This window comes from Centroberyx affinis, unplaced genomic scaffold, assembly GCF_046629955.1.
Source record: "Centroberyx affinis isolate AG114_WGS23_722 - 3 ecotype Tasmania unplaced genomic scaffold, CSIRO-AGI_Caff_v1 ptg001712l_1, whole genome shotgun sequence".
Taxonomy (NCBI): domain Eukaryota; kingdom Metazoa; phylum Chordata; class Actinopteri; order Beryciformes; family Berycidae; genus Centroberyx; species Centroberyx affinis.
The window spans coordinates 1-202,500 of record NW_027280123.1 but is presented as its reverse complement, the minus strand read 5'-3'; the positions used below and the strand labels follow the sequence as shown (position 1 = coordinate 202,500).

Below are 202,500 nucleotides of genomic sequence, written 5' to 3'. Positions count from 1 at the left end.
CAGCGAGAAATTTCTGACAAAGAAACGTCTTTCAAACGTTTCATTTTGTTTTAGTTTAGCTGTACAAATGCTAAAAACACCAAAAACAGAGAGAAAACCTGTGGATTAGATAAGGAAACCCGACACATCTTTCTCCAAATTCTGTTCAGTTTATTTCAGTAAAATTTTTGTTTATTTTAGTTGTACAAATAATAAAAACACAGCGAAATACCCTCCAAGCATCTTGGCCCAAATGATTAGCTGAGTTGAGTTAATTTTAGTTTAGTTTAATTTAAGTTTTTTGTTTAATTGCACAAATGATGTACAGAATTACAATCTGTGTGGGTGAGAGAAAGAAGAGCATTTTACACCCAAAAGTTTAGTTTATAATTTGGAAAATTCAACTGAGAAAAGTACAAAACATACACTTTAAAATGATTAGATATTTAAAATGCTTAAAAATGATTAGAGTCAGTTTATTTCTAAAACTGCTGACCAGTATTCTGAGTATAAAAATAGGGTCAGGAACGAAGACAGGATGAAAGTTGTGTGAGAGAGAGAGAAATCACCAAAAAGAGAAATAAGTTAAAGGAGAGGATGAAGTTTACTCCAGGAGAGCTGCACTCACTGATCACTACAGGAGGTTTTTTCAGTATTCAGTCATTCACTCGCTTTCACTCCCTCATGTGTTTCTCACATGAACAACATGACAGACACATGACATCATCTCTAGTGTTTTACTGCATCATTCTCACAAGCATCTCCTTCCCAAACCAGCTCTTAATTCAGTTCAACATATCAACCTCTTCCTCTTCAGTCCCTCCTCCTAATCTTATTTTCAACTCTTATTTGTGCAAAGGTCATGTGAAAAAAAACGGTTTGACATTTATTTGTGTGTAACAAATGTAGAATAGAGCTAAAAAAAAAAAAAAAAAATTCCTGACAACATTGAACAAGTAGCTTGGCAATAAGGTTGTCTTAATCTGAAGTGATGTCACTCAGTTGAAATCATGGCATTCTGGGAAAGAAGCGTACCATTCAATCAACCTAAGCCTGTTTCAGCGTTCTCCTCCCATAACACATGTAAAACAGGCTCGTTTGAAAATGCAAATCTAATTAGAAGTATCAGCTCAGTGTAAATCAGCTCAGCGTTTCCTTTAAGGGGACAAAGCCTCACAAACTTGATCACTTTACCGGGCGACTTGTCATTTCTCTCTCACACACAACGCTGCTACGCTACGGAAACCCTCCGGCCAACGTTCACAGCCTCGCTCGCCGTGTGTTTGCGTTTGGTTTTAGCGCCTGCTAAGATACTATTGACGGCCAGTCGAGTAATGTCACCAGACCCTTTTTGGTGCGGCCACACTGCGGTACTTAGACGGTGAAAGCGGGTCCTCAGCGTCCCCCATCCGGCGACAAGTGCCGGCCCCCCGCCGCAGCCACAGGGAGATCAGCCTGACTGACGTGACGAGTGTGGACAGATACACTTTCAGCCTGGCAACGCAGCCTGGATCTGGCAACGCCGGCTCTCTGTTTGCCTAAAGGCTGAGGCAGCTGAGCCCAGACCTCACCTGCTGGCCTCGTGGGCCGCCATGAATGCGCCCATAATCCCCCTAAGCCCATGCAAACCCAGGGCCGCTTCTTGTGCTAAAAGCCGCGAGGTCCTCCGCCTCACCGAGACCCGACTCCCGCTCACAAACAGTTTGAGAGACGATCGCTTTTTCCATGGCAACCTTGCTTATCTCCTTTCTCCAAATGAAAGTCCCCAATCCCCCCCTTCTTACACACACACACACACACACACACACACACACACACACACACACACACACACACACACACAGTTTCAGTGCTCTTCACCACTCAGTTGTTGTTTTTAACCCCCGTCTCGGAGAGGTGGATGTGCTGTAAAATGTCATTCCTAAGTGTATGTCATGTTCTTCTGAATTGCTGCTCCTATCTGATCCTATCTTGGCTGCATGCCTTGAAATCTGCCTTTGTACCACAATGCAACTTTCTGCTGCTCACACTGATCAGAAAACATCAGATCTGAGTCACATGTGAGGAGAAAATCTGAACTGGGACTCTTCCCCAGCAGCAGTGTAAATGCAGCAGGACTGAGACCGGCTCCCGTTTTTGTGGTTTTTGTGCGCTGAGCGACCCCACGTGTGAGCGGACACCACGCATCTGGAGGGATTAGTAGAAAAATATAGATCGAGCATCGGGAATCTATTAAAGGGAGGCCGCTCCCCATCCACAATGGCCCGATTCATTTATGACGTCCCACGCCGGGAGATGGTGAGGTCACTTTATGGATTCTTTCAGGGAGGACGTCAGAATGAATGGTGAGAACATGCAGTGGCGCTCTGCCCTGCAACCCCTGTGGTAATAGTGGCTGAGTAACACACACACACACACACACACACACACACACACACACACACACAGATACAGGACCACCACAGGATTCACACGGTCGAGCCTCCTTCAGTCCCTAAAATTTAAGCACTGAGTACTACCGTAATTTATAGCTCACACAGAATAAGAAGAGGGCACTGTGTGTGTGTGTGTGTGTGTGTGTGTGTGTGTGTGTGTGTGTGTGTGTGTGTGTGTTGGGGGTGAGATAGAGAAGGTCGCTGACCTCTGTGACTTGGCCAAAATCCCCATGGGCCTAATTCAGCATTGGAATGGACCCCACAGCGCAATGGGAAGATGCCTCCAACATAATGAACACAAAGGCCAATTGTGGTGCTATTCTGTGCGGGGCAGAAAGCAGCGGGCCCCGGGGACAGTACGGGGTTTTGTTGGCTGGAAATGGAGAAGGAAGCCTGTTGCTTCAACAAGACACTGATAAGATTCAACAGCGGTGACTTTAACAGTGGCAGTTTGTCTCCCAGGGCGCTGTGCGTTTGATTTACATCCGATGTATTTATCTGAACTTAGGACTGGAGCGGCGGGAAGAGACTCACATACATCAGTTTCTGTTTTTTATCTGTTACAGTGCCACAGTGCGGATGAATGGGACAAATTTAAAGTTGTTTTCCTACTCAATTATATAGTGTCATGTACTGTAATAATAATAATGTTAATAATAATAATAATTATAATAATACATTTTGTTTGTATAGCGCTTTTCTAAATACTCAAAGACACTTTACATAACAAACGAGTTACACAAAAAAAACATGAATGACAATATTGATGAATAAGACAGAGAATAAAAATTAAATTAAAATAATAATTATGGCAAATAGGACAATTGAGAGAGGCGAAGGACAAGAAAATTGAAATTAAAATTGTACTGTAAATGTCACAGTGTGCCAAACCGAGTCATGGTGGTCAAGTGCTCTTTCTTTCTTTCTTACTTTTGTTTTTTCGACAAATTTTAAATCACATATCATGCTTGCATAAGAAGAAAAACTGCCAAGGAAAGCAGGAAAAAGTCCTGGATTTGTTTCCATTGCGGTTCTCATTTCTTTGGCCAATGCAAACTGATGACAGACGTCAAAACCCAAGACGCCATACAAGTAATCAAAATATCGGATTGTTCTTTATATTTATATACTCAATTCAGTATATTGTTCCAAAATGCACAATTTACAGACAAGTAATAAGCATCCTAGAGCAAAGGCTGCACAAGCCAGTCCCTTATTATGGGATGCTCTACCCTTAAAGCTCAGTGGATTCTGGATATGTTTAGGGCAAAGTGGCACTTTATTCCACTCTGAATCTTTCCCCATCATGGACTTGCGTGTAGCTTTGTTAGCGTAGGGATTTGACCCTTAAGAGACCAACGAGATACAATTTTACAGGTTAGCTTAAGTGGGCTCTTCAAAGCAGGGTCAGATTGGTCAATATCCACCTGAGGGTCCATAACTTTAAAAACAGTTGTTGTGCAATGCATCTGAGCCGGGGTCCCATCGGTTGAAAGCCATGAGCGTTGCTGGTGGCTGCCAGAGTCTCTCTCTCTCTCCCACAGCCTCCGTCAACCGCTCCATCACAGAGGAGACAGAAGGCTGAAAACAAAGCCAGCCTCCCCAACAAGCCGGCAAACAAACGCCAACACCACTGCAACTGCCAAAAAACGCCCAACCTCACAATTTATTGCCTTTTTCTAAGACTTATTCAATGTTTTCATCATATACCCACCCGCCACACCCCCTAGCCCCCCTCCTCCCGCCAAAAAAGACCCAGAATGGGTGTGTGTGATGAGGCGGGGGATTAAAAAAAAAAAAATAAAGCAACAAGACCGGCCTTTTCTTTTTCTTAGGGAAGACTAGAAATGAAGCTTTGTGCACGTCCGCTGCTGTGGCACATTTGACAGGTCTTTACCGGCGGCCCGGCTGCCTTTGTGTCACCAGCATAATGGGGTTTGAGGGAAAACACAAACTGAGCCACTGTGCCGTTGTGGCGCTGGCTATTAGTCAACGTGACGGCCTTTGCAGATGCTAATGGCCGTATAGTGTGTCCCGGCCGGCCTCCCTCCTCCCAGAACGTGGCTATCTGATGGCACAAAGGCTTTCTGCTGGAGGTTGACTTTTCCCCCATTCTTTTCACGGCCGCTACAAAGTCATTAGGCCTTTTTTCACTCGTTTTTCCCTGCTTTTCTTAAAAACAGGGGGATATAATAGCTGCACTGAAAACAGCAAGTTGACGTGAGGCGGCTATCTCCATGTGTGGAGCCTCAGGTGACGGCAGTGTGGAGGAGCCCCCCCCCCCACTCCCTCCCTCCTCTGTGCTACCCTCTGAGCCCCCCGGCAATGTGGAGATGCGGTAACAACCAGGCTCTTGTGAAAGAAGAGAGGATGCCCAGGAGTGGAGGACCTCTACACCCTGACTTATTAATCAGCCGGCCCTCGGCTGCCTGCCTGCTCTCCCCCGCCGCTGCCCCAGGGTGCGGCGAGTCCTCAGCCTGGTTTGGGGTGAGATAACGGCCCGCAGAGAGCTAAATGCTCCGGCTGTTGGCCCAGACCGGAGCAGAGGCCTCGCCACATCAACACATAGGTCACCGCAGCCAGCAGCAACTAGCTGTAGGATAACAGCAGACTGTGATATGCAATGGAAACACACATACATTCAACACAACTCTCCTAGGATGAGCGAGAGAAGTACGATGCATTAAATATAATAAATAAAAAGATCTACAAGGGATCGTTTGTCCCTAGTGCATTTAATTTAAACTGCACTAATCTACCCCCCTTTTTGGTTTATTGATGTGATGTGATTTGTTTTATTGACGTGATGTACATGGATGTGATGTTGTATTTTAATTGCCGATTTTCCTGCCTTGGTGGGACGATAAAGTTCTATTCTATTCTATTCCCTTTCATGGCCAGTGTGTTCCTTACATTCTATCAAGGTTCAGGTGAATATAACTCTGTCCTCTGCAACTACCTGTGTCCATCACTGTAAATAGGTTCTTAGTCAACCTGCTTGTTCAAACCATAACTCAATAAAAGCAGACACTACTAGTATCGAGTTGGATGAAATTGCTGCAGACAGCAAGAGGCTTCCATCAGTGTTGAAAAGATAAGGGATAACATCGACTAGACAAGATGACACGTCATGGAAAAGGTTTTTTATTTACGGCAATTTTATTTTCACTTTTTTGTCCTTTTAAACACAATCAAATTTAATAAATAAAGCACATCTGATGGGGTACACCATGCAAACATTACATTCTACAACATAAAAGAGAAATACGTTTGTTTCGTTGAACCAACCCACTGATATTCAGTTACACAAGTGCCCCACTCTCCATACACCTGCTGTACATGAGAACAGCTCCATGACTTCTCATTAACTTTACCTGTACACAATGCACGGTATATTATATTTATACCAATATACACATATGAATGACCAGGGTTGAAGCAGTCTCTCACCCCAGATCAGTCCGTTATCAGATTCTTTTTCAAGTTAGGATGAGTGATTGGATTGCCAGACGAGAAATGCAATAAGAGGGAAATGGTCCGAGTCATGGAGGCGGAAAGAGAAAGTGAATGCTGAGATAAGAGGAGAATAAAAGTAAAAATGAGGGTGAAAGCACTAGATGGGGAGAGGTATAGAAACATCAGGACCTGATCAGCGACTGGTAGAGGAGTCAGTGAGTTGCAAAAAGCAGGGACGTGAATTTTCACTTTGAAACCCCCCACCAGGAAGTCAGATTGTTTCTGGACATACAACTCCTCTTCATTCATAAAGTGAGATTTCTACTTCCCCAGTTTTTCTGTGTATCTCTGATCTCATCCCTGAAAGAGGCATAAGAGCTCGCTGTCGATTCAAACGCAGGGAAGAAGAGAGGAAAGAGTGGATAAGTAGCAGAGAGGGTCTGCGTTGTGTCACCACATCTAAACAAACCCACTGTCCTGCCAAGTGTGAAAGGAGCTCAACCCGGTGCAGTTTGGAAACACATGAGGTGAGCCACCCACCCCCCATGTGTGATTGGACCAACTGGGACCAGAGCAAGATGGACTGGATACTAGTCCAATAAAAAGTAAAGCCTAGGTCCAAGGTAGTGAAGTGGAGTGTAATAACTGATCGACAATGTAATAACTTGTCAAAAATGTAATAAAATGTCTATCTAAACGGGTTGAAAATGTAATAAAACCTGTTGACGAATTAAATTACTGGATAATGTAACATTATTACACTAAGCGGTAATGACTTCATAAGCGGAGTAACATTTCTAACTGATGATGCAATAATAATGTTGACTAATGTTTTGCCAGGCAATTTAATAATGTGATATGACAGGTATTATTACATTTCAACCCATCTACAGGAACATTTTATTACATTTTGACAAGTTATGACACGATCTGTCAGTTATTACATTATCAGTTGCTACATGGAGGTTATAGATGAAATGTTAATGTTAAGACCCCTGCCATGATGGATGTGCACACATACACAGACACACACACACACACACACACACAGGTGTAGACATGGAGCAGGGCTGAGTTCGAGGTATGCAGAGGCCCTATAAGTGCATTTGGCAGACAGACCTACATAGCGCATATATCTGCCAAATCAAATCCACTACAGCAAAATAAGAAATAAATCTAGATATTATATTCTTTCCAACACCTATGGTACAGAGCTGCTCACCCATTAGCGATACAACTGAGAGCGCTAAAGGGATTGAAGTTGAATATTGAACCAGGTAGTCACTTACTGTAAAGAGTTATGTAGAGTAAATTTGCTGGAACTAAACACACTCTCATTAAGGAGTACATGTAGAATTGGGATACAGCTAGCTTGGCAAGCCAACTAAAGTGCTTCCTAAATGTAGCTAAAAAGGACTGGTGAACGTTAAGTATAGGCAAACCTGTGCCAGGCGGCTAGCATGGCATATTTTAGGGGCACTAGGCGAGGCAAAGGTATGAAATTCAAGGCTACTTCACCCATCAAGAACCGTGCCAACGGTGTTTCCCTGTACACACACTCGCAATGTACATCGGTGAACGCACACCCCGCACACTCACATACACACAGAGACACCATCGGAGTAAAGACAGTGGGAAGATTAACACGTACAACATCCTCATTTATTCATAAACGAGGGAGCAGGGAGGAGAGAGGAGGCGGGGAGCGGGTCAGAAGTCCGACAACACTGTGTAAGCTCGTCTGTCATTTTCTTCCTGCTCTGCCAGTGTTTGGGCTGCTGTGCGCGGAGGACAAGTCCCCCTCTAGTCCCTGGGCAGCTTGCAAGAAAAAACAAAAAATAAAAATAGAAAAATGAAGCGAAAGCCTGGTAATTGTTCCTCTGTTTTATCCTTCTCGTCAGGTCCTTCTTTATCTTCAGCGTGCGAGGGGGCAGGAAGCTAAGCCGTGGACATTAAAATCAGATGAGAGGTGCGGCGGGGCCGGGGGCGATGGCAGACATTTACACAGGGGGATGAATTAGTCGTCTTTGTTCAGTGCATTGCTTTGCTGTGATCCGCAGAGTCGCTTTCAATGCTTCTGTAAAAAGAACAGGAGGAGAGACAACAGATCAGACACAAATACACACAAATGCACCGAAATCACTTTTCCCCACTGTCAATATTAGTACTAAACATTCAGGATCGGGCTACGTTGACTTGACTGATTGTTACTGAACAATTATTCAATTCAACTCCTAACTTCATTGTAAATTTGGTTTGCAGACAGGGTTTATGATAAAAACACATTATAAAAACATACAAAATACAGATCACAAATAAACAAGTCGCTACAACTTACACCACATACAAAAACATTAGTTGACAAGGCCAGTCAGGGGAACTACAGCTTGATACAGTGCAAGAAATAGTTGCTAAATATCAAGTATTTAAAGAGACATAAGACAATCAATTCATATGTAAATAAAGCATTCGCATTGCAGTGGGGATAAATGAGTTGCTAGTTCTCTGCAGGTTGATGTTGAACAAAAATTATGACAAATCTGTTACATCACTGGAGAGATCTTGCATCCTTCTACGCATTATAAATGCAGAAATTAAAATTGCTTTGCTTTGATTTCTGACATATTAGCTCTTTTTATTGGGTTTTAGTTAGGTGGAATTCTCCTACATGCTACACTATATTCCCAGGCCTGGTGTTTACATTGTTGCATCCCCGATAACAACATAAACACCCTACACTTTAGGTCGTATACAATGTATGGTAATTCTCCACTTAGAAAGGTGTAGTATAGAGTTACTAGGGTTTCGCTGTTTGTTATTATTTCGGTACAGTTAAGTAACAAGATGTATATAGAAACAAATACCTGGTTCTCCTATTTCTCCTTGTGAAGAGCTTCTATGAAGGCTTCAAGTTTCTCCTGGATCTCACGCACTTTCTCTGCAGAGAAGCACACAAAGGAATTTGGTTAGTCAAACCCCTGGGGAATATACAAATGTTCACAGAAAACAAATACTCAAGTATTTCCCATGGTTTTCAATTGTGTTTAAACCAATTTCCACCAAATAGTCATTAAATCTAAACGCACAGTTGTCTTATTGTATTCTTATACCCACAGGAGCACACAGGCCCCATTTCTTCACATTTATGATGTAATTATTCCATCTCTTGTGCTTTTTATCCTTTTCTTTTTTACCTTGTTTAATCTTTGTGTCTTTTGTTTTCTGTAAAGCACTCCAAGGCTAACCATTTTGCCAAAAGCACTTTATTAAATGAATGCAACTAGACTTGGTGGAAAGGGAGTCTCTTCTATTCTTATTTGGGGAGCCACAGGGGCTTGTGGAAAGTTATTCCTCCAGGCCTGAACGGCCCGTTGCCTTGCCAGGTTATATCAGTGATGGGAAACAATAGTCTGTGGATACAGTTAGAGAGAGGCTCTGAAACCAGCACTCTAATGTTCTGCTGAATAACAGCCATGTTGTTCAGGTAGAAATGCCTCTATTTTTCACCACAGCTCCAGATGGTTCCTCTGACAGTGACAGCCAAACCTCAAGGCAGACCTGCTTCACACATCTGATGGAGAAGGCTTGTGTACCCTTTTCCAGTTAGCACAGACCACATCAAAAGCTCTCACCCTCCCCTTTTCATGGTACGTCCCTCCTGGGCACATTGCTAATGGACAGAGGGAGATACCATAACAACAACATTCCACATGAAAGGGGGAATCTACTGGAAAAACAGCGAGTCACTTACTTTCCTGATTGGGCTCCTATTGTCCAGAGACTGTCTGAGAGGAGCGATCCTTCCACACAACATGTACTGTCACACGAGAGCCATCTGAAGCAGTCTTAATCGCTGATTAAACAGGGGCTGAGGGAAGTCTGTGGGCCAACGCAGAGAAAAGGAGGCCATGGCTCGCAATGCCAGCTGCACCACCAAGCCTGGCTGGCTCTCCAGCTTCCCTGTCTCCCTCGCTAATCTGTCTGGATCTCCACCAAGCACAAACTCAAACACCGGCTCCAAAGAACAAACTAGCACTCCTCCGTCTTGATCAATCAGCCACACGAGATGCATAGGCAACCTATTGTCGATAGTTTTCCTACGAGGAGGCCCTACGAAAACACCGCTAAGAAAGACTTGTTCGTTTTCGAGGAGTGATAAATCATTGTGTTTTTGGACCTCGGAGCAACAGTGTCCTAAGTGTCCATTTCAGGTCGGCACAAAGGTGAGAACTGTGTGCGTGCTTTGGAGTGAAACTAAATATCGGAGCGAGGGGCTCGTGTGCAGCCCCTTTGATGGGAGCACGGCTGCTGAGGTATCCTTTTCCTGACGGATGAAAGGCACACGGCATGTCAGCCTTTCAGGGGGACGCAGGCACACGCACACACATGCACACACCAATACAGTCACACACAGGTCCCGAAACACTAGCAGAGCGGAGAAAAGCTGGCTGACAGCGAGAAGACCCGGGACCAGGAACACAAATACACACACTTTCCCCCGAAGTCTTGGAAAAACAGCACGAGTCACACAGCCACACCGCCTCCACCTCCCTTCACCTTCCTACACACACTTACCGCTGGCAGGTGGCAGAAAAGAAATTCCCCTGCCTTTGATACTCTGTTAACACGTTGAGGCACAATGGCAGGGCGTTGCGGGGGGAGATTACAACACCTAATGGAGGCATTAAGGGGGCCTAGAGAGGGGCACGCTGACAAGGCACCGCAGCAGGTGTGGGGCTGAAACCTAACCCTGCGGTACGCCATTCCAACACACACCACACCGCAGGGCACAGCTCAAAGGCAACTGTCAGAGTTCAGCCGTGTGGGCTGGGTGCCTCGACCGCAGGACAACATAACTCAATCCAAGCCAATCAGAGCAGGATTACCAACATCTGTCTGACCTGAAGAAAGAAAGAGGGGCGGGGGTGCGGGGGGTGAGGGAGGTGAGGGGGTGCTTGGAAGGAAGGAGGGGACTGACTGTCACATCATCAAAACATGGGAAAGCCCCTGGCTCAAGCTTCAAAGCCTAACTGGGTTTAGATGTGGCTCGTGATAACGCAGGCTACTGCGCTTAACGCAGGCCGACCATTAAGGATCCTGCTGACTGTTAGGAAGTTCACCCTTAGTTCACTGGGCAGCCTAGAGGTTAGAGAAGTGGGCTTGTGACTGGTAAGACACTGGTTCACATCCCCAGACCAGCTGGGAAAATTTAGGCGGGTGGGAAAGTGATTGAGAAAAACTCTAGAGCTGGGCGATATTGACAAAATCAAATATCACAATATTTTAGACCGAATACCTCGATATTGATAACGTGATGATATTTGGGGGATGAGTTGGATGAATTACCCATGAGAAAACTTTGAAAATTAGTAATGATCATTAGTAATCAGTAACATGTAATAAGTAATATGGATATGATGAGCAGGTAAAGCCAATCATTGTTTATTTTACTCAGCCAGTACAGGCTAATAAGTTCAGAAAATTGTGTCACGCAGCCTTTACGACCAGGAAGAATATTGTGAACATTTAAGTTCACAATATTACGATAACCAAAATCCCAGACAATATCTAGTCTCATATCACAATATTGATATTATACTATATATCGCCCAGCCCTAACTCTAATCTTCCTCAACAACTACTGTCCAGATGCCGTTGGGGAAGACGATTAACCCCCAGTTGCTCCAGTGGAATTTCTCAGCGGCCAACAGCAGAAGACTGTGGTTGCACTGGGCAGCTCTATGTGTGTCAGAGTGATGTGGGCGTTGCTGAAAATAAACATTCCCTTCCCTAGATAAAGGTTTAATTTTCACCTGTGTCTGACTGCCTGCACAATTCGAGTAACATCAAGACATTTTGGACATAAGCCTGCATAGATCAGTATGGCAAAACCCATCAGCCATTCCCTTACAGAGGGACTCTTAATGACATGAAAATGAGCCTGCAACAGCTTTCAGGAAACCAGGAGGCCATGGGCGAATGTGAATGGTAGCTTTCAGAAAAGCCAATATTCTCGGGATAGAAACTGTGAGAAACAGATATTTATTTCCCCCAGCACCATCTGTTTGTCTCCAAAAGACAGCAGCAAGGGGAATAAAAGGCCACAACAAGGCTTTCTTTTCAGGGTCCCGCGGAAATGCAACAAAAAAAAAGTGAACAGAGTCACCATTGCCTGTTCCTCCCTGAGCAGTGGGAGTAGCGATCTAAAACTCCATTTAGGACGCTGTTTACCTAAGAGATGAGCCCCGAAACACAGCCATTCAACCGCCCACCCCTTTATCTGGTCATGAATATTCCCATAATCCTCTGGCCTCTATCCCAGAGGCCCCTTCTTTAAGGTGGTGGGTGTTGCGCGGGGTGCAGAGGGTGGAGGGACTCTCGCCCATTGAGGGAGAGAGAGGGGTGGGCCTTCTCCCCCCAATCCCCTCTTTCAGGGCCTTCTCTCGGCTGATCTCCACATGAAATGATATCTCATTCACTCCCACTCTGTAGAGTCCCTAAGCCCGCTCTGGCCGAAGCGCTGGCAGAAGGAGGGCTGAGCTAGAAAAGCCTTTAATTGACCTGTAATTAGACTGTGAAACTGCACGGCCCTGCCGGACAAGCGGCCCGACACAGAGGAGAGGGGGAACAGAGGAGAGAAAAGATGAGAGGGAGAGGACAGGGAGGCCTGCAACTTACTGTGAGGAAGAAAAAAAAAGAACTAATCCTCTTCATATGGGAGATGGCCGCTCTTCTTGACTGGATGTGAAAGGGAGGCAACCGTAAAGAAAAGGACGGCTGTTATGAAAAAGTGGCAACGGAAAGATTTCAGCGGACCATGTTTGGTGCCAAGGTCGCGGCTCCTTTTGCACGCTGCTCTGAAATTTTCTACTGACAACAGGGCAGGAGTTCACAGCTTGGTCACTAGGGAGGGAGGGGGTGGGGGGGTCGGGTTCCTGTCCCAACCTGTCATCATTCATAAAGAAACTTTTTATATCTCATCCCTGCCAAGGTCACGGTGTAGGTGGGGACACTGAACGTTTAAACGCTCCGCTGTCTCCTCCTTTGAAAACTGATCTCTTAATGTAACAAACAGAAGAGCCTTTTTCTCCACCATGTTGCTTGATTTGTCACTAAATCTGTATTGTCACGCTATAAAAACTGGGCCATGGGAGGCGGACGCGGGGAGAGCGGGGATGTCGACGGCCCAACGCCATGTCAGTGACAGAGCCATGAATCAGCCCTCGCACTCAGGGCTCTTATCTAGAAAACAGATGCCTGGGAGAGAGCGGCCCAACCTGGGGAGAAACATGGGTCTGAACAGGTCAAACCTTGGGGTCAGCCAGAGGGCAGACTAAACAAAAACAGCAAAATGGGAAAGGGAAAAGTCCTTTGAAAGTACCAGGTGAGGAGTGAGGTTGGGGTTTGTGGCGCGGGTTTTATTGACAAGCATTGCCACTGCCTTTGAAGGACCAGACGTCAACAACTTTTAGAGCAGGGGGTTGTAAAAATCAGGTTAGTGGTCGCAAAAATTCTGGAGATTTCATTTACAAAGTCGAGGTCTTCTGGGTTCACGTCCATTCATGTTAATGGATCAAAAGTAGAAAAGACAGCCTAATGTGAAATTCTCAGACAAACAAAGCTGGCCTTTTCCTCTCCCAGAAAACAACGGTCACCATCGCTGGCCTCACGATACCTGTAGTTTCCTTCTTTTACTCATAGAAATTTACCGGTCTGAGACAGTAAGTCTACGCTTAAATCTACTGTAAATTAAGCAAGCTGTCATTGGTGACTTGTGGTGTAAATCACAGCAAGTCAGGGGTCTGAAGTTTTCCAAGCCTCACCTTTTGCACTCCAATGGAAGCCTGCGCCGAGGCTAAGTGGCAATCAATCTAGAGTGGCCACATGGGCCTGGGGATGTGAGGCTGACAAGAGTGGTTTAAGTCGAGATCCTGTCATAATCCCTTAGAGAAACTCCCCTTTACTGCATCAGCCACAGGTGTGTGAACTAAGTTAACTGCTGCTGAACTCTGCAGCGAGCACACACACGAGGAAACACACTGAGCACACACTTGCACGCAGATACACAGAAACACACGACACACACAGATTCACTCACACGCAAGCTTGCACACACGCACATGGAAATACCAGAGAGCCCCATCGAGGGCTAAGTCTAAATCTAGAAGTCCAAGCTTGAATCAATTTTTAATCACCTCATCTCAGTGCCTTCGTGACACGCTGCTGACCCCAAACAACCTGAGCAAACAACCAGGGGAGCGGAAGACGGACAGAGGCGAGACAGTCCAGCTGAAGTGAACCCGCCCTGCTCTCCTCTTCCCCCACCTCCCCTCAGGTGTGTGGGGTCCAGCTGCTCTGGACCCCACACACCTTCACATCAATATAACACTGAGGAGATAGCAGATGCACTCTGAATTCCTTTAAGCCACGAGGAAAGGCCTGTTCAGGCCCATAGGCTGAGAAGTCACTAGACTGCAGGTGAAAATAAAAGGCGAACAAGATGACAGAGAATTTCGTATGTTCAAAGCAGTGTTGCACAGACTGCTGGTGCTGCAAAGCTACAACAGCAACTGAGAAAGGGCAACATCATTATACTAGAACATAGGGCTGGGCGATATGGTTGAAATCAATATCACGATAATCATAAGGATTTTTCTCGATATCAATATATATCACGATATGGTTCATATATGCAAAATCATGTTAAATAATCAAATTAATGTTCATCTCATTGAACCGAATGGTAATGTTAGGTGTGATTTCAAACAAAACTGACATTTTCAAATAATATTCCTACCATACCTCATTTTATCAGAGTTTTTAAGTAAAATTTGCTTGTCATCATCAATTCAGACAGCAGAAGTGTGTCACGATATGAAAATATCTTCATATCATCACGATATGATTCCACTGAAAGACGATAAACGATAATATTGAATTATCGCCCTACTAGAACATTTCCAGAACCAGTTCTCTATTTTCTAGTGTTTCATGTCACATTTACTATTGCCAGCTTGCATAAAATTCACACAAGAATGGAAATCCTTGTAAAAACTTGCATATTTACACACAGATGAAATTTGCATTATATTTTAACAATATAATTATGCACCAGAGGATTAAGATTATTATTACTGCCCACAGTATTGTTTTATAATTGAAATCGTCACATTGGTACCAAAATCTGTTTCAAGTAAAGCGTTAGCCTCATCTTGTAGGGCCAAGGCATGAGAAAAATCTAAAAATTGCACTATTTTTACCATTGCAAAGAGGAAGTGTACGGTTTTCCTATTACTTCATCCCAACCAGCACCTTATCTCCGCTCTGTGTGTGTGTGTGTGTGTGTGTGTGTGTGAGAGTGTGTGTGTGAGAGTGTGTGTGTGAGTGACAGGAGGTTCTGTGGGAATGGGTCCCTAGAGGCCATGCTGTGCTGGAAACAGACGGACAGAAGCCTTGCTGATGTTCTCCTCCCATCACACACCTCCTTCTCCTTCCTCTTTTCCCACACTCGCTGTCTTTCTCTCTCTCTGAGGAGAATGAAGGATGGGTCCACTTACAGTTTTATTTCCTTGTCACCTCTCCCTTCGTCACCTCTGACTGGTTGTGGTCTAAAACACAGAGCTCTTCTTCCTTGTTTCCTTAGTCCACTTCTTTCCTGCGTTTATACCTAGGATATGTAGGGAGGATATTGGGAAGCAGCTACATCACCCACTGACTGTCCATCAGCCAACTTAAGCTGACTGTTAGCCTACAGCCAAATCTTCCTTGCCAGAAAACTGGTTACCGTTGTCAACGCTGCCCAAATTCAAGTTTGAGTTCAGCCCTTTTATCTCTGAAGGGAAATATGGCTAGGAGCACAAGCATATAAATATACAGAAATATACAAGACACAAAGCAGTAGACGATGCAATATCTTCCTCCTTTATCTTCCTCCTTTATCTTCCAACTCTCTCCTTAGCTGTTACTCCTCAGTTCTTTATCTAGCAATTCTCTTACATGATCATTCGATGGTTAGGGGAATCATTTCAGGGCATTGTGGTTCTGACCTTTGCACTCCTTACTGTTGGTTGCTTGTAATATTGGAAAATCTGGGAATTGAAGCTTTTTCTATTGCTGCAGTCACATCAAGTTGCTCTGGTCAGGCACAAGGTTGCAAAGACCTCTATTTTCCTGGTCAACTTCTCTTGACTGTTCCGCTCATAAAACAAACAAACTAAATACAAATCGACTTCCAGCAGCTTCTGATAGCATGGAAGCGTGGTAAGGCTTCTACTATTGCTGGATGCTCACTATTCAGTTTTATCAGATACGTCAATCAGCGCATGGCACTCGCAAAATGAAATACACGACATATAATCAAGTAAATTGAGGAAAACCTCTGTGCCTTAGAGTCCCATGAGTTCATACACTTTGAGCATGTGAAGTAAACCTTGTAGTTTCAGTACGGTACTCCACCAACTGAGCTACACAGGTACTTCAGGCCTTCCTCTCATCCAGTTTCAGTGACTGATCATCCACATGACGCTGGCCGGTGATCACTGTGTCCTGCTAATGGCTTGTTAACCAGATGCTGGAGAGCTGGCCAAAAAATGTAAGGTGTGTGTGTATGAGTGTGTGTGTGCAAAGTGTGTTGGAATGAGCACAGATGCCTCCGGTTCCCAGACTCGGCGGGGAAGGAGGGAGTAGGGAGGAAGGAGGGAAGGGAGGGAGAGATGGATGAAGGGAGGGTGGAAAGAGAAGGGGGTCGTGACTGTGGCGAAAGGGAGCGGCTGGCTGGCTGGATGGGGCGTTAATGGCGTGAGGTGAAGGGAGGAAGAGGAGGAGGAGGAGGAGGAGGAGGGGAGGGGAGGGAAGAGAGAGACTCCTGTCTATTCCAGCTGTTGGGAAGAGAGAGAAAGGTACAGAAAGTATAGAGCAACAGTAACAGAAGAAAGAGAGGGAAAGGGAAGAAAAAGAGATAAAGAGAGAGAGACAAGAAATGATATAGAGATGGAGACAGAGAGAAGGTGTGTAAGAGAAGAAAAAAACAAAGATATATATACAGTATATACTTAGAGTATATACTGTGAGTTATAGAGACAGTAAGAAGAGAGCGAGAGGGGCAGGACCCACATGCTTTTAACATCAGTCATGCTTCCCATGATCAGTCTCTCATGTGAAGAGAGAGAGAGAGAGAGAGATGGACGGAGAGCTGGAGACAGAAATGTAGAGAGGAAGAAAGATTGTAAGAAAAAGAAATAGAGGTATAGAGGTAAAACGAATGAGTGGAGAGAGGAGATTGTGTGTGAAAGAGTGAAAGAGAGGCAGAAGCAGGCAAATGGAGCAATACAGGGTATCAGAAAGTCAAATTTAAGACTTTTAAGACCTTTTTAATGCTTGCTGGAATTCAATGTAAGACAATGTAAGACCAAAAAAACAAAGCTAAAGCAAAAATTCCCTGGCCTATTTCCAATTGCACACAGCTGATCAAAGTTCTGAAACTAGAAACGGGAAGTATAAGAAAAGGCACAGCAGGAAATTAATTATTAAAAGTCCAATTGAATTTAGTAAAGCAGATACGATGAAAAAAAAAGTTTTGCATATTCTATTAACCCTGTCCTTTATTAATCTAACAGTGGACACAGTGCAAATAAACCTATCATTGCATGGTGAAAAAAATAAGACGTCTAATAACTTTGTAAAGCCTTTTATTCTGATAATTTATTTTAAGCCTTTTTTCAGACCTTTTAGGTTGCCCTGCAATAGAAAGAGACTAAGTAGCAAGAGTTTGTTCATGTTGGGAGCGTTTCTCAGACAACATTAACAGGACGAGGGCCTGGCTGCAGATGAAAGGCACGAGGGCGCCTTCGTCTACGCCGGCGTTATGACAACTGTGAATCTAGTGTTTGTGTACTTGACGCTCCCAGGGAGAAAATGGATCATTTGGCAGCAACTCATGCCCTGAGGTTTCCTCCTCCATGGGAAAAACCAAACTCAGAGTGTAACAGCGCAAAGCCTCTCAGTTTACAGAACCACGCTGCTAACTAGTGTCCATTGAATTCAAACACAGACAATGAAGACTGTGGTCAGAGAGAGAAAGAGACAGAGAGAGAGAGAGAAAATGTATGAAAGAGAGAAAGAGACACAGAGAGAGAAAGTGTAAGAGAGAGTGCAAGAGAGGAGGGGTGTGAGAGGATGACAGAGAAAGATAAGGGAGAGAGCGAGAGGGAAATAACAGCAAGCAAAAGAAATAGAGCAATGGAGAAAAAGAAAGAGAGCAAGAGATAAAGAGAGCCACATAACAAATGAGAGAGATAGCAAGAGTGAGTGAAATGTAGATGGAGAAAGAGAAAGATAGAGAGAGAAACAAATGCAGATGCATAAATAGAGAGGTCATTGAAGAAGAAAGAGCGTGTTCATGTTGGGGCGCTTGGGGAGGTCAAGTCTTTAGCTCTTAGAAACTAACTCATACAAGGAGCAAAGCCAAGTCTTTTTCCAATATGTTCATAATCCTCTGAACCACAACAAGGCTAAAGAGCAATGTGTAAGAGATGACGGAGCACAACAAAGCCAAAATGAATCGGTTCCTTCTAAAATAAAATACCATGGAATGCAAATTTCCCTCTTTGAGAATCAGGAAGAGGTGCATTGATCTAATTTGATTTATACAACAGCTGTACCACAGAATACAGAATATAGACCAGAGCCTAGATAGTATAGTACCGTACATTTACAAGACGCATAGTCTCCTAGCAATTCTGGTTCATGCTTCATGTGGAAATAAACACAGTGAAGTGCAAATGGTCAAAATTACGTAATTGCATTTGAAACAACTGAGCGTGCTGGCTGCATTTGAGTGTCGCGAGCAAGGTGTACCACCTGAAATTTGAGACAACTTTGTGTTTTTTTTCTTCTTCTTGGGGGTTTTTGATAGCCAAATTTTCCTACAAAGTACTATAGTTTTCAAGCACATAGTCATCATGAAGGTGCGAAAAGCATGAATGCCATGGTACGGCACTCGCACGTGTCGAGCCACACAGAAAGCATGAACCAGCCATAAGGCTTGTGCGAGAGCAAATAGAGCTGGCAGACGGCTATCGCTGCTCTGCCCTGCTGCCCCGAGCAAACACTGTGAAACCCCTGAACACAGGCACATGTGCACACAACACCTTAAGACGATACGTCATCCCCTATAGCGCAGGAGAACAGAGGAGCACTTCTCACTGAGCCCCCACTAATCACTCCGGAGGAAGCTGCTCAAAGGAGGAGGACAGGAGGAGAGAGGGGGGGGGGGGGAGGAGCAGATGAAAGGCAACAGAGGGAGCGTGAGGCTGAGAAAGCATTCCAGTGAGCAGGCCCAGACAACCAGAGCGCTATTGTATTCTGCTTCCACACAAGGAAAAGGAGGAAGAGAAAGTGTTCACGCGCTCACACACACACACACAAACACCTTTTTATTACCATCCTTGAGAGCACCTTGCATCGACTAACCTTAATGTTACAATCAGCAATATTTTCATATAAATAAATGTCTGTTTTGCCACTCTCTGTTGCCTGTTAATACAACACAATCGTGATTCAACCCATACCCAGTTCATAAAAGTTTTTACATTTGCTTAGTTTCCGGCGGCAACGACAGCGGTTTGTTTGGGAATAAATAGAAGACAAAATGAGACAAAGAAAAGAGAGCCACCTGCAGAAACTCAAGCTGCATCAACAGAAAATCTAAGGAAAAAAACATCACAGTACTGGACACACTGTTTGATTGACCAGTGATCTTTGGGGAGTACAGTGCGAAAACACCACGGCAATGATCATTACTCAAGATGTCCCCAAAAGTAATAAAAAATAAAAAGGAAATCACTTCACCACTTTCTCCTTAACCCTCACCCTAACCTAAAGCTAATGCTAAATCCATCCTTAACCCTAAACTAGGCCCTGGAAGAAGAGAGGACTGACGAAAATGACCTCACTTCGCAAAAATGTCTCACTCCAAAGATTTAAAACTGGTTCTCACAAGGATAGAAGTACAAGAAAACACACACACACACACACACACAGCCATGGTCTCTCGCATAACCTCTCTCCCGTGACTAAGGTTTTAAGCTCACCGGAAGAGGGTTAAAGCTGAAGAAAAGAAAGCTGAGGTAATAATGTGACACTAAGAATCTCCATGGTGTGTGTGTGTGTATGTGAGTGTGTGTGTGTGTGTGTGTGTGTGTGTGTGTGGGTGCGTTTGCTCGCACTCGCCCCAAGCCTGCGTACTGTACAGACACGAGCTCTCCATCAATCTGACAAGCTGAATAAACAGCCACGAAGAGGGGAGTGACAGCCAGGAAGCGCGGCTTCCCTTTCAGAGACGGCCAATTCATGTGACACTGGAAGAGCTGGAGATTTGACGGTTCAAGAGGTGCAATGGAGGAGTGAAAAAAAAAGAACAGTTAGTGCTGCCGTTTACAAAGCAATTTGCCAACACTGTGAGCGAGGTGCAGGGCTGTCACTCTGCGGGAGGGAGTAGGGATGGAGAGAGAGAAGGAGGGAGAGAGAAAGAGACAAAAAAGAGAAAGTTGGAAGGACCAACTGAATGGTAGAGAGATGAGGATATAGTACATACTCACTCACACAAGTATCAAGGTTTCACCTCTAAAACAGTACGATGGCAACATTTTTAAACGCAGTAAGTCTTCAAATAAACATTTCCATTAAATAGTCACTGACAGCTCCATTGAAAAAGGGGGCTAGACGCTACACAAAGTGTTTCCCGTAGGACATATTTCGCTGACGCACAACTTGCTATCAGCAAAACAGCATAAACATTCATGAGTGTGAATTTCATGGAAGCTGGCGGTAGTAAATATGACGTAAAACACTTCAGAATAGAGTGCTGCTTCTGGAAACACTCTAGTATCGTACAGTTGCTCAAATCAGGGACCGTGGTAGTTTTTCCAGTGCAACACTAACACACACACACCCACACACACACAGGACAGTGTCTATAATGGGAAGTGAAGCAGGCCAGGCCACATCCCACTGGTCTCCTGAGAGTCCTGCGCCTGCACATTAGCCCTGGGCTTTGCTCCAGAGACGGCACTGTGCCATACAGCTGCTCTGGCACACGCTGACACACACACACACACACACACATACACACACAACACACCTCATCACAATGTACTTTGTACCACTCATTAACACTCCTTTCACACTCTCACTCACTCACACGCTCTCTCCCTCTCTCTCTCTCTCACACACACACACACACACACACACCTGACCTGCATGTGTAACCTGAGCGACGCAGGGCCTGTCTGCAAGTAGGGGCAAATAGCTCTTAACACCAGACTGCCCCCGGGAGCACATTTCTGCCTTTGTTAAGAGAAGTGTGTTTATCCCCTCTCTCTCTCCCCCAATACCTCCCTCCTTCCCTCCCTCCTCCCTATATCTCTTCCTCTTTTCCCCTCTTCCCTTCCCTCCCCTCTCTCCCCAAGAATGGTTGCAAGGTGAAGGTGGGGTCTTCCCCCTTTCTCCTTTGAGAGAGAGGGAGAGAAAGCATCAGAATACAGACTGTGAGAGAGAGAGACAGGGTCAGTCAGACAGACAGGTTGAAATAGTGACAGAGAGACGGAGAGGGGAAAAGAAAGCTAGCAGGATCAGGTAGCCTGTGGTATTAGCTGGCTGACCTGTGGGGTCAAGCCATAGTTTGGGCCCGAGGCGCTCTGACCTGCTGTCTTTAAAAGGGATGGAGAATGAGTGGGTAAACAACAGCTTTGAGGGAAGGGGATTTTATGATGCATCGAGTAAGGTTTCAATACGCACACACACACACACGCACACACACGCACACACACGCACACACACGCACACACACGCACACACACGCACACACACACACACACACGCACACACACGCACACACAGGTGTAATCTCTTCCTGTAGAGTCTTGCATGGCTGGGAAGAGCTACCATATAGACCACATAGGTTATCATTTTGCTCCTGTCCAGTATTTTAACTTCTGAATTGGATAACCACACTACAAAAATCACAGTGGATGGTGTAGTGGTTACAGAGACCACCCTGTTACTGAAAGGCCACAGGTTCAACAGCCAAAATACTGTATGTCCTCTGGAATTGTCCTTCAGCAAGACACTACTAAGGCTGGGCGATAAGTGTACATCCTCCTCTACATATAACCGAACCCTGATGTATTTGCCTACACTCAAAGCCCTGAGGAAGGCTCTGAATTGTTGGGTGTGTTTAGGCTTGTTTCTCTGCTGCCTTTAAATAAATTTTAAATCAACTTGAGCATAATTTTTGTCCCCGAGTGTACTTTGCCAATTGCAGTGTCTTGTACTTGGCTACATTATAAATTACAAAAGATCAAGTTAATTTAAATTGGCAAAAATAAAAGATAATTTCCACTGATGATGGGATCCAGTCCATCTCCGATTCCCCAATGTATTTGTCCAAAAACCCAATGCTACAAGACACTGAACCCCCTGCCTGCTCACTCACTGGAAGTCCCTCTGGTTAGGAGCATAAGCTTAATGCCTAAAAATATAAAATCTATGCGAATGCAGCTCAATTATCCACGAACCACTAATCAGAGTCATGAAACGCATAACTGAAGACTACAAACCTGCAGCGAGACTCCAGAATTTCAAACTGAGCCTAGAATGCTGGCAAAAAAAAAACCATTTTGAGCACCAAACTTTTTTGGTATGAACTTGCTCAAAAAAAGCCGTATTTTGCCTCAAGGAAGTGCGCTCACTTTGTGCTTTGAGGCGTGTCGTGGAGTCAGCCGGTCAGCCAGGCAGGCAGTCTGGAGTGATGGACCCACACACCCACGCCCCACACACACACACACACACACACACACACACACACACACACACACACACAGGTCTAGGCTGCATTAGACAGAAAACCCTGTGCTAAGTGTCAGACAGCTAATGACCCAGATCCTCCACTCACCCACTAACTCAAGCTGTCCGACTGACACAGCTAAGATTGCGGAACATGAATTCATTGGCTGGAGAAAAAAAATCAGTTGATGTGTCTGTGATATTAGGGCCGAGCAATACGGGCATATTGAGGTTATTGTTGTTGCAGAACATTGCAAAATTGCAATTGCAATATGAAATACTAAAAATGTGGACACAGCTTTTACTAAATCATTTTTCAGCATCTAAAAATGAGTGATGCTGGAGTTTGCTCTTGTGCTAGAATTGTCTAGACTTCCTTTTCTCCTCAGCTCTTATTTCCTTTCATTTTTCTATAATACAGGATCATCCTACAGTCACAGGAATATTTTGTGACATCTATATCTCTGTCTGGGTGCTGTGGCTCTGAACCTTGTCCTCCTTTGCTATTGGTTGCTCATAATGTTACTGAAGTAAAAATTGAAGCCTATTCTGTGGCACAAATTATGGAATTATGGGAACATTAGCCACATGCCGGAAAATTTGCGCTGTGGCTGGTAATTTTGAGTACTCCACCGGCCACTTTGACAGGTAACCTGCTGTCTTTCCGTGGTCTTATCCTCTTAACAGTCTTAACAGTTTGGCAGGTATAATGGTGAAAATGACTGGAAAAGTTTGCGATTTACCAGCCAATGTCGCTGGTGAACAAAAAAAGTTTCCAGTATCCTATGCTGGAACCCACCTCTGCTATTAGGAACCTGTGAGAGCGAGTGTATGTGTGTGTGTGTGTGTGTGTGTATGTGTGTGTGCAGGTGTGTGTCTACCCTATAGATTCCACGACAGATTCCGACCACATTCCCACATCTACCACCGAGTCGAGTCTGTGGTGGTGGGAAGTGGGAACGTCATGCCTGTTTGGGAAGGTTTGGGATCGACTTGTCTTATAGGATGTGCAAGGCCAGGCAGGTCTGGGCATTCCTGACAGTGTGTGGAATGGAGGGATGAGTAGAGCAGAGGTGTGTGTGTGTGTGTGTGTGTGTGTGTGTGTGTGTGTGTGTGTGTGTGTGTGTGTGTGTGTGTGTGTTCTCTTCTCTCCCCTAGGCTGGTGTCACAGAAAACCTGACTCCACAGAGGAGGAAGTGAAGCCAGTCCCTGTTTAACTCTACCTGACAGATGATGGCTGGAAGCTTGTGTGTGTAGGTGTGTGTGTGTGTGTGTGTGTGTGTGTGCATGAGAGACAATCCATGATGCTGTTGCTAGTGTGTGATTTTGTCTGCATGTGTGTGTGCAGACAAAATCACTCAGATGTGTGTGTGTGTGTGTGTGTGTGTGTGTGCGTGGTCAGGTGAGAGAGACACTGGATACCTATACCTTCGTCAGATTAAGTAATAAGCGTGTGATATTCTGTCTGTGTGTGTGTTTACACTGGCAGCGAAGGAGGCGGAAAGTCAATGAAGGGTGTGTGTGTGTGTTCAAAGGGCGACAACTGAATCTCGGTCGACCAAACCAAACACAGAGGGACACACACACACACACACAGATACAGCAATCACACAAAGCGTTTCCTCATTCACCTGTAGCCCTTTACTACACTAGTCCCCTATCAGGACGGCAGGAAGCCCATATCAAGCAGAGAAACAATAGGTACTGTGTGTGTGTGTGTGTGTGTGTGTGTGTGTGTGTGTGTATGTGTGTGTGTGTTTAAATAGATGTAGAGGACTCTTACAGGGTTACTGTTTAAGTGTGTGAGGCCTTAGCAACCATCAATTAGATTCTGTATATAAAAGCCAAGACTATCTGGCAGCAGGAAGTCGACAGCAGGATGAGATCTTTCTGGGCCAGAGGGCAAAGCTTCACCAATTTAATCCTGTCACAACATAGCGATGGTTTGAAATATGGCTAGTGTACGAGTGTGTGTAGGGCATCTGCAGGTTACAGAAAGCCACATTTAAGACTTTAAAAACCCTTTTAATGCCACCTGAAATTTGATTTATGACCACTTTATCAAAATTAAGAAACAAAAAGCTGGCAAAAACAGACTATTCCTGATTGAGCATAACTAATTAAAGTTCTGACACTATAAAATGGCAGTGTAAGAAAACAGACACCAGGAAATTAAATGTTTAGGGAGATGATGTCCAACATATTATGCAAGTGTATTTTTCATTAAGAACTGTAATTACTCTATGACATTTTAATGCTTTTTAACACCTAAAATGTAGATCATTTAAGACTATTTCAGACAGGTGTAGGCGAAAGCACGCTTGAGTGTGTGTGCATGACAGCGTGCATGCCAGTGGGTGTGAGTGTGTGTACTAATGCCTGACGGCATGTGCGTCTCTGTGGGTGTGTGCATGACAGCGTATGTGTGTGTGTGTGTGTGTGTGTGTGTGTGTTCACAGGAGATGGAAAGCGAGTTCTGATATGGCAGCACGCCTCTTGTGCCGCCTCACAAACACAGACTTTAATCAGTTAGCAGGGTTTTGCTGATTAGGGACATTGCTGAGGACGCCTCAACCCCTCACTGCTCTAACTGCATTATTAGGAGCCTTCACTGAGCAGACAGCTAACAATTAGCAGGTATGTAGGAGTCTCCCCCAAGGGAAAGGCCTTCACAACGCAGAAACAGCCCATACATGCATGCACACAAATGCAGACATGTGCTTACTGTACATACAAGCCTTAATGTCTCTGCATTAACCCCTTGCACCCTGAGTTTCCCCTTAAATATCCTCTTAAGTAGCATTTTTTTCCCAAACTGTATGTCACGTATACAGTAGTGTGCAAAAGTCTTAGGCACCCTCGATTTTTTATATAAATTTCTTATAAGTCTTCGATTATTTTGTTTATTTGTTTTCTGCATTAGTGTGTCAATAGACTGCTTATTGTAAATGTTTGATATTCAGAAACTTTTCATTTCATTAGTTTTGAAAGCATCTTTGCTTTATGGATTTCTTTGACATATGCCTAAGACTTTTGCACAGTACTGTATGTATTCTGTATCCGTTCGTTCCAACGCTTCACTGAAGCTGTAGCAGGCTTATATTGAGTGAAATATTCAAACCCAAGATGCCATATATTTATGGCTGCACCATTACAACAAATGGAAAAAATGTAGATGTTTGTGCATCATTTTATACACGTCTCTGTAATTAAGCATGATATATTTGGTATCTTTGGAAACCATATAATCTTGAATTTAATTTAAAATAAAGTTCTGTGGGTTTGAACAAAGCTTAGTTGTGAAACGTGTAATGATGGCTAATGTTAAATTATAACCCTTAGGGTTAACATTAAAGCATATTAATGCAGAGACATTAAACTGATATTAAAACTGATTCTGAGTCTGATATGGAAATATTTGCAAATAAGCAAGCACACTGGCGCACACACACAATGTTCCCACAGACCATACAATTCACACACACCCAAAAAAGTGGGTGGGGAGGGGTTGGGGTAGCCAGGAGGTTGTGGGTAGAAGACGATGAAGATGTGGGTGTGTGAACAGAAATACGCTGGTTCGAATCCCAGACCAGAAGGGAAAAGTCAGGGCAGGGAAAGTGAATGACAAACATTCTCCTTTCGCTTAATAACCATTTACCCCCAAAAGCTCCTCAGTGTTCAATGGCCAGCAGTAGAGGACTGTAGTTGTACTGGGCAGATCCCGGGTGTAAATGTGTGCAACTGAATGCACAACTGTGAATGTAAAGCAGGGTGGTGCTAAAAAGGAGCCTGCATGCTCCAATCAACTTCCTGTGGATAAACGCAGGGTTTAAAAACCAGTGAAAGTGTGTTGAGGGGCAGCAGAGCCAAACAAACACCAGTGAAGATGTACAGGTCTGGACTTGCTGCTGGTGGCATCGTTCCAGACATGACTAATGGTCAGCAGCTAGGGGGGCGATCAATGGTGTGTGTGTGTGTGTGTGTGTGTGTGTGTGTGTGTGTGCGCCATTGCCAAAAGTAAAAGAATCCTCTCCCAGGGTCTCTGGTTACCACCAACAGGAGGCTCAAAATGAGACCAGAGTCATGCTGGTTGTCTGACTCATGGTAGCCTCATCCTGCTCATATACACTACAGATGATACACACAAAAACACATCAGACCATGTTCTCGAACATCATGTGTTCGGGTCCCGCTCAAGACCTTTGTCACATGTTGTCGCTCTCTAACCATTCTCCACTGCCTACCCACAATCCAATGAAGCAGGAATGCCCTTAACAAATGGCTTCATTCCAAAATATAATACATCTATGTTGGAACAAGCTTTTGACCCCGACTTCTTAATATTTCCAAAATCACAAATGCTACTATCCTAAAATAATCAAACTATTTTTTGAGCAAAAACCTTAACAAGGCTCAACTTAAACAGTAGGTGTCAATCATTTCAAGTTGTGGATATGTCATTTTGGAAGCACACAACCACCAGTAAAGGCTATAACAGCGGTTCAGACAGCATTCTCACATTTGAAAAAGGCCAAAGTGCAGTTTACTAAATGCAGAGAGAGAGAGATGCCATTTCTTCTTTATGAGGAGAAGTCGGGTGAACCACAAAGAGGCAATTATAACGCATGCTAATGGAGATGGGAGCAAGAAATGGTCACCATGCTCATCTCTGCTGTGTGTGTGTGTGTGTGTGTGTGTCTGTGAAAGAGAGTGAAGTGACACAGACAGAAAGAGAGCGAGAAAGACAGAGAGAGGGCAACAGAGTGAGAGAGAGAGTGAGAGAGAGAGCTATAAAGCGAGTCTGGGCTTGTCTTGCAGGCGTGTGGGCGCTCTGCAAATTGCGCTGTGTTTAATCAGCAGGGTTGTGTTAACAGGGAGACGGGCTGGCGGCTGGACCTGACAGGCGGACAGCCACCACACTGCTGCTACTGGTCAGACACACACACACACACACACACACACACACACACCCATCCTATGTGGCAATTAAAAAAGCCTCCAACTATATTGTATGAATGAATATTTGTGCGTGTATGAAGGGTGTTGTCAGGAAAGCAAACAATCTCTAATTGTAATTGAATGAGAGTTTTAATTACGTTCAAAAACCTGAAATCCTTCAAAAGAGAGAGCCAGAGAGCGAGTGAGGAGAAAGAGTGAGAGACAGAGAGTGGGGGGGGGGGGGGGTTCGATGTATTCAAGCATGTGTATGTCAGTGCGCAAAACCCTGCTGCTGATTATGGAAAGAATCATTATATACATTACAGAAAGAAAGCCGTGGATTTTAAAGGAAAAGTCCCTTTAAAATTATACAGGGAGACAGAATCTTAAATATCAAACTTGGCAGGGACTTACCAGTTGATATCCAAGTGATCTCAACTTGCCTCTGCTGTAGCATCCTAGTTCACTGACTGAATGAACACTGCTACTGTTTATCAGACTAGTCAATACAATCTTTCCTTAAGCACCACTGCCACCTACTGGCAGCTTTGAAATTTCCTCTAATGGAGCCGTGTGTGCACATACTGGCTCACATACAGCAAGCAAAGTGAGTGTGTTTGAAAGTGTGGAAGTGAGTTCATGGGTGGCACTGAGGTGTGACAGTTTGAGAGACTGTCCTGTAACTGAAATCACAAGTTTGATTCCTACAACAGCAAACGGGTCCTGTAGAGACAGTGAAACCCTTCCTGCTCGCTCATTTTAAGTCAGTGTCAGGTAATGACTGAAATTATTATCCTGTGCGTGTGTGGCTTCTAAGTGTATACTTGTGTTTATATTTAATCGACTAACCATGAGTCTAGCATTATATGCAAGGTCCTGCCACAGTTTCTCCTGCAGTGTGTCAGTCCTGTATCTGAAGTCAGGATTCCCTTTGCATCAATTCAGGTTCTGGAAAATCTCCCTCATTTCCAGAAATCAATGTTTGCAGCACTGCACCATTGTAGGAGGTCCTGTGCTCCTCAGATTTTGAAAAAAGAAAAAAAAAGAAAAAGAAAAAAAAACTAGAGGAAATCCTGATGAAAGTACAGTATGCGTGAGACTCACTGAGATCCTCGGCCAGCTGGACACGGCGGCCGGTGATGAGATGGGTCTTCTTCTCCGTGTCTTCCCCAAAGTCCTCCAGCACCTCCTTCACATTCTTCTCCAGCCGACGCACTGAGGGGATACACACACACACACACACACACACACACACACATACACAGAGGAGTACTCGATCAATATCCAGTCCAACAACAATGCATTGGATTTTTCTCTCAATGTTCTGATTGACCGATACAATCATCCAATTTTACTGTCATGAAGATGGTTGAGAAAATAATTGTCTATTTTCATTATGTATGTTTAAGACCATAATGGAAACAGTAGGAGCCAATTTTATCAATTAGTGACAAAGCCCATGTGTACCTTCTAAATGATAGCTCATTCTGTGTTAAAACAGACCGGCAGACAGAATTACTGACTCCATCTCCATGTACCTGGTTTGATATGGTTTTGATGGTTTTGATTGACACTTCATTTTAAGTTTCATTCATGTAGTTAATGTTGTCTGCTTGAGCAACTTGAAGGTGGGACCTTTCACAGCACCTCCCATTACTGATTTGTGCAGGATAGTGGGAGAAACGTGTGGCAGTGGCACAGATGCACCCTTTGAAAGTTGGAAAATCTGGAATCTGGAAAACAGGTTCTTGGGTCCCAAAGACAGAAGGGTTTTCTTCCAAAATTCTATCCACTTTGGAAAACCATAATGTGATTTACCTTTTTCCAAATGGTGCCTATCTCATTTTGGAATTCCATGTTCCATTATATCCCAGTCCCTCATCGTTATCCTTACCCTCAGTGTTGGTGAGCTGTTGTCGGAGAGTGTTGGCCGTGATGCCCAGCATCCTCTGGATCCTCCAGAACAGTACCACATCGTTGCACTCCAACTGGGGGGAAACATACCGACACACAGCTTAACTTTTCACATAATAACCTTCCATACCGTTGAGAAAAAAGGTTGAACAGAAAGTCAAATGAAGACAACCCATCCTCTCCCCTCACCTCAGAGTCGACAAAGTGTCTCTGGTAGTAGTAGAATCCTCTCTTGCAGAGGTTACAGTGGGCCAGAGCCTTCTGCAGGAAGTGACGGCGATACAGCTGGTGCCACGTGTCCTTGATCTGACCCGACAGGAGGTCAACAAGCCAGCAGTTAACGAGTGATAAATATTATTCATGAATCAAATCCATGAATCAATTTTTCCATGGATACAGTAAAGGAACAGCAGGCCTCCAGAGCAGTTGGTGGACAGAACACAATGTGCTGTCTGTGTAAGGGTCATGACTTCAACTGAAACATAGCTTTTAAATGTGCAAGGATGGGTATTTTGGTCCTCCCAGTCAAGGAAAATAACTGATGAAGTATCAGGTGTGAGTGCATTAGGAAGCGGTAGCACAAGACACTCAGATGGAGACACACATGCACAGACACCAGCACACCCTGAGGAGGGTTCTGTGTAGTGTCAGGAGTGTTCAGGATAAATCAGTTTAAATCAACTTGAACATAGTTTTTGTCCCAGCAAGTGCTTCCCCTAATGAGTGTCTTGCACAACACTACATTTTAAATTACCAAAGATCAAGATCATTTAAATGGGAATTTCCACTATTGCCTATCCCCGATATAGCTGTCCAATTGCCCAACCCTAGTGTGCATGCCCAGAGATTTGGTCTGGGCATGCACAGAGTCAAGTGTAACCAAAGCCTTTGAGCAGTGGTGATGTAACATGTGTTTTGATCTCACCAGCACGGGGTCGACTTCCACCCCTCGTCCCTCCAGGTTCTTCCGGACCGTGGTGACCTCATCGTTGGCCAGGTAGGCTGTGTGGTCCTCGTGGAGCTTCAGCAGGCGCTCCAGCTCCGTTTTGGTTTCATTACGGATGTGCTGCGAGGCCAAAGAAAAGAGAGTGAGCACTATCTTCAGGGTGGGAAACAGGGTGTTGTCTATGGCTGGCAAGTTTGTCTATTATATGAGCCAATTCAGAAGGCAGCAAACCATAATTTGGAGGTCCTGTTATTCTCAAAGAGTCTAGCTGGCTGGTAAAATAGTGACAGTAGCTGGTGAATCAAAGGACAAGAGAGTTAAGTTTCCTGCCCAGACTATCTTCCTTGTAGAAGGTTCTAACCCCATTAAAGTTTAGCATTAATAGCTCTTTTTTAACCAAAATACCTTCTGGATAGTTGGATAACTAAACAGCAGTGCTATAACTGGCAGTACAAGTGGAAGTCTTTGGTAGACTTGAACTCTGACCTGGTCTGGTGTACGGTTCGTCCAGTTCATCCACCTCTGCTTCCAGTCTGGACCCACCATGTCGCCGATCACTGACTCGGCTTCAGAAAGTGAGGGAGAGAGAAAGAGAAAGTGAGGGGAAAAGTCTAGAAGGTCAAAAAATGAAATGCATATGCCGTTTGGTGTCCGCTTTTATCCAAAGGACCTTACACTTTCATGAGTGCAAACATTTGTGGCTCCAGTAGGAAACCCTAATCCTGGCAGTGTTAGTGCCATACTCTACCTACTGAGCTACAGGGTATCATATAGTTAAGAGAGCGGGAGGTCGACTAGAGCACTGGGTAAATGATGTTGTATGGAGCCATCATGGCTAACGTACTGTCTTTGAGGCGTGACTGCAGGGTTTCCTCCATGAACTGGATGGCTGCGTCCCACTGGGGCTTGTCTGTGATGGAGCGGTCTTCCAGGGCGTTGTGTTGGATCACCCTCTGACACACACACACACACACACACACACACACACACACACACGTAAAAAGAAAACCACAAGGCAACAGATCAGTATCAATAATTCCTCCTCAGGTCAAAGCTAGGCAAAGTGCACCAGGGGAAATTTTACTGCAGGTTATGCTGCTGTTTAACCAATTCTGCATTATGCCATTGTTACGGGCAATTAATTAAATTACTACATTTACATGTTGATAGACAGATAGTCAAATCTTAATTTTACTATGAAAAAAGAACATGGGTCATGCAAGTTCTGCTGCTACTGATACTAGTGCTGCTATTTTGCACATCTTGTTAGTCCTGGCACCCATACTTTGCACATATTCATTCATACATTTCTACTTTATATGTCAAAATACATACATGTGTATAAGTCCCATTTGGTCTATTTTTATTATATCTTATTCTTCTTTAGTGTTGCAATGGCCCAATTCCCCACAGGAAAACCTTAGAGTTTCATCTATTTTAATTCAAGTAAACCTGTGAAGTGCCTCTCAATGTTTTGAACTGCTAACTGTTTACAACTATCATTTTTATTTACACCCAGAATTGTCTACTGCTGCAACAATACAGTATGCTATGCTGTTTGAATTAACATGGCTACTGGATATTCACACTGAAAACTACATGGAGAGTGAGATATATATATATATGTTCTACCGTCCATTGCATGTCTTGCATGCATGGTAAAACTCTCCAAGTTGTCAGTATGTCTCTGCACTGATGTCAGCAAGGCCATTTCCTGTACATTTGTGGTACTTGATGATTGAAGAGCTTCTGATAAGGGAAGTAAAAAAAAAAAAAAAAAATCAGTGTGGAGTGGCTGAACCGTTTACCAGGCTGTCCATGGCTCTCTCATTCCACTTGTGCCTCTTGATGCTCTCGTCCTTCACGGCCTCCTTCAGCTTGTCGAAAATGTCATCCTGGTCTTTGCCTTTGTATTCAGCCATGAAGCGGGCAAACTCCTCCTGCAGCGTCTCCCAGGCAACCTGACCAGAGTATATTTGGACGGTTCATATCAACACAACACCATGGCCACCATTGTAAGTGCTCAGAACAGGAAGAGTTTTATGTTAAAATTACATAAATGATTGATCATTCAAGCTCATCAGTTTGTGTTACAGCAGGTGGACCATTATAAATCACATTTAAGTGTATAGAAAAATGCTACATTATGTAACAATGTTAAATGGCACACATCATTCAACAAAAACTCAATTTTGGAAATAATAATCCACATCTGAGAGAAATATATGGACAAAAAAGGAATAAAACCATGCATGAATTCAAATTTGGAAAGACTTTAGGAGATTTGATTTATTGAATAACACCTCTCATTTTACCAATTTGAATTACGATTTGACCAGTTGTATGAAGACAGGCAGTCTGCTTTACCTCCAGTGCTTTGTGTGGCAGCTGCTTGTCGGTCCACTGTTTGAGCTTGATGTCCACGGTGGTGTTGAAGGTGCCCGAGTTCATCGTCTGGGCGGCAGGCAGGTAGATGTTCTCGATCACATGGGTGGAAACACGCTCCCACAGCTTCTTCTGCAGGATGGCCTCCCTGGGAGGGGTCAAAGGTCAGGTCAGGAGGAATGTTTTGATTGGATAACACGCTGAATGTGGTATGACTTCTTAAATTATGTAAAATGATTTTTAGGATTAGATTTAAGGAGATCTAACAGGTCAAAGTGCTCTCAGGAAAGTTGCTTTCAGCTGTCCGGCTCTGTTCAGTTAAGTGATCCAGTGGGGCAGGAAAACAATGAGCAGAGGGGGATCGCTCTTGCCTATCGAGCTGCTTTCACTTGTGTACAGTCAGTGCTATTGAGATTGCACTTGACTGTAGATTCCAATACAGCTCCAGTATGAGCCTGTTAGCAGCTAACAGCCTTCCCACTCTCACTCTATTTGACCGCGACAGCGTGACAATGGGACAAAACCCTCCCAAAATCCCCCTGAGACCAGAGCGGTGTTAAGCCTCTCTCATTTATCATAAACGCACGCTCATATTTCATGCGGCTCCCCTTTTGTTCAGGCTAGCGCTCCTTGCTGTCAATAGGCGCTATCTCCAATAGCGCTGGCTGGCTGTCTGGCTAACAGGGCCACCCCTGTCCCCGGCCATGGGCCATTCATCAGAGCATCGATCTGGGAGAACTGATGGCACGCACACTGGGGATGGCCACAACACCATGCATACATCTCATTTAGTGAGGTTTTCCTCATGGGGGGTGGGGTATAACTATATATTCATGCATGAGTACATGCACACACGGAAAGACTTGCAGCTTGCTCTTAAAATAGCCTCCACCTCATGGCTGGTAGAGTGCTGAAGCATTTCAAATCTGTGGTCTAATTGCCTTCAGGTACAGCACTACATAATTGTTAGATGATGTTATGCAGTTCGATCCCCATAAGGAGGCATTTAAAAAAAGACCAATATTTCATCCAGGGTGAATGAAAAGGTGATACTGACAATATGAAAATGATCAAATTACATTTACATTTCAGGCATTTGGCTGACACCCATCATGTCTAGTTTGTTTAGAGGAGTTATTCTGAACCCTGGTGTGGTTTCCCCCTGGATCACCAACGGCTGCAGGATCAAAGCCACGGCTGCACACAAGTAATGGATATACCAATATAGTAGCAACAAGACATAATAGATACACCACTAACTTACCAGTGTTTTGGGGTCACTTGACTCAAACTAATGACTTCATCCAGGATTTCATTTTTGGCCTTTTCAAAGAGTTCATTCTGCAAAAAAGGCAAAATAAAGGCAGATTTGTATTGCTCTTATACCCCAATGATAGACTTTCAAGGTGTGCACTTGTTCTATCTTGTTTTATAATCTTTTTTTAAATTTTTTTTTATCTGTTTTTATCTCAATTTCTGTTTTAGTGTGATTCCTGTTTCTCACCCTGTCCAGCTCTCTCAGACGGGGGTAGTTGTTCTTCCACTCCGTCTCCAAGTTGAAGCGGGATGCTGGGGCGTGGGGAGGGACAGAAACAATGAATAAACACACTAAACAAACCTTTTCAACATCAAAATTAATCTTCTTCAACTTCTCATTTGCTCCAAGTGTGAATATAAAGTAAGTGGCCAGATGAACACGTGTGGTTCCATCATAAAATCCAAGCCAGATGCACTCTCTCTATTGTTTAGTGAATAAACATTTTGAATGAATAAACCTTTTCAACATGGTTGACCCCCATTGGAAGTGAACCCCTAACCCTGGCAATGTTAGTGCCATGTTCTCCCAATTGACCTAAACAGGACCACATCTATATATATATATATACAGTACATAATAATATATTAGATGTTTTTTAACTAGTCAAAACAATAATGAGAAAGCCTCTTTTTGCAGACAATAAATACCTGAATCATTCCCTTGAATCCAATGGAGGCATTGAGGTATTTTTGTCATATACCATTAACCACCAGTGTAGCAGGTTTTTTTATTAACTGCTATTTTTACCTGTATTTGTGTCCGTACTTTGTTTTCGTTAAAGCACTATGTGACAAACCCATTTTGCTGAATGCCCTTATAACTTCAAAATAAATTTACTTTGACATGTGGCACTTGGCAGGTGTTCATTATCATGTCTGGCCGGCCGAAACTCATCTTCTATACATTTCTATTCCTTTTCCACCTTTGATGCTACGCTCCATCAGACAGTAATTCTCTATAATCATCAGGTGCTGACTGTACCGGGACAGAGCCTGCTTTGTTTTAACCTGGTTTGATATAAAGGCAGCTTTCAGACTGCTAATGGGGCCTATTCTTTAATAAAAGTGGGTGAGGACTTTGCACAGACACTCTCTTAACTGGCCCCTTAGAAGCAGAGGGGATGGCGCCGATCACACACTCTTAATCAACAGCCAGCTTTTACTTTTCACACATGTGCACACACACACACACACACAGCCCGCTGTCCCTCTCCACAGCTCCCCATCCAGAGATTAGGCTAATTGCTGGGTTAAGGGGCCATGGTGGCGCCAGGCTATGAGGATGGAGGCCAGTTGTGTGTGTGTTTTTTTTTTTTTTTTGACGGGCTGTGGATCGATAAGCCACACAATGGGCCGATGGGAGCAGCAGTCGCAGGGCCATAAATCTCCTGTGCTGTTAGCGAGGGGCCCGTGGTTGTCTAGGCTAATTGTCGATGGGAGGCAGCGCTGAGCGAGGGGAGAAGTGTGGCAGGGTGGGCTGACTTAGGCCGAAGAGAGGAAGGAGGGATAGTCAGGAGGAAGTGGAATTAAGGTGGAATTGTGATCCTGTGTCGCTCCCATTCCCTGTATAGCCCAATGGGTAGAGCAAGGCTCTAACACTGCCAGGGTTAAGGATTGAATTCCCACCCGGCTAGGGAAGCTAAAAACTCATGGCACGGTAAGACACTTTGGAGAAAAACATCCACTAAACAGCACATATAAAATGGCATATGAGTCAGTCAACCCTCCCTGGATAAATAAAGGTTAAAAAAGCCCTGAAGGCCTGCAGGTGCAGAGTCATACCTTTGAAGACGTCGGCCTGCTGCTCAACAGACTCCCTAACCATCTTCCAGAAGCAGTCAGAGACAGCCAGGCTCAAGTTCTTCGTAGTCACCTGGTGGGCCTTCAACATGCCGTCCCTGATGGGATACATACAGTGATTGGCTGGTTTGAATTAATTTATTTGATGAGTTAAAATATTATCCTCACATTCAACAAGGCAACGGGAGGGATAGATAAATGATGGAGCTGTAAAGTTTGATGAGTTTAGTGAAACCTGCCTCAGTAATCTTGAGTTCTGGAAGAAGTCCTCCTCGTAGTCTTTGATGGAGTCTATGCTTTCACCGCTGCTCCCTAGAGAAGAGTGGACAACACAACAAGATGTCAGTAACTCACATTTCAGGATTCAATGAACTGTAGGGTTTAATGCAGGATTTCATTCAGTGAGAACGTCCGAGAGGGCATTCCTGTTTCTGACAAAGTAGTAAATATGCACGAGAATAACAAGAGGCACTTGAGCTGCCTAATGTCCTGTCATAATCACCATGACATATTAAACATAATCAGTTATGCTAATGAGATCATTAATTAATATGTTATATACTAATATATATAATAAACATTAACTTGTCTTCACACAACACATGGGTGGTAAATAATATGACCTCTGTACCGTAAAACATATTATACTAATATTATAATATAATACTATTATACTGGCAGTAGTTTTCCTCATTAACATGCAAATTTACACAGCAAGGTGCTCCAAAATCTGATCAGATCATCTACTCTATAGGGGGAACCTGTGGTGTAACTATGAAATTTCCATCATCTACTGTTCTTGAGTTATTGTGTTCACAAGAATGTGTCTACACAGACAGAGATGCCACCATGACGACATAATGTCCTGCATACCATTTGCAATAAAAAGCAGGAGAAAACAGGAAAGATATCCAACTAGCTCCCTGGTTACCAAAAAAGCTGGCAGAGCAACCAATAAATCACAGCTAGGCTTTGTGGGAATTATCAGCCCAGCTGGGATGTGTCTTTTATCAGATTGCTTGGCTAATCTACCCATTATATAATGTAGCATTAAATGCAGGATGGTGGATTACTCAGTGGGATACGTTACCTTTCCCTGTCACCACTGCAAAGTAACCCAGGGCCTTCATGGGGAACAGCTTGCCTTCAACTATCTGCTGGATCTGAAACAGAAGACAGGGGAAGAAACTGTTTAACTTTTCAGGTCATTCCACTCTGTAGTGCAAAACTGAGCTGAGCTCCCCTCTTGTGGAGGAGTCACATATTGCTGTCTCTCACGCATATGAGTTGGTACTTCATCCACTGGTGTAAAAAAAAATATGTAGACGCAGCAGTTATTGAAGTGCAGCTTTTGGACAGTTTTGCTCACTAACTCTGTATTCTATGGAATATGAAGTGGCAACGCATTAACAACCAGTCAAGCACATTTTGACAAATCCAGGCACAAGTCTTTGGCTCTGCAGGTGAAATGGTGAAACAAGTGGCCAGTTAAGCCATCTTACTCTGTTGGGACTGGCCAGGTTCTTCTCAGCCAGGTCCACCTTGGTCAGGACAAAGATGGTCCTCCTGCCCTGGGGATCCATCTGGCTCACCAAGTCTGTCACAATGCTTCGCTCTGCATCCACACTACCATCTGGACAGAGAGGAGGAAGGACAGAGGAGATGAGATGATGGGGTAAAGATGACAAGGGTGAGGAGGACAATGAGTATGAAAGCAATGAAAAGGAGGTGGAAGAGTTTGAAAGAAAAAAGGAGAAGATAAGTGAAAGTGTAAGGAACAAATTCTGGGATCATCTGTTCCTCTTTGACATTCAAGCATTTAATAATAATAATGGTAAGAATGTGATAGTCTACTGAGCCCATGCCGTGAAATCTTCTCCCATCACCCTACTCACTACAACACCCGGCTGCCTGTATGCAAGACCATTTGGTGGATGGTGTACTAATGGCTCACCCTGAATACAGAGGATGATTGCATTGGGGTTCTGCATGTAGGCCTTGCTGATGCTGAAGATGGTTTCCTTAGTGTCTGCTGCCATGCCCGAAGTCACAGTCTGAGAAAGACACAAATTTACAGAAAGATTTTAGACTTTTTTTGTGTGTACTTGCCTTACTTTATTTGTGAGGACAGCTGTGGGTTTGTGGATCCGCACTTTGCAAAAGAGCAATTTTACAGTTTAGGGTTTTAGGTTTTTAATTAGGGTTATGTCAGGTTAGGGCATGGATTGGTGAGGATTAATGTAGGCGATAGGGGTTAGGTTTAGGGTTAAGATAAGGTTAAGGTAAGGTTAGGGCATGTATTGGCAATGGTTATGGTTAGTTAATGGAATTAAGGGAAGGTCCCTCATTCAATTTGAACAGTTCAAATCAGATAAGAAATCACCACATAATGTACCTTACAAACATCAGTTGATACAACCACAGACAGAGTAATTAGCTCAAAACTGTGCAGTAAAAAGATGTTCATCAATGCAAAATACAAGGATCTTGTACAGGCACAATAATCTACAATTTCATGTGTAAAGTAAGATTTACAATTGCAGTGGAGATAGATCAGTCTTGTATTACTAACAAGTATATTAATACAAGAGTGTGCATGTCTCTACTCACACTGATGACGCCTGGTAAGTCGACGAGCACCATCCTCTGGATGCCGGGGCCTTTGACACTCAGGGATATTGTCTGACAAACAAAAAACATAAACCTCATCAGTCATCATCCTACCACACACTACAGCAGTAAAACGGCAGATAGCAGCGTTAAACAATCTGAATCTGAACCTGAGAATAAATAAATAAATCACTGTGTCCCACCTCAGGACTGACTGTCTGCCCCTCCTTCACGCTCTTCCTCATCCTCAGCTCTATCTCATGCCTGAGGGCAGCCAGCTGCAGGAGGGACGAAGGGAGAGAGGATAAAGCTGTGTAAATAAGTAACCAAGTTTATGCTTTACTTTCATAGTGGCTAGAGGGAAGGAATGAATGAAGGGTTCACTTGTGACTTACATCCTCCTCCTTATTGAGATCAAACTCTCGGCCGCTGTCCTTGAACATGGCCACGTGGTGGGGGCCCTCGCTTAGTGTTACCTGGGGACAGAAGACTTGTCAAGGGCCTCAATACACAACAACAACAAAAACATTAAACAGGGTTCCTAGACTAGATTTTCCATTTCCAAAATTCAGGCCTTATTTCTTGAGAAGTCTCGGTCGTAGCGTTGTCATGCTCACAGCATGTAAGATTTAAAAAAGAAATCCTGCTTGGGAACACAAAAGCAGTGTGCTGCTGTTCTCTTCTTTTTTGTACTCATCTTTACTACTCAGCACCTGCAAAATAATATGGATGTGCGTATGCTTCTTTGAGACTGTTAATTTCAAAGAGAATTCCTCACAGCAGCAAATATGAAAATACATGGAGTAACAACGGGCCTAAAGCATAATAACCTTCTCATTCATTTGCTGGTTCCACTCTCTCACAATCCAAAACAAGAAGCGCCTCCAGAATAATGTGAACACCTGCTCCAAAATCATAGGCCACCCCCTCTGGTCTCTGACCTCACTGCATGATCAGCTAACGCTCCGGAAAGCCCACTCCATCCTACAGGACCCCACCCATGTCCTACACAGGGCCTTCGAACGGCTGCCCTCTGGTAGGCGTCTGCGCTGCCCTGCAGCTAGGACTAAACGGAGGAAGGCAATCTTCATATATGAGGCTGTTCACCTACTAAACTCCAGTCTGCCCCGGGCCCCCTCTTCCTCCCTCGCCTGGGACTAATCCCCACACCTACTGGTCTGCCACAGTCCCAGCAACCCCCCCCTCGGGGATAAATACAGTTTTTTGAATTGAATTGACAACTAAAACAATTACTGTTATATGTGTATCAAAAGTAAACGTCCCCGTCCCCCCAATACTTTTCCAGATGTTTTGTCCAACTGCCAAACTTTTCAATACCTGGAAATGATCAAATTTGCTTTCCATGTAAGGACCCTGGCTATAGAGAGATGATTGAGTATGAGCTTATATGTGCACACATCGGCCAGTCTGGCCCTGCCTACCTTGACAGGAGAGCGGGTCATCATCTCTCCAGAGCCCCGGGGGAAGATCCTGGCCTGGGCGATCATCTCCAGCACGCTGGTCTTCCCAGCACTCTGATCCCCGACCACAACCACCTTAACAGAACAGGAGGAAGTGGGTAAGATGGTGGAGATAGCAGAATGGATGGAGGACAGAAAAGAGGTTGCAGGAGAAAAGGTAGCAGGACAGGCAAGGAAGGAAGGAGTAAGGAAACAGAGGTAGTAAGGGAAAAAAGAGCTGGTAAAGAAATGATGGTCCAACTGATGAACAAGCTTCAGAATTTCTTCAGAATGTCTTGAGAGGGTTTATTAATAAATTAAGTTAGATAACACTCCTACCACAAAAATAGATTATCAGATATTTTGGATATCATTCATTTATTGAATTCATTTATTAATAAAATTTTCTTCCCAGTTATTGGTATCAGACCCAAGAATAAGACCATCAAACACATATTGAATAATCTTACAGTCAGCCTTGGACTACTGAGAACTCTCAACAGTTGAAGAGCCAATAGAGGAATAAAGCCATTCTTTGATAGGACTCCATTTCCCATGAATAAGGAACCATATGCGACTGCTCCTTACCCTGGGTAGGTGGTCCTGGGTGTTGTAGTTGGAGTCGTAGTCGGACAGGATATCCAAGACCTCGGAGTACAGGTCAATAAGGGATTTCTACATGGGGGGGATACAAAAGGAAAACTCAGGCTTGATGAAACATTTACCTTTACATGAAAATTATAGGTATTTAGCTGACACTCTTATCCAGAGTGACTTATAATGAGTACAATAGAAGAAGAATTATTAAAAACTATGGGTGCCCTTGTGCACAGCCGTGCTACTCATCCAGGGTGCAGCTAGAGCAGGAACAGTACAACATTCAAGATCAAAGTAATCCAGCGCACACCGGGATTGTTCAAATCGACTTTTTTAGTTTAATTCATATAAAATATTGGGGCAAACATTCGCCCCAATATTTTATATGAATTAAACTAAAAAAGTGGGAAAAAGTGGGACTTAAAAAAGTGGGAATTAAACTAAAAAAGTTAATTTGAACAATCCCGGTGTGCGCTGGATTACTTTGATCGAGAAGAAGAATTATTATTTAAATGTGTGTGTGTGTGTTTGTATGAGACCCACCTTGACTTTCCTTTGGTGAATCCCCTTATCGTCTTTCTGCAGCACCACTTTCCTCAACTCTTTATTCTCCTTCTCCAGTCTCTCCAGCATGCGTTGATATTTCATCTGTGGGAAAAATAGCAGCAAGCAATCAACACCCAGCATAAGGCTTTACACCTAAGAGAGCATTTTGACAAAACCAAAAATGAAATTCATGCTCTGCTGGATTTACCCACTGCTATAAAGACACAGATGCAGCCTCTGCTGTCGTTTCCTAAAGCGCACCATTTCCATGCTCATGCAGCCATTCTACTGTAGCTTTTTCCTGTCATATCTTTGGCGTTTTGGGCATCCAAAGTCCTTGAGCCTTGAGTCACCTCTGGCAGTCAGTGGTACTGTACCATTAGCATCAAAGCGATAGTCTGTTCCACCTTTCAAAATGAATGTCTGAGCTTGAGCAGAGCTGAAAGAGTCGATTCTGGGTCTGCTAGCTTGGTCCAAGACGGCAACAAGGCAGTAGAAATCAGTGAATTATGGTCTGCTGCCTGATTTTGAACCATTAGACTATTTGAGTCAATGAAATGTAAAACCCCAAAAAGGATTGAATATATATTTATAGCTGAATTAAAAAAAAAAATATACAACCAAGGTGATTGGCTCACCAATTCACACTTAAACCAGTATTTGGGCAACAACTCCAATATTCCTCTGGTCCATCAAGACTTCAAAAACATCCTGGCCCCAGTGGTTTCAGCCAAAGTAAATCATAAATGTACTGTACCTGGGTACGGAGCAGTTCTTCTTGAAGCTGGTCTATCTTTTCTCTGTCTGACGACTGGAGGTGGAAGAAGACGAGGAAAAAGAACAGGAACAAACTGGGTTAATGCTCCCTCTCTGGTCTTGAAAATTAGGCCTTCCCGTCACCCTCATTGTACAACTTCACACACATGGGATCCCACCAGCATCAGGAAGGTACATTACATGCACATTACATTACAGAGAGTACCAGAGTTGAGAAAAGTCAAGTTAATGCATAAAATGGAGGGGAATAAAAAAAACAAACAGATTCCAAGCAGACAATGTTCATTCTGGTCTTTTTCAGCTTCAATCAAGAGTCTATGAATCACACACAAGCACAAATCACAAAGTGAGCCCTGGAAAAGACAGCTGAATTTCATCAAGAAACCATCGTCAACGTCATTACAGAGTGAATTTTTATGATTTGGCAAAAACCCATTTGATTGTATCTTTTATATACCTGCAATGCATTTTTCAGGATGGGAGAAGAGAAGGGACAGAGAGCAGGAGACAGAGCATATATGAGTAAATGGGATTGGCAGCGGACGACAGGGAATTAAACACACATGTACACACACACACACAAACACACACACTACAATGCTTTATCTGAAGCTATATCTACACTATACAGCAGAGATGGGAAGTGTGCAGTAACTTACATTCTAGTGATATGCGCAAACAGTGCTTGATAATGTTTTGGATATCCTTTGTTAAATATTATCTAGGCAATGTGAAACCTCTCTAGCAGGGCTTAGGTCTTATCCCTTGCTGCTGATAAACTAGCGATCTCAATGCCGTTCAGATTTTCATTCGAAGACTGGTCAAAGTCATGGTCGTTTCCAAAAGTGCAGTTCACGCCATGCAGCGGTGTGTCACTCCACTCCATGCAGTGTTTCCATACATTAGTGGAGTGCTGTTGATGATGATCCAGACAGGGAGGCTGGGCTACTGGGCTACTGGGACCAGGCTAAGGTAACTTTCCATGCATGCCATTCCTTAGCCCACCAGCAAAGCAATCTTAGCATAGCCTGACAGACTATTGAGTGATACATGGAGCCATGGAGGGTGTTGTTGGATACTGAAGGGGACGGATTGGAGGTGTTTATAGGTATCGACATAAGTGTTTGACATTAGCCAGCACTACAAAGTCTCAGATATATTGGTACTGAAGCAAAGATTAAATAATGAGTTTCAAGGTGTAGGAAATTTACTCTCCGGCCCTGGCTCAAAGTATATCAAGTTAATGGCCAATAATGAATTTAATAACCCATTAGCAGTAACATAAAACACTATAAGCTGAATCTGAATCTGAATCTTAAACAAGACACTTCCTGGAATAGTGATTTCATTATTCCAATTCCAACTCTATTCCTTATATAGATTCAGTTAGTTAATTTTTGTCCAGGTAGCTGGTAGACCTTAGAGGGGGGGAAGGTTTCTGGGTGGTCCTATTATATACAGTATGTTCTGATCATCCTCTACGGCTGTCATCTGGTAGGGGGTGGTGATTGGGTGGGTGGGGTCTAAGTTGGGTGGGGACCTTCACCTTGCGTTTCTGCTGAGGGGGGCTGGGGCTGGGGTTCGGAGGCGGACTGGGGGCGGGCTCTGGCGGTGGGGGACGCGCGCTATTGGCCGCAGCAGCCCGCCGGACTTCCTCCTCGTGCCGCTGGATCTGCTGCTGAATGAGAATGAGCTCGCCGAGCAGACCCTGCTGGGGGACGTCACAGTGAGAGAGAGGCAGAAGCAGCAACAACAACAACAACCACCCGCTGGGCCGGTCTGCCCACCAGGCCCGGGCGGCACCTGAACACAGGAAACCAAACCTATGCCCACAGTGACCGGCATAGGCGCTCTACAGGCCGGAGTATTACCGTTCAGTCAAGGATCAAGATCAACGTAATCGAGGTCTTTGGCTTTGGGAATCTTGCCACCATCATCAGCGCTACCCAACAAAGTCAGTTTATCTCGGCCACAAAGGGGAGATGCCAAACTTTGCCAGACTGAAAGCAGAAGAGGCGACTGATACCGCAACCAGCGCCTCTCAGCCAGTGGCACACCGTGGCGATTCCGTTCTCTTTCCCCGCCATCATGCATCGTTACGGCTTAATGGTTGTACCCTCGCCACGAGTCGAGCGATACTATCCAACTTATTACCATGCTCCAAGAGAAGGGGTATAAAATACATGAACAGAGCGGACTGATTCTGAACTTGGGCACAGACAGTCAAGTTTTACTGTAAGAGTAAAATAATAACAAAGTCTCATGTATTGTGACGTTCTGTGTCAACTGTAGCCTACACATGAGGACTGAGACCACCGTATTTCGATGCTTTTCAACACACTGGCAGCTCCGATCATAATCAGTCTGTTGATGTAGATGAAATGAGCAAAGCAAGCGGTGGGATATTGCTGTATCAAGGGTGGAGCGCAAAGCCTACAGCAGGTTGAACAGGTGAACATAGCTTTAGTCCAGTGGTCCCCAACTTGATGTGGCCTGTCTAAATGCCATCAGTAGTAGAATAGATTCATGGAGAGTCAATTCAATTCTTACTTAAGAAAGAAAAGGGGTATTAGAAATTTTTAAAACGTTTTTAGCTTCTTTGTTCTGTGAAGCGAATGACGAAATCCTCATTAAATGCACTTCAAACTGAAACTTCAACTTGTAAACTCAATGTGTGTTCAGGTTGGGGACCATTATTTTGGACTAAAAGCAAGGCGGAGGGTAGGAAAGCCATCATCTATCATTTTATGCAGCTCCCCTTACAATATTTTCAAACCTTTTAATCTTTTTTTTTCTATTTTAAAACTTCCAACTCTGTACAGTGTGAAAACAACATTAAAAAAAACAGACATTTCCATAGAACGGGGGGGACACCGGAGACAGGTCGCTTTGTGAAAAAGAGACTACACACAAAATGAACATGAAAGAGAGAGGACAACAGGGATGAAAGAAATGTGCATACAAAGTGCTTTGCCAGAAGCAGCTGTACAATATGAAGCTAAAAGAAGGCATGGTCTCCGTGAAGAGGCTTCTGGAAAAAAAACAAGAACATTGAGAGGCATGAGAGCAAAGGCAATGGTAAATATCAGCAAGCGTGAAAATGATCTCTCAGGTTATACTCTGTCAGAATGAGTGCCATGTATAAATGGTACGATCTGTTAGCGATACTAAATGATCAATTTCACTGTGTGTGTAATATTTTGCTAAAGAGCAAGTCTCACTTTAGTGCTTCACTGTAACAGAGTATAACTAACCATCTTCTTACCAACCTTCTGTCATAGAGCACCATTAACAGCTTATCTTGATTATAAGCTAGTAGCCAGAGTGAAGCTCACAGTCCCCATTCAGTGGAATGAATCAAAACTGACCAAAAACATTACATTCCCCTATATTACACAACACGTGCCATTTGGTGGACACTGTTATCCAAAGTGGGAATTAAATGCCTAACTCTGGCAGTGTTAGAGCCATGTTCCATGCATTGAACCATAGAGGACCACACTTAGTTTTCAGATTCCTTGAGTGAATTTTGATTCGTTCCACTGAAATTATTGACACTGAAGTGAAAGTGAGCCAAGCTGCAGACGGGAGTTGAGTGAGACCAAGCCAAGGCTGGGGAGAGTCAGCGGGTCGGAGCAGACTTGCCTTCTTGTACTGCTTGTCGCTGCCCTCTTGTGTGGATGCAGCAGGAGTGTCTGTGGCGTTCAGCGGAGGCTCGCCTGAGGTTTCTACCAGAGGAGACACAACAAAACAGAATGAGGTTACTACATATGATAATGCATCGATGACTACTGTGTACTGAGTAGAACACCATACGCTTAGTGAGACAATTATTCCCATGGCCAACTGTCAGACAGGAAATCATCTATAGCATACCTATGGTTAGTAGAAGCAAGAAATGTGTGATTACAAATCAAATGTTTGGAAAATCTGATGAAAAACAACCAAAAAATGAAAACAAACAAAATAAAACTTTGCATATTGCACTACTAACCCTGTTCTGTGTCTATTTAGCAGCATATATGCAGCGAAAAAACACCTGGCATTGTATAGTGAAAAAATAAGACTGTATTTAAAAAGTTTAAATTTAGACTTTTTCCTAATTTTTAATAACCCATGGATACCCTGTCAACATTATGCCTTACTTGGGTTTGAGGTATGTGAACGTATGTGAAGCTAATATTATACAGCAGTGACAGTAACTTCCACTGCATAAAACAAGTCTGCTCACCTATATAAATGTGTCAGGTGTTTATGGAGGCATGGTGTTGACATCTGCTGTACACAGCCAGCTGTCACTTCCATAGGTACATGTACTCTACATGTATAAATAGACCAACCTTGAAACTGTCAAGGAAAAAACAGCTTTCATCGAGCCACTGAGGGACTTGAAGCTGACAAGTGAGGAGCAAGAACGAGGAACACACCTCTTCTGTTTTTCATGACTCACAGTGGAGGTGTGGTCTGGTCTGGCAAGCTGCTGTGCAAATGACCTTTGAAAGCTTGAAGTCTTTCCATGTATCATTAAATAATTAAATATAACCTTGGTGTGATTATGGCTGAATGGACATTTCTGATTGTTTTGCTAGATACTCTGATCATGTTGATTAATCAGTCTTCATTTGAGGAACAAAATCATTTACTGCACATTTGCATCATATCTCAACATCTTGACTTCAACTACAGTGGATGTTCTAAGTGAAATGAAACGTATTTTCTATGCATTTTCCAAACATTTGATTGGCATGTGCTACAGGTAGATGAAAAGAGAGCCCACAGAGTCAAAGATTAGCAATTGCAAATGTGAGTATAATTAAGGAAAGCAGCCCAAACAGGCCAGGGGAGAGAGAGGGTGGAAGTCAAAGGAGGCAAAAAACCACACAGGTGGGACAGAACAGCCAAAGAGAGTCAAGTCAAAAGGGGAGAGGAGGACATATTAAAGGGGAACACACTGGATCTGCTTTGAAGAGTACTCCAGACCAGGATGAAAAAATGAAAAATCGTCTCACAAAACCACATTTCTGCACTTGTGTTGTGATATTAAGAATTCTTTTTGACTTTCAAATGAATTCAGTAAGAGGAAGAGAAAACTAAGGTATTACTACTTTTTTCATTCCAGTAAACGCGTGTCAGCCACAAGGTGCAACTGGATCTCGGCTTAAAGAAGCATACTCATCTGAAAACCCTCGGTCCAAGATGAGACCTTTTCACCGTGCGAGTGACAGGCCATACATCTCACTGAACACAGAACCAACGTTCATAACAAACTTTGGCATCGCTGACAGCAGCACCGGTCTGAATGCCGCCTGCGGAAACCGGAAGCCAATCTGGTTTGGGAGTACGCCTTCCTGGGAAGATGCCGCACCACCGCCTTTAGCGTCGAACCACGGCAACCACTCAGCAGGTCCGCAAGCAGGAACGCCACCACAAACAGACCAATACCAGGGGGGGGGGGGGGAAGGAGGATAGTGGGGGGGGGGGGTTCAAACAGCACCGGGGAGAAAAGAGAGGGAGGTGGGGAGGGACGGGCAGCGCTACTGAGTGCGGGGGGTTTACACACCTAACAACAGATGCAGACCAGAAGCTCCTTTGACTTCACTACCCAAACTCAAACCTGTGAAGAATGTGGAGGAGGGGGAGGAGGGGAGGGGAGGGGGAGAAAGGAAGAACAACACAACATAAAAATCATAAAAAGACAGAAGCAGAGGGGTGGTGGTCAGAGCAAGGTCACGGCTGGATGATATGTGTGTGTGTGTGTGTGTGTGTGTGTGTGTCAAACAAAGCCACGGCCGACCCAGGAGCTGTGCTGCTGTGCTGCCATGCTGCGCTCTGCCAAGTCCAGAGGAAAGCAGCCACTTCATGAGAGACTGTTAAAAGAGCTAGGCAGACCCCAAACTGGACTTGGTCTTAAAGGAACAGTTCATCCCAAAATGTCAAATTCTGTCATTATAGACTGATTCTGTTTACAAATCACCAGCCAATGGAGAGCTTGCTGTAGTAGTGCCCATCACCCCCCAATATAAACACAATCAGCTAATTTCCTTGTTTCGGTTGCCATAAGAAGAAGTTGTTAGCATTTCCTCTGCGTAATGCTGCTTAATTGCAAGTAAGTGCAATCGTTTGGCTACAAAACACTTGGATTATGCTGCAGGAGTTGTTTACAGGGTTCCTACACACTTCAATTAAAAAATGCCATACTTTTTCCAGACCTTGATTTGTTTTGAAGATTTTGTCTGGTGTTCAATACGATTTACGCAGATAGACATCTTGCCCCTGCTAACTAGGTCATATCACTGTATAGATGAAGATTGTTCTTCACAGCGACAAATATCAGAATATGTGAGATGATTGGCAGGGTTTCCATTTTAAAATTCCATATTTTTCCCAGACCCTATGTTCTTGACTGGATTTGATTTTGGTCGGTATTTGATATAATGCATGCTGACAGCAGCTGGGTAATAAGAGCGTCCCTCTATCTGAACATTATTCTTCACATCAACAAAAACCGTGGACTCAAAGTGGGTCAACAACAACATAAAAGCTATAATTATGTGTGTATCGAAACTGAACCACGACATTTTCCATACTTTTCCAGACATTTTTTCAAATTCCCAAACTATTCAAGACCTGGAAATGATCAAATTCATTTTTAATACTTTTCCAGACTTTCCAGACCTGTGTAGGAACCCTGTGTTTAGAGAAATGTGATGGTCATTTAATGTCCTTTTTGGAACTCTAAACAAAACAGATTTTCTCACTTCAACTGTTTTGGAGAAAGCGGAGATGGAACTCTGGTCGTTAACTCGCTGTGTGTTTGGTGGTCATACAAACTTCACTGGGGTTTCGACTGACATCAATATTTTATATATTCCAGTGTGTTTAATCTTTTACTGTTTTTTGTTACTCTGTAAAGCACTTTGAACTGCATTTGTATGAAAAGGTGATATAAAAATAAACTTGATTTGTCTGGAGTAAATAATGACAGAATTTTCATTTAGGGGTTAGCTGTTCCTTTTAACTCTATACATGATGTTATGAAGCATATTCTGTTATTATAAAACTGAAATATTAATGAAATGAATTATGAATTATATTAGGTTATGTTTTGGGCTATTTGCAAAAATGATAGCACTGAAGAGGGAGAGGAAAAATACAATTTAGACAGGTGAGAAAGGAGATCTAATGGGCTTATAAAGGTATCTCACCCCAAACAAGAAACAATAATGGACTATTACATTCTATTATTAGTCTCCGGGTCTTATAAAGGTGTAATATATAAATTAAACCAATCACCATATCTTTCACTCATCAACTTCTCTGGACTTGCAGCAGAGAGCAAAGTCAGCAGGTAATGCTGATTAACTACATTGCAAACACCCCACCAACTCACAATGTTGCGAACATCTTTGCATACAGGGTGAATAAAAAAAACATGTAATGTATTTTTGTGTGTCAAGTTCAGTTTCCTTCCTTTCATTACAACTATATCATCAGGCATTCACACCAACTACATCTGTGAAATCCAACCAGGTAATGGATCTTCATGGCGATTTTCAAACTGTGGTGGGAGGGGGAGCTTTCACCTAATGAGAGGCTATTCACAAGGCAGACTTGTACTGTGGTAAACACCTCTACTTTGTTAATCACTTTATAAAAACAACACAAAGCACTTCTGAGGTTTGGTTACTTGAGGGTTTTAGATTTATTTTGTGAAAGTTTTCCAAGGACTAGTGCAGCAAAATGTTAGAACAACTGATCCCATCTGAATGAATCAGTGTTTGCAAACTCATGGGGTAAGATGGTGCTCCAACCACACAGTACTGATTTATTTAGCAATGTCTGAACAACTACTGATCCAAATCACATCAATCAAAGTTTTTTGGTGTCTGGGAGGTCTCTCTGGAGAATCCATTAGCAACCACAACCAAAGGCAGAAAGGCTGCAATAGAGAATTGGTTGAGTATGAAGCAGGCTGCTTCCTCTTGTTTTGTTCGCAACACTGTGAGTCTGCTAGGGCTGGGCGATATGGTTGAAATCAATTTCACGATAATTTCACGATAAGGATTTTTCTCGATATCAATATATATCACGATATGGTTCATGTATGCAAAATCACGTTAAATAATCAAATTAATGTTCATCTCATTGAACCAAATAGTAATGTTAGGTGTGATGTCAAACAAAAAATAAATATTCAAATAATATTCCTACCATACCTCATTTTATGAGAGTTTTTAAATAAAATTTGCTTGTCATCATCAATTTAGACAGCAGAAACGTGTGTCGCGATATTAAAATATCTTCATATCATCGTGATATGATTCCACTGAAAGACGATAAATGATAATATTGAATTATCGCCCAGCCCTAGAGTCTACAGTATGTTATCTCATTCAGCTAAGGTCACTTTGAGGCAGGTACAAACACAGCCGCCATACGTTTAGCATAGGATAGGGCAACCCAACCGTAGCGTTAGATACACTATACAAAGGTGAAGCCCATTGTAAATGCAGGAGATGGATCTGCTTGGGTTAATAAAATGAATGTTATCTGCATCTGAGCCCCGAGACCGGACTAAACATTTTGCCATCTGGCACTGATATGCAAATGATGCTATTGTCAATGTTAAAAGGCCCTTATAAAAGGCGTAGTTGATGTTCCGTCAGCACTCACTCACCAGAGGAGAGGATGCTTTTGAGGAAGGTGAAGTTCTCTCCTATCTTGTCCAGGTCAGGTAGCAGTTTGGCTATTTCCTCCATCTCTGGTAGGGCTTTGGCCAGTTTCTCTGTGGCCAAAAGAGAAGATGGGTCAGGGTGGGAAGGAAGGGAAGGCAAGTAGTCTCATCTCATGGCGCACCAATGCATGATTCCCCTTTTATCAGTTTGTCTGTTACCAGGCTAAAATAATTGTCTTGGAGAATCTCTGCAAGATTAACACCATTTGAGAGCCACTAGAAACAGAAATTGAAGCAAAGCAACATGACTTTCTGCATTTTGCATCATTTTTGTCCAGCAACCTTAAATGTAATGGTCAAAGTTTATCAGGTATCAGTACATCCCTGAACCTATAACTTAGTGCAAATTACATTCAAATGAAAGTGCACGATTTGAATGAACCAGAGAGATTATTTGGAAAGCTGTCAAAAATTTAACACCTGAACAGCTCTAGCTTTGGCTTCTTTCCAGGTATTGTACAATTCATTTGATACATTAATGATTAACTAGCCTATACACAGACGAATCCACAGAACAATAAGTGAAGCAATGTAAAATGTTTTGTATTGTACTTATTATATTTCTTTAATACCATTTTCAAGTTTGGGCTGCACAAATACGGCTAAAATGATAATCCAAATTATTTAGCTTCATATTGTGATCACTATTATTGATCATAATAGTTTCAATAATTTGCATAACAAAATTATTTTACAACACTTTTTGCATCTTATATCAATATCTTGACTGTTTTCAGCAACATTAAGTTTTCTAAATGAAATGCAATGTTTAAATATTGCCAAATTCTATGATAATTTGTGTGTAGAAAATTGTGATATACAAATTTACATAATTAACTGTGCAGCCCTATTTCAAGTAGGTCTATACCAGGCAGCAGAAAATTAAGTTACAGTCAAGACGTGATCATCTTTCTTTTAATTTATGACATTAAAGGAAAACACTTACCAAAATCAATTTGTTCACTCAGTTCCCAGACAAAATCGGGAATGACCCAGTTGTATTCACTAAAATCAGGCAGCATGTCCTTCCACTCCTCATAGGTCTGCAGGTAAAATGACAGACATGTGTCATACACTCACATACAGAACTAGATATAGCATGGCATATGAATTATATTGCAGTAGAGTTATGCTTGGGTATAAATCGATATGAATGAATGAGTGTTTCCTCAGCTGTATTCATTAAGCAGCAATGTGTCACCACAGCAAGAAAATTATCTCCACTGCTAGAGAAATGTGAAATTAAGCTAACATCAGTAGAATTTAACAACGTTCCCATCCAAAACACAAAGATATGTTGTTCTTAAGTTTAGAATTAATGTTTTCATTATGATCCAGTTTTCTTGAAATGCAACTGTACTGGATCCAAAACTAGAATTACCCAAGCACATATGCTGCATTACAGCACACATTACAAACCCTGAATTATACATCTTATAAATTAAATGTATAATTCATGGAAAATGAACAATTCATGTCTTTTTCTTTCAGGATTTCAGGTTTTTGGCTAAAACAATCCCACTGATTTCAAAAAAGCAGAAAAGCAGAAATGTTTTCTGCCTTTTTTTTTTTGCTGCGTTTTGTTTTTCTCATCACATCCCCAAACTTTTCATTAAGTTGTAAGGAACACAAAAGACATGTTTAAACCCTGGCTACTGGATTCCTGAGATGTCCCTTTATTGTCTTGGAAAATCTAAATTAAAAATAAGTTTACTACATGTGGTGCGTCTGGACACACCTACAAGCACAACTGTGGCTTGCAAGCAGGGGACCATTTTGTGCAATTCTGAACATGTTCACAGCCTGCTTGTGAAGTGCCACTGTGGGTGTGGAAAATGTACAACAGAATAAACAAAGCAGCCATGAGTCAATAACACTCATGAATGTATAGAGTAACCTGTGTGCGTGTCAGCCAATGTCAACCAGAAAATCTGGCATATAGGCTGGCTCTCAATACACCAGATTTACTATGATCCTTGTGTAAACATCGTCTAGAGAGTAAATTTACAAAAGTTTATCTGTGAACTTGCCCAACTATAGTAGATAAACTCGCTAACCTCAGCCTTCACTTATATTTTAGGTATTTTGCTGACACCCTTATCCAGAGCAACTAACAGTGAGTGCAACAGTAGAATTAGCTTAAATTCCTTGAAAACAACTTAGAAGCAACCGATAGTAAGGAGTATGAGGGTCAGAGCCACAGTGCCTAAAAAATATTCCTGTGACCATAGAATGACCATGTCAAAAAATAAGGGCTATGTGGATAAGTAGAAAAAAGCATTTTTTCAAGCTCCAGTAAGAGCAAATTAGAGTGAGCAGAGGAGGATATGGGACAGGGGATAGCAGAGTGGCCTAGAGGTTAGAGAGACCATCCTGTATGATTCAGTGGGGAGAGTGTGATGCAATGTCAAGTGATTCTGCTGTTCTGAATTGAGGAAGAAGAGTCCACACATCCACTAACTCAGACGTACTTTTTTAGCCGTGTAGCCTCCTCCCACCGCCGAGCCCAGCAGAATGTACCGGAGCCTCAGCAGCCTGGCGGCTAGGCGGGCCACCCAGAAGTTGCGATGCTGCTGGTAGCCATGGCCCCCTGATCCCGGGGGAGGCTTGGGTGGCCGCATGGGCAACCGGGACATGGAGGTGAAATGACGGGCCGCCGTGCGGTGAGGGGGTCGCTGGGGGTTGGCGTTAGCTGAGTAGCGGTGGTGGATGGCACGGGACAGAGGGTGCAGCTTCTGCAGCGGTACCCGGAACCTCACCCCCATGTTGGTGGAGACCAGGTTCCTGCAGGCCATGCTGGGAAGACAGGGGAATGAAGACAGTGGACAACAAATGACACCAGTGCACCTTCCTCCACCTATGGATCATTTAATAGAATCTCACCTAAGTTTAAGGTAGCTCCACAAAAAAGTCAGTAAGATATTATGCAAATTAGCAGTTAGCCAACATTTGTGGCCATTCTGTAAATAAGGTTAGGATCTGTGACCAGTCACTACCGTTAGCTAGTCATGACAGTAACAGCAAATGAAAGGCAAGTAATGTCTGACCACAACCTGGAAGTGAAGTATTTGCTTTCAAGCAACGTTAGACAGCTGTGCCCAGACCTTTGCAAGCTAAACCAACTTGACCACACGGGTTAGCTAGCTAGCTGGCTAAAGTAACGTTAGTCCATAGTAACTGACAGAAAACAGATTCACAAACACAGGCCGCTTCTCTATTTAACACGGATGTCAGTGGTAATGTGTGGAGAAAGGTGGTGCAGCTAGCCGTAATAATGTTATAGAATATGGCGCATTTTAACTTTAGAAGGCAGGAATTTAGATTAACTAGGTGACTAGCTAACCTGTCCTCCGCTGTCAAAATGACCAGCTATCGTTAGCTAGACGTGCTTTCCTTAGCCTGCAGCTACACAGCTAATGTTACCATTGTAAAACGGAACTTACCAGGCAACTTTGCTCCCGACACGCAACATAGTGCTATTACCAACAGCGGGTAAACACAAATCTCTTGCAAATTCACCCTTCAGGCACAGTTTAATTCATCTTTCCAAATGGTACACATCTGCTCGCCTGCTACGGCAGCTAACTAGCTCGTTAGCTAACAAGGACACAGCAAGAATTCCGAATGACAGCTCCACTTCCTCTGAACCGGTACAACCCCCAAATCAGCACGGACAAACAAACACCAGTCAATCTGTTCCTATGTAATGCAGCAGGACTTTTCAATCTTTTTTGGTAGCTGACCCCGAAAATTTACTACGACCACATAATTTAAAACCACACATCATTCAGGGTGCATAAACAATGTTTCATTCTTCAGGTGGACAGAGATCAGATCAAGCTGCTCTCCTGGTCTGGTCAGAGGAACTTGGGCAGTATTAGCCTTAGGTGGGTGGGATTGAACCAGCAACCTCTCATCCTTACAGATTCAAATAGGCAAATGAGAGCGGAGCAAAGGCTCTGGCCTGTAAATGAGTGCAGCTGGGCATTTATATGGGCAATACATTGTGATAAAGATATGTCATTTGAATGTACACCCAGACGCATCTTAGACTAGGACAAACTGTGTTGGAGTAATTGAAACCATGAAATATGTTAATAGTGGCAGAAAACTCTAAGGCTATGTGATGGAAATCTGTAGAGACTAGATTCCTAGTCATGGAAAACAAAATTAATAGAAAAAAAAAATCACAAAACAAAAACCAAACCTCAGAAGTAGGTAGTGAAGAACAGACACTGGCTGGTTACTTGCCCAGGCAGGCCTAATTGTATACATATCATATTAATTATACATTATATAAATATACAGATGACTCATACAATGCGAAAAGATCTGTGGGTTTTGAACCTTCTCTCTAGGAATTTTCATTTCTCATTTACAGTTGCATACTACCTCAGACAAGACTTTTCACGTCCTGATACAGAGAGGACCTGTCAGTCTGCCAATACACAGGATCTGATGTAAATTCCATTTGTGCTTTTTAGAGGTGAGAGTGCCAGTGTAGAAACAGGTACAGGGAAGGGTGGGGCAGGTACTGAAGGTCATTGAGGGGTCATTGAGGTCATCTCCCGCCACAGATGTTTTGTTGAATTTACTCAATAGTAAATCTATAGGGTGTCTGACTATGCTTCTGGTGTTTGGGGTTTCCGTGACCATACAAGTTGCAACACTGTGCATCACAGAGCTATTCGATCTTTTTTGGGAGTCCATACATTTACTTCAGTTTTGGCCATTAGTGGAGATATGGGATGGGAATCTCCAAACATCAGACATATAGGTCAAATGCTTCGGCTTTGGAATAGACTTGTGAAGATGTCTGATCAGAGACTCACTAAAAAGAGATTTAATTGGGACATTTTGTATGGTCATCCCTGGGCCAATTAGTTGAAATCCTTATTTTATTTGAACGATTTGTCATTCATTTTCCAGAACAGGTTACTTTGTGATATTCAGGAGATTAGGAGTAAAATGTTTCTCATGTATAAAGAAAAATGGTCTGTTGATATATGGTATAAACAAAAATTTGAACTTATTGTCTCATAAAGAGTAGCTACAGTGTAGAACCTTATGTGAAGTATAATTTAAACAAAAGACAAAGATCCCTATGTGCACAGTTACGTTCAGGAACATTACCATTAGCCCTATAGAGACCGGCAGGTTTAATGCCACTCCAGAGGAGGACAGACTTTGTTCGTTGTGTGAGTTAGGTGAAATTGAGAATGAGGTTCATTTTTTATTTTACTGTCCTGTCTACAAGGACGTAAGGGAGGTACTTTTTAGTAAAATGTCCTCTATTTATGTTGATTTCTTTGGGCTGGATGATTATGAAAAACTTGAGTTGTGCTTCAAGAAGGGAATCTTTTTGGTAGCAGATTTTATTTGCCAAGCTTGGGAGAGAAGGCAGAATATTTTGTTTAAGACCGAGCTGTATAATAACTTGTAATTTTGTAATGAAATGAAATGTGTGACCACTGCAACTGTAACTTTGGTGTCTTGTAAACCCATGAGGGTTGGGCACTTTGTGTGCATGACACCAAAATAAAATAAAATCAATCAATCAATCTATAGGGACCTGGAACCACACATCCCTCCAGTCCCAGTTTTGTGCATTTGAATCCCTCTGCTGGACTACATAGTGGTAACTCGAGGACCCCCATCCCGTACAGCGCTGCTCTGCCAAGACAGCTTGGGTCTCCCTGCAATTTCCTGAAATATTACTTCTTATTCTGTGCAACTTCTTCACTATTATGTGTATCTCATACATCGTAAATGGAAACAAATGACTTGTAGACTTGCAGCAGACTTTGTTTTGAGCACATTTATTGAAAAGAAAGAAATCAAGAGAAATCAGAAATACAATCCTCAGGAGGAAAGAAACAGAGAAATAAATAAAAATAAATTACGAAGTACAAAAATTTGCGAGAAAATGTACATCTCTGCTGAAAAAAAAAAGAAAAAGAAAAAAGACAAAGACAAAAACCCCAGATCAGCCTCTTGCTGAGGTGTGGGAGATGTGAATTTGAAGCACGCCAAATAAACTCTAGTGAAACAGCTGACATACAGGTGTACTGTAATAAAAAAGGTTTAGCAACAGTATATTTTCATTCAGTTTAGGTATCAACTTTTATTAGATTTCTCTATTCATTACAAATACACACATTTCCCTGAGGAAACAACTTCCACTGGAGGTTCCACAGACTCAGTGGCTGACCCATTTCCAAATGCCTTTCAATGGTTTGTTTCAAACTCGTGAATAAGAATAAAAGGCCGATGCTAACTGTCAACAGTTGGTATGTTGTACCTGTAAAAGAGCAAGAGAGGTTTCAGCGTATAATCCATTGCTTTGACATAGCTGTGTCAGAATAGAAGGCAGAATTACAGCGTAGGAGGAAAGCGGTAGTATTCACAATTTGCAATTAGGGTAAACTGATGAAGTGAATTTGTTAAGGTGCACCAGTATGACAGACAGCTGAGACTGAAACATTTGGCCCCTAGCAGCAGGAGAATCCCATCTAGAGGAAACCGACGATATCTAATAGCAATGCACATTCTTCTTGCTAATTACATTTTGATTTTACACGGATGAAACAGATAATTAAAAAGTTCTAAACAAAAATGGTAAAAAAAAAAAAAATTAAAGTACATCATTTGGTTGATAGGTGGTCGACAAAAAAAAAATCAAGATTGTCAGACGTTGCTCAGAATCTGAATTTGCTAAGTTGAGAAGCCAAATATACTAAAATATGCTAGAATTCCCTTCTTTGTTGTGTCAGATCTTCGGTTTAACGCAGAGCACTGAGACAAAGACAAGCTCAAAACTAGATCAACTTTAGGGACTTGCAGACAAATCATCTTGCCACTCGAGAGACGCTACAACTTTAACTACACTAGAAAAGAGACATTTGCTGCATTGTGTTTACCAAATATTGATCCAAGTGCCCCAGTCACGCTTCACGATAATTGGTTAAAATTTTCAAAGAAATGCCCGGGATTCATGCCCAAACCAGGAAGACCCAAACTTATTGCAACTCCGTAACAAAAGTGACAGTACACAAATAAATCCAGACAGTACAAATACAAAGCTGACAGACAACTGATTGTGACGAACAGTACCAAAAAAAGTAGAAAAAAAGACACACTTCAGCCCTTTGATATAACAAAAACCATAACTTTTCATATCTAAAATCTTTTTTTGATGCTAAATTTTTACACACAGATACTGTAAATGTACATCTCAAATATACAGATAGAATCCAACTTCTAATATTATTATCAACATTACAAGTCCACTACCGTCCAGTCGCTGGGAGATTTGACAGAACTGAAAACAGGTCTAGATATGACTTTTTCTTTTCAATAACCACTGGAATTGTAATGAAATGCTCTTAAATCTTTGGGAAAATATAAATTATCAATCCTTGTCTAGAATCAATAACTGGAATATTGCATTGCTTTCAAAAACAAAATTGTTGTTTTTGTTCTTTACACAACATTCAACTTTAGCTTCATCAGATACCTAGGAAAAAAAATTAAACCCTGAAGGAAAAAAACACACCACCAATCTGAACGTTTAGAACAGGTTGAGCCCATGTTGGGACACATCATCAGGTTCATCTCTGACACAACTGACAAATTTAGTCAAAATGTTGGAGCCTTACTGCAAATTGGCACAAGAATGTGCATTTAAGCCATATGTTCTGAATTTCCTATCAGTGTTGTCCAGTATCCTTCTGGACAGCCTGGAGTATTTCATCACACAGAACATTCAATATAAAAAAATATTATAACTTTGCTCGTCAATTAAACATGTTAATCCATGGAAAATATGGGGAAATGTCATGTTTTAGCCTTAAAAACAACATGGATCTTAACTCAAAAATGCATTTGCAATCTTATTACGTATCTTATTAAGTATCTCAGATAATGGCTTAAATTGAGCAACTTCAGATTTGAAATCTTGTTTCTGACATTTTGGACAAACTAGTATGATATGTGATCCGTTGTGAAGACAAAAGAGGCCTGTTAACATGTTGGGACCGGGTTACGAGGGACAGGCCACCATGTTGGAGGAGTGACAACAGAAGATAAGGATATTGCCTCTCCCTCTTTCACCCTGCGCCCCCATTTCCTATATTTTAAATCAGAGAGGAAGAGGCGATAACGTTACAATATTTAGTGTGCCGTCACTTTTTTGACATGGTGTCTCTCATAACCGCTGGGTAACCACTCTGGAAACATTATGGGACAGGGTCTCTATTTGAGATCATCAATACTTTATGATAAAATTGATTGAAAGCAGACCACAATGTGCTGTTATGTGCTACTATTATTGTGAAAATGTGAACCAGCTCCATTTGTGTATTGGAGTCTCTTTTAAATGTCACATTGGGAACAGGGAAATGAAATATAGCCCTTAGATCTCGTCTTGTCTATGCAGGTTTGTGTAATACAGGTATACAGGTATACTATATGGTTAGCAGTGCCCAGCTAACGCGGGGAGTGCTGCTGTGTGGTTGCTTAGAGTGTGGAGATCCACGATGCCTAGCCTTACCCTACTATCACAACTTTAAATCGGTCTTCCATAGGAAGAAATGTATTACAGAGGATCACAGGTGTTTTTAAAAAAAGACAAGACAATTGTAAGCAGAGCAGTGCTGGCCCTCTGAAGCCAAACTGACATGATTTTGAAAATGTAGGATCCTTTGACTCACATGGTCACTACATGCACAGGGACGACTGTCTGTGATCCCGAGCCGGATGCATGCTGCCTCTCATCCGTACATCCTTATTCTTTGTTTTTCTTTTTCTTAATACAGGAAGTTTTCTGTAAATGTTCAGTAATACTACAGTAACTGTGAATTCGTAGTAGTATTTCAACCATCACCCGACCACAACATGGTCACATGGTGCTGGTTTCATGCAAGTCCATGCTTTCAGTCTCCTGTCTGTTAACCTTAGAGGCTGACAGCACATGGCTCATTTGTGCACAAAAAGCTATGAGATGGACCTGAAGGTCCTGGGGAATCAGCGCAACAGCAATTGGCAACATCATTCCTGTATGGAAACTAGATCAGTTATTTTTTTATTATTTTCTGCATAATTCGTCTGCAGTAAAAAGCCTCTAGGCAAAGACTCGGCTCGTAATAAAATGTGCCTCAGGCTGTGACAAACACATAATGGAGGGGCTGCCACAGGTCCCAGCCTGTGGTCAAGATCGAGTGATTCAGAGTAAATCTGTGTGTGTGTGTGTGTGTGTGAGTCAGTGTCCCTACACATTCTCCATTTTTAAATTCCTTACTTTTTTCCAAACCATAATTTCTTGAATGGATTTGAAAATTTTGTCAGTATTTAAAGGAAAAGTCCACCCTCAGATAATTTTATGATGAACGGCTGTAATTTACTTTTTTGGTGTACCCACTTTCCCCTCAACCTGCTCTGTCTATCTGTATTTCAGTAGGTGATTTCCTACATTTCCCAGAAGGCCTTTGGATAACCCTCAGAGAACTTGCCTGAACTTGTTGCATTTAGTATGTGCAGGTGGACAGAGCCATAGTGATAGTAAGAGCAAGACAGCAACTTGTACATGGCACAACTACAAGGTACATCGCCAATAGCTGTTTTTTTTATGTGTTTTAGTGTTTTAGGGTGGATTTTCCCTGTGATATGATGTATGCTGATAGGGGCTGGATAGGACAGTTTGACTGTCAAATAGGCAATATCACACTATGGCTCAAGATTATTCATCAGAACAACAAATATGTTGAATGACAGTGGATCCACAACTACATAAAATGTGTCATGCATGTCAGGACTGAACAGTACTTTCCCTTGACTTTTTCCAGATTTATTGTGTAATTTCCAAAGCTCTAAACATCTGTTAACTAAGATCTCCAATCTAATTCAATTTCATTTTCCATACTTTTCCAGACCTGTGCAGGACCTCTGGTGTGTGTGTGTGTGTGTGTGTGTTAGATCAATAACTGTGCGTTCAGACTGCGAGTAACACGATCAGTAAGTCACTGGAAGTCAATTAATTTTCTATAGAGCCGAGCGACCAGGTAAACTCGCCAATGTGTGGATGATCAATAAGCCTATCAGTCAAGAAAAGCTGGCCATGAATTAACTTCTTGCCGTCATTGGCCGTCAACAGCCAATCTGACTTGTGTGCTTTCTTCTTTCCCTACCGTTGTGACTTTGTTCCACGAACAATAATTCTGCCTGGCAAGTGCAAAATGGGCAAGAAGTTGATTACAGCCATTCAAAGCTGCCCAGTCCTCTACAACTTTTACTTGAAAGACTAAAGGAATAAATGTCTCAATGCTTGAACAATCCATCGTAGAGGACGACGGTATTGCTCAATTAACTCGTTAAAAAGACCTAACAATATGACAGGCAATACCAGAGCAGCAAAAACATGATCTGCCTGTTCAAAACTTGTAGCTGTAGACCACTAGGTCTATCAGAGCCTCTTGTACCGCCCACAATCGGTCAGAATTGCGTGAGCCATTAACCAAGTCGCTTGCAGTGTGAACGCCCCTTTACGTGTGGTGGGTTGAGGGCTAGGTGGGTGCTTAGAAATAGACTGGACATATATAGAGTGGACATATTTGCTGGGGCCATGGGAGGAAACAGTAGGAGAAATATCAAAAAACTGCATGATCAAACCATACAGAGTTGGCCTGGACAACCACCCATCCATGCATTACTCCATTCACCTTCAACCCCATCGGTCCTTCCTGTGTCTACGCCAGCTGTCCGACTCTCTCCACCATCTTAAAGTGGAACCTCTCTCTTTCGCTCTCTTCCTCCTCTCTTCCTTCCAGAGTCATTCTTTTATCGACCGGCCGTCCTACTGGTCGTTTCACTCAGAGTGGGACGTACTCTTACGTGCGGGGAGGGGGCGGGGGGTTGCTAGGAGTTGATCATGATCTGGTAGGCGGAGCAGTTTTCTGGGCGGGGCTTGGCTTCGGTGGTGGTGGTGGGCTTGGGCGGCCAGTCGGGGTCAACGCTGAGCTCCTGGGCCAGATGCATGTAGCGAGCTTTGGGGGTCATCTTGCGCCGGCAGCATAGCCAGGACAGACACTTGCACCCCCACAGGTCGATGCCCCCCTGGAGATACCGTGGTCACAAAAAAACATGAGCAGAAAAAGGGGGAAAGGGAGGGGGGAAAGGCACCATGAACCGCTGTTGCCTTGCCATGTTTTGAGTTTCCTGAGCATTCCCTGATGTTTGATTTGCTCATGCATTTCAACTGTCAACTGCAAATCAGACAGTGGCATGCTAACAGCTACATGCAAAATGCAATCCAGAGAGGAGCCATTTGTGTGATAGCATGCAAATTGCTTTACATTAGCTTAGAGTTTGCATGCATGTGAGTCATTCAAAATAAAATTCAGCATGATAGCATTTTGACAAGGTTGGTGCTAGAAAGTTTACAGAGTGAACATATTCCTCAAAAACAAGCTCATGGAGTCAAAAATCAAACAAAAAAGTAGTCTTTACAGACTGAAAAATTACACAAATCGTAGAGCTAGAGCTAGCCTGCATGCTCTGCAAATACATACCTGATGGGAAACCAGACGGTTTACACTGACACAGTTAGCTAGGGAGCTAATAGGGAAGCTAAGAGACACATGCAGTAGGTAGAGCTTATTAAGGCCACTAGGCTGGGGCTGGAGGGGCACGAGATGGTGATCAGATGAAGGGAGGAGAAGGTGTGGGAAGCGATCTCGCTTCCAGAAGAATGCAATGACAGATATCCAAGGCTTGGAAACGGTTTGGGGAATGAGAACGAAAATAACAAAATATTTACATGAATAAAAGCAAAAATGTAATAACTAGCCATGTTCAGAAATGAAAATGCCATGTAAAGCTGTAATTCTGGTTAATAACGTTTTCTTTCCCCCCAGTTCCCATGGAGATTTCTGCAGTGTGCCAAGTGAAAGACACCATACACACACACACACACACACACACACACACTTACACTTGTATCTCTCTCTCACACAAACGCAGAGAGCCCCTTAACCTGCACTGATCTCTGCCTTTCCCCTTCATCCTTGTCTATGATTTCTAAGATGCATTTACCATCTGACAGCCAGGCAGTTCAGGCTCTGAAGTAAGGAGGCTACTAGAAAACTGACCCATTACAATTCTGAAAAGAAACAGAGCTTTAAAGCTTTTTTCACTTCAGCAACCTAAACTTGTTTGTGACTTGCCTAATTGCTATTTGACAAGAAGTAGAGCAGTCCTCCTCAGTTAGTGACTGCACATAGATTTATAAATATCTTTTTAAACCTTTACTTATTCAAGGAAGGTTGACTGCGCAAATACGCCGTTTTTCAGAGGGTTAGGGTTAGCCTCACAAATACAAAATTACACATACTGACAGTTGGGAGGTGGCGGTTTCTGTGGGAGCGGAGAGCATTTCTCATTCACTTGCCCCACCCAGATTTTCCCCAGCTAGTTTCCGATTTCCGCTTCTGTAACTGATCATCAATATCTCTCTGTCTGGAAATGGCTTTCAGCTTCAGCATAACCCTTAGGAAAAGGACGTTATTAACCAAAATATTTCCTTCAAAAGCAGTTCGGAAGGCTATCCTGAGGACGGAGGAACGGTTTGGAGAAACAAATGTTTTCAAGCCCTGGATAGAACGCCCACCAGGGAGAACATGGAGGAGGAGAGGACAGAGCAGAGCAGAGCGGGACTGAAGTCTGGCACATGCAAGGTCTTGGTAGGTGACATTAGAGAAAGAAGTGGGAGCAGAGAGAGGGAGAACACCAGACAAGAGGAAAATGAAAAGGCAAGAAGAAGAAGAAGGTGTCAGATTTTCCCAACCTGTGGTGTCGGGGCGGCAGGAGTGGCGCCAAAGCTGCCCTGCTTGTCTCGGCTGAACACAAGCTTCCATAAGACGATGTCAAGGACGAAGGTCTATGGAATAGCGCAGTGGGCAGGGAAAGAATTACAGAGAGGCTACTTTGATTTCACATAGCTTCTCCTGTGTTGTTTTTTGTGCAAAGGATCTTCAATACTTTTTTGTGATGCTGCAAAGTATGAAAAATTTGAGGAATTATATGTGTGGTGATTTTTTTCCCTTTAATTTGTGCGTTAGCCATGAGTCATAAAAGGTGAAGAGTTAATCTAAACAAAAAAAATGAAAAAAATAAATAAATAAATAAAATGGGAGTGAAGAGAGGGTATGGTTATTGTCTCCACAAAAGAATGGCAAATTCTACTGAAAATTTTGATGGTGTACAAATGTATTTTGATTGTTTTAATTCATTGGAGAGGTAAAGCACTGGCAGCCTTGGATATAGCGCCATCTAGAGTGTCTGGTAAGCAGTGCATGTATGCTAGGGAGCCTTCAAAGAGGAAGGTGGAGGCATAGTGGTACTGCTCTACTGCGATTGGAAAGCCGGCCTTCAGAATCATAGATGAAATATCCGCTGTCATTGGGTTGTACAGCAGTAGGTGTTTTTCTGTAAAGAACCTCTAATCGGTCTATCCACAGGTTAGATTAGACACGTGTGCTGCTTTCAAACATTCAAAAGCCCCACAGATAGACCTTCCACCAGCAAAACGTTTCAAACAGTCACATGCTTGTTTAACTTTACACTCCTGTATTCAAGACACCGTAGTCGCTTTGAGAAACAGGGACTTTGTCACTTTACAACATATAATCACTTCTCACAATACAAGACTGATCCTGTTATCCAGCTTGATGAGACACAGATGAGCACACTGCATGAGGAAACAAAATGAACATTAACAACTATTTCTGCTGTGTGTGTGTGTGTGTCTTACCTCCACCAAAATAGACGCAGCAGCATTGATTAAGATGATGAATAAGAGTTTAATCCTCCATTCGATGGGGACACAAACAATCTGGACAGAGAGGGAGATGCATTCCAATACACACAGTCAAAACTCACCAGCTGATCATTAACACAGTCAGGGACTTATGTGACCATTTTAAGGCTTTGTTTACACTGTAGGCCATCATGATTTCTTTGAAAGACTGTTCACATCTATGCTAGGATGTAATCCATATCCCATACCAATATGACTTGACAAATGTCGAAAAACGTGTGCGTGCGCAGAGTAACAATAACAAAAGACATTGCTTCTATTTTTGTAAATATGGTTCTCCTTCATATTTCCAACACATTTTGTCCCCCAAACACCAGTCAATTAGTCAGCTGTTTTGCTTTCTTTCTATTGTAGCGTCTTGTTTCCTCCATGCTAACGCTGGTTCAGCAAACTACCATGGGTGCCACAATTATGATTCACTTACAGTATGGTTATAATAGATCGCAACAATGCTGACAAATTCCAATTTGAGCATAAAATGCAAGTTGTATGTGGGTCTCATGCCTCAGGGTCCAATTTTGTACCACAATTGAAATTAATTCTACTCCATGCAGCTTTTTACTGTTTGCACTGATTAGAAAACATCAGATCTGGGTCACATGTGAGGGGAAAAAAAATTGAATTGGGACAATGAAGAATATGATTTATAGATAGAAAACAAGCTTTATAGAACTTTAATTGTCCATTATAACCAAGAATACTCCAATGGCCAAAGAGGAGCAACTTGTGCAACATTGTCCTGAGACCCAATCTAATTCAATAAATGACTATGTAAAGAAAGGCAGAAATGGGGAAATACGGACTAGACCATTAACAACAATGTTAAAATGATTTAGAGAGCTGAGTAGTGATGCAACAAGCTACTGTATGAGCCTGAGCTGAGTAAAGGAGAGTGACGTCCTCTTACCTCTAGAAACTCATCAATGGTGCTGACCGGATAGAACATGATGAACAACAGGAATACATACAGGCTCAGGGTAGACAGCACAAAGGGCCCTGGGGAGAGCACACACACACACACACACACACACACAAGCACAGTCACAATCACAATCACAGAGCAAGCTACTGCAAGTTTCTTGAAAGCCAAGACCAAGCAAATATCTGCTCCCTGCCATCAAATATTTACAGCAGTAACTTTTTGACTTGACCTACATTAGGACAGTTTTATTCCTGTCAAGCAGCAAGTCTCTTACAGTTCTTGTAGCTGGGCTGCCGGAAAGGTTTGCCCTTGGAGAAGACGATGGCAACGATGAGATACTGGAAGGAGGAGACGTAGAAGAGGCTGGTGTTCTCGTAGTTCTGAATGTTGTGGTCGTCCAGCTCAGTGGCGTTGAGGTCGGAGACGTTTTCGTGGGATGACAGGTTGCAGGCACTGGGCGAGAATTAAATTCACGGACATTGAGATGCATTTAAGATTTTTTTTTGTCTGTGGTCAACATACAGGAATTAAAAGGGTGTAGGTTCAAATCAGCATTTTCCATTCTAAAGAACTTTGTCAGATAAGAAACTGATCCTGGTCCTTAGGCTCCAAATAGTACAGTGTAAAAGTTGGATGGTCCATATTCTTTTAGTCTGGCTAAAATCATCTGTCACCTTGATTTTTTTGTTTTCACTTCGATTTTTGCATCGACATTTATTTAGAGGCAAGATGTTTATAAGCCCTTTGGTGTTTTTTTTTTTATCTTACCTGCACAGATTATTGATTACATCTCTTCAATATCTCTTCAGTATTTTATCACTTTGCTTCTAAATCTCTCTGCTATCATATTCCACCATTGTGCAAAAAATCTATCTGCTTCAATGGGATTTTTCAATTTTTATTTGGCCGCTGTGGTGCATGACTGCTGGCGTCGGGTCACTCACTTGGAGAGCGGCGTCCAGACCTCGTACCAGGGCTGCTGTCGGACCCAGAGGAAGGCGATGGTCTGGAAGCCCAGGCAGATGAGGATCTGGGTCAGCACAGAGAACAGCAGAGGCCCTGAGATCAGACCTGAGGGGGGGCGACGCGACACCAGCTCCTTCCACGCCGGGTTCAGACTCACTGGAGAGGAGGGGGCAGGGAGACAGATTGAAGAATGGGGAAAAATGGAGATGGGGATGAGGAGAAAGGGCAGGCAAAAAGAGGCAGGGCAAGGGAAATGAAAGAGTGGGAGACAATAAACTGTGACATGTATTTTTAAATTTTACATCAACCTGCCAAGGGACAACAGACAAAAATTTGCCTGGTGGCTAAATCTGGCATATTTACATTAGGTTTTAAATGTTAATTAATATGCACTGTCCCTATTACATAAATAAAATCATAAATCACTACCATGGTGACACAGAGTAAATATAATATAATCTTCGCTGCACCTCTTATACTTACTGGTGAAGACGATGAGGAGGATGATGACAATGTCGATAAAGAGGAACTGGAAGTCTCCAAGGTTACTGAGGATCTAACAACAAAAACAACAGACAGTAGAGGTCAAAGGTTGATTAGAGAGACCTTTCTCTATTAAGTGAAGTCAAATTTGAAAATTTGATGAGCAAAGCCATTGGGTCTCTCATGAATCCCATAGCTACTAGTAATAGAAGCAGAATAACATACAGAGTAGAGGAGCGTGACGCTGATGTACTGGATGATGCTGTAGAGGGCCATGAACTTGAACACACAGAAGGAGGTGATGAGAGCAGCGCGGCCTTCCCTGCAGAGGCAAACCAACACTGTGTCACTTCTCTATCCAACATATTACCCTCCAGTCAGCAAGCAACATTCAGTTATTCACATCATGTAGCTTTAAAAACACATCTTTACATGCAGGCCTTTGCAAGAGTTTTGAATGTTTATACTTAGTTTGGTTTTGATGTGTGGAATGTAGAGATTTGAACTCAGTTTTAAACCTCAATATTTTAAAACTACTCTGAATGAAGAAGGTATCTTGCTGTCCCAAGCTCTCAATATAATAACTGAATTTAACTTCACATTAAAAGTTCAACTCCAAAATGCTAGATATACATTTTGGGAAACAAACAAACCTGAAATTATTCATAAATAATGATCATAAATAATCAATATCCCTAAAATAATTTGTGTCCTCTCATCCAACAACTTTTCCTAATAGCCTGCCATAATTTGTTTGAATTTTGGTGCTATCAATCACTTTGCAAGATTAGATGTCACTTTTTTGAATATTTCATTATGGAACAAAACATATTTGTCAAATTTGCTAAATCAGTAACGCTATTCCAATCTCTATATCAACAGTTTCCACTACTATTTCTACAACTAAAACATGACACATAATAAAATCATCATACATCTTGGTGTTTTTGAGGTGAGACGTTCTTACAAGCCCACTGGGTTTTCATCATCTCTCCTGAACCATTTGCATTTCTTCTCTCCATTTTATTTTTTTTGGTTCATTTGTACATGCAAAAACAAAAAAAACAACTACATTTAACCCTGTTGTACCTGATGAGGCTGGGGACGCAGGAGATGTTGGGGGTCCTGGAGGTGAAGGGAGAGGCTACTGAGGCTTCCAGCTCTGACAGAGAGATTCCACCATGAGCCCTCTTCAGAGCCTGGGGGGGGGGGGGACAACGAATGTACAAACTGGCATGAAAATATGTCCTTTTCAACCAATTATTGTCACACCAAAATGAATATTTAAAGTGGCTGTACATACCCCACAGTCGTTCGCTCCGTCTCCACACATCCCCACAAAGTAGCTGCAGGAAAATGATGAGGAGTAATGACTGTATGATCAAGATTCCTACATTTTTTCCTTTTTTCTATACCACAGGTTTTTCGGACATTGCGGTTTTATCACATTTTTTTTTTTTAACTTTTGACAATAGGCCAATACAATTACTAATACTTATTAGAGTGAACAGACTTCCTCAGTGGCAAGCAGCTCATAGTGTGGGTGTGAAGTTTTTACAAATGTTTAAAGACTTGTCAAGCTTCGAGCTGCTTAGGAAACCCTTTTTGCTACAATAGTAATGCTTTGGACATTAATACTCACTCTACGCCCTGCAATGCTTCAATGAGCTGGGTCTTCTGGTCCGGGGCCATTCTGGCAAACACAGTCCCATGCAGCACCAGCTACAAGACAGACAGCAGTAGCATTAGGTATCATGGAGACAACTGTCCCCACACTAGGTGCTACTTTAACATCTCCAATTACAGATTGTGTTGTAGTGATTTCCATCCTCAAACATCAGTGGCTGTTACCGGTCTTCCTTATACCTTTTGCAGCATGTCGGGGAAGTGCTCGTCGATGACGGCAAAGGACTTGCCGCTCATGGCAAAGTGGTACTGCTCCTGAGTCTTGGGTTCGTCTACGTGACACACATCCTCCAGGCTGATGGCTACTTCCTGTATGGAGCAGATGAAAGTGGAGATCAGGGCCAAAACAGGGTCAGGGTTACCTGTATTTACATATGCCATTTAGTGGACACCTTTACCCTAATTTAGTTTTTTAGTTTTAGTTTTTTTATTTGACAATTCACTTTAAAAGGACAATTCCATGGTTGCAACACCAATTTTTTCTTACAGTACTGTGAGTGTATGCATTTCTTAGGATGGATAGTCTTAGTGGGAATCAAACTAGAGCTACAAAAGTACATTTTTGTGGCTGTTCTTTGTTACCTAAATAACAGTCATAGTCATTGTTACTGAAATGACAGAAAGCTGCTGCACATTCAAGGAAATTAACCAGGTCACTGTAGCCAAAACAAATGCATTCTTTTGTTGGAGCTTTGTTTTTTCTATGCACTGAAAAAATATATTTGCATCAAGACTGTGACTTTGATCAAGACCTGTTTTGCTGTGGCCTGCACCTGGTCAGGAGTCAAGAGGTGCATTCCCTTCACCTCATTCATTGTTACTTAAAATAAATAACCATCATTAATGCCTCTCTAGACCCAGTTCTTGATCAGCTTATTTTGAATTATCTTTTATTATCAAAGTGTTAAAATCCCTTGTGTGCTGATCTAACAAATGTCGACTGGCTGCTACTGCCTAATAATATCAGTGTTCCAACATTATTTGGGGTTTTGTATGGATGAGAGTGGTGAGTCAACACATCTTTATCAGAGAAAAACAAGCTACATACAAACCTGTGTGATTGAACTCAGCTCTCGAATTGACCCACAATTAAATTCATACATATGTAATTCATATGTCCCTTACTGCATTCATAACTGTTTCCTTTTACGAGCGGTTGCCCTAGTTTTTTTCCACCAATGGAAGACTTTGTTTATGAGAACTTTGTGTGTTATGCAGTCTGGACCACAATCATTTGTTCAATCCCACTGCTTTAAATAACTGTCACTTCAGCCACCAAAGGCATAGCTTACAGAAACATCTTATGATCAAACTGGATCATACCAATGTGCCTACGTCAAAATTTACGTCAAAGTGGGTATTTATGAACCCCGACGAGGAAAAGTTCATGGCCCTACACTCGGTCCGTGACGTACAAACTTTTTCTAGAGGCGACACTGACATACTGTGTGAGCAGCTATTGAACCTACTCTTACCAACACGCATATTTTTTATAAATGAGGTGTCATTTCATGTTAGTCGGCTTTGTACATTATGATTAATCTCTGACCAACAGTGGCCAGTAGAGAGCACTCATTACCAAGCCTCTGTGTGTTTTGTGTGTGTACACATACTGTATGTGTCTGTTTTTCTACCCTCCCCCTATTCTTTCTGTGTATGTACACGTGTGAGAAAGCGTGCACACTGATGTGTCTGTGTTATTCTATCCCACCCTCACTCTGTGTGTGCATTGTGTTTGCATCTGTGTGAGCAATTCTGTTTTTGTTTGTATGCTTTTGTGCTTACGTCCATCCCTCTTTGTGTGCGTGTGTAAGTGCTCACGTTTCCATGTGTGTGGTGTGTGTGTGTTTGTATGTGTGTATCTGTGTGTATGCGTCGTCAGGTTTCCATCTCTCCCTCATTGTGTGCACATCAGTTTCCCCTGCCGTTGAATAGGTGGTGTGGGACACCCTGCCTTAAAGAGCTGCCAACCCACAATTTAATTAGTCTGGGTTTCAATGGGGTGTTTTATTGTCCCATGAGGGTCTAAATGCTGTTTCAGAAGCATTTCCATGCTGCCAACAATAAAATTCTGGGGGAAACACTGGTGACACGAGGGCGGATGTGTCTCAGTGTTTCCTTCCCTCCCTCACTGCATGAGTGTGTACACATGCATGCAAACTGTGAAGTGTGTATGTGTGAGAGGGTGTACGCCTTTTCGTTTCTGTTCCTCCTCCTTCGAGTGTGTTTTGTGTTTGAGCCGGCATGCTTGTGTCTGCGCCCCCTCCCCTCCCTCACCTCCAGGCGAGGCGTCTTGCTGGGCTTGTCGGCGTATCTCCAGGTGATCTTGGCGGCCTGTCCGTCGCGGGGAGGCAGGGCGTCGGCGATGATCACCGTGTCCTGAGGAGGGATCATGCCACAGTCCCTGGCCACTGAGATGGCTGTCAGCATGTTGTCACCTGGACGGAGATACAGCGTAAGTACAGAGCTCCTGCACATTTTTCCCCATGTCAAAATTCCATACGTCTTTAACGGTATTTATCCAGGAAAAGCTGACTGAGCACCAGGCTCTTTTCCAGCAACAACCTGCTTCATCTTCATAAAGTAACACAAATTCACACCTGGGAGCTGCCCAGTACAACCACAGTCTTCTAGTGTTGACCACTGCTCTATTCCAGGGGGTGAAGCACCTTGCTCAACCGCAGCTCGATGATAGTTGTTGATGGAGGGGAGAGTGTCGTTCATTCACTTTCATCACCCAGATTTTCCCATTTTGTCTGGAACCAACAATCTTCTTCTTCAATTGAACTTGTTAGTAAATGAGAGGGGGCTGATAGTGAACGTGAGCAAATTAAATGAAGTGGAATTTTAAAATAATTTGTTACATTAGTCATCATTCTAGGGCCAAAAAGGGAAGAGTCAGGCAAAGGCTGAATTAAGGTTAGAAGAGGATACTGATGTAGTATCTAGTCAGAGATTCATTCTTTGTCTCAAACATTCCTAATGCGTCTTTTCTTGCTGTCTCACTCTCTCTCTTTCTCACACACAGACACACTTCAGCGTTACGACCTTGACAATCTCTCCAGTCCATCCCCTGCCAACCCGTATCAGTATCGGGCAGGGAGCTCGCCTGCCTGTGGCTGATGGTAGGTAGGTAGTCAGGCTGGGGATCAGACACAGGAGCCTATTGTCCTGGAGCCCTCCATCGCCCCAGGGTGACACTCTAAACCACAGGAGGGCGGGGCTGGGGGTTTGGGGATGGGGAGGGAGCAGCCTGGCCGTGGACCAAGGCTCTGCATGATGGCCCACCAGTTAGAGAGAGGAGGCCTGGCTAAGAGACGCCGTCTAATTGTGTTGATTATGTTTAGGGAGAGACAGCAAGAGACAGAGATACAGAGACAGAGACGTTCCCATCCAACTGGCAAGTGAATTTCAGGCAAACGTTTGAAATGTTGCAAAAAATAAAATGAAAATTTAGTGCATTTCCATCAGGTGGGTTGAAGTGAATAAATAGGCTTCCTGAAGTCTTGGGCAAATTGTCATTATCAGCTAGGTTGGCCATATTTCATTCTTTCATTCGACAACGAATGCACTTGGCACTACTGTAAATGCACCAACTAATGACCACATAACCTCACTGGAGACTTATACACAGGTATACACAGAGAAAGCAGGTATGACATATCTGGGAGATTGTGGTGGACAGATATCTTTTGAACTGTTGTAAAATGAAACTGAACCAGCCGTTCCGAGCCTACGTCATTATACATTAGACACATGGGTTTTCATCACAATTTAATGCATCACCTTTTTATCCACAAAACACTCTTTTGCTTCAAGCAAGCATAAAAACTTTATGAGAAAGACCAAGAAATCAAATTCATTTTCAACTTCAATTTCAGACCTTTAAGACTTTCCAGACCTGCACAGGAACCCCCAGAGAAAGACAGCCAGGAGACGAAAAAACAAACAAAAAACAAACCGAGAAACCTTGGGTAGACTTTGGAGCCAGTTTCAGCCAGTTAAGCTGAGCAGCCTAGAGAATGTTATTAGTTGAAATTCCAGGAATAGCTGAGTAAATACAGGAGGAATTAAATCCCTGAAGCGCCACAACAAAAACACACAACACTCACCGTTCTGCCCTGTGTGACAGCCAGACTAGAGCATAAACTGATTTAAGCTACAGAAATAGATGACAGAAAGATAGTGTGTGTGTTTGTGTGTGTACACTATATGTTTGCATTTGTATATCTATGTGTATATGTACACCTGTGCACTCTCATTCTCATCATTTCTCATCAGTAACCATGATGATGTGGATGCTGGCTTAGTAAAAATGTGTGTGTGTGTGTGTGTGCGTGTGTGTGTGTATGGGTACATGCATGTTTGTGTATATGTGTTTGCGTTCAGTTCATCAGTGGCCATGACGGTGCGGATTTTGGCTCAGTGGAGGTGTGTATATGTGAATGTCTGTTTGTGTGTGTGTGTGTGTTTGTGTGTGTGTGTGTGTGTGTGTGTGTGGTCTCACCGGTAACCATGACGGTGCGGATGCTGGCTCGGTGCAGGTCCTGCAGCACTGCTGGGGTTTCTGCCTTCAGCTTGTTCTGCATGATGATCAGACCCAGGAACTCCATGTTGGTCTCTATGTGATCCCTGACAGAAACACACAACACAGTCATTCACTGTTACATTTTAGGCATTTAGCCCACGCTCTTATCCAGAGAGACTTACAAAGAATGAAGTAGTAGAATAAGCTTAAGAGCACTGACATTACAAGCAACCAATATAACGAGTCAAAGCCACAGTTCCTTGACAATATTTCAAAGACCAAAGAATGATAATGATAGAGCGAAGTGCTGGGAAAGAATAAATTAAGAGCTAAGGAAAGAGGCACTAAGAATCAGAATCGCTTCATTTGCCAAGTACAAGGAATGTACAGAAATCTGTCTTGGTAGTATTGGTGCAGAGACATAACGGAAATTAAAATGGTAACACAGTACAAACTGGAGGTCTACCGATGATGGATTTATTTTGGGCCAAAACCAATGTTTAAGAGGCAATAATAATTAAATCAGACTTTTTTTTAGGGCTTACAACACTGAAAAAAAATCGAAAATGTACTCATTTGACTTTAATCCAATACAATACAGACCTCTGCCAATTCTACTCTGAACTGCTCTTATTTATTACAAATTCAATTTATGAACAAAATGAACAAATGAAATGGGATTTTAAAAACCTCACATTTTACAGTACTGTCATGTAAATGCTGGTTCAATTTAATGAACAGTACATTTATTTTAATCAACCCCACTGCCAAAATGTTTTGAAATATCAGTTTGAACAGGAGAATCCCGACAGGGGAAGCGAATAAGACCCCCCCCCTCCAGAAATACCAAACTGAATGTGAAGCCGGTTGCTGCTGACAAACTTCCCTGGGTAAGTTTAAAATGAAAGGTTAAAAAAGCAACACCAGGGGATGTGGATGTGATGCAGATGACATGTATACACACACTGTACCTGCTGATGTTCTGGACTTTGTGCCAGGTGAGTTTGGATTCGAGGCGGCGGTGGGCCAGAGCGATGACCCGGAAACCCTGCTTGGTGTAATCCTCCAAAACCTCCCCGAAGTTCTCTGGCACTGGAAAGAGAGCGAGAGAGACAATGGAGGTGATCAGCAACACACAAAAAGCAGGAAAACAATACCAAAACTTCGGCTGAGGCAGTACATATTCAGACTTCTCAATACAAATATAGTTACCAGTAATGATAGCAGTAGTGTAGATAAGTAGTATTAGTAATAGCAGTAGCAGTAAGTGGGCTTTACTGCATCAGGACATTTCAGATAGTCTCAACGAAGTTATCACTAAACTTTTCATATAATTTCCCTCCTTCCTTTCCAAATTTCCTGACACACTGTACTTTAATGTGGTAAACCCCACAGATCTGACAGGCCAGTGTGCTAAAACAAGCCATAAAAAGTACTATACTACAATATTGTTCAGCACAGTAGAAGTTATTTGGGACACCTCACCTGTGTCCTTCTTGCAGAGGCTGGCCACCACCTCTGGCGCCCCCTTCAGGTAGGCGTCCATACGTTTCTCCCCCAGCAGACGAGCCACCACACTCATCCTCTGGAGCGCCGAGGAGAAGGGGAACTGCCGCACAATACCGATCTCATAGGCCGACTGGGCACGGACACACAAACACACACACACACACACACACACACACACACACACACACACACACACACAAACACGAACAGACACAACAGCCTTTTATCATTTATCTCCTGGAGAAGATTCAGACTGAATTGTTTCATCCCAAAATTAAATGTTCACCATGTGAAAAAAAGAGACACACTGACAAACATTATTGATAGCACAAAATAAAAAAAAAGACAGTACTGAAGGATATTAGGTAACGCAAGTGCTTGGTTGGCAAAATGATGACAGCTTGACAGACTGGATCCTTTAGCACTTTAAATATGAAATTATAAATTACTGTGTGAGACACTGTCATGTTTGTCCAAAGCATTGCACCATAGAAATTCTCTAAAATGCAGTTCCATTAAGTGAAATCTACATCTACTGGACAAGGAGGACACTGGTTTATGTTTACGCTCGGTCCTATGATTATGGGGTTAGTTGAATAGTTCACCTCGAGAGAAACAAGGGAGAATCTGAGGACAGTGACAAAGAGGAGGCGGGCCACTTACCGACAGCTCATACAGTTCCTACAATGAGAAAAGAAGAGAGAGTGAGATGAGTCAGTGAGAAAACAAAATGTCAAAACAAATAAGCCATTTCATTAGAGATGAATTATGTTGCTGTTGTTTTGCCGCAATGAGGTTTCCCTTTATGTGCCAAGAAAGCCCAAGAGTATGCAAGTTCTACTGTAACAAAACACTAAACGAGCTGAATTCAGTAATTAGTTGCCCCTATTAAACATATGAAACTAATGAAAGTTATGAAACTATAAATGGGCAGCATAAAGAAAGGGCAAACGCAAATTAATTGTTAAGGGACATGAAGTCAAACTGTTGAGTAAAGTAAAACAAACATTCTTCTCGCATATTTAATTAAAGCTGTTCTGTCTTAATCCAAGAAACATGTCTTTGCATGGTGAAAAAAACCCCTGCATTTAAGACATTTTAATATTAAGGCCTTACATTTAGATCATTTAAGACTTGTTCAGACTTTGTTAACGACCTGTGGACACAAGTATGCTAGTGCGCTGTACATACCATGTCCTGTTCTGGTGATACGACAGGCTCTGGGGGCAACAGCTGCTTGGGGGGGCGAACCACAGTGGGCATGATGCGGTTGTGGAGAGACGTCTCCTCCTCAGTGGCTTCCTCCAGGATCTGGGCAGACAGAAGGATTGTTGTTGTTGATTTAGTATTGAACTATGTTAACTATTTACACTGCACGTAAATATGGTTTGTGTATAAAATGCAGAGTAGTTTTTAGGAATGTTATCTCTTTAGAGGTTAGTAGGAATTTTATTTCATTAGGGGTTATGGAGAAAATTTGTTGTACTAACATCAAATTTCTATTGTTTTTCACTGTCAAGTAGTATGTTTTTTGTGTATTGTTTTGTTATGATTTTGTATACCATGTTGGAGACAAGTGTTTAAGTATGCATTTACATGTTATTCTCGGGGTTGTATTGTTTGTACCTTTTTATACCCAATAAATCAATCAATCAATTAATACGCAAGATCACAATGATGGGCATGAAACCTAGGATTACAATAGTTATTCCTGCACATTATGTAATTGGGGTTAATTTTACTGAATTGAATGATAATGAAAAAACTATTCCTGCAGCCTGGTTTGTTTGTTATGTTATGGTCGTTATGCTTTAGGTGGATATGGAGCCACTCACCCAGCCTGTAGCCTCAAACATCTTGAGGTCCAGAGGGTCTCCAGACAGCTGGCCCTCGATCTTGGTGAGGGAGTGGCAGGTAGCCATGCAAGCCACAAACTGGGACTTGACAAGACTCTCCTTGTAGGCGTTCTCCTCCGACAGGTGGAAACTGGGCAAAGGGCAGAAGGAGGTGGAGGAGGAAAGAGGACAAAAGGTCAGCTCACAGATATACTGGTGGAGAGGCACGACAACGAAAAACCGATGCTGTTGTTTCTGTGATGTGGAGAATATATTTTATGATGAGAATGACAATCTTTACAGAGGCAATGGATCACAAGGCTATGAATAAAAATAGCTAGGATAAAAATATAGCCACAAAAAAAAAAGAAAAAAAAAAGACAGATAGTAGCAGTTTATGATTATGGCTAAAATTATACCATAAATTCATGATAATAAAAGATCCTAATAACTTTGCTAGATATCATGATCACAATTATGAATCATGATATTAGTCTCAATTTTAATATTACAATATATATTACAATATTACAAAGTAGAACCAAATGAAATCATTGCAAAACAAACCCCTATTAACCAATTCATTATCAGACCATTCCCTGTGCATTCTGACAGTCAAATAGAGACCAAATAGAGACTTGCTTAAGCAAGCATGCAGCACTTAGCTACATTAGAGTATAAACCGTCTTACCTGCCATTCTCAACTCTCTGGACTCCCCATAGGTCTAACCCATCCTCTGTCAGAGTTCCAGTCTGGACACAAGGAGATAATGCATATCAACAGTTAATTCCCAATCCACAATGGCACCTACCCACCCAAATACCCTTAATCCATTCACCCAAACAGATTGAAGATCTCATTTATCCCACATGCTGTTGATACAATTGTGATTGTTGCCCTGCCATGATAAGTAAGCAACGACAAGACGACAACGACTAGACGTGGACTACACTGAGGCATCCAATGACTAATAAAATAAGGTAGTCAACCCCTAGTCAGGTCACATCATATACTGTATATATGTACATCTAGAGTGCTTTTAAGGAACAAGTATGTCACAAATTGCTTTACGGAAAAAAAAAAGGAAGCTTAACTTGACTAGTTAAAAAAAAAAAAAAAAGAACAGCAGTTGTGCGACCCCTAGTGCCCACCTTGTCGAAGCAGACGAGGTTGAGCTGGCCACAGATGTTGATCCTCTGTGGGCTGATGCAGAAGATGCCGATGCGTTTGAGGCGTCGCTGGGCGTACACGATGCCGGCCGTCATGGCGGCAGGCAGCGCCGGTGGCACAGTGATGGTGATGATGTCCAGTGACTCGATGATGATGGTCTTAGCTGGCACCTGGGGCAGGCAGAGAGGATAGACTTTGGAAACTAGACTTGGCATTCTTGGGTTTGATAATCACCTTCTCTTTTTGCTTGCCTCCCCCCTCCTATTACAGAACAGCACTCCTGGAGCTGGTAGGGATTCAATGTGTTGCTCAAGGACACTTCAGTGGGGTAGACGCTCCTCAACAAAGGGGCTTCTTCAGTATCAGGATGGTGCACCTATGCCACCCTGCTGCCCACTATGTTTTTCTGAGCTGTTTTTCAAAAGCAGCAGCCCTCCCACAGTTGTTGGGAGGGCTGCTGAAATATAGGTGTAGGAGTCGAGTATGTATGACTTTTCCCAAAACAAGCCATCCAGAGCCAATTTAGGGATTGAACAGTGTGGTACAGCGAAGTCTCCCAAGGGCATTTTTCTCTACCCTCGTTCAACAACAAATCCAAAGCATTGAACTGCCAAAGTGACTGATCCTCTGAGTCTAATGCTAATCCCACCAGAGGCCTTAGGGAGAAAGCAATCAAATTCCTCAAACAGTTCACTTCCCTATTCTGTTGCACATAGTCCTCCTGTCAACCTTACTACTGCTGCTATTTATAACCTTGCTGTCCGTTATAGCAAAAAGGTCTTTTGTAAAATCTTGCACCGAGGGCAGGAAATGTACTTTTTTTGTCCACTGGCCACAGTGGATGATTAATTCTAAAATTCACCTGCCGCTTTCAGCATTTTAACAGACCAACTCATTTTTAGAGTAGAAAAGAAACTCGAATTGAAAGGTGGTTGCCTGCTAAAGTAGCTGGTAGGGCAGACAAGCTATATTTCTAATACAAAAATGTACTATTTAATATTATGCTCTTGTGAAATAAGAAACATCTGCAGCTTCAGCACTTCTTCCAAAAATTAAACAAAATAGCCTGAAAACAGAAAATTAAAATGTTGTCGTTTAGTGTTGTTTCAGCTACACTCCCACATGCTTTTTTGTACTATACGAACTCTGAACCCATCTTGATCAAAATCAGGATATTTTCATGAGTTCCATCTGTTCTGGGTCTCCTGGATTACCTTGTTCATAATGCTGAGGACGATGGAGTAGACAAAGCCGATTCCGGCCACAGCCACCAGACACAACAGGAAGAGGTAGGCATCGCGGTACAGCTTGAAGTCGGTGGGCTTGGGGTAAAGGATGGAGCGAACCAGCTGGCCTTTGGCTGTGCTGAAACCTGGGGAGGGAGGGAGGGGAAGAGTATATTTTAAAGGTTATCTCATTAAAGTCTGAAAGGGGGCACTGCTCGACTTAGCGGGTAGTAGCAGTAGTGTTTTCTTATCTGTGAGCGTTTAATTGTTGAAACTTTTGTTAGTCTGAAGGTAAGTAAAACAAGCTGTGTTTCTCTTCCCTTTACTATCATTCAATTGATGAGTGGCCTAATTTACTTTTCTAATTTACATTTACTATATTGTTATTACTGGGTGTCTGTTTGGTATCATGATGTGGCGATTTGTCATGTGCTTTTATTTTAAACTATGTCTGCAAAACCACATTCACCTTACAGGACAACAGAGATTTTAACTGAATTGAATGTTATGTTAAGAATGTCAGATGTCAGATCAATGTATGAATGTTGTTAATATTTTGCTCTAATAGGAAAAAATGACAATTTTGGGATTTGATGTTGGCACTGGACCGATGGTATTGGTGGAGGAAGGGGAGAGACAAAGATAAGATGAGCATTATTGATTCAAATTGGGAGGGGGGGGGGCTGAGATGCTGGTCATAATATAATATGATATAGGACAATTAAATAATAGGATACATTGTGATGTTATGGTGATTTTATGCTATACACACACACACACACACACACACACACCTGTGCGGACCACCACAGCCTTGACCAGTTCGCCGGTGTAGAAGCGGGTCTGGATGACGTTGGTGCCACAGAAGAGGGTGTGTCTCTTGTGCTCCTCTGTGTTGTAGGCACCATCGGCCTCGTCCCCCTTCTCCCCCGGCAACGGGTTCGGCAGGTTGGTCTTCGTCACCGGAACACTCTCACCTGATGGAGGGATTGAGATCGACGTAAAGATTGGTTGGAGCAGGGAGGGGTAGCAGGTGAATATTTGCACAGTCCTGGTAGGGGCCTGATGACAGTTTGTAATTTAGCAGCCATTATGGCCAGGGAACACAGTAGTTGATTTCCTGCCCTGATTCTGTATGGACTTGGTAGAGCCACAAAATGAAAATGATGCCAACTTTATGTTAAGTAATGCTGCTCCAGGTATATGAATCACTAGAATCAGTTTCAGAATCAGTTTTATCGGCCAAGTAAGTTTGCACATGCACACAAGGAATTCGACTTGGCATCATGTTTGTACATGCTGATACACACTTTAAATGTTACACACACTCTTAACATGCCAACACCAGCCGCCCATCAAATGCTGGTTAAGTTTGTCTGAGGTTGTTTAGTGCATCTACTCCACCAGCTGAGGTGGCAGATAAACAGTCTTTTTTTCTATTCTACAAAGCATTTTAAAATGGGAAAATGGTGAAAGTGGCTGTTGAATTTTGCAGGGCACCACAATGTAAACAGCGGATGAAAAAGCTAATTTCCTGCCCTGACTTGCACACACACACCGTCAGGCACACAATATCACATTCTCTCTCATCCAACCCTGCAGTGTCCCATCATAGCGGCCATCTGGAAGGCAGCCAAATGAGTGGGTAACTGTGTAATTGAGTCTGGCCCAGCACAGAAGCAGATAGTGTGTGCCCAGTTCTGTTCAGGGTCCAGTAATTGTGCGCGAACACGGCAGAAACACAAAACAAAAATGACACTACTGTAAGCAGCACGCAGACCTGGGATAATTGTAAACACTGTGTTTACTATATTTGGTGGGTTATGTTTCCACTTTTCTCCTGAGGACTGCTCTCTGTGGCCCAGTGTGCTTATATCCACTCACATACGTGCAAGTGGACACACAGACAAACACACATACATGCAGAGAGAGACACACACACACACACACACAAAAGAGCTGGCCAGCAAATTTCTTGGAATGTGTGATGTACTTGTTCCAACCAGTGTTTCCTATCCTTTGTTTTGGCTCTTTATTATGTTGTTTTTATCTGTATTTGTATCCTATTTCAACTGTAAAACAGCTGGCAACACAGTTTGCAGTAAACTTGTTAAAAGCAGCTTAAATAAACAACTTTGCCTTGACAAGAAACTGCTCCAAGTGCCTGGGAAATTAAACATCAAGCACTTCTCAAGTGCTTCAAACATGTTAAATATTTTGCCTCGACTCTTCATGCCACTGATACAGAAAAAAGAGGAACTGGTGAATAACTAAACGTACAGCAGACAGGAAACAGACTGTTAACCTCTGACCTGTGAGCATGCTCTCGTTGACGATGCAGGTGCCGCTGACCAGCACGGCGTCGCACGGCATGATGGTCCCATTGCTGGGGATGACCATAACGTCACCGGGCACCAGATCAGTAGACATGATCTCCTCGATATCTGCCGGGGGAGGGGGGGGGGGGGGTCAAATGGAGGTGAGGAGACGGAAAAGGAGTGCATAAAATACATGACAGGTGGAGAGAGCAGAGAGTGCTAAAAGAGGGTGGGGAGAGGTGGAGAGTGTGGGAAACGAGCCAGGGGGAGCGGACAGTGGGTGGGGGGGGCGGGGTGAAGGGAGGAGAAAGGAGAACAGTTGAAAGGGGGTGAGGGGGGTGTGGGAGGGGGTATTTTGTGCGTCAGAGCCCCAGAGTCTTGTTCAGCACATCTCTCATTACTCACGCCCCTCTGGGCAGCAGGGAAAGAGCTGAGGCATCATATGCACGGGCCATTGCAGTAAATGGATGCATAAACACTGACAAACTGAGTATATGACTGTCCAGTGCTTGTACACCGGGTTTGCAGACAGAAACGCCCACTTTAAAAAAGGTATACATACAGACATACACAGTACACAGGCATGCGCAGATTCACGCAAGAGTGCATTAAACGTACACACATACTAGCACCCACACGCACACAAATTCCCCCTCTCTCTCTCAAACCCGGCAGTGTCCCATCATAGCAGCCATCTGGAAGGCAGCCAAGGCAGTGGGTGACTGTGTAATTGAGTCTGGCCCAGCACAGAAGCAGAAAAATGTCTACTTTCAGTTTGGGTTTGGAAAGCGCTCATCAGAAAAGCAGGAAACCGAACAGGCTATGAAATGCTGTCTGCTATTGTCAGAAGACTCTACAAAAGGCAATCCGCAAAGAGAAAACACAGAGGGACAAAAAAAAAAAAGAGAAAAATAATGACAAACCGTTGTTGGCTCGGCATACGGACACGCGGACAATACTGTGAGTTGCCACCATATCGTGAAGCATGACATATTGCTAGAGAAGGAGAACAAAGAAAGCAAACATTATAGGCATGAATCGTTAAAAAAAACAAAGTCTTAACAACAATAGCATACTTCAAACAGCTTTTTGATTTTCCTCAAGAGTTCAACATCCCCTTGTTCCCTTGCACTCCTCACGCCCCCCCACCACCACCTATGTGATTGTAAGGGGTTCTTCTTCTGTGTGTGTGTGTGTGTGTGTGTGTGTGTGTGTGTCTGAGTTTGTGAGCTAGTGAACCCAGGGGCAGCAGACCATGTGTAGATGAGCCTTTATGCTAGCCTGAATGGGCCTGGATTAGACTTAGTGTGGGGCGGGGTTTATGTCTGACACTGGCTTAGACCTGCCTGGCCCGGCTTGGACAGGCGCCGGGCCTTAAACAGGTAACTTTTTAACAAGTATGTCTTTGTGTTGGTTTTATGCTGCAGAGAGCACCAGAAGGGAGGGGTTTACCACACCAGAACAGTTCAGTTAGTGTGAAGTAAGCGGTCAGTAACAGAAAGGTATACAGAGCTGACTTTGAAAATGCTTTCCTTTGATTGTGTAAAGTTTATGGCACTTGTTGTACTGTCCTATATAGCCCAATCACAGCCATCTGGCAGCCAAGAGGAATAAAACAAACAAGAGTGCATCTGCGCTCTTCAAAAACAAGCTCTTTCAGTTGTCAGACATAGGTTCCAAACTGTCTATTTAATTCAATTAAATTTAATTTGATGTTCAACTCCTGTTAACATTTCAAAGCATTTATATTGCAATAAAAATACTGTGCAATGACAAACTTTCTATCTTTACTTACTTTTGCTTAATAAATAAAATGAGAACAAATGTGATGTAGCTTTTCAAATTGAAAAAACTGACGATAAGTATGATAAATTAATATGTATAAATATATCATGAATATGTAATTCATGTTAACGAATGTGATTAAACATCCAAGTGAACTCAAATGTGAAAAAACAAATTCAAGAACACTGAACAACTGCTCAACTATATTCGAAACTGCATATTATGATACAGTAACAAAACACAAAAAACGGGAGACATTCTCTCATTTCCCAGACAGCATGTGGGTCCGTTGGATATGGATATGAGGCCTGATAATCAGCCCTGTTTTAATAATGTGGCCTGCCGCTCACCTTTTTGATGGTGTACAGAGAGGTAGCTATGGATATGACCGACATGAAGACGATGGCCACGGCGTAGTAGTAATACTCATCGGCACTCCACAGGATCACACTGAAGAGCTGGAAGATGTAGAAAGGGTTGAGGACCTGCAGGAGGAGACGAGAGAAGAGATTGATGTGACAAATACACAGAGGTGTAAGAAATAAGTGAAGAACACAAAGCATTTAAAAACAAAAATAACAAAAGAAATAACCAGGTAGCTACCTGTCACACAGAGACAGCCAGTGGAAAAATTTGCCTATTTAAGTTTATTATGCTCCTATATGTCTACAGAATTCCCATTTACAATTTGTGTTTTTCGTTTCTGTTGTTCATTTAGCCTGAGATGTATTGGTGCTGTGTTTTGTACAGACTTCTCTATGCTCTACATACTTCAAGAGTCACAAGAGTCAGAAGAGTCAGAGTGAAAGTCAAAGAAAATAGCAAAAGAAACCAAGTAAGTGGAGTAATTCTGAGAGTGAAATAGCCAGAGATAAAGAGAAACTGAGATGGCCTAGAGTGGTGGAATAACGTTTGTGTTACTAATGCAGATCCTGTTGGCCCAGTGCACCCATCTGACATAATGGTGCCTTCAAGAGGTGTCGAGTTTACCGCGTTTACGAGAAGAGAGCACATGAACGCTCCAACTTCACGACTTATGACGTTAAAGTGGGTGTGTCACTAGTTTCAACAATGGCAGAACCCATGGGGACACACACACAAAACACACACCACAATCCATTCGGTGTGATGAAAGAACAAAAGAAGCACAATCACTAGTCTTTGAGGCATCCATATTTGTGGTATGCATGTCCATAACCAAGTTGTACAATTTGTACTTTTGACTACCGAGGAGTATTTGAAGGCAGCGTAAGACTCAAGTGACTAACTAGCTCCTAGCCAAAATAAGTATAGGCAAACATCGAAAAGGACCATTCCAAATGACGTGTGAAACAGTATTACATTTACAGTAAACATTTTAGAAATTTAGCTGAAGGTCTTATCCAAAGATATTTACATTTGGTGAACAGGTACGGGTTCTGTGTCTTTCTTAAGGGGATTTCTATAGAACATATGGTGGTGGATGGACATGTTAGCTGTTGTTGGAATTGAACCAGTGACTCTATGGAACCTATGGAACCATCCCTATTACCACTAGACCAGTATGTGAAAGTTTTAGTCTGAACCAATATTCCATTCAAAGCTACTGCAAATTGCCAGCGAAGGGGCAGATTTCTAAATAAGATTAGTCTTATGATTTGTGTGGAGATCTACTGTAGTTTTTAAGAACCTAGATCTCGTGTTTGTCCTGAAAAATGCAGGAAAACAATGTCCATAAAGACACACACTGAATCACTCACAGACGTGTTTCAATTATTAGCTTTTCATTTTTTCCATAATACTACCAAAAATATTTAGTTTGAATTCCAAAGAAACACACTGTTAAACTGACAAAATTCAGTTAACAGTCTCATTGGTATGAGTAAGCATGAGTTGTCAAGGTGTTTCCCATTCAAAGGAAAGAGGACTTAAGACTTAGGTCTGAATTCCAAAATAAACAGCTATGTTGTTCCAATCTGGGCCCCACCTCTTTGATAAGCAGCTTGAAAACAGAAGGCACTTTCACTGCAATTTCATTCACTCCGAAGAACAGTCTCCTGTCAAGGGGTAAAAGAAACGAGAGCAACATTTATATCAGTCAAACTGTTTGATGTTGACAGTGCTCTGAACCAGCAATAGGTAGGAATAGGTAACCATGTGCCATGGAGGGCCGAGAGTATGCAGGTTTTCATTCCGACCACCAACTATACCGGGTGGTTTTACCGATTAGTCCTCCTCTGTGGCGGAACGTGTGCTAATCAGTGAAATCAGCTGGACCCCGTGTCATTAGTCATTTTAACTTTTTCCTGGCACTTCCTTTTGGGGGAATCCCCGCTGACATCTTAATGATGTTCCTAGTGAAACAGGGCTCTGGTGTAGCCTTTGGTTGGAATGAAAACCTGTATACACTTTGCCCTCCTTGGCACATGATTGCTTATCCCTGGTATAGAGGACTGGGTGGAAAATGATCACAGCCACCAGACAAACACTGGTAAAGTCAGGCTGTGGCTGGTGAGTCTGTCTAATCTACCAGCCACTACGATAACTATCACACATCACTTAGTCTTAGAAGTCCTATGTTATTCTAGAAATCTAGGTGGCAGGTAAAATGGTGACAGAGGTGGTGAATTATGTGATTTACCAAACACTGTGATCTGTTGGCAGCCTGTAAAAATTATAGACATTGAGCAGGTGGCTTTCCAATTGCCAAGATTAGTGGCCATATATGCAGTAAAATCTTTGGAAACATAATTTTCCATACTTTCATACTTAGTCGACTGATCCAGGCACTTTGCCATTAATACTATTTCATTTGAGCTTTATTTCTCCAAATAAAACTCTGCAGCAATTTATGAAGAGTGGAGCAAGGAGAGTTAGATGTTGGAGTTGAAGCTGACTGATGTAAACTATCTACGCAAGTGGGAGTTGTTGTTAAAAGTGATTTATCTTCCATTGTGTTCTCTTTTTCTTCCCCTTGAGCTCAACTCTTATTGTCTGTCGGCAGGGTCACTCTGAGATTTCAGTCTTGGACCGCTTCAGACTACAACAAAAATCTTGTCGGGCCAAAGAGCCAAATTCTCCAGTCTTGATCCCTTTAACACAACAGGATAATCTGACCAACTGTCGGGTCCAGGTGCCCCCCCGCACCACCCCCAGCCCCAACTCACCCCACCAGTTGGGATGGTCCAGTCGGGCTTAGAATTGAGGGTAAAATCATCTAGTGTGACCTAGCCTTCAGACAGCTGAGATGTTACCTGTACTCCTGCTGGTTCCTGGTCAGGCCTGCACTGTGCTCCGAGTGGAGGGTGGAGCAGCTGACATTCAGATCTTCCAGGCCTCTGTAGGGGGAATATAGGTCAAAGCGGGACACAAGGTTGACATATTAAATCACACTTAAGTCTAACCGTTATTACAGCTGATTACCCACATGCTTGTTTTGCTCCTTTTATTTTACAGCACTTTTTAAGTTAAAGAAAAGGGCCACACAAATGTAGTAATTGTTATTTAAACCTACACTTTAGTTTGCTCTAGAGGAAGAGGTTTCTCCAGTGAAAGTGCTTGTAAAGAGGTGGTAAAAGTGGGCAGTAAAATATCTGTAGATAAGCAGAAACCGCTTACGTCAAAACTTCAAAGTTCTGCAGCTCGTCGTTCCAGTAGTACTTTGTGCTGTGGAGTGTAAAATAGCGAATCTGGGGGGAGGCAAGCAAAGCTGCGTTATCAAAGCCATCTGAGGGAGAAACTATGACATTTGAAAAAAAGAGTCTGCGTGTACGCTTGTTCATATCAAAGGTGGAAATTACAGTAATTACATGATATACACGCACACACACTCACACAGCAATACACAAACAAAATTGTAATTTCCTGTCATTTCCAACTGCAATTTGCATGTTTGTATCAGTGGAGGAAATTACAATTTAGCGTGTTTGCACTGCAGTGTGTGTGTGTTGCTGCAATTAGTGTGTTCTCGTATGAATGTAGGAAATAATAACTTGATGTGTGCTGCCAAGTGTGTGTGTGTGTGTGTGTGTGTTGATGCAATTTGTGTGTGCTTGTATCAATGGATGAAATTTAAACTTGCTGTGTGTGTGTTGCTGCATGTACAGTATATACAGTTTACTGTGTGAAGAGCGTTTTGCCGACCTGCGTGGGCTGGTAGTCGGCGTATCTCCTGATGAGCTCCTGAGCGGGGCTGCCATCGGAGCGGTGGGGGGTGTGTCCGTTGGCCAGAGGGGGGGAGGTGGAGGTGGGGGAGGAGGGGGAGGAGGGGGAGGTGGTCTGGGTCTCCAGGCTGTGGAAGGGGTTTCTCCCCGGGGCCAGCATCACTCGCACCTTGGCCAGGAACCAGCGCCGGAACTCGTCCTGGTCAAACACACACACACACACACACACACACACCACATACTGTGTTAAATTAACTCACTTGCTTGTTACAACAGATCTAGTTCACATTTCATCATGAAGTTTAACAGAACTTAAATTACAAGAGAGCATTTTGAAGTTTTACCATCTCAAAAAGTAACCGGCCAGTGCGGCAGGTGACTCTTTTTAACCAAACAAAGTTTACCAGCATTTGGCTCTTGGTGTTGTTAATTTTGGACCCTTCCTTACTTTAACCTAATCCTAATCTTAAACCTAAAATCAAGTCCTAATCCTAAACTTGCCCCATAAAAAGTGAGGAGTCGCAAAATGTCCTCACTTTGAATGTTCACTTACTAATGATTACTGAACAAATGGCAAATTATTTGTGCATGCATGTTTGTGTCTGAGGGAATCAGCCAGTCTCAATGTATTTACTGTGCTGCTACAATAGATCACTTGTACTTGCTCATGTCTTTAAAAGCACATGAGCATGAGGGTTATATCATCTCCATATATCCATACCCCCAATCTGTGCCCGCCAGCAATTAAGAGTTTGTGTGTTTGCCTCAATGTTGGGTTCTATAGTGTCCAGTAAGCTCCTCCACAAAGCAAGAAACTAACTTTTTTGTCTCTTACACAAGCCACAGTGGCTGATAAATCTCCTGAATTCACCAGCCACGTTCACTATAGTACCAGCCAACTACATGAGAACAGAACAGGACCTCCAAATGATGGTTGGTAACCTCTTAAAAGTGGTTGGTTGAGGAGACAAACTTACTGATAACAGTCAAAATTTGAGTGGTAGCGACTTTCTACCCCGCTCCTAGAAATAAATCCATGCTACCCAGAGAATTTTAAAAAATCAGCACATGTTTAACAAGAGATTTAAAATAGGTGTGGGTCTTTTTTTTTGGTTTTCACAGATCATGCATTTAAGATTTTTTTCTGTACTCTTACATTTTTGTCATTGTAAAGCCCAGCAGTGGTACACTGAAAAAATAGCTGTACAATTATGGCAGGGTAATCCTAATTACTATACTAGACTTTTTAAAATTATAATTATTAGTCTTGATGATTTGGCGAGCAAAATTATTTAACTGAAATTTTTGCATGGTAGGGTGACTATTTTCACTGACAGCAGGTGTTTTAAATGAAATGACATGATGTTAACCCCCACCACACACAGACAGACACACACACGCATCCCAGCTCAGGGTGCTACCCACCGTGGACCGCAGCAACACCACCTGGGCATCGCGGACCATGGAGCGGGTGCAGGTGGATTTGACGCACCACTCCGGCATCCAGTAGAGCAGCAGCAGGAGGAAGCCCCCTGTACACAGCACCCCGAGGCCCACCAGGGCCAGCCGCCAACGGCACAGACGGTAGCCCTGCAGCTCCTGGATGTTGGGAGGGGAAAGGGGGAACAGGTGAGAGGTCGAGTGATAAGTCCAAAAGCCAGGGTTCCCACCGCCCTGATGTCAAATTCTACAAATTTTCCATGACTTTCCAGAACTAAGTTGGGGCACCTCCAAGACCTAAACATTTTATTCCTTCCTGTTTTTCAAAGAGAGATCTTTACAGTCCCATAGCACAAAATGAGCATAATATATCTGCAGGGGTTTAGGGTCTAACTCATTGAGAAACATGGAGAAACAAGTCAAGAAAATTAGTGAAGTGAGAAGAGGGAGGATGAGAAAGAGAGAACAGGCAGGCAGAGGGCTGAATGTAAAATGATGATCCCAATTATTTTGTTAGGTATTATGTTCACTATTATTAGTCTCAATGACTATAGGTACAAAATTATTCTGTTGCATATCAAATATTTATGGAATATCATATATTGAGTATTTTGAACTTCAGCATATGTTCTAAATTAAATCATATGAAATTAAATGTTTCAAAATTCGAGAAATATTAATTGTGGAAGCAAAAACTGCGAGATACGAATACACACAATTAGGCTAATTGTACAGCCCAAGCAGAGGGACAGTCATGGGGAACAGAGAGAGGGAAAAGACGTACCATCTCATCCTCCTCCCCTTTGTTGAGGACCTTCAGGTCTTCCTTCTCCATGCTGCAGAACAGTTCGCCAAGTCCCCTGTCCAGTCACTGCAAACAGGACACACAAAACGTCAGGGTAAGGCACAGCGGGGATCAACCACTTCCAACCCACAAAATGCTTTTTGGGGATAGGCCGGAAGACAATGGAATGTAGAAAAACATATTTCTAATACAAAAAATCATCATGGTTTTCATGCTTGAAATAAGAGCCATTTTGTTGTGAAATAACGGATATTGGCAATAGCTAGGCTTCTTCCAATAATTAATCAAATAAAACAGCCTGAAAATGGAATAATCAAAATCGTCATTTGGTGTGAAAGTTCACTCTGCATGTCTGTGGTTGCAACAGCGAGACGTGAGTACATATCACTTTGTGTTTTGGGGGTAATAGCCTGAAAAGATTGAGAACCATTACTATGCACAGTTAATAACATTTAATCTGGTATCAAGACCTAGTGGTACCATATATGAACTCAGGCTTGTCATCTCAACACAGCATGTGGGTGACAACAGTGGTCTAGTGGTTAGAGCAGAAGGTCATGGGTCCCCACAATAGACAATTTGTCCGTAATAGACACATGTCCTGTTGAAATGTCCCTGAACAAAACACCGAATCCTCTGCTCACTCACTCATTCAAAGTTGCTTTAGATAAGAGCGTTCACTCAATGCAGAAAATGCAACCCAACAACAATCTTTAAAAGCAGTGAACATGGCATATTTAGGCATAACCATCATAGTAGAATAGAGGGGAATGACACTGGAGGCACTGACTAGCCAGGTTTAAGATATCATCAGAAACCTTCCATTTTTCAGTTTTGAACATTTTATTTATTTATTTTAATTACCAGCTAACAATTTCTCCTACATGCAGTAAAATGTTCCATGACTGTGAGACAAAGCCAAACATTTGATAATGCATTGCAAAATGTTCAAAGACACAATTGGGGAGGTGTGTGTGTGTGTGGGGGGGGGATCAAATTGTCTTCTCAACCATATGAGCTGTTCAATCGAGAGTCTCAAGGAAAAGAGCTGTAATGAAGAGGGCTATTAAGTGCAGTAATAGCTAACCATAGCTCATGGTGCATTAGGTTAGCACATGTCACACTCAAACCACAAGAATGCACAGCACGGCTCAGACAGCTGCTTGACCTCACAACACCTGAGACTATCTCTGAAGCGCGTACACACACACACACGGCGAACAACTGAGTCATCAGATGTGTGTGTTACCCAATATATGCCGTGCGTCCGCTCTCTCCTTCTCTCAGCTGTCCCCCAGGACTAGCCAGCTGCCGGAGAAGGCAGATTGTCACTGTGTGTGAGTGTGTGTGTGTGTGTGTGTGTATACTGCAGTGATCTTGACCAAGAGGAGCGTCTGGGTCAAAAGGTGAACAGCCACTTGGAAGTATCAGTTAGGCTGAAGACAATTTGTCTCTATGCTCTGTGTGGGTGAAAGTAGAGCCGAGCTCCAGCAAAAATAACTCTGCTAATTTGGCATTTTGTAGTCTAAGTATTTTACTGAGCAAGAGAGAAAAAGCGAGGCAGAGCATGAGTGCATGAGTGAAACTGAAAAAGACAGCAAGCGAGAGAGCGAGACAGAGGTTAATTAGGCTGCTTGCTTCAGAAATGTTGCTTTGACTGAGCAAAGAAGCTGCATTTTAATACAACATTTTATACTAACAACAATCAAGAAACAAGAACTTTAAATCAGTATGGTAATTTCCACCGGTGATGGATCCAGACCAATGCCAATCCCAATCCAGCGGAGTTTGCAAAGCCATCCTCATCACTGACAACAGGCAAAGTGCAGTAATGTGTGCTGAGGCATCTTGGATAACAGTGTAATAACTAAAACACAGTAAAAAAACAAAAACAAAGTAGATACTGATTAATTGGTTTGAGATGAAAAAGCAGGCATAAAGGATGCAAAATATAGGCCTACTGTGAAAAGGTAGGAATTGCAATAGTCCATGAGCTTCTTTTCAACTGATATAGCTACAATATTATCATATATCGTTACCGTCATCAGATGAATATTGTCAATAGGTAAATTTTGATATCACCCGAGCCTAATAGTTACTAATGCAAGAGCACTGACTGAAAGGTTTTCTTCAAAGTGAAAAAAATAGCTTAGTGCTAGTTACAGGCTTGACAGGGACAGTGCATGACACACCACACTAAACAATACAAAACAAACAATACAGTGAACAAAAGAAAAAAGATCTAAAAAAAAAATTCTTCCACCACAACTGCAGTGGAAATGCTCTAAATGAGCAATTAGCAAAATAACCGCAGCGGGGACAGTAACTCACTGAGATGAAAACACAGAGGAAACTGCAACAAACTAGTCAGTGTAAAACTGACTGAAAAACTTTATAAGGGTGACATGATTCCCTCCTTCTTTTCGAAATGCCTTCTGCGCATTCCAGGTAGGCTTCCAACCCAATCGCAGCAGTCAGTTTCCACTATGTGACCTGAAACACATTGTACAAGGGGGGCAAAAGTACATGGGACAAAAATAGTAGGGCCAAAGGTAAATGGACCAACAGAAAGTGATCTAAACGCCCGCAATACCTACATCTAGATAAAAACAAGAGAACACAATAAAGACTGTTCCCTGGTTACCACAAGAGCTTCCATAGCAACCAATTAAGGACAGTGAGTCAGTCTTTATGGCTTTATGATATATCAGCAGTTGGATTGCATCTTTGACCAATCAGTGTGCTTGGCTGAAACTATCTGTTGTATTATAGTCACAATTAAATTGAAGGGGTGTATGGGCCAATGTTAACGGAATAGATAGGAAGGATTGCTGGGTAAACAACTTCTTGATTCCTTTGTCGGGGAACAAGCACCAAGATGAGATCTTTAAGAGGACCGGCGGTTAGATTTAATGAGCATGATGACCAAAAGAATAACACAGACAATTCATTTTGGTAATTCCACTGAACATTTTCATCTTCATTTTGTATGAAGTATGACCCAGAGAACGACCTTGAGAATACAAAGCAAAACTATTTTCAGACATATGTAGATGAAGAGAGAAAGGAGGGAGGACAGAAGAGTATACAGGCCAAAGGAAATGGGATGAGAAGTGTTCATTAACATCTGACTTTGACTGATTTGACTTTACAACTTTTACATCATCCAACTGTTATTTTTAATGAAGACGTTTGTCATAGTTTTTCTAGCTGCTTCCCAAAGTCAACTTTTTTTTTAAACAAGGTGCGACAGCCAGCGGTTAATCACCAATTTTCAGTGCGAGGGAAGCGAGGAGGTGCGGACGAGCAGGCAGTCTGGCAGAGTGAAGCAGCAAGCAGGCTCGATTCTGTGAAAATATTGCATTTGTGCTCGTCTCACACACACACACACTTACCCGCCGGAGTTTCATTAAAGGACTGACCAGTCAGTGGACACAAGGTTGCGTGGTCAGTGAATTGAGTTTTTTATCATTGCATTCAAAAAATGTGGTCTATGATTTCCCTGAACTTTATGACTGCTTTCTAAGAGGTTACTGGGACATTAATGGGAGAGACTTTGCATGGCACAGTGTCGTATGAATAGGGTGAGTGATTGACATTACAGCAATTCTAATTTGCCAATCTGATTTAACATACATTTGCATTTTTCATGATAACAATTTAAAGAGCCCAGCGGTCTTTGAAGAGACTTAAAATCCTACTTGATCTCTCTCTTCCAATTAAATATAATTTTAGTAACTGCTCTCATAAATTATGGAGGTGATGCAACAAACTCATACAATGTCCCTATTAAAATTAAGGAGGCAGAATTGACTCAGTTCTGATAAAAATGGCTTTAAGGTGTCTATGTAAATTTTTTAACAGGTGACCATATGACCAGTGATCACAAGACAGAATGGTCCCCTCAGTGAAAGTGGTCATTTCTACTACTACAACTAGCTAGCCACCAAGTTACTACCAGATGACTGAATAGTGCCACCTGTCACAATAACAAAAATTGATTAACTTCCAATATCAGCTCAGGCATCACTGTTTTAATCTCAAAATCCTATCTGTGCTCAATTGAGCAATTAGATAAATGAATGTGTTTTAGTTTGTTTTCCCCCCCATCTAATAGTCACTGATGGTTCTTTTCCACAGGGGGAACAGAAACTAACTAGTGTTTCTGGAAGGACACATTTTGCTGACGCACAACTTCCCCCCTGCTCTCATGTGCTAAAAGCAAACTACTATCTTAGATCCTTGGGGGAATGACTTTCTGGTAAAATGTAAAGACTTAATCCGTGAATAAATCCTATCCTAACTGAATTCTATGCAAAGTGACGATAGTAAATGTGACATGAAACATTACTAAATAGAGTACAGGTTGTGGAAAAACTCGCAAGCATAGTACCATTTCTCACATCAGCTACTCAACATCAGGTGAAAAAAATTCTGTGACTGGAGACTTAACAAGCCAACAACCAGATCACTGTGAATATAAATAGTCAAGTCAATTCAAGTCTACGCCCACATGAAACAATAACTGAAAATAGCTAACTCACAAAATGTTGTCAATCACTCACTGACCTAGACAAAGTATGTCCGAGGTCAGGAGTTGGAAATCAATTTGTCGATCGGGCATGCTCAGGATTCCAACGGGGCTTCTGTGGGAGCCGGCGATATCCCACATGCCCCGCTGTGATGCCAACCCAGCCCATAGGCACATAGGTGGAGGAGCATAGGGCACTGTGCCACGCTGGGCAGGTGGGAAGTAACATAATAAAAAAATAACAAAAGAGGCCGTTTCTGGCTTCTTTGTGCGTGCGCTGGATTTGGGTGTTGTGGGTTCTAGCTCCAGCTGAAAGTCGGAGCAAGGCACGTTGCTGAGAAATGGGCTAGCCTCTGCATGTCTGCGATTAGTAACAGCACAGGTTGGCAAACACGCACACATACAATATCTCTCACACATATACACAGGTTTCTCCGGAGCGTAGCTGGTGTAAAATGTCACGCTGGCAGGAGTCCCATTGAGTTAATGTACACTGGTACTGGAATGTGCACATGTACACACTAACAGACACACATACATAAACGCATACACCAATAGTTCTTTCCCTCTCAGCCTGAGCTACTTCTACTTCTACAAATTTAGTAGAAACTTGTAATTGGAAATGATAAAAGGAGGCCTTGTGGTCACCGCTTCTACCAGAAAAGTGTCCGATACAATAATACCGGACAGTGGGTTCACTCTCTGTTGGGCTTGCAGATTTACAGAAACCAAAGCCCTGTCATGAGCTGAGTTTGAAAGCCTGAATTAGACAAGGAGGACCAAGTTTGGAGAGAGATATCCTAACAGGTGCCATACTGTACGTCCCCAGAGACACAGCCAAAAAGTACTGGAGAATGGTGTTCAGTTTACCCTCTGCTCTGTCCTGAACACTAACACCAACAGAGGCACACACACACACACGCCTCTGGGGACAGGCTTTTCTGGAGGCCCAGACGGGTGAAAAAAGGAAAAAAAGAAGGGGTGAGGGAGGGAGAGACAGACAGACAGACAGACGGAGGGAGAGGCGGGTAGTGATTTACAGAGGCTTTTGGCAGGACATGCTGTCGGATCAACAATGGAGGGACACAAGACCTGAGGGGAGGGAGGGCCAGGGTGGGGTGGCAAGAGAGACGGAGCACACACACACACACACACACACACACACACACACACACACACAGAAAACAAGAAAAGTAACAAATGAAACACAAACAGGGAGAGAGGTGGAGCACTCTGACCCCAGCTATCTGTGTGAAGTGGTGGGATGGTGTATCAGGACGCTGTGCCCACAGGGCCACCCTGCTACTGCCCCCACATACCCCCCATCCCACCCACAGTGTGCCACGGCCCCCCCCACCACACACTCTGATCTTATCTACCAGCTGCACCCGGGCGCACTCTTTCCCTGGCATACAGCGGGATATTTTGCTTGGGACCAAGCCCTTCCTAGTATTTTACAACAGGAGCCCCCCGGCCGGCGCTAGGCACCGGGCGCGGGACGGCCACAACCCTCCCTCCCCATTCTCTGCTGTAACTGGAAATGCCAGCACTAGTGCATCATGCATACAAACAACCCTTCATAAGAGCTTTGTCCTGCTATATTGACTCAAAGACAGCAAAAATGAAAAGTGTGGTCTCCAAAAAGGACCTCAAAGTATCAAGCTTGTGTGGTCACTGCAACCAGAGCATGTTACACAGTCTGTTATGTCGGAATCATCTGTTCAGATAACAGACGCTTTTAACCTCGCAAGACCTCTGGGATTCCATAATTACAGGCTCCAAACCAGGGAGAGGCCAAAGTTAAAGCTTGGCCGCTAACCAGGCAGACATGTTTCGCTGTTTGTGACACAAATACCAATATGTTACCCGTTAACTGGGGATGGAAAAGAGTTAAGAGTTATTGTTTATGTTAGGTGAACTATAACATAAATGGTATGCCTCGTGCAAGAGTGGGGATGGGCAAGTGTCTCAAAAAACAACTTGTATCACCACTACCACTAGACGCCATTTTTGGCCAACGTGGCATGAATATTAAAAGAATGTCTAAGTGAAGAGACAAAGAGTATAAAGTGGGAAATAAATACATACCACCAGCTAACCATTTGTAATTATTAGTCGTGGTTGGTAGGTTTGTGTCTCAACCAGCCACTTTGGCAGGTAATCAACTATAATTTGGAAGTCCTTTTCTATTCCAAAAAATCTAGTTGGCTGATAAACTGGTGAAAGTGGCTGGTGAATCTCGGGATGCTCTGTACACAAAGAAAGCTAGTTTCCTGGTTTGCCCCGGAGACAGACAGTCAAGTGAACCAATAAAAAGGTCACACCTCCACTTAGCATTTCCAGGTGCTCCTACCTTGAGTGCCTGGGCCGCGATGCCCCCAGGCGGTCCTCCTCCCCTCGGTTAGCTTGCTCTCTCACCACACCAACCTGGACCCCTGGGAAAAACACAAACACCGCACATTACAGACACATCAGTCAAAGGCTTCAAGTCTCTCCACTAAAGTACAGGGTGGACTGGAGGTAAACTGGCATGGTAGAGGGACTTTAAGAAAAACGGCACAATTTCAGCCTGAGGGAAAGAGCAATGGTTAATGTGTATTATGCTGCAGCTGAAAGTCTTCTTAAACCTTAACAGGTGAAAGCATTGGTGTTCAAACATCTTTCGAGAACAAACACTCAGTATCCACTATATTACGTACTTCTATTTAGCACCGGGTAGAATGTAGACTGCCTCCGGAGCAGCCTACATTATTTATGGCATGGATTCAAAACGGTGCTGAAAATGTTCCAGAGGAATCTTGATCTACTTGATCAACTCAACTCCTACAGATTTGTCGGCAACATGTTCATGCTAAGAACATCCCATTCCACCTCAACCCGAATGTGCTGTATAGAGTTGAGATCTGGGGACTGAACTAAAGTCACTGTCACGTTCCTGGAACCATCTTGAGATGGTGGTGCATTATCCTGTTGGATGTAGCTGTTTGAAAACAGGCTAGACTGGTCATGAAAGGATGTACCTGGTCGGCAACCCGTGGCGTTCAAATGCTACTCATTTGAAACTAAGGGGCCTAATGTGTGTGCGCCAAGAAAATCTTCCCCACACTATTACACCACCATCACCAGCCTGTACCATTGGAGTGGAAGGCAGCATGGTCTTCTGCTGCTGTAGTCCATCTGCTTCAAGGTTTGACAAGTTGTGCATTCCGAGATGCCTTTCTGCACGCTGTTGTACTAAGATGTAATTTGCATACTTGTGGCCAGCCTGTTAACTTGAAAGAGTCTCGCCATTCTCTTCTAACCTTTCATCCACAAGGCAGCTCTGTTGACAGGACTGCTGCTGACTTTTGTTTTTGTTTGTGTATGCACCCTTCTTGGTAAACTAACTGTAACTGCGGTATTGCCATTTTCGAGACTCTTGGCTGCGGCCATTCAAGTTGTCTACTCTGCCAACCACTTTGGTAAATGACCAACCATCATGGAAGTTATTTTCAATTCTAACAAGTCACGTAAAGTTTATTTATAGAGTCCTTCATCACAAAGCATGTCTCAAAGGACTTTACAGAGAACAACAACTAATCAACAATCAATCACAAAATAAAATGATGCAACACAGTATGCAACAATAAAGTGTAGCTCTGGGTAAATAGTCAATCTGGGATCCACCAACCGCTGTGACCGGAGGGACAAAGGGTTAAGCATCCTGCCGTGGTTATGAGGATGACAGGAGAAGCCAGTGTAGTAACTGGGATGTAGAAGACCGTGTGTGGGGCCTCTGGGAGTCAGCATGACCTCAGAGGTATTTATAGACTCCTCCATCCCAGCCTAAAGCCGCACTGTTGTCCCTCATTTGATTAGTCTGCTATTGTGTCTGTTCAACCCTGGTTACTCTGTGTAGGCGAAAAAAACAACCATGAGGCAGCTGTTGATCTCTGGTTGGACCACAGAATTAGACTTGACCGTCATCTGTGTTGCTGGGAAATATCTGTAAGCAGATTTCAGCCCATGCCGCCCAGGAAGATGTATTTGTTTTGTTTCCACCCAGAAATATTTTTCAAAATGTTCTTTAATTTCAATCTCAAATTTGTCAAATTGACATCACATTGTAGAGAGTTGGCAATGCAATTGCCATTTCGCAATGCACAGACCAAGAGACCAGCAGCTCATCAGCTCGTGACATAGCCCTGTGTAACTAAACACAGAGTGAGAGAAGTAAGAGAAGACTGAGACACAGTTTGGCATCCTTTGTCGTCTACCTAATTAGGAAAGTTAGCCTACACAGGGATTTAAGTTTTCCATCCCTATAGTGGCAAAGTGTGTGTGTTTGAGATATACAGGCGAGTGATGGTATCTGCAACACTCAGACCCCAGTTCACCATTGGACTGTACTGGACACACTGCTCTCACTGTAGGTAAGGACAAGTAATGAATCCATAATCCATGACAGGCCATGATATATTAAATCACAGTTAAGGTGCGTCATCGTCTGCAGCTTTTTGTTTAGTCATTACAAACTGCTTTCCAGTTTAGTGGTAAATTAGCAAAGTTCACAATAGCAACTCCAACTGCAATTGTAACTCGCGGCAAAAAGAAGTTGAAATAACTGATAAGAAGTAAACAATAAGCCTGCCGCTTAAAATATTAACCAGTTTTCACCTGCTTAGTGCCTTTAACCCAAATGTCACCCTATGAGTTTGGCCCTAAAATTGACAACACAGTGGCGATGGCAGAGTTATACTTCCAGTCAGGTTTAAGTGTAACTTTATACGGTAATGCCAAATCTGCATGGGGATGGGCAAGTGTCTCAAAACATCATGTATCATGAGAGCTCAAATGTCAGAGCCTTTTCCTCAGACAGCAGCCCAGACTTTCACACTTCCCATAGATTTCACAAGAGCTTGAACTTGGGCAACTAATTAAAAAAAAAAAAAGACAAATGGTAGTCTGGCAAACTGGACATTTCTCCTTTTCCTTTCTGTCCTGTTCTACGACACACAGACAGAGAGGAAAAAAGTGAACAATGAGCCATGACCTAATGACAGAAGTCCATAATTCATGGAAGCATTCGGAGGAAAAAGTGTTTTGTTGCCATCGTGCTCTCAGCTCAATGTGCTTTCTTTATCACTTCCCCTCCTAATCATGGGGCATTATAGCTGGGCTTTGTTCCCCACCATGGTCCCATCCAGCAGTTTATCACTGTGACCATTGGCCTTGTGTTTAAGTCTATGACCACCTGCCCTTCCTTTGCTCTCAGAACAGTCCAGGCCAGAACCTCCACCTTTGTTTTCTTTAACAGCCCCCCCACCCCTTCTTACAGGGTTTCTGAACAAGTCCCTAATACACCTTGCAGAAAGAGAAAATCTATCTATACATTTGTGATATATCTTGATTTGATTTTGCATTCATTTATGCTGAGCAGGTGCAGAGAGACAGCAAGTGCAAACAACTATTTCTGTGCAAGTTAAACCATTAAAATACAGGTCCGACCACCTGTGCCAATCACAGGAGCGTGGAGAAAATATGCTTTTAATGTGAAAGGTAACAGAGCAACTACGCAGCTAAACGAGCCAAGTTCCCTTCATCTAAAACCTCAAACTCAATTCGAGCTCGTTGAAACATGACTCACCCAAACTCACCTGTCAATGCAGAAAATGTTCTTACAGATAATCCAGAGCATAGGCCTCAACTGTATCACAGACACCGCTATGTTTTGAGATGACGCATGCAAACGTTACATCTCAAACCAATGAGGAGAACTGCTGACATTACAGGTGACTATGATCCATCCAGGAGAAAGTGCGAGTTAATATGGATGAGATCAGGGGGCGGGGGAAGGAGGAAAAGAGGTCTACAAGGACTGAGATGACACACTGGATAGAGGTGTGTGTACTGTGGGCTGCGTCCTGGGAAAAACCCATGAGAGGGGAAAAATGGAGGGAAAGGGGGCGGAAGAAAACAAGAGTCCGAAAGATCAAACGTGTGCCGAGTTCTAAGTCAGGCCACATGCTCTTGGATTAACAGTGGCATTGCTCGACGGCCTGGGAAAAACTGCTGATACCACCATCCAAGAGATTAGACCACATTTTTACTTAATAGAGCTGCTTTATGGCACAAAATTACACTTGGCGAGGTTTGGTAGATCTAGACAGCTACAACAGATAAGTTTACTATTCAAGTTTACATTTTTGCTGGCAATAGCCTTCACTGCCCAAGCCTCCTTCTTAAATATCAAAGTAAAGATGGAAACGCCATCTGTATCAGAGCAAATAAAAGGTGAATAGCATTATAGATAAGCTTCAAAGCAACCATTTTGAGGTGTACAGGTGATAACCAACACAAGAATTACAATCTGCCAAGTCGTTATGGTACAGACATTGGTGGTGAGATGGTTGAGAAGACCTGGTCTTCATGGGATATGCCCTCTCTGCATGTGATTTAACTTCTCATGTTCAGCCTTTGATGGTTCCCAGCTCCATCTTCCTCCATGGCAGAATGAACTACTCAAGTCGTCTTTACACAGAGCAGCTCAGCCGGGGAAAAGGCAGAGAAGACGCACCGTCAATTTGTGTGTAAACATGCCCCTCCCACAGTTTAAAGACGATCATACCGGGTAAAACATGGCTAAAGAAGCTTGTGGAAATTAATCATAATTCTATCCCGGCTCTGCTATGGCATTTTTAGCCAAAATTAATTTCTGCTGTGTCTTATTTCCTGTCGTCGTTTCAGTACAAGACCTTTATCAAGACATTTCTCATAGCAATGAACTAGCCTATTTGTCTCTCAGGGTTGATGGCGCTCAGGTAAACGTCATCCACTAACGGATTTCATCAGCCAATGAAATTTGTACAGACTGCATCAAAAGGTTCTCAGACACACCCACAACAACGTAACCTAGGTGATTTCAACGCACATTTGTCTGTTAAGTTGACAGATGCTAAGTTTCCCATGTGAATGCACCTTAGTTAAGGTGGTAGTGGCTGACTAACCTTAACACTTAAATAAATAACATGCACACATAATGTTTTCTGTCTGCCATTTCTGTTGAACGATACAAGGGTAAATAAATCATTAAATTAGTTTGCATGGGGCTTGAAAAGTCTAATTTGTATCAGCTTTCTTGTAGGTTAACAAAGTATACCAGTAAATGCACGGAGGAAGGCAGTGCAAAAGTCATGGTTTACAATGGCATGAAGAAAATAATTTGAGGTTGTCAACAGATCAACTTAATGTGTATATAAGAGATGTTTTTTTAGGGTTTTACAGTCAAACTGATGTATTTTTGTCAAGGCAGCTATTTATGCTCGTCAAGTGCTGCAGGAAACCCTGAGTGTCTTGCACTAGGCTACATTTTAAACCACCAAATATCAAGGCAATTTAAATCAGCAAAGGAATTTTGACCCCTGATGTACTCGTCCAATCGCTTAACCCTACTCTCAGGTTTGCGTTATTGCGTAACATTTCACAGTCGATTCTATTTTCATCCAAAGTGCTTAATCACACTTCCATTGATGCGGGGCTCTGGTTTGTCCTAGTCTTGTTGGAGGTAAACCGCCAGGCCGGCACTAGAAAGATCTGTCTTTCTGCACCGCTGCTCAGGGGCTGTGAGAGCAAACAGTGCGGGGCTGCTGAAGGGACTTTCACCATGTCAGGATATTTCTCACCCCAGCTTTGAATCAACACTGGCAGGCCTTCCATCACAGGCTGCTGTCTTTGAGCTCACCTGTGAAAAGTCTTCAGGCATTGGCTCAAAGGCCTGTGGAACAATGGCACCTCGCTTCTTCAACTCAACCTAAACTGCTTCCAAATCTCCAGTTTGGACAGGACCCCAAGCTCTCTCAGGGAGAGGGTGAAAGTTCAAAGGTCAACAGGGCAAGCTCAATACCAGGGGTTGTGATGACCATGATCCTGAACCTTTTTGACCACTGACCAAGTAGTTACACTCGCTCTTCAAAGAGGGCAATGTGGCTCCAGACATAACACCAAGGGTATCTTTTATTAATAGAGAAACTACTTTGGTGGCCGACCCAAGTCAGATTTTCTAAACTAATCCTTAGATATGTATGTAGCAAAACTGAAGCATGAGCATAGACAGCAAGTCTATGCTATACCGGTCTGGGACAGGCCCAAATGAATGAAGGAACTGAGATAAAAAGCAGATGGAGATGGGTTTTAGCACAGCCAGGCTAATCTCTTATTAGCAGACTTAATTCCAAGTTGTCACCAATTAAATAAAAGAGAGCAACCAACCACTCACATCAAGTACCATATCTATCTCCCTAATTAGGCACTACATTATCAAGGCAGTCTAACCCCTGTAAGGGAAACCAGAAAAAAAACTTTAGTTGGGCTAAAAACTTGCCTGCACTACGATGCAAGGTAGGAAAATAGCACTATCCAAACGTTGGCAAACCTTCTGGTCTTCCAGCAAGTCTGTCTACCCTACCAGCCATTCTGGCAGTCAACTCACCATTATTTAGAGGTCTTATGCTATTGAATGGTAATTAAATGGTGAAAGTAGCTAATGAATTTTGACAATATATCCACCACTATGGTCGCTAAACAAAGAAATAGACTACATTTCTTTCACTGATACACTGAGTGTTTTTGCTTTACTGAACATAGAGAGCTCTAACCCACAAATTCCCTCAAACAGATCTCTAGTTTAATCACACATAGATCGAGTTTTAACTTTGAAGTCTTTGAAATAAACTTGTCAATGAAAATGGAAACTCAATACATGATCTGGTTATCCCTGGTTTGTGAAATGTGAGGGCTCGATGACTCACCAGTTGGTCGTCTCTCTGACTAGGATGCAGTTGTGCTCGACTTCACAAATGACTCATTTTTCCCCGTTGAGGATGAGAAAAAAAACACTAATAATCCATTATATCATGAGTGGATCCCATTCAGAGGAGAAATATTTCATTCAGGCAGTGGATCCTAATCGTACCAGTGTTTTTTGACATCGAAATTGATGTCAAAAAATTAATATGGAGGATCCCTTCCATATAAAGAGAGAAAGTTCCCATGCACATATATCACATATTGTGTGGTCGAAGGATACACAGGTTTTATGTGTCTATGTGGGCACCTTCTTTCTTTATATGCACTTTAAAGCTTAGGGTTTGGTTTCGTGCACCACAAAGGAGAACGCAGCAGTGTGTGTGGATATCATTCCTGTCTATTAAAAGGTCACATTCTCATTAAAAGCCACACACTAATCATCTCCTTAGCCTCACTGTGGCAAGCTAGAGGAGAAAAAAGAAAACACAGCCAGTCCATTGCGATCATACTTCTGAAATTACTCATTTATTATAGTGAGCACCAAGATGGGCTCTGTGAATATATGAACAGGACAGCTCAAGCCAAGGTTGCTTACTGTTACCTATTATGTTGGACAAATCTAAGTGAACTTTGCTCCCAATGGACCCAGAGGATATAATTCCCAAGCTATTATTATTTAACATTAACTTCTGATAACATAATTAAGAGAACAAAGGACACTATGTTGAAAAAGAAAATCCACAGGCTAACCCTGTAACAATGCATGCAACGTCTACCAAAATCATTTTTTGGTCCTTGCTTTTTTAAAACCAATATCTAAAAATAACCCAATAGCTCTGCACATATGTGTCTGTAAGATAAAAGTTTTGGCAAGGGAAAGGAAACAAAGCAATACAAAAGGAAAAGTAAATAAACTGAAGGAAAGGGTAGTTTCAAACTTGGAGAACAAATACTTAGCTATGTACACAGTAACATATAGCCCTCCACTTCCTCGTGGTCTTATTTTCTGTCCAATCATTCATTGCTTTTATGATCCTATCTGCTACAAAAACACCCACAAATGTCAATGGACTGCGTTCATTAAGTTTACTTTACAGCGGCACGCAGGAACTTTTCAATGGGAAGGAAAAACGGGGGCGGGTATCCAAACTTACCTCAGCTGCAATTGAAAACATGAGCTAAACAACCACTCACCATAATATTTTGACTGAATAATGGCCAGGTCATTCAGCTGGAAATAAATTCTTATTATCCTGAGCCACATGAACAGCAACAGACCAACCAAGGCTGTGTATTTCTCTGTATAAGAGTGTACTATTTGCATTTACAGGGATAGCAGTGGCTTCTTAAACATATAGGCCTATTCCTTATACAAGTATGGCAAGATGATGAAATTACCCTAGTCTCCTACTAAACATATTATACTTAATATATCTTACTAGTTTGTGCCAGGTTATCCTATTTAGGGATATAAACTGCAGGTGTGACAGCACCTGTCCAAATGTTGTCAAATTAGTATTTTTGCATGTGAAGGAGCCCTCTGGTTTGCTTCCATTGTATTTTCTCTTCAGTTTTTTTGTTCTGACAGCTGTTATTAATGCATGGTGATGAAATTCAGCATTTCCCTGGCTACTGATGATTCAATTCACCTAGCCTTGTCTACAACACATCCTTGCTTACTATTAGAAAGCAGATAGATTTGACAGGTTGTGACAAGCAATGAGGTAAAGCTGTGAGAGAGGATGTGGTCTGTTGGGCAAACAGTTCCCCTTGACACGCAGTCAGCCTCTGCAGCAAAGTTCTTCACTGTGATGAAATGATATAACCAATATTACAGTGGTAGCTAACCTCAAAGTATGAACAAACTATTACCTACAGTCACTGATCATCATAGGGCAACCCACCACCAATGTAAACAACCATTCGAGTTTCAGAAAAAGCATTCATTTTCGTTCTTCTATCCTCATTTAACTTACATCACGTCGATACTATCTGGATGGTGTATGCTCGGACTTTCTTATCGTAAAAGGGCTGCATCAGTCTAAAAAAGTGGGTAAACATCATTCTGCAGATAAAAGTGGATGTGCTGAGTTTATGTGTTGCATTAGTTTAGGTTAGGTTTACCCTCCACTAACATTACATCTCTGCTGATAACACTAGCTAACGTTACATGTCAAATCGCTAGTATTGAAGCATGGCTGCAATCCCCAGGCAGACAGAGAAGTAGCTTGATCCGCAAGACAAGAAGATCTCGCTGGCTGTTGGCTAGCTAGCTAACGTTAGCCAAGCTTCATTGTTAGCAAACTAGTCACTGACTAATAACAACTATGTGTTTTTCTGACTGTCTTACTTTCAGATGCAGGCAGGGAATGAGCGAAGATTAAAAATCATATTTCAGTGGCAACCCTAGCTAGCTTTGCTACGTTACATTACACAGGCGGGGAAAGCTGACGTCCCCATAGCAGCTAGCCTAGCTACCGCTTTAGCTCTAGTAGCCCTGGTAGCTAACAACTGACACATGGGTGATGACAGCGATGTGGACAAACCGCAACATTTTCAGAATAAGACACTCACCCAGAACCACCCGGACACTTTGAAGATCACCTACGAGTCATAGTGAGACGAAAGCAGCCGTTATCTGAAGCAAAACGTCGTTGAAGAAAAAATCGGACTAGGTTTGATAGAAAAATGTGCTCGCTACACACAAGGAAAGGGGAAGGTGTTGTGTGTTGACAGCTCAGTGAAACAGAATGAGTGAGCGGTGAACTGGCCTGAACTGGCTGTCTGACGGCAGGAAGTGACACGCCGTGACATCAGAGGAGGACCTACGCAAGGTGAATAGCGTGCCTAGTCTGCTTAGAATAAATATTATTATAAGGGGGACATCTCTATTCTCATTCACTCTCTCACTCTTAGCTCTGTTCATGCGCCAGGCAGGCTAATGGCAGCACATGACTGTTTTTCCAATCTGGGTCATAGGCATCATGCATAATACCATCTGCTCATAATCTATATACAAATCCATGTGATCCAAGCTCTGCAACCCAGCTTCCAGCGTTGGGAATGAATATTTATGATGGCCCACCTCTTCAGAGATCTAAATGGCATGGTATCAGAATAAATTAACACTGCCTGAATGAGATTTTGCTTCCCCTCACTGTTCAGCAGCGTGCAGATCTTGCTTTCAAAGGAAAACAAGAGGTGCTGAAACACTGAAACACTCTTCTTTTAGATATACACTGCTCTCACAGATATTGCATGACACCTGACATGTCCCACTCCCTCCTCCCCCTTCTATGGCCAACTTGCAAGGTGAACAAAATGTCCTGCAGGCTCATTCAGAGGGGCTTCAATGCAACGAGCATCTTCCATGCCATCTGCAGTGGAGCGATCACTGACGCACAGGCCAAGAAAAACAAAAAGGCCCATTCGCCACTGATGCTTCAGATGTCCTAATCCTTGCTCTTCGTCACTTGTGCAAACAGAATTCCACCTAATTATATGGGACAGGACAGTTTGTTTTCATTTGGCCCAGTCTCAGAAGGGACAGAGATGAGGCCCAGAGACAGGGCAATGCTTGCTCAGCATTCATCATGACATCAGAGGACATCAGGGTGCAACAGGGTGCAAACATGTCACTCAGTTGTTTTTTTTCCTGAGGCTTTTTGTTTTTACAATCTGTCAAAAATATAAAAGTGAAAAGCAATGACATGTTGGTTTATGTCCAAGATGGTTGCAAACATATGAAGTTATTTTGAGTACTTGTTTTGAACAACCAAACAAAAAAGTCTATTATAAAAAAATGTGAATGTAGGTCTATTGATTATACATATTTTGCAACATGAGCACCAGCCAAATTGGCATAATATTGCTCATTAATCACCTTATAAAGCATCTAAGCATCTATTTTCAGACTTTACCAAAATGCACGGCATGAGTTTTCTTTACCCATCAGCCACATTATATTGGCCCAAGCAGTAGTAAGCACCGCAGGAGGCTATTCATTACGGTTTCTCTACAATTGAAGTTACATCCCACGTTTAACATCCAAAGAGCTTGGCTTCTGCCTTGCAAATTAAAGCTGACATGCCAAAATGTATTACAGGCAAAACAAGAGAGAAATAAAGATGTATGAAGCAATGACTGAATTATAGATGTCAAAGATATTTGCCCCTTCGGGTCATGTTCACAGGCTAAACGAGGGGTTAAATATCATGAATTTCTTGTGCGGGTATCAGCAATTGCTTAGTTACCGCTCATTACTTGTTTCCCAGTCATTTGTCTCAGTCAGACATGTCACCAGAGGAAATGTAACAGGGAGGAGAAGAATGTGGTTCGCGACATTGCTCTAATCTGTGTATTGTCCCATTATCAGAGTTGAGGGAAGTCCCTTCGGTGCCCATCAGTTAAAAAACGCCCTGTTCTGCTGCTCTGGCACCACCGTCTGAAGACGCGGAGCGGGCAGATGGACGGAGGACTGAGGGATGATGGAGGGGACGGAGGAGACCCGGTCGTCTAGTCTGGCGCTTATCTGCTCCGCCGGCCCTTTTCCCAGTCCAGCCCTGATAACCCAGGCTGACTAGCAAAATACAGGATGTGACCCAATAACCTCGCAAGGCAGCCCGGGGAGCAATATTGTTTTATGAGGGGAGGTGTTTGTTACACATCCCGAATGGATCTCGGTGTTCAGGGGGCTCGATGTAGGCTAAGCAGCCGGGCCGATAAGGGGTTTGAGTGTCATCCATTGAATTTGTGATGTATAGACATTACAGGAAAGCTGTCTGCAAAGGAGGGCCCCGACATCTGCAGGAGTGTTGACAGTAACTGCATTCGAGAATCACAAGACGGAGACAAGGTAGGGCATTCAGTCTGTGATGAAACAAAAGCGCTGCAAGGGTCAATGATATTTCAGCAACACCGGTCAGATGGGGTGACGGCACAATGAGATATATTACACACACGCGATACAACATGGTGCAGTAAAACAAGACAGATGACTGGTCAGTGTTTGCAGTTTTTATTGCCTTACAAATTCACGTACCAAGTGTAGGTCATAAACACAAGATCGCTTTCCTTTCCTTGTCATCTAAGCCATGCCTGCAGCAGAGCAGCTCTCACCCACTTCTCTGCCGGACACAGTCTTCTCTGGGAGTCCGGACGTGGTGCAGATGCTGAAGGGTTTTGGGTTCTTTGGCCACTCTTGCAAAGGAAACTCTTCCCCTTTCTCTTGTTTAGCTGGCGGTTCGCTCCACTGTGCGTTCGCCTCTTCGAAATCCCACTGGAATATAGGACAGGTCAAGATACTGTCAGGGAGCGTTACGGAGAAAACATTATGATCGTCATTTTCTATCACATGCTTATATACAGAGTCGTCACACCTCCTACTTTACAGTCCCACCTACATTGTCCTCCAGCAGTCCCACATTGTTCACCAATAATAAAATAAATACCCTTTCTCTCAATTCTTCTTTACCTAGTGCTTCTTCTCTTTCACATTATTTAGCACTTCTTCTCCATCTGTCTTTATTACATCTATTGCTGAGGCTCTGATCCTTGCCCCCTTACCATTGGTTGTTAGTAAATGTTAGTTATCTGGGAATTAAAGTTTATTCTATTGTTACAATGAGTTAAAGTCATTTTTCATAAGAGCATCAGCTAAATGCCTAAGTGTCCAAGCATGGAGGCGAGTCCCTGGCCGGCAGGCATCACACAGGAGACCGTAAACATCTCCCAAAATAGCAGAGGCCAGTGCCAATCCCCTATAGACGAGGCAACCATTTTGCTCTGCTTCCTAGGCAGACAGGCCCAACCCAATGTTGGTCTTTAATCAAAGATCTTTAACAGCAGAACAATCGAGCCACAATGCAAATCTCAAACAACCCCCCCCTCGACCCCTCCCCCTCTCCCTCCCCCTCACCTCCGCTTCAGCCTCAACCCAGCGAAGAACCAGCGCTCAGCAGAAATGAGCAAGAAACACACAATACAATAGACATTCCAAGCAGCGGTCTGGTAGCAGAGAGTTGTGACTGCTCCGTTTAGGCAAGCAGGCGGCAAATTGCAAAAGGCCTTGTCGTTTTCTCGTGGGATCTCGATGCAAAAGCAATTATGCCGATATGCAAAGCAACCAAGATTTGAATTCATCTTCAATGCGAATGCTCCTAGAACTATTCACTAGCACAATACATTCCTCACACATTCCTGTATCCTCAACTGTGTTAAAAAGTTTCACAGTTGGATGCCCTCTGGGTTTGTGCATAATAATAATAAAACAAGTGTGGTAGTTTTCAAAGACTGTCCTGAGTGCATTTTGACTTCTGAGTATTAGAGATTAAACATTAAACACTCAAGTCAACTTTTACAGGAACCATCTCTCCATTATATCCCCAAGCCTCTGTTAATTCTAACTAGGAACCTGTGGGATGGGCTTTTAGGCTGGCCTATTGCTTAGAGCAGTGATTCCCAATCATGTGCCACGACGCCCAAGAGTCTGCAGGTTTTCATTCCAACCAAACACAATAGCAGCTGATTTCACTGATTAGTTCTTCCTCTCTGGTTGAAGGTGTGCTAATCATTGAAATCAGCTGCTGTCTTTGCTTGGAATGAAAACCGGCAGACTCTCGGCACTTCATGGTGCACAGTTGCTTATCTTTGCATTAGAGGATTATCAGGCTGATTTACACCAGATTTGTCCATCCTGACAATTGCAAGGGACAGACAAATCTGTGTATATTAATACACACTGATTCATGTTGAATGAGGCAAATTCCTGCGAAATTAAAGGTCCTTTTTTTATTCATATTTCATTCATTCATTCATTTCCCAACAGAGTAATCACATGAATACAACAAAAAAAAAAAGACCAAAAAACAAAACAAAACAGGGTGCTCAAGGCGTGCGCTGGGAAGCCTGCAGCAAGGCAAGGCAAGGCAGCTTTATTTGTATAGCACATTTCATACACTGGGGCAATTCAAAGTGCTTTACAGGGTGATAAAAATACAGTAAAGGTAAAAGATTTACAATTAAAAAGTGCAAAAGTACAGACAAGAGATACAAAAGATAAAAGACTTAAAAGTAAACTAGCAGTGTTGAGAGAGGTGCTGCCAACCCCCCACCCCCCCGACCCCAGACCCCAGACCCCAGACCCCAGACCCCAGACTCCCACCCTGGAACCTAGCCCCATAGGTAATGTATATTATGTACATTACCTTAATTTTATTTTGGTAACTATTTCTTCTATTACCTTTCTATATACTTGAAATATACTTGACTTCCTTGGCATTGTCCGCCAATTGTTGCTGTGGCACCTGAATTTCCGCAAGGGGATCAATAAAGTGCTACCTTATCTTATCTTATCTTATCTTACAAAGAACGTGCAGTACTGTCCTTAAAAGACATTGTTAAAGGTACACATGGAATCTGGGAGAGAATCAGATAATTCATGGATTATCCTGCTATACTCAGTGGTGTAAACTATGAATGCTTGCTGAAGTATATTATTATACTGAAATTAAAGGTCCTGATGTCAGTGACGTTTAAGGAGTTAGCAGGATAATCTCAGTTATATTGTTTTATGTGTGATACCCCCGACCTTGCCTAATCATCTAATGTGAGCATATTTACAACTGAGAGACAAACAAAATCTGTGAAATCGTTATGTGTGTGATGCAATGCGTATTCAAATTCGGTTGGGATGTTACAAGTCTTGTAGTGTGTCCCCAGCCTTAGAGACATCATCTCATAACCAAAATGTCACAGGTTTGATTCCCACAACAGTCTGTGTGTCTCGCTGAAGCATCCTGGACCCTTACCTGCAAACTCATTTTAAGGCACTCTGGATACGAGCATCAGCTACAAGCACAAAATATAAAGATGTGATGAGAACACCTTAGACCAGTGGTTCTCAACGTGGGGTCCGGGGACCACCAGGGGTCCTCGATGGAGTTCCAGAGGGTCCCCAGCAAATTGATGAGTTGTTAAACTTCACTGTTCATTTACAAGACGTTAACACAATTAGGGAATGCAGAAGAATGACTATGTTGGCCATAGTTTCACTGCAACAGATAATCATGGAATTCTGGACAAAATCATATCTAACAATAACAATATTCTTAGATTTGGGTCCAAGAGACAAAATCTCATCAAATGGGGGTCTGTGGCACTAATGTGTACTAAATTAGGGGTCCTTGATATGAAACAGGTTGAGAATCACTGCCTCAGACTATATCTGTCTAGCCGAATAAAATTGTATCTTTTACCACCAACAAAGAACAGCACAGCCTGTCTGAACAGGCGTACAGCGTACAGTACATTTTGAACATTTGTTGGGGCCCTCGCTGTTCTCAAACACACTGACTGAGCTGAGGGAGGGTCACGCCATTTGCTTTTTCCTGCTTGGTGAATAGTATCAAGTTCCAATTGTTTGCACTCACACCATTTGCCTTTGTTTCTGATTAAATGACATCCTCCATGACTTGGCTTTCTGCGAGGGAGGTTTATCCTGTGGCTGCGAGTGTCACAGCCTGGAAAGGGAAAAAAAACTTTCACTCTCCCTGCACACTACGCCTTTATGAGGAGAGAAAATTATATATACGTGAGCTCTCATGTCAAACAAACATCATTTAACTACATAAATATGATGCAGGGCCCCAATTGTAGCCTGCAGGATCGAGCCACACCCCGCTGAACTGAAATCACTGTTGACTGATGCGACGCAAAGCCTGTTTCTCATGCGAAGCCTTGTTCCCCTGTACACACACAGATATGCACACACATACACACATTCTTTTCATAAAGACACATGCATTCTCTCTCATCCCACACCGACACACCCATATGCACACACACAGACTTGCATTCAGTCTTCCCCCATCAACCCCTCCCCCCCGCCAACACACACACACACACACACACACACAATACACACACACACACACAAAATCATGCATTCTTAAACAAGTATATCTAAGCACTTCCTCGTGATTTATTATCAGAGTCTGAATGAGTGTAGAGAGTCACTAAGGTCAAAACAACACTTCCGGACTGCTGGCTGAAAAAACGCTTTCTTGTGAACGAGATATGAGGTAGAATTAATGAAAATCCTGACATCAGAATAGGGTTTATGTTTCCGGCTCAAGACGTGAATTCACAAAATGTACTTGAAGGTATTTATTTACCTGCTTAATCTTTTCCCTTCTTCTATTTCCCCAGTCTGTCATTCACTTACTTGCATTCTGCATCCTGCCCTGGTGTTACCTGGTACCCTCATATCCACTCCCAAACAACATGTATGGACACACAGGCACATACAGTATATTCTCTCTGTATCTCTTTCTCTCTCTCTCTCTCTCCCTCTCTGAGTCTGGTTGTTATGTGCTTTACAATCTCTTGATCCTTTTCCCCTAGTTTTACTGTCTCTTATCTGTATGTGTGCCTTTTGTTTTCCGTAAAGGACTCTTGTGTACAGCATGTTCGTTTAATTTATAGCTTCTAGATAACATACTATTCTGGCTAGGAGGAGGAGTTAGACTGATCCTTAAAGAATACGTTGACTACTGCCTGCTTGGAAGAACCTCAGGCGACTGCCGAACTTATTTCCCTGATGCATTAAAAGCACACATAAGCTTGGTGTGCAGCATTCCACTGTCTCGACTGTTACAGTTGCAGATGGTGCTCTACCAAGGCTGCATTCTTCACAATAACTTGGGCATTACTGAACATACGGGTTCAGTAATGCCTCAAGTATTTTATTCTACAATCATCACTTGAGAATGACTTTGGAAAATATCATAAAGAAGGACGATGGGCATCCACTTTCACTGCAGTCCAAGATAGTCATACAGCATCTTCTTGGATTATGCCAGTGGTTCACAAAGTGGTGGTTAGGAGATCATTTTGGGAGGTTGTGAGACGATTTATGGGCTAGGAATAAAACATATTTCTACTATACAAATGTATTATTGTGTAATTTTTCTGATTTTGCTTTTTTCTTGTGAAACACTGAATAGTTCTCAGCCTCTCGGCCTCCTCTGTTAATCAAATGAACGACCTCAAAAGGGAAAATCGTTTTTTGGTTGAACTGTTCACCACTCTGCATGTGCAGCCTGTGATGGGGGTCATGAGCCAAAAACTTTGAGAACCACTAGATTATGCAACAGGGGGAAAAACCCCCCAGCAAATTCCTCCGATTTGTCAAACATTTATCAGAGCCAGCACAGCTCCTGACGATTTGACTCTTAGTCAACTTCCATAGGCCTATCAAAAGGCAGTAAATCAAGGGGTTCGACTCATCACACCAGTTCACACAAGGTGACATTACACAAGTTTACATCAGTCATACATCCAGTTATACTGTATATCCATCCTTTCATAGCAGCCTTGCACCACCTTCTTCCAAGATGCCAACATGCTATCACCACCTAGTGGCGCACTGTGGGACTCACAGCTCATGCCTTTATTAGTACCTCAGGAGCAGTGGGTCTGTGGATCGCTGTTCAACATCCACAAGCGCAAAATGGCAAAACTGTTCTGACTTGTAAAATACGGCAGCGGATGCAGAATAAGATGTTATACATTTCAGATGTGCTTTCTTGACAATTTCAAGACAATGGTAACTGATGAAATGGAGGTGGAGATTTGAGGAGCAAATACTGGTGATTCATTGATGGGGAACTCAAATAAAGGTATGTGCAGTGAAAAAAAATATTCTACTAAAGTGAAATATCACTTTAAAGTTTTTACTGCCCCACAGCACAAAATAACCATAATATATCTGAGAGGTTGATAGGGCTGTTGATCAATACCAATGACTCAATGATTACTTCAATATGTCTGAGATTATTGCTTTCAAAACTCACTTTCTAACACTTTTTCAACTGCTCAGTGATAGAGGACGGTGCTATGAGTGAGTAACTGGAATCTCAAGATATTTCATTCTCAAGCCAACAAAGAAACAACAAAGCAGTATTATTATTAGAGCATTTTGCATGGTGATATATTACCCATTCACTAGACGTTTCTGTTGAATATCTGCTCTAATTAGTTAACTTACTCATTTCCAGTTTGAAAATGTAACTTTATTGTTCCTACTGGTCACCAATAGAACTATTTGATTGCGTACCTCCAGATCGGAGCTGACAGTTGAGGAGTCATAGGAGGAATCTAAGGAGCAGAGCCCGTCGAGTCGGACCATTCTCACCGTCCCCTTCAGAGGCTGCTGCTCCACCGCCTCCTCCCTGGACACCGTCACCTCCTGTAGGCTCACCTGGGAACACAACCAAATTCAAGAAGATAAAATACAGAGTAGCTCTCATATCAAGAGGACACTGCTGTTTATTAGAGTTTGTGCAACAACAGATGCTTTGCTTACTTTTCTTGCAGGTTGAACACTGACATCCATATAATGGCCCATCTCAGTCATTTTCTTGATGTTTTTCTTCTTTCACACGAAGATTGAACAGTACCATGTTCAAACCCAAGATGAGAAGATGGAGAATTATTAGCCTGCATAACTTAATAAACAGACACATGAGTCAAATCTTGCAGAGCAATGCCTGAATACTTTTTACTTTTATTTACATTTAAGCTGACACTCTTATCCAGAGTAATTTGAGTGAAACAGTGGAATAAGCTCAAACTCCTACACTGTCAACTTTAAAAGCAACTTAAACGTGAAATTGTCAGTCATATCGTCCAGACAATAGATGTAACAAAATATTCTTGTACAACAGATAAGGGCTAGGAAAGGAAATAAGACCCAAGACGCGAGGTAGAAAAGATTACTTTCATCTCTACTAATTAACCTACTTGCTGTTTCCTTTGTCTCTTCATGGCAGGACCGTCCTTAGTGGGGGGGCCTGAGTCCCCTAAGAGGCTCTCTGTGTCTGGACAAAACCTCTTAGGACGCGGCCTGGCTCCTCTCCTGCACCAATAGGTGACTAGAATCTGACAAGGCAGGGTTAAAGGTCAACATATCACAACCGGTCTAGAAGCAGGGAGACGATACTTCAAGCCATCCAACAGATGATCTGAATCCAATTGTATTGTATACTAGTCCTGTATTTTAGTGGTAATCTGCAACATCTTTGTTGCTAAGCGCTCATTGCTGTGGTGTTTCTGCACTGCGCTTCCCAGAGATCACCTGTCAATCAAACAGTGTGGGCAAAGCTTGGATTTTCTGTTGATGAAGTTTGACTTTCTGTAGGTGGCGCTCTTTATTTGTCTGTTCAGCCATGGTGGCTATAAGCAGGGGCTGTCAATTGGGGTGGAAGTGAGCTGGAGGGCAGGCTGGAGCCAGGGGCCTCTCCCCGGCGGTGGAAGCCTGGCTATCACTGCTCATGCTAACTACCCAGTTCTTCTTCTATTTATTCCAAAGAAACCAGACATGTAAAATGCATCACTTCTTGCCTGCCAGAGGATTTTGTCCTGTAAAGAGCTACCAGACACTGTTTCGAACAGCAAATGTTAAAGCTTTCATGAACTGGATATAGGTTGAATCACTGTTGTGTTATATCAGTTGGCGATAGAGAGTAGGAATGAATATTTATTGGTGGATGTGTGGGAGATTTTAACTCACATGAAGGCCCATGAAGGCCTGCAAATGTATAATCAGTATAATACTCAGCACAAAGGAGTAGAAGTGAATAAGCACATAATGTCTTGATTTAGTGAAGAGTGTGTAGCAAGAATAAGTTTTATTTTTAATGACATGGCAAATACAGTCATTTTTTAATCAGTGTTCAAGGTTAGGCTGATACCATTGTTTCTGGAGGAAAGGAGAAGGCAGCAATTGAATACATGGTGTCTGAGAATGCAGGAAAGTTGGATACTTTTGTCAGAAGGAGGTATCTGTGTTAAGGCCCCCAAAAGGTGGGGCGTAGTAAGGTATATAAAAAATGGTTTTATATATTTAGATTCAGTTGCTTCCATGGAACCAGCTCGGGTTGTCTGAACTTGATTTGTCAGTAAACTCTATCATATTGAACTCTATTGCATTTGTTTGAATTATTTTTTAATGAGATTGAAGACGTGTGGTTGAAGACCTGACGACATCTGGCCCACCTGAAGGTTTTTCTCCCGCAGATGCTTTTATGCAAAGCAACTTACAGAACTATGAGTGCATTGATGATTAGGGAGGGAACTGAACCCCTAAACTTGACAGTGTTACTGGGAGCTTTACTCACTTAACACGTCCACATTTGAAGCTTGTGAAGGATACAAGAAGGTCCAGGGCGGCACAGCATATTGCTGACAGCAGCCAAGGCATGGCTTTTACAACAAACTCCATCTGAGTGTGGTAGAGCAGGATGGCGGAGGCGTAGAGGGCGCCGGCCAGTGAGCACAGCACTGCAGAGAGCACAGGAGCAACCGCCACCATGTCTGTTCTGCGCTGGAGGATAAATATAAACATTATTCCCTTTAAGGATGTAACGGTTTATGAAAAGTCTATGTTGGGACAGTAGTAAGAGCAGGGAGTAGTGTTGCTTTGACAACAAATCGCACATGCGCGTCACTTACTGCTCTGGAGAGCGCAGGGAACTTGGAGGTACAGGCTATGACAAAGGAGAGCAGGCCAAGTATGTACCCCAGGATTTCAGTGTTGTCCTGTTAGAGGACACACAGCATTCAGCTGTTACAATGTTTAGATACAACAACAATGAAGAGAGGGATTGACCAAAGTTAAGATTAGATTACAAAACCTGAAGGAAATGTAAGATGAAATCATGAACAATTCACTATTTAAAAGTGTACAGCACCACATGAAAATCATCAGCAGTAATGCAATAGGCAGTAAACACACACAGTTCAAGCACAGGTCGATACTGTCAAGTGTGAGTAAAGTGTAAAAGTGGATATAGGATGCGCTCCATTTGTCATTACACACAATTATGGAAATTACAGGGAAAGTATCCAAATGCAAATCTATTTGTCTGTGCAACCAGATTAACCTCCTGTCCACTGTCTGGGTCATAAAATAAAACTCCAACTAGCCATAGAGTTGATATGTGCTGCTTACTTGGAGGGGGACACGCAGCATTCTCCTCCCAGAGACAGGCCGCACTGCTGGGCGGGGGCCGACTTCGACCCTGGAAGTCAGGAAGCCTCCGCCCAACACCATCAGCACACACACTGCCAGGAGGTGCTGCCTCCTGCGCCTCCTCATCATCCTCAGCCTCCGATCTGAGGGAGAACACACTGGAAACATGTTACCGAGCTACTGCAGCTCAGCCGCAGCTCCTGTTCATTTGTTTGGTTATCTGAAGGACTTTTTAGATAAGTTATATGTCAGTTTACTGTTTTGCCTACTAGGTTTGGCCAACTGTGTGCCAAGATCAAGTCCTGTTACAATTAGACATCTGTGCTGAAGACTTAACTGTACTTGTTTGATTCCATTACACTGCTTTATGGCATTTATCTCTCCTTACCTGCTTTTGAGTTCCAGCACAGGCAAATTGGGAAGAAGATGGAAATGAAATTCACAACATCCACACCAGCAGCAAAGGCACCCATTAAAATCTATAGACAGGAGGTGTATATAGGAGTTAGAGGACGTTACTGCCTGCAAAACCTGATCTGTGGATGCCATGGGGTTACACTGTTACCTGAATATCCAGCTGCCTGGACAGAATGGCTCCAATGGTGCTGCACAGGTTCCCGAGGAAGCAATAGAAAGAAGTCGCCGCTTCTCCTGGATTTTCTCCCCGAAATTTGCACCTCTGATACATGAGCCTTCAATACATAACATGGGTTTACTGCCAAGCCCGCTGAAAGAAACTACTTTAGCGAATGCTGCACCGAAAACTACTTACACAAGACATGATAGCAGTAAAAGCAGCGCAGACAGAGCGCTGAGGCCGATGGGGACGCAAAGTTTGTCCGCTGCGGGAGATAAACAGGTGGAGACCGAATCCACGCAAAAAGAAATCAGACCAGAGAGAAAAATGTTGGTGCTTCCTCTGCTCTGTCCGTCCGAGATCAATGTATGCCCCTCCATATTGTAAATAAGTCTAAATTCCGTGTTGATAATAGTAAAACCAATCCATGAACCACATATTCAAATGCGCAGCCGAGCACAGGTGCACACTGTCCGCCTGAGGCACGGAGGAGACGGTGAAAGGGATTGCATATTTTAGGGAGGGGTCACCTGCGTTCACTACACTTCAGATAGGGTAGTATTGCATTAAAGGAATGTATTTTAAGAAATTAAAGCTCCACTGTGTCGCTTTAGAAACGAATTTTAAAAAGTTTTGCATATTTTCAGACTTGAACTGGTGAAGAAGATTAGGACCACAGATGAAAAAAAAAAATTGTCTCAAAATTTAAAGTGAAAAAAGTCAGAAAGAGAATAAAGTCACAATTCTGAGTTAATCTGAGAATTCTAACTTTATTCTCAGAATTTTACGATTAATCTCATAACTCAACTTTTTCACGTGGCTCTAATCTAATCTAAAACTATATGAGGGTAGAAAGTAAAGTGGATTTGCTGCTGGTTTACAAAATATAAGCTCTCTTTGCTTTAAAATTTATTTGAATTTGTCATTTTAAAGTTCTACACATTTGTGAATGATACAGGTCATTTTTCTTCCCATAAATTACATTGTGCAGTTTTAACAAAAACAATCACTGTGGAAATCTAGGAAAGAAGTGACACATTAACATGTGATACATATTCTACCATCCAATTTAGTTACATGAGTCATAACTGCATATGGATGAAGGCAGTATCCCATATACAGTAAATCATCTGTTTAATGAAGATCTGAAAACGACTTAAAAATTCTGAGCAAATTTATATTTTATTTTCTCCTCATAAAATTCAGTTTATTCCACTTCAGAACATGGGTCACTGTAGTGAGATCTGCTGTTCAACTGATGATCCAGTTGATGGAATGCACTGCACTATCATGACCTTCAAAGAAGAGCAATACGTTATGAACAATGTATTTCATTTGTTAACATCAAGACAGCCCAACCTTTCCACACTCACATGATTAGGGCCCTGCATCTATCTACAGATGCAGGTCAGCATTAATTCCTTTGGAATTGCATGTGAACAGTCCTTTAGGGTTTTTCCATTCCAGTCGAAATGATCAGTGATTTGAAAGTCCTCAGATCGTCAGGCGTCCAGGTGCTTGGTGAGCCGGCGTACTTTCTCTTTCTTGTTCCTGTTGCCGTGTTTCTTCCAGGGTTTGTTCACCGGCAGCTCTGAGCCAGCTTTCCCTGGGTCAGCTGGGCCGACTGGGCCGCTGCCTGGCCGGTAGCCCATCACAGACTGGACCCCCTTGGTGAGCGCCCGCACGTTCTCCTAAAAACAGAGATCCCATACAATGTCAAACATTCAGTTAAATAACAAATGGCCTCTCTTCTGCAGCCATGCCTATACGTATTGTTTGATTTGCTGACAGTGGATAACCATTATAACATTTTCCTATCTAGTAAGAAGATGGTAGAAGAAATATTGTACCTGATGGAAGAAGTTCTTGTCGACCGGGTTTTCAATTCTCTTGACCTTGTGTTTGTTGGTTGTCTTGCTGGGGTCACTGTTGTCTGGGTCTTCTGTCTGGAACTTATTGTGCTGTGGCTGGAAGTCTGCTGCGTTAATATGGGGAGGAGGGTGGCAGTACAGGAGCTTGCCCTATAAGGAACCAACATTGACAATGTGTTAAGGAGAGGATTTTCTATGGACCCTTTTTGGGGCAACATATGGCATGGCAACAATTTGCCAAATCAAAAAGTTACACATACATTCTCAATGATTACGTAACGTAAGATGCTTTTACAAAACAGCTACTCCAATACACAGCTTTATGGCCAGTGGCCTCCACTTTATCATTACATACAGTGGAAGTAGATATATTGTATAATGATGGGGGTGAACTGGGTCAACCAGTAGTTGCAAATATTTCTTACCATTTATTTATCCTGCTTGGGGTTTCAATCACAGAGAAGTGTAGTGAATTGACTTTCAAATACTCTCAAGTGATTGTCTAAACATTCTGGTACTCACTGTATGTTCCCACGAAGCCAACCCCACCCAACCTAAATTGGCAAAAATAAACAATAGAAAGCATTTGCAACTGGAATTTTTCACACTTGACCCAGGTCTGGGACTTACGTTGACGTAATCCTTCAGGATGTAGCGGGCTGATCTGGACTGGTCAGGCTGGCCGTGCGACGTCATGAAGCCTCTCATGTCTGAATAAGAGGAAACCAGAATAATAAACTTTATATAGCACTTTACAGAGTTTACAAAGTGCTTTACAGATGCATAAAAACAACAATAGCAAAATATGAAGGAGATAAAAATAGGAAATTCATTCAAGAGAAAGTAAACAAAATGAGTTTAAAAAACAAACTAAGAAACAACACAAGAAATCAAAAACAATTACATAATAGCAAGTGTATAAAATGCATGTTAAGAAGTGATATAAAAGATGATACTGAATTAGCTCAGCCTAAATTGCTCACTGGGTCACCGTCACAGTTCATCTCCATCTTGAGTTGCATGCTGACAAATAGGCATATTGTTATTTAATTCTCTGTGTCTGTGTCTGGTAGTTTTGGACTCACAGCCATAAGCCATCAGCAGCTCCTCAGAGGAGGGGGATCTGTCGGGGTCTTCGTCCTCTCGTGGCCGGATGATGTTGATGCCGTAGGTGCCCTCTAACACGTGGCGAGGGACAGACTGACACACGTGACAGTTCTGTTAAGGGCTTAACCACCGTAACCATCCAAGTGATGCTTGAACCTGATAGTGCTGTGAGCTTCATGATCCACAAATCAAGAGTTCTACCAACAGCATTTTAAATATCATTGTCAAATTAATTGTGATAATAATGTTAACAAATGAGACTATGGTCAAGATGATTGATAGCTTCTACTTTACACCAGTGGTAATGTTAGTGCTAGTGTTCCTCAAAATTAAGACCACATTTTCCATAAATCCTGTTGCATCCTGTAGCAAAGAGAATCTTTGCTTCTTCAGTCAAAGGTTTTCTCTTTGGCTTTACTGAAGAGGATAAACATGTTGGAAGTGATTTTTCCATCGGTCTTTCACTCGTTCCACCATCTGCCATTGTGTGAAACTCTGAAAGCTTTAGCTCCGTTTGCTCTGGAAGAACAGCGCCCTCTTCCTGTTTTGTGCTGTAAAGCAATCCAGCAGATTTCCCTCCAAATTGAACGCAATGTAAAATGCAATGTAGAGGCTGGTAGGGATGTCAGTCTTCTTGCCAATGGTCTCATTTGTTAATTGTAATTTTCAAATTGTGTCAAAATTAATGTGGTAATGATTTACTGATGTTAAAATCCTACATGTAGCGTGTTTATGTGTTTATAATATGCTGAGCTGTGAGTGTTGCGGTGCACAGTGGCACAGAGGAGGATATGAGGGAGACGGCAGGTACGTGGTCTCTCATCTGGTCGATGGGCAGGATCCCAGAGCAGATCATCTCAGCTTTGGTCGACACGAAGGAGGGCATGACCAGACCAGGGCAGTCACAGAGGCACAGGCCTGGCTCCACATACAGAGTCTGCAATACACACACACACAGTCAGATGCAGAAACAAGGGCACCTTGGGCTACCTGCTGATGTAATGTATGTCTTGAGTTCATGTGGAGCGGCTTAGAGAGCGGCCCTGTACCTGAAAGTGCTTGGTGTGTCCCGGAGTGGCTGAGACGGAAACCTTCTTGTTCCTAAAAATGGTGTTGATGGTTGAACTCTTTCCCACGTTAGGATACCCGACCTGTTGAATACATGCATCATAACTTATCAAACAGAAAATAGGTTTGAGCTATGCCGTTACATACTCAGAGCTGGAAATTTGTACAGCAGTAACAAGTGTTATACAATGGATAGTTTCAGCCAAGCAATCTGATTGGTCAAGGACATGTTCTAACCATGATAATTCCAATAAGCACGACCAGCTGTGTCTTACTGGTTGCTATGCCGACTCTTGTGGTAACCAGGGAATTAGTTCGTGATTTTTCTTGCTTCACTGCTCCATTTTTTAAAGTCCTTCTGTGTCTCTACTAGTTTGTAGTAGAAAACTTTTCAGATAGTACAATGGCCATAATAATTCTGTGATTATGTGTACTTTGGGAATGTTGTCTGCTATGGCACTTTCACACCCGTAACCACAGTAAACAGCGCCATCTTGGGTATTCATTGTTATATTAATGTCCTGAATTCAATAGACACTTGTCACAGAATGTTTGGAAAGTGGTTACGAATGTTGACGAGGTAAATGCCACTATGCTGAGGAGTGACAACAAAAGGAGAAATAGTAAAAATATGTTATCACCTCTTCCTCTATGACAAAGCAGTAGAAGCAGAAAATGGCTATTGCAGAATATCCATCTAATCATTTTCTAATCATTTTGTAATCACTCTCTAAACATTTGGTGACAGGAATCTATTCATATTAGCAGCAAGTGTTAAGTTTTTACCCACCAGCCCTACAGTCAGCTGTCCCTCTTTACACTTGGACCCACTGTGTGCAGATGTAAACATGGCCAGCAGCTCGTCCTTGTGCAGCAGACGGCTGGAGTTGTGGAAAGAACCAGCAGTCTCTTCCTCTTCCCCGTCCTCATCTTCTGAGCAGGTGTGCCAGTCCTCTTCCTCAACAGTTACCTTTTCCTGCTGCTCTTCCTCTATACCACTCCCTTCCTCCTCCTCCTCCTCCCCCTCCTCTCTGTCTGCCTCTGTTTGGCTCATGTCTTCATCGTCTGGCTGCCCTTCATCTTCTGGGTCACTCTCTCCATCCTCTGGATCCTCTCTTTCCACGCCCTGTGGGCAGAGAAGTCAGACACTTTGATACAAGCTTCACAGACAGCCAATCTGAGGATGCCAAAGAGCACCGGGAACAACCAAATGTTTGCAAGCATCTCGCCAAACCATTCGGAGCTGAAGAGAAGCTTGTATGCCCATTAAATGACTATCTAGTTTTAGCAGGCTTTATACAGTTTTATAGTGTGGAGGATGTAGCCTGACAACAGTTTTCATAAAGTTTCTAATAGCAGCACAGATGTATCAGTGGATGGATCAACTGACCACATAAACTTCACCATGAAGTTTATGTTCATCATGTACTATGTGTATGTATATGTATATGATGTAGTATGGTATATAGTGATGTAGTATGATATATGACATGGTATGTAAAGCCCTTTGAGACATGCTTGTGATAAAGGGCTATATAAATACACTTTACTCGACATGACTTGATAAGTAAAGACCAATGATTTGGGAGTGCTACTACAGAAATGTACATGGCAGGAAGCAATCAGGTGCTCTTTGGAAAGGACACTACAAGAACGTATTAATGAGTAACTAAAGTAGGGTACTGAACTGGCCATCTGCTATTGCTGGTCTTTGGTGCCAGGTGAGGTCACCACCAAAGACCAGCCCATAGCAGATGGCCAGTTCAGTGCCCTGCTTTTCACCATTAGGTGTCAGGCTTCACCACAGATTTGGGTTAGTGACTCTTTAAAAACCAAAGAGGGTCTGAGGCACTCTGTTGTGATAGCAAAAGTTAAAGGCCTATATTTCACATGGACAATCTGAAAGGTTAAAACTGAGTGATGCGTTTCAGCTCGAATGAGCCTTTGTCAGGGGTCTGAAGGCTGATTCAAGAGCTGACAAAGGTTCAATCAAGCTGAAATCTGTAAAAGCAAACTGGTTACAGCTCCTCCTCCTCACCTTGTCCTCTGCGTCCAGCCTGTCGCTCTCAGCCAGGGCGGACCAGAAAACCGCCCTCAGCCCCTCTCTCTGGAAGTGTCTGGCCCAGGCTCGCCTCTGCTCCCTGGTCAGTAGGTCGGCCTTGTTCACCAGCAGCATGTTCACCTTGTCCTGGGACACCTCCTTTACATACGCCTCCTACCACACAACAGGAAAGGTGTGGTCAAAACGGTAGGTTCATTTTTGCTGGTCATGGGCACTAGCGTAGTTGAGTATACACAGGAATACAGACTATACCAACCTTTTGTATGCGCTAGTTATTTCATGTTTTTTTGCAAAAATGATTTAAAAAAAAAAAAAGCAGTGGGGAAAATGAGAAAAAATAAGTGCAGGTGATACAGAAAACCTCCAGGGACTTATAAACACATCTCACCCTCAAAAGAGGAAAAACAAATCAAGGTGATAAATAATGATACAAAAAAAAGAGACAAATGGTTCCACAACAAAAACGCCTACACCATCTAGCATTTAGAATATACCCATGCATCCTAATGCAAGCCTAATTGTCATAAAATATATGGGCAGGTATGCTTGCAGTACACCCACCTCTTTCCCCAATGAACCAGCCCCACCGCTAGTCAAAGAAATGTACTCACCAGGTCAGGCAACGGAACAACAAAGGGTTTCTGGCATCGACGATCTGAACCACAACATCACTGGAGAAAAACATCAAAACGTTTTAGCCATGAGTGTCACATGAGGAGAACATGTTTACCATCAAAGTGAGGACTGAATCGACAGAGAGAGACAGAGCTTTGGTTTCTACCTCCTCTCGATCACTCTCCACAGTTGTCTCCAGAAGTCCAAGTTCCTCTCAAACGGGGTGAGAATTAACTTCTGCTCCTCTTCCAACCTTTACAATGACAGTAAGAGTAACTGATCAGTGTCGCTTAAATTACTGATATTGATAATCCTACGCAGGTATCACACAAATCACATATTATAGAATAGACAGCCATTGTAAAATACCCAATAAACGTATACCCCTGATTGCATAACATGTTAACTGAAATTCAGCACTCATCACATTTTTTTCTTTTTTGTTTATTTGATTTGTTTAGTGCTGTTTGTTTCATTTTCAGTTCGTCAGCAGTACTACTTGTTGTGTTTTGTGTTTCATCCCATTGCTACTATTTGTATTTTATCATTTTATTGTTTTGTTTTAAGTGAGTTTAAAAAAAAAAAAAAAAAAAAATCTCACCTGCAGTATTTGCCATAACCAAACTTTAATTACCCTTTTACTATGTGATTTCTTATTAATGTGCAAATAAACTGAACTACTGGTACTACAATTACATTACTTAGTAACAGTAACAACAGTATTGATTAATAATAAAAGATTTATTAAACATTTGCATTATTTTCTATTACAATGGTATTACCTCTAATTTGGTAATACCATTGCAGTGGCTTCTTAGCGGTTCTGAAATCCATAAAAAACCTGTCCCTCTAATGACTTACAGATAATTTAATCCCATTTATGTATGACGCTCTTATTTATGTACCAAACTTTTCAGACAGTAAGCATTCAATGGTAGCCGTTGAATAAAATTACTGCTTATAAAAACACAGTCTTTGTAACAGGAAATGTGACGAGGAACACAGAATTTTACGTACTGTGCGAGCTCTCGTCTCCACTCCAGGAAGCTGTCTTTCTCTGCTAGCTGAAGAGATTCTGGACTGGTGCTTTCATCCCAGTGGGGCCTTAAAACAAGGAGAAATATTCTGTAACATCAGGACATTTAAACACAAAATATACAGCGGTGTAACTAAATCAGCTGGATCCGTGCAGCTCACCGTCGTGGGATTCTGAGGAAGTGCTTGTTGTCTTCATGCAGCTTCTTCAGCCTGGTTTTCTCCTCAGCTGTTAGTAAGCCCGCTCTGGCTTCCGCGGGTACAAACTTAATGTTGAGTTTTTCTAAGGAGACAATCGAGGACACAGTCAGAGAAAGCAGTAGATAACGGAATACATAACACGCTGACATTTAAGACATAAATAATTGAGGACTCTCTAGAGCGGTCTCCAGAAATCCAAGTTCCTCTCACCCTCCTATGTGTTTAAGGCCTGATAACAGTCAAGACCTAAGCAGTGGTGTGGGGGTAACTGAGGATTCAATTCAGTTCAGTTCAACTTTATTGTCCTTGAGGTGAAATTTGCATTGTAACCAGATGCATAAATACAAATATAAAAGCATCTAAATGTAAATATGTAAAAAAATATATTAAACATAGCACAAGAGGATGCTTTATACTGCTGAGGAAGAGGGCATCCTGTGAGCCCACCAGTCCTAGTTGTCACTCATAAAATGGGGAAATGTAATTAGAAAGTTGTTGAATAAGTATATTCTATGCCTAAGAAAAGACACATATATGAGAGAACATCATGTCAAAGTCAGCCTACATGCCACAACTCGGTAAAGTATGAAAATGATATCTTGCTCATTACATGGCAATTCACTGGTAAATTCACTATACATTATGCAGCACTTATTTCAATAAAATGTCAACTTTCATAACCGATTTGTCTGTTGTTCCTTTGTCTTCTTCCACCAAAACACATACTAGGGGGCTGCTGTAGCAACCAGTGTGAATTTGTTTTAACAGTTAACATTAAATTGACAGATTTTGGCATGGAGCTTAACACCATGTTTCCCCCCATACAATGAGTGAATCAGAGAACATGTATTAGGGCTACACCTTTATCCCATCATACATGTTTGTCAGTAGTAATGAAAGTGGAAGTGACTGACATTCTTTGGCCCAACAAAGAGATTGGGTGGGTGTACACTGTTGAACACAATGCCTACATAATAGTTAACTGAGGTATCACCTACCAGCAACAAACTCTGTTCCCGCCAATTCAGCAGTGGCCAGAAAGTCATCCATTGAACTCTGCTCCGTCACTGACTGCAGGTTCAGCCGTCCCCAGTCGTAGCCATCGTTCAGTTCACTGGTGTGGAGCTGGAAATGTGAAACCAAATTAAATGTCAACTAACTACATACACTGGTTACCAAGAACAAACCATGGAGTAGTGGCACACATTAGGCTGAGGTGGTTACAGTTACAGAAAAAGTGTCTCCAATATACACAGTACTTTGAACTGTCATGAGAACTTAGCCTCAATATGTGTGGTTCTCTTACATGGAGAGAACATCAAGCCAAACTCTATTTAAAAATCTGGCGGTTTAAAGTTTCCTTGCTTATCGGCAGATGTATATACACAGTAGAACATAAGGTAAGTTCTTTTACAAAAAGTTGAGATCTACTCTTCGATTCGGCACACATTCAATCCACAAGCAGCCTTTAACTAGGCTACTTCTACTTGGAACCAACTCCAAAAGTTGAGATTTTATTGCAACGAAGTGCCGCCCGATGGATTATCTATATGCCGAATCTACCCCAGACGTATATTGATCAGTAAAAGGTATTACGTTATGTTCTAAGGTGTGTACATATTTGCCGATAAGCAAGGCAGCGTTAAAATGACAGATTTTTGAACGGAGTTTGGCGTGAGGGACAGAGCGGATCGTTGCTAATGATAAGTGTTCTTCTCTTCAGTTTACGCGTTGACAGTTCAAACGGTGTCATCGTTGGTTTTGGACTTGACAGCATCAGTTAGTTTATGAACAGCTATCTACTATGATGTGGCTATTTAAGAGTTTTTGAAAAAAAACTGTAGTCATACCCAGGTGTCGCCCCTCTTGTTTCCTCGGCCTGCCTGCAGTCTCTCCTTTATCAAAGCTCTGCCGAGTCCGGCGCTTCCTCCACCGGCCTTCTTCTTGCCCATACTGACTTCTCGTTGTTGTCACTTCACAGAAATAACGCTGAAATGATAAAACTGAACAGTGAAAAACAATTTCTGTTACTAGCTGCTGTGCCCCATGTGGGAGAAGGAGTTGTTGTCGTAAGAAGCGGAAGTGACATGGAACACACCACTCAAGTGATTTATCTAGACAATTACAGATTACTTGGCAATTAGTGACAGAGGCATTTAATGAAAAAACAAACGTTGCATTGGATATATATAACTCAATAATGCAACTTTTCAAACCTTGATATGACGTCCCCTTTATTATAAACGCTTTATACTAACGTGTTATGGTACATTCCACACGATTGTCCAGCTATCAAATATGCCCTGAAGAAAATAGGACAGTCCAAAGAAGAGTTCCGCATGCGCAACAGATATATCGTAGTTTGCATTTTTACATTTTCTACTACTAGCCTACATCTACTATTATTATTTCAGCTACAAATACAACTAAAATAATACTTTTATATGCTACTGCTGCTGCTGCTGCTACTACTCCTAATAAGAATATGGAGTAATATATGATATAATTGATGTTGATTATTATATTTAATTGTATTTAATTATGAACATTGTCCTGTTACGTTATGTAAAAAAGATATGCTTCTTTTTGTTTGTTTCTCAGTGACAAGATGTAGACAAAAATATATTCTACAGTACAAGTAAGGCTAGTATAATTCATTTAAAAAATAGTAATGTTCCATAATATTTTTATTCAGCATTCATTTATTCATGCTTTTTTGTCTGATGCATATTTTCATAATTCACTGTAAATCAAAAGTTCATAATGTGTACAGTAAAAAGTTAAGCCCGTCGTTACACACACACACACACACACACACACACACACACACACACACACACACACAGAGGGACAGAGAGAGAGAGAGAGAGAGAGAGAGAGAGAGAGAGAGAGAGAGAGAGAGAGAGAGATCACGAACCAATAGATGGCAGCATAGAACAATTTTTTGAATGACCACATTCTACCTTGGGCCAAGACAAACAAATACGATTTACTGACTTGTAGACTATGCTACTGTATTCTCACATTTCTGGTAAGAAGACCAAACCAGTTCAAAACACTTGTAGCCTATAGTTATTTCAAATGTGTAAGCACTTCAGACTTCGAGTTCAATCTTTGGCAAATGCAAATTAAAGGGAAATTGACCTCTTTTAAATCTAATTTATGGTTAGGTAAAATGTAAACAATGTAAACAAAATATAAAGTTTTAACACTTCAAAATTGATATAGGATATTTGAAGGTGGAGATGTGGCAACGTAAAGTTAATTATGTTTAAACCCTGGCGACAAAGCACAATAATATTTCTAGAATGTTCCCATAGGGATTTATAGTTTGACTGTGGTATTTTGGTGGTGATTTTATAGTGACCTTATCATATTTTGTGATTTTTTTTTTTTTTTTATCTCCTATGATCTTACTATATTATTCCTATAATATTGCTATAGCGACTCAGAGTGTGTCTATATATGTTATTCTATGATGATTTTATAGTAACTTTATCATGTACTTCATGGATTTTTTGATTTTTTTATTCTGTGGCATCACTGTAATGTTCCTGTAATATTAATATAGGGACTTGTAGTGTGATCTCATACTTCATGGTATTTTTTAATCCCCTGTGCTATTATTAATATGTGTATGTCTATGGTTCTCAATAGTGAGTTCCCTTATACTTGATGTTTTTTTGGGGGTTTTTTTTTTATTTTTTTTTTATCACCTATGGGATCACTATAATATTTCAATAATATTCCCATAGTATATTACCGTTTATAGTTTTGCTGTGTATGCTTTCAAAAATGTGTTTGTGTTATAATGGCTATAGCCTATATGTATCATCTTTGAGTTATTACTCTGTAATGTCAGGTGTTTATCTAAATATATAACAGACAGTTATTCTGCAGCCATAAGGAACCAGGTAGCAGATCTCTGTGGTCTGTATCAGTGAACACAGCCAACACAGTACAGCTGTATTCTCCTTTGGTTCAGCCCGCCGCTTTCACCTCACCCCCCTACAGACACTGGAATGGTTTTTCCCAGTATATAAACCGTGTAGACAGTCCCACTTCCAGTAGACTACAATCTGCACTACAATGTTATGGGATGGGAAGACGCTACAATGGACAAGAACACTTTAGAGGATGGACAGATGAAGTGCAGAGTGTCTTAGCCGTTTATGATCATGGAGTAACTCATAAATGACCTGACAGGACAGTAAAACACTGATAGGCTTTAGGTGCAATAAAAAAGTTTCTAGGTTTTTTATCTCTTCGTAGATTTTATTGCTGTTGACAGGAAACAGCCATATAATGCTGCCTTGGAAGAAGAATAAGTTCGACCTGATTGAGGAAGACAAGCAGTCCAAGCAGAAGGGCTATGCGGTGAGCCTCAACTACTCGGCGCTCACCTCCTTCGCCAAGTCCTGCCCGGAGAGCGCGCTCAACAGGGTCGGAAGCATGTTCAAGTCCAAGAGGAAAAAGGTGAAGATCACCAGCGAGGACCCCACGTACACGGTGCTGTACCTGGGGAACGCCACCACCATCCAGTCCAAAGGGGACGGCTGCACGGACGTGGCGGTGAGCAAGATCTGGGGCAAGAGCGAAATGGGCAAGAACGGGACCAAGATGAAGCTGACCATCAGCTCGCAGGGCATCCGCATGGTGCATGTGGACGACAAGGCGAGGAGACCGGGACACTTGTACTTACTGCACCGGATAACTTACTGCGTCGCAGACCCGAGGCTACCCAAAATTTTCGCTTGGATATACAGGCACGAAATGAAGCACAAGGCGGTGATGCTGCGGTGCCACGCAGTGCTGGTGTCCAAGCCGGAGAAGGCGAAGGCCATGGCGCTGTTGCTGTACCAGACCTCGGCGACGGCTCTGGCCGAATTCAAAAGACTAAAGCGGAGGGATGATGCCCGGCACCAGCAGCAGCAGCTCATAGGGGAGCAGACCATCCCGCTGGTCCCCCTCAGGAAGCTCCTGAACGGACAGTGTTACTACAAACCCCCGGTGGAGCGCAGCCGGAGCGCACCCAAACTGGGCTCCATCACGGAGGACTCGGTCGGGGAGGAGGAAGAGGAGAAAGCGATGCACTTTGAGTGTGAGGACATTCTGGACACGGACGATGATTGTGTTGCCAACGGTAAACAGGAGTTGACTCAGATTATTAATGACCTCGGAGAGATGAGCATAGGAAACGACGTGCAGACACTGAAAGCTGACCTCAGAGTCACCAGACTGCTCTCCGGAGAGAGCACGGGTAGTGAATCCTCCATAGAGAGCAACCAGGAGCCCATTCCGGTCACGAATGGATTCGAGGAGGGAAAGATGCAGGAAATTGCCTGAATGATTTGGGCATTTCGGCGCCACTGATGCATTTTTTTGTGCAGCCATGAGGTTTCCACAAGAAACATTTCTTCTGTCGTTTATCTTGTGTTGGAGAGTGTTTGCCTATCTATTGTGCCTCCACGCCGACTTGAAAGGATACAGAAAAGACCCTCAAAGGTTCTGGGACAATAACCAGCACAAGGACACACACAATTGCTGAATGATATTTTGAGAAACGTGAATACACACACAAAAAAAGGAACAAAAACAAGTGCATGCTCATCTTAGAGATGACTGGTTGAACCCACGAAATCCCAGTGCGCCCTAGGACGCACGGCACTAATTCCATCTATTTTATTTAAGAGGATTTGTTTTAGCCTAAAGCTTGTTTACCCAACCTGTTTCTCTCGTGGAAATGCCATTTTCTCTCTAAAAGTGTCCGCAATTATCCAAAAAATGAAAAAAACACATTCCGTTTTGAAAGCACGTTTCCTAACTGGTTCAGTGGGTCTAAGTAGACATCCTTAACTTTCCTTTCAGGGCGCTTTTGTATTAGCCTGTTCATTTCTTTTATTTTGCACTGTTGTGGAATTCAGTCGAGTATTATGTTGATTGCCATGTACATAATATCGTCTCTTGGTATGTTGTCATAAACATAAATGTCATATCTTTGCTGTGCAAAAGAAAAAAACACCTTTATGTATTAAGATGTACAAAGTAAGATGCATTAAATATAAGTATACAAATATTTGTTATTTTTTAAAGAAGAAAAAATGTGGTTTGTTATGTGAACCTCACAAAATTACCAATAAAAACAAAAGAAAGTGATATAAAAGTGTCGTCATAGTTCATATGTTCATATATAGAATTGTGCTGGAAAACAAGTAGGTCATGTTTTCCATTAGCACTCTTTAATCTGAGTGGGGATTCACCTTGAGAGTTTCAAAATTGAGGTCAGAGTCTTACTGCTGAGTAAAAGTCACGTTGTGGCTAGAAACTGAAACATGACATTTTCAGCAATAAGGGGCATAATATCAGTGTTATCACCTGGGGTAAATACTTTGTTTTTAATAGCTTTGGGTGGATCGAATCCTTTTCCATAAATCAGTTTTGGGCAATTGGCTGCAGAAGTTATGTGTTTGAGGTATTAAAGACCCATTCATTGTCCCCGGCCTCAGGGGCAGCCAGGCCACGCAGGAGGACGTCAGTAACAACATCACATGGGCCTTATAATGTCAAAGCAGCAGGAAGCATCCGAGGTCCTTCCACAAGGTACTGACTGTTCTTTATCTGCCATTAGAGCTTTCCTCTGTTGGCTGTGCACTGTGGAGGAAATCTCAACAGTCAAAACCAGTGCTGTAACTCTTACGCACTACACGGAATGAATCATACATCACATCATACTGTATGTCACTTTACAATGAAGAAAATCCACCAGGTGCACTTTTGGTTTTGCTAGAGGCAAAACTAAGTCACAAACGAACTGCTGCATTCTTAGATCAGAGCAAATTTCCCTTGTGCCTATCTAATGTTGTGTATGTTGCTCTGGTGAAGATCGACAGCACGAAATAGATGGAAAAAAAGAAAAGAAACCTGCACTGATACAAGCATGCGTAAGTCCTTTTTACTATTAAATGTCAGTCTGTCAGGTTTAATGTGCGACATTTACAGCAGCGTCCAGGAATAGGAGTCACGTCTCACACCGGCACGTGTGTGACCCTGGTCTGAGAGGCTAGATGAGTTCACTGACTGATGCCCGAGCACACTGTCACTTCTACTGCCGCTCTATATGTGGAAGGCCTGTCGCTGTCACTTCCTCGTCACACTCAGCCAAAACCCACATAGCAACAGGCCTACGCAAATGCCACGAACTACACACAGTTCTCGCCTGTCATATGGCTGAGATGGATATTAATAACCCAAACACACGGGCGCCGGGGCGGCATTTGCTCCTTCTGGGGGCCATTGTGCTGTTTGCGATATCATTATTCATGAGAAGCCCAAAGGAGTTTCTCTCCCATCTCCTGTGGATGTGTGTGAGTCGGTGTATTGATGTAGCCATTAGTATTCCCGTCCAGGGCCGCGTGGTGCTAGAGCCCAGCGCCGGTCTCCGTCTGTCTGCCAGCGCTGCACCCCAGAGCCACGCCACCGCTGCACACACAGCTGCTCCTCCAGGGCCGGGGCGCTGTACACTAACACCGCCAACACTGATGCTGCACACTAACAGAGCCTGAATAAGACATGAGGGGAGAAAAGTGAGCCTGTTGCTGCCCAGAGGAGGAGGATATGGGGATTGTTATCTGGACAGTGCCTGTTCACCCGGCTGACAGAATCCCATTGGCCGTGCCGAGGTATTCACCAAAAGACAAAAACACTCCCACCATGGACTCAGAATGAGATTCAGAGACAGAAGGTTAATGTATTTCAGCCAGTGGTTGGTGGGTCCTATAAAAAGCTTCACAGTGGCTCATTATCAATTTATGTGCTCTCGGGGGACACACACACACACACGCACACACACTCACACACACACACACACACACATAGACACACACACATGCATGCACCAAACTCTGAAGTGAGACTCAGTTGCTGTTTTTGGGCTTGCCAAATGGAAATCATGCATGGGAATGGAAATAGCAACAGGGCGCAGAAACCCACACAGCTAGTTTCCCTTCCTGGTGCAGTGTGATGTCCCGTCTGCACCAGCTGCAGCCTCGCCGAAGCCGCCCTTACAATTACTGCAAAGACAATATGACATCATAAGCGTGCGCCCTGTACCACCAGGAAAACCAACAGGATATGTAATTAGTGGACGGCTAGCACTCTGACCACATATAAAGGCAGAGGAACAGGCCACTTGTCTGCTATTTCTTCCATTTAAAGCTGCTGGATGCATCAATAGTTGGATGTTTCTCCCTGACCTACATTTTGCCGCAGACTCTTGTGTCCGACCGCTGCAAAAGCAATCACAGTCTCGCCGTCTCCCAGGGTTACCTGGATATCCGCCACATGTGCAGCGAGTCTAATCACACAATTAATGGTTTGATAGGGTTTGTTGACACCCAGTGCTTGTAAAACGTGACTCATTGAAGCTGCCCGTGGAGAGAGTGGAGTTCCTGATTGATAAGAGGAAATAAGAAAGAGGCTTTTGGATAGTCAGATGTTATGTTCACTTTCCCCTTAAACAAACAGCAAGGTGTTTGCTCAACCTACTGTCAGGTATGTGTGAGTCACAGGGAAGGAGGGTACACATCTTACAACAGAAAATCATGTCTATCAATCACAGAGGCTGAGTGCATTGGCATTGGTTTTTAATGCTTGCCTGCCCCGTCATGCTTGCTGTTACATTTCGTTGTCAGATAAAAATGTTTCTCAGGGATGAAAGGAAGAAAGCTAATTTTCTCAGTCACGTTCATGCATTTTTGAAATTATACCATGGGTTTTTTAACAGGTTTCAAGCGCTTAAAGGTCATTAAACGTACTCAACACATACATGAAAAACTAAAAACACCCAATCTGCTGTTAAATGGCTCTGTGACAGCAGCGATACTGTACCACACGGTCTTATGAACACAAAGTGCTCTCTGGGGACTTGGCACTGTGTTGCTCGCTGCCGTGATACTCCATCAACACTTCATCGAAACGAGTTACATTAATTAATTTCCCTGGAGAATGCCGCTGATTGCCATCCTAAGCATGGCTTGTCATCCAAAAGAACAAACATTTGTGAACAGCATTAAAGAATCTGCAGGTTGGAGCCTGGCCTGACAAAGAGCCAGAAGAGGAGAAGAGTTTCCTAATTATCCGCTAGTGGAACGCCGCCCCGGGCCACGGCAGCACCGGATCATCACCAGCGCCAGGCACACAGCTTTGTTTTGAACCGAGCAACTAAATCTGTTCCTCTATAATGCATGAGGAGAGCTGGGAAAGCACCAGAGCCATTACTAAGCCTGGATCTGATTACACCAACAGCCTGAGAGATGTCAGTATAGGGCTGAATCAGAGCACGGAGGGATGCTGACCTTCTCTTTATTGCGGCAACACATAAGCAAATATCTAGGAATAGTAGCAGAAAAGCAACAAGCCCCAGCATGCCCCGGGATCGTAAATAGATGCTTGGAATAGGCTCTACCTCCGCTCGGGTGGCAGGTGTGGAGGAGCTTTGGAGCTTTCTTATTTAGAGTGTGAAGGTGTGTAATCAACACACACCTCAATTACAATAACCGCTGTAGGGTGGCATCTGGCTCACAACTCACAATTAGAGGTAGAACAAATTGCATAGGAGAAGCTGTGGTGAACTTTTCTTGGTATTGATTTTGTTTATATGATACAGTGGCATTTTCCATGGAAGATAAAGTGTGTCGGCCCTTTGTTTCACAGAGACAGAAGGTGTTAAAGAGTCTCCTTGTGATATTACCAGGATGCTGTGTGTGTGTGTGTGTGTGTGTGAGAGAGAGAGAGAGAGAGAGAGAGAGAGTGTGTGTGTGTGTGTGAGAGAGAGGGAGAGAGAGGGAGAGAGACAGAGATAGAGGGAGAGAAAGAGAGAGAGAGAGAGGGGGGAGAGAGACAGAGAGAGAGAGGGAGAGAGACAGAGAGAGAGAGAGACAGAGAGGGAGAGAGAGAGAGACAGAGAGGGAAAGAGAGAGACAGAGAGAGAGGGAGAGAAAGAGAGGGGGAGAGGGACAGAGAGAGAGAGACAGAGAGAAAGAGGGAGAGAGAGAGACAGAGAGAGAGGGAGAGAGACAGAGAGAGAGAGGGAGACAGAGAGAGAGAGGGAGAGAGAGAGACAGAGAGAGAGGGAGAGAAAGAGAGGGGGGAGAGAGAGAGAGAGTGAGAGGAACAGAGAGAGAGACAGAGAGAGACAGAGAGCGAGGGAGAGAGAGACAGAGAGAGAGGGAGAGAAAGAGAGGGGGGGGGAGACAGAGAGAGAGAGAGGGAGAGGGGGGAGACAGAGAGAGAGAGGGAGAGGGACAGAGAGAGAGACAGAGAGAGAGAGGGAGAGGGACAGAGAGAGACAGAGAGAGAGAGAGAGGGACAGAGAGAGAGAGAGAGACAGAGAGAGGGAGAGAGAGAGAGATGCGTTGCAGCGCCAGCCTCAACTCTCATTAGTTTGAGTCTGACAGCTGTCCTCCAGGAGTTCTATGTGTGTGTATGTGTGTGTATGTGTATGTGTGTGTGTGTGTGTGTGCATCTGTGTCTGTGCATGCTATGCGCGCAGTGTGCAACTTTTTGTGCCGAGTCACTTTCACGCCGAGGCGTTTGACAAAATATTTCATGTGCTGCGTCCTCTGGGGTGTCGAAGGCTCGCCGCGCTGTTCTGGTTGAAGAGGAGAACAGATACCTCAGTGGGCAAAGACAGACACGTCTTAATTAATTATTGAGAATCCACATCCATTAAAAACGACCATGTCTGTGAAACATCTTGATAGATGTCAGCGATTTTATGCACCAGCAGCTGGCAAGTTGGGTTACGCAACCTAAAATGGAGTACTTGGTTAAAAAAAAACAAAAAAAACCTTCATGGGAAAAAAAACTTTTAATTGCTGAGACAAGTCGGGAAAGAAGCAAAGCACAAGGAAAAAGGAGAGGAGGAAGTGTTCTGGTGTGGTTGTGGTCTCCAAAAGTTGGGATCATAACCTCTGTGCTCTCTCTCGAACACACTCGCAGAATATTTCATCACTTTGCACCCAGGCGTCGTTCAGCCTCGGTTACAGCCTAACCTACATTTCGCCCTGTGAATCATAGATGCGGAGAGTCTCCCACGGCTCTCGGTCGGTTTCCGTAATGTCCGCCCCTGTAATGAGCCGTGTCTGTGTCTGTGGACGGTTGCCGTGGGAGGCCGCGAAACTCTAGATCTCTCGGTGTCCCATTCAGCCACCGCCGCTCTTGTTTTCCAGTCTCTCTGACACAAAGGCTTTGCCCCCGGAGAGCCATAGATTTCAGCAGGGTTATTTTGGTCCTTCCGTTCACGGGGAGGAAATGGAATAATAACAGGGTAGAGAGAGAGAAAATCACGGGGTGACCCTCGCACAGACAGACAGACTGTCTGCGCACAACACAGAATCGAAAATGGAGTCCTTTCACCGTGTGTTTTTTTTTTTTAGCGTTTAGAATGAGATATCCGTTGTCACGTTTTGTGTAAGGGGGACATTTGGGGGGTACGCTAATGCCCCCACAATGCTTTGCTTTGCTTTTTTTGTGTGGTGGGAAGAGGGAAGTGAGAGAAAGTTTAGTGCAATATGTTCAGTTTGTTAGCCAGATACTGTAGCCTACTTTTCCCCAAGATCAGATCTGTCTAAAAACTACTGTGCAATTCACAAGTGTATTTCCCCTGTTTCAAATACAGACAGGAAACAGATGCAATGTCCAACACCTCAGTTCTTAGGCTTGTCTCAGAGGAGAGACACGTGTGTGTGTGCGTGTGTGTGTGCGAGTGTACCTGTGTGCATTTGTGCGTGTGTGCTTTTATCTTCTGACAGGAGGGCTTGGGGCAGCAGCAGTGATATCTGCAGGGAGCAGATATGTCCTGAATAAAGGTGTGAAGAATATAACAAAACAAGACTATATCCCCAAGTCTGGGAAATCTTGAGCCCAAATTTAAAAAGGCTTACAATATTATAAAAATTCTTTGATGCAGGATTGAGGTGTTTTTATCTTCTGCCCACCTTGAGGGTGTTTTATGAATCACAGTTATCTCAACACGTGACGTTTTATTGTCAAGGTTCCCTCTTGCCAGAAAGTTGCACTTTGTGCCAAGGGCATTGCGTGACACACATGCTGTCATTAGATTACGTTGCTATCACTGTGTTCTCTTTGGTTTTGGACACAGCGCTGTATCTAATGAAAAACTCCTGGAACTCCAGAGCATTGATCGGACACAACAACATAATCAACTGAATTTTCCATTGGCTGCCATGACCTGTAACAGACAGGCCTCGTCGCTGATAGACAGGTCCTGGCCACTGTATTGAGATCAACTTCATGGAGGGCATTGTGTACAGGCACGCTACCGACAGACTGTATTGACAGATCGTTGCTGTGAGAGGGGATCAGGGTGTCTGCTTTGGCTGAGCGGACATTCGATTGGTAGCGTTTTGCCAGCATGTCATCGGCTGACATCCATGGAGAGGAGTCCTATTGACAGCCAGGCTCTAAGCTCTTCAGTGGAAAGGCCCGGCTGGCTGGACTCAGTCACCCTTGAACCTGTAGAGAATGCAGTTTTTCCACCCGCTTACACATGTCAGTATTTTGCTCCAGTAAGACGTTCAGGGTGGACAGCGTGAAGAGATTTAGAATGAAGAAAAGAACAGACATGCTGGCATTTTACTCTTGCTGCTGCAAATAGACAGTGTATCTTTACCTATGGAGAATATATTACTGTTGTCAGGTGAAAACCTTGTATCTGCTAAATGTTGACTTTTCAGGAGCAAGAGGAAGGAGGAAGGAGGAGGAAGAAAAGCAGCCTCATTTTTAGCTTGAGCACCACGCATTTTTGAATTAATCCAAAACACAGAACACACTGTAATCCTTCGGTTGGAGTCAAAACATGTAAGACGCCAAAATGGGATTCACAAGGTTTTCACACAACAACAGACCTGGCTCAAATAGTAATTCTTGGGTTTTCTTTAATCTGCGTAGATCACCAGATGGGTGGGGTTTACCACATAAGAACATTGCGTCAGGCAGGCAAGTTGGAAAGACTAAGTTTAGTTGCAAATATATTCCTGTGAACACCTTGGCACACACTGTATTGTCCTGTGTGATCAACTCCACCTATCTGGCACTGGAGCAGGCTAAAATAAACCATAAAAAGTATTTGCGGTCTGGTCCTGTGCAGTGCAGTAGCAGCTTGTAGAGAGCAGAGGTATCATTATCTCTGCATGCATTAGACAAAGTTTTACTCCTAAACTGCACCCTGTAACCTATATTTATTATGGATGGGATGATATGCTTATCTCACTATATGATTCAGTACAACCACAATACAATATAATAAACAAACGTTCTATGATAACAAAGCATGACTGTGCAGAATTATGTTTATTGCTGAGCCACAAATCTTTCTAGCAATGGCATTGGCTTGCTAGAATGTAAACAACAATTTTAAAATGTCATTACAAAGTGCAAATAATGTCATTTTAATGGAGAGCTTGTGAATTTGTGATGGGCAAGCCGTCTCAGTTGTGATTACTACAGCAGAGTAAAATGTAGCTAATATCGAAATTGCCCCATGATACGTATTGTCACATTTTTGTATTGCGATATTGAATTTCAATATATTGTTCCATTGGTAACACTTTACAATAAGCGTCACTAAGTTAAGGGTTAGTTAATGCTTAACCCTTAATTAACTAATTAACTAATGTGTCTGGTAATCATTTACTAATGGTGTTCATGTTAACTAAGGTATTAATTTATACATTATTTAATACTCATCTTTATAAACTATTAAATAATGTATAAATTAATACCTTAGTTAACATGAACACTATTAGTAAATTACACATTAGTTAACTGTTAATTAAGGGTTAGTTAATGCTTATTAAGCATTAACTAACCCTTAACTTAGTGACCCTTATTGTAAAGTGTTACCGTCCCATCCCTAATATTTATTATTCAGAGGTTGGCTAAGCAGATACAGTCTTTTTTCAGCATCTGCCCTGCCAACCACATATGAGCTGTATACCCACAGTCTTCTTTTGTTGGTCAGAGAGCAGCTCCACTGGGTCAACAGGGAGTTAAGTGCCTTGCTCATGGGCACTTTGACAGAGGTTGTTGGGAGGAGGGGAAATCACAGCTCAACTCACTTTACCTTCCCCACCAAGGTTCACCACCCCACATCTCTGAGCTTCGGCTTATCGCCACCCATAGCTGACCTCTTCACCAGCTTCCCATGATCAGAAGGCTTCAGGACAGAACATCACCAGGGGCCAAAGGACAGAACATCAGAGGAAACCACATGAAGAGAGCGGCGCACCGTTCAGGACTGCAGTTCTGCAGGCAGACAGGCCAAAGCCACCGCACCATGTGTTTCCCTGCGAGCGGAATGTAAACAAAACAGGCCTTTTGTTCGCAGAAATCCCAGCAATGTTTATCCGTTGGCGCTCCGTCTAAAAAACACTCCTTAGAATCACACTCATGAAAGCTGCAGAGGTGAAAAACTCTAAATACTGGAGGTGTGTGAATGTATGGGCCCCAAGACCCAGCTGATGATGCTTATACTGTACTGTACTGTGCTTAAATCTGCCTTTTATATGAATATAATATAAATCAATCAGCCAATCAAGAATCTATATCTCTATATCTTTTCACTCATACTGAATGACAAGACAAGGGCTGACAGTATGATGGCAGCTTAACAAGTTCTAAATATTTATTTGAAGCGGCGATGTCTGTAAACACTGGAAAAAATGGAGCTGTATTTTGTCACATACGGTGAATTGTGTTTTCTATTAGCACGTCTTGGCTTTTGAGAACCTTTGCATGTACTATAATTATCATACAAAGCCAAAAAAAGTTAAAAGAGATAACAGCTTTACATAAGAGAGGAAGATAAAGGAAACTGTGTGTGAACCATGGAAGCCTTTGAAAGACCTCAGCAGACTGGTAAAGTGAAGGCTGTGTGCCAGCATGTTCACTCCCTGCAGGTATTGTACCGCTGGTGACACAGATGTGTTGTGAAACTGTAAACACCCATGTCAGTCATGCTGCAAAGCCAAATCTTCACATGGACGATGTGCATCTTCAAAGGACTGTACCTGTTTACGATTTATCATCAAGCATGTGATAGGAACAGCCTGTTTTTTGGTCTGCTTTGCATAACAGAATAGAACAGAAAATTTGATTGTGGAAAGACATTTATTAAACATCATGTGAACCAGAAGTTGCTCTAAATGTTTTTCAACATTTTCAGCTCACAACCCCTGAAAATGGAGTGATACCTCCTCACAGCCCCTTGTTGCAGGCCCTTTGACACCAAATGACAATTGATTTTGCCCTTTCAGGATATTTCACTTGATTTATTATTTGAAGAAGCCAAGTGGCTGCACACTATTCAACACTGTTAGTCAACACTGTTACTGTAATAACTGCTGATATTTCAGCGATAATTATTTTGATTTGGATTTGGATTATTTGGAGTTAAGTTTTGATTGGAGAGTTGTTTGTTCACTCATAGAGCTTATATGGCTCGGGGGGTGGTGTGTGTGTGTGTGTGTGTGGAGGGGGGTATAACACACACAGACACACACACACACACACACACACTATAAACAGTGGAATAGTGTTTTTACATTCTTTTTACACTCAAATCAATTTTGCTGTGTGCAAATGCAAATCCGGAAAAAGACTGTTACAGAAACATTATAATACATTTGTAAATTAGAAACATAGTATTTCAGATTTCCTTAAACATCCCTCCCCAATCAACCTCCAAGTTGAGAACCACTGCTTTAAGTCACACATTGCCCTTTGCTACACAACACCACACCACATCACTGGTATGGACTTCGTCCAAACCCTGCAGCATGTGTGGCGGGCTGGTGGAGATTTAGCCAGATGGCGGCTCATCTCTTCCAAGCCTCTTAAAGCCTCTTAAGACAGAGGCCGTGAGCTCCTGGAAACAACAGAGCAACCTTGCTGGCCTTCCACCGCTCCCTGACAGCAGACTGTAATCTCATAGCCCCCTCATGCTGTCTCCATGGAATTAGCTATTACACTATATATATATATATATATATATATATATATATATATATATATATTTATATATAGATATATAATTAGCTATTATATATAGATAATTACTATAATTATCATCAGGTCTCATGTGCCACACACTGTCTGGGAAAGATGCGGTAACCATGGCTGTTGCTATGCCCACTTTGTTGTCCGGCTTACTGTAAGGTGAACTTTAAAGTGGTAATCCATGAGATAGTGCCATAGTGCCTGTTTTTTTTTCAATTTTGCCTCCATCTTTGATGCTCAGCACTCATTGCTGTGGTGTTTCTGCTCTGCACTTCCTAGACATCACCTGTCAATCAAACAGTGTGGGCAGTGCTGTGGCGTCGTTTTCTTTGGATTTTCTGTTGAAGTTTGAGTTTCTGTAGGTGGCGCTCTTTTCTTGGTGGCCATGGTGGCTATCGCTGCTCATGCTAACTACCCAGTTCTTCTTCTGTTTATTCCAAACAAACCGCTTTTGCTGCTGCCAGAAATGGCATGCATCACTTCCTGTGCACCTGGGGAAGGAGCAGACTGATCTCACAGAAAAATGTGAAATGAACATGACATGTTAACAGCAAATTACGTGTTGGTGGAACGTAAAGTGTTGAATTTATGTTTTCCCGGCACAAAGCGGTTACGTGAAGGAGACACGCCTATAAACAGGAAGTAGTGTGACATTGAAATAAAACGGTGGTGGCGTTTTCAAAGTACATTTCAACCGTAAGTCACATTTTAATTTTTAACGAATGTTTTTTCTACTTTAACCATGACCAAAGCATTTCTCTAACCTTAACCAAGCTGATTTAGTTGCCTAACCATAACCCTAACCCAAACCTTAACCAGGTTGGTTTACTTGCCTAAACTTTACCATAACCTTAATCAAACTTGTTTTACTTGCCTAAATTTACCCAAAGTCGTTTTACTTGCCTAAAGTTAACCAACCTTGGGGACGTAATTCAATTTGTGGCAGAGAAACGTTTTTAAATTCATGGTGGATGAACGTATTTCAATTCGTTGCGGGGGAACGTAATTCATTTCGTGGTGGAGAAACGTTATTTTCCCATAATACGTGTCCACAGCACAAATTCACGTATTTGTGTGAGATCATCTTGGAAGGAGAGACCTACCTAGAGGCAGTGAATTAGAGGTGTAGTTGTGTTTGCAGAGCGACAGAAGGCAGACATCGGCCACAGAGTTCATCTCAGTCTGAGCCATTAGACGCAGATGGAATGCAGGTTAACTTAGGCTGCGCTCACACTGCAGGCTTTCATGCTCAATTCCAAATTGCTGTTCATATCTGATATCTTTGCATGACTGTTCATATCTATTCTAGGATGTAAATCATGTCCAATACGAATATGGACCGAGAGTGATGCTGAAAACACCCCCATGCACACAAAGGAAGTCACATCCGTTTTTACACTTACACTTCTCTCGCTTGTTTCACACATTTTGGTCACAGTGTGTGCCTTCAGGTTTTGACTGAATTGAGTCCTCTTCCTCCCCAAACACCATCGGCTACTTTGCTTTCTTTCCATTCTTGTGTCTCATTGCACGCCATGCTAACGCTGCTCAGCCAAGTTGCTGTGGTGCCAAAATTATGACAATTGCCTCAGGTGAATAACGTAAGATTTCAATTCCAGATCAGAATTGAAAAAAATTCAACTCCATGCAGTTTTTTGCTGTTCACACTGATCAGAAAACATCAGATCTGCATCACATGTGAGGGAAAAATAAAAAAAAATGGGGGAGTTTCAGATGCAGCGTGAATGTAGGACACATAAGCATAACTGGACAAGCACAGCATTCTTACACAGTATGCAGACACACACATACACACACGCACACACACACACGCACATACACATACACCCCCCCCCCACACACACACACACGCACCAACACACTCAGACATACACACACTTACTAAAAGAAGATGTCATCATTGCATCAACAACAAAAAGATGAAATCCTCCTAAACCCGAGGGAGGAGCGTTGTTTGTCTTTCCGACAGGTATGAGCAAAAGCCCTCAACTGAAAATGAAGGCAATTTGTCACATAAAAGACAAGCTGATTCAAAACAACCAAACGATAGTTGAGCTGAAACATGATCTAGTGTTGTTCTGTAAAACACAGATTTCCTCTATACATCAAAAATGTGTGTGTGTGTGTGTGTGTGTGTGCGCACGTTTGTGTGCAAATGCGATGTGATAACAAAAATACCGATGGCATTCTTGCAGCGGCCTTTGACCTTCCATTGAAATTCCTTTCTTGTTTTTGAGTCGGCCTGCGGCAGAGCTGGGTCAACAGTATTTGCAACTACTTCTTGCTATATAATATACTTGGAGTAGCAGATGGGTGAAGTTTGACCTGAGAACCAGAACAAGCACCAGAATGTTGAGAAGATCACAGAAAATTTTTGAAAATTAATAGTAATAGCTTTATTTTTATAGCACCATTCATACATAGAATGCAACTCAAAGCACTTTACATAAAATAAAGGGATTAAAACTTTTCAAACAAAATCAAAAATACAAGCAAGGATAATAATAACACATAGAAATATAATTTTATTGTAATAGTAGTAGTAAGTAATAAGTAGTAAGTATGAATTTAGTGTACTTTTCTGTGATTGACATTTTATTGTAACTGACTCTATCTCAACTGTTCTCATATGCTAAACGCCGCCCATCTGGCACTCCAGGCTGGCTAAAATAAATGCTAGGAAATATTTTAAAATGCTGTTTGGTCGGGGTCTGGTGTGTTGTGGCGGCGGCAGCGGCGGCGGCGGCGGCGGTGTTTGTGTCTCCCCTCCGGCTTCCTGCCCTGTGGGTTATCAGCCTGGGAGAACCGGCTTCCTCTGCTGCCTCTCTCTCTCCGTCAACTCAACCTCCACTTCCATGAACGATTCATTTCCAATAACTGCCCAGTCGTCGTACGTGCAAGAATCCTTTTGTTTGTGCATAATTTATCTGCTATAGCATCCATGAAGTGTTTTATTCCAAGAGTTTCACTCCAAAATGAGATAACCGCCTTTTGAAAAATAAAAAGACACTGACTCTGACAAAGTGATTGCTGGCATGAAAGGAAAAACTCACCATTGAATATCATTGAAGTTATCAGCTATTTTGAGCCTTCTGCTTAGAAAATAATATAGTTCTAGTGGATGCAAAGTAATGATCTTGTGTTTTTTAAATATTGAGCATTAACCATTAGGGAACTTCTTTTCAGAGTTTTGGTATGAAACCTGTTTTTTTCTTTACTTCTGTCTCTCTCTCTCTCTCTCTCTCTCTCTCTCTCTCTCTCTGTCTCAGTCTCGCTCCCTTTCTCTCTTTGACTTTTTTGTCTCTCTCTCGCTCTCTCTCTCTCTCTCTCTCTCTGTCTCTCTCTCTCTCTGTGTCATTCTGTGTTTCTCTCTCTCTCTCCCTCTGTTTTCCCACTCTGGTCTCAGGAGGCACTGAGGCCACTGTTTAACCATCCTGTGTCTCAGATCCTGTGTACCACAGTTTTCGTCACGATCACAACAACAGGCTTTGTGTGTGTGCGTGTGTGTGTGTGCGTGTGTGTGTGTGTGTGTGTGTGTGTGTGTCTGTGTGTGTCTGTGTGTGTCTGTGTGTGTGTTTGTCCAAGTTTCCATACATGGCGATGACAAAGGGAGAGTGGCAGTTTTGCAGTTTCAGAGAGCAAGCCTTCGTCATTTCCTTCCCGTTTCCTTCGTTTCATTCTCCGGTCCCCTGCTGCAAACTGCCCCCTCTTTCCTCCACCTGAAATCACACACACACACACACACATACACATACACACATACACACAAAAGCATATTTGCACACACAAACATGCACTCATAAACACACACAAAAGCAAGCAAACACAATGACATTATGCAGGTGCATCTTTACATAAACACAGAAACAAAGCAATGGCAATCCATTCCTCCAAGCAAAACACTTGCACTCATAAATACAGCTTGCATTCATATTCATGAATATTCTTGCAAATGCAAATACATGGCATTGGAAAGGAATGTTGGAGGACTGTGTGACTGTGTGACTGTGTGTGTGTGTGTGTGTGTGTGTGTGTGTGTGTGTGTGTGTGTGTACGTGTGAAGAGCTGACTGATTAGGCTTGGTAGTCACTGGATAGACTGTATGTGTCATCTGACCCTTTTCATTAATCAGGTAAACAGATATACCAAGACACAAACAAGTGCCCACACACACACACACACACACACACACACACTGTTCCAAAACATTGCGGCCACTGCTTGAGGCTTCCCCTGTGTGTGTGTGTGTGTGTGTGTGTGTGTGTGCGTGCACTTGAGTGTATGTGTCTGTGTGGATTTCACAATTCATGGGTAAAATATTTTGTGAGTGTGTGTATGCTTCACAATTCACAGATAATACCCAAATGCATTTTGTGTGTAAATGTGTGTGTATGTGTGTGTGTGTGTGTGCGTGTGTAGCACGTATGCATGCACACCTGCGTCTCTTACTAACCTTTGTGAACATTTGCATAAATGCGCAGCTGTAAGCAGCCTATGGGTGTGTGGATGAGTGTCATAAATGATTTCTCAGGTGGGGTCATGGGAGTCACTGCATCAAATCGGCATATGGTTGCTGTTAATAATACAGCAATGCAGACTTTCAGGTAGAGTGGGTTATTAAACTTGGAGTCAACAAGTCTGAACAGAGGTTTCTCTGTAACACTATAGCAATAATACCCAAGAGGCTGTTCTTTAATGTGAATACAGACGCAACGGGCTACAAGGTGCTGGCAAGCACAGTCAGCATCAGCAGAGTATCCTTAAACACTGGAAAGAACTGTCCTCTGCGGTATTACACCATCCTCATGGAATTATAACCTTCATACTAGGCTGCCAATGCATGTGTACTGTAAGATAAGCTTTTCTTTAAAATAACCAGCGGTGGAAAGAGTACTACAATGTCCTACTCAAGTATATTCCTCTTAAGTAGAAGTAAAAGTAGTTTAAAAATCGACTTAAGCGGAAGTAAAAAGTGGCTAATTGAAAACGCACTAAATGTTTGAGTTACTTTTTAGAAAAGAGAACAGTGTTACATGTGATCTTTTCCGTGCAATTCTAAAAGGATGAGAGGACAGAGTTCAACCTAGATTCTTTTAATTGGAAAAATTGGAAATTACAAAATAAAATGCAAAAACAAAGTAAAGTAAATTTACGTCTGTCCAGTTTCTGTTGCTTGTGGAGAGACACAAACTCTATAATGAATGTGATTTAAAATGTAGCCAAGTACAATACTTCAATAAAAACGTACTTAAGTAAAAGTAAAATTACTGACTACACACAAAAGTACACACAAAAGCTACTCAGTTACAGTCACATGAGTAAATGTAATTAGTTACTTTCACCCTTGAAAATAACAAACTGTACCGAACAAAGAATAAACAGGACAAAACCAGAGAGATCATGTACTAGCTCTCTGGTTACTACAAGAGTTGACGTAGCAACCAATAAAGCACGGCTAGCTGTGCTTTATGGGAAGTGTCACCAAGGTTTGAACCCATCCGACCAATCGGATTGCTTGACTGAAGCTACCAAACTCACTTTCAGCACGGCGCCTGACAGACGTGGGAAAGCAGAGGAATTACCGTGCAGCGGAGTGGATCCAGAGGCTGAGCGCTGCGCTCTGTAATCTTTTAGCTTACGAAAATGAAATTGACAGATACCATTGTTTGCTCTAATAGGAGATTCATGCTAACTCGATATGCTTTAGGAATGCTCCCAGTCAGGATTCTTGTGATTAAATGGGATTGCTCTGTGTGTGTGTGTGTGTGTGTGTGTGTGTGTATAGGTGTGCATGCTTCACAACCCACAGGTGAAAGGGCCAGGCTTTTGTGTAAGCGTGTGAGTGTGTATGGGCGTGGGGGGGTAAAAATAATACATTTTATGAATGAATAACAATCTGCTGTATTCAATTGTGGCCAGACAAACATCACTGGTTATAAAGTGACAATGTAAACCCAAACAGCAGCAGGCTAAACATGAAATAAATGGCTCAGTTTAAACTCCTGTTGGTCACCTTAATGTGTTAAGTCAGAGGTTCTCAGTTGTTTTTCAGCCATGGACCCCTTACAAGATAGAGAATATACCGGGGACCCCCTCATTCTGATTTGTGATTTTGGGCATAAAAATAAAAAATGACTTGACTTGACATGTATGTCCCTTGGAATAATCTGACGTAGCTTATTTTTTACACTTCTATAGTCTTAGTTATGTGAAAGAACAACACAAAAGAAATGTATTAGAAAGATATTAGATATGTATTAAAAATATTTGCACCATCTCAACACAGAATACCCATAAAACAATCAATCAATTAGCTGCAAGTAACACTGTACCTAAACAAAATATCAAAGGGAAATCAGGAGAAAAGTGCTAATTTGAAGTGCACTTCAAAAAAACTTTTTTTTTATATCATGATCATTTAAATGAATGAATCTGAAAACTTTTCACGGACCCCCTGGCAGAGTGCCACGGACCCCTGGAGGTCCCCGGACCCCACTTTGAGAACCACTGTGTTAAGTGATGAGAACATAAGACACCAAAATCCTCCACGTGCTAAATTGTTTGCTCCGGTCCTTCATGCCGGTGTGTGCGCACATCAAATCACATGTAGCGCACAGAATACACATGTACAGTATATTTATAGTGTTGGACAGGCAGAGAAGGAGAGTAGTGAGAAACTGAACTCCTCCAGTGAGGCGAGGCCAGGCTGGAGGGTCAAAGGTGGATTCTTGTGAGTCTTGTTCCCATCTGTCACCGCAGGGTCACGTGCCGCCGCCCGCATGTCTAACCTGTCCACCTCGACGAGGCACAACGGGCTGGAATGCAATGCCTCTCATATCTGGCCTCTCTGACGATCTTGGCATTCCTTCCATAGCTGGGGAGAAAGAAGGGAGGGGATGAAAGAAGAGAAAAAAATGAAGAGAGAACCAGGGAGGGACTGGAGATGCGGGAGGGATAAGGAGGAAGAGGAAACAGGCAGTCAGAGGTTTGGAGATGGACAGCCTCATCTTGTCCTTTGTGTTTCAGCTCCTTTTAATTATATTTTCCATTTTTCTTATACACTTTTATCTCTTTTTATTTGTTTTATTTATCTTATCCTGCATTTCTTATCTAATGTCTTATATACCTTGTCTAAAGCACTTTGAATTGCCTATGTGTGTGAAATGTGCTATGTAAATAAACTTGCCTTGCCTTGCTTAAATGCCAGCACATCCATTTGTTAACAGATATAAAAGAAATAAATACAGAGTAAGGTGTGAAGTTAAGATATGAGACCATGAACTTTTCTTTTTTGACTTAACCTTTGTTTAAAGAAAATCTGAGAGACTGAATTCATGCTACTGCTCCGCTCTCAACCTTTTTTGTGTCAATAATACACCGACTGAATGAACTCAACATAATTTATGTTGGGAGTTATTTAGCATTTTGTTGAGCGAGGGAGGGGTTTAACTCCGCATTTTGAAAATGAAAATAATGCAGCAAGGTCATAAGATGCGTTGAATTACAGAAAAGGGACAGAGCCACTGAAAAATGGTAAAGTCACAGAATCATGCAGAAAATCTTAAGATCTTACCCACTGACTAATACAATATACCGTATATTGCCAGGGTTCATTAATTTTAACCATAATCTAGACTAGGTTAAGGAAATACTACATATCCATATTTGTGACTACTATACTTTAATTTCTCACTTGATTCTTTTGCATTTGTTAGCATGAATTACAATTTCATTGCATCTTATATTCTACTTTTTCAACTTTAATTTCAATTCAGTTCTCAAGCCAGTGGAATACTGAAGAACACCTCTTTTTCTGCTGATTTTTGACAGGTGACCCACGGATTCAGATTCATTTTTTGCCATGGAGTCTTTGTGGAGGTCTGAGTTATCACCAACTCAACTTACATTACTTTATATATTGTCAGGATACGCCCCAAACTTGCACCTCAGACCAAATGGGTCAGACCGCTACAGTGTGTGTGAATGGGTTTATGGGTGTGGGTGCTTATGTGTGTGGGCTGAGAGTGGATGACCCACAGCAGGGAAGGGCACAAAACCCCCAAAAACCCATACGTTCAAAACAGAAAAACAGAACAGCGGGCAAAAAAATCTGGCCTCACTCCAGTCAACTGAACTTTCTCTCCAGCAGGCAGCTTTTTATCTTTCTCACACACCACTATGTGACGGTTATAGGGCTGCAGGGCAGCATACTGAGCAGCAGGGAGACCGTCCTTCAGCTGGATGACCTGGGTTCAAGCCCCCCGTCTTGGCAAACAACCGACCTGCTGTGACCTCTGACCTTCCTGCGGAGGGGGACAAGAGAAAAGTCAGTTTCCCCAAAGGGGTTCAATAAAAGTATTCTATTATTATCAGTATGCCACATGTGGTGCTGGGTAGCCGAGCTGCAGTTAGAAACATATAGGACAAATATTGGACAAGAGGCTTTATTTCAAACCAATTAATGGAATGAGTTTGTATAATCTCCCTCCTATATAATCTGTACAATGCAGAGCTAAGCGGATTTAATGTGCAAATCAGTCAGTGGCATTTCTACTGAGGCACTGCCAGTGATAAAATGTGTCTAATAATTAGGATTAATGAGCAAAATGGGCAAATATGCACTGGTATGTGAATTTAAAACTGACACATTTGAAGAAAAACAGGAATTGTGCATAGCAAACTACGCTAGCAACACTGGCATTTTACTGGAATGAGCTCTGATGCTTCAAACAGAGGGAAATAGATGGTACCATAGATAAAACCCCAGCAAACTTTGCTGCCATTGCGCTATGATTTTATGACAGGCAGACTTATGTTAGGCCTACTGCTAGAAATTTGGATGTACTATTCGACTCAGACCTCCGTTTTGATGAACAGCGTTGTGCAGTCTTGCTTCATCCAGATAAGGAAAATCATAAAAATAAGGTCCTTTTTATCCTTTACTGAGCTTGAGACGGTTATTCTTGCTTTCATATCCTCACAGTTTGACTGCTGCAGCTCTCTGTGTTCCTGTCTATCTCAAAAGTCCCTCCACCGTCTCCAGCTAGAGCAAAATGCTGCAGTGAGACTTTTAACTGGATCTAAGAGACGGGACCATATCACTCCTATTTTAGCTTCCCTCCACCAGCTTCCTGTTTCGTTTGATTTCAAGTTGTTACTGATTACTTTTAAAGCTGTATGCGGTCTGGCCCCTTGCTACATCACTGATCTCTTTAAATCCTTATGAGCCAGGTTGTAGCCTGAGATCTACAGGCGAGGCCTTTCTGGTCGTTCCTCGGTCCCAGCTGGTGACCAGAGGCAAGCGGGCGTTTGCTGGAGGAGCCGGAGGTGCGGCTACGCATCAGGCTCCTTTCAACACAAGCTATTAGAGCTACTGCCTTGACATCCAACCTCCCAAAATACCTAATAACACACACACATACAGTAAATGGCTTTGGCCAGGTTTCCAAGGGATGACCTTAACCCATACTCACAGAACAAAAAAAAAAACAACTCAGTGAAATACCACTGGGCTTTGCTTGCCAAATTCCTCACATTCTGTTACCCCTCCTGTTCTCGCTGTTCGTCTCTCACCGGCTTCATCTATCCTGAAAGAGAGAGAGAGAGAGACGGAGATGAATGAAACGGACAGAGCGGAGAGAGAGAGATGGCAGACATCAGACTGAGACAGAGAGGGAAAAAAAAAAGGGAGACAGAGAAGTGGAGAGAGAGAAAAACCGAGGAAAGCAGAGTAGGTGAAAGTAGGTCAGAAAAGCCTGTCTGTGCCAAGTGTTGCATATGCATTAACACAGCGGAAAGGCATCAACAGCAACAGTAACACCGCCAACATCAACAACAACAACAACCTGGTGAAATGAGATTCGACTCGGCTAAGTGTGTGTCCTCCCCTGGGAACAGTTGCTGTCGCTGCTTTGGCAGGTTTGGTGTCGGTTATCACACCATTACCAAAGACCGTGGGTGTGAGGTACGCAGTGACAAAGAGACAGAGAGAGAGAATGTATGTGTATAAGCAAGTGTGAATATGTGTGTGTATGTTTGTGTGCATTTGCCTGTGTGCATGCAGAGTGTGTATACATGCACTTATCCATTATGCATGCTTGTGTGCGAGTGTGTGGGTGGGCTGTGGGTATGCACTCAGGTTACCGGTTTGCTGATTTTGCCCTTTTTATGAAAAGATATTATTAGAAATCCATATAAACTCACTTTTCTATTTGGATAATGTGGTGAGTTTTCGTGTTGCATAATGGTCTCAATGCTGTTTCAGAGGCTTTTCCACCCTGACAAGAATACAATTCTGGGGGAAATTCTCTGGATCTTTTTGTAATTTTTGTACGTGACAAAAGTCAAATTTAAAAATATTTAATATCACCAGCTTGAGTCCAAAAATATCAGAATGAGTATTCGCCTTCAAAAACCTGAACACTAGTATGCACATTTCTCTCTAAGAGTGTGATACGTGCAACTGTGTGTATGGGTGTGTGTATGTGTGTGTGTGTGTGTATGAGAGAGAAAGAGACACACATTCACACTCATACACCTCCATGTGTATACAGAGAGAAAGAATGTGTGAGAGAATGTGTGTTTGCTTTGCATGCATTTGAGCTCCATGTGTCTTCAGCAGTGTTCACTGTTGTTTTGCAGAAGCTCCCTATCTGCTTGCATAGCAGACGCTCTCTTATCTTGCGTGACGGCTGAATAGGAAACACGGCTTTACAGCCTTTGGATCGCAGAAGCCAGAAGAGCGCAGCGCGCAAAAAAAAAAAAAAAAACATGAAGCAGGTTCTGCCCTAAAGTCAAACTATGGGGTAAGAAGAATCGGCCAACGGGGGCATCTGAGCTGTCAGAGAGCAGAGCTTCTGGCTTTTTTGGCCCACTGTGTGGTGAAGGAGGGGGGATGAGATGGGGGTGGGGGTGGGGGTGGGGGTGGGGTGCTGCGATGGGGAAAGCTTGGGTTTGTGTGGGTGTGAGGGTGATTCCCTGTCTTTCTCTGTCTGTCTCTCTCGTACACTTTCATTCCATCGATGACACACAAAAAAAGCTGCAGTAGGGAAGATTTTTATGTTTTTTTAAGGATTCGTTTTCAGCATTTTGCCTTTATTAGACAGTTCAAAGTTGAGAGACACAGGAAAGATTGAGAGAGGATGATGTGACAAGATTCAGACCCCAAGGCAATATTTTTGTGTAAAAATACACCCATCTTCTCAGTGTGAATTACAAATTGGGGCTGCAATACAGAAGAGTGTCCCATCCCTCCTGATTGAGACGCCATAGTGTTTGCCCTGTTTGTTGAAATCACTGTAATTTCTGGTGTTTCAGGTTTGGGTCACTGGCAGGAAATCTTCTCTGGACGTTCACACAGGACACGATGAATCAAAACTTGAGAGTGTGTATGTGTATGTGTGTGTGTGTGTATGTGTGTGTGTGTGTGTGCGTGCGACCCATCCCTACTTGTTTGTTCGGTCCTCTCAGTTCCTCTCTCCAAGCGATAGAGACGTACGGACACTGCTGCCTCCTGGGTCGGAGCTGACAGATTCACAATGCTGTGATTTATCTGCTGGAATGGGTATGTGTGTGTGTGTGTGCGCTGTACATGGGGGTGAGAGAGAGAAGTTAGTGTGTGTGTGTGTGTGTGTGTGTGTGTGTTAGACTGTTTGTTTCCAACTCTAAGCTCTCTGTCTCTGTGAACTCATTACTCTCACTATTTTCCCCCTCAGTATCTTTTTTCTGTCTCTCTCTGTTTCCCTATTTTTCTCTCTCTCTCTCTCTCCCCCTCTCTCTCTCTCTCTCTCTCTCTCACACACACACACACACACACACACACACACACACGTGCTCGCCAGTGTACAGACACAGGAAGTGTGATGGATAAACAGGCGTCATGGCGGATGGAAGCAGAGCCAGAGCAGAGCGCTGCGAGTCTTTTCCCTGATTTATTGACCTGCGCTCTCCAGCCTCCCTCTCCACCTTTGACCCACCTCCAAATATAGAGACAGAAAGTTTTGCTCCTTCTGAGGCGAAAAACTCAGCTGACCCCCTGCATGGAGGCTCAGAGCCGTTTCCACTCTTTGAATTTTGTTGCAAAGTTTTGAAAGTTGTTACACAATATACACATAGAATGCACCCTATGAGTGGAAACTGTACTGTTCAGAACAGAACAGTGTTGCTCTGATTTATCTGTCTAGAAATAACACAATGCATCGCAAATAAAATAAGATTAATTTAATTGATCCTTGAGGGGAAATTGGGTGATTACAGCAGCAAAGAATAGAGGTATACACTACCAGGGAAAAGTTTGGACACATGCATTTTTCTTAATTTTTTTTTACTGTTTTTCACATTTTATAATAATAGTAAAGATGTCCAAACTATGAAATTACACAAATGGAATTATGCAGCGGCCAAAAAAGTGTTAAACAAATCAAAACTCTCTTATATGTTTGATTCTTTAAAGTAGCCGCCCTTTGCCTTGATGGAAAGGCAAAGGCTCTGGAAAGAAATTCATACATAGGCATCAACTTCACTATTTATATTTGTCTAAGAAACAAATTTCAAGCATTTAAGCAGAAAGCCTTTAGATCAAAATGCTTTTAAGAGAATGAAAAACATAATACATTCAATCAGGTGCGTCCAAACTTCTGACTGGTAGTGTAGGTTTGGGGACAAAGAGTCAAAAGAGTAATAAAGAACAAAATAAAATTAAGCTAAATTCAATTCAGCTAAAAGATAAATAAGATAGGGAATAGAAGAGGAATGCCCGGTGCGTCTGAGCGGTCCCAGTCTATTTTCAGCTCAAATCACAGCTCTCTCAACTTCACACCAGATTCTATTGTTAAAGTTGAAGGCCTAAGTTCATACCTCTAGTGGACAAAAATAGCCACCACAACCTTGTAAACAGGAAACAGGACAGCGTGTGTGTGTGTGTGTGTGTGTCTGTGTGTGTGCATGTGTGTGTGTGTGTGTGTGTCCTTTTCCATCCCTCTCTATCTGTCCTCTGTCATCTCTTGCTCTCTCTCCAATTCGTTAATCTCCATCTCTCTCTCTCTCTCTCTCTCTCTCTCTCAAGATAGATGAAGGTACATCTCTGTGTGTGTCTCTCTGTGTGTGTGCCTGTGTGTGTGTGTGTGTGTGTCTCCAGACCTCCTGCTGACCAATAGGATCAGATGCTGTTCAACACACACACACACACACACACACAAACACACACACACACACACACGCACACACTCAGGAATGCAGTGTTGACTGGAGGCGGCGCAACAGAAATCAGAAATCTTAAAAGCGAACATCCACTCACACCATGTGCAGCATAGAAAAAAAATAGTTCCAGAGATAAGACGGTGGCTCTTGGGAGATAATTAACCAATTTGCAGGATTATTACCAGGAACACCGCTGAAAATCTTTGCATCGAACGCTAAAATAGAGTAAGAGAATACTGGAGAAGAGCCAAAGGAAAGTGTGAAGCGGCTATAAACACTGGACTTCTCCATTTACATTTTAATCATTTAGCTGCCATTTTTACCCACAGTGATTTACAACGAGTGCTGCAGCGGAATAACCTTCAATTGCTAGATAACCAACATTACGAGCAACAAGAGTCTGTAACCCTGTAACTCTAGAATGGTCATATAAGAGGAGAGTGATGGGAAAATAGATAAAACAGGGCAACAGTGAACTTGTCATCCCCCGACCAATGATGCAGTCGTCCTCTGAGCCAATCAGTAACAAATATGTCACCTTGTTTTGACCTGTGATTGTAGCGCCCTGCCTTGTAATTGTAATGCATAATTCCCTGAAGTTTTGTCAAAATCTGATTAGTGGTGTGCCTCATTATGCCAAATTCTGTCAGAATGAGTGGATATTATGTGAGATATTGCGTGTGATGGACAGACGAACGATTGAACAAAGGGATGCAGCTAAGGAGAGAGGTAAAAAAAAAATCATTGCAAGATAAGTGCATATTATAGTGAGTAGAGAAAAGATAATGAAATATGATTCAGTGGGGAGAGGGTAACGTGACATCTCAAAGAGATGAGTTTTCAGCCGAGGACGGGAGATGTGGAGTGACTCTGTTAATCTGCCTGGCCTTCTCCTTTAGACATACTGAAGAAAGGAAGATTAGGATCATCAGAGTGACAGATAGTCCAGTTATCAGTACCGAGGCTGAAGTGTGAAGCAAAGAAACTCTGAAAGCCCTCGGACCTCAAAAAGTGCTCTTTGTAGTTTCACAGCATCTCTTATCGATATAAAATACAGTATATAAAAACTAGGTTACTCAGTATGGCATCTAATCTCTCAGATGTGTTTTTATAACACAGCAAAGTTGCAGGCTAGTGTTTGTTTCCCAATACATTTTATTGGCCCTTTTTACGGTAAAAGAAAATCTGTTTGTACTCAGCCTCCAGATTAAGGGCCATATTTACTAAGAGGAGCGCTAATTACTACCGTGTGCAAAAACTTAAGGAGCACAGCTTTCTCCAATCTATTTCTCCTGATTTATTAAGATCACTTATGCAAATCAAGTCAGCTGCAATTTTCCAATTAGAATACCTGAGGCGCAATATGGGTACTGAGTGTGCATGTGTACCAGCTGAAATATGTATAGCAAGCTGTTTAACATTGGACAGGTGGGGCTGTGATTCCCACTGTAGCTGAGCAAGTTTTGTCAGTGACATAGCCTGATATTCAGACTGAATGGCCATTTCGTTACCACTCCATTATTCAGCCTGAGATTTCCTCCTAGTTAGCTGTTTTCTGTGTGTGTGGGGTTGATTTTCCCTGAACCAATCAGTGACTGACATATCTGACCTCTCTGACGTTATTTCAGTCACATTGATGCTGCGCAGCCAGTTAGCCTCTACATCCATGGTTAGCCAGCGGATTTACCAACTTTATCAATTTTGACAAAAATATTGTTTTTGCAAAGACAATATGTTGGTTAAGGGGGTGATTTCAGCAAATCTATTCTGCCAAAGTTTTAGTCACACCCACAAAGGTGCTGATTGGCTTGATTGTTTCTCCAAGCGAGAACAAGCCGTTGAATAGAGCAACACCAGACTCTTTTAAAGACAGACAAAAGACAAAATTAAAGACAAAATCTGAGTGGGTGAGCGGGACGAGATTCAGGAGTCTGGAACCAGGCTAGGTATGGCATGACTTGGCAATAACATTTAATCTCATTCTTTGACATTTGAGTAATTCTCAGATGGGACACCCTCCCTCCTGTTGTCCTTTCTGCCGTGCCTGCTTTGAACAAACCCAGCAGCCATGGCTTTCCCAGGGTGAGCAGTTAGGACGTGCTTCATCTTGGCGTTAAGTACTGTGTACAATTATGTGCGTTTTGCTTTAGTAAATCAATGGGACTGATCCATTTAAAAAATGTCCTCCTCCATTTTTGCACCCTACCATTCCACCCTACAATTCTCTTCAAAATTCATATTAATTGGGTCAAATGCACTTAAAGGTTGGCGAGGGGGCAGCAATGAGATTTCACAACTGATAATCAGTCGACCGACTTCAAAGGCTCCCTGCACATCTGTGTCTTTAGTAGTGCAGAAGAAAGGCTTGTCCTCATTCTCACGCCCTCCTCCTCCCTTCTTCCTCTCAAACCACTGACTAACTTTCTGATTCACCTCTGTCTCGCCCCCATGTGTGCCAGTTTCACTTTTTCCCAGGGAGAGAAAGTCATGTCACTTAAATTCCAACTTGCATAACCGGTTACACGGTAGCTGCAGTCGTACAGTGCACAGCTGCACCAGACTGAGCCCTGGCACATGTGGGAGAAAACGTCATGTCAAACCACATGCCCAAATTCAGTAAATTGCCAAAATGGTACCTTGCTTATCAGGAAACATAGATATCTTGTAGAACATGACAAATCCTTAGGATCCACTGGTAAATAGCTGATAAAGAGCATATATGATGCACCAAGCAGCACTCATTTCTCTTTCTCTTTTGGCACTCATTTCAATAAAATGTCAACTTTTAAAAGTTTTTCTACAATTCCTTCATCTTCCTCCACCTAAATACACCGTTGAGAGCAGTAGCAAGCAGTGTGAAGCAATTTAAAAGTTGACGTATTCGAGAAATAAGTGGTGTTTGGTGGATTGGATGCACACCGAATTTATCAGTGTACTCTAATGATTTCTAAAATGTCTTAAGTCATGTTCTATGAAGTATATATGTTTGCAACAGCTAATGGCAAATGTTTTTTTGACATGACATTTTTTTCCCATACAGAGAGACAAAGAGTAGATGGTAGTAGAAGTATTGTGACAAACCTCTGCTCTACTTATCAGCAAAAAATGTTGGGTCATAGGATTTTTTTGTTACATTTCCTGACAGGACACCGCGGCTCTTACTCTTGCATCCTTTACCATTAGTCGGTTTGTAATGTTGGTGATCAAGGAATTCAAGCTTAGTGTGCTGTTGAATTCAAATTGTCCTTTATAAGAGCATCCGCTAAATGCCTAAGAAGTAAAGTGTAAAATGATGTTGAAAAAGACATGATTTAGGTGCTTTTGGAGTTGATTTTTGGAGTGTCCATTGGCCGAATAAGACTATATTGGAGAGCTGTACACCCTGGCATAAAAGACGTAAGTAGCACTATAAAGAAGCAATTGACAGGATTCTGGTTAGAATGATGGAAAATCATGGGGAAATACGGTCTAGGTCAAAAATGGCCGGAGCTATGATTTAAGTCTCTAATTTGAGTACACAAACACAGGTGTATCTGTTTTTGCTATCTGATCGCAGGGATAATATCTTTGTTATCAGAAGTGACACAGCATTGTCTCAACCTCATGGCACTGCTCTCTGGAATGCTATTAAAACAAACAATAAGACAAACAGCATCCATTCCTTCACCCTCCTCGACACGTCAACACAACACATCCTCATAAAGATAAACACCGCCCCTCGCTATGGTGTGAAAGAATGTCAGAGAAGCAGAAAGGCTCTCAGCTCGTTCGATCAATAGCAGCAAGGCTTCAAGTGTTGAATTGACCTTCCGTTGCCCATAGAATCACATACAGAACGGTATTGGATCCATTATAGACAGGCAGACAGACAGGCAGGCAGACAGACAGACAGACAGACAGACAGACAGATGGTTCCCAGAAGCACCTTGGTATTCAGCAGTTAGAGGAGGAAATACACAAAGCACCACTCAGTGTAAAAAGTCATAGTTGTTATTCCTGCGGTCTCAACCTAGGGCACAGGGCCTTCCCAGGGGGTCGCAAGATCACTTTAGGTGGTCGTGAGAATGTCTGAAAAAAAATATGTTTATAATATACAAATTTATTATCATGTTTTAGAGTTTGTGATGACTGCCTTTGAAATAATGAATGCTTGCAGCCTAAAACTTGTGATGCCCTAAAATCTGCTCAGGCATGAAGTTTATGTTTACAAATATTGACAGAACTGTCCCAGAGTATTGGAATAGCATTTAGGAAATCTTTAGATGGGTGGTGCTCTGTTTTAAGTACAAGTACAAATACAGCTATGACAGTACTTTAGTAAATGTCTTCAATGCAAAAACCAAATTAATTTCACTTTCAAATCAAAGCTAAAAGTACATGGTCAATACAGTGGCCTTCAGATTTCATTGTTAGGGAGCTCTCCATCTTCTGAGAAAAAGGTTAAGCTGCGGGGTTCAGCGGTCCAGTTATGCGCTCTAATTGGCTGTCTGCTACAAAGTGAAAAAGATCCTAATCTTTACAGATGGATCACGTGTTTGTGTGAAACCAGTGACTGCAGGAGTTAAAAGTATAATTGAAAGTAAAATTAACTACTTCATCTCCAAACTGTGCTTTAGTATGGAGCTTGAATAAAATACTCAATCACTTTCCACCCTGGTGTCAATATTACATTATTACTTATATTATAAATTTTAGAGTTAAGCTGCTAATGGAAAATCCACTTTTGTCCTATAGGCATGGGTGGGAAAACCTGTAATCAAGACTAATTTGAACACCTGTTCAGTTAACAGGCGGCAGTCGAAAAGTAGTCATTTGTTTGTCATGTTTGTGGGTTGCTATGACGCTGATGATGTGAGAGTATTACAGCGTCAGTTCATTCTGGCTTCACCGCACTGTGACGACTTTCACCTTGCGTGTAACCTGGATTTAAGGCGGTCTGAATTTAAGGTGGCTTTGTCTTAAGAAGCCCTGCAGTGAATTATAAAGTGTGTGGAATTAAAGTCTGTAAGGTCTGTAATCTGAGTCCAAAAAAAAAAAAAAGGTGAGAGGATCTTAGGCGGCTGTGTTATGTCAGCCGGTCTGACACTCCCTGTCTCCTGTCTGCACTCCCACACACACACGCACACACATGCCACACATACACACACTTGTGCACGCAGTTATACACACAAAGACGCACACACAATTAAGCATGCACACAGGTAGGTATGCATTCACACACACACACACACACACACACACACACACACACACACACTCTCTCTCCTGTGGCCTCCTCCTCCCAGCAGATCCTGACCTGTCTGGCTCCTGTCCTGCATCCTCCTCTATCTCTGCTAATTAGCGGCGGGTGGAGGAAGTCTTCCAGGAGACGACACCGACAGCCAACGGCGCTCCGCTCTGAGCCGGAGGAGCCGGCCTCCAGGTCCGGGCTATTTCCAGCCGCCGCCAGGCCTCAGGATGCGGCCCAGAGCCAGAGGACAGAAAAGCAGGGGGTCCTGACTCTCGTCTGCTCCTGGCTCCGACTCTTATCCTCAGCGGCTCCGGAAATAACCTTCCAGAGGTGTTTAAATAAGACAGTCCCCAAAGACAGCAAACTGGCCCTGAACCTGACGGCTTTGTTTAAAATGGGACAATAACGGATGAGTTTTTTTTTAATCAAATTCATCACAAAAGCAAAAAGATGTTAAAGGATGTTGTGCAATATGATGATGGTGACAGTGCTGCTGACTCAGCATATTTTTCTAACTAACGTGGAGAGTTTGTGCTGGCTATGATGCATCGGCTGTGAGATTTTCATGTGAGTTTCATTTTGAGGTCTGTCTTTTTCAAGTTCAAGAGAGAGTTGTTCCGATACCGATACCAGGTCCGATCTGATATCACGTAATTTATTAGCCCCGAAAAAAATCGACTTTAAAATAGTTTCACCCGGATAAAACATCCATTTTCCTGGAAATCTATTCTTATATACTAAATTTATACAGTTACTGTACTATTTAAAATTTTAAATGTCTTTTATTTTACTAAATTGTGGCTGCAGTTTAACAGTTTTTTAAAGGAATTGTTATTTATTCCTAGATTTATTTATTTATGTTCTTTTTCAGTTATGACTGACTGTCAAACTAGATAATAAAGTTCTATGGCATTCATTCTCTGTATGTATTTGTTCATGTTTTACAAAGGGTTTAACCTGAGCAAGGCCATACAACAATGATAGCAATCATATCACAAATCCATACAGGGTTAGTAGTATACAGCTGTTAAAAAAGAATAATAATATATATATTTTTTTTTTAACGCACTAGTATCGGATCGGTACTCGGTATCGGCCGTTACACAAGTTCAGGTATCAGAATCGGTATCAGGAAGGAAAACATGGTATCGGAACATCTCTACCAGAAATAGGCCGCTCTGTTTCACATTCACACAGTCATGGTAGCTCTACTTTAGCAGCTCAAGGGAACCTTGACAGCTGGTGTCATGTGAGAGGAGGAGTGTTTCTCATTCACTTCCTTCCCCACCCAGATTTTCCCTTTCAGTCACAGCTTTCCGGCCTGGCGTTGTGACCGGCTGACCACGTTGTGTCTGTGTCATCTGCTGGAACTTACTCCAGGAGTGTGTGAACCCCAAGCCCTCCCTCCACTGTGAGAGGCAGTGTCAATGTGATATGTCCGTCACGTGCAGGGACACTAAAATTAACAAGGAGGAGGAGTGAACCGGGATAAAAACGGTAATGGAACAGCATCATACCATCGCCACTTGATCTTCTGTTGCCATGGAGAAAACTATAAAAGAAGCTCTGCTGGTCATCAATCCAGCCACGTGTTTGTGTATGTCAACATATACTTGAAGAGTAAAGACTAAAATCACTTGCATTTGTAGATGGTTTTGCCTCCACCCATATTTGCCATCAGTCAAGAAAATATTCAACATTTTAGGCCGTTTTATACCTTCAATTTGTGAAGAATTATGGGAAATCCAAATCAAGAAACTGGCTTGAGTCTCCACCTTTCAAACAGTAGTGACACTTCAGCACATTATCTCATGTACTATCAATTATCAGCCTTCTCTTATCTTGAGGTAATGTGTGTGATAGTGTGTCTCTAGGTAGTGTGTGTGGTAGTGTGTCTCTAGATAGTGTGTGTGGTAGTGTATCTTGAGGTAATGTGTGTGATAGTGTGTCTTGAGTTAGTGTGTGTGGTAGTGTGTCTGTAGGAAGTGTGTGTGGTAGTGTGTCTGTAGGAAGTGTGTGTGGTAGTGTATCTGTAGGAAGTAGTGTGTCTCTCAGAAGTGTGTGTGGTAGTGTATCTGTAGGAAGTAGTGTGTCTCTCAGAAGTGTGTGTGGTAGTGTGTCTTGAGTTGATGTTTGTGATAGTGTGTCTTGAGGTGGTGTGTGTGATAGTGTGTCTTGAGGTAGTGTATGTGATTGTGTGTCTCCAGGTAGTGTGTGGACCTAGGTTGTGTGTGTGTGTAGTAGTGTGTGTGTGTGTGTGTGTGTGTGTGTGTATACAGTGTATTTTTAGCAGCAGCAGGTCTAAGTAGCGGCCCAGAGCCAAAGATAAGTAGAGGGGTCCTGACTCTTCATGCCGGCTCTCACTCTTAACCTCAGCGTCTCCAAAAATAAACCTCCAAAGATGTTGAAAGCGTCCCATCCCAGAAGACAGCGACCTGACGTGAACCTGAGCGCTTCAGCCTGCGATGTGAATGGATGACGTTTTTTTTTGGTACAATTTCAAAACAAACCATTCTAGGTGTTTCTGGATGCTTTGATATAAGACTTTTGCAAGAATAATGGCTCTGTTTCTTGTTGCCCCAGGCTGATCTCTATTCTACTTCAGAATTTCCACTTTACATATATATTTTAGGAACGTAGCTGATATTCTTAACCAGAGCGACTTGGCATTGGTGAGAAAGCAGGTAGGGGTTCAGTGTCTTGCTACGGGACACTTCAGCAGCTGCTGGTCATCATGTTGGCTGTTGCCGGGATCAAACCTGTGGCCTTTTGGTTACAGGCAGTGGTGGAAAAAGTAAAAAATAGCATTAATAATGGAAAAATTCTCCAGTAAAAGTAAAAGTCCTGCATTCAAAATTTTACTTAAGTAAAAGTATAGGAGTATCAGCAGTACAATGTAGAAGTATCAAAAGTAAAAGTACTCATTCTTTCAGTGTTAAATTATTGATGCATTAACCTGTAAGAAGTATTTTAAAGTTGTCGGTCTAAGTACTCCATATACTTTTGTGCAGTTTAATCTCTAACAATGCATCTTATTTTATGAGCTTATCATATGTTTTGCATGTAAAATTATTCTTCAAAGTAACTAGTAACTCTAGCCAGATAAATGTAGTGGAGGAAAAAGTACAATATTTCCCTCTGAAATGTAGTAAAAGTCTCACAAAATGGAAACACTCAAGTAAAGTGCAAGTACTTCAAAACTGTACTTAAGTGCAGGACCTGAGTAAATGTAATTTGTTACTTTCCACCTCTGGTTACAGGACGGTCTTTCTAACCTCTAGCTCACCCTGCCACTCCCTAACTATAGTAGCATGAAGGGAGTTTTTACTGGATGAGCTGGCGATGGGAGCCTCCGAGTCTCCGTGTCTGCTTCTTGCATAATACTGAGTCAGACAATAGTCAATGGCTGACTGTGACATTTATTATTAGCTGAAAAAAAACAAAAAAACAATAACCTCATAGATCACGAGATTTTTTTTATTTTGGTGACATCCTTAGTGCTAAGTAGTCATAGCTGTGGTGTTTCTTCACTGCACTTCCCAGAAATCACTTGTCAATCAAACAGTGTGTCCAGTACTGTGACGTCTGTTTCCTTGGATTTACTGTTGATGAAGTTTGAGTCCATGATAGAGAGTAGCAAAGCTGAATATTGATATGAAAATGTTGCAAATTATTACTTTAAATTGTTATATTTTCCTTTATTTTGCTAGGCTAGTCCCATTGAGACCTGGATCAGCTTTGACAGAGACTTATGTAAAGTGTAGCACAAACAGTACAGCAAGAAATGTCATATTAATACCAAAAGACATCTGTATATGTATTTTACAGAACATATGACTCCTGAAAAGAGAAGCAAAAATGAAACAAGATGCTACTGAGTTGTGAAAGCCGTTTTGCTGTGTCAGTGAATGTAGTGAATGTTTGATTACTGTCTATCAAACATCTTGCACTGTCGCCTCAGACTGTCCTGTATCATGATGACGATGCAATTTGGCGACATATCAGATCTCTGAAAAAGCGTTACCAAATTCACACGTATTTATCACACTTACAGCCAATAAAACACTTCTGATCCTCATTCTAATTGTGCTGCAGTCACACTGATCAAAGCAAAGCTCATATTTGAATCATTTCATAACGCCGTTCATAAAACACTTCCCCTGTGGGCAGTCTACACAACGAATCATAAAATGCTAATGCTACGCTCTGCCTGCTGCTGTGAACATTATTAAAATGAGAGTTTCTGGCACCACTGGATATACATAGCTCTCGTCTGTTGGTTTTCAGCATTGCCCTCCTGCTGGCTACCAGTGGGTTCTGCTGACTGTAAGAAAACTTTTAGGGGCTACAAGCAGCGTGAGCGGCTTCATGGGCTGATGCTGTGGTGGATAGTTTGAGCGGGGGTGGGTGTTTCTCTGCCAGCCGACTGGCGGGGTGCCGGATGTTTACTGCGCAGCAACAGCGGCTCGGTGGCTGACGTGGTTTTCCTCACACTCTAGTTATTCAGAGCGCTGTGGTAGTTCCAGCAATATGGGTTGCATACACATAGGAAGTAGTAAAGTGCATGTATACACACACACACACACACACCACACCCATTGAAGAAGGCAGCAGCTTGTTCCAGTTTACAGTTCTTTGGAGTTTACTAACAGTGTGATGATGAAATTCTTACTTTCTGTTCTGGGTAAATCCCTGAGTCACTGTCTGCTGCGGATGATCTGTTCTCTCTGTCAGCTGTAAATTCCACCTTGCTTTCTAGCGAAAAACACTTCATGAATTTTGAATGAAACTGACTCATAAAGTCTCCCTGTGGGATCAAGCGGCTGTGGCGCAAAAATGATGACGATTGTCTCAGGTGAATGATAAGATTTACTCATAGTCATGACACTGCTGATGAAATCCAATTTGAGCGTTACAAGTTGGATGTAGGTCTGTTTTGTGGCACATTTTGTAGCTCCATGTGGTCCAGATTGGAAATGAGAAAATACGACTTCATACAGTTTTTTCTTTTCACTGATTAAAAAAATCTTATCTGTGTTACATGTGAGGGAAACATCAGATTCGGGACATCTTCAGCTGCTGTGTGAATGTAGCCTATGTGTTTGTGTGTGTGTGTGTGTGTGTGTGTGTGTGGTGTACAGTATGTGTTTAGGTATTTAAGTGCCTTTATGTGTGTGTGTGTGTGTGTTGTGTGTGTTGGCAGAGGGGACGCATCACAGAGTGCATCAGCGCCTTATGGACTGAGCCCAGCTCCCTGGGATTACAGATTATCAGTCCATCCTGACACTGTAAGAGCCCATACCCCCCCACCCCCATCACCCCCCCCCCTCCCCTCCCCAAATGGCACCCTAGGGCCTCAACGCCTGTATCCTCTCTGACACTAAGTCAAGGATTAAAATCATATGAGCACCATGAAGCCGTGTTGCTCCCATAAACCACTTAGACTGAGGCTCCTGAAAGCCGGTTTGCTCCCAAGAAATCATGTCACTCTTCACACACACATACACGCACACACACACAGACACACACACACACGCACACACACACGCACACACACACACACACACACACACACACCATCATGCTTTTAAAGGTTCATTGATATCATACATAAGTAGATGATCTTAGTTTACTGAAGGTAGTGCTACACTGATGCGCTTATGCATCCTGTTTTTTAATACTTAACGTAGTATGAATATTAAGAATTATTCTATTCTATTCTATTCTATTCTATTCTATTAGCCAATTCAGCACCATCTTTTAAATCACCTCTTAAAACACTTTTATAGACTTGCTTTTATGTAGTTGTTTTGATCTTGCCAACTTTTAATCTTGTGTTGTTTCTTTTTTTTTTTTAATCTAATTTCATCTATTTATTCATGTATTTATTAATTAATTTATTTGTGTGTTTGGTTTTATAGTAATTTATTTGTTAATTCTTATATTATCTCCTCTTTATGTATTTGACTTTTCTTGTTTTTATCTTCCTGTAAAGCTTTGTAAACTGCTTTTAGAAGTTCTATATGAATAAAGCTTACTATTATTCTTATTATTCTTATTATTAGTATTACTAGTCTATAGTCTAGTTTAGTCTTGTCTAGTCTACTCTATATCCTGAAAAATCTCTACAATGTCTTTCATTCACACAGAATAATTCAACAGAGGTCTTGTGGATTTCTTTGACACCAAAAAACTCAGAGGATGTTTTCTGTAACGACATACCAAAAAAATTCCTCACTTCCTCACTTCCTGGCATTGCTTTTTGGGGACAATCCACCTGCGAAAACATCTCTCCGCTTCCTAGAAACATTCCTCTTTTGTTTGCAACGGATGCAGGCGTCAGCAGAACAAGGCATTATAGCTGCTTCGCCACCAGCATCCATTCAGCAATCCATCTCTATTCTCTATGATTATGTAACTGGAGATGAAAACAACACCGGACGATCTCTTTCATTGGGCTTTTACAGAAGACACCCTTGCAGTAATTGCTCATGAGGGGATTTAATGACGGCGCGCTACTGTTTATCTGCAGGGCGCACAAAGAAACGATGTCTCTTACAGGTGAAGATGATCCATATAAAGAATTGAGCAACAGGGGGTGGCGTCATTTTTCTCTGGATGTGAAGAGCTTTCGAAGTCATGCTTTACCAAAGATTATTCCATGGATGATTGATTTGATGTCTGTGTGTGTGTGTAGATGTTCATTATTTGTGTATGAGTGGTTTCTGGGCCTAATTTAATCCATTTTGTATTCTGTCTGCAATACCACAAAAGGCGAAGAAAGTCAAGGGGGTTTGAAGGCTTTGTATTTGTCACACACACACACACATACAGACACACACACACACACACACACACCCACGCACACAAGCATACAGCACCAGAGGTGAAATTCAACCAGTGACAAATACAAAGCCTTCAAACCCCCTTGACTTTCTTCACATTTTGTGGTATTGCAGACTGAAGGCAAAATGGATTAAATTAGTTTTTTTTTTTGCCAACATTCAAAATAAAATACACCAAATGAAATGAAATGAAATGTTTTTAGAATTTGTTACAAATTTATTTATACAGAAATATCTCATTTAAATAGGTCCTCAACCCTCAGAGTCAGTACTTTTTTTAGAAGCACCTTTGGCAGCGATGACAGCTTTGAGTCTTTTTTCCCATTCTAACTTGCAAATTTGCTCCAGCTCAGTCAAGTTCGACATGAAGGGTTACCGTGTGTAGATCAGTGACAACAGATCCAAATTGAATCCATTTAGAATCGAGGCTGTGCACCACAAAATCGAGTGCTTTCTGAAGGCGGTGAATGCTATCTGAGCGTTAAGTCTCCCAGCCTGTGGGAGAAAGGTCGCGTTACGAGCGCCACTCACACTAATGAGTCTCGCCTGCTGCTCTGCCCACCGAGGCGTTCAGCGCCGAGCTCATTTTCCTGGTATTGGCTCTGAGCACCAGGTAAGCCGGGCGCGGGACAGGCAGGCAGCGACAGCAACAAGGCTTCGTTAATCTCTGCCCGGGCGAATTTTTATCGCCCATATCTTTATGAGTCAGACAAGCAGCGTTGGAAAGAAGGAGGGAGGGCCATCTGCGACCATATCAAACCCGTTTTACTGCCTTGACGAACAGTCGGCAGACGCACCTCGGTTACGTGGCCCGAGGGAGGGAGACATCAACTGAGAGTGAGATTAAAAACTTAGAGGCCTTTTTTTTATAGGGTTAGTCTTGTTAGGAGGCATTGTTGTGTGTTTGGTTCATGTATTCACACATTCCTTTTACTTTGCTTTTCACACTCCTGTCTGTATGTCTGACTGTATCTGTGTGTTTTGAACACACTTGTTGAAAGTAACACACCCAAGCACAATGAACAGACAGAGAGACACACACACACACACACACACACATGCAGAGGAACGTGAACATGAACACGTACAAACGAACGCACTGCCCTCACCACACGGGAGAACAGTCACAAATCATCAATTGGTCATTAGCTCATGGTCTGTAGCTAAAAATAGTACATGCAGGGCTTGCAAGGGTTATCGCTGCGGGTGATAAAGAGCTGGCAAGGAGGAGGAAGAGGAGGAGGAGGAAGCAGATGGAGGTTTTATATTTGTTTGAGGTCCAGGTCGCTGGGGACCCGGCTGATCTATACAGATATACCCTCACTGCCTGGCCTACAGCCCCAACAACAGCATTCTGGTGACCCCCCCACCCCCCACCCCTCCACTCCTCCACAGTGTTTACTATCCAACATGACATTTATGGTGCAAGAAAAGGCTATAGGCACACATCAACAAACGCATGTGTGCACGTACGCATGTGCACCCACACAAACACAGAGAAGTCAAGTCAAGTTTATTTGTACAGCCCTTAATCACATGTTCCAGTCTCAAAGGGCTTCACAGCACCCACATTATGGAAACAACAAATGAAAACGACACCCCCCAACCTCAGCCCGCAGTGGGAACAAGGAAAAACTCCCATGAAAACCTCAAAAAAAAAACAAAGGAAACCTTGGGGAGAGCCTCACAGAGAGGAATCCCCTGTCCTGGACGGTCAGGCACGTGACGGGAGCCCAGAGTGGACAAACAAGGATGTATGCATACACGCTGCACACACACATATATTCACGGAAACAAACACATGCACCAAAACACACACACACACACACACACACACACAAGGAAATGAACACAAACATTGTCTCTCTCAGTGTGTCATGTGTGTGAACTTGCGAGGTCTGGGTGCGCACAAGCGTGAACGTTTTAGAAAACAACGGCTGTACGGAAGATTTGAGCTAAATAATTCTAAACTCACAGTGCGATCGTTCGGCTTCAGAAGACTTGGATTATGTTGCACGAGCTGTATGGAGTGATTTTATGGAAATGTTTTGCTCTTTTTGGAAGTCTAAAAAACCGCACCCTACTGACTTCAGTTGTTTTTGGAGAAGGCTGTTACGGAGCTGTGCTGTCAAACTATATGGACTGACAAATTTCACCTGTGTTTCAACTGGCATGAGGGTGAATTTTCATTTTTGGGTGAACTAGCCCTTTAAAAAAAATTGTCAAAATAAATAGTTTGTATCCTCTGACTGTATGTGGTAATGTGATGTAGTTTGACACATACTGCACACTGTCTGTCTCTCTTTCTCTCTCCCTGTCTACAGTTCTGGATGCACAAAAATCTGATTTTGCTAAAACAAAACAACACATGGAAGTGGTCTGGACTGCATTACGAATTAAACTCTACATCGTCTGGTCTGGAGAGAAACCAGACACAATGCGATGGAGAGGAGGAGCAGGAAAGAGCAATGCAGGCGTTTTACAGCAGGTTACATCAACATCATATTTATGTTTTTTTTTTTTAAGTAAATGTTTACAGGACCATCCCTCTACGCCCCCTATCCCCACTGCCAAGTGTCCGAGCGTGGACATAAAGCGATGTACACGAGTCTGATGTGATCTCCTAAAATCTGATCTTTAGAATCCGATCTCAAACATGGCTGTCTCTCTAATAGACTGTCTCATGCCACTGAGCAGCGGTCTCTGCAGTGGACCTGACCGGCCCACTGGGGGCTGCACCTGCCACCGGCACAACGCCCCGCGCATACAAATCCACTCTCACGCACCCACCGGCTGTGTCTGATGCAATCCACTGAAACCCGCTCGCTTCACACTCCACCTGAGGAGGCACAACAGGCCGGGATGTGCGAACAAAAAGCAGGAGCGATCGAATTTTGGAACGAACTAGGTATTGCCCGTGTAATGAAATATTCATGGGTAGGATCAGAGGGAGAGAGGGGGAAAAGAGGAACGGAACGGTTCTGCTTTGTAGAGAGACATAAAAGTTTGAAAATACAGGGGAGTCTGACTGCATCTTCACGCTCCACAGCTATCCAGAGGTCCTTTTGGGAGAGGAAGACGTTGCAGTGCTTCCACATCATTTTAGAGTGTATTTAGATATTGATAAAACATAAAAGCCAAGTGATAAAAAAAAAGTGATAATATACAAGGACAAAACCACAGAGGGAAGTGAAACTAATTGCCAATTTGTGCAGGTGCACTGCAAAAACCGTACATCTTAACAAGTCCTTTAGTCATATATTCAGCCTTCAAATCTTATTTTTCTTAAAATGAGAAAAATTCTGCCAATGGGGTGAAATAACTTCACTTGTTTCCTATTCAGTTTCACTTGTTTTTTGAATTCGCTAGAAATGAGTGTCAGTATCTTGAAACAAGTCAGAATAAGGCAGAACACTGCACTACTACCAAGAAAATGACACTATTTTGTGTAAACTTTTTACAAAATTCTTGAAACAAGTTGATTAGCATTGGAAACAAGAGAAATCATCTCTCCTTCTTGGCAGATTTTCTCACTTATTGTAAGAAAATTGTGATTTTAGGACTCAATAATAGACTAATTTACTTGTTAAGATGGAGATTTTTTGCAGTGTGAGATAAAAAAAAAACCTAAAGTAGCTTATAAAGCATCTCACCGAAGAAAGGAACAAATATAACAACAATAAATTCAAGATGACAAGCCAAGTCTCTGTTTGGGCTGAACTGGATAACAGAATCTGAGAGATACATTTTCCCCACTAACCCTAACATCAAACATTTGCAGTTGCTTGACATGTAACAAAGCTCTGGGGATAACAGAGTGCGTTATGAAAGTTCACAACCTACTTCTGTGTGGGGGGGGATAATGGGTTACTAACTCAGCTCAGATCAAGGCCTTCCATCAAAACATCTGCTGAGCACTTTGACTATACACAAGTCCTAACAGTGTTTATGTGTCCGGCTGTAATGAGTGTGGCCACCTCTGCGCTCAGGGTTCACCAGTTTCGGTGGCCTTAAATCCACAACGTGCAGCTGTATAACATCAAACCCAGAGATAAACAACGGAAAGAAACCGAGAGCAAAAAATAGCCGAGGCTCTGCGGGACGTCTTGTGGCTCGCCGGGACCCCGACTGAGCACAACTCAGTGAAAACCGAATGATGAAGCATCGCCTCTTTTATCTTGTAGAACTCAAACAGCCGTACTGTATACCAGGCGATCGTGTGATCACAAGGTTTGCCTGGAAGATGAATTTCCCAGACTGCCTGTGCAGCATCTTTTCAGGATTTTTATTGATCTTCAGTCCTTGCACTGGATTACGTGTGAGCTCAAGGCACTGAGCTCATTATACCTCTAAGTGAATGCTCTCTGCTGAGCTCATGTCAATATCAATATCCCAATATCAAGCTGGAACAGGCTTACTTTGAAATTTCGAATTGAACTGTCTCGCTAAGATGTTGGATTAAGATGCCCTTTTTTTTTTTTTTTTTTTTTTTTTTTTACTTGCTGAGCTTCAGACACACATTCATACCTAGTAACTGCCCAGCACAACCAGTCTTCTCCTGCTGAGGGAGAGGAGGGCATTAACTTTTTACAGACAGTCAGCAGATATGTACACAAGCGTCCTGGTGGCTCAGTGGTCTTAGGAGCATACCGCAAAGTCCCGAGTTTGAATCTGATCCAGGACCTCTGTCACATGTCATCCCCCTCTCTCTCTCCCAGTGTTCCCTGCCTCTCAACCTTAAGCTGTCTAATAAAGGCAAAAATGACAAAAAAAACATCCAGGGACATTTATTTTGGTATTGCACCTTTGCAAAAAAGCCGTGGAAAGATATTTCCAGGTTTATAATAGACTCCATTTGTAGCAATTTCTCTGTTTTATTCCAGAATATTTTGTTCGGCTCCCTTGACGACAACAGTTAATATAAGATGCACTATTTTCTAATGAATCTTATTATCCTAGCTAAATGTCAGAGTCATAAGAGTAAGCATACAAAAGCAGAACCTCTTTTCTTTTGTTTGCCATGTAAACTGAGCAGTATGTCCACTGAGTCCACTGAATTTTCTGACAATAGTGAGATTATAGAGTCTCTCAGTTAGAATCTCAGTTAGAAATCTGTATATGGTCTTCATTTAATTTTGGTAATGTTCCCTAGTGTGTTATGTTCATCTGAGTGTATAAACAAGTATGCAAAAACAACTATTTCATGCTGTGTTTATGTGGTTTCTTTTTATCTTGACTGTGCAGAATAAATATAAGAAGAAGTTGTTGTAGAGGGAGAGGAGAACATAAATCATTCACTTTCCTAGTTTTCCCAGTCGGTCCAGGGACTTAAACTATAAACAAGGCCATTTCTCTAAACTTTCGTCTACTTCCGCCACCCCCCGCCCCCCCAAGGACGCAGGTGAGGCTGACTGTCGCTGGTGGAAGTGCTGGTGAATTAAAGTCTCTGTATTATGCAAACTGTTGTGGCTGTCCTGTGGGAGTGTGTGGAGAGCAGCAGCAGCACGATGCGCTGGTTAGTCTCAGTGTGTCTGCAGCTGGGGTCCCAACAACATGGTTGGAGGCCATGTTCCGGCAAATACCACAGTTACATAATGCAGTCTCTCATACACACACACACACACACACACACACACACACATACACACACACACAGACACGCATTAATTTACACTGGACACTGACATTCACACAAACATACACACATCCACATGCAGATATGTGTGCACAAAGAGACACATATGTATGGACACACACAGACATACATATGTGCACACACATACACATAGCCTACACACACACATTCATACACACACACACACACACACACACACATTCATACACACACATACACACACTTGGACATATATTCACACACAAACATACGGTCATGTGTTGCACATTATGGCATTGCCTGGTTGCAGTAACATACCGTTCTGTGACTTGTTTTCATTTCTTTCTGCATCTGTGCCTTTATAGAGCAGAACACTAGAAAGCAACACCATGGAAAATCTGATTTGACCCCATTATCCATTTATGGCTGTACATTTGGAAACAAGTTACGCAAGATTAGGTGGCGGTGGTGTTGAGGTTAGAGAAGTGGGCTTGTGGCTTGTGTTTTACCTGCTTTTTTGTCATGTGCTTTGTCTTTTTGTCGGTTTTGATTCCTTCTTGTTCTGCTATCTCATTTTTATTTTATAGCAGTAATCTGCAAGATCCATGCAAGTGCTAAGGAGTCATTGCTGTGGTGTTTCTGCACTGCACGTCCCGGAGATCACCTGTCAATCAAACAGTGTGGGCGGTACTGTGACGTCTTTTTCCTCCTGTTTTCTATTGATGAATGTTGAGTTTCTGTAGGTGGGCGTCTGTTCAGCCATGATGGTTATCACTGCTCATGCTAACTACCCAGTTCTTCTTCTGTTTATTCCAAATAAACTGTTGTTGCTGCTGCTGGACATGTAAAACGCATCATTTCTTGTGCGCCAGAGGTTTTTTCCCGGGAAAGAGTCTCCAGGTGGAACAGCAAATGTAAAAGCTTTTATGAGCTCAGTATAGGTTGAATCACTGAAAATATTGTGGATTATTACTTTAACCTTGTGAAGTGCTTTGTAACAGAGCATGTTTAAGGTGCTAAATAAATACAGTTAAATTGACTTGACTGTGCTCAAAGGTCACCCATGTGAAACCTACATTGGCTGGGAAAATCTGGCTGGGGGAAAGTGGATGAGAAACACTCTCCCCTGCCTCAATGGCTACCAAGGTGCCCTGGAGCAAGGCACTTGACCCCCAGTAGATCTCAGTGGCCAACAGTAGATTATTACTGTGTTTGCACTGGGCACTGTCCAGGTGTGAATGTGTGTAAATGTGTGAATGTGAAGCCGGTCGCCACTCAAGGGCGATACATGTTCAGACAACTTTCCCTGGATAAACAAAGGTAAAAAAGAAAAGAAAAAGTCTAAATCCTCCAGACAAAGAACCATATAAATCCACTGTTTGTTCTCTGAGTGATGTTCTTAAATTTCATTATTGTAAGAAGTTTGAGTGTCTACTCATAGCACACAAAGACATCAGAAGACTAACTGATCCACATTTCAACTGATTTGTATTCCCCATAAAACTGCCAACACACTGCCTGTTCAAAATTTTTCATTGTTCCTTGTCTGGCTTCATTTGATCTTGAGAGTTTAAATGTTTTTGTCTCATAAAAATTGGCAAGATGCATTGTCTTGTTTTTTTTTTAACAGACTGGGAAATAAACAAAACAAAACAAAAACTTATTTGTTCAGGTTGTGGCGTTCTTCAGAGCCTCTCCAGGATTCTCCAGGTTGAAGAGGCGTGTTGGCGCACGTGTCTGACCGTGTAGAGATCCTGTGATGAGCTCTCTATCGATCTGTTCACCTCCTGCTATGTCCAATAGCAGGTCCGGGGAACCCTGCTGTGCACGTGGCCGGAGCCTCTTGGAATCCGGCAAGAACATACATGGCACAAAAACCAAGTCAGAAAGTACTATAGGAGCTGAGAGCGGCCGTGGTTACTCATATTTATTTGAGATCATGACTTAATCATCTCATTATCATCATTATCTCATTATCATGCAATAACAAAAATGGTTTTCTTTCACAACTTAGTAAATGACTGTAGTTGGGAAATTTGTGATGATGTCACACTCTAGGTCAAGGTCTTTATCAGGAGAATGCTCGTCTACTTGAACCTTTGGTTTCAGTTGGCAAACGTGCTATCTGTGACGCTCTGTGCGTGGCGTGGTATTGTTTTACCCCAGTTATCTCCAGATCACGACTTTGTTATCTTGTTATCTCTAGATAACAAGATAATAATGTTATAATAATGTTATCTAATGTGTGTCTTTCACAACTTTTCTCCCATTGCCGTTCATGAGAGGCGAGCCCAGTAGCCTGATAGTCTAGCCAAAGTGTAGATAGACTTAAGTGGAACTGACAATGTCAAAAAGAGAGACACGATTGATAAACGCAATAGTTTTTACTGTAATCAAGGTATGACCCTGGCAGAAATTGCAGCCACATCAGTTAGGCTACCTAGCTTAATTAAGTTCTGATCTTGAGAAAAACATTTTTGTTACCTTATGATAATGAGATAATTAAATTGTGATCACAAGTAAAATAAAAAATAGCAATAGGGACTGACACCAAAACCCGACATTTACTGTTGCTGTTTGAGATAAAGCTGAAACATTTCATCATGTCGCCTATGTTTGGTGAGTTATCCACAGTAATAAGAAAAATACATCTGAAAACTACAAAATGGACCCAGAAATGTACGGTATGTAAGGTATGTATGTTTTTTCCCCCTTTTTTTAACAATGTTAAATTGTTTTAGGGTGAGTTTTTCCTTTAAATATTTTGCTCAAAGGTGCCTCCACAATAGGTGCTGAAGGAGAGGAAAGTGGTTGTTTTTTTTCACTATCCTCTTGCTGATTTTCCCATATGGTATAGTATTTGAAATTTGTGACTTTCTGGTCGCAAACCCTCTTTCCTTCCTGGTGGTCCTGTGTAGCTCAGCTGTTAGCATTTACACTCACAGGGATAGGAGTTTGAATCCCATTGTGGCCACCCATACCAAAAAATGTACACACTAATGATACTATAAGGCACTTTGGATGAAATGTATCTTATATGATATGTCTTTTGTTATTGTTTCAGTAAGGCTTATCAGGTGGTCGTCGAGTGACTGTGACTGAACAGCGAATATTTCAATCCAAGAAAGGGTGATTTGGGAATATCCCTCTGCCTGTGGCAATACCACATTAATTCCAGATATTCAACAGTGGAATCACTTATAGTGGCCCTGTTTCTATTCTGGACAGGAATCAGATCACCCCATTACTCAAACAGGGTTGGGGTACCCTATCTTTAGACGTCCCCACGGTCCCACTGAGTGCTGCAGGGCGGAGAATCATTCATGAACTCCATAAATAACCGAAGCAGGGTAAATTCACCTCACGCCCACAGAGACAGGTGTGGGTCCGTGGTTTAAATTCAGATATGCATCCATCCTCATTACCCAGTTTGTCACGAGACTACCTTCCCTGTGTGCTCTGTGCATGTGATATTTAAGAATGAGAGAAAGATGAGATGGGGATGAGGGCAGCATGTCCTCTCCACGGGGACACACACACACACACACAAACACACACACGAACATCGCATGCAAGGTGAGGGCAACGCCTGAACATCTGTCCTAGTTTTCACCAGGATCAACAGGGAGGGAATCAGGAGGGGAAGAGGAGGACAAGGAGATAAAGGAGAGCGGAGGAGAGAATGTTAATGAGGCTCATATCAGGTATTTTCTACACATTACAGATTGTCCCAGTCACCGAAGCCATTACTCAAAATAATGCGTCTTATTTCACAACCTCTGTGACAAATAATGTCATCAGCGTACAGGCTTTTAACCGTGCGATGATGAATTGTAGCTCACTTGTTAAAAATATGTTTCCAGTCATACTGAACAAAGGACAAGTGGTTTACAACCGGTGAAATAAATAAAAATAAAAAGGTCGGCAAACTATGACCTCCAGTTGGAGATCATTACAAGCAAACAACAACCAATATGAACAAAAATCTATTTTATTTTCAGAAAAGCTTATTTTCTTTAAAAGACCCCATCCATATAACTTTCATCAGTTTCATACTACTTTTTATGGTGCATACTATTAATTTAGAGGCCTAAAGATTATGTCAGGCTACAATGGTGGGTAAACTCTATTCTGAAAATAAAAACACCGTTTAATTTAGATTTTGTTTAGCTTATCTGTTTGGCAGGTAACCAGCCTAGCTCTGTTAGTTCTGTTCTGTTCTATTCTGTTCTGTTCTAAAAAGCAATTTCCCGTGTGGTAAAACAGTAAAAGTGGCTCTTAAATTTTTGGAAGCCACCAGCCACTGATGTTAGCTTCCTGCCCTGGTTGTTACCGCTGTGGAGAGGATGGCCGCCATCCAATCATCAGCCATGTTGTGGAATGAAGGGCTGGGGAAAAGCTGAAATGTGCTTCTCTTAGTCGAGTACAATCCCTGTTGCTTTAAATACACATTGTTCATGAAGATAACTAATCTGACCACAGCGGCCTCCCCGCAAACTGAGTGGGAGAGACCCCAGGGTGCAGAGAGAGAACAACAACAACACAGAGAGGAAACATCTGCAGAGAGGGTCAGCGGCACATACTGCAGTTTCCGCACATGGAGGATGTCTCATAAAATCAGTTTGTTCCATCTTAGAGAATGCACATCTCATATATGGAACAAAACCTTAAAGGAATAGCTTACCCCACTGCAAAAAACGTCCACCTTAACTAGTCATTTAGTCTCATATTCAGCCTTTAAATCTTATTTTTCTTAAAACAAGAGAAAAGCTCTGCCAGTGGGGTGAGATAACTCCACTTGTTTCCGATGCACTTTCGCTTGTTTCAGGAATATTCTAGAAATGAGTGTCAGTATCTGGAAACAAGTCAGAAAAAGGCAAATCACTGCACTACTATCAAGAAAATGACTTGAAACAAGTTGATTTACATTGGAAACAAGTGACATTATGTCTCCACACTGGCAGATTTTCTCACTTATTTTAAGAAAATTGTGATTTTAGGACTCAATAATAGACTAAATGACTTGTTAAGATGGAGATTTTTTGCAGTGCCCAAAATAAAAAAAACATGACTCACTACCTACGCTCGCCCTCATGTCAACACTGGTGAAGTTTGTGTGTCCACATAGTACACAGAGAGTTAGATAGCACAGCTCCATGGGAGCCTTCTCCAAAACAACAGTAGAGGCTGAAACATGCTCTATAGACCATAAAATTACTCCAAACAGCTTGTGCAGCAAATCCAAGTGTTCTGAAGCCAAATGATTGCACTGTGAGTGCAAACGTTTAAAATTTACCTCTGTAAACATTGAGCCCTATAACTCAGCAACATTTCAGAGAATGTGAACGTCTGCGTTATTTAAATATTGCACAGTGAACATACATTTTTTGGCCTAAACGTTTTAGAAGGCAAATGAGTAGCAAAATGGCACCAACCTGTTGAAACACTGCTGCCCCTCTAATGGCTTTGTTTGTGTGGTGATTTATTGGATTCATTCAGATATGATTGGATTCTGACAAAACTTCAATATCTCAGATGCTGCTGATCAGATTTTCATGTGTCTCACTGCTCCACTCTGGCATTTTAAAAAAATTGCACTATTGACCTAAGGGGGGCCTAAGTTTGTTTACTTATTCGTCCATGTGTCATGGACGAATAAGTAATATCTCAGCTGCTGGTCAGACTTTGATGAAACTTTTATGCTACTTTTACGCTGCTTTACAGGTCAAAACAGGGAGACATATTGGTTCCTGATTGGCCCGGACGGAGACTGCATCATTTGTGTGGGACGACATGTTTACTTTTGCCTTGTTTTAGCCTGAGAGAGTTTTTTTTTTTTTCTCAGTTGTCTCACTGTAAAACAGAGTTTTGAGTTTAAGTTCCAAAAAAGCATATAGAAACGCTTAAAAAATATGCATGAATCCACCCAGAATAAAGATGTTTAAATGAATTAGGGATTTTTAAAGCTATTCTCCCTAGATAATGATGATGTAATGATGTTTCGGCTCTAAGGGGATCAATCTTTGTTGTGCCACACAGTTCAGTGTCATTTTGACACTGACATCGATAAAAGTAAATCACAGTAATTAGTCAGCTGGATCCAAGCGTTTCTGTCGGATAAACGAAATGCAGTTACCCCGCTCACCCAAACGACATTAAAAATTATATTTAGAAATCGATCTGTAAAGCAGCTGCTTCCGACTCAAATGTTCATGAGTCTATTTCCATTAGACTATTATTCTTTTTTTTTTTGTCTCACTGACTCTTTGTGCACAGATCCCCATTCTGAGGCAGAAGACAGACGTCAACAGACAGGTCGTGCCTGGGTCAGCGACTACGTCTGTTGAATCAAAGTCAGGCTGCCTCTATTACCAGGACTGTTCATTTTCTGTCCAGAGTTTGTCCCCCGTGCGACTGCTGAGGGGGTTAGATGTCGCCCCGGAGGTTTAATGTTATTAAATCTACTGCACACACACGACCAATCTAATCGCCAAGGGTTTGCATCAGATGAGCATCTCAGTCTCAATCCAATTAACTGGAGATGCCTGGGTGTGATAGCAGAGACACATCTCACATGAAAACTACAGGTCATCTTATCGTCACCAATTCATTGTCTTTTCCCACCACACCATGAAGCTATCACCTTAGCTGTGATTACACTGACCAATGATCCTTTCCAGAGAAGGAATGTTTCCAGTGAAAGAAGGAACATTTAGCAATACACAGAACATGATGTAACTCTCCCTTGTATTTAGGGCGAGTGCCAATGAAGAAACCTGGCTTGAGAGTGGGGGGGGGGTCGGTGGGTGAGAAGTGTGGGTATGTCATTGGGGTTATGCAGTGGGAACCTCCCATTACAGATGTTCAGTTGATTTAGGGAAAGAAATAGCTGCATATTCCTCCTTAAATTTGCCGTTTACTGTTATTTTTTGCACCGCCGTTTCAACTATATTCACTTTCATCAGTCAGAAATAGCATAAATCTCATAATTTTCACCCATGATGAAATTGGGGGGGGACTGCGGAGGGGTGGGATGGGGGGGGGGGGGTGATATCACAGGTGACATCTCACCACTTGTCCGATTTTAATGGGGTAAATAGGTGAAAAAAGGTGGGACTGGGAGACAGGTCTTTGACAAAGCAGATTCTGCCAATATATAAAAAACGAGTTCAAAAAGTTCAACCAATAGTTCAACATCACTTTAAAGGATAGTGAATAGACCATCAATATCATAGGTAGGTTACCAGGGCACCAGGGGAAAACCTCAAGCTAACAGAAAACCCAAAGAAAAGAAAACATAGGAAAGGAAAAGAAAGGAAGAAATCTTATTCGCCGAGTGTGTTTATCACTCTCTCCAATGGGAACGGCTGTGTCTGCTATTCACTAGGGCAAGGACAGTCACAATGGAAGCCTATACAGTGTTTACTTGTATACATCAAGCAACGCTGCAGCGGCCTTGACCCGCTGAACATCCACCCACCCTTCCCATGCTCCCCCCCCCCCCTCCCCCCCCCCCTCATGTGGCCTACATACCTTATTCATTGAAAGAATAATCATGACACATGAGTTCAGCGGCACGTCACATTCCACATTCTCTGCTTTCTCATTCTGCCGTCAGCGCAGTTTCATCTATGAAGTAAACATGACATTGTTTAAGGCATGAAAAGCCCTCTGACCTTCACGTATTTATTGGGTTTCGCTCTTATCTGTCATCTACACATTAGCGGGAGGGATGGAGGATGGATGAGAGAGAGAGAGAGAGAGAGAGAGAGAGAGCAAGGCTGCGAAATGCTCCAGTTAGGGGATGAATGAAGAGTTTCTTTCCACAGTGAGATGCCCTCCATGTGGAAACAGTGACACGTGCTCTTACAAAATGATTGGGAGCAGGAAAATGAAAATAAATTACGGTAATCTGAGGATATAGTGGGCAACGTAAGTGCTTGGTTTAGAAGATGACACTTTTACAGACCAGACACTCTACATTTTATTTGTTATTTGCTACATGAGGACTTTCAGCCCCACAGGATATCTGCTATTTGAAAAAGATCTTACAATATTAATAAAAGCACAACGTTCTGAGTCATCCTAAAGCCCAACTCCAGCCATTTTTCACCTGGACCCTGTTTTCCCATCCTTTTACATCAAACCGATCGATTCTGAACAAAATCAACTGCTTCACTATAGAGCTACTTATGTCTTACTTGTCTTACTCTCTAATACAGTCCTATAGGACCAATGGATATTTTTTTTAAAATCGTCTTTTTCAACACATTACTCACTCTGTAATGAGACATGAGTAAAGAGATGTAAATAAAAATTATCTTAACTCGTGCTTTTCGCATACGTTTCGATGTTACCTTGGTCATTAATTTAGCACTTCACGTTTACTCTGTGCCGTCTGTGATTCAGGTCGAAAATGGCTGATTTTCAAATACTTACTGTTTTAGAGTACATCATCGTTGTTTTTCAAAGTAACGTTTTCACAGAATAAATACATAGGGATTAAATCCTTTGCAATCCGTTTCATGTTACAATAGGACTCTATCAATGCTGATGATTTCCTCCCAGCCATCTCCGTGTGGAAAACAGTGTGTCAGTTTGATCCCAGGCAGTGATAATTCCTTATTGTCAGGCGATAAATGTCAGTAGGCTGGTACATTCTGTTTGTTGTCTGCCTGGTCTGCACATGGTGAGCAGCAACACTCTGACCTGGTAGTCTTTTCTATTTCACAAGCACCGAGAAATTCACTGATTTAATTTCCAAATAATTCACTGTTTTGACACGCACACACATTTATTGTCTTTAGAGAGAACAGCTATTGAAAACCTGTTTACCATCTAAAAGTGGATTATTCACATGAAATGTTAAATCTTACAAAGCAGATAGCTCTTCTTTGGCTGATTCACATTCAAATCTGTGACGGCATATCTGTGAATTGAAATCTGTATCGCTTGGTGGATGAACAACATGTGATTACTGTTATTATTTAATTATTATGGATTGGAAATAAAAGATATATTGAGCGTTTGTATTCTTTTTTTTATTGCAATGGTGTATAACTGCTGTTTTATAAAAGCTAGAAGCCACTTGAGGCCGTTCTTTGTGTGAGGTGTGAGGCACGACGTGAAGCAGGAGCCTCTAGTGACTTATTGCTTCATTTAAAACCTTTGCCTCTCCCTTTTCAGTCTTTCCTCCCATCAAAGCGATAGGCTACATTTATTCAGCGAGCCAGGCGGTCCATTTTATAATGCTCACAAATGGCTCCACCAGCCTTCACTAAGATTTGATGCACTGGAGGAGAAAGCTGTATCGAATGAGACTCCTCGTCCCGGATCGATACGGTGGCTCTCAATAGGCTCGCATTGACCGGACGGTGTGATCTGGGTGCCGGTGGCGGTGATCAGCTCCTCCAGGATTTTATGAACAGACAGGGTCACCTTGCACATAAAGAAGAAATACAGCCTTCAGTAAAGCGGGCAGAGCCGGTTTCCTAACTCCGAAACATCCATCCTCTTCTGTTTGGGCTTTGGCAGATTTAGACTCTGCTCTTGTTCAAGGACTTCAGGCCCGTCTGTGGTTATGAAACAGGACACACTCTCATGGATGGGCATGTACAGTCACACACACACACACACACACACACACACACACACACAAACAGACGACTAGTTGTTTACATTGTGGTGATGAATGCAGCTGATGGAATGTGTACCATTGTAAAAACGAGTTCATCATCTTAACCGCTGCTGCCATACACACACTAATGAACACAAGGCATGTGTTTGAGCATCAGGGGACACACAGCGGAGTGGGGCCCCGTAAAATAAACACAGCCCCTCAGTCACTAATTACTCTGTGATCCATGGTGTGAACAGTTTTCCTCACAGCGAGGCCCTGCATCCCACTCAATCTTAATTGTGTCATCCGATGTTGTTTATCATCGATTTTCGCGCACATGCTCAATCCATTCCTCTAATAAAGTGCTCCAAAGTAGGACATCAACTCTTTATCTTGTCATCTGGCTCGTGCGTAGATTACACGGTGACATGGCATTCCATCACTGCGGGAAACGACGCCGGCGGACCTTTAGAGGCTGCGGCCCTGTTCGATGCAGCTGATGGCATTTGCACGTGTCAGGTTGTCCGCTAATGGGAAATACGTAATGCGGTGCGAGCAAATGAGGCGGCAGTGAAGAAAGTAGGCTGGAAGCGATTAGACCGGGCAGCAGCATCAGCATCATCCACCTGGCCCACTGCTCTCTAAGCCCCAGGCCGGGTCAAACAGTTGGATAATCCACGGCTGTTTCCTCTTCTGCTGCACTGTTCTGTATGTTCTATAATGTTAACACAATAAAGAAATATATATGTAAAAAGAAATTATTGTTTCATCCACTATCGGGGACCAGTTGGCTGGCTTTACCATATCAGGACAATACAGATAGCGTCAGGTGAGCTACCATTCACAGCAAACATGTTGTATGTTATATTTAAGACACTGTCAGATAGTTTCCTGTGATTGTTTAAACGTTCTGGCAGTCATAGTGTGGTCTAAACTCCACCCGCCTGACACCTAAATAGAATAAAAACAAATCGTAAAATGTATCCGCAAAGGATCTTTGGGCAGGTTTACTAAGCTTAACAAGCAAAGAGGGGAGAAACTGGGGGCTGGACTGAACACTGACAGGAAAGGGCAGATGTTGTCTTGGCAAAATGTGTCTTAAAATATGTTAAAAAAAATATGGTCCGTCAACAATCATCCCGATATGAAGTGCAATGTTACGATCAGGAATGTTTACAACGTTGGCAAGCTGTTGTATTTTCAGAGATTGCGTAATATAGCAGTATGCACTAGACTTTCGTTTTTGTGCTTCACACATGCACACACACACACACACACACACACACACACAGCGGTTGGATCAGGCACTTATGAAGCGCACCCATCACCTTGTGACTTTTTGTAAATCTTGTGACTTCTAAAACCTGCTGGACGCTGAGAGAGATAACAACTTGAAAGTGAACTTGCCCTGCAGGGAGTAAGTATTGCTCAGTTCTATCAGTCAGAGCCAGGCTACCTGTCCGCCTTACTAAGTGAGCTACTACCGCAGGATGAACCTTATTACGCTGGAAATAACTCAGGTGGATTGCTACAGGAACCCTGATACAGGCAATCTAGCACTTTCAATTGCCTGCTCGGTTTGAGTCATTCTGAGCAGAGGGGATTTCACACGCCAGTGGCTCATGTGCATTTCGGCCCGTGAGGAAATTTAGCCCCTGAACGATAACAGCGGCTAATGATTTGGCGCTCTGCCATAAGATGCAGATAACTTTTGAAGTGGAAGAGAGGTTGGGTGAAGTTCACACTTCTCTTTTCTGAGAAGTGCTGAGTGGAGAGAATTTAAATTGGTCTAAGAATACAGAAAATTCAATTTGGTCCAGAGACTTTTTGAAGTTTCTTGTTTGTTTGTTTGTACACATTCAGAATATTGCAGCAGAAGACGAGAAGAGCAGCTCCAAGGTGTGAATGTGTGTAAATGTATGAATGTGAATCTGATATTGAAATGCATCATATTATTTTTCCACAGGAGCCAGCTTTAAAAAATAAAATAAAATGTGGGTGTCTGGATTATATGCATAGATAGTGCATATAAGTAGAATTCTTAGATCTTATGTTGTTGGTTATCTTTTTTTGATATCTTTTCATACAAAGTATACATGCTATAAAAACATATTTAGTGACAGTGATTTGATTGCAGCTGCTGCTAAACACTCAGTTATGTATCATAGGGAACCAGAACCATAAAGCAATCTATATTTGTAATGAAACAGGCAGGGATTTGTCTGATTTGCCTGAAGGAGATAAACTTGAGCAAGCCACTTCACCCCCAACTGATCCAGCGGTGCTGCTAAGTGGCCAAAGATTACCGTATTATAAAAGTAGAAACTCCCAGATGTGACTGTGTGTAACTGTAACCAAAAACCTCATGCCTCAGGCATGCTGAGCAAACTTTCCCTGGATAAATACAACTTGACTTTATATACTTCACTTAAAGGGCAGTGAAGCAACAAATTTCTTCTGTTTATTCCAAACAAACCGCTGTTGCTGCTACTGGAAACGTAAAGAGACATCCCTTCCACAGGATTTTTCCCAGGAAAGAGGTACTAGACACCGGATGTTTAAAACAGCAAATGTAAAAGCTTTCATGAACTGGATATAGGTTGAATCACAGTTGTGTTATATAAATAGGTGAATAGCAAAACAGACATTTATTTATATGAAAATGTTGCACATTATTACTTTAACAGAATGTGGCCTTATGCAGCATATTGTTGTCATCTATTAACACACTTTGTTACTTTGTTAAATGATACTTCTACTGCTACTGAAAATAATAATAATAACAAGTAATATATACACACAGTTGCAAACTGTAAAGGTCAAACAGATCACTATGGTTCAAATCAGACAGTGTACATGGGACCTTGAGGGTTTTTAGACAGTTATACTAAAATAGTGTACATTTTACCATGAGGCCACTGACAAGAGTCTCAGTGAGAAAAAGACAGCTGGCATGGAAAGAAAATGCAAAACACTCTGGTCTGACCTCACTGATAAAGCCTTCTCACAGAGGAAAAGTTGACATCATCTGGGAACCAATCTATTGGCCCCGACCACACTCTGTTCGCAAGACACACATGCCATCCAAACATGGCACGCTCATTAGACAGTTTCACAGTATTCTACTTCTAGGAACTGACTCCAGCACACATGTGGAGTGAACTTCCCAAAATGATCAGGGCTTGCTGTTACCAGATCCTCCTGATGATGTAACGTTCAGACTTGGAACACTTAACAGTGGTAGCTGTTGTACTGCTGAAGCCCCCCATGCATTCCTCCTGCATCTCTCCTGCATTAGAAATGCAGACAGTGCTTTCTTGAATGTTATACACTAGAAACAAACACTTTAAGACTGCTAAAAAAAAAAAAGAAAATTTATTTTTTCCAGAACAACCTGTGCATCAACCTATGTAGTTAATAGAAACATGGGTAGCACTTTACAAAGGCCTTTTTCCAGGGCATGAACCTTTAAGCACTGAAAACACTTACACCATAACTACCTTATAAATCTCTCATAATTACAAAATTGTGACTCCTTAATTCCCAGACTTCTTGTTTTGTTACCCTGTAACTACAGCATTGTTATTTTATTAGTAGGCTACCCCATAATTACTAGTTACACTGTAATTAGCAGATTTTTACCAAAAAAAACAGCTATTGGGGTTGTATCTTGCATTTCTGGACCCATTTTGTTGTTTGGTGCTGTATCTTTCTTATTCCAGTGGACTGGCCAAATGTAGATGGTGTGATGTCATGTCAAGGTACTTCCAATGAAGCTAGCTAAAGCTAAAAAAAAAATCTATAAACATCAATGATAAATGTTAGTTTTGCTGTCAGTCCCCCAGATTCAAAGAGTGAGGACTTCTTTCTAGACTTGTCATTTTGCACCGGGCATTCAACAAGAAATCTATCGAAGAGGCAGAGAGACCAATTTCTCCACTGACAGTAGCCTCAATAGACCAGAATGCAATGCAGCCACAGCTTACAGCTTTGTGGATTCTTCCTTTACCCAACTAGTTAGCAAACTATTCCAATGTACCTTCTGCCACCCTAAAAGAGAGCAAAATGTGTTTTTTTTTTTTTTTTTTAATGAACGCTGTCAGGATGGAACCAAAGTGCAACAGTAGTTCAGCAAGCATGTAATACAAAGTGTAGATGACTTCAGTTCTGCTCCGTTTTCAGTGTTGCGCTGTCTGTCTTCACAGCTTGCTGCCGCGCATCTGCAGACACACTAGCTGACAGGCAAGAAGCCCGAGAACTGATCCAGAACGCCTCTGAAACTGATGATGAATGGAGTTGCTCATGAGGCCTTTGATTGCAGAGACCATTACATCGACCTCATATTCATCCCTCAGAATGTAGATTTTGATTCATGAACCATTTGTGTCACATTAATAACTGTAATAATGTGTATTACGCATGGAATAAAAAGCCAGAGTGACCTTTGAAAGATCAAACTTTTGAAGGTTGTGGAAGATGATGAAGTCTGTATCGGGCGACAGTGTGGACATGTGGCCATGACTGCGTAATTGCTTTTATAAGTAACCACAGCATTTAAAGATAAAAGCAATAGCATTCAGTCAAACACATACATGTCTACACACTTTAATGCAGTAACTCACTCATTATTCTATTCCAGGCTCGACTAATGTAGGTCACCCATCAAGGTATTTAACACAGACTCGATATGACTTGATGGTTCACAGCATTGCTGATGGCAGTTGGTTGATCTTTAAAGGCAGATGCTTCAAAATGCTCTCTTTGAATTCTGTTGCACTTTATGATGAATTATAAACTTGAACCATCATACAAGAGAGTGAGTTTTAAATTAAAACACAGTACCTGATTCTAGACACAAAATAGCATTGAAAATGGGTAGGGTGAGATATTTCTATAAAAAATTTACATTAGTTAGTAAAATTATTCCTGGAGAGTTTTTTTTTTTACGAGCACTTGCCAGGTGAAACAAAATACATTTCGGACACTGGCTGTAAAAGATAAAAATGGCTATGTTAAGATAGCAAATGGCAATAAAGAGCTGGAGGATGGCACAAACTGGCATTTGGGCAACTGAAAACAAGTAACATCCAAAAAAGGAACCAAATGGGTAAGTGTATGAATAGTAACGCATGAAGCACTTTACGCCAAATCTATGGGCAATAAAACAAGGAATTGTAAATACGAAGAAAATGTGAAGCATGAGGGATTCTTTTGATTTTTTAACATTTATTTATCAAGGGAAAGTTTGACAGCACTGCCCTTCACTCACATTTGGGAGCTGCCCGGCACAGCTGGGTTACCGCCACCTTACAGGTTGTGAAACGCAGAGCAATTTTCCCTCCAGACATTCCAGTGTGAAAGAGAGTAAGTGATGTTAATCAGCGGTGACTCCTTGTGAAACCAACAGCAACCCGAGGTCATTGTCAAGACTTCCTCACAGCAGGTATTAAGCCCCTGCCCGTGTTACAAAACTATAAATAAGATTATCAAATTACAGCGACTAGTGTCAACAGAAATGGAGCTTTGAGACAAAAATTCAGAAGTTTACAGCGGATATCTGCGTTTGTGTTAGCTGTCACCTTAGCATCAGCTGTCACGCAATATATCGACGATGCTGTGTTATATTATGATCCCTACGTTTGGCTATCACGTAACAAAAAGTGCTTATTACATAACAAACTGCACCCTTGCTTGACCTCAAGTGGCTTCTAATGATGGAGGCTGTGGTGAGAGTGAAAACTGAGACTGGTTATAGCCACATATTTCACCGGCACATCTTTAAAACAAGTTGTCAGGTTTATGATGCTGATGCCACTTGTTGTTTAATGAAGTCGTGATTGAGTGCAGTCTGAAAGTATGCGTGTGTGTGTCTCTGTGTGTGTGTGTGGGTGTGTGTGTGGGGAAGCAACTGAGAGAATGAGAGAGAGAGAGAGAGAGAGAGAGAGGCCATATATTTAGCAGGAGCAGTTATCTATGGGGAGCTCATTAGTGTTAAGTTGATGTTTACAGTGCATTTTAAATAATCGCCTTGGGTTTGCAAATGTCTCCCGAACAACAGTGACATCTGCACTGTGGAGAAAGGTCAGTGAGGACAAAACACTAGCACCGACTGTTGAAGAGAGAACATTTCAATATATTTCAGAGTGCTTGTGGACGCCGCTGATCACTCTCCAAAGTTAATTTTAACACAGATGCTCTGAATTTTCAACACAGATGAAGAGGAATTTCTCAGCAGTGCTCCATCTGACTTCTGTGATTGTAAATAGGCAAAAGACTTGTTTTTCATATATTGTCAGAATCTGCTTTGTCAAAGTCCTGTCTCCAACCTTTTTTGGTAAACGTCCTTTTTTCTTTCGGTGTTACTCTTGTGAACTGAAAATAAACAAAGAAAGAGATTCACTTAACCACAATTCAGCAGTATGACTGTTTTTAAAAAAAAAAATATATATTGTCAGAATCTGCTTTGTTTGCGTTCGTTTATATGCCAGACGTGTGATTTTCAGACCTGTTCCTCCATACAATGGCAGTGAATGGTGAGAGAGAAAAAAAATGCAATTCTCCAATCTCCTCTACCGGAGCGACAGAAAACAGAGAATCACAGATTTTGGGGTTATATCATGGCCAGGAAGACACACAACTCAAGGTACAACCAGAGTTCAACATTACTTTAATAACTGAACCGTATTTAGCTACGCAGCCTTAGAATGTTGTGCAACATTTTCAATTTAGTCTATTATTCCTGTAACCTTATGGGTAATTTAATTTTTTTTTTATTTTTTTATTTGTCCAAAAGAGTGTGTATTCTCTTTTTCAGCAATGCCCTGCTTCACACTCATTCACTTCCAGACTTTCATAATAGGGTCAGACCGATATATCTTGTCTGTCGTTATGATGGAGTTTCCTATATGACCACAGATGCATAAAAACAGCTTGTAATACCTGCAATGATTTTTAATTTTCGTTGTACATTTTATTTATTATCAAAATTAATTCTTCAATTTTCAGTGTGTAGAGTTTTAGTGTCACCTGATGGTCTACATGCTGCTTCAGAGGCTTTTCCATCCTTTCAAGAGTAAAATTCTGGGGGAATGTTTTGGCATGAAAGTGGTCAGATGTAAAGATATTGCACATCAACAATCAATGCTGGCCTTCAGTTGAACTCTAATTCATAACTGGGAACTGCTCACTGCAAACACAGTCTTCCTCTGCTGGCCACTGAGCAGCTTCGGTGCAGCAGCTGTGAGTTAAGTGCCTTGCTTAAGGGCAACTGAACAGTGGTTGTCGAGGGAGGAGAAAGTGTGTCCCAATAATTTCCTCTGCCCTGATTTTCCCAGATGTGATTTAAACCGCCGCTCCCTCCGGACACAATCTTGCTTCTCTAACCATTTGGCTACCGTCCCTCTTCTTAGTTACAGAGGGGAAAATATAAGGCATCCATGACAACAATTACACTGGTGATTTTAATGAGTTTCTAGACCAGTTAGGGGTGGTGAAAGCCTAATGGTTAGAGAGAAAAGCTTGTGACCAGAGGGATGCTGGGATGAATCTGGGTGAGAGGAATGAACGATCCAAGCTCTCCCCTCCCTTATGAGCCCAAAAGTGCAGCAGCAAGCAGTAGAAAACTGGTTGCACTGGGAAACTCCCTGGTAACATTTTGAATTGCCTGAGTGTATAGCAAATTGTCCCTGGGTAAATAAAAGGTAGAAAAATCAGATTTTCTGAAATTGCATCACTGTGAGGCCACACTTGGCCTGAAAATGTCTTTTAGGAATCTCCTGTTGCTGCATTTGCAGAAAAGCTGTGTCTGCACTACTTTCCCCACTCTTCCTCTCATTCTCTGCTAAAATGCAGAATTGTCATTGGATGGCGCCCTGATGGCAAAGTGAGTCTGTCTACTTTCATACCTGGTTTTGCCAACATGAATTAATAACAGGACTATTGACAGGACACTATGGCTCCGACTCTTGTACTTCTTACTATGGTATTGCTGATTGAGGATTACTGGCTCTCTCGATTTAAGTCACTTTGCATAAGAGCATCAGAGACTGTTACTTTTGTATACTGACCTGATTGAAAGAAATCATGTTGAAATGAAAAGTGTATTCACCGCCCATGTGTGTGGGTAGGCAGGAGGAATGTATTGTGTTCCTGAGGCATAAGGGAAGTGAAGGGAGGCACTTATGAGCTCGACACAATTATCCATGACATGTAATTAGACGGTCTAGATGATCTGGTCTATGGCTCATCCATCTCTGTGTGTCTGCAGCACATTGGCAGGCAAAATGACAGTCTGAGGACAGTGAAGCAGGCGTTTACACACAGACTGGGAGTATAGTCGAGGGGAGATTTGCTGTTGCAGACCAGTTGCATCAACCTGAAGTTCAGGGATTTTTTCAAGAAACACCTTAGTAGGATTCCAAAGAGTACAATTGCAAAAAGATGCAGAATGGGCTTAGTAGTGACGTTTTAAATAAATGTCACTAAAGTCTTACAGATGTAGCCTTCTAGATTTATTTTTCACTGCATGTTTACTGAACTACTGTTGCACTTCAAATCAGATTTTGCTCTTTTTCAACTGTTATAAGTTACAAGAAATGGTCTGGAATCTGTTTGGTTGAGAGACATTTGACTTTTGATTCTACTATATAACATCCATGATTCATGACATTCATTCAGTGTCTGCAGCATGAATTCAGAACAGATCCATGATAAATCCACAAAGAGGGACGTCTGGTGACTACTGTAAAAAAAAAAAAAAGGCCACTCAAAAAATGTATTCTATATTTTATTATATGGTAACATTACTATTGACTGTGTCTTGGTAATAATGTATTGCAACCTATCGACCCCTTGTTTGTTTTCACTCCAGTACCACCACCATACCATAACAACATGAGGTAATGTGTTGCAATCTGAGAATGCAGGTTACATAGAGCAATGTCTCCATACTCAAACAATTCTTCAAAGATATTAAGACACAATGGTGAAGTTATAACCTACACTGACATATACTGACGTGACAGTCACTGTTACTCAGCTAATGATGTCATGTGTTACTACCATCTCATCAGTAAATCCTGTGGATTAGTTTCCTAATCACCTCTTTTCCAGGCTGTGGGCTGCTGACCACTGGTGATGCTTAACAAAGGATCAATGTGTGAACATACCTTTCTCTCGAGAGAGAAAACCAAGTTCTGATAATCAGAATCAGTGTGGTCTAACATGTTTTTCTTTCAAATAAAACACCACAAATAAAACCCTACAATTCTGAACCTATTTGAAACTCATCTGTTTCACTGGCTTGAAACTTTGTGGGAGAGTCAGAGTCTGTCCACATAAAGACAGTGAACAGGGAAGGAACAAATGTTGCTCTCTTTGGCACAGACAGTGAAATTTCAAGTGTGCTGCAGGTGACCTCTATTCAGGTCGCATATTCATCGACTTCAACACCCAAATAATGACTCCTTTGGATTGAGATGAAACGAGCAAATGAGTGGTTGTACAGTTCATAGGCACATGGATAATAGAGCCTATTAAAACACTCAGTTTGAACAAGGCAGAAAACTCAGCTCTCTCCCATGGCTTCTTCTAGCTGAAATGTTTTGTTCTGGTGATGACGTGGGCTTGTGGAGCTAATGGCTTCTCCAGGATCGCAGCATCATGCAGCGTACAGAGGTCTGACTCACTGAGACAGTGTGTGCAGGGTGTAGCCAGGCAGCATCGCCCCTACAGTCAGAGGAGCATTTAAATTTAGCCCAGGACCTTGTGATATAGTTAGCTCACCCCAACCTCCTGTTGGAAGGTAAGCTTGTTTCGTGGCACTAGGCCGCCAGGGAGCAAAGAGTGTAAGGTTATTGGCTCAGGAGGCAGACTGTGGACAAACAAAGCAGGATCATCCCCTTGATGTCAGGACAAAGGTGTCACAGCATCAAGGAGCAGTCTTGCCAGTGGCTTGACCCTTGAGCCTGGATAGAAGCACACATTACACTGTTTGATTCCTGCAAAACAAGTGTCAGGGTGGCCAGGTCCTGGTGAGTATAGGTCAGATGACGCTGGACCATTGACCTTATTCCCATTGTGGCCATAATGAATTTACATCACACTTGGAGAGGGAAACTTTTGGGGAGGGAGAAAGTACAGCCCAGCTATGTCCTGCTGTTGTGTACCAAGATGCACATCATACAAATGGAAAAACATGTATTATTTCTTAGATTCCCCACTGAAAATGTATTAGAAATAAATTGATCTCAAGAGTCCGGAGGGATATAGATTCACATTTTAAGGTCATATATTTGGCCCAATATAGCTAGCTACCAGAACCTATCCAATAGGTAGCTAGCTATAAAATTAACTTCTCTTCCAACCTGATCTCACACAAATATGTGACATGAATGCAACTTGTTATCACCAAATTACGTGTTGGTTGCACGTAAAGTGTTATAATTCTGTGTTCCCAGCATGAAGCGGTGAGGTGGAATAGGCACGACTACAAACAGGAAGTAGTCTGACATTGAAGTAGCGCAGTGGAAAGTAAGGGTGTTGTGGTCGGGGGGGTGGATGGGCAGATGAGTTTGCCTTCAATTCCGACAACCGGAGTTCAATTCTTTTTTAGGAGTTCAAAGCTTTTACGAAGGAAATTTCTACCCTGAGTAAAATTTTACTTTTTTGCAAACATTTTTCTTTACCATGACCAAAGCTGTTCTCTAACCTTAAAGGAATAGTTCACCCAAAAATGAAAATTCTGTCATCATCTACTCACCCTCATGCCAGTTGAAACACAGGTGAAGTTTGTCCATATAACACACAGGGAGGCTGCCAGCACAACTCCATAGCGGCCTTCTCCAAAACAACTGAAGTCAGTGGGGACCAGTTCTTCAGAGTTCCAAAAAGACCTACAGTATATTTACACCATAATTTAGTGCAAATCTTAACTACAGCTGATTGATTTGCAACAAATAATGGTGTATAGGTCTTTCTATTCACAGTGTGATTGTTTTTGTTTTGGAACTCTAAAGAACAGGTCCCCATTGACTTCAGTTGTTTTGGAGAAGGCTGCTACCAAGTTGTGCTGGCAGCCTCCCTGTGTGTTATATGGACTAACAAATTTCACCTGTGTTTCATTTGGCATGAGGGTGAGTAGATGATGACATAATTTTCATTTTTGGGTGAACTATTCCTTTAACCAAAGTTGCTTTACTTGCCTAAACATAACCCTAAGCTTACTTATTACTTACTTAAACTTATTACTGTTGCCACAGAATCAAATTTGTGTTGTCACAGAATCCAATACAAAGCGGAGGAACGTAATTTTCACATAATTCATGTCCACAGCACAGTCGTTGTAGTTGTTCTCAAGATTGCAATCTAATTTGGTAACTGTTAGGCCTATCTGAAGTCCTCACTGTGTTGAAGTAATGCTAATTTTAAATATATGCTAATCTTCTGGGTAGAGTTCATAATGGCCACTGTGGGAATTTGGGGAATAGGTCTATTACCCCCCTGCGTTCCCCTCTGTATCTGTGTCTTATGGAGGGATACGGGACAAAACAAGTTTCTAATAACACTGTGTAATATACTGACTAAAGTTCTATAAAATTCCTGTAAAACCAGATGTATCATTAACTGGAGCTGGAACTGCAGAGTTCACAGAGGAACAAAAATACAGAGTTCAATTCCAGGCAAGGCTTGGCTTTAATCAAAGTTGGAACAATATTGGTGTTTAGTGGGCTTGGCAGTGCCTCCCCCAGATAATCATGTTTCAATAGAGCATGTGGACCAAACAAGAATACCTTGACATAAGAAGTATTTTTATAACCCAGATGTTTTGAGTGGGAGGACAATGGTGGACAGGACTGCCAAGTGGGGAAAATCCTTGAAATGTCTCCATTAGGGAGTCATTATTTATTGTAGGACAAGGGAGTGGTGACAACGCTGTCAATGTTAGGATGAAAATAAAATAGAAGGTCGATTTTACACAATATTAGACGACTTTGTGTGACGCATCAGATCGGGAAATTAATCATTCTTCCTAAACATACTGGTGAATAATACATGCAACAATGTCCTCCTCCTGTGAATTGTTTGAGGATACATCACAAAGTTCTTGTGAAATTTTGTGTTTTTTTGTGATGTCTGCAGCCAAAAATGCTTGATATTTTATGATTTTCTTCCTGTAGACGGGTTGTTTTATACAGCACGAAAAGATGGAAAAATAGAGGCTGTGCTATTTTTGTTGTTGCTGTTGTCTTTGAACTTGAACCAAACTCCAAAAGTCTTTTTTATAATTGCCTATTGCGGTGTTAACATATGAATTGTTATGGTTATGTAACATTTCATTTAAATCTACAATTCATTTGTTATGGCAAGTGTTACTGCCAGAGACAAGACTAAAGGGCAGGTCACTGCCAGGGCACAGTTATTTGTGTTTGTGTGTGTGTGTGTGTGTGCGTGTGTGTGTGTGTGTCTCGTCATAGCGTTGCATGTTGATCGAATGCCTCATTATTCCAGGAAAAAGTTGAGCAGAGTCTTAGTAATGTTGTTCCAGGGTAGTTATGTCACCTTTCCAATTATCCGTGAGTGTTGCTTTCAGGGCCTCATTTCTATTGATAATGTTATCATTGCTGATTTGGAAGCCATTGAGGAGACTCATTATGAATAGCTGGAGGTTGTCTTTCCTTCCCAACTGATACCCTGACCCAAACTGTGTTTTTTTTGTTCCTAATTCATTGTGTGTACTGTATAATTGAGCTTTGTGTTCATGCAAACTCATTAGGGTGGTAAAAATGGGCTGCTGAGACAATAATTAGACATGGTATTCATCCTGTCTAAATGTGGTCCCCACAGAAAGCACAGAAATACGTCCAACCAATTAAGGTCTCCTGCGAAGCTTGGCAGGAAGAGAGGCAAAACCCCCCCATGTCCTTGAACAATAGAGGGTGATATAATTTCCTCCTATGGAGCGACTCTTCTCTGACTGACTTTCAAAGGACTTTGCTAAAGCCTCGCTGAAGGCCCTGCTTTCTAGCAAGGCTCGTTTGATGGCTTCTCATCCTCTTTGTTGATACGAACAATAGGAGGACTCTGCTAAAGCTGGTGCATGGTTGTACTGATACATCGCTGACCCATATACATAATTACCAGAGGGGCCATCTGGGGCCTTTATAGCCCCACTGCCTCCCCATTTGTCTCCATGGTTCATCCAGGAGAGGCACAGTTCTGACTTCCCAGCTCGCAGCAGGCGCTGGTGAAGACGGATGCCCTCGCCACCTTAGTTCATGTTTACATCTATTCCCCCGGCAGGTGCTATAATCAATAATGATAACCGCTTTTCACGTGCCTGGACTTAGCCGTGGTGTCGAGCTGGCACAGTGCAGCACCCCGAATCAGTTACAGGAACATGATGGGTGACTGAGTTTAAAGCCGCGAGGTAAGGACCACCGGCTCTGAACGAAGTACCAGGGAGTATTTATAGACGTTGCTAGAATAAGTATTTGAGGAACTGTTTACGTGAGCTGTTAGGTTAGCGGTTCTTGGAGGATTCAGAACTTGGCAGCCTGGCAGGAAAAACATAAACATGCGGTCCTCAGTAGTCACCAAGCCCACCCTGCTGAAGCAAGAAAAAGAAAATGTATCCATTACACGCAATGAGCTTGAACACAACAATCAAGGAGTTAATTGTTTGCGTCTATGAAGTGATCTTCCTTGTTTTCACTGAGGATTAAAATCAGCACGGCCCAACAGACAAGGTCAGGGGAAATAATTAGAACAGTACCTAGTTGTTGTTTTTTTTTTGTTTTTTTTTATTGGAAACAGTGGAACACATGCTTTATTCAGTTTGGAAATGACTGGTTTTCAGTTGTTCAGCTATCCAAGAACGGACAGTAAACCCCGAAAAGTAATGCTATCCAGCCAAATACCAAAGAGTCTTGGACATAACGCTTCCAAGGCAAAATCAGATTATGTAGAGAGTGTACTGTGTGTGTGAGGGGGCTTGTGTGTGTGTTTGTGTGTGTGTGTGTGTGTGTGTGTGTGTGTCTCGGTGTCCACTGGGAAGTGTGCTAATGGGGACTTGTCCTGGTAGAGAGGGGCTTTGCAGATTAGCGTGCAGATGTCGTGTTGATTGATTCATCTGTACCTCTCGCTGCATCTGTTCCTCAGGACGACCACGGGGCCATCAGAGTGTTAAATCCCTCACAGTGGGCTCCTTGTTACATGATGTAACCCACACCGCCGCCGAAGCATTCCTGAGAAACACCGAGAGCCACACCGCCAAACGCCAAATAGGGATTATACCCCTGGGCTCAATGCCTCCTTCTCCTGACAAATGAAATGAAATGAAAACAAGTCTTTTGGGAAACAAATGGAAATGTTGAAAATGTGTCTCCACAATGTTTTCCTGAGACTGATTTGTGTGCGAGAAACGGTGTTGCGTTTGGGTACATCATCAGAGCTTGGGTATTAGGAAATTGGGAAAGTAATCAGGATTGAGCCATGTTGAAACTGAGGAATGTAAGGCTACTTTAGGGCGCTTTTGACGTTGATAGATTTCATGCTGACTAGTTCTGGCGGCAGACCGGCACAGCAGTGTTGAATGATTCACAGTAAATCTCTCTTGACTAATTACAAAGTGCAGTATGTCTATTCTGAAATATCTTTCTTTCTCAGAATTCCCCAAGAATTTCTATTTTAAATATTGATTTTCTTGGGGGGGGGAGGAAAGATCAACTGCCATCTGAGATGAATTGGTGGTCAAAGATATATTTCTTACCAGTCTGACTGTCTGCCTGCATGCCTGTCTGTCTCTGGATTTTTTTTAACATGTTCAATTTTTGTTTTGTTTTGCTCCCGCCCCCCCCTCTCTCTCTCCCTCATTCTTTCTCTTGCTCTCTCTCTCCCTCTCACCTTGGCAGAGTAAATTGGGCTGATGAGGAATGGCTGCGGTGCTTTCAGCCTCCAGACTATAAATATGAGAGAACAACCTCTCATACATATTTGAAGTGGGGGCATAACTGTTCCAGTCAACTCGCGGGTGCACACACACCCACACATTGCACGCATGCACACACACACACACACACACACACACACACACACACACACACAGAAACCACACCAAACTGTACACACTGTCACGTAAATAAGTCTAAGCACACAAGTGTGGAAGTAGGCACACAACATAGATTCACAAGCAGATTTCCATGTGTTTTCACATCCAAACACACACACACACATGCTCGCAGTCTCACACACAAACATAGTCTCACACACACACACACACACACACACACACACACACACACACACACACACACACACACACACACAGACACACACAGACAGATTATTAGTTGTCAACAAACCCATAATCATAGTTTCATTCATAAGCATCCCTACCTGATATGAGTCTCCTTGCTGCAGTGAGAAGACATTATATGTAGCCTACTTCATAAAGCGTAGGTTAATAACCTGCAGGATTATTAGGAGGTGAAGGAGAGACTGACAGAGGGAAGGAGGAAGGGATAGGGAAGAAGAAGTGTGCCAACGTGCCAGCACCTCTGCCCCTCCATCACCTTGGCACTAAACCCCAGAGCTCCAGCCAGTGCATCAAAGCATTTATTATTCCGTCTGGGTTTTAAATCACCGTAACAGGCTGCGCTCTATAATTACCGTTGAAGTAAACTCAGTGAGAGGGATATGAGACTGTTCTCTGGCGACACACAGAGAGGCGGCTCTGTGATTGGCTGTCTCTACGCTGAGATCTTTCACCCTGTGGCCAATCAAAGCCTTTCTCTCTAAGTCTCAACCGGTGACCCCATTAGGCGCCCCCTGACTTTTAAAAGATTCACATGAGCTCCTTCATGCTCGCGTCGAGGAAAGTCGTATATCTCCTCCTTGCAGAGCCCAGGAGCGGCCGCAGGAGAATAAAATATAGATTTCAAGACCACAATTTACTATTTCGAGGGCATGAGATGGAATTGCGTGCGCACGAAATAGACCTTGTTCCCTCGTTGTGGTTAATTTGAGTGCACAAGATATCGTTTCCTCGTTTCGGTAAATTTTTGCCCTCTTTTTCATTATTTTGGGTGTATGGTTTTATAATTTGTGTGCACGAATTTAAAAAGTAAGGAGGAGCTAAAGTGGGTCGAGGCCCCTCTTTAGCTCCTTCAGCAAGTTTCAAACTGATTGCACTGATTTATTTTGTTAGCCTTGGATTTTGTTGAATAAAGGTAGTTTAGTTTAATGAGGCTTTTGATAAAGCATAATAGATACATTTGTTGATTAAAGTTTACTTCAACTGGCGGGACCTTTGGGACCTTTGTTGAGTGTCGTCCTCTCTCTCCCACTATTTCCTGTCTCTCTCAACTATCTAGTGAAGGCAAAAATGCCAAAAATAATCTCAAAAACAAAAACTTTGAATGAGGTATCAAGACATTAGAACAGGCCATCGTCACTATGCAGACTGAGGCATGAGTATCAGTCAACAAGCTCTCCAACAGTGATTGCACTGGGTCTATGTATTAAGTTGCTGTGTGAGTTTTATATATTTTGCACACTTTTTATGCAACTCGTTTTATATATTGTGTGCACACAACAGCATGTCATGAGCACAAGTTAATGCTTCCTCACCATGAAATACATTTTTTCCCTACAGAATGCCCCTGCTGGGCTCCGCTCCTCCTTAGACCAGTGACTTTATATTCTTGGCTTTGGGAGTCGGCAGAGAGGATGGAGGAGATAGGAGTGGCGGGGCCATGCAGTGACCCTGGATTGGCTGCGCCTGCTCCTGTGTGATATGAGCTGTCTGAGGATTATGGCTGCTCAGAACCTGAGACCTCTGGAGACCGGGCCTGCCGTGGATTAGGTCTGATAGAGTTACCGGACAAAAGCAGCCGGGAACCTTGTGGCTCTCACACGGTCCGCCGGGGAAAATGTCTGTGAGGGCTCGTGGCCACACATTTGTTACATCACAGCACAGAAAACAAAACATCTCGGGGTGCTACCCTGGTTGATTTTGGGAGTTATGCAATTGGCAATCGAATTTAGCTGGCTGTTGTTGTCGATAAATGCCCACCTTATCTGCCAAGTGAAAGCCTGGCACTCCTAATACCCCCTTCGGTATGAATGACCCTATTAGGAATGGAGCTTATACCACGCCGTTTCCTGGATCGGTGCCGTGTGTGTGCGCATGAGTAGGTGTATGTGTGTGTGTATGTGTGTGTGTGCGTGTGTGTACTTGTTTTGCTATCCTTGTGAGAACCAGTTGTGCTTGTGAGTTTTAGACCTTTGGAGTGAGGACATTTTTGCGAAGTGAGCTCAGTTTGGCCGGACTTCACTTCTTGAAGGAAATAGTTTAAGTTCAGGACTTGGGTTTAAGGTTAAGATTAAAATCAGGAATAGGGTTAGGGTAAGAGTAAGGGTTAGGGTTAGTCATGTAGTGCTTAAGGTTAAGGTTAGGGTTATGGGTTAGGGAATGAATGTATGGCAGGCCTTCACAAGTATAATAATACAAATGTATGTGTGTTAGTGTGTGAGTGTGTGTGTCCACATGAGAGCAAGAAAGAGATCAGTTAATTTAGTAATACTGCAATTTGAGGTGAGAGTTTTTTTCTGTGTGAGTGTAATGCTTTTCATTGAATGCTGACACAGAAGAAAGAGAGAGAGAGAAAACAGAGTGAGAGAGAGAGAGAGAGAGAGAGAACAGAGAGAGAAAAGAGACAGTGCTGTCCTGGTTATCAGGATCTCACCCCACTGTTAGTCTGGGTGCTGCAGCCAAGTGTCTGCAGGCCTGTGTTTCCTGAATCGCAGGGTGGGCGACCCCGTCAGCAGGAGCTGCCAGCCTGTCGACAGGAATTTGCAGTGGACGAAGTGTCACACGCTTTTAATGCAGTTTCAAAAGGTCTCTCCACCCTCCAAATAATAACAAAATCTGCAGTAATCATTGCTGGAGGCCATGAGGGGGAATGGCCAAAACCACAGAGCCACTATCTCCTCCCAGTGGTCAAAACACACAGCAGCTGGACCGAACATGCAGTAGAGGAATAACACACACAGCACAGCCACAGTGCAGCACCTTCAGTATTAATTCATCCTCGCTCAGCAGCCAGACAGAACAGAATCTGCAGACACTTTTTGTTTTGTTTTCTAAAGTATTTCGGAAGCGTTTTGTTTTCTGAAGGTCTTTCAGAAATCTTTCAGTTTATGAAGGTTTTCTCCTTTTTGCTTCTAAAGTGCACCGCACCCTCCACTAACATATTTGTGTTTGTCGTGGTATGTCTATGCTGAAATCTCCAATCCATCAGAGATGAATTGGCGCCTTATTCGTTTCTTTGGGTTTCTTAGATTTCTGATTCTTCTCTCTCTCTCTTTTTAAATCCAACTCACCACACTCTACCTCATCTCTCTTTCTCTCTCTCTCTCTCTCTGATGTGGGAAAGGAGAGACTGTCTGTATCTGAATCTTTTTTTTGTGCTTGTAGAGCTGCTAGGAGTGTATTACGTATTGCTGCTGGTTTGCAATTGCTGTGTTTTTAGTTTTCAGTGTGTGTGTGAGGGTTTGTGTGTGTCTGAGTGTGTGGGTGTGCGTGTACGTGCGGATGTGTGTGTGTGGGCGTGTTGGTGTGCTGGTGTGTGTGTGTGTGTGTGTGCTGGCTGGGCGGGGGCCGTGCTGCCATGTGAGGTTTTTTTAACTCTGTCTTTTAAGTAGAAGTTTCATTAAAGATCATCAGAAGTCTCTCTCTCTCTCTTTCTAAATCCACCTCACCACACACTATACTGTACCTCATCACTTTAACTCACACATTAAACTTTCTCTCTCTTTCTCTCGCTCTCTCTCTCTCTCACTAAACCCAGCCCACCACACATTACTTCATCACTTTAACATTAAACTCTCTCTCTCTCTCTCTCTCTCTCTCACACACACACACACACACTAAATCCAGCTCACCACACTATACTTCATCACTTTAACATTAAACTCTCTCTCTCTCTCTCTCTCTCTCTCTCTCTCTCTCTCTCTCTCTCCCTCTCTCTCTCTCTCTCTCTCTCTCCACAGACATCACATTATTGTTTCACTTCCCTACCATCAAAACATCTGAATTTATTGAATCATGAATTTGGGAAGTATTCCTACACATGCACACGCACAGGAAGTTCAAAGAGGGCCTGTTCATTTTCACATTTCACATTTTCACAATAAGAAGGAATTCAAAGAGGAAGCTCTTTTCCAGCACTCGTACTCAAAAATGAGAAATAGAAAATGCCGTTGATTCATTTTTGTCACGGAAGCAGAAGCTGGAAGCAGCATTCATTTTCTGCACAAAGACATCAAACATTAGGATTATTGATTCTGGTTTATTGATTGTTTTGACTGGTAAGCACACATTGCACACTCTATAAATGTTTTACTTATTTTGTTTAACCATTATTTAACCAGGAAAGGAGAGACCTGGCCAGAAAAAAGCACCATCAGTGACGGTCATAAAGGTTACAGACACACACATTAAACAATATAAAGCATAAAAACATCAAATAAATCACAGCACAGCATTGTTACTACAGTGAATGTGTCTCATTTTGTTTAATTTTTGGTCATTTGTGAAAGACTAGGCGTGATTCTGATGGTTTTGCATGATATCAAGCTGTATAACATACAAACATACAAGTTTATCCACCCATAACACCTGTTTCTCCTGTGTGATATGCAGCAGGCCCTTAGAGTATACGGCTTTCTAAGATGAAATGTATCTATTTCGCTGCTTGAGACAATAATGTTTCAAGTAGCAAGCTGTATGAGACATAATATAATCTGTTAGGGTCAAGTGGTTGAGCAGAAGATTGCTTATTTGATCCTCGCTGTGGGCAAGGTGCTGAATGCTAAGTGCGAGTGAATAGTTGTTATCAAACACTTATCTTCATCTATGGCTGAAAGGCAGAGCATCAAGTATAGCATGTATCTTATATAGAGAGATAACTTGTTCTTTTTTTCACCATACTTAATTTTGAAATTATATTCATCCTTAAATATCTGGCTTTGGGCAGAAAAAATCAAAACACTTGAAACCACTGTTGCTCCTTATTCTGCAGATTCTCTATCCCACACTTACATGGCCATGTCTTTGTTTCTGCTGCTGTTATCTTCTTGTCTTGTGTAACTTTGTTTCTGTGTCTTTCATTTGCCTTGATTGTGAAGCACTTCATAAACTTTGTTTCATTACAGTTTTTCTTGATTGCTAAGACACATTTCTTGAAATTATGCTCCATTTCCCAAAACTCTAAACACAAATGCATAACTGCACACTCATCTTCACAAACTTCAAACTTCCATGTCAAAACCAAACTCTCCACTCAAAACCATGTAATCTTACATCTAAACCAAACTTTGCCTTCAGACATCACACAAAAGCCATCAAATACACACACACTACAAAGTAGCCATTACACACTGGTGAGATCAATTCAAAACACTACTGTAAAAACCTGTTACTGCAATGAATAATGGCACTTATGGTTTTCCCCCAGAACAACCTCTTTACATGATGAACACAATATAAAGACACAACACATGTATACATTTTCAACATTTTTAATTCCTCAA

At 42.4% G+C, this 202,500-nt stretch overlaps 5 protein-coding genes across 7 annotated transcripts; 1 reads left to right on the top strand and 4 right to left on the bottom strand.

Moving 5' to 3' along the window:
- Nucleotides 1-7,510: 7,510 nt before the first annotated feature.
- opa1 (OPA1 mitochondrial dynamin like GTPase) lies at nt 7,511-54,336 on the bottom strand. Of its 3 annotated transcripts, XM_071528707.1 has the most exons (31): nt 54,180-54,336; nt 53,208-53,532; nt 51,683-51,779; nt 50,680-50,787; nt 47,563-47,616; nt 45,648-45,730; nt 43,549-43,713; nt 41,983-42,036; nt 41,223-41,327; nt 40,671-40,757; nt 40,065-40,178; nt 39,018-39,098; nt 38,826-38,900; nt 38,623-38,694; nt 37,967-38,066; nt 37,515-37,645; nt 37,103-37,175; nt 36,252-36,324; nt 35,995-36,110; nt 34,400-34,464; nt 34,160-34,236; nt 32,878-33,043; nt 32,319-32,471; nt 31,355-31,463; nt 30,997-31,076; nt 30,490-30,630; nt 29,754-29,870; nt 29,545-29,638; nt 28,755-28,865; nt 8,735-8,808; nt 7,511-7,947 (listed from the first exon to the last, which is right to left on the bottom strand). In XM_071528707.1, exons 1-30 carry the CDS (start codon nt 54,206-54,208, stop codon nt 8,744-8,746), a joined length of 3,120 nt encoding a protein of 1,039 aa, XP_071384808.1. In that variant the 5' UTR covers nt 54,209-54,336; the 3' UTR covers nt 7,511-7,947; nt 8,735-8,743. The 3 variants fall into 3 exon arrangements, with proteins under 3 accessions (XP_071384808.1, XP_071384810.1, XP_071384811.1); XM_071528709.1 differs by lacking the exon at nt 43,549-43,713; XM_071528710.1 differs by lacking the exons at nt 43,549-43,713; nt 47,563-47,616.
- Nucleotides 54,337-56,548: 2,212 nt separating this feature from the next.
- Nucleotides 56,549-105,438, bottom strand: atp13a3 (ATPase 13A3). Its single transcript, XM_071528706.1, has 34 exons — nt 105,312-105,438; nt 96,307-96,388; nt 89,402-89,488; nt 88,603-88,776; nt 87,158-87,376; nt 86,633-86,703; nt 86,269-86,352; nt 85,002-85,071; nt 83,386-83,520; nt 82,174-82,246; nt 81,245-81,376; nt 79,727-79,909; nt 78,921-79,078; nt 77,688-77,876; nt 77,227-77,288; nt 76,536-76,686; nt 75,892-76,011; nt 75,364-75,381; nt 74,677-74,830; nt 74,163-74,283; nt 73,171-73,295; nt 70,941-71,101; nt 68,844-68,972; nt 68,620-68,699; nt 68,281-68,323; nt 68,067-68,176; nt 67,203-67,299; nt 66,978-67,050; nt 66,473-66,650; nt 65,803-65,981; nt 65,514-65,602; nt 64,541-64,621; nt 63,575-63,667; nt 56,549-61,845 (listed from the first exon to the last, which is right to left on the bottom strand). The coding sequence occupies exons 3-34, from the start codon at nt 89,450-89,452 to the stop codon at nt 61,648-61,650; spliced, it is 3,801 nt and encodes a 1,266-aa protein (XP_071384807.1). The 5' UTR covers nt 89,453-89,488; nt 96,307-96,388; nt 105,312-105,438; the 3' UTR covers nt 56,549-61,647.
- Nucleotides 105,439-107,769: 2,331 nt separating this feature from the next.
- On the bottom strand, nt 107,770-117,726 carry tmem44 (transmembrane protein 44). The gene is made up of 10 exons (XM_071528713.1): nt 117,542-117,726; nt 117,335-117,461; nt 117,158-117,248; nt 116,749-116,927; nt 116,250-116,336; nt 115,951-116,121; nt 114,540-114,677; nt 114,103-114,171; nt 113,854-113,997; nt 107,770-108,015 (listed from the first exon to the last, which is right to left on the bottom strand). Exons 1-10 carry the CDS (start codon nt 117,724-117,726, stop codon nt 107,824-107,826), a joined length of 1,383 nt encoding a protein of 460 aa, XP_071384814.1. The 3' UTR covers nt 107,770-107,823.
- A 547-nt stretch (nt 117,727-118,273) lies between these two features.
- Nucleotides 118,274-127,368, bottom strand: lsg1 (large 60S subunit nuclear export GTPase 1). Its single transcript, XM_071528711.1, is given in 14 exon segments — nt 118,274-119,037; nt 119,197-119,367; nt 119,848-119,927; nt 120,303-120,426; nt 121,118-121,261; nt 121,374-121,475; nt 122,183-122,518; nt 123,431-123,604; nt 124,062-124,125; nt 124,236-124,322; nt 125,087-125,173; nt 125,267-125,387; nt 126,304-126,430; nt 127,156-127,368. Coding segments are annotated over 14 exon segments (1,908 nt in total). The 5' UTR covers nt 127,258-127,368; the 3' UTR covers nt 118,274-118,848.
- Nucleotides 127,369-129,395: 2,027 nt separating this feature from the next.
- fam43a (family with sequence similarity 43 member A) lies at nt 129,396-131,452 on the top strand. The gene has a single exon (XM_071528712.1). It carries the CDS (start codon nt 129,611-129,613, stop codon nt 130,649-130,651), a length of 1,041 nt encoding a protein of 346 aa, XP_071384813.1. The 5' UTR covers nt 129,396-129,610; the 3' UTR covers nt 130,652-131,452.
- The last annotated feature ends 71,048 nt before the right edge of the window (nt 131,453-202,500 follow it).

What these genes read in the sequence shown, in the direction of transcription:
- opa1 (XM_071528707.1), bottom strand. Translation starts at nt 54,208, where the DNA reads ATGTTGCGTGTCGGGAGCAAAGTTGCCTG. An exon ending in ACTTACCAGGCGTCATCAGT is followed by an intron (nt 38,067 to 38,622) that starts GTGAGTAGAGAC and finishes TGTCTTTCTCAG; the next exon opens with ACTGTGACTTCGGGCATGGC. An exon ending in GCAGTCACGCCTCAAAGACA is followed by an intron (nt 31,077 to 31,354) that starts GTACGTTAGCCA and finishes CACTTTCTGAAG; the next exon opens with CCGAGTCAGTGATCGGCGAC.
- tmem44 (XM_071528713.1), bottom strand. Translation starts at nt 117,726, where the DNA reads ATGGAGGGGCATACATTGATCTCGGACGGACAGAGCAGAGGAAGCACC. An exon ending in AGAGACAAAGGAAACAGCAA is followed by an intron (nt 114,172 to 114,539) that starts GTAGGTTAATTA and finishes TTCGTGTGAAAG; the next exon opens with AAGAAAAACATCAAGAAAAT. An exon ending in CTGTCAGCTCCGATCTGGAG is followed by an intron (nt 108,016 to 113,853) that starts GTACGCAATCAA and finishes CCTATATTCCAG; the next exon opens with TGGGATTTCGAAGAGGCGAA.
- fam43a (XM_071528712.1), top strand. Translation starts at nt 129,611, where the DNA reads ATGCTGCCTTGGAAGAAGAATAAGTTCGACCTGATTGAGGAAGACAAG.
- atp13a3 (XM_071528706.1), bottom strand. Translation starts at nt 89,452, where the DNA reads ATGGAGAAGGAAGACCTGAAGGTCCTCAACAAAGGGGAGGAGGATGAG. An exon ending in AAGGGGAGGAGGATGAGATG is followed by an intron (nt 88,777 to 89,401) that starts GTACGTCTTTTC and finishes CCCAACATCCAG; the next exon opens with GAGCTGCAGGGCTACCGTCT. An exon ending in TCCTCAGCATTATGAACAAG is followed by an intron (nt 77,877 to 78,920) that starts GTAATCCAGGAG and finishes TGCCTGCCCCAG; the next exon opens with GTGCCAGCTAAGACCATCAT.